The sequence below is a fragment of the Armigeres subalbatus genome, chromosome 2 (assembly GCF_024139115.2).
Source record: "Armigeres subalbatus isolate Guangzhou_Male chromosome 2, GZ_Asu_2, whole genome shotgun sequence".
NCBI lineage: Eukaryota > Metazoa > Arthropoda > Insecta > Diptera > Culicidae > Armigeres > Armigeres subalbatus.
This window is the reverse complement of record NC_085140.1, coordinates 237,157,860-237,411,840: the sequence shown is the minus strand read 5'-3', so window position 1 is coordinate 237,411,840 and position 253,981 is coordinate 237,157,860. Positions and strand designations below refer to the sequence as shown.

Sequence of the window (253,981 nt, the reverse complement as noted above, 5' to 3'; positions counted from 1 at the left end):
GGTTGGACAGCAGAAGGGTTGATAACGACGACTACGACAAGAGCGTGCTCGTACCTTATTCGTTCTTGTTGTTTTTTTTCTTTCTATTATAAACACAGTGTGCTTAGTTTGCATATGTGTAAAAAAATAAACTAATAAAAATGAAAAAGCATCCTATAGCCGTATGTAAACTAGAACTATGAACGTATGTAAACTTGGCTAGACTCTCGCACAATTTCAAGCTATATTTTTGGAACTGGGTACGAGGTTTTTCGATGTGATCGAAACTCGAATAACAGCAGGAAATCGACAGGAGGTGGCATCATAATCGCTGTAAGTTCTAGGCTGAAGGCATCAGTAATCGAAGACGATTCGTTCAACACCGTGGAGCAGGTTTGGGTATCTATTCAGCTCGGAGGCCGTAAACTATTTGTTTGTGCGGTGTACATTCCTCCAGACCAAACTCGAGACTTGGAACTCATCGACACACACTGCCGATCAGTCTTCTTTGCGTCGGAAATAGCGTCTCCCAACGATGAAATCATCGTTCTGGGCGACTTCAACCTTGCAGGAGTCGCGTGGGTTCCAACTCACAACGGTTTCCTACGCCCTGATCAGGAGCATTCCTCGTTTCATCCGGGAGCTCTCAGGTTGCTGGATAATTAAAGTACTGCAACGTTATCTCAAGTTAATTGCATCGTGAATGAGAATAATCGCTTGCTGGATCTGTGCTTCGTCGGCGGTCGTTACACCGCTCCATTTATTTCCACTGCACCTGTTCCTTTGGTCAAGGCTTCCCCTCACCATCCATCTCTTGTAATTGGAGTTGAGAATGATGACGTCCATGACTATGTTGGTACTTCAACGGCTGTGTCATATGTTTTTCGCAAGGCGAATTATTGCAGTATTGCCGAAGTGCTGTCTAACTTGGATTGGCAGAGTATCCTCGACCCGGCCGATGCAAATATCGCTGCACAGACTTTTACTCATGTCTTGGCATATGTCATTGACAGACATGTTCCAAAGAAGATTGCCCTTACCGACTCTAAGGTTCCGTGGATGACAAATGACCTTCGTTCGTTGAAAAGGACAAAAAAGGCCGTCCTGAAAAGGTTCACAAGGTTCCGCACTCTTCCCTTGAAGCACCATTATGCTAGGCTGAACAACGAATACAAACGGTTAAGCCGTTTCTATTTTAAACGTTACCAGCGGAGGATACAGCAACGGCTTAAAACCCATCCGAAATCCTTTTGGAACTACGTAAACGAGCAGCGTAAGGAAGTAGGTCTCCCATCGTCCATGGTCTACAATGGAGACATGGCTTCAACTCAACAAGAGATTTGTAACCTATTCTCGGCCAAGTTTGCTAGCGTGTTTGTCAATGAGCGCCTCTCCAATGACTCCATAACCAGCGCAGCGGGTAATGTACCCTTAACGAATCAAACGCTAAACGCTGTCGATGTAAGTACAGATGCCATAGCGAGAGCAGCCACGCGGCTAAAAACGTCGTACAAATCGGGACCTGACGGTGTTCCGTCGGTTTTCCTAAAAACGAACATTTCTTGCCTTCTGGATCCACTTCATCGAATCTTCCAGCTCTCCCTCTCTAATGGTGTATTTCCGTCCTGCTGGAAGACAGCTTAAATGTTTCCTGTGTACAAAAAGGGAAGCAAGCGCGATATAAATAATTATCGAGTTATCACGTCGCTATGCGCTGTATCGAAGTTGTTTGAGCTGGTCGTCATGGATTCTCTAAATGATCACTGTAAACATTATATCAGTACCGATCAACATGGCTTTATGGAAAAACGTTCTACATGTACGAATCTACTGTGTCTTACATCATATGTTACAGACAGTATGCTTGCTTGTAATCAAACAGATGTAATTTATACGGATCTAACTGCAGCATTTGATAAGTTGAACCACAGCATTGCGATCGCCAAGCTTGATAGATTGGGAATTGGAGGCAGCCTACTTGCATGGTTTGGTTCGTACCTTACTGAGCGCCAGCTGACAGTTGCTCTAGGCGATTGTCGCTCGGAAAGCTTCTTTGCGATGTCTGGCATACCGCAGGGTAGTCATCTGGGACCGTTGATATTCCTTCTCTACTTCAACGACGTGCATCTAGTTCTAAAAGGACCGCGATTATCATTTGCAGATGATCTTAAAATGTAGATCAGATGAAGACCAGATCGATGCTTTCACTCATTGGTGCGATCTAAATCGACTTGTAGTTAACCCGAAAAAGTGCTCGATCATAACTTTTTCTCGGAAGAAACAACCGATTACCTTCAACTACTGCCTGTTCGGAACGACTATTGAAAGAGTGCACTGTGTGAAAGATCTCGGTGTTCTATTGGACTCCAAACTGACATACTCGGATCACATTTCATATGTTGTTGATAAAGCATCTAGGTCTCTTGGATTTGTGATCAAAGTGACAAAGACTTTCACAGACATCTACTGTTTGAAAACACTGTATTGCTCTCTCGTGCGATCTACGTTAGAATACTGCTCTGCGGTCTGGAGTCCAAACTATAATAATGGTGTCGAACGCATCGAATCCGTTCAACGTCGATTTATACGGTACGCACTCCGCAACCTTCCCTGGAGAGATCCGCTACGACTTCCTCGCTACGAGAGCCGTTGTCAGCTGATCAGCTTAGAACCTCTGGTATCCGAAGGGATGTATGCAGAGCATTAACCGTCGCCGATACTTTGCAAGGAAGAATAGATTGTGACACTCTTCTGCGGCAAATAAACATCAACGCACAACCCCGACAACTGCGGAGTAACCTAATGCTAAAACTTCCTTTTCGTCGCACAAACTATGGGCTGCGTAGTGCTCTCCATGGTTTGCAGCGTGTCTTCAATAGAGTGGCGTTGGTGTTTGATTTCCACTTGACACGAGATGTCCTCCGCCGGTTCTTCACATCATTTTTTACCGACCAGAACAATTGACGCACATAGACTATAGTTAATGTATTTGTGATTGTATTGTATTTTAATCCTTGACAATGTTTTTAATGTAGTGATGTGATATTGTATTTATATATATATATATTTTTTAAACCATCATTGGGGCTGTATCAAGTCTGTTGATGTAATAAATAAATAAATAAATAAATAAACGAGGCAAATTTTCATATAAGTTGGTGTAACAAAAGCACTACTTGCGATGAACAGAACATTATCATGTGTATGTAGTTTGTTTTTTTTTAACCCAAAACGTAAACATAAAATTAGGATTTCCGTTAGTTCCGTTAGGATACGGCAGGCATAAAGAATGTTTTTTATAGAAGTCGATTTAAAAGCGAGCGGGGGGTAATATTTGGGACTAAAACCAAAAACTATGACAGCCTAAAACCGAGATTTGCTGTAGAGATAATGCAAAATAACGGTTTTAAACGTTAGCAACAAAATTGTCTTATTTTTTGTTGCTGACAAAATATTTCGGATCTTTGTCATTATCTCCGACAAAAACAAAGCCCGGGCCAAAATGGACAATAAAGTTTTTTTTTTTGTACCTACTACCTACTGATGTTTAGTGTATTTCTAATTACTTACTTACTTATGGATCCTGTACACCTCCGGTGGTTCAAAGGACCGACTTGAAAGATCTCCATCCTGAACGTTGTCCAGCTGTCGCTGGAGGTTAGATTTCGGTCGACTTCTTTTATTTCTTTATTGAGACATTCGCCACCACCTGGGTCTGCCTCTGCTGCGATGTCCCGCTGGGTTCCAGTGTGATGCTTGTTTACAGATTTCGTTTCCGCCTCTACGTAGAGTGTGGCCGACCCAGCCCTACTTCCGATCCAGAATTTCTGTTGCTGTCGTTCTCTGGTGACAACGATGATAGAGCACGATGTTTGAGATCCAGTTGTGAGGACACCAGGCCCGAATTATATACCGCAGGCATCTGTAGAGTGTTGACAAACACCTGCAGTCGTTGAGCGTTCTCCACTGATACGCACCATGTTTCGCTAGCGTATAGCAGCACAGGTTTCACGTTAGAGTTGAAAATTCGTATTTTGGTTCGTTCACTTATCTGCCTGTTTTTCCCGATATTTCTTAAACTCACAAAGGCAGCCCTTGCTTTCTCTTTATACCGCTCTTTATACCGCTGTCTGACGCCATTTGGCTACCAAGATATTGGAAGCTTTCAACATTCTCCACTGATTACATCCAACGATTTGATTTTGTTGACGTTGATGACTGAATCTGCCGAAGAGGAGCGATCAGCAAGGTCGTTGTTACTCTGCATATCAGGGCGTGCAACGTCATCAGCCAATTCGAAGTTGTTTAGGTGTAGTTCACGGCCAATCGCACCTACCAGAATCTCGTCAATTACGATGAGGAACAGTAACGGTTATAGAATACACCAGCTACGACCGGGATAGGGTCGGTCAAGACCACATTGTGCAGCATTCTACACGAGAAGGCCTCGTACTGTGCCTCGATGAGGCCGATGATTTTCTCAGGAACCCTCTTGCGTCTCAGGGCGCCCCACATATTCTCGTGATTGAGACGGTCGAATGCTTTTTCGTAGTCAATGAATACCAAGTAAAGGGACTCTTGAAATTCGTTGACCTGCTCCAGAATTGTACGGAGCGTGACAATTTGGGACCAAGTCGCAAGGTCGCAAGCACGCTAACGTTCTCAAAGACAACGTGCTTGCACCAAGTGGTGCCTCATCAAATATCAAGCGCTGCCAGTGTAGAGTTCTATTTCTATGAGCACTTTCACAGGTATTCCTTTACTTACCAATTTCTGTCGTCACCTCACTGCAGTGCTAACGGAAAAATGTATTCCATTATTAGAAATTGTAAACATATAGAATGGATTTTATTTCGTCCCTACGCAAAGTAAAGCTGTAGAGGCGCAAATCGTTTCTTGATATTACGGTTCATGTGAAAAACTCATGATCTTTTTACAGAGTAAGTATGGAAAACGTAGGGGTCAAATAAAATATTCTCCCGACTAAACATGACATGACTTGATAGTTGGTCCTACTTCCTTTAACAATATTTTCAAAATCTCAGAGCGCAAGTGCCTGTAAAAACTCATGTTCACGTGGAATTTCCTTAATTAATGTATGCGTGAGACAAGAACAAATGGTACTAGGGGGCCGTACACATATTACATATACCCTGATGGGGGAGGTGGATCTGTCGTTTTACCTATAAATTAAAAAATCATTTGTGTGTAAGAAATCTTATATGAAGGGAGGGATGTTGAAAAAACCAGAAAAAACGCTTACACGGAAGAAATAAACTACCCAATAGTGAGTTTAATTCACCCAACCTCGAACATCCGTACGGGAAGCCAAAATTGAGTAAGTAGGGTCGAAGTAGTTTGCCTTTACTCCCATGTTAAAAAAGTACCCAACGGAAAATTTATTCACCCAAATTTAAGTCTAATTCACTCAATTTCGACCTCAGGTAATAAAACTCAAAATTGACTTCCCGTATCGAACTGGCGTCGTTGGATTGTTTGGCTCTTTTGTTTTTGACAACAAAAGAAAGAGTGGATAAAAGAGAATAGAAAATATAACTCAAAAGTAAGTTTAAAAATACTCAATTTTGGGTACTTTTTTTCTTCCGTGTACGTAATAAGTATACGACCCCTAGACAATTTTCAGCTGATGTTGCACCATTGTATTGAGGCAAATGAGAAGTAGAAGGAGAAGAGAAAACATATTGTGCGTTGCTTTTTATCAAAATTGATTGGCAAGACCGAAATGACCACTGTCAGTAAAACCGAAATAACTGAGCGGGCGGAGGGTGGTGGAAATTTCTGCAGGATTGTATTCCTGACAAAAAAATGAAACTACAGTGTGAATTTCATTGATGGGTACCGATGGGTACCTTTTTGAATTTCACAAAGAATACAGTAAGAAGATAATACAATAATAATTTTATACATAATAAAGACCGAGTACTTTCTGCGCGATCAAAAATAATTTACGAACGTATATGCGTGGCTTTATTAGTTTTTGGACTAAACTTTGTGATGGTGCCAAATATAATAGGTTTGGGTGATGTATACGTCGTGGCCAACATAATGAAGCAGTAAGATAAATGTTACAAGATTTAACAGAATTGAAAATCGACAACATGCTCAACTTGTATTGAATGTAAAGGTAAGATCCACAAGAATAAAATGACTCAAAACTATGTTAACATCATCGTCAAGTATTCTACTAACACCCCATGACTCAAGTTATCAATTTGGATCATTTTGAAAAAATGGTTTTTGACCGTCTTTTGAAGATTGGTCCTTCTGTGCGCCGGAGAGTCGCATAGATCTTCTTTTGATTCCAGCCTAAGATAACTTTGCATACAACTTTGAGAACGGTAAACAGCAACATAATGCCTCGCCAGTTATCGCATACAGTCAGGTCGTCCTTTTTGGGCACCTTCACTAAGATACCTTGCATCCAGTCGACCGGGAAAGTTGCAGTGTCCCAAATATTACGAAATAAACGATGCAGTAGTTGAGCGGATGTCATGGGGCCAACTTTGAGCATCGCGGCTGATATGCGATCGACCCATGGGGATTTATTCGATTTCATGCTTTGGCCATATCCCGTCATGTGCAACGACCAACAAGGGAATTTGTTGACAGATAAAACCGAAGCTGCCAGGTAGAAGCAACACTTCGAGACTTTGTTGAATAGTAGAAGTGGAGGTGCATCGGTGAACAGAATAAATACGGACGTCCAACGATGTTGAACCGTCGCCCAACTCTCTCCTCCTGCTTTTCGTCATCCGCGCAATGCGCAGGCGTATTTCGCCGATAAGGAGGTTATGATCAGACGTGATATCGGCATCGGTACTACGTTTATTCCGTACATCCCGAAGGTTCCGTTTCTAATTTCGGCTGATGCACATGTGGTCGATTTGATTTTCTGTAAAGCCGTCACGGGAAACCCACGTGACCTTGTGAACCAGTCGATGAGAGACGAGCGATCCCCCGATCACCATGCCGTTATTACCACAGAATTCTGCGAAAAGTTCTCCGTTTTCGCTCATTTATGTCATTTATGAGACTATGGCGTACCATAATGCGCTCATGGTTCGAGTTGGCGCATAACATTGGATTATAGTAAGGTTTCGGACTCGTGTTCTAAATCTGGCAGAGCAGAACTTGTCCCAACGGCGTTCTGTGTTCTCAGTCGAAGGATCTCAAGCTTCATGTAGCGTGCCTCATTGACAAGTTGTCCCAATTTACCCTGCTGGGCTAGGGTTAAAACGTTCCATGTTCCTATTCGTGTCCGCGCTAATAGTCGTCGCCGTAAAATCAGTCCGTATTCTTTCATTATCGGATTCTCGAACAAATTGATGTTTCGTGAGGTTGTTGGCCCAAGGGTCCCTATACACCGGGATGGGGCTGCCATCTTAGGTATAGCTTCCGGGGAAAAGCATTACTCATACTCATACTCAGCCACTGGATGCCAGAACATACGCTGTTGGAGTCGTACCTCCTTGGTGAACAGACGCTCGATCATTAGGGTCAAATTTCTTTAAAGTCCCACCCAACACCAGGACTAGGCTAGTGCGCTTTGAGCGGCACACGGTCGCTTTGATAGGGCCTGCTTGCGGACACATGCAGCTTTTCATAGAAGTTCAAGAGAGCCCATCACATCCTAGGCAGACCCCATAGGACGCAACCTGATGTTAAAAGGACAACAGTGCCCAGTAGGGTGCCAATGAAAATGACATTTTCGAATATCAAAAAACGACATTGTTCACAATTTCATTACCCCAAAATATGACCCCATGCAAAACTTGAGCTCAATCGGACAAGATTTAGGGGTGCCTAAAATTCATCAATGTTTTGAAATTTTTACGCATGAAAATATTCCCAAGGTGAGACCAAAAGCAAAGTGGAAAATCGAATTTTTGTTGTTAATGCCAAATGACTTAAAAAGTATGAAACGTCTAGATCTGATGTTTAAAAAAAAAAAATCTGGGGAAAACAGATTTTTTTCTCTTAGAACATTTTTGGGACTTTCACTTTCAGATGATGATTTTTTTTTTCATCGAACTTTAACACAGGACGATACGCAAACGTTTTCGTAGCCAAAAATATCCCCCTATACAAAATTTGAGCTAAATCGGACATGATTTAGGGGTGCTCAAAATTAATCAAAACTTTTTTTTCTCGCAAGGGGGAAATATTTTTTTGGTTTTTTGATGTCAAAGGACTCAAAATGCATGAAACTTTGAGAATTAATTTAAATAAAAATCGACTGTTTTGGGACATCGAAAAAAATTCTTATGACGAAAACAATTTTTCATCGAATTTAAAAACCGAAATTTCCGTCAACTTTAAACTTGGTTTCTTGAGAATCGCGGTACTAATTGGCACTAAAAAGATTGCTCGTTGCTTCGATAAGGGTCAAGCTTTCCGGGCGCCCATCTTGACCGTTTCTTTTTCCAGCCTGTAACTTCGGAATGTAGTGTCGCATGAACATCGTAAAGTTTACCATAATTTGGACACTCAAAAAATTAGGCTAAAAATGGCACCTAAACGTATAGGATTATACGTATAGGAAGTTATACTCCTAGAATTTTTTTTTACTAAAGACACCGTGTGCTGTCGGTCGTGTTCCTACTCTCAAATACCCAACTTCCACACACAATCACGTTTTGTGCGATCTTCATTGAGCACATGACGATGACGATGATGGGGACGACGTTGAAAGTAGGGTTCTAGTGACTTCAGGAAAGCTACAAAAACTCTGAAATGTGTGGGAATGGGCGATTATTATGCTTATGAAGAGGATTTTTTCATCTCCACATTTTCCTGGCATATAGACCACCGCATCCGTTCTACCTGTCTCTCTTGAAACGGTAATAGTGCTTGAAATCTGTGCTTCTGCTCCCATTTTCCCATTTTTAAATCCGTATCCGAACCAGCGACTGGCGATGCACACTCCCAAGTGCTTCGGGTTATATTCTATCTTTCAGCCTTCACAGAGGCAAAGTTGCTTCTCTGTTTCAACAAGCCATTGTTAACCAGATAAAGAGCAGCAGGGAAAAAAAGCATGATGCTTATATTAGCTGGATTAAAAGAGATTTTTTCCTCCTTCCTGTTTCAGGATAAAGAGTGTTAGAGCGGGTTACTTCCGCAAGCATGCAAAAGACTAATTAGACAGAATGAACAAGACATTAATTAGTTGAAATCAACTTCAATTGTGATGCTGTTCATGGGTACTCTCGGAATAATTTGAATCCCATTAAAACATTTAATCAAAGTTTGGACAAATAGGTATTTGTTGACAGACCATTGTAAAATGGAGTATAATACAATCATCCTTTATCACACCAAACCATTAAATCATCAACAAACTAGCGCAATTCGGTACAATAATAAAAAGAAAACATCGACGAAGAGAAATCGATCTATACAGTTACGCCCCTATGAAACTAAGAGCGAGATATCATTATAAATATACAATAACTTTACCATACGTCTTCTTATAGGCGGCAATAAGAATTTTGGGTACGCATTTGGGTATTTTTCCCTACTTCAGCAATATTCAAAGGTGCAATTGTTGTCATCGGAAAAATGGAGGCACTATCCACAAGATGGAAATTACTTTGGAAGTCCGGAACCTTCAAAAAATCTTGCAGGAAATTGTAATGCCATGCAAAACAGGGCGATGTTTGCTGAACCATATCGATATTTTTAATATTTATTTGACAACTAGCAGACCCGACGAACTTTGTTTCGCCTAAAATTGATTTTTTGTCTGATAAGTTCTCGAGTTATGCAGAAATTGCTGGTTCATTTGTATGGGAGCCCCCCTTTCCAAAGAAGGGAGGGGCTTCGAATCATCTTAAGAACCTTCCCCGGCCCCAAAAACCCCTCCATACAAATTTTTACGCCGATCGGTTCAGTCGTTTCAGAGTCTATAAGGGTCAGGCAGACAGAAATTCATTTTTATGTATATAGATAATTTGACAATAACAATTTAATAAAAAAAAGCCAAACTGTTTCCCATATAGCCTCTGGCAATGAGCATAAGGAAACGTCGGAAATTTCTTACATTACATTGGAACAAATAACGAGTGAATATCTTCTTCTTCTTCTTCTTCTTGGCATTACATTCCCATACTGGCACAGAGCCGCCTCGCAGCTTAGTGTTCATTAAGCACTTCCACAGATATTAAGGCTCTATAAACCGTAATCAATCCGATGATGACGATGATTTTATTCAAAACCGCACTAATACCAATAAAGTTTTGAACTAAATTCAATATTTTGGGGCTATTTGCCGACTTACCTCAATCATTGCATATTCATTACATTTTCATATTATTTTTTCACTTATCCAAACCATCAATTACTGAGGAATTGCTGGAAAAACGCTGAAAACTGCTTTTTTCCTAGACCGACATTCGCATTTTTATCGAACGCATACTAACTCCGAACGTTCAGAGCAAACACATACACACGCACTTGATTTTTCACTTGATTTTTTCCCACTGTTTCCTTGATTTAATCACTCCTAAAACATATTCACTAACTGAGTTTCACCTTTTTATTCAATCTTTACTACCGATCAATTCACTTCACGTCCAAAAACTGTCGAAAACTGCTTTCCAAAAATCGAAGTGAGAGACAAATTTGACGACCGTATTGTAAATGCAATAAAATGCGGAAGACTCAAATTCACTAGCGCAATAAGTGAAATGGTGAGAACAAAATCTACGCGATGCAACTTCATTCAATCCGAACAATACAACGTATACGCCAGCCACATCCACGCCAACAAGCAAACAAAGGTGTGCATACACAAGAAAATAATCATCTCTTCACCGTTGCCAGATTTATTTATTGGAAAAAATCATTGCTGTTTGTCGGATTGAACAAATAAACCAGAAATAAATATTTAAACATGTTATGTAAGCTTCTATTACATTCCAAGTGGTGTATACAGATTTTTAAATCGATAAATACCCATATATTTGATACAGCATGAACATGTCCTATGATATAAAATAAACATTTCGTCAAGTCTGGCAACATTATGCATCAGCTGGCATATTTTTAACACCCCATTTCCACCCGCCCCAGATGTAAACAAAATTTATTTATCGCTGCTGCACTTTTCCGTACCAATTGCCTCACTATTACAAACAAGCGATACAGTCATTAATTTTCAAAACATTGTGATGGAGTCTTGAGCCTTAACTGCAAGGTTTCAGTTATATTTATCGAGGATTCAATAGCAACACTATATTTGAGTGAATATCGTTGTGGAGTTAATTTAACCCTCAAACTGCCGGGACGAATCTTGACAACTTAAAACAGCTCGTTCTCGGTCAATTTTTAACTAAATTGCAAGCGGTTTCAACTGTGATCAAGGGGAATAGCAGTTCCAGCATGTAGATGGGTAAAATGGCCAGGATGACCCTCCCTCTTTAAGAGGGGGGAGTTTTGAAGTGTGGCATAAGTCATTTTTTGAGCAAATGCTTAGCATTTTGAAACTTTTAACGTCATAACAGGTATTTTAGTATAAATAAATAATGGTCAATGTGAATGGTTGACAACAATGGCCAAATACACAAAAATTGACCTCCGGATGACCTCCTTATAGGTTCCGGAAACCCGGAATATCCGGTATAAAAGGCCAGCATAGAATCACCAAACATATCGGTCTTCCGACACCTCAAACTTCTCAGAATCTTATAGGTAACTTAGAAAACGCCATAGTTTCTTGGTAGGGTAAAACTGGCCATTTGATGGCCACGGAACAGGTTCCGGAAACGCGGAATTTCCGGTAAAAAAAGGGCCAACATAAAACTATAAAACAAATTAGGCCTTTGACACCTCAAATTTCTCAGAATCTCATGAGTAATTTAGAAAATGCCTTAGTTTCTTGGTAGGGTAAAACTGGCCATGCGATGGCCACGGAACAGGTTCCGGAAACGCGGAATTTCCGGTAAAAAAAAGGGCCAACATAAAACAACAAAACAAATTAGGTTTACGACACCTCAAACTTCTCAGAATCGCATAAGCAACTTAGAAAACGTCATAGTTTTTCAGTAGGGTAGAACTGGCCAGCAATGGCCACGGAACAGATTCCGAAAACCCGAAATTTCCGGTAAAAAATGGTCAACAAAAAAACTACAAAACAAATTAGGCTTCCGACACCTCAAACTTTTCAGAATCTCATAAGTAACTTAGAAAACGTCATAGTGTTACAGTAGGGTAGAACTGGCCATGCAGTGGCCACGGAACAGGTTCCGGAAAAGCGGAATTTTCAGAACAAAAGGCCGACATAAAACTACCCTCTCAAAATCTCATGAGTAATCTAGAAAACGCCTTAGTTTTTTGGTAGGGTAAAACTGGCCGTGCGATGGCCATGGAACAGGTTTCGGAAATCCAGAATTTCCGGTAAAAAATGGCAAACATAAAACTACAAAATAGATTAGGCTGACACCTGAATTAAGATTTCGTTATATTCGAAACTGGCTGACTTTTTTTTCAATTGACTTATCGCTTGACTGATTATTCCCTCAAATTGAAGTTCTTACTACTGACGCCAAATTATAAATGAACCTTCTTTCTTCTTCTTCTTCGTTTATCATGAGGCTAACACGATGATGATTTTATGCTCAGGGAAGTCGAGACAACTTCCAATCCGAAAATTGTCTAGACCGGCACCAGGAATCGAGCCCAGCCACCCTCAGCATGGTCTTGCTTTGTAGCCGTGCATCTTGCCGCACCGCTAAAGAGGGCCCCAATGAACCAAAAACGCTAAAAATGCTGGTGCTCGGATTAGATGAATGAATTGACAATTAGGTAACATATTTTTTCACAAGGTTTCTTTTTACCCTCAATCTGCCGGGACGAATCTTGACAATTTGAAATGGCTCGTTCTCGGTCAATTTTCTACTAAAATGCAAGCGGTTGCAATTGTGGTCAAGGGGAATAGTAGTTCCAGAAAGTAGATGGGTAAAATGCCTCTTTTAGAGGGGGAGTTTTGAATTGTCAGTTTTAGAGCAAATGTTTAGTATTCTGAAATCATCATCATAACGGATGTTTTAGTATAAGTTATTAATGGTCAATGTGAATGGTCAACAGCAATAGCCAAATAGTTATAAATTGACCTCCGGATGATCACCCAACAGGTTCCGGAAACCCGAAATATACGGTATAAAAGGCCAACATAGAATCACGGAATATATCGGTCTTCCAACACCCCAAACTTCTCTGAATCGCACAAGTAACTTAGAAAACGCCATAGTTTCTTGGTAGGGTAAAACTGGCCATTTGATGGCCGTGGAACAGGTTCCAGAAACCCGAAATTTCCGGTACAAAAAAAAACAATACAAAACAAATCAGGCTTCCGACACCTCAAATTTCTCAGATTCTTATGAGTAATCTAGAAAACGTCTTAGTTTCTTAATAGGGCCACGGTATAGGTTCCGGAAACCCGAAATTCCCGGTACAAAAGGCTAACGTTGAACTACAAAACAAATCAGTCTTCCGATACCTTAATCTTCTCAAAATCTCATGAGTAACTAAGAAAATGCCATAGTTTTTAGCATAGTTTTTTGTTAGGGTAGAACTGGCCATGGGATGACCATGGAAAATGTTTCGGAAACCCGGAATCATCGGTAAAAAAGGTCAACATAAAACTACAATACAAATAAGTCTTCTGACACCTCAAACTTCTCAGAACATCTTAAGTAATCCAGAAAATGTCTTAGTTCCTTGGTAGAGTAAAACTGGCCAAGTGATGACAACGGAATAGATTCCAGAAGCCCGTAACAAGCAGTACAAAAAGCCATCATAGAACCAGAAAATTAAGCGGTCTTCCGGCACTTTAAACTTCTCAGAATCTCATAAGTAATTTTAAAACGCCATAGTTTCATGATAGGTTTCGGGAGCCCAAAATATCCGGTACAAAAGGCCACGGGCTATCGAAATGGGCTTTCCAGGGACTCCGAATCTTGTTCTGGCTATAAAATTGCTAGTAAAAGAGCAATTTGGCGTTTTCTGGATAACTCGTTAAATTCTTAGAAGTTCAAGGTGTCAGAAGACTGATTTATACAGATGTTCTATGTAGGTCTTTTTCACTGGAAATCCTGGATTTCTGGAACCGGTTCCGTGGCCATTTGAAGGGTTCGATAGGCTTATTTTGTAGTTCTATGTAGGCTTCTTCCTGTAATGTTGAACAGATCACTGTTACTTAGTGCCTTACGAAGTAAGATCTACCAACCGAGCCCTAGCTAAATCCATTTTTCGAGCTAGGGCTATAAGTTGTTTTAGTTAAGGATTACGCTACCAATAACAGTATTTGAAGTATAACTAGCTTAACTTTTCGCTGCAGATGAAGGAAATTCTCATTTCAGGACAAATGTTTTAGATGGAAATGGTTTTGTACATATAGCTAAATCCCAGGTGTGGTGTTCTACTGGTGATATTGTAGAAGCAAGACGAAGAGGTGGCTAGGGCTCCGATACTTGGTAGAATAACAGTATTACTGTTCTGTATTTTCAAGAAAGGATTGAATTCTTATTGATAAGGGGTGCACATTCAGTTCTCATGCAATGAGATTGTTCTCTGTAAAGGGTCAAAATAGGCTATCATGATCCTCTTGAGAGAAAGAAAACAAGAACTATATCGAAACCGATACTGCATTGCTTATAAATAGTATTGGAGTAATTGGAGATACACCTATACATTAAGAATACGGGGAATGCTGCGATAGATCTAATAGCTGGTCAAAGTGGTACATCCGAGCATAAAAATGTTTGAAGAGTGATTTATTTTGTAGTTCTACGTTGGTCTTTAGTACCGGAGAAGTAAGGTGTAAGGTAAGATAAGGGTTTGGACCTGTTTTATTGTTCTATGTTGGCCTTTTGTACCGTGAATTCCGGACTCCCAGAACCTGTTTCGTGATCATCACATGCCCAGCTTTACCCTACCAAAAAACTATGGCGTTATCTGGATTTCTAATGAGATTCTGAGAAGATTGAGGTGTCGGAAGACCGATAAATTCCGTGATTCTATGCTGCCTTTTGAATAGGAATTTCCGAGTTTCCAGAACTTGTTCCGTGGCCATCGCATGGCCAGTTTTACCCTATCAAGAAACTAAGGCTTTTTCTAAATTACTCATGAGATTCTGAGAAGTTTGAGGCGTCGGAAACCTAATAGGTTTTGTACTTTTAGGTTGGCCATTTTTTACAGAAAATTCCAGGTTTCCGGAACCTGGCCACCACACGGCCAGTTTTATTCTAACAAAAAACTAAGGCGTTTTCTAGATCACTCATGAGATTCTGAGAAGTTTGAGGTGTCAGAAGCCTAATTTGTTTTGAAGTTTTATGTGGGCCATTTTTTACCGGAAATTCCGGGTTTCCGGAACCTGTTCCATGGCCATCGCACGGCCAGTTTTACCCTACCAAGAATCTAAGGCGTTTTCCAGATTACTCATGAGATTCTGAGAAGTTTGAAGTGTCTGAAGCCTAATTTGTTATGTAGTTTTATGTCGGCCTTGTGTACCGGAAATTCCGGGTTTCCGGAACCTGTTCCGTGGCCATCGCATGGCCAGTTCTACCCTACTGAAAAACTATGGCGTTTTGTTATTTACATATGAGAGGCTAAGAAGTTTGAGGTGTCGGAAGCCTAATTTGTTTTGTAGTTTCATGTGGGCCATTTTTTACCGGAAATTCCGGGTTTTCGGAACCTGTTCCATGGTCATTGCACCGCCAGTTTTACCCTACCAAGAAACTAAGGTGTTTTCTGGTTAACTCATGAGATTCTAAGAGGAATGAGGTGTCGTAAGCCAAGTTTGTTATGTAGTTTAATGTTTGCCTTTTGTACCAGAAATTTCGGGTTTCCGGAACCTGTTCCGTGGCCATCGCATGGCCAGTTTTACCCTACCAAGAAACTAAGGCATTTTCTAAATTACTCATGAGATTCTGAGAAATTTGAGGTATTGGAAGCCTAGTTTGTTCTGTGGTTTTATCTTGGCCTTTTGTACCGGAAATTCCGGGTATCCGGAACCTGTTCCGTGGCCAATCATGGCCAGTTCTACCCTACTGAAAAACTATGACGTTTTCTATATTACTTATGAGATTCTGAGAAGTTTGAGGTGTCAGAAGCCTAATTTGTTTTATAGTTTTATGTTGGCCCTTTTTTACCGGAAATTCCGGGTTTCCGGAACCTGTTCCGTGGCCATCGAATGGCCAGTTTTACCCTACCAAGAAACTATGGCGTTTTCTAAGTTACCTATAAGATTCTGAGAAGTTTGAGGTGTCGGAAGACCGATATGTTCGGTGATTCTATGCTGGCCTTTTATACCGGATATTCCGGGTTTCCGGAACCTATTAGGAGGTCATCCGGAGGTCAATTTTTGTCTATTTGGCGATTGTTGTCAACCATTCACATTGACCATTATTACTTATACTAAAATACCTGTTATGACGTTAAAAGTTTCAAAATGCTAAACATTTGCTCAAAAAATGACTTATGCCACACTTCAAAACTCCCCCCTCTTAAAGAGGGAGGGTCATCCTGGCCATTTTACCCATCTACATGCTGGAACTGCTATTCCCCTTGATCACAGTTGAAACCGCTTGCAATTTAGTTAAAAATTGACCGAAAACGAGCTGTTTTAGGTTGTCAAGATTCGTCCCGGCAGTTTGAGGGTTAAAGTAGAAAATAATTTCCTTCACAAATCTCATTAGAAATAATGGGGACTGAATATCCTAAATTCGGTATCAGCCAAAAAGATCTTTCGGTATTTCATTGCACTGAATCATTTATGCTTTACCAAATTGTATTATAATGGGATGTGTGAATCGCATATTAGGTAGGTACAAATAATAATGGAAGAAAAAAATATTTATTTTTAATTTATGAAGAAGAGTTTTTTAAGTGGATCAAGTGGTAGTATGTTCCCGGATAGTGCCTACAGTTCTGTTCAGTCAACTACAGCATCAAATCGGGGCAGTTCTTTGATCCAATGCTGGGACGGAACTTGCAAAGAGGAATAAATGTATGACAAAATATGACAGATCCATAGATAGACTCTAATTCATGGCTACTAAGATAAATCACCGGATATTGTTATATATTGGGCCGATACAAATATTTAAAAACAATTACCTATGTATCCCCTCTCTGATTTTTTTGCCCAAAAATAATATTTTGGGGGTGCTACAAAATAAAATTAAGATTATTTTGAAAATTTTCAATACATTCTTTAACAAATCCGAGGCGTTTTTTGATTTTTTTTTTTCATTTTAAAATTTATTTTTGATTCCCCCGTGAGCTTCCGGAGACCAGTAGGACATAATGTAATTTAATTGCAACGGTCTTATTTAGACAGTACATGTCAAATGCGATTCATCCTCGTTGATTCATAGCTAACGTAAAAAGCTGGACAAGTAAACTATCGTCATTTCACACGCTTTGAAGACAAAGAACATCGGATCACGTGGACCCTCTCATAAGACGATTCGATACTATTCATTTGAACTACGGACATGGTAACCTTTTAGATACGTATTTCAATCTCAACAGTAAGGGCGTCTTCGAACAGTCAAATACGAGAACACAGAGTCTATTCAGAATCAATTATTAGATTCCCGGATTTTTCCGGTTGAAGGGACTGACACTAAAATTATCAGATTTTATTAGAAAATAATCTATTGCATGATGGGAAATATCCATATCTGTCATATCTAAAACCGACAAGATAAAATTTAACAAATAATTCTTTCGATAGTTATTTGGTAATTTGGCTGGAATTCGCCATGGATTTCAAGTCGGTCCTTTACACCACCATGAGTGCTACGAATTGCTCCTGGTAGGTATCTACGAATTGCTCCTGGAACTCCTTCAGAATACTGAGATGATGTGATTCCCTTGTATAACATATGTCGAGGCTAAGACTTTTTGAAACTCTCGAATAAAAACATCTCAAAACGAAGACAACACATGCAAGATTCATAATATCACAAACCATCAACTTTGTTATGGCTTAGAAACTGTGCCATTCTATCGTTTCGGTATTTAAAAAACTCAAAGGTGCAGCCCAATCGGGTTGAACGCAAAGGTGACGTTGAACTACGTAGCTACGTAGCAAGCGTGTTTCAAGCCCAGGGTGAATCTGTTTTCGCTGTTTATCCTGCTCTCCTGAGATTGAGTGAGATTTTAGACTAACATTCAAAAAGGATGATAAAAATATTTTTTTCAAATAAACGAGGATGAATAACACTCTCAAGCGATCACATATCCAAATTATCAATTAATAAAAACTCGCTAGAGAGTAAGAATCGTTCGATAATTGTATCTTGATTCAAAGCATTATTGGTGAATGCTACTTTTGAACTTTTTTCCCTACATAACACCAAAACACAATGCCAAACATTCGATTGAGCTTCATTGTTTACATTAAATTGGTAGGGTAAAATGCCCAATAGTGGACCCTTTCTTCTTCTTCTTCTTATTGGCATTACATTCCCACACTGGGACAGAGCCGCCTCGCAGCTTAGTGTTCATTGAGCACTTCCACAGTTATTAACTGCGAGGTTTCTAAGCCAGGTTACCATTTTTGCATTCGTATATCATGAGGCTAGCACGATGAAACTTTATGCCCAGGGAAGTCGAGACAATTTCCAATCCGAAAATTGCCTAGACCGGCACCGGGAATCGAACCCAGCCACCCTCAGCATGGTCTTGCTTTGTAGCCGCGCGTCTTACCACACGGCTAAGGAGGGCCCCTAGTAGCGGAATTTTGCTCTTCCTGTCATAAGGAGTAGAAATATTCAACATATTAATTCTGCTTGATATCTAATAACAAGTTCTGCATCTCATCTTCCCGATACATACATAAAACACTCAAATACACGACGTTATTCGTTGAAATTAACATTTTAAAGTCTGACTGAATTCGCCCTATAGTAGACCCCCTGGGGGTCCATTATAGGAAATTGGTTCCCTATAGTCGACACTTCATTTGATTTTCATGTTTCGTTTCGGGACGTTCTGCTTCCCTATTATGGACCCCCCAAAATATTCCTATAGTGGACACTCTCGTGTTTATTTTTTATAGAATTGTAAAATATCATCTAATTTTACTTTCCATAGCATTTCCAATGCATGTAACCAAATCATAGGACTATAAGGTAGGTTCTTCCGATGGAATTTCATAGCAAAATGTTTACATTGTGCTGTAATAATGCATAAATGGCTGGAGGGTTCACTATGGATTGGGGGTCCACTATTGGGCACTTTACCCTATTAGATTAGTTTGGTTTACATTAAAATAATAATTTTGTGTTGCAAGATTTGAAAAGTTATCGCCGATAACAACTCGCCTACTTTTCACACCTGCGAAGTTATCAAATGATAATTCCAAAAATCTGGCTGATAGTGTACCGCTGCGCTGCCTTGGCCGCTGCTTGACAGATTGAGAGTTTATTGATAATAATTATCATTCCTTCACGTGAGGAGTCGGACTTTGCATTTACTCCAGCAGACACCAAGGAATCAGTGAAAATGAGCCGAAGAAAGATTACCAGAACGCATTCACTGCAGCAGCGAAAAAGATTCCGAGCCCCTCTACTGGCATCAATAGACGTAAGCGAGCAGCTGTCGTCAAACGCCCCCATGCTTTATAGAGAAAACGCGCGTGTAAGTTAGCTGAAACGAGTTAAAAGTCCTGTAAGTTGCATTAATTAGACGTCTATGCCGGCTTGAGGTTCCCAGTTAGCCTTGAGAACAAAGGCGCAGAATCCGGAGATGGCGAGATCGATTCTCGATCCGATCTAGGATGTTTCGGGTGAGAAACATTCTCACACCCTGGGTGTATTCATTGTATTTACCCCACAAGATAGGGTAAATCACTACTTGGGCCTATGGACCCGGTTCGCGGCTCACTGCACAGAAAACTAATGATTTATACTGTTTGGAAGTCGTAGGTTTATGGTTGATAATTTTTAAAAAAATCTCCCATTTATTTTTCACAATACTCAATATTTTCTATCACTTGTTTTACTCCTAATTGATCCAATTGTAGAAAATAAAAATGTAGAATTCAAAATTTCGCTCTCCGATGCCACACCACTGAGCCGGAGTGATTCTTTCCACTTTTACAAAACGGTATCATCAAATAAACACCTACCTGAAAATCGTCACAGTACTCGATACAACCATCGCTTGAAGCTGCTAATCACCACACCATAATTCTAAACACACGCGCTTCAATTCTTCCTAATTTTTCGTTTCACTAGAACTTATTTAAACATATTAGAATACATTTTAAAATGTATTCTCGAACCGAACAAAAATTCACCTCGGCCCAAAAACTTCTAGCCGCACCGTGCTGCCAAAAGGCCAGGATTATGAAAATGATCCTTCATCGTTAATAGGAAAATTGTCTAATACGTTGACGCTATCATGTTATTTATAATTCTCTCGATTTTAAAAAGTGAAAAAAATATTGTTTTTAAGTATTTGGAAGAAATTTGGATGAGTAAATATATCTTCTCAACCAAATAAAAATGATTATGAATAATACCATCTGGCATCTTGTTGTCGTGGAACGTGCATATTTTTTTTTATGTCGCAGTTTCTACCGTCCCGAGAGAGAATGAGAGTAAAATGTTGAGAGATTGAGTGAAATTTTGCTTAGGCCGGGAACTGGTTTTTTGTATGCCGGAATGGGAATCGCTATAACTGAAATGAGTGCTGCACTTCGTTAATTTAAATCAAATAAAAGCTTTTTTGAGCGATATTTAGCACGAATAGCTATTTTTTAAGCAGAAGTGTACCCCAATGCAGTATTATACAGCTCACAAAATTCAGGAAAAGTTGCTTCCTGTCATAAATATCAATTAAATAATGTAGTCGTACGCATGTTAGGCCGGGAATGGGGTAAGAAACCCTACATACTAATGCAATGGCGGGCAAGGAAAGCTTTTAATTAATAAATAAAGAAATACTAATAGAGTGTGGCAACACTGCCGATTATTCGTGACGTGATTGTATCGGCATAAAAAATCAACCGAAATTACTTTCGAAATCGAGTAATTAAATTCGCGTTTGGATTGTAAATCGGGAGATAAAGTGCTAACAATCGCGTAAATTGTGCAAGCAGGCGAAGGACTGCAAATTTTAGTATAAATTAATGGTTAAAACTCCCGGTGAAGTGCACTTATTAGGAAGGAAACAAGTGAGAGTGTGCAAAAAGACAAGTTCATCTTGCATGCAAGTTATGATCCGTGAAGGATAATTTATTTGTTCATCTATGAGCATTAATTAAACTAGTGGTTAAGTGTGTTTCATACCACATCATTGACACACCAAAGTGCTATTTCGAAGTGAAATATAATTTATTGCTAACTCGACTTATCCATCCAAACGTATGGAGCGATGACGGTAGGTACAGCAACAACTGTTTTTATTGTTCTGCTTTGGCGAGCGAGTGATAAAACACAGCGAGACAGTGAGACGAAGAACTCACAGCGCTGCTGGCGGCAAAACAATACCGCACAGAAGGCAAGAATAGGGGACGCTGATCATAAAAGCTCTATACCGGTATTAATAATATAACTTTAAATACATCAATAGATTATTTTACTATTCATCGATTTAAATCGTTTTCTTTTACATGTTTTGACACTTGCTTATTTGCTTGAACCATTTTTTTTAATTTGTCTTATTAGTTTATCGTTTCTATTTGCCTTATAGTTTATCGTCTTATTAATTGTGATTTTACTACAAATATTTTTTATCTATATATTTTTATTTATATACTATAATTTTATTACATCGCGGCTTGGTGTATTCATAGTTATATAATTATACAATTTTGTTTTGTTTTACAAATCGAATCATCAGTAGTGAAAGACCAGAGTATAGGGCTAACCGTGAATTAGTAAAACATTTAAAGATACTGGCGATGATGTAATGATTTATTAATCAGAACGTAAATATCCCAGGACTTTGAAGAGTAAACAATCACGGGGAAAACCCAATATCTTTGGCCATACTATGAATTATGCTGGAATTATATCCAAATAACAAAAAATGCAAAATAGTAAAATTAAGTTCATTCAAGTAAATCTACACCATGCAAAGGGAGCGACAGCTGTACTTTGTAAGAGATTTGCTGAGAGCAAACTGGATATTGCGTTAATCCAGGAGCCATGGACGAACAACGGTAGGATAATGGGTATTCCTACAAATACATCCAAAATAATTTACAAAACAGGACAGCAACCTCCCAGGGCTGCAATTTTGGTGAATGGAAAAGCAAAATTTATTCCAATAACAGAGTTAATTAATCGAGATATTGTTGCGGTTATGATGGAGGTACCGACAATTCGTGGGAAAACGGAAATATTTGTCGCCTCAGCATACTTCCCAGGAGATGCTGATGATGTGCCTCCACCAGAAGTAGCCGCTTTTATTTCATATTGCAGAAAGCAAAATAAAGCTTTCATTATCGGTTGTAACGCAAACGCTCATCACACAATATGGGCTAGTTCGGATATCAACAGACGGGGTGAGAACCTGTTCGACTATATTGCAAAAAATGATGTAGATATATGTAACAGGGGAAATAAACCTACCTTTTCAAATGCTATCAGGCAAGAAGTTCTAGATTTAACCTTGTGTAGTCATACACTTTCGAAGAAAATCACAAATTGGCATGTTTCAGATGAAATATCTCTATCTGATCACATGCACATATTATTCGAATATGAGGCTGGAAATCAACTCATAGAAACCAGAAGAGATCCCAGGAAAACTAACTGGGAATTTTATATCTCAAATTTGATAAGTGAGGCGGAAAACTTGAGCACCTCATCAAATTCTTATCGTGGACTAGAAGAAAGTTCTAAGCAATTTTCTGGCTTAATACTGAAGTCTTTTCAAGTCAGCTGTGCTGCTAAGGAACGTTCTTCAAACAGAGACGTACCCTGGTGGAACAGTAACTTGCAAAAGATGCGGAAAAGAACCCGGAAACTCTTTAACCGGGCTAAACGTACACAACAGTGGGAACAATACAAAGAGTCCCTCACTTCATATAATAGAGAAATTCGGAGATCTAAAAGGATAAACTGGAGGCACACCTGTGAAAACATTGAAAGTACTCCAGTAGCTGCTAGATTGCAGAAAATCCTTGCTAAAGATCACACAAATGGTCTTGGAACTATTAAAAAAGACAACGGGTCTTTTACCAAGACAAGTTATGAAACATTAGAAATAATGATGCAAACACACTTCCCGTGTTCTATCATTAATTCACTTGAAGACCAGAATGCATCTGATACGCAAACTAGTGTAAATGAAGCCAGGAGAGATATTCAACAAACGAATAAAGTCACTGGGATGAATTACACCAGGAGCAATACTAGCGCTCTGGCCAATGAAATATTTACTGAACAGAAAGTTGAATGGGCGATTGATTCTTTTGAACCCTTCAAAGCTCCAGGTAGGGATGGAATTTTTCCTGTACTACTGCAGAAGGGAAAAGTGATCTTAACACCCATATTAACCAAGATGTTCCGATCAAGCTTAATATTAGGCTATATACCGACTGCATGGAGAGAAGTGCGGGTTACATTTGTCCCAAAAGCCAATAAGAAGGATAAATCATGCCCAAAATCCTTCAGACCAGTCAGCTTATCGTCCATTATACTTAAAATAATGGAAAAACTGATAGATGAGTATATAAAATCATCTTATCTAACGAAAACTCTTCTAAGCAAAAATCAGTTTGCATATCAGGAGGGAAAATCTTCAGTAACAGCGCTTCACAAGCTAGTTACAAAGTTGGAAAGAACTTTTGAAGCAAAAGAAATTTCACTTGCAGCGTTCCTTGATATTGAAGGAGCATTCGATAACACATCTCACAGTTCAATGAAGAATGCTATGTTAAAACGAGGTTTTGATGTATGTATTGTTGATTGGATTGGCGAGATGTTATCAAAAAGAGAAATATCAGCCAACCTTGGAAGCTCATCAATTAGTGTGAGAGCAGTAAAAGGGTGTCCTCAAGGAGGCGTACTATCACCTCTATTGTGGTCTTTAATCGTTGATGATCTTCTCAAACAACTGGAGGCTCGAGGCTTTGAAATAATTGGCTTCGCGGATGATATAGTCATATTAGTAAGAGGAAAATATGACTGTGTTATTTCGGACCGAATGCAAATCGCTCTAAATTTCATCACACTATGGTGTGAAAAGAAGGATTAAATATAAATCCTTCAAAGGCCACATTAGTGGCGTTTACAAGGAGAAGAAATAATTCTCTTCCTACTTTAAAGTTGAAAGGAGAAGATTTGAAACTTTCAAACTCAGTCAAGCATCTTGGAGTTAGACTTGACAGTAAGCTGAATTGGAACTTACATCTTGAGGAAGTATTAAGCAAAGCTACAAATGCTTTATGGATAAGTAAGGTGACGTTCGGTAAAAAGTGGGGACTAAAGCCAAAAATGATTCAATGGATTTATACGGCGATTGTGAAACCCAGAATGTCATATGCCGCATTACTATGGTGGCCAAAAACAAAAGAAAGGGTGGTTCAGAAGAAGATGGAAAAACTTCAAAGATTAGCTACTCTTTCAATAACTGGTGCAATGAGGAGCACGCCGAATAAAGCGCTAGACGCTTTGCTCCACATGCTACCATTGGATCAATTTATTCAATTAGAAGCATAGAAGAGTGCTTTGAAGGTCAAGAGAGATTCAAACCTCTTCGAAGGTGACCTAAAAGGACATCTTAGTATTCTAAACAAAATAAGTATCAACTCACTTATCACAGTCGGGTAGTCGTAACAAAGTGAACCTGTATTGGGTTCCTGGTCATTTTGGCATTGAAGGCAATGAACAAGCTGATATGCTGGCCAGACGTGGTTCATCTCGACAATTCATAGGTCCCGAACCATTTTGTGGTGTATCTGCGTGTTCTCTTAGAATGGAACTCAAATCTTGGGAACATTCTAAAATAGAGGACATCTGGAAAAACACCTTGATTGCGAGGCAATCTAAACGTTTCATCGCACCAAACGCATTTATCACTCGCAAAATTTTAGATCTTTCAAAAAAGATCTTAACACATATACAGGTCTTATAACAGGCCATTGCCCGAGCCGATATCACTTGAATCTGTTAGGAAAACTTCAAGATGATGTATGTCGTTTCTGCGGCACACATGTAGAAGACTCGGAACATCTGTTATGCCATTGTCCGGCAATTTTTAGAAAGAGATTACAGTTCTTCAATAGGGGGCTTATAGAACCCTCAGAAGTTTGGAGAACAAGTCCCAATATGGTAGTACGATTCATCAGAACCATAATACCGCATTGGGATAACGCTGGTAGTCAAGGAAATGCAATTGCTCTAAATAGTAATGATGCGTCAACTTGACAAAGCTAGATCAAATGGGGCATATATCACAATAGATCTAACAAATGGTCGCAGTGATTAAGATACCCAACAGGGGAAAAAAAAAAGATTACTAAGCTGAAAAGCAGGCCAAGTTCCATAGTTGGAATGAAGTGCTATGGAAGAAGAAGCTTGCAATGCACTTATGATATTGACTGATTCACCGAAACCAATTCCTAAACTGTTAGCAAGTTTCAATACTAAATATTATCATACGTTTATATTGTAATACACTGGAGTCATTTTTTACGCGGATGATATGGGCCACGTGAATTAAAACAAAGTCAAACCCCGCGTAAATTCCAAAGTATGTCTGAACGAACCGCAGAAATCCCGAAATTCGAGTGAAAAAAAATCGCATAATAAGCGATTCGTGTAAAAAACAACTTCAGTGTGCATCGGGAATGGAGCGTTCACTCTTCCTTGATCAAATGGTCAAAGAAAATTGAAAATCCATCGAGAAATGGCTGAGATATTAACGATCAAAATCTATCATATTTTCGTGACGTTTTTCTATTTTTTGCAATTTTAAAGTGTACCCCAATATGGAAAAGACAGACGTAGTTCTACGTCAAAAATCGTTCTTCCGATAAAGGCTACCGTTGTATTCATCAATCATATTGTATCAATATATTGTACCGCTCATAAAAAAATCTACTCCTCCTTCTGGGGCTTTCATATTTTCATTTTTTTTTTTATTTTTTAGTGACAGATCTCACTTTATCCTTCTTCTGAGATTTCAAACGTCACAGGAAGGTGATCAGAGTCAAAGTCAGCAAGAGTTACCAATTGGTCACACAACTGACTTGAGTCTGTTAAAACTAAATCAATTATCGAAGCATTTCGACTGGAAGATGGGTATGAAAATCGTTCATCGTCGGTAAATTTTCCAAAACGAAATTTTATCTGCCAGCAGCGATGCTTGCATAGGTAGGTTTGTTTGAAAAATTTGAATTAGACGAACTGTTCGTAACCCGGTGAAAGGTAGGAGCAAAATTTGTTCGTTGATTGTGGTTGCTATGAATTGCTCGTCCGGCAAACGATTGCGGATTTTAAGCGTTTGTAATATTTTTACCCGGCAAACCTAGGTTCCTATTAACATTTCCCGTCATCAATTTTGCACGAAAATTCAAAACTTTTTTGCGTAAAGAGTATTGATTTCGTCTGCAAAACCCTGGAGCATATGCGTGAGCTCTGCCAAGATGAAGTATATGGTTGCGTGAAGAGACTTAAGGGGATATGTTTGAAGGCGTTTAATTTGTTTTACTTTTAATGCTTGTGAAGACTGACTATGATGCTTCCTACGAAGTATTTCTGCTGGGAATAAGGGTTACATCCGGCTTGTGTAACCAGTTTTAGTCGTAAGCTAGGCCTTGTACGGAAACCAGACGGAAACGAAATTAGCTTTTTATTATACACATACCTTAGTTCTTCCTGTGGGCAATTACGGACATGAAACCTGAAGAGGCAGACTCGGAAGCTTTTGGATTTTTGAGCGGAAGGTGTTGCGTACAATGCTCAGTAAAAGGCTAGAAAAATGTGTGTGAAGCTTACGCAAGAATTACAAACAAAATCATATATTTAAAGAAGAAAATATTATGAATCGTAGAGAATACGGTGCACTTCAGTGTGCAGGTCATCTAGCGCAAATGGCAGAAGATAGAATAGCAAATACAAATCTTCGGAGAACAAGATAGATGCCGAAGATAAGCTTATTTTCATATAGGGGAACGGTTCAGCACTTCATCCCATAGCTCATATTCCCATCCCATCGAAAACAAAGCAATGAAAAGGAATTTGGTTTGTTTCTTATTTTTGTGATTTTTTTTTCACCTGTGAGCACACGTGTTAGCAATAAGAAGCGACGAGATTGGCGCTGTATTTCTTTGTTTTGCGATGAGATGAATATATATTCAGTGAGATGGAAAACGGAACAGTTCCCCTATATCTTTATTAAAAAGACTTTCAGTCCAAGGGTGGCTCGTCTCGTGAAATAAGTTATTGGTAATAATGCAAAAAATCATAAAAAAATAACAATGAAAATACTTAACTATGAAAACGCTTGACTTTTAGAAAACAAATTTTTAGCTCCGTTTCAAGGTAGGTTTTCTATACAAATAACTTAAATATAATGATTTCTGCATTGCTGAGTTATCAATTGTCGGTGTTACGGTGTAGGGGGACTAGGAGCATTATGAACACCCGGGGAAAATTGGACATCCCCAATATTCTACTTAATTCAATCATTTTTTATTATCAATGCATCGAACTCTGAAATCCTTTCATAATTTTTCAATTAGTGATCATCCCATAGAATAATTCTGTTATTTACAGTACAGGCCGGACTCGATTATCCGGAGACTCGATTATCCGGAGAAAATGGCTCGATTATCCGGAGTAATATTTTTACTTATCTTACAAAAATAGAAATATGTATTATCAGTGTGTATCCGTAATGTATCCGATATATGCAAGACACCTTGTAATGATAGTGCCTTTCTCGCTTTCCTAAGGGACCAGGGCTGGTAGCGACCGAAGCCACTCAAAATAGTGACTTTAGTGACCAAAGCTGGCGAAAAAAGGGACCAAATAGTGACATTCAGTTGCAGAAAAAGTGACCAAATAGTGACTTCCAATTTCAGTTGCAAGTTCGATGAGACGAAATCCAGCGTTTTTGGGTCGAAGAAGAATCATTTTTCCGTAATTTGTGGCGGAAAACATTTTTCACTTACCACTATTTTCTCTTACAACAACTCTATCTCTATACAACAACTATATCTACTCAGTGATACTAAGTAAAATTGTATTTCCCTCTCTTTTAACCCCACAGAAATTTTACTCACTCATAACACCTGTTTTTCTTTCCCGAAAATTATTTCTCGGCGAAAATCTTTTCTCTTGAGAATGAGTGAAAATTACGATCATTGGATTAACTGAACACCTACTTTAGAAAGATGCAGAGAATTCTACGATTTGTCACTGGTGCCACGGAAGTTTTTGGAATTTTTGGTGCGACAGGAATAACAGTACGGATCGTTTTGGTAGAAAAAGAAACAAAAATTATGAAGATTCATGCACAACGAGCCTGGGATTGAACGCTCGACCTCCTGCTTGTGAACCATGCTCTCTGAACTTCTAATTATTTTTAACTAAAAAACGTGGATTTTCCGACTTACTGTGCGTATTCATGACCGATTTTTGCTATGGAATTCGACAGCGCATGCAATCTTCAGAGACTTGATCTCTTTTCTATGATATCTACTCAATAAATATTTGTTTAGAGCAAACCCTTCATTACATCTGTCCAATTACAAAAAAATGAGAACAAATTATATTTTCTTGAATTGTTGAGATAAGTTTGGACGACTAATGAGGGATCAAGTCTCCTCAAATTGAGGCAATAACTCTAAATCCAAAAATCCTGAAATTGTGGTGGAATGTTGGCATTTTTATCAATGAAGATCATTCAGAATATTTATGGATTTGTGCTGTGAAATGATAGCATATGGTCATTATTGGGAGAAGTTGTTCAAATTTTGCGTGGCCAATAAAAACATCTTTAGGAGGAACAAAACACAGTAAATACCCAAGTAACCAACAGTTCCTTTGAGAGTACGTTTTTCGCTTAAGCAGCTCTGTGAAGCTGGTTAAGTGAAAAGCGCACTCTTAAAGGAACTTTTGGTTACTTGGGTAAGGTTGTCAATCAAAAAAATAACTCGCCATAAAACGATCATCTGCCTAGAGGAGCTATTATAAACATACGGTATAACAATACTCAGGGTGTCTACTCATCTGTAAAAACTAAATTCCCTGATTTTTCCAGGTTTTTCCAGGTGTTTTACATTAATTTCCAGGTAAAAACAAACGTGCCATATATAGATTTTAGCAGCAAAATAATTAACTCAAAAAAGTAAATATTGCGAAAAATAGTTTTTTAAAGAATTTTTTGCCAGCGTTCCTTTGCAAGTTTACGCAGAAATTGCTTCAGCCATTCAATCAAAATTTCTTCAGGAATACCACAGGAAATTCCTCCAGGTATTTCTTTGAAAATTTCTCCATATATTCCATCGGAAAATCCTCCGGATTTTGAGAATTGCTTCAGAACTTCCTCCTGGATTTTATTTCTTTGTTAAAGTTCAAGATAACATCTAAAGGAATTGTTCAGGAAATTCCTTTAGAGATGCATTTGGCGATTCCTTTACATTTTTTTTATGAATTCCTTTAGGTGTTTGTTCAAAAATGTCTTGTGAAAATCCCTCGGAAATGGGATTAACTCCACGGAAATTTTACTCAATATCAGTCCAAAACAGGACTACTCAAAACTGTGAATAGTCTTGCAAGCAAATAGTTTTTAAAAACACTGGAAGTGAACGAAAATAATATATAAATATCTTTATAAAATACTTTGCAGATTTCTTCAGATATTCTTCTGATTTTTTTTTAGGAATTTCATTGGAAATTTGGTCAAGTTTTCTTTCGGAAATTTCTTAGAATTTTATTTCAGCTGTTTTTTTATAAAAAAAAAACTTAAGAAAACTTCTTAAGGAAATGTTCCGGAAATATGTTTGGGAATTTCTTCAGGAAATCCTTCAGAGCTTCTTATGAAAACTGCTTCAAGAAATGTGTTGATGCAAAAATATGAGATTGCTGGATCCTCAGGAACTCATTCAGAAGTACCTTTAGAAAAATTGATATTTTGCTTTTAAGAATTTTTTGGAAATCCTTCGAGAATACCTTTAGAAAATCCTTTGAAAATCCAATCGGGATTCCTTGGGCTATTCTTTCAAGAATTCCTTAAGCATCATCAGATGGTTACATAAAGCTTTATAAAAAAAATCTTGGTTTCAATAGTTTCAAAATAGTTGAAAATAGTGACTTTTTGCGAGAAAAAGTGACTTTAGTGACTTGAGGTCGAAAAAAAGAGACTTTTTAGTGACTAGCCCAAAAAAAGTGACCAAGTCACTAAAAAGTGACCCGCTACCAGGCCTGAGGGACTCTTCACAAATTACGTAACGCTTTAGGGGGAGGGAGGAAGTCAGACCAAGTGTTACGGATCGTACAAAAAATTAAACCTTCCATAAAAAACGCAACCCAGAGGGAGAGTGGGGTATCAAAATTATCAAATTCAGTGTTGCGTATTTTGTGAAAGAACCCTAAGGGAACGGAAATCAAGAACATTCATAAAAATGGCCAATTTATGAATTTCAATTCAAAGCACCGATATTTTCTTAAGCATTCGAATGTACATTCTGAGTACAGCATTGACATTGTGACTCATGCTAACATGCTAATGGTGCTCTGGAATATCCGGAATGGAATCGTTCACAAATTACGTAACGCTAAATTTGACGATTTTGAACCTCTATCCTCCCCCTCGTAACGTTTTTTGTATGGAAGGTTTAATTGGTTTTGTGAATCGTAACGCACGGTCTGACCGGCTGCCTCTCCTTCCAGCGTTTCGTAATTTGTGAACAGCCTCAATATTTATATGAAAGATGGTTCTTTCGCCAACGGTGGTCCATGTATAGATTCAAACACTGGAACTGGTGTACGCATAGTAACAACAAAAAATCTTTGTGTTTAGGGAACATCCTCAGAAGGGGAGGGGAGTTCCCTGAAGTGTGACAATCCATACAATTTCTTAGATACCTCATACAAAAAGTGTGACATGAGGGTGAGGGGATTGAAAATGGCAATTTTTGCATTACGTAATTAATGAATCTTCCCTTAATTATGAAATGAATATTTTCATTTTCTAAAGAATCACTCGGCGGCCAAGGTGATCCATACACAATGTCATGCTCAGAATGTCGGACAATTACCCGGTGAAAATGGTTCCTGATAGGGAGCCGTAGGGGACAAGAAGGTGAGGTGCGCAGAGAGCAAGGTGGTTCGATTCGAGGTCCTTCCGTGGACTACAAAGTTGGCGACGTGCAAATACTAACCGAGCTGAATGTAGACGAATTTTATGTACTGCAGAAGCCTTAGTTTGAATACATCAAATGAAATAAATTCCGTAGTTAGAATGTCAAATGATGCTACGCGATAAAATTCATTATTTTTTGTTTTATTTCACGGATGTTCCGGAATTTTCAGAAGGCCACAACAATATAAAAACAAATGCATCAGAAAAAATCTCGGTGCTCAACGATAATTTTTTTTTTTAACCTCCTGATTTCCCGGAGGATCACACGGTGGTTAGAGGTGTGCGCCGTCACCGCTGATAGTTTATGGCAATCCCGTTGAAACTCCAGAGTATGTCTCTTTAAAAGGCTATTTTTCTTGAAAATTACTTACATTTTTTCGTTCAAAAATCGAAAAAGCTTTTCCTGAAAACTAAGAACTTTTAATAAAAATTCTGAAGAATATCCTTCGAAATCTCGAAAACACTACTGTTGAAATTCTGAGTAAATTTCCTTAAAAATTAGGAAGATCTTTTTGTAGAATTTCAAAGAAAGAACGACACCATCACCATCTTTGACCAGAGCTCACACATACTGAATACTTAACACTTATCATTAGACAACGAACAGGACATTCACACAGCACCTAGTGAACAAGTGGAGCGGGAATGGCCGTTTGTTGATTGGCCGAATATATCATTAATCCGAAATTCGACTGGCCTTTGCTCCGACAGCTCATTTGATCGAAAATGACGTTTGGTTGAACGGGTCGACGTTTTTCGCCGTATAATCCGATCAGCCAAATAACATTTTCGGCCAAATTGTCCTTCCTGCTAAACTACCGTATCGGTCAAATGGAATTTTCTATGACAAGGCCTATTCGACCAAACGACCTGTTAGGACATACGGCTTTTTCGGCCAAATGACTAGCTTGGAAGTACAGCCAAAATTTTTTTTACATGATATCGGACATTATCGGATTAGACGTATCGGACAAATGGAATTCGGCTAGATAACTTTCGGCTTAACGTATTATTCGGCCATGTGGTATTCGGTCAAATGACCTTCAACTAAACGACCCTTCGTCTTTTGAAAATTTTCTCGTAGTAATTCCGAAGAATTAATCATAGACAACATAAGGAATTTTACGCATAAATCCGAAGAAATTCCGTGAAAAATCCAGTTGAAATTCCTTTGGAAACAGTTTTTGTGAAACTTAAAAAAACACAAGGAAATTCTGTTAAATTCGAAGCATGCATGCTCGGTGGCATATGCAAACTCCTAAACAATTTCCCGTGAAAATTTCAAATAAATTCCCGTGAAAGCTTAAGCAATTCCTGTTGAAAATTCGAAAAACTTGGAAGAATCTCCTGGGACAGCTCATTAGATTTTTCCGGAGAAATTAAAAGGATTCTCTCGTTAATGTCTTAAAATATTCTGAAAAAACAACTTTACGTTACGAACGTCATGAAAAAATCGCCAAGTCATCGTCGACAAAAATTATGACAAACGCTGCTGCCGACGATTTTCGGATCGGCACTGATCTCTAACGGTAGTCAGAATCCATGACGGGATATTTTATTAGATGTCATATAACCAAAATAAAGATTATTTGAGCAAAAACTAAATTTTCAGCAACAACAAAAAATGGCTCGATTATCCGGAGGGTTCGATTATCCGGAGTGAAATTTTTTTCAACACTCCGGATAATCGAGTCCGGCCTGTACTCTGGTGTTCACTTGTAATAAGTTTTCGTGGTTTTTAGAATATTTTAAACAGTTTTTAAAAAATACTCACCTGTTGGGGCACAAGTGGAGATAGACCTGACACCCAAAAAGTTTGAAACATAACCTCAACCTAGACGAACCAGGATACGGACGCTTTTATATTTTTATATTTTGTTAATAACTCAATTATTTCAAAAGCTACAACCCTGATTATTGATTCTGGTGCAAGATACAATCATCCTTTATCACACCAAACCATTAAATCATCGACAAACTAGCGCATTTCGGTACAATACTAAAAATAAAGCATTGACGAAGAGAAATCGATCTGTACAGTTACGCCCCTATGAAACTAAGCGCGAGATCTGTCTCGATATGGTGTGGTCATATTTTGCTCAGAATTCTCTCTCCCGATGTCTATATGTTGAAAATTTCTAGGCTACTAAGACATCTTTGGGCAATCACAAACACATCAGAAACAAGAAATGACATTTGTTTTATTGTCGTTTTTCACGAAAACGAGCTTTTTTTTAAATATAGTACCAATTTCAATTTTCCTTCCATTCCTCGATCTCTTCTTATCGCGATGGTCCCTTCAATATCGAGATGAGGAGAGGCGACTGCAGCATAACGAAAGGTGAACAAATCTAACAAAGTAAAAAAAAAAACATTAGAGATGCGCTATTATATCATATTAATGTTGAAGCAGTGGAAAGTTCGGATTGTTTAGAACTAATTGATAGTTCCGAGCGTATGTAAAAATAAAATAATTTCTTGTATTTCTGGTTATGTAAAATCAATAAATCTAATCTAACTGTTTACAAAAACAAAAAATAAAAATTAAATTAAATTAAAGTACCGCTTGAACATGTTTTTTTTGTTTCTTCATTTAATGATGCTGTACGCGCGATGCATTTTATTTAATACTACTTACTATGAGAAAAAAAGATCGAGATAAATCGGGCTGCTTGTATTTTGTTTTTTTTTTCCTATAACTTTTTTTTATGTTTTACAGTTTAACTTTTCAATATTACACCACTATTTATATTGCTTCGAAAATTCGCTGCATTTTACAAGTGAACGAAAACTATGTTTGATGCGTTGACATGGAAGAAATGATGCACAGAATGGCATAAACATTTATTATACAAAAACTGTATGAGTCGAGTTGCGCATTTCTGGGAAACAGTCCCATTTTTATTCATTTGGCTTAGGTGTACTGCTATTTAGATCAATCCACTCAACATGAACTGTTTGACAGGGTTGTGGTATAGAGAATGTATTGCTGAAACCCACGATAAAAAACGTTTCTTCGAAAACGTAAGCAATCGTGTGTTTTACACATTTTCCAATGATAAGCTTCTGTCGCTTGTAATCAATCGACCCAATTCTAAACTCCATAATCATTTCGATTATGGCTATTTTGTTTTGTTTTGATATTCCAAAAATCCTCGGCTCATTAGTATAGGATACTATAGGGTAAATCTGTATGTTGCAGAAGATATTTTTGGATGCTGACATCCAATTGCAAAGCATTGCGACAAGTTGAGTTTTATCGTTTTAGTTTCGTTCTAGTTTCACATTCTCTTTCACTAACAATTTTTAATTTTGATTATGTACAAAAAAGTAATGTATGCTGCAAGTGAAACGTAAATTTGGGACAAAACGTAAACTAAATCGATTTTAAGTCATAGTTTTTTTTCGGTTATTGTGATGCATTCAATAAACATAGAGCTCTACGAATGCGTTTATTCATGTCAAATTTTCAGTCGACTTAAATCGACGCTTACAAAACTTTAATCAATTTATCCAATGTATGTATAAACACAGAAATGATAAAATCGAATTTTTTTTCTGATAAAAAACGGTCTAAGCGAGCGATTTGCATTCAATCAACTATTCCATGATTTTTCAGTTTACCTTCAGTTTGTCTTCTCGGATCAATTTAAAGCAATTACAAATATATATAGTAAATTAAACTGAACCAATGCTACACGCTAAAGGGCTTAGCTGGTCTGTTATGACTCACCGTTACCGCTGTCATCGCCGTCGGCAAATGATTCGACCGAGTCTTGATCGTCGTCCTCGGTGTCCAGATCGTAATCGTCGTCATAGAAGTCAGTCATATCGAGCTGGAACGAAAAGGCAAACATTTGATCAGAAATGTCGATTTTTTTCATGAGGAAAATGTTGAATGTTAGGGATAATCGTCTAAGTGCCAGAGTAAATTCCTTCATAAATCGATATCACCAGTATACGCAGAAGTATTAGGCTCGATGTACACGTAGCGTATTTTCAACCTTCCGAGCGCGCGTAATTGATGCTGAGGAGCAACATAATCTACATCATAGCAACATTGCCGTAAAGCGATGTAAAAAAGTCACCTTGTTATGTTGAATAAATAAAATTCTCATTCTTTATTCTTACGTTCTTGAAACAAGGCGCGTTTCATTTCCGTCTTCCTGTATAACTCTATCAGATTATGGGCCCAAAGTAGCAAGAAAAACCACTAGGAGGATCTTTGAGTATTATACAAAGTGAGAATCCTTTTAGCGAAACATATGATGTAGTGTGATCAGGGATTAAATCCTAAAGAGAAAGAACACGTTTCTCACTTATCATCTCTGTATACATATACGAAATGTAGCATACCGCGAGAGACTTTTTTCGCAAGCTGTCATGATAGAGAACTGATTCGGGATGCTATACCCCATGATAAATTTCTTTTAGAAAGCTCCAAATGCGGGGAGCACTGGCTCTGATGATGCATTTCAACTTGTTCTACACAGCTGTGCAGTAACCAACACGAAAGGAGCGAAAAAAAGCGAGAATCACCATTTTATGTGAGGGCTGCCTATCCGATTCTGTTTTTCCGCACTTGTATACAAGTTTGATAAATTTATTATCATGGCTTGTTATGATTCGGAACAGTTTTTACCTCTCTTTTATCGTTGTTCGTTATCTATTGAGAGCGATTTCTGCAAACCCTGATTGTGATAAATGGGGAAACATTTTAAAACTTTTTTTTAGCTTAGCTTAGACTGACTGTACATAATATCAATGGTTGCTACTCCGTGATTGATCAGAGCTGGTGCAAATTGTACTTCGATCCAAGTGAATAGTAGTTGGGGTTTACCATCTATTCTTGAAGTGCACGTTTCAGCAGCTCACACATTTTATTCAATAATGGCGCCGGCCAAGTCCTTACAGTTAGTTGGAAAAGGAAGGGAATGTAATGTGTGGTAATTGTTGCTACAAAAGACCGAGAATACCTCTGCATCTCCACAACTACCAAGGGAAGGATGTTTTGTTAGTTGGGTAGGGTAATAAGAAACGTAGATCGGGATGCACCATGAGAAATGATGTGACCTATGCGACTTCTATTCTACTAATCAGTTCGGATATTTAAAATATTAGCCGTTCCTTACCTTGTTTAATTGTTCACCCTTTGCGAGGATAAACAATCAATAGCTCAAAGTGAGCGATTGTGCATTTGAGTTTTGAGTAGAGCCCGCAACATATTTTTTTCAACGCGATGAAAATAGAAAAAGAATGGGCATGAAATTGAAAATAAGGACAAAATTACGGCTGTTCAACCACATTGATAATTATCTGAAAGCCAATGTCAATCAGCATCCCTTATTAAATCTCAACTTGAGGGTAAATAAGAATGCACAGCCAGAAGTATTTTGAATTGAATCTACATTTATTTTGATGTTTATTTTACATGTCGTGTGTGAAGTATGAGTATGTTTTTATTTAGTTTATACATTTATACCATGTTTTATTTATTTATACCATTATTTATACCATTATTATTAATATATATTATACCATATATTTATACCATTATTATTTATACCCTTTATGTATTATATTAATGCATTTTTAATAAATTGTTCAAAACCACGACCAACAAATGTTGCCATACTATACAACTTAATTCCACTACTTGATTATAACTTTACATAAACGAATTATCAACAGTAAGGCCGTCATTAGTGTCTCGTACTTGACTTGAGTCGAGTTGTGGTGAGCGGTGAGTGGTGAGTTTTTATGTACACTTAGTAAATAATAATAAGAAATACAAGATCAACAATGAATTTTAAAACATAATACCAAAACGGGTTTGCCATTTTCCCCTTTACTGTTTAAGATATTTTTAATATTTCTGTCCAATGTAATGCAGATCCTAAAAGCAAAAACTCAACAAAGTGATGACAAACCATCAGTTCATAAACAAACCGATTACCACAAGTGACATATGATGCGTGAAAATACAATTTGTACAACTTATTATTTCCCGACTTTTTACGATCCTGCGAAAGATTGTACCGCAAGAATGGGATAACAAATCGGGATCCATATAACTTCTTTACGCGGCAATGTGAGTTGTGTGCGAAAGTGCCATTTTCCGCTCCAGCCCCGTTCCGAACCGACACAATCGGGCAATAATGTTTCTGTCGGTGGTAAACAGTTTCTTGATGCCGACTGCAGTTCCCATGGGAGTCATTTCTCTTCGCATGATGCAAGCCCAGTCACGGTAAACATTATTCTTCGTTAACATGACTCCCTTCCATCATCGGCGACGACGATCGCAGCGGAGACCCTCGCGGCGTGTGCCATATGCCTCATTTATGGTTGCATTATTTGTAACTTGTTTCCGACTGATTCTTTCTTCCATTCTCTCCAGACGCTATACGAATGGAGGCGGATTGATGAAAGGCAGAAACTTATGATGATTACTCACATGTGTAACGTAAATGACATCAACATCAAAGATATCGAAAATACTCGCAAGGTAGGTATTTCAAGTCTATGTTCGGACACATCAATGGAAACGGGAAAAAAAGACGAGTCAACATAATTTTATGAACCTAAACATGAACACTGAAAATAATATATCATGAACATATCTAAGATGCCTTATATTTATCTTCTCAATAGAGTCGCATTGTAAGGGAAAGAGGTTACATTTGATCCCTTGTTTTGTTTAGGATAGATTTAGTCTATAAAAAGAGAACTATGTAGAGTATATGTATGGCTCAACCCCTGGCCTAATATACTGCGGTTGAACACTGTAACGATTTGCCACAAAAAAAATTGAATTATTTTAAGCAACGGAAAAAATTTATTTTAGGAACTATTTACATAACAGCACCATTAAAATAAATATCTGTTATAAAAAAGCTCAATTATTTCGGATAAAAGCTTTATATTTATATCGAACTAATGAATACTTTGCGGATTAAACGTAGATGGCCTTCTAATACTGCAATGAAATAAACTGTGGTTTACTTGTCTAAAATATCGTTTAGTTGAATTAGTTTAAAATTAATAATGGACATATTTTTAAAGGTTCCTTAGGTATTCTAAAAGTTCCACTCAGCCATTTCTAAATTATATCGGCTAGAGTGCGGACTGTTAGTTTCAGTGATAGTGTTTTTCCATTTCCTAATTAAAGGTTGGTTTTCAATTTCAATTAATTTAATTTAAAAAAAAGGATAAAAGTTCAAGTGATTAATGAGTGAAACGTAAAACAATAATTGTATTTAATTTTTCCCTATTAAATTAGTTTCCGACTAGAGTATCACAAGAAGCGAAAACTCTACACTCTTGTGCAATTCTAAATTTGTACAAAAGGTAATTATGACAAGTGAATTCATTTATTGGAATTTATTTTAATTTCGTCTCTCGTTGGAACATAGCGTCCAACGGGCGCTTTTTTTATCCGAGCGACAAGCTCGTTGGCATTTTCCCGCCATCTTTTTTTGGAATTCGTTCACGTGAAGACGATTACGGTGACGACCGCGCTCATCCTGGCCCGCCAGTTCCTTGGCAGTCAAACGGACGGAGTGGACCCTTTCCAGCCTTCCTGCGTTCGGCGACGAATGATCTGGTAGCGCACTGGACCTGCCGATACCCTTCCCCGCATCTATATTTCGGCCATCAAGGATTGGAGCTATTTCCGCACGATCGGTGGCAGCGTGCAACGCCCACCCGAGGATCTTTTTTTCCTCGCCGCCATTGTTGGCAAAAACATCGTGCGATGTTGGTGCACCCCTCGTCCGATGAACTCCCGGACCGCCAGCACCGTTCTAAATCCTGCGCAGGTATGTGAGTCATGGCCATTTTACACGATACAACACACACACTCCACACACTTCCTTGGTAATTTGCATATTTGAAAAAAAAAAAACGAAAACGAATGAATACATAAAATGAATTCAACATAATTATGTTCTCTTTATTTCTTACGCGCTGAGCCCTGTGGTAATTTTGTCCGCCCGGGTGTCTGTCGTATTGCATTTACGTTGATCTTGAGCACGTTTCTATTCTCCGCTTTGTTACATACCCCCAGTGTATTGCATTGCTGATCTTATTTCTAGCCATTACGTTTAATCAAACTGCTCGGAGGACAACTGAATCAAGAAGTCGAATAGTTTCCTCCCAGTTAGATAGACTTTGAGTCTCCAACCGTGGAATTAACATGACTCATCGGCCTCATCGCTGCTGAAGCCACTCGACTGGTTTTCATTGGAGGATATCACAACCCTAGAGAACACCATCCTCAAAAATGTCCGGAATAAAAGAGAAATAAATAAAATCAAAAGTAGCGTCAAACCAAACCCAAATATATTTATTTGAAACGTTTGGTTTTCGCCCGCAATGGAATCGTACGTGGCAAAGCGAGGAGAATTTCAAGAATTAATTACAGACAGTCCTCGATGAAGTCAAAACCATTACTTGAATAAATTTTTGGGACTGTGGGGTAAAAGTACGCAGGAACGGGTGGGGCAAGAGTACGCATGTGAATCTTCAAGTTTTGATGTCAAACCCGTATCTCCGGCCGAAATAAGACTACTTCCAAAGCGTAAAGAACCACATATCACAAGTTCTCCTTTTAAAGATAAGTCATTTGGTGTGAAAATTTGGTGAAAAGACGAAAGCGAAATGATGAAATTGTATTTGGACTTGTTGTACACCTAAACATAATATGAAAACACAATTTCATCTAAATGATAATTTCATTAATTCAAAAGAAACATCCATAAATTACGCAACGCTTAGCTGGGAGGGGTTGCGAGATGTATGACGATGCATATAATTTCTAGAGGATTTATACAAAAAGTGTAAGATAGGGGGGAGGGGTGATGAAATAGCCAAATTTTACGTTACGTGATTGGTGGACTTTCCTTAAGGAAAATTCCTTTGTTTACGCTACGCAAAACTTGATACATTTTTACCTAGGTCCGTAGTTTTTTGTATATAAAAAAAACAATGGTTTTTCGTATGAAAGTGCACATTTCTAGGACCCCCTCCCCCTTTAAGAGTTACGTAATCTTTAAACATTCCCTAATAAATGTTCATGTTCTTATTTGTGTTAATATATACTTAAAGCAAATGATTGGATAAATGCGTACTCTTACCCCATCGGTGGGGTAAGAGTGCGTTTTTCACTTGTCTTACAATAATGGTTCTCCTAAAACGAATATCAATAATTTCAATATTTTTTTCCACTGGGTAGCATAAAGGAAGAATATATGAATCACCGACATTGATTTGATATGCAGAAGCTTGCGTCATAAGGGCCACATGATCGATTGAAAACTAAGTGCGTACTCGTGCCCCACTCTACTCTAATGAAAGGGCGGGGCTTATGGAATTACACTCAACCCTCTTTTTACGTCACTTATTGGGGGGACGTAAATCGAATGTGACGTAAAAAGAATTTTTGCTAAAATTTCTAGTATTTCACTTAATTTATTGATAGTGAGGATACTTTCAAATACATTCACTTGCGTCTTACATGATGTAAGCACCACCCACCAGACGATGTGAACCTAAAATATATAACTTTGCGCCTCTCTGTCATTTGTAGAAGATAAGGGAATAAAAGATAACGAGATAAAAACAAACGATGATAACGTGATTGGACAAAATTGTTAGACATCTATCGCGTAGATTATCAAACTAAGTTTTTTTGAGACATTTGCCTGGGAATTAATTTAAAGTGAATTATTATTGGAATCTGAAGAGAAGTAAGTAGCAATGCATTGGATACTGTTAGTTTAATTTAACTGAAAGTTGAAATTATATAGGTAGACAGTCGTTAGTACCGTGTCGAGTTAGAGATCGTGTTTATTGGTTAGAAATCCAGTGGGAATAAAGATTCGAACCATTCACAATTATACTTTATAGGTAAGAAAGTACTCAAATTCATTGCTCATTTCCCATTAAAAATACCATTAACAATTTAGAACAGAACCAATCATTAAGTGAGAAAACATCGGAGTATAAGAACTGAGCGCATACAAATCTAAAAGAGAAACTGTTCATGTAAGTGAATCTGTTATTAAAACTACTAAACAAGCTAACTAAGATCAATAAATTTACAGTTTTAAGCTGCCTGCAATATCTGCTTTAAAAAGGTTTCTGTTGTCGCTCCTGAAGTTCTAACAAACTTAAAAATGAACATACATCGATATAACCGAAACTCCACTGAAGTCTCCAGTTATAATTGTGCAGTATGTAGTGGTCCGGATCACGATGATGTGGCTATGGTAGGTTGCGATAATTGTTCACAATGGTTCCACTTTAAGTGCGTCGGCGTATCCGCCGACGTGAAGGAAGTTTCATGGAGCTGCATAAATTGCCAGGAGAAGATCGAGAACTTGTCGATGAACCAGCACAACGGGCACAATGCAGAAGACGGTGGCCAGCACGAGCCAGCTGCAAACCCGATAGAGCCGGAAGAGACGGAGAAAAAGATGTGTCTGCGGAGGTAGATGAGTTAGAAAGGGAACTGAATAAGCTAGAGGAAACGCGAATATTGGAGCTAAAGAAAATGGAGTTGGAAAAGGCCTTGTATCGTCGACGACTAGAAGTCCGGCGGGAGCTTGCTGAGCAACGGCAAAAGGCAGAGCGTGAGAAGAGACAAATGGAACTAGAAATTGAGAAGGAGCATTTACAGAAGGCAATTGCGGATGAAGAAGATTTCCAAAAACAACAACTAGCGATGCGTGATGAAATGCAGACGAAATTAGAGCAGCTGCGCATAAAACCGACAAAGGAGATCAATAATGCAATCCGCAGCGGCCCTCAGAAACCCTCAACAAGCAACGCGCACGGAGAGCCAGCAGCCAAAGCCAAAATCCAACACGATTACCGTGGAGCGTACCAAAAACATTCGACACCGAAGATGATTGAAACAACCGATATCAGGGTAAATCGTAAAAATAACTCATTATCTCTGCATGCAAATGAGACGAGCTCATCAGATTCTGAAGAAAATGGTAATCCTGTGCTACAATCTCTGAATATCCCATCTAAAGCCCAGCTTTCGGCCAGGCAGTTCCTCGCACGAAAGCTACCAGTATTCACTGGACGTCCGGAGGAGTGGCCAATGTTTATATCGAGCTACGAAACTGCAAATGAAGCATGTGGTTTTTCGAATGTAGAAAATTTAGCCAGACTGCAAGAAAGCTTAAAAGGACAGGCTTTGGAAGCAGTGCGAAGTCGGTTACTCTTACCGAAAGCCGTTCCACAAGTCATTGAGACGCTTCGTATGCTTTATGGTCGACCAGAACAAGTTTTAAACATGTTACTAGCTAAGGTCCGAAGAGCCGACCCACCCAGATCTGAAAGATTGAATTCGTTTATAGGATATGGCATGGTTGTGCAGCAATTAGTAGATCATCTAGAAGCTACAGACATGAGAGATCATCTATTCAACCCGATGTTAATACAAGAACTGGTAGAAAAATTGCCAGCAGCAACAAAAATGGAGTGGGTTCGTTATAAACGAAGAACACATGGCGTAACTTTGAGAACATTAGCCAATTTTCTGTCGGAGATTGCCAGAGATGCTAGTGAAGCGACAATGTTTTTTGAAGGTGCGGATAACCGAACGAAGAAAGGAAGAGTGAAAACAAGGGACGCAGAGGGATTCCTACATGCTCACAGCACGCCGACTGAAGAAGAACAGCAACACTTTTCTGCAAGCACACGGAGGCCCTGTCGCGTTTGCAATCGTGTGGACCATCGTATAAGAAATTGTGATCAATTTCGTCGACTAAATTTGGAAAATCGTTGGGCAGTTGTTTATCAGTGGAAGCTTTGCCAAAATTGCTTGAATGAGCATGGTGATAATAGTTGCAAACTAAATTTCCGATGTAACATTAACGATTGTGGAGCCGCTCATCATCCACTCTTACATCAAGAGGAGGCTATATCCGATTGTAACATACACAGGTTTCATCGTCAATCGGTCATGTTTCGCATGGTACCGGTCACCTTAAGTAATGGGAAATATGCGGTAAATACTATTGCTGTGTTGGATGAAAGCTCTTCATACACGCTGGTAGAGAAATCACTAGTAAATCAACTAAACCTCAAGGGCATGGTACAGCCTCTTCGTGTCACATGGACGGCAGGTGTATCAAGAGTTGAAAAAGATTCACGGACTGTAGATCTGATGATATCTGCACGAAACTCGACAGAACGCTTCCACATTCAGAACGCGCATACGGTAGGAGAACTTAAGTTACCAGCACAAACGCTAGGGTTTAAACACGTGGCTGAGACATATTTACATCTTCGAGATCTGCCAGTAGTAGATTACTACGAGGCTGTTCCTCAGATTCTGATTGGATTAAAAGATCTCCATTTGTACGCACCTCTCGAAACCAGACTTGGAAAGCCAGGGGAACCCATCGCAGTAAAGTCGAAATTGGGATGGACGGTGTATGGACCAATTCTCACCAATGCCACAAAAGACACCTTCATGGGACACCATTCATGCGAAGGAGTTACTAACCAAGATCTACACGACCTGATCAGAAATCACTATATTCTTGAAGAATCCGGTGTGTCTGTCGCACTCCTGCCAGAGTCAAATGACGATCGTAGAGCTAGAGAGATTTTAGAGAAAACAACAGTAAGGGTTGGCGATCGTTTTGAGACTGGACTATTATGGAAGACCGACGAGCGGTTGTTTCCAGACAGTTTCTCAATGGCATTCAAGCGAATGGAAAGTTTGGAAAGACGTTTGCAGAGAGATAAGGACCTTAATGACAAAGTGCGAAGATTGGTGGCCGATTATGTACTGAAGGGTTATGCACACAAAGCAACGCAGCAGGAACTGCACAATTTCAATCCCGAACAAGTGTGGTATTTACCTCTAAGCATAGTCGTTAATCCCAAGAAACCGGGAAAAGTTCGACTTGTATGGGATGCAGCAGCCACAGTTAAAGGAACGTCACTGAACTCTCGGTTATTGAAAGGACCTGACATGTTAACATCCCTTCCATCAGTCATTAGTCGATTCCGGGAAAGAAAAGTGGGATTCGGAGGAGACATTAGAGAAATGTATCACCAGCTGCTTATACGGAGTGAAGATAAGCAATACCAGCGTTTTTTGTATCGAAGCGATATACACTCTCATCCGGAGGTTTACGTTATGGACGTGGCGACTTTCGGGTCGACTTGTTCACCATGTTCCGCTCAGTTTGTTAAAAACAAAAACGCAAACGAGCTGGCTGAGCAGTATCCAGGGGCGGCGAGAGCAATTATCGACAATCATTATGTCGATGATTATTTTGACAGTACTGATACGGTACAAGAAGCTATTCGTCGTGCAAAAGAAGTCCGTTACGTGCATTCTCGTGCAGGATTTGAAATACGGAATTGGGTAGCCAGCTGTGATGAAATTCCTCAGGCACTGGGTGAGCGCAAGATCGATCACCAGGTGCACTTCACTCAAGACAAGAATAGTGGAAACGAACGTGTCCTAGGTATTGTTTGGAACGCGGACCGAGATGAATTTTCCTTTTCAACAAAGCTACGAGATGAATTGATACCATATCTATGCGGGAAGCAAATGCCAACCAAACGTATAGTACTGAGCTGCGTTATGAGTCTTTTTGACCCTCTGGGGCTTTTGGCGCCATTCACCGTATACGGAAAAATGCTGATACAGAATATTTGGCGAAGTGGAACAGAGTGGGATGAGGTGATTGACAGCGACTGCCAGAAACAGTGGAAAAAGTGGATCGATCGACTACCGGAGGTGGAAGAAATCAGGGTACCAAGATATCACTTCAGCAGAGGACAACAGATTGACTACAGCACTCTTCAACTACACGTTTTCGTCGACGCTAGCCAATATGCATACGGTTGTGCTGCCTATTTCAGAATTATGGTAGCTGGTTATCCGACATGTTCCTTGGTGATGGCAAAATCGAAAGTTGCCCCGCTGAAACTACTAACTATTCCGCGTCTAGAACTCCAAGCTGCAGTACTTGGTGCACGGCTAATGAGCACCATAAATGACACGCATTCGCTGGCTATAGCGGAGCGTTTCATATGGTCAGATTCCAGGACAGTACTCTCATGGATACATTCTGATCAGCGGAAATATAAACAATTCGTGGCTTTTCGCATAGGAGAGATTCACAGTCTATCTAAGCTGTGTGAATGGCGCTGGATACCTACAAAGTTAAACGTAGCTGACGAAGTAACTAAGTGGCAGGATGGACGTCAATTCACATCGAAATCGCGATGGTTCATGGGACCCACATTTTGTACGAAGCAGAAACAGAATGGCCAGAACAAATACAAATTTCACCAAATGTAGTAGACGAAATTCGAGCAGCTCATATGTTTCATGACGTTCTTCTCCAAGAATCATTGGTAGACCCAAATAGGATATCTCGATGGAAAGTTCTTGTGCGCACAATTGCTTGTGTATTTCGATTCATATCCAACTGCCAACGAAAATTGAAAGGGCAAAAAATCGAATCGATTCCAACATCGGATAGCGTTCAGAAGTCTGTGCTAAAAAAGTTGCCTCACGAAGTAGTTTATTTCACTCGAGAAGAACACCAGAGAGCAGAAACATATTTGTGGCGGACTGTACAATCGGAGTCGTTTGAAGAAGAAGTGAAGGTGTTGCAGAAAAATCAGCAGCTACCTTTTGAAAAATGGCACGGACTTGAGAAAGACAGTCAACTGTATGATAAATCTCCGTTTTTGGACGATGAAGGTGTGATTCGTATGGAGGGAAGAACAAAAAACGGAGAATTCATCCCCTTCGAACAAAGGTTTCCTATTATTTTACCGCGATCGCATCCTATAACAAAAAAAATGATGGAGTACTATCACCAAAAACTAGGTCATGCGAACACTGAAACTGTGGTAAATGAGCTTCGCCAACGCTTCAACATTCCCTATCTCCGAGCAGAATTGAAGCGTATTGTGCGAAACTGCGTACAGTGTAAACTGACAAAATGCAAACCAACATTGCCAAGGATGGCTCCTCTTCCTGTGCAGCGAATTACCCCTTATAAACGACCATTCAGCTACACTGGGGTAGACTATTTCGGTCCATTGACAGTCACGGTTGGCAGGCGGAGCGAAAAGCGTTGGATAGCGTTATTCACATGTCTCACTACACGAGCTGTGCATTTGGAAGTTGCTCATAGTTTGACCACTCAATCCTGCATGATGGCTATTAGACGGTTTGTATGTCGGCGAGGAACTCCTCTAGAATTTTTTTCAGACAACGGTACGAACTTTAAAGGAGCGAGTAAAGAAATTTTGCAGCACATCGATATGGAATGCGGCGAATTATTAACGGACGCAAAGACACGGTGGAATTTCATTCCGCCTTCGGCTCCACATATGGGCGGGGCCTGGGAACGGTTAGTCCGATCAGTTAAAGCAACATTAAACGAGATTGAAGACGGTGGAAAACTGACGGATGAAATACTTTCAACAACGATAACAGAGGCGGAAGATCTAGTAAATTCGCGCCCGCTCACATATCTTCCATTGGACTCGGGATCGGAAGCAGCATTGACGCCAAATCAGTTTCTTCGGGGATCAGTTGCGTTAGTTCAGGAACAACCACTCGAACAAACAAGCAAAGCAGAGGCGTTGCGGGATAGTTACAAACGATCTCAAAGACTGGCCGATCTATTATGGAAGCGGTGGATCGTGGAGTATTTACCAACGCTGAATAAAAGAATGAAATGGCATGCTGAAACAGAACCCGTGGCAGAAGGTGATGTGGTATACGTAACGGACGAGAATAGGCGCAAATCGTGGATTCGTGGAATAGTAACTAAAGTTTACAAAGGTGTAGATGGCAGAATCCGACAGGCTCTGGTAAGAACAACTAGGGGTGAGCTGAAACGTCCGGTAGCTAAACTGGCGGTGCTGGAGATTCAGGACGGTAAAGCTGGTAATTAGGCGGAGTCTAAACCACCGTTACGGGGCAGGGCTTTGTAAGCACCACCCACCAGACGATGTGAACCTAAAATAAATAACTTTGCGCCTCTCTGTCATTTGTAGAAGATAAGTGAATAAAAGATAAGGAGATAAAACAAACGATGATAACGTGATTGGACAAAATTGTTAGACATCTATCGCGTAGATTATCAAACTAAGTTTTTTTGAGACATTTGCCTGGGAATTAATTTAAAGTGAATTATTATTGGAATCTGAAGAGAAGTAAGTAGCAATGCATTGGATACTGTTAGTTTAATTTAACTGAAAGTTGAAATTATATAGGTAGACAGTCGTTAGTACCGTGTCGAGTTAGAGATCGTGTTTATTGGTTAGAAATCCAGTGGGAATAAAGATTCGAACCATTCACAATTATACTTTATAGGTAAGAAAGTACTCAAATTCATTGCTCATTTCCCATTAAAAATACCATTAACAATTTAGAACAGAACCAATCATTAAGTGAGAAAACATCGGAGTATAAGAACTGAGCGCATACAAATCTAAAAGAGAAACTGTTCATGTAAGTGAATCTGTTATTAAAACTACTAAACAAGCTAACTAAGATCAATAAATTTACAGTTTTAAGCTGCCTGCAATATCTGCTTTAAAAAGGTTTCTGTTGTCGCTCCTGAAGTTCTAACACATGAGGTATTGTGAGATCTCTCCGAATCCAGCAGATGTTACAAGATCTCCAAATTGTCCTGGAGTTTGAATCAGATGGTCTACCGAATCAACCAAAGCCTTCATGATATCCCAAGTCGCGGTATCAACTCAATTACGTCCTCCGAGGATTTGTCTTTCACTTGCGTCTCAAAACAAGACATATGAGGTGTTGTAAGATCTCCAAATTGCCCTGAAGTTTGAATTAAATGGTCCACCGAATCAACCAAGGCTTCCATGATGTCCCCAGTCTCCGTATCAACCCAATTTTGTCCTCCGATTATTTGTCTTTCCCATCCGTCTTCAATTCTTGCATGTATGAAGTTGTAAGATCTCCAAATCGTCATGGAGTTAGAATCAAATGGTCTACCGAATCAACCAAAGCCTTCATGATGTCCCAAGGCGTGGTATCAATTCAATTATGTCCTCCGAGGATTTGTCTTTTACTTGCGTCTCAAAACAAGACATATGAGGTGTTGTAAGATCTCCAAATTGCCTTGAAGTTTGAATCAAATGGTCCACCGAATCAACCAAGGCTTCCATGATGTCCCTAGTCTCCGTATCAACCCAATTTTGTCCTCCGATTATTTGTCTTTCACATCCGACTTCAATTCTTGGATGTATGAAGTTGTAAGATCTCCAAATCGTCCTGGAGTTTGAATCAAATGGTCTACCGAATCTACTGAGACTTGCATGATGTCCTCAGCCGCGGTATCATCCCAATCATGCCTTCCGAGTATTTGACTTTCACCTGCGTCTTAAGTCCAGGTATATGAGATGTTTTAAGACCTGTAAATTGTCCTGGAGTTTGAATCAAATGGTCTACAGAATCAAACAAGGCTTTCACGATATCCCCAGCCTCGGTGTCAACCCAATATTATCTTCTGAGTATTGGTCTTTTTCTAACGTCTCAAATACAGGCATATTCGATATTGTAAGATCTCCAAATTGTCCTGGAGTTTAAATCAAATGGTGAAATGTTTCAACCAAAACTTCCATGGCGCCCCCAGCCACGATATCATGCCAATCATGCCCTCCGAGTATTAGACTTTTACTTGCGTTCCAAGTCCAGATATATGGGATGTTTTAAGATCTCCAAATTGTTCTGGAGTTGGAATCGAATGGTCTACCACATCTACTGAGGCTTGCACGATGTCCTCAGCTGCGGTATCATCCCACTCATGCCCTCCGAGTATTTGTCTTTCACTTGCGTCTCAAGTCCATGTATATGAGATGATTTAAGATCTACAAATTGTCCTGGAGTTTGAATCAGATGGTCTACAGAATCAAACAATGCTTCCACGATGTCCCCAGCCTCGATGTCAACTCAATTGTGTCTTCTGAGTGTTGGTCTTTTACTAACGTCTCAAATACAGGCATATTCGATATTGTAAGATCTCCAAATTGTCCTGGAGTTTGAATCAAATGATCTATCGAATCAACCAAAGCCTTCACGATGTCCTAAGCCGTGGTATCAACTCAATTATGTTCTCTGAGTATTTGTCTTTCACTTGCATCTCAAAACAAGACATATGAGGTGTTGTAATATCTCCAAATTGTCCTGGAGTTTGGATCAAATGGTGTAATGAATCAACCAAGGCTTTCATGGTGCCCTCAGCCACGATATCAAACCAATTATGTCCTCCTATTATTTGTCTTTCACTTACGTCTCAAATACCTGCATATGATACGTTTTAAGATCTCCAAATTGTTCTGGAGTTTAAATCGAATGTTCTTCCGAATCAAACAAAGCTTTCACGATGTCTCCAGCCGCGGTGTCAACCCAATTTTGTCTTCTGAGTATTGGTCTTTTACTAACGTCTCAAATACAGGTATATGAGATGTTCTAAGATCTCCAAATTGTCCTGGAGCTTAAATCAAATGATCTATCGAATCAACCAAGGCTTCCATGATGTCCTAAGCCGTGGTATCAACGCAATTATGTTCTCTGAGTATTTGTCTTTCACTTGCATCTCAAAACAAGACATATGAGGTGTTGTAATATCTTCAAATTGTCCTGGAGTTTGAATCGAATGGTCTAATGAATTAACCAAGGCTACCATGGTTCCCCCAACCGCGGTGTCAACAATTTTGTCTTCTGAGTATTAGTCTTTCACTTGAGTCACAAATTTTAGCATGTAAGATGTTGTAAGATCTTCAAATTGTCCTGGAGTTCGAATCAAATGATCTACCAAATCAACCAAGGCTTTCATGATTTCTTCACTCGCGGTATCAACTCAATTATATTTCCCGAGTGTTTGTCTTTCACTCGTCTTAAATCAAGGCATATGAGGTGCTGTAAGATCTCAAAGTTTTGCTGGAATTTGGATAGTTTGCGAATTGCGTCTCAAATGTCGACATGTAACATGTTGTAAGATCTCCCAATTGTTCTAGAGATTGAATCAAATGGTCTACCGAATCAATCAAGGCTTCCATTATGTCCCCGGCCACGAAGTCTAGACTTCAGATATTTCTTCGATGACCTGGAGTGGAATAATTGTTAAATGCGTATCTAATATGGATCGAAATGGGATGAACGATTTAAAAATAATACTCCGATTTAAAAATAATAATAATAATTAGACCTAAAGACCAGTACTCCATGACTTTCTTAAATTACCTGGAATGGAACAATAGTTGGAGAGGTATCCAATTTCGTCCTATGGATCAAAACGGGTATGAGCAAATTTTTTTAAAGTGATAACAGCCTTTTGGTTACGCGTGTTGACCGTAAAGCTTATATTTCAGGGATGGATGATATTCATGGATGATCTGCAATGGAACAATAGTTGAAGCCGTATTCACTTTAGTACTGTGGATCAAAAAGGGCATGGCCTATATGAATTGCCGAATTTAGTCACAATCAAATTGCTAGAACCATCCCAACAAACATTTTAGTTTTATGCTGATTTCACCGAAGTCATGTAGAGCAAATAATGGTTTTCATGACCGTTATAGAACTTAAAATGTTCCTTGGGATGATTGTCTGGCTTGTGCTGCGCAGGTTGTTACTGGTGTTGCTGGGGACATCATGAAGGCCTTGGTTGATTCGGAAAACTGTTTGATTCAAGCTCCAGGACTTTGTAGCCGCGCGTCTTACCATACGGCTAAGGAGAGCCCCTCCTGGACAATTTGGAGACCTTACTACATCTCATATGTCTGGATTTGAGACGCAAGTGAAAGAAAAATAATCGGAGGACATAATTGGGTTGATACCACAGCTATGGACATCATGGAAGCCTTGGTTGATTCGGCAGACCATTTGATTCAAACTCCAGAACGATTTGGAGATCTTACTACATTTCATATGTCTGGATTTGAAACGCAAGTGGAAGAAAATTACTAGGAGGACATAACTGGGTTGATACCGCAGCTATGGACATCATGGAAGCCTTGGTGGATTCGGCAGACCATTTGATTCAAACTCCTGGACGATTTGGAGATCTTACTACATCTTATATGTCTGGATTTGAGACGCAAGTGAAAGACAAATACTCGGAGGACATAATTGGGTTGATACCGCGGCTGGGGACATCATGGAAGCATCGGTTGATTCGGCAGACCATTTGATTCAAACTCCTGGACGATTTGGAGATCTTACTACATCTTGTATGTCTGGATTTGAGACGCATATGAAAGAAAATTACTCGAAGGACATAATTGGGTTGATACTGCGGCTGAGGACATCATGGAAGCCTTGGTTGATTCGGCACACAATTTGATTCAAACTCCAGGACGATTTGGAGATATTACTACATCTCATATATCTGGATTTGAAACCCAAGTGAAAGACAAATACTCGGAGGACATAATTGGGTTGATACCGCGGCTGAGGACATCATGGAACCCTCGGTTGATTCGGAACACCATTTGATTCAAACTCCAGGACGATTTGGAGATCTTACTACATCTCATATGTCTGGATTTGAGACGCAAGTGAAAGTAAAATACTCGGAGGACATAATTGGGTCATTGCCGGAGCTATGGACATCATGGAAGCCTTGGTTGATTCTTCAGACCATTTGATTCAAACTCCAGGAGGATTTGGAGATCTTAAAGCAACTCATATGTCTGGATTTGAGACCCATGCGAAAGACAACTACTCAGAGGACATAATTGGGTTGATACCGCGGCTGGGGACATTATGAAAGCCTTGGTTGATTCGGCAGACCATTTGATTCAAACTCAAGGGCAATTTGGAGATCTTGGAACAACTCATATGCCAACATTTGAGACGCAAGTGAAAGACAAATACTCGGAGGACATATTTGGGATGAATCCGCGGCTGAGGAGTCTAGGGAATTCTTGGATGACCAGGAAAGGAACGGCTGCTTAAGGCATATTGAGTTTGGTTTAATAGATCATATAGAGCATGAACCATTTAATAAAAGAGATAACAGATCTTCGGTATCGCGGGTAGACCTCAAGACCTATAATCCAGGGAATTCTTGTATGACCTGGAACGGAATTTGGTTCAATATATCAAATTGGGCATAAACCATTTTTTATAATAGATAACAGCTCTTTCGCCACGCTTGTAGACCTTAGGTCTTCGGTTACGCGTGTAGACTCCAGGAAATTCTTGGATGACCTGGAACGGAACAATTGTTGAAGGCGAATGATGTGTATACAAAGCATCTACTTTGTTCTTTGGGTTTCTAAGAGTGCCTTCTTATAGGCTTACTTTTGGATGTCAATAATGTTTCAAATTCTTTTTACGTCACGTGCCGTAAAAAGGAGGCCGTAAAACGAAGTGACGTAAAAAAAACTGCCGTAAAAAGAGGGTTGAGTGTACTTCATTAGATATAAGAAAGCTGCTTTTCGGCGCGCGTGACCCATTTTGATCTGAATTCCGCAGACAACGGACCGTTCGAAGAATGACAAATTCTAAGAATCCTATGAAATTTACTCGCAAGATTCTGAATTTGGTTATGAGATATTGGTTATCTAAGATCCGTATTTCTGCGAAGAATAACAACAGAAATTTGACTCAAGACGAAGTTTCTTCATATTACCAAAGATTATCTCTCGGCATCTGTCTGTCCGAGCGACGTTCACCGATGAGTGGTTGCTGTAGATAGTTTCCTCTGAGGTGGCGTCTTCATTGATTTTATACAAAAGCCACCATTTTATACAAAAGAAGGTTGATCCGACTATCCGGAATAAACTTACTTCAAAGTGCAAAACTCAATCACAAATAGCGAATTTGATAGGTGACGCCAAACGCCGATGCCACCGAAACATTAGCATTAGCATTGTAACGGTGTGATTCGTAGATTGGACACTAGTGATACTCATGTTTTACTTTTGAGATCCTTATCTAGATAGAGAAGATCAAGAAGAGGAGTGGTCCTTGATTCCAGTCTTAAGCAAAAATAACAAAAGCATGAGGATTACTACTCCTGGCCACGCCCATCTTCACCGTAACTGGAAGGAAGTGTTGATGTGGTACTTACTTAACAAGAGCCCACCGACTTAGCGACACCCTCATAAATGCCACGGAGTTGGATAATGAGGAAGGTATTCGTTGGGTCAGGATTTGCCTGTAGCTGGCAATGCAACCGTGGTAGATCTTACCCCGTAACACGCCATGTAAAGAACCCAGCGTTACGGGTCCAAACGCCGATGCCACCGAAACAGTTCATTTTCGCCATTAAACCTTTCTTTTCAGAAAATGCTGGTCCTCCAAAGAACCAACTTTCTTTCCCCAATGCGCCTTTCCAACTAACTGACACCACAATTTGTAATATATTTTCAGCATTGCCACTGGCGGTGCGGGATCACAATAGTACTATTTTCATAGTCAACCCTTTCTTCATATGAAATGGTTCGTTTAGGTTGAATGATCTGCACTCTGCAGTAACACACCAAGGACCACCACCAATGCGATGGATTTCTGTTGAAAATGTTTCCAGCGCCTCCGTGATGCTGTGTCCGCTCGATAATAATAGTTAAAAATAGTTAAAAATAGTTAAAAATCGGTATTTTCATATGAATACAAAGAAGCGTTGACTCGTCCTTGATCGAATAGAAAAAAAATCCATCGAGAAAAACGGCTGAGATATTAAAGTTCAAAGTCTATCATATTTTCGTGACGGTCCCCGATTTTCGCAATCGTAAAGTGTACCCCAATATAGAAAAGACAGACGTAGTTCTACGTCAAAAGGTTGGTTTTGGTATATAAGATTTGTGGGGGACCGAGGCCACGGCCCTCCGGACCTCCCTTACATCCGGCCCTCATCTCATTGAGCGTAAGCAACGGAGCGTTTGACATCAAATTCGCATGGTACACTGTGAAAATGTGAAAAAAAACTTAATCGAAATGACCCAACCGTGCCTGCACTGGTCTATGGAATCTAGTGTCTATAGTTCCAACCAGCTCCCTGAAACGGCTGTCATCTGATTACAATTTGATTGGTGCTCGCCGACCAACTGTTGCTTTAAGCACTGAACACAGTGACGCACGGGACAGTATTTTTTTCAGAACATTTTAAACCTTCCGGGACTCGCATTGTTGTAAAAAGTACAACACATTGTGGGATATCTGTGAAGTCAGTTGACCAATTTGCACCAAACCACCATGTATTCCTCAAAAATTTAGTTCTTTATTAATTGAAACTTACTTGATACTTGATAGGCTACAGCTCTTCGATGAACCTACGCCGAATGGAATATCCTTCTCCACTGGACTCGATCCTGGGCCAATCGCTTCCAGTCGCCCTGAACATTGAGCGCCGTCAGGTCCTCTTCAACTGCACAAAGCCATCGTGTACGCGGCCTTCCACGGAGCTTGCAGCCTCTTCGGATTCTCTACTAAATATTATCTTCGATTGACGATCTTCCACCATACGAACAACGTGTCCAGCCCACCGTAGTCTGCCGTGTTATATAAGCTTAATAACATCCAGCCCTTTATACACCTGTTACAATTCGTGATTCATGCAACGCCGACAGATACCGTTCTCCTGTTTATCGCCGAATATTGCCCGCAGCACCTTACGCTCAAACACTCCGAAAGCTCTCCGATCAGCCTCCTTTAACGTCCATGTTTCAAGGCCGTATAAAGCCACCGGAAGAATCAGAGTAGTATACTGCTCAAAATTTGTCTTCGTTTGCAGACTACGGAACTTAAGCTGGTTCCGAAGTCCGTAAAAAGCCCTATTTGCAGCTGCAATACGCCTTTTCACCTCGCTGGTAACATCATTATCGCACGTCACTGATGTTCCAAGATACACAAATTCTTCTACCACTTAAAATTTTTCCCCACCACCACCACTAATGAACCCACGTTGATTGCCAGCGGCCATATGCTTCATTTTGCCTATTGATCGTGAGTCCAATCCTCGCTGTCTCCCTCTTAAAAGGCACAAAAGCCTCTTCTACGGCACGGCGATCAATCCCGATAATATCGATATCGTCCGCAAATCCCAGGAGCATATGCGATCTTGTGATAATGGTACCGCTTCTTTGCACACCAGCTCTCCTAATCGCTCCCTCGAGCGCTGTATTGAACAGTAGATTCGAAAGTGCATCACCTTGTTTTAATCCATCTATGGTAACGAATGGTGTCAATATTTCATCCGCTACCCTTACACTTGATTTCGATCCGTCCAACGTTATACGAATCAGCCGTATGAGTTTCGCCGGAAAATCATGTTCAAGCATAATTTGCCATAATTCATTCCATTTCACTGAATCGTACGCGCCTTGAAATTAATAAACAGATGATGTGTCTGCAAGTTGTACTCCCGGAATTTATCAATATTTATTTATTGTACATATTATTACATATATTTATTCATCATATTTATCATCTAGTGTAGGCGACTCCACAGCTTTTCCATCGTCGCTAATATTTATTCTGTTCACCGATGCACCGTCACTTCCACTATTCAACTAAGTCTCGAAATGTTGCTTCCACTTAGCAACCACTTGTAACCAACCGTTTACTGGTTACAATTTACCATGTTTTTTTGTGAACGACAGCTTGATTTTGTTTTAAAAAAATTGTAAATATGTTTTGTAAATAAATAATATTATGTTAGTAAATGTATAAATATAAAATTATGGTTCGTGCTCCGTTGTTAATACACGTTTGAGGGAATCTCAATTATATATTTATTAGCCATGTTGATGCCACAAATTATTCATATTTTATTTATATAAAATTGTTGTTCATTATTTATTTATTTATACCCTATTTACCACTTATTGAATCAGAATAAAATTAGGTAGTTTCAAATTGATAATAAATTTAATAGAACTTGCATGCAATAAAATTCAAATTTAAATTGGCATCAATACAATATTATGTACCCCTTGAATCATTGTCAAAAACAAAAAAAAACAACAATACCTGTGATCATCACACTGGGGCGGAAAGAAGATGGCGATAGGCAAAATGATGCGCGGGAAAATTTGGGATGTTCTTGGGAAAAGGATATAAAAGGACACAAGCCCCTTGGAGGGCTCTCTTGTAATTTGGATACCTGGCCCGGAGGAACGAAGACAGCGGCAGCGAACGTCACAAGTGTTTCTTGTAGTGACAACGCGCTTCGACAAGTTAAAATCTCTGAGAGATATTTAAGTGAGATCGGTTAGCGAAGCCACTATCAGTTAAATTCCCCTAATCGATCCATCGAGTGGGACAAGTGTGGACAAAAGTCAATTCAGTGGTCCCGGTTTGTTGAAAAAGTACGTCGCGAGTGCTACCTTGGTCGATGAACAGTTTACTAGAAGCGGTACTGAACAAGAAAAGCTGTGGTGAAACTGTAAAGCCACCAAACAATAGGGCCACTAGAAGTGTACCAAGTATAATTTCGACCTACCCGTTAATAGAATCCCACTCGATTGTCCGACTCCATTCGCGAATAAAAGTGCACACGGTACCGTTCCCCGGGCCCATAGTGAAACGCAAGGCCACCCGTTACATTGGCCGAGTTGCCGCGGAAAATGTGAAGAACCCCTGTTGGAAGCTAGTGATAGCCAAGCCGACACCCTCGCCGGCGAAATCCGTACCTGTGACACCCCTCCGACGAAGCCCGCCCCAGTTCACCATATGTCGACCAACGAACAGCGATATCGGCCGCAACGAGTAGAATAAATGTATGAAGAATAAATAAGCAAGTATTCAATGAATGAGTGTTCCATAACCATTTGTCCCCTTAGAATATGAATAAACTTAAATATGCATGGTCCTCGAAAATCAAGCTTTAATTTCTAGTTTTCTTAAATAAATTGTATCGAAACTGTAGATATTATCCCTGTTCATGAAAAATCAATGGTAAGTGTGGTAATGTTAATTGAGATTTTTACCTGCGAGATCCTCCAATTCATAGGATGAAGTGCCGTGTTTACTTTTCACCCGGCAGGGGAGATATTGACTACCATATTTGGCATTATAGTGATTCGCAGCGTTAGACAGTTTCATGTTTTTTCTATATATTAATTGCCCTGGTACGAAGGCTTTCGCGAATCTGCGATGTCGAAGATTGTAGGCTGTATTTGACAAGTTATGTGCCTTGGATAGATTTTTCGCGACGATGTCGTACAGTTTTGTGAACATTTGCTGCTTTCTAGAAGCTCGCTGTTCAATTGTAAGCTCTTCGTCGTGTCTGGCCAGGCGGTGATCCGTTCCAACTTCTGACAACTCATGGCCGTGTGTAATAAAGAACGGTGTGTATCCGTGGACGAGTGTACACTCGAGTTGAGAAACATCTCAATTTCTGGAAGTTTTGAGTCCCAGAGGCGTTGATCTTCTTTGACACACGTTCTAATCGCTGCATTGATAGTCCGATTTACTCTTTCGACCGGATTGGCCTGTGAGTGGTATCGGGAGTTCAACCAATGAGCTATTTTGTACCTATCAATCAGTTCCTTGAATTCTTTGGAAAGAAAAGAGCTTCCATTGTCCGTAATTATGATTTCCGGCACAGAATTGCGCAGAAACCATTGATCCTTTAAAATAGCACATAAAGATGCACTCCCGATACTTCTCACAGGCTGAATTAACACCCACTTCGAAAAGTAATCGGACACAACTAAGATGTGCTGGTTTCCCCTGCGGCTCCGAGGGAGGGGCCCGATATAGTCGACCGAAATTATCTGCCAGGGGCGTGTAGCGAGTCGCATCTTACCCATTTCGGGTGCCACTGGAACAGAGGCTGGTTTGACTTCTTTACAGATCGAGCATTTTTGGCAGTACCTGCGGATTTCGGTAGCCATCCGAGGCCAATAATACCTCTGCCGAATTCTAGCGAGTGTTTTCTCGTATCCAGGATGGAATACCATTTCATGGCACTCCTGCAAAATATTGGGGATTTCCGCTTCCTTTGGAATTATCTTCCACTCGAAGCAAGAATCATACGGATCATTGCGGGCTGACACAAACTTCAGAAGAATGTTGTCTTCCACCTTAAAATCAACAAATTCTTCTGGGCGAGTTCTTACCTTTTCTAGCATGGAATCGTACCATGGTGTAGTCGGTGCACTTTGCACGACCGCAACACTTCGTGACAGGGCATCAGGAACCACGTTCTCTTTCCCCTTCCTATGAACCACTGTCATGTTGTGTTGCTGCAAATGAAGTGCCCATCTACTGCATCGAGAACCAACCTTCCATTTGGTGGTAAGAATGTGCGTCAGGGCGGAAGAATCGGTTATTAGAGTAAAATGGTATCCTTCCACATACCCACGAAAAGCTTCGATCGCGAGGAGAGCAGCCAGAGCCTCCTTCTCCGCCGCGTGATAATTTTTCTGGGGTGTTGTTAGCTTGTGGGAAAAGTACGAAATGATTCGTTCTCCGCCCTCCTGCTGTTGAGTAAGGACCCCAGCAACCGCCACGTCGCTTGCATCCGTTTGAATCGCAAACTCTCTTGAAAAATCTGGACTGCCGAGTATGGGAGATGTGATAAGACATTCCTTGATGTCACAAAAAGCCCGCTCAGCGTCGTCATTCCAGCGAATAAGTTTCGATTTCGTCTGCAATAGGTCAGTTAGGGCTGCAGTTACCCCGCTGAAGTTTGGAATAAACCTGCGATAATAATTCGCCATTCCTAGGAATCTTCTGAGCTTCGTAACGGTATTGGGACGTTCATACTCTACGATCGGTCGAGTTTTCTCCGGATTCGTTCTTAGTCCGTTCGTGCTCAGAAGATACCCTAGGAAGGGAATTTCATTCACCCCAAACTTGGACTTTTCCAAATTAATGCTAAGGTTTGCCTCCCTAAGACGGCGTGCAATTTCAACAAGGAGCTGCACGTGATGCTCGAACGTTTCCGTGACGATGACGATATCGTCAAGATACACGAAAACGTTCGGTTCCAGTACACCATGACCCAGAACATTGTCCATTAACCTTGCCAAGGTAGCCGGACTGTTGACGAGGCCAAAGGGCATTCTGGTGTACTGAAACAACCCTTTGCCCTGCACACTAAAGGCCGTATATTTACGTGATCCGGGCTCCAAAGCAACCTGTAAAAACGCTTCGGATAAGTCGATGGTTGTGAGGTATCTCGCTTTGGGAAGCTGCCCCAAAATTCGGCCAGGGTGGGGCAAAGGGTATGCATCACGCACAGTTCTCTCATTAATTTTGCGCGCGTCTAGGCACAGTCTTACCTTAGAGGGTTTTATAACGGGTACGCAATTCAACGACCAATCTGAATTACTGCGTTCGATAATTCCGACATCTAGCAGTCTCTGCAGCTCAATCGCTACCAGTTGCTGTGTCTTCGGAGACATAACATATGGGAATTGTCTCACCGGTGGTTTATTCTTCCACTCATCACTAATATCGATGCGATGTTCAGTGAGCGGAGTTATGGTTAATTGTCCAGTCTTTGCTGGGATAAAAAGGAGCTTGATATCATCAATCCGACGGCTCTCTTCTTCCGATAGATTCGTTTCGGCGTATGGTGAATCAATAGAAGCCACATTTCCTTGGTTCTGTAACCTCTCGTCCTGCAGTATTCTGGGTTGGATTTGAAACTTCCTCCAGAAGTCCATGCCGCAAATGCAGTCGAGAGCCAAATTTCGAACTACCAGGGTTGGAACTATTTTAATTCGATCGCGGAAACGAAAAGGGAGTTGGACTTGACCTAAAATTTGAAGCTCATCGCCGCTCGCTGATTTTAGGGCTACATTAGTGGAAGGGCGGTGGAGTTTTTTTGGCTTCATTCGAGTGAACATTTTTCACTGATGATGGTGAAATTGCTTCCACTGTCTAGCAGAGCTTTTAACGGCATACCGTACACTTTGACTGCCACGTATGGACGTTGGTCGTTAAGAAACGGGTAGGTTATATGACATACTTCTGTGGGGTGGGTGTAACAGTCTTCGGTCGCTGACTCCCAGAAGACTGGCGGGTATCGTTTGAAATTCGAATAGTTTACGCTTCGGGATTCGGCGGACGGCGATTGTCTTTCCCTCGCTGAACACATTTCAGACAGCGAACTGTTTGACTCTGCTGTTTGATCTGTCAGCAAATTCCCTTCTTGGTCGTTGCACATGGCGGAAAACGGCGCTGTCTTTCTCCGCACGCCATTGGCAGTCTCATAAAACCTCCGCATATCATTCTGCTTCATTTTTTCCTGCGCCTTGCTAATCACTTGTTCTTCATACTCTTTTTTCTTCCTGCGGTGGGTTCGTTTTTCGGCTGCTCTTGCTTCCTTGTACCGATGTCTATTCGATCGGGTACCCGACACCAACATTCGACTTCTGACAACGTTCTTCTCGTCTGTCACTCTCTGACACTCCACATCGAACCAACCCGTCCTGGGTCGTCTCTTTGCAGTACCTACCACTTCTCGTGCTGTTGTGCTCACCGCTCCATGGATCGACTCCCATAGATCGTTGATGTTGTCGCTAATGTTGATTGCACTTATCCGTTCGTCGAGCTTCTGGCGGTACTCAGCCGATACTCCTTCCGCCGACAATCGCTGGATATTGTAACGCATCGTTCGCTGCGATCTTTCGTTCAATACAATTAACAACCGTGATTGAATTTCACTGACAACGAGGTAGTGATCAGAGTCAATGTTCGGACCTCTGAATGTCCGCACATCGATAACATCCGAGAAATGGCGCCCATCCACCAGAACATGGTCTATCTAGTTGCAAGTTTCACCATTTGGATGTCTCCAGGTGTGCTTTCGGATGTTTTTTTGTGCAAAGTAGGTGCTACTGATGGCCATTCCTCTGGCAGCCGCGAAATTTACTAGTAGTATGCCGTTGTCATTGGTTGCGGAGTGAAGGCTCTCCTACCGATTATAAGACGGAAACACCGACCTGAACATTAGCGTCTCCGATAACAATTTTCACGTCATGCTTTGGGCACTCTCCATAGGCTTTATCAAGATATTCATAAAACGTGTCCTTCGCGTCGTCGGATTTATCGTTTGTCGGTGCGTAAACTTTGATTAGGCAATTGAAGAATTTGCTTCGTATCCTCAACACACAGATTCGTTCGCTAATGGGTTTCCACCGCATCATTCGCTTCATCTGCTTGCCCATCACTACTAAACCAACTGCATGCTCTGCTTTTTCGCCGCCGCTGTGATAGATGTTATACCTCAATGCAGTGTTGGTCGTGGGGTTCACGGCTCGGAATTCACGATCTCCGGATCTAGGCCATCGGACTTCTTGAACAGCGGCCACGTTCACTCCAACCTTCTGTAGTTCACGAGCCAGCAGAAGGCTCACTCGTCCAGGTTCATTTAGGGTCCTGACATTCCAGGTTCGGAGTTTCCAATCATAGTCCTTATTTCTCACTCACGAATTATGAGGAAATCTTCTCCTATGAATTATAGGAAATTTCTTCTCCTTGTATTCTGGGATTCCCATATCCAGAAGTTGTGAGGAATGAATAATACGTGTCCCAGAATTTCTGGATGTGAAACTCCTGGAAAATTTCCTTCATCAGAGCAGGAATTCTCTCATATGATCTTTTTTGTTGGCAAATTGCTGTATCGCAGCTTGGTGTTTATCAAGCGCTTCTACAGTTTTTAACTGCGAGGTTCCTAAATAGATTCACTTTTTTCGCATAACATAACTAACACGATGATGCTCATAGGCATATGGGAGTACAACAAACTTACACCGTACCATGAAATGGATCTAGTCACCTTCCACATGGCCTTGCTAAAAGAGGCATAATTCAGGATTCAGCTTTTTCGCTAGCTATTACAAACCCCTCCTCCTCCTCCGACGAACTGTTAAAGAAATTCATAAGAATTCCCGGATAACAGTTTTCCAGAAATCATCGGTCGATGAGACGTAAGATGATTCAGCAGAATTTTAATTATTTATTATTTATCTTAGGTAGTTTGGAAGCTTTTCAAACCCCATATAAGTGAGCTTGGGGAGGTAACCGAAGAGTATATTCGTCTAGATCAAATAGATTAATTATAACGATCGTTGACAATTAATTCTTAGCCAAGTAAATCCAAATTATTTGAAGCTCTGAACGAGCTAGCTCTTCCTAAAGAAAACTTTCATATACCAAATTCCCCAATTGAAACCAAATTCCCAGCACCGGGCCACCAGCCGAACTCTCGCACCCGGCCCGGTGCTGGGAATTTGGTTTCATCAGTACCCGCTAAGCTGCGGAGGTCGACGGAGGTCCTTCGTAGCTTAGTAGGGAAAAGCACCTGTCTAGCGTACTGGGGTCGTGGGATTAAAGCACACCGAAAGGGCGGTTACCCTCCAATACCTTTTCCGAAGTAAATCTATCACATGTTGTGCATATGCATAATCGAGTTTCAGACATAGTAATTAATTTCCACTCCGGGTGGCCTAATACCCGGCATATAGTCAATTAACTTTGAATGTACTGAACTTGAGTGGCGATTTTTCTTCGCTTATGTGGTCGGGTCGGGATCTGACGACCAACTGGCACAACCTCACACAACCCAACTTCATTGAGCGCCGTTGCTGATGAAGCAAGTGTGGAGGAGCCGGCCAATACTAAATACTCATCCTACTTGGTTGGCATGAGTACAAAAATGCATATGAGAGAGTTAGTTCTGAAAATGTATTGCGAGAGTTCGCCTGGTGGCCCGGTGCTGGGAATTTGGTTTCATCAGTATCCGCTAAGCAGCGGAGGACGACGGAGGTCCTCCGTAGCTTAGTAGGGAAAAGCACCTGTCTAGCGTCTAGGGTCGTGGGATCAAAGCCCTCCGAAGGGGCGGTTACCCTCCAATACCTTTTCCGAACTAAATCTATCACATGTTGTGCATATGCATAATCGAGTTTCAGACATATATTGTCTTGCCCACCTTCCACAAATTTACTCGAAATGCCGCTTTCACTTGAAATTCTGTCTTAAGAATCGATTACGTTTTTTACTTACCTGGGGTTCTTGACTGCTAGGTTTCGTTTTGGATTTGATGCAATATTCTTCTAATGTGGTAGGTACGATGATACCTTCTTTTTCTGCCTCAGCCTTAGCGGCTTGGGCTTGTTTCCTAAAATAATAAATGTCAACATGTTAATAAAACTCTGTTTTTGGAGATCTCGGAAGATTTGACATACCTAATTATATTGGGGTACTCATTGTCTTTGCCCTGCGAGTCCCGCCATCTCCGGTACATGACCGAGGCATCTACATTAGCTGGAGAGAAGGTGTTTGGCTCGTTGAGCAGTGAGATCACGGAGAGCAGGATGGTTCTAACGTTTTGAGTGGGGTTCCACCTTTCACAAGGTAGTTCGCCGCTTTGCGGATCATCGACCGGCGGATGTAGGATGGAGATGCAGAGGTCACCATTCTGGGTCGAATGCAGAACATGAGATTCAATGTGGTGACAGAATAAAGATTATAATTACCTCATATACATTCGGATGCCATACTTTCGTCAAAAACGTATTGATGGAGGAGAATACGGATAATCGGGGAAATTTCATGTGAGCCTGCGAAAAGACAAGAAAAATAATGATTAATACTTATTCTGTTTAACAACAAATCCATGGAAAAGAACTAGCAAACATAAACTTGCTCAGATTTCTTAGTTTCATATGGGAAAATATCAGACACGCATTTTTTTATTCCGCAAAAGCACCATACATGTCTAATTTTGCATCAATGTGTCTTCTTCTTTTTTAGTGGCTCTACATTCCAACTGGAATTTGCCCTGCTTTTCAACCTAGTATTCTATTAGTATTTCCTCAATCATTATTTGAAAGCTTTCTTAGCCCGCCATTGCATAAGTATGAGACTTGTGTGGCAAGTACAATGGATACACTATTCCCCAGGGTGTCGAGAAAGTTTCCAACCCGAAAACATCCTAGACCGGATCGAGAATCGAACTCGCCATCTCCGGATTGGCAATCCTACGCTTTTGCTCGCATGATACGAATAGGTTCAAGGGAAAACATCATGAATCATCCGCAACAACATTATATTCATTCCGTGCCGATAGTTCGAACGAGCCAGACGTGTGTGCTGTGTCTCATCGCGGGTTTTGTTCGGTAGTGCGAGTCTATTGTGTGGTGCCTACCTACGGATCCAAGGCGATCACTGTCGGCGAGCGAAGTAGCTGCTTCTGGCGACGCCAGTGAAGCAGGCTATTGTTTCTGCTGCTACCTACAGCAGCAGCGCAGATAAGTGGAAGGCATTGTTTTATTATTCTCCCATCCCTCTGATACAGAGTGGGATTAATTATAATAAATTAAATTAGTTTTTTATATTTTTTTTTATAATTTGCTATTAGTTCTAAGTTAGCATAAGAATTAATTGTCCTTCCACCTTGCGAGGTGAGAATGGAGGCAGAGACTATGGGGGGCGATAGTCCTCCAAAAGATGTCCGCACACGATTGTACCATGCGGCTTCGCCTGGGCCTTGGGTTGTTTACTTTCGGCAGAAAGTAAAAAGTCTAGACTTTCTCGGCATTAAGCGAGATTTGACGCGTCGTTTTACGAAGCTTGATTTTAATCAGATCAACAGGAACAATAGGGTGGCTCAAAAAACACTTTTTAAAATTTTTTGATGGGCCGCCCTCTTATTCGGTTCCATTTGATGTCCTGATGCTCTGGACAAAATTTCAGCTAAATCGGTCAACGTTTGGGCGGTGCTAAACTTGTTGGAAGTTTATATGGGAAAATGTATGCAGAAACATCCAAAAACAGTGATTTGCAGTTGACCTTTTCGGCTGAAGGACTATTTCGGCGTACGATATTTTCGGTCAAATGACCAATTTGGCCAAACGACTTTCTCGGTCGTATGTCCAATTTCGACATTTTCGGCCAGATGGGTTTTGGTCTAATGGTTTATTCGACCAAATACCTTTTGGACAAATAGCCCTTCCCATCGTTTGGTAATTCGGCGAAAAGCCATTTGTTCGAATGCCGCTTGGCAGAATAACACGGTAAGCTTCATTGGGAATTAGCCATTTTATGAGATAGATTTGATCAGCTGATCGAAATTTTGAGTGAACGGCTCGGTCTTTGTTTTGGTAAATTTGCATGCAAACCATCATCAATTCGCCATCATCATCATCATTTCATTCCATTTTCGCAAATGTTCCTTGTAAAATGTAAATATTAGTGTTAGGTCTCCTGTCATTTGAGCTTTCTATAAAATGGCTTATTGAACTGAACGTTTGTACAAAACGGTTGTTGGGTCGAAAATGGTTTAACCAAAAATTTAATTTGGGTGAAAGCAATATACAGCTGAAAGGGACATTCAGCCGAGCTAGTAATTTGGCTAACAAAAATGTTTACCCTAGTAGGCTGAAACTGCTGTTAGTCCGAAATGATCGTTTGGCCGAAATGTGGTTCTGCCGAATAAATCATTTAGTCGAAAATGCCGTTGCCGAAATGGCTGTTTTGCAGAAAGAGACTTTTGGCACGAAAATGACCTTTTTGCAAAACACTCCGACACTTTTGACCAGATGTCCATTTCAGCCAACCACTTAAAGGTCCCGTTTCCGCAAACGCAAAAGCTATTAGAATCCAAGTACCAACATCCACCGTAGTTAGCTCTTTTTTTGCAAATTGAATATTCAATTTGCAAAAAAAAGCTGGGGTTGTTACTGATCTATCTAGAGAGTGGGAGGTTGAGGGTTCGAGTCTCTCCAAGACACGTGGATTCTTTTTCGTTAATTTAATATCAATTTGTTCATTTCGAAATATGTGCTGTACATATGCACAGCCAAGATATTTAAAAAAAAAATTCGAACGACCGAGTTGCCGAATAATATGAAATTAACTGTGGCTCTATCTGCCAAACGACCATTTCGGCCAATTGATCTATTCAGCCGACGGTTTTTTTTTTTCAGCCGAAGGAATTGTTCGGCCGAACGACATTTTCAACAGTATGTACCTTTCGACCAAATGACATTTTCGGTGAAAAATCTTTAAGGTAAATGGGCTTCGGCAAAACGGTTTGTTTGGTCAAAGGACATATTCGGCCAAACAACATTTGCCTTTCGGCCAAATGACTCTTCTCCGTTCAAAAATTCTATTTGTTGGAGCCTCTTCAGGCTCCTTGTAGGTAATTGACGGTAGCTTCAGGCCTCGAGAAGGTCATCCACTATAACTTCACGGACTGTACTGCACTGGGGTTTCTTCCTGGATGGAATGCCGGAAGGACTTCGGGTTGCCTTCAGTAAATGAAAACTGGAACACTTTACTGTCACTTATGCAATTCAAAACTAAAACATTAGATGCAAATGCACTGCTTTTATAGTAAAGTTAATGTTCTAGAAAGTTCATTAAGTTGAACCGCATTACGCGCTTGCTGTTGCTAGATGTTGCTGTCATGGTAACGACGTGCGTGCTGCGATGTGCTGCTCCCTGGGTGTCGACTTTTCGTTTCAATGAGACCAAACCAATCGTTTTTCGGGCCAAGGGAGAATCTTTTTTCATTGTTTATGCTGAGAATCATCTTTCACCTTTTAATATTGTCTCTAGAATTATCCTTGGAAGATGAACGAAAATCTTGCCCATTAGATGAAAATCCTTCTGACGAATTTCGCGCCAACCCTTCTATGGAACTGGCAGCACTAGAGATGGGCGCTCCGCTCAGGAGCTGTTCCAAAGATTCGCTTCCTTACATTGAGCTGATGAGCCATGGATCTTTTTTAAAGAAGCCCAGCTCAGCAGCTCACTTTAAATTGATGAAATCATTGTCAAATACGCGCCTAGAGAAACTCCCCCGAGCGTACGCACTCGAGTACGCGCGCTGTTGTATTTTGTACATCAGAAACGAAAATACCACGCTCGCGGTACACAACACAAGCGAGCTTGTATGAGCATTCCAGTCCAGTACCGCGCACGTGCTGATCGTTTATTATTTGCACCTCAAGCACCATCAAGCCAAGCGACAGAACCATCTAGCCAAGCAACAGAAATCATTTCTGCTGCAGAGAGGAATAAGAAACACACAAGCAAAAATAATCTAGCTTGCCACCTATTTCTTAACCCATACCCACATACTCGGCGCTACGAACGGACACACAAAAGATACCTAGTAGTGCGGTAGCGAACGAACCGTACTAAGCAAAAGATCCGAAGATCCGAACAACTCTCAGTTCCGCTCATGTCGTCGTCCAGCTCGAAATTGCTGTGACATGGAAGCGGGAGCTGCGCCACTAGCTCAGATCCGTGCGACACGGATCTCGATCCGGATCAGTCGCGACCGATTCTAGCGAGCGAACCGTGTGGTTCAAACGAACCGAACTGGGAGCTGTGTCTTGCACGGAGCGGATCTTTTTCTTGCGACGGGTTTTCCCGCCAGCATACTGCTACATGTGCACTCGGTTTGTTTGTAGCACCGTGCTTTGTATTTTTTTACTCTCTTGTTTTTATTTCTCTCGCATTTCGGGAACCAATATCGATTAATGGGCTCGCTTGTATGAAAATGTCAACTACGCATGGTTAGAAGGGTTAGGAGCGCGCGCAAACAAGGCATTGATTTACTGCACCCAGTATGAAGAGAAAATTTATGACACGTGATATGGTTCATATACATATCAGAGACTAGGGATTGAATTATTCAAATTAACGATTTGAGAAACGTTATCAACAAAATGTAACTTAGAATTATGAATAGAAAATAATGTTGAGTTAGTTTTTGTATAGAAATAAATGTGATGGTTCTAAATGAACTCCTAGACTTCTAAACTAGACGGTCAAAAAAGCGTAATAAATGTTATTAGTTTAAAATTGTCGGTTTTTCAATAGAAATTATTACATCACTGTAGCTAAACATTTTAAAAATTTCAAAGAAAGGTCAATAGATGAATGATGAATGAATGAATAAATTAATGAATGACATAAATTTTTCAAATTTTTGAACAATAATTAAAATAATAATATTAACAATTATATTTTATTATATGTAGCATTAAAGAACTGAAGAGCTGATCCAAGGAGCTGACTCTTTTCAATGAGCTGAACGGATCAGATCCGCTCACTGCAATGAGCTGTTTTGCCCATCTCTAGGCAGCACCATCTCAGAATCGAATGAAACTTGGTGGGCATAAATATATGGTATTTCTAAGCCACTCTGCATACTTAGTTTTTCAAAAATTGTCAAGAGTAGCATTTGATGAGGCCTAATTTTTTTTCATGGATTTTTTTATAAATCGATGTAACTCTAAAATGACAAGAAGTTTTTTGGAAAAATATCCAAAAAATAAAATACCGATTTCTACACTGAAAAAAATTAGTTTTATAAATTAAAATCGATATTACAAAAAAAACCTCATCTCAGAAATCGATGAAATTTTTTCTGCAGATAGGTATTTTAATTATCTAACTTTTCTGGGAATGATGTTCCTGTGACATATTTAAGGAAAAAAAGTTTTTCTAACAAAAACTTTTTTCATGTCCATATTGAGTGAAAATTTATCAGCGTGTTTTATGCCTACAGCGCCAATTATAGGTTCAGTAGCCTATCATCAACCAACGACACATTTTGGACGTATAAAAATTTGTTTGGTAAGCAATTTAGCATAATCTAACACAATTGTGGACCAACATTTGAAAAGGGTTTATGTTTCATTTGACTTTTTATATCGAAGTAACATAAAAACAATTACAAAAAAATAATTACTTTGAAAACGGGCGTGAAAACGGGTAATAGTGGAAAAGAAGATGTTGTTTTTCAGCAAAGGCTAACCACTGAACGGTGTAATTTAGAAACCGTTTTCAAGCCTGTAGAGTAGATGATTTTGAATCGTATTTTATTGAAAAAAATGATGAACGTAAAACTTATGACATTATTTGCAAACAGTAATACAGGCAACAATACATCCATTCGAAGTTTACTTTTAAAAATACGGTTAATTAGAAAACGTTAGCTTTATTAATCAGAAGTAATGACCCATGACACAAAAGCTGTTCACTTATTCATTTCAAAATTATTTGACTTTTTGAAACAGTCGATCGGTTTTACAAAAATTACTTTTGTGTCTGGGTGAGCAGCAACACACTATAAAACTAAAAGGAACTTTGCAAGTCTGTGTAATTTAAATTCAAAACATGGCTTAGAAGCAGAATGGCACTTTTTTACAACATCGCACGGAAAAGGCCCTTGCGAAGCTATTGAAGGCACTCTCAAACGAATGGCAAAACGAGCAACTCTTGCCAAAGATTATGGAAATACTATCAAGACTCCTCGGGAGTTCTACGCGAATGGGCGAATGGGCACGTTTTCAATCAAACAAAAATATCACTATATTACATTTCTGTTATATGAGCAATACCGCCATCGGGGGTGGCAATGGGTCTGCGGGTGAGAATGGCTCATCGAAGGGCGTAGAGCAAAATCGTTCAAAAAGGTCTCTTATATTTTTGTCTTCTTGTCCTCAGATACATCCATTCTACAAGCATTCTAAGTAGTTGAAACAGTGACCCATTCTCACCCCCATTTGACCCATTGTCACCCCCGACGACGGTACTCAACAAGAGTTTGATGAACTTTTCAAAAAAGCAAAAACTATAATTGGCACACAAAAGCTTCATTCTTTTATACCAATCGCTCATAATAAAATCCTGGCTAAAAATATTCCAACTCAGATGAAGACCCAAAAGTCTTTGAATTGTTCGACTAAGTTTACAAATTAATGAGTATTCAAGTAGAAATGAGAATTAAATGTAGTAACAAATAAAATTGAAGAAAAAATTAAAAAAATGCGGAAAATTTATTATTTTTTAAATGTGCGTTTACCGGAGATCCCCCTAATGAAATTACCTACCGAGCTTCATCGTTTGGAATCAAAATGTTTATCTGATAAAAAAAATCGACCTCTAATTTGTTTTTTTCCAAACCAATTTTAATCTTTACATTCATTAATTTATTTTTTCGGTGAACGAAATGCTCTTTTATGTTTCAGACTTCATAGTTCAGACAAATTTACAATAGTCGATCAAACATCACATTTTTGTAAATCTGGTCATTTGTGTGTAACATTGATATAAGCAGTCTAGGAAAATATACGCCCTTTCCAAATGTTGGTCCACATTAATGTTAGATTATGCTGAATTGCTTCCTAAACAAATTTTTATTCTTCCAAAATGTGTCGTTGGTTGATGATAGGCTGCTGAACCTATAATTGGCGCTGTAGGCATAAAACACGCTGATAAATTTTCACTCAATATGGACATGAAAAAAGTTTTTGTTAGAAAAACTTTTTTCCTTAAATATGTCACAGAAACATTATTCCCAGAAAAGTTAGATAATTAAAATACCTATCTGCAGAAAAAAATTCATTGATTTCTGAGATGAGGTTTTTTTGTAATATCGATTTTAATTTTTAAAACTATTTTTTTTCAGTGTAGAAATTGGTATTTTATTTTTTGGATATTTTTTCCAAAAAACTTCTGAGAATTTCACGACAGTCCGCCATACAACACTTTTTTGTAGGTATTGTCATTTCAGAGTTACATCGATTTATAAAAAAATCCATGAAAAAAATTAGGCCCTCATCAAATGTTACTCTTGACAATTTTTGAAAAACTAAGTATGCAGAGTGGCTTAGAAATACCATATCTTTATGCCCACCATGTTTCATTCGATTCTTAGATGGTGCTGCCAACCGCTGGTCGAGTTGGCGCGAAATTCGTCTTTTTCGTTTCATCACTTTTATCACTCACTCACTTTTCGCGAGAATTATCGCAGAACAATTACAAAATTGTATGGCCGTGCCGGGATTCGAGCCCAGAATAGTAACAATAATGGGATGCGCTTACTTTAGCCCCAGCACCACGATATCTGTATGAAAGCAATAAGTTATTTGTTCCTACAGGGCGTCTACTCATCTGTAGATTAATTCCCTGATTCAGGTTTTTTCCAGGTGTTTTACATTAATTTCCAGGCAAAAACAAACGTGCCATATATAGATTTTAGCAGCAAAATAATCAATTCAAAAAAGTAAATAAGGTACACTGGGGGAAGTGGAAAAAGGGGGTAAGTGTAAAAATCGACTTGAAGAATTGGAATTGTACATACTTTACAGTTTTTACCACACCATAACATTGTGCAAGAATATACTTTGATGCCCACACCAATACTATGTTAAAATTTGTATAATACATACACTAACATGGTTAACGTTTGAACTGTAATTTTAGGTTTCGCCAGAAGTTGATTTTTCCATTCATAAAATCATATTTTATTTGCACCAATTGTCCCTTTTTCAAGTAAATTTATATCACAGGTATTGTAATATACAATTAAACTAATCCCATTCAATTTGTAGTGGTTATTACCACGGAAGCAAATAATTCAAAGATTTTACACTTACCCTTGATATCAAACACTGCGGGGGAAGTGGAAAATATTTTGATCACGCAATTTTTTCTTTCCCTCCAGGGTTAATTTGGATAGCTGTGAATCTTAATATGTTCCTTCTTTGTTATCATTGTGATTTCAGTGGTGCTTGGAATAATGTACATAAGAAAACGCCTGATCAATCCACCTATCTGTATTAATGCCTTTCACATGTTTTACATATGAAAAACATGTATGAGAAAGAAAAAATAGCACCGGTAGGTGAATATATTCCATAATTCACATTCATTTATATTTATAGCAAGTTTCGCAGGTGAATGCAATTTTATGTGCGTTAAGGTCAAGCGGCCAAAAATAGGAGATAATTTTGTACGTGTTTTGCGCACACACATACATACAAACACGCACACACAGACATCACCTCAATTCATTAAACTAAGTTGAATAGTTTATAAACCTGTAAGCCCCATTTTTTCTATAAAAAGTTCATCTTTGGGGCGAACCTATAGATTTTACGTACACTTAATGTTCGAGAAGGCAAAACCAGCCCTCCACTAGCTATTACGAGAATTCCTTGGGTACCTATTTCGTTAAGCCAATGAAATTATTCAACAAAAGATACTCAAAGCAATTACAGTTTTGATTTTAGTTATATGTAACTACTCATCACAATTGAAGGTCAAGGTAACATGGGCAGGGTGTCTACTCATCTTCAAAAACAAAATTCCCTGATTTTTCCAGGTTTTTTCCAGGTGTTTTGCATTAATTTCCAGGTAAAAACAAACTTGCCATATTTAGATTTTAGCAGCAAAATAATCGATTCAAACAAAATATATTTTAGTTACTAGATTGTCGCTGCCGTCGCTGTCTGGAACATCTTTTGCTGGCGAGGATAGGGGAGCTAAATGTCAAAGAAGGAAAATCCATACGATTTGACAGCTTGCTACCCAACATGTTCCGGACAGCAGAACAAAGGGAACCGAAGCGACAATCTTTATCTAGTAACTAAAATATCTTTTATTCAAACAAGCAAATATTTGGTTGCCTTACAAAAACAATATTGTAAATTACTTAAGAAATTCTTCCAGGAATTCCTTCGCACGTTCACCCAGAAATTACTTCAGCCATTCAATCAAAAATTCCTTCAGGAATCACATAGGGAATTCCTCCAGGATTCCTTTGAAAATTTCGCCATCGGAAAATCCTTCGGAAATGATTACAGACATTTCTTTAAAGAGGGAAATTTAAGAATTTCCTATAGAACTTCCTCCAGGACTTCATTTGAAAATTTCTTTGCAAAAACTTTAGAAAACATCTCAAGGAATGGTTCCGGAAATTGATTTAAATATGCATTTGGCGATTCCTTTACGATTTTTTTAAATACCTTCTTTGGAAATTTGGTTAAAATTTTTTTCGGAAATTTCTTTGAATTTTATTTCAGCAATTTTTTTTTTGAAGAACCTTAAGAAACCCTCTTATGAAATTATTCCGGAAATGTGTTTGGGAATTTCCTTCAGAACTTCTTGCAAAAACTCCTTCAGGAAATGTGTTGATGCAAAAATATGAGATTGCTGGGTCCATGACGTTAGGCATAAGGACGTTAGGCGTAATACTACCTTTTTTATGTCGTGGACTGTTTTTTGGGCATTTTAAGCTTAACATTCTTTATGCCTAACGTACTCCGTATACCTGACACGGGGTATACCCGAGATTACTATTGTTTCTCTTATTCGCGTGACCAACATCTAGTTTGTTCTAGTTTGTGGCTAACATCTAGTTTGTTTAGACCTAGCAGCCAAGGTACCGGTACTATAAGTGTCAAGCGGTCAATTTATAGCCTATTCAGGTAACGCTATTTATGATCATAAATATCAAGATAAACAACAACATGCCAACCCCAAACATTCAATTTTTTTTCTCCACTTTAATACAATATTTATTACGATAAATGATCTAATCGTAATCTGAGTAGGTTATTAAGCTTATTGAAGCATATTTTGACAGAATAATTTTAATGGTTACAGCGCCACTAGCGTTCTATTACGTATGGTTTTACCGTAAAAACCTTCGGAAAATGCTTCAGGTATTCTTTTAAAATTCCTTGGGATTTTTTGGGAACTAATGCAGAAGTATCTTGAGGAAAACTTTAGAAAACACCTGGAGGAGTTTTTCCGGATATTTTGCTTATAAGATTTTTTTTGGAAATTCGTCCTCCTTTGAAAAATCCATTCGGTATTCCTTCGGCTATTGTTTCAAGAATTCCTTTAGCAAAAATTTTTCACAAATCACAATTCCTCCAAGAATTGCATTGAAAAATCCTAACTAATTTAGTATTTTTCAATATATCCACACTTAAAAAAATAGCCGAATTCGAAAATTTTACCGAAATCTCAACAGCAGAACTGTTCGGGAAATAATTTTACTGATTTTCGGTGATTTTGACAGTTGAACAATGGAAAAAAATACAAAAAATCTGTAAAATAATTACCGAACAGTTCTGCTGTTGAGATTTCGGTAAAATTTACTGAATACTGTGAAATGAGTTAAGTGTGTGCCTAAAGAATTTCCGAGGGAATACTCAGAAGAATTTACAAAGCAATCTCTAATTGATTTCCCGAATAAATTCCTAGATTTTACCAAGAATAGCTTCGGAAATTCTCAAGAAATTCTTTTGAAGATACAAAACGTTTTTTGCGGAACAACGATCCATTAATGTTCACTTTTTTTCATCTTTTGAGAATTTTACTCATGATCACCGGGTATTTAAATTTCCCTGATTATGTCAGGAATTCCCTGATAATTCCAGGTTTTTTCCAGGTGGGGAGAAATTCCCTGATAATTCCAGGTTTTCCAGGTTTTTCCAGGTAGTAGACACCCTGCATGGGTTTTCCACTTACCCCATCCTACTGGGTTAAATGGAAAAACAACTCCTAATTTTTAAATCTTTTTCCATCAATTTCAAGCAACAAAAATGGTGTGAATTACCACACAGTTGGTGCAACATTGAGTGTTTTTGATAGCCCATTTTGATTGAATGCATTTGGATGATTTAAATTGGTTTAACACTAATTCGAACATGCACTATCAATTTTTCCTTTTCCACTTCCCCCAGTGTACCTTACTGCGAAAAATATTATTTTAAAGAATATTTTGGTGGCTTTACAAAAACAATGTTGTAAATTACTTAAGAAATTCCTCCAGGAATTCCATCGCAAGTTCACCCAGAAATTGCTTCAGCCATTCAATCAAAATTCCTTCAGGAATCACATAGGAAATTCCTCCAGGTATTCCTTTGAAAATCTCTCCATAGATTCCATCGGGAAATCTCCCGGATTTTAAGAATTGTTTCAGAAGTTACTCCAGGATTTAATTTGAAAATTTCTTTGCTAAAACTTTCTTTACTCGAAAATGTCTTGTGAAAATCCTTCGGAAATACCTTTATAAAATACTTTGCAGATTTCTTCAGATATTCTACTGAATTATTTTTTATGAATTTCTTTGGAAACTTTTTTTTAAAGAAACTTAAGAAAACTTCTTAGGGAAATGTTGCGGAATTATGTTTGGGAATTTCTTCAGGAAATCCTTCAGAACTTCTTACAAAAACTCCTCCAGGAAATGTGTTGATGCAAAAATATGAGATTGCTGGGTCCATGACGTTAGGCAAATACCTTCTTTATGTCGCGGACTGTTTTTGGGGCATTTTATGCTTAACATCCTTTATCCCTAACGTACTCATGCCTATCGTCCTTATACCTGTTCGCTTGAGCAACATCTAGTTTGTTCTAGTTTTGACCAACATCTAGTTTGCTTGGACCTAGCAGCCAAGGTACCGGTACTATAAGTGTAAAACGGCCAAGTTATAGCCTATTTAGATTACGCCATTTAAATATCATGATAAACAACAACTTGATGCCATCCCCAAACATTAGGGTAAGACGGTATAATATGCCCCCCCTAAGGCAAGTCCTTGATTACTTTTTTAGTTTTCAACGCAATTTATGCAAACTTTGTTTTATTTGGTAGTCCAGGAAGTCGCAAATGCATTGCCCATGAGTAGTCATATAAAACTATTACAGATAACACGTAATAAAGCTTTTTTGAAAAGTCGTGAAAAAATGAATTTCAAAAAATGCCTGGGCAATACGCCCAACCTTAACCAAAGACGTTCCATAGCCCTTCATTAGTATTTTATCAATCCTATAATAAAAAGGTTACAAATCCTCATGCGCTTGACATTAAAAAACCAACATAGGTCCATTTAAGCAAGTGTGAATTACATTTCAATATTTTCCATACAATTTGGAAGCAACTGCTGCAGGCTCGCTGCGCTTGTGTGCAGTTGGTAAGGGCATATCGTCCTGCCTACACTGGGGCGTTTTGGCCAGTGAAACATGTTTTCGAAAATCGTTACATTTTTGAAGATGGAAGTAATTTTATATCATATTAACCACTGAGAAAAGTTATTTTGTTGCCCAACTGAGTGTTCCAGTGCAAGTTTTGCAGACAGTATGCTAGAGTCGCTCAAAAATGTTGAGCAAACAAACATGAAAAGTTACATCAAAACTGTAACTTTTTGTATTTTGCTATTATTTTCATTGTGTAATACAAAAATACTTCCATATTCACATAGTATGATGGGTTTACAAATACTTATAGGTACCAAATGATTTTGACCCTTAAGTAGTTGTAGTTTTCTAGAAATCAAAGGGGGGCGTTTTGGCCAGGTGGGGCGCATTATACCGTCTTACCCTAAATTTAATTTCTCCGCTTCAACACTATATTCATTACGATAAATAATCTAATCGTAATCTGAATAGGCTATTAAGCTTATTGAAGCATATTTTGGCAGAATAATTTCAATGGTTTCAGCGCCACTAGCATTCTATTACTGCTTTACTGGAAAAACCTTCGTATAATGCTTCAGATATTTTGCTTCAGATAATCCATTCGGGAATCCTTCGGCTATTCTTTCAAGAATTCCTTTAGCAAAAATCCTTCACAAATCACTCTACAATTTTTTTAAAATTAATTAAAGGAATTCTTTTTCGATTTTTATCTTGGAAATTCCCCCAGAAACAATTTAGAAAATTGCTAATAATTCTAATGGACACTCTTTTAGTGATTTCTTTGAATAATTCCTTGGAAAACTGATCCCGAAATTCCTTCGGAAGTTCCTCCTGGAATTGCTGTGAAAAATCCCAACTAATTTAGTATTTTTTATATATTCCTAAAGAATTTCCGAGGGAATACTCAAAAGAATTTACAAAGCAATCCCTAATTAATTTCCCGAATAAATTCCTAGATTTCAACAACGATTCATTAACGTTCACTACATCTTCTTCTTCTTTCTATTTATAAAAATGAGCTTACATTTCCTTTAAGGCAATATAACTCACGAACGGATTGAACGATTTGTTTGGATTTCTCACTAATCAATTCGTCTTGCTGTCCGCTGTGTTTATATTATATACAAACAGTTGATGCATTTGACGGGGAAAGTTAGTGAATTGTCAAAAAAACACCGTTTTCATGAGTTCCGAAGTTCGAATTGAAATCAATCAATAAGTAATCAAATAAGTAAGCAATCAGACAGTATTGACAGTGTATTGAATTTTCCCTGATTATGTCAGGATTTCCCTGATAACTCCAGGTTTTTCCAGGTAGTAGACACCCTGTACTACCATTTGCATTGATGATACCACGAGAAGACTCGTATATGAAAGCAAGAGAGCAAATCAACGTTTGTCGGTTATCCAAGTGAGAGAAAAATTGTTATCATTCTCCAGGCTGTTTTTCTTTCCCGAAAAGCGATTTCTCCCCGAAAATTTTCGTGACGGAGCATTCTGTGCTCCTGATGTTAGTAAAATTTTACATAAAGTTGTGACTAAACGTTCTATGCTAAGACAATGTAACAATGAAACGGGACTTTAAGTTAGTAAGTAATCCTGAACATACACAACATACAACATAAACCATTATTGTCCACAGAGTCCTTGATAAAGGTACAATATATGTAACCGAAACGTCGGATAAAATTGTTAAACCCGTTTTTGAGCATAAGAAGACTGAAAGCCATCCTCAAATAAATCAAAATATGTATCAGTTTGCAATACGTTTTGCCTTTCTATAATAGGTACCGTCAAATGGGGGGGGTAGATGATCATTGAGGTGAAGATGATCATTTGATGTGTCAGTCAAAAGTGCCAATTTTTTTTATGAAACGGTAGTCAACAATATTCTCCGTTTAAGTAATGTTACCGCTAGGTAGAAATCCTAGTTTTTCGATTATAATCATGAAAATGTATTTTGTGGAAGAGAAAGTCAGTCATAAATGACGCTATTTTCGTTTCAAATATTGTCTTAGTAGACTTCTTTACGTAGTAAATTCAACATTCATACAAACATATAACCTAGTGCAGAGGTTCCCAAACTGTGGGTCGCGACCCCCAGGGGGATCGTGGGCTGTTCAGTGGTGGGTTGCGAAAGACAAATCTTAATTCATAATTTTGTCCCACAACTCTATTCCATATTTTGAATTAGGGTCTAAGTAATGATTGGTTGATTAAAGAACAACAAACCTGACGAGGTCAACGGCCTTTTTTTGTTATACGATATTTGGGCAAGTAGTAAGAAGTCCTATACAATCCAAATCTAAGCTCCGAATCCAATCCAAAACCAACCCTAATCCAATTCGAATCCAATTTAAATCAAATCGAAATCTATTTAAAATCCAATCCAAATCTAATTCAAATCCAATTCTAATCAAATCGAAATCCAATCTGAATAAATTTCAAATCCCATCCAAATCCAACCCAAATTCAATTCAAATCCCATCTTAATCCAATCCACATATAATTAAAAAAAATGAAATTTTTTTGACAAATACAATGATGGGATGAAAAGCAATTTATTATGATTTGTCCAATCCTACGCGAACTCATTTTTATCTAATTTCACAAAATCAATGCATTTAATTACCTGGTGGGTCGCAAGCAATATGGGATTCTGATACGTGGGTCGCATATCTAAAAGTTTGGGAACCTCTGACCTAGTGTATTTTAACTACTACTGCATAATGATTTTAGTAGAGCTGTCTTGATCAACTTCACCCCAAACCAGATTACTCAAAAAATGGGTGATAATTTAATTTATTTTAATAAATGCGAAAGCATTTCAGAAAACTAAAGTTGTTGATTATTGCAACGTATAGCAGTACATGTTTTGAAAATATTTGTTCCGATTTAAAATGTAAACACACATTGTTATTGCATGTTTTGTCTTAAAAATGATCATCTTCCCCCCGGTTGACGGTACTAAGTATTTTTTTATATTTCAGCACTTGTGAGCGGACTATTTCTGTTATCTTGTATCGTCACTCATTATGATACGTGCACATAAAAAATGGGAAGCACACTTAATTGGTGACAGCGTCTAAATTTGAATGAATCCGCGGAAATGGAATTCGCGCCGTTTGTGGACTGGGACATACATATGTGACAACAGCCTGAAAATTCATATAAAAAATTATAGGAATTATGCAAGTCCAGTTTGCAGTATATATATCGTATTCAGGAAGTCATAAAACATGTGCAAAACCATAAAGTTCATGGATCAATTGTTCGAAGGAAACAAGTGTAAATTATAAATTCCTGTCTTAAGACTAGCGAGAAATTCAGTATATCATTGCAAATAAATATCGACAAAATTGATGTACCTACTATTGACTTATAAAACTTCTATCGACATGATATACCACCGCTGAACACGCAACAGAAAAAGCAGCGATTCACGACCGGAGAGGAAGCATGAATGGCTACAGCAACGTCGACAAGGTTATCTGTCCTGTACAATTTTCGCTTCCAAATGCTGAATAGACAAGTTTGCCAACAGAACGTGAGAGTGAGAGAGTGTGTAATAGACAAACATGTTCCAACATACAGCAACAGCAGTCTGAATGTGCCCAACCAAGTGTGAATGCAAGCCGACCTAGGCACGGAGAGCTATATCTCATTGAATTGTCAATACATATTAACTAACAGCAGTCAGAAATTGATGGTGCGATTGGCTCGCTACGCTGACCAATTATACAAATCGGAAGTTGAAACAACTGAATGAACCAATCACTAATGTAATATCTATTTGTCTGGGATTATTTTTAGGACTAATATGTAGTAGTTACGAGATAGCGGTTGATTACCCTCTCTGTTGCATTGCCAAGCGCCACTAATCGACTTTTCTGCATCATCTCGTGATGCACGATGTTTGACGGCACTCGAAGTTCAAGGAACAAGGAAGAAAATTTTCACCGAACGACACATAATAGTTTGATTGGTATTTTAAAACTATGTCACATAATGAAAACCTATCTATGTTTGGCCAAAAACCAAATTGAACCGATTGAAAAAAAAAAATAGTCATTGGCTAAATTAGTGGAGAATAGAAATAGTACCTTGAAATATCCGCCTTGGTATAGGGTGTCTGGTGGACCGAAGATTGCAACCTCCCACTCGAACAAATTGTCCTCATTCAGCAATTTGACTCGGAAACCCTCGACCGGTTCTTCCTGGAGGCTTTTGTACTCCAACGATAGAGCCCGAACTGCGGAACTGGACGGCTGCGAAGACATGTTTCTCTGGATCGGGCGTTCCTGCTCCTCCTCGCTGCCTCGCCTTGGTTCGCGATTCTTCACTCAGTCACGCTGTTGCCGCCGAGCTGAGCTTGAACAGCAGCGATGAGTCGGTATACGGTATCTGCGAAATAAAAAGTAGAAACAAAAATTGCACATCATCAGCAGGAACAAAAGAATCTTTCGAGCTGTTATTCGCTAACTAGGATGAGAACGATTTTGGCCCGATTTGCATCAAATAAAAACAAAGAAAGGAAAGCCTTGTCACAAATATTTTTGCTCGGCATTGAAAATGGAAAAACAGCAAAAGAGGATTGTGCGAACGATGTGATTTTGTCTGAGATTCAACCTGTTTTACATTCTAATTTCCAACGCACTTTTGTTACGTTTGGAATTGAGACGTAAAACTGTATATAGTTAGATTGTAGTTATTTTGAAGTTCACATTAATATGTGGTCCAAAGCTACAGCAATTCAAGTATTCCGTTGGCCGGATATGCACCTAATCAACACAAAGCCAACGCTGATAAGATACATAAATTGGCACGCGCGTATGTTTGATCAGGTATACTCTTGACTACTGGGCAATTTCGAAATACAAATATGTAGTTCAACTAAATAACTTAAAATAATACTATTGTATCCTTATGGTCTCATTTTCTTTTTGAAAACCTTTTCAGTCAGATATTATAGGAGTTAATTAATAACTATAATTGGCTATTGAGTTGTAATATATTTATCTTAATAATACTCTTTAATACCTTTTGTTACTTAATATACCATTCATCTGAACCAGAGTTGTTAATCGTTAATATTTATTATTAACGCCGATAAAGCTGATTGTGTTTAACGTTATCAGTTGCAACGATAACGATGAAGCAACTCAATAGTGCTGTCCAATGAGCAGCTCGAAGTAGCTCGATGTTGTTCCCATCCTGCTTGTTCTTTTTTGTCAACAAATGGGCATGAGCAGGACATGGAGAAATTTCCGAGCTACTTCAAGCTCTCTTTGGACAGCACTAATAATAATTATCGGATTTCGATTATTTAACGTAAGCGAATAAAGCTGGTGTATAATGTTGATAGAAATCGAGAATTGTACAAACAAGCAGCAGCTGGTTTCTTACCCACAGCCACTGCCAGCATACGGATGCTAACGTAGCATGTAGTTAACCGCCTTAAGTCAGCATGGTGAAAGACATCTAACGCGGGTGTTCTCAAATGTAGGAATTTTTCACGAAAAAAATATTTGGTACCAGTCATGTAGGAAGGAGTTTGCTACTACGCCTATTTGGGAGGCGTTGGTTAGTTTTCGATGAAGGTGCTAAATTTCAGCTTAATAACCTTCTATGACCCAAATTTTTGTTTTCGCTGAAAATCTCTTTTTTTCTGTTTTTAGACGATTCCTCCCAAGGGCAACTGCGAGTTGTGGTGCCTACCTAGGATGTGGTGAGGTTTGACAGTGGGTTGTTAGTTGAACTTCTATAAAAAGCAGGCTCCACCAAAGCGACTGTGTGCCGCTCAAAGCGCACAAGCCCAAGTCCTGGTGTTAGGTGGGACGCTAAACAGACCTGACACGACGATTCTTCGACGAGACAAGAGGTTTGCACAGGCCCAATAAGTCACAAATTACGAACGTAATAATACGACTCGATATAATCGGCAAAGACCCAGGCGGCGAAAAAAGGATCACGATTGGAAGCTTGGAACATGGAACTGAACAAACTGCTAGGTTTCGCACGTTGCAACAGGATAATTTAAGATGAATTACATCCCCGCTACTTCGACGTCACGGCGCTGCAGGAAATTTGCTGGACAGGACAGAAAGTGTGGTAAGCGTGCATCGAGCGGCTATCTTCTACAAAAGCTGTGACACCACCAACGAGTTGGGAGTTGGCTTCATAGTGCTGGGCAAGATGCGTAACCGCGTGATTAGGTGGCGGCCAATCAACGCAAGAATGTAGAAGCTGAGGATAAAAGGCCGTTTCATCAACTATATCATCCTCACCGTCCACTGCCCACACGAAGGGAGACCCAACGTCCAGAAAGAAGCGTTCTACGCACAGCTGGAGCAAACACACGATGGATGCCCACTGCGGGACGTCAATATCGTCATCGGCGACATGAACGCTCAGGTAGGAAGGGAGGAAATGTATAGACCGGTCATCGGACCGAATAGTCTGCATACCGTATCGAACGACAACGGCCAACGATACATAAACTTTGCAGCATCCCGCAGAATGGTAGTCCGAAACACTTTCTTCCTCCGCAAGAACTTCAACAAGGCCACATGGAAATCACCTAATCAAGAAGTCAAGCGATTAAAGATCGTAGGAAAAGTACACTGTGGACAGTTTTGAACGTGAAAATGTTTTGAAAACAGATACAGGATTGTAAGTATACCGAGCTCCATTTTATTCAAAGGAGATTGGAAGGCCAAAGACACGAAGCAACTCATCAATAGGATCAGAAGCATCAGCCGGAGATGGCCGCCGTCCAACGGTCATGTGATACCTGTAAGATTAAACAACGCCGCATGGCGGACCAAGGACCATATGCTTTTATTAATTAACACCCAAAAGGCCAAGCTCTTTGAGAAAGCGATTTTTGATTTTGAAAAAATCATAACTTTTTTATTTTTCGTTCAATCTTGATGAAATTTTGACACAAGGTCCAATTTTTATTCTAGTTTTGGCTGCACATTGAGTTTTTCGGAATTTCTAAATGGTTCCGGAATTATTCCAGATTCCCTTGGGGTACCAGCAAACTGGTGTTTGGGGTATTTCGCCAGTTACTCAATTTTTCTCCATGGAAACCATATCAAACAGTATAAAACAATATTGCCACACTAATAACGAGTCTCATAGCGATTTTTCCGAAAGTTAGTCTTCCATACGGACATCCCCAGGAAGCTTCCAAATGTCCCCAGGGAACCTGTAAAGGGGACAATTTCGATTTTGCTCCGAAACATGTCGTGCGACGGCTCTTTCTTCACAATTTTTCATGAATATACTCGCTGTTGCTATAAAAGTGGTCTATGGTCAGTTTGGTCACTCTTGTGACGCCCGGAATGCCCCCAGGGAACCTGTAAAGGGGACAATTGCGATTTTGCTCCTAAACATGTCGTGCGACGGCTCTTTCTTCACGATTTTTCATGAATATACTCGCTATTGTTATAAAAGTGGTCATTGATCAGTTTGGCCACTCTTGTGACCCTCGGGATGCCCCCAGGGAACCTGTAAAGGGGACAATTTCGATTATGTTCCGAAACATGTCGTGCGACGTCTCTTTCTTCACAATTTTTTATGAATATACTCGCTATTGTTATAAAAGTGGTCTATGGTCAGTTTGGCTACTATTCTGACACCCGGAATGCCCTCAGGGAACCTGTAAAGAGGGCAATTTCGATTTTGCTCCGAAACATGTCGTGCGACGGCTATTTCTTCATAATTTTTCATGAATATACTCGCTGTTGTTATAAAAGTGGTCTATGGTCAGTTTGGCCACTGTTGTGACGCCCGGAATGCCCCCAGGGAACCTGTAAAGGGGACAATTGCGATTTTGCTCCTAAACATGTCGTGCGACGGCTCTTTCTTCACGATTTTTCATGAATATACTCGCTATTGTTATAAAAGTGGTCTATTGTCAGTTTGGCCACTATTCTGACGCCCGGAATGCCCCCAGCGAACCTGTAAAGGGGGCAATTTCGATTTTGCTCCGAAACATGTCGTGCGACGGCTATTTCTTCATAATTTTTCATGAATATACTCGCTGTTGTTATAAAAGTGGTCTATGGTCAGTTTGGCCACTCTTGTGACGCCCGGAATGTCACCAGGGAACCTGTAAAGGAGACAATTTCGATTTTGCTCCGAAACATGTCGTGCGACGGCTCTTTCTTCACGATTTTCCATGAATAGGCTCACTGTTCTTATGAAAGTGGTATATGGTCAGTTTGGCCACTCTTGTGACCCTCGGGATGCCCTCAAGGAACCTGTAAAGGGGACAATTTCGATTTTGCTCCGAAACATGTCGTTCGATGGCTCTTTTTTCACGATTTTTCCATGAATATACTCGCTGCTCGTATAAAAGTGGTATATGGTCAGTTTGGACACTCTTGTGACACCCGGAATGCCCTCAGGGAACCTGTAAAGGGGACAATTTCGATTTTTCTCCGAAACATGTCGGGCGACGGCTCTTTCTTCACAATTTTTCATAAATATACTCGCTATTGTTATAAAAGTGGTCATTGGTCAGTTTGGCCACTTTTGTGACGCCCAGAATGCCCCCAGCGAACCTGTAAAGGGGACAATTTCAATTTTGCTCTCAACCATGTCGTGCGACGGCTCTTTCTTCACAATTTTTCATAAATATACTCGCTGTTGTTCGATGAGCTCTCCATTTTCACAACAGTTCAATCTCAATATCACTAGACAACTGGATTTGAAAATTTTATCGATACAAAGAAAAGTAAGATTTAAAATTCAGATAAAAACAAGCTCTTTTTTAGATCTATATACTGTCGCAACCGGCTTCTATTTGCAAAAAACTGTAAATGATGTATCACCGAATATCTTGTGTTTCATCGATGCCCACATAACATAATACAATGGGATTATAGAATTCCAAGAATTTTGACGATGCTAGTCATTGATTTTGATGCGGCACCAGTCAAAAGAGGAGCAAATAGAAACAGGCTTCGCTATTATTCACGCTTGACATCGAGAACATATATTAAAGCAAGTAGAACTACGGTATTCGTTAGAATGTTTAGAGTAAAATCAAAGCCAAATGCTGATTGTTTCATAGTTACAAGCGATGGTAGTTTTGAATAAGTAATGAAGCATTATGTCATTTCTTCCTTATATTCCGTATATTGTCTCTTACGATATCCTACTAGCCCTTCGCTACTTGCAGTAGCTTCGGAGTAATCTAAATGTACAAACATAGAAATAGTTTACTAGTTTTAACTAGTGATGCTGTCTTGAAGTCGGAGGAAAAGTAAACTTTTAACCAGGACTTACTGGAGAATCTGAGGAGCAGAATTATGATGTTTCAGTTATTCAAGAAAAAACAGAATAGTGTGAAAGTCAAGGAAAAAAAAAAAGGAAAATAATGATGTCATTCATACATACATATTTTTTTCCCTTAACACGGTAATCACTTTGACGTAGTGTGTTACGGTTTACGATATATCGTATTTAGTCCTCACTACCAACAGCAGTCTCAGAAATAAAATATAATTATCCCGCATTTGTGCGCCCTCATGCAGCATAAAAAGATAAATCTTAAGAGCGGGAAATGTTTGACAACTATGTAACTGCAAAATATTTTTGGCTCTTGGGAATCTTTTCAAAATACCCCTTCACTTGAGAGCGAAAAAAAAAGAATCAATCAGCAGCACCCCGGTCTATAGTACATTTTTTGCAGTAGCGGACTTGACACGAGAAATTGTTTTTTCGCCATAGCACCTTTCGGCTCAGTTGATCATATGCTGACCGATTCTGTAATTTCGATCTTATGTTTTTATGCTCGAGGCTTAGTGAACAATAACTTGTAAAACATTACGGTGAAGTTCTGAGAAAAACCCTATTGTGATCCTGATCAGCATCGGCTCGAGATTCTAAGAAGCATCCACTCAGGATTATGCGCAGAATTCGTTCGAGATTCTAAACTAAATCCGTCAGGAATTCTAAACAGACTCTATTTCAGATTCTGGAACGAATTTGTTCGGGATTCAAAAATTCAAACAGAATCCAGTTCTAAAGAGAATCCGCTCGTAATTCTGAACATAATTTCGGTATTTGGAGACGAATTCTTTCGTAATTTTTTCAGAATTATGAACAGAGTCCGTTTAGGATTCAGTAAAGAATCTGTTTGAGATTCGGAACATAACTTGTTTGGAATTCTGATCCCAATCCGTTTGATATTCTGAATAGAATCCGTTGAAGGTTCTAACAGAATCTGTATGCAATTCTGGAAAACATCGAATGGTTTTCTGAACAGAATTTATTTAGGATTCTGAAAAGAATACGTTAGCGATTCTGAACAAAGTGGCCAAACTGACCAATGACCACTTTTATAACAATCGCGAGTCTGTTTATGAGAAATCGTGAAGAAAGAGCCTTCGCCCGACATGTTTCGGAGCAAAATCAAAATTGTTCCCTGTACAGGTTCCCTGGGGGTATTCCAGGTGTCACAAGAGTGTCCAAACTGACTATGTACCACTTTTATAACAACAGCCAGAATATTCATGAAAAATTGTGAAGAAAGATCCGTCGCACGACATGTTTCGGAGCAAAATCGAAATTGTCCCCTTTACGGGTCCCCTGAGGGCGTCCCGAGTTTCACAAGAGTGGCCAAACTGACCATATACCACTTTTATAACAACAGCGAGAATATTCATGAAAAATTGTGAAGAAAGAACCATCGCACGACATGTTTCGGAGCAAAATCGAAATTGTCCCCTTCACGGGTCCCTTGAGGGCATCTCGAGTTTCACAAGAGTGGCCAAACTGACCATAGACCACTATTATAAGAACAGTGAGCCTATTCTAGAAAATCGTGAAGAAAGAACCGTCACATGACATATTTTGGAGCAAAATCGAAATTGTCCCCTTTACAGTTTCCTTGGAGACATTTCGGGTGTCACAAGAATGACCAAACTAACCAATGACCACTTTCATAAGAACAGCGAGCCTATTCATGTAAAATCGTAAAGAAAGAGCCGTCGCGTGACATGCTTCGGAGCAAAATCGAAATTGTCCCCTTTACATGTTCCTTGCCGATATTCCGGGTGTCACAAGAGTGGCCAAACTAACCATAGACCACTTTTATAACAACAGCGAGTATATTCATGAAAAATTGTGAAGAACGAGACGTCGCACGACATGTTTCGGAGCAAAATCGAAATTGTCCCCTTTACAGGTTCCTTGGGGATATTCCGGGTGTCACAAGAGTGGCCAAACTGACCATAGACCACTTTTATAACAACAGCGAGTATATTCATGAAAAATTATGAAGAAATAGCCGTCGTACTACATGTTTCGGAGCAAAATCGAAATTGTCCCCTTTACAGGTTTCCTGTGGGCATTCCGGGCGTCACAAGAGTGGCCAAACTGACCATAGACCACTTTTATAACAATAGCGAGTATATTCATAAAAAATTGTAAAGAAAGAGACGTCGCACGACATGTTTCGGAGCAAAATCGAAATTGTCCCCTTTACAGGTTCCCTGGGGGCATCCCGAGTGTCACAAGAGTGTCCAAACTGACCATGTACCACTTTTATAAGAACAGTGAGCCTATTCATGGAAAATCGTGAAGAAAGAGCCGTCGCACGACATGTTTCGGAGCAAAATCCAAATTGTCTCCTTTACAGGTTCCCTGGTGACATTCCGGGCGTCACAAGAGTGGCCAAACTGACCATAGACCACTTTTATAACAATAGCGAGTATATTCATGAAAGATCGTGAAGAAAGAGCCGTCGCACGACATGTTTCGGAACATAATCGAAATTGTCCCCTTTACAGGTTCCCTGGGGGCATCCCGAGTGTCACAAGAGTGGCCAAACTGATCAATGACCACTTTTATAACAACAGCGAGTATATTCATAAAAGATCGTGAAGAAAGAGCCGTCGCACGACATGTTTCGGAACATAATCGAAATTGTCCCCTTTACAGGTTCCCTGGGGGCATCCCGAGTGTCACAAGAGTGGCCAAACTGATCAATGACCACTTTTATAACAACAGCGAGTATATTCATAAAAGATCGTGAAGAAAGAGCCGTCGCACGACATGTTTCGAACAAAATCGCAATTGTCCCCTTTACAGGTTCCCTGGGGGCATCCCGAGTGTCACAAGAGTGGCCAAACTGATCAATGACCACTTTTATAACAACAGCGAGTATATTCATAAAAGATCGTGAAGAAAGAGCCGTCGCACGACATGTTTCGGAGCAAAATCGCAATTGTCCCCTTTACAGGTTCCCTGGGGGCATTCCGGGCGTCACAAGAGTGGCCAAACTGACCATAGACCACTTTTATAGCAACAGCGAGTATATTCATGAAAAATTGTGAAGAAAGAGCCGTCGCACGACATGTTTCGGAGCAAAATCGAAATTGTCCCCTTTACAGGTTCCCTGGGGACATTTGGAAGCTTCCTGGGGATGTCCGTATGGAAGACTAACTGTCGGAAAAATCGCTATGAGACTCGTTATTAGTGTGGCAATATTGTTTTATACTGTTTGATATGGTTTCCATGGAGAAAAATTGAGTAACTGGCGAAATACCCCAAACACCAGTTTGCTGGTACCCCAAGGAAATCTGGAATAATTCCGGAACCATCCAGAAATTCCGAAAAACTCAATGTGCAGCCAAAACTAGAATAAAAATTGGACCTTGTGTCAAAATTTCATCAAGATTGAACGAAAAATAAAAAAGTTATGATTTTTTCAAAATCAAAAATCGCTTTCTCAAAGAGCTTGGCCTTTTGGGTGTTAATCTAAGTTTAAAGACTAAGGCCAACTCTTTATATAACGTATATCAGATTGAACTGTATTTCTTTGCAGTGTTGGTAGAATTGTAACGAAGAAGTATGTCCTTACAACCGTTCAGCAGCTTAAGCGCCACTCCCAGTACTAGGGAGGCTGCTGACGTACGTTTGAGTCCGGCTGAGACCCTTATCCTTAGGCGAGTTAAGTGGTTCAAACACTCTCGTTCACTTCAACTACCCAAACCCGAAGCAAATAAATTGGGAACCCTTCGGACCAAATGGAAAATATCATTCATCAAACCGATCAAATATTTAAAAAAAAAACTTACACCATCTAAACAAAGCATCTAGAAGTAACAAACTCAAAACCATGTATATTAATTGTGCATCTCATCATTTTAGGGGTTTACAATTGACGGATGGGCGATTTTCTAAACGTGGCTCTGGTTGAGGAGCTCCCACGACGCGTCGAAATGGTGTGGTAATTTCGTTGGCGTACGCATGAAATTCAATTTGGTTGGAGCCGATTTTGCCGTCACACGGTCGAGCAGTGAGTCGCTAAGTCCCAGAAAAGACGCGCGTAGCGATTTCGAGCTCACGAGTACTCGCGTAGTTCAAATGGTTCGCCAATGAACGCGTGAATCGCACCGAAAGTGCCTTTCCAACAATTCCTCAGTAATTGCTAGTTTTGATGAGTGAAAAATTAATATGGAAAAGCCATGAAGGGGCCGTCCAGAAACCACGTGGTCATATAGGGGGGGAGGGGGGGGTTTGGAAAATGACCACGATAGGCCACATGGGGGGAGGGGGGGTGTTGCTTTCGAACCACGTGGTTTTTTTTTAACACGAAATTTTTTGGTAAATAACAATAGCGGTGTAAAAAATACAAATCATCGAAATTTAATGATTTAATCATTAAACACAAAGCGCATCTTAGGGCCGATGCCCACGTAGCGTCTTTTCAACTCAGTGTTAAAAAGAATTTAGCATTAAGCATCGAGAAAACCCGGTAACGTAGCGTCGGTCGCAACGCCGATGCATATCTGAGTTATTTGGCCAACTTAGCTTTAGATCCTATTTCCATAAAAAAAAAACTAAAAAGCAGGTTGCGTTTCAGTCTCAATTTTCACCAAAAAAATTGGGGAAGAAAAATGAAAAATATTTTTTTTAAATTCCGCCGCAGATGGTTTTTGGCATCACGCCGCCGACACTTTTGCATCAGCGGACTACAGCTACAATTTTGAAAACTGTTCATGTTTTTACAATAATTCAAGAAAAATCTTCAAAAGAATGTCTTGTGGATATTCAGGAAAAATCCAGTAAAAAAATTTCCTGTAAAAACTTTGACCTTACTTCATACAATCCTGATAAAGTGCTAGCATTCAGAATGTTTTTGAACAATTCTCTCTGGAAAATTCTGCTTGTAAATTTTGCTACAAATTGGTCATGAAAAAAACAAAATATCGCCAGTGTAAATGCCGAAAAAATTCCATGTGAATTTTGTCTGAAAATTCAAAACAGTCTCGTGGGAAATACATATAATTTTCGGTGGAAAAAATGTTCATATTTTCATATTTTTTACATTCTAATGAATTTCTTCGACAAGTTCTTCCGAATCTTCACCAGAAATTCTATTTAATTTCCAAAATAAGTTTTTCGAACATTTTAGGGAGTGCACTTCAAAATGTTTAGTCTCCAGTTAGCCTTACGAGCAAAGGCATAGGATTGCCAATCCGGAGATGACGAGTTCGATTCTCGTTCCTGTCTAGGATGTTTTCGGGTGTCAAACATTGTCGACACCCTAGGTATAATGTATCCTTCGTACTTGCTACACAAGATATATAATCGTACAATTGCTGGCATTTAAAACTTTCAATTTATAACTGAGGAAATGCTAATAGAATAAACTAAGTTGAAAAGCAGACCAACTTCCAGTTGGAATATGGAGCCATAGAAGAAGAAGAAGACTTCTAAATTTTTCAAGAAAAAATCTTCTGAATTTTCATGAGAAATTAAATAGCCAATGCCACATGAAACACTTTGATATTACCGTTGATTTTTTGTTTTCGGATTTTTGTTTTCAAATTTGGAATTTTGAAATGAAATTTTTTACGCTCTTTGTGAATTCTATCACATTTTTTAAATTTTCCAAATATTTTTTTATTCGAAGCATTATTTAGAATTCCCACGGAAGAGTCTATGGATTATCTTCAAAAAATAATTTGGATTTTCAAAGAATAAATCTTTAGAATTCTCAAGGTTGGTGTTTTTTTTAATTCGCACCATAAATTCTTCCAAAATTTCATGGGAAATTCATTCTTCTTCGGAAAGTCATTTTGATTTCTTTATAGGTTCAGCTAAACATTGCTTTAAATCTTTACCATGCAAAGAAGCACAAGAAATGGTTTAAAAATTTTAAGGAATTTTCACATCAGAAAATCTTTAAAATTTTGATTTAATTTTCTAAGGAATTCCTATTGGAATTGCTTCTAAAGTACAACCTTCACAAGTACTACAAAAGTGCAATTTTTTTTCGTTATTTCCACTTGTAAAAACATCGAAATATCCTCGGGAAATTCATTATTGGTGTTTTAGATGAACCTTTTTTTCGATTTTCTACTGGAAAATCTTAGGAATTTCCATCGGAAATATATTGGTATACTCCAAATAATTTCTTTTCGAAATTAAAAAAACTGCTGAAAATTTTTAAGATTTTTTTTTGAAAAACGAAAAAAATTTCCATTGGAAATTTAGAAGAATTTCCTTTGAACATTCATTAAATTTGCCCAGGATTTTGAAAAAAATCTTTAGAGATTCTGTAAAAAAAGTAAGCTGGATTTTTTTTTCTAATTTATACCGGAAGCTCTTCGGAATTTGATGTTTATTTGAATTTTCATCGTAAATATGCATTTAGGATCCTTCTACGGATTCTTCTAGTTCTTCAAAATTTCTACCGAACCTTTTTTAGGAACTTTTCCACAGAATTTCGAAAAAAAAAATCGTTGAAATACTGAAGATTTTTCCGTGGAGACTCCGAAGAATTTCTTCTAACTATTCTGAAGGGTTTCCCTTGCAACTCCAGAATAATTATTCTTGAAAATTAGGAAGATCTTGGAATTTAAAATTTAGGCAATTATTTAGGATTAAGAACCCTAGTTCTTATGATATTGAATAATTAGGCTAATTGATCGAAAAATTTAATTATGCACCTAATTAGAACATTTAGGTGCATTTTTAAATTTTTCGATCAATAATGCACAAAATTCTAGTAGTGCGTATGAAAAAGGTTATGACATAGAGAAGTTTGCATTTAAAAAATCAACATGAAATTCTAAATAAAATGCTTTTTAAATTCATAAAAGGGTCTTAGAACTAAGAAGAGTCCGGCGATATGAAAAAAAAAGTGGCAGTGTTCCAGAAAAAAACACTCCAATTCCTAAAACAATCTAGGGTAATAAATATTGTTATAATAATAACGATTGAAATTGAATTCCAAAACAAATCTCAACCCTTTCAGGACGAATGGGTCATATATGCCCAGCGTTTTAGATTGTCTATTAAATCACAAAAGAGAGCTAGACCATCATTTTCTTCAGTAAAATTGTTCATCTAGATATTGGTTTTACAGAAAAAAATATGGGAGCTCAAATTTGACTGACTCTGAAAACTCAGTTATCCGAAACTTTGGGAAGATTTCGATTCTAAGAGCATGCAAATGAAGTTGAAATGTTTGAATCATTCTGAACACTCAGATAAGATGGGTCATCCTGAACGTTAAGCCAGTGATTGCTCTCAAGTTCAGCCCACGACTTCTCGGGTGATCAATCATGACATTTGTAATGTCCTCATCATCGGTATGTACCCAATCCGATGAAATAAGCATATGATCCTAATTTCCATTAACATGAGATCTAAGAGACAAGGTACCCAAAATTATCTTGAGTCAACATCAAGCTACACAATGACTATGACTTTTTTAGTAGGGCCTTAGAAGCACTGGGTTCACGGACTTGAATGATTAAGTAGTTCAAACATTACGACTTCCAGGACGTTTTTTAAAACCTAAAAGTTTTGTATAACCTAAGTCGAGTCAAGTACGAAACACTGAAGACGACCTTACTGTTGAGGTCGAAATACGTATCTGTCAAGGTACAATCAAGTGGTGGAATTAAATGGGAAGGTACAAACTCGTCTTATGACAAGTAAAGACATTCCATTAAAAAGCTCAACATAATTTTTTTAACTAAAAAGTCTGTAGTAGCTTGTACAAATAACAATTGTCATATCAACCCAATGGACCTAATGGGATATTATATCATACATCATTCATAATTTGGTTAATTGGATAAATCGAATGATCCGAACTCCAAAATGATAATTGATCTATAATACATTCATTCTTCTATGAGTCGCTTATGAAAAGACCATTGACTGAAGCATATTCGAGATATGGAATAGAAGTTCCTTGGAAAATTATTCGAATGACATCAGAGTGACCGAGAAAATATGTTTAGTATGGCATCATTGGATTCCACGAGTCAATATCAAAATAAAATTTCAATGAAGAATTAGAAATTTTGATAGATGAGCCAGCTCTATATTATTTATTAGAGAAAAAATTGAAATTTTCCATAATAGAATTGGAAATTGCCAATAAAGAAATCAGGGTATGAGTATTAAATAAATATAGAATTACTGCAAATAATGCAAAATTTCCATGAACAGTTGAAAATTTTCCACAAAACAATAATAAATTAGCACTTGTAAAAGCAAAAATTGCAATTATGTATTTAAAAAAATCACCAATAAAGAAATTAAAAAATATAGGGATATTTTGGAAAATTTCTAAACCATTACAAATTTTTCTCGAAATTTTTATAACATATTCGCGAGTCCGCATTTTTTGGTATCCTCCTGATGCATCGAAGGTATGCGAGTTCTAGATAACCTAATACCTGATACACATTACAACATGATAACATCATAAAAATCTTCGAAATAATGAAAATTTATAATTTCCATGCTGGGTTTTAGTTTGATTTTGAATCAGTTGAAATTGTCCATCTTCAAAATTGATTGGATTAACCATATGTTTTAGTTACATAGGTTTTTTTTTTAATTTTTGTGCTTGAAATAAAAAACCACGTGGTCAAAGGGGGGGGGAGGGGTGGGTCTGCCAAATGACCACGATAGACCACATGGGGGGAGGGGGGGTTGAAAATCTTCAAAAATATGACCACGTGGTTTCTGGATGGCCCCGAATATATTATTATGAAGGGTAAGTCCGTAATTAGCCCCAAAATATTGAATTTAGTTCAAAACTTTATTAGTATTAGTGCGGATTCGAATAAAATCACCGTCATTATCGGATTGATTACGGTTTATAGAGCCTTAAGGATGCCATCCAACAGCTAAAGACCAATAAAGCAGTTCGTAAGGATGGTATCGGAGCTGAGCTCATCAAGATGGGCCCGGAAAAGCTAGCCACTTGCCTGCACAAACTGAACAGCTACCGGAGGAGTGGAAGGAAGGGGTTATATGCCCCATCTACAAGAAAGGCGACAAGCTGGAGTGTGAGAACTTTCGAGCGATCACCATCCTTAATGACGCCTACAAAGTGATGTCCCAGATCACCTTCCGACGTATGTCACCATTAGTGAAGATGCTGGGTCATTAGGCTGAAGAAAGAACAGAAGAAGAAAAAAGAAAAAAGGAGGAATAAGGAAGAAGCAAGAGGGAAGAAGGAAGTAGGAAGAAGGAAGAAAGAAGAAGGAAGAAGGGAGAAGGAAGAAAGAAGAAGGTAGAAGAAAGAAGAAAGAAAACAGAAGAATGCAGGAAAACGGGAGTTAGAAGGAAGAGCATGAGCATGAGCATGATTGACTGCCCACGGTTGCTACTCCGTTATTGCCAGGTCAGCTGTAATTACACAGAGAACCAACAGATGATGTTTGGGGCTAACATAATCTTCAATGTGTAAGAACTGGTGACCCAAATTCAAGCAATACCAGCGCCGGCCGTGTTCGAATGCAGGTCAATTAGGGAACAGGTAGGAAACTGTTGACGTGATACTCGCTTTGATGGAAGCCGGGAGGTCATCTGCACTTCCACGAGAAATCACTGGGATGTTGGATATATAGGGAAGGGAGTGTGGCAGGGTTCGTTTTGGTAAACGGTATGCCGGGTGTAGCGTGTAGTTTGATCGAGAGTCAAACAAAAACACAATCGGACGCGCACCAATTGATTCACTTACGACCGCACAATGCAGAACAACATATTTTGAAGATCGCGCGATCGTTCTGCGTGCTAAAAGAAAAAACTAAAGTTTTACTCGCTAATTAACTCATCCGCACAACACAGAACATAATATTTCGATGATCGCGCGATCGTTCTGCATACTAGAGGAAACACGATCGGACGCGCACTACACAGAAAAAGTAAAGTACAAAAAAAAACACTGGATACAAAGTTTCATAATTTAACTCTCACTTCTCCTATAAATAATATTGAGGAAAGGAAACACGATCGAACGCGCACTCTTGCATGTACTATTCAAATAAAACTTCAAACTGTTGCATTCTCTCGTATGTAATTTTGTTATATGAATCCAATATTTTTCATTCTGAATGGACACTTTTTTGACACATATAACCAACACTTACATGAATTTCAACTATATTAGACTCATTACTCATTCAACTTTTATTTAGTTCACTTCAAATTCATCCACAAATTTGCTTTAAAGTTCAAAGTTTTTGTTGGAAAAAAATGTCTGTGCATTTTGTATTCTTATTAATTTCAATTGCATTTTTGTATGTGTTATAACGATTAATGTAATAAATCTTATATGAGATAGTCTCATAACAACGCGAAAGAAGAAAATAACGAAACAAAGAGGTATTTATTTTATTTTTACAATTAATTTACCTGCAGATTTACCAATAAATAAACATCAAAAATTATTTGGACAGAAAATTTATTATGGGCTTTATTGTATATATTCACCTAAACCTCTCCATCGAATATTGGCAACTGAACATGTGTAACGTGTTGAAAGAAGGGTATAGCGCGAGATAATGTTCTGCTTCTTATTGGCATTACATCCCCCACCGGGACACTGCCACCTCGCAATCCAGTACTCATTCAGCACTTCCACAGTTATCAACTGCGAGGTCTCTAAGCCAGACTACCACTTTTACATTCGTATATCATGAGAAAATTCCCAACCCAAAAATTTCATTGACCCACAGCGTGGTCTTGCTTTGCTGCCGCGCATCTCATCGTACGGCTAAGAAGGACTTGATTATGTAACTCATATCAACTATTGTATAAGCTTATCTTACACTTTACTTACACACTCAACCTTTGGATGGGTTGATGTGATGAAAAGCAAACGGATTAGTTTTTCGTGCTTGCGATTTCTGCCAAGCATACATGCTTGGAGAATCTTGCGCCATACTCGCCGCCAGTGGTGGAAATACTCGCTTCACGAGTAAGAAAAGAGTGTAATTGGGCCTACAAAAAATGCCACACTCGCGCGAACCTACTGCCTACATTTTCTGGTGCTTGCTTTGTTCGCGAGTACGGGCAGATCAAAGTAAAAAAGCACGGCAGTATTTTGTTCGGGAGTAAAAATCACGGTCGCGAGTATTTGTGGTTATTTCGAATACAATGGATAAATTTCACTTGTGATAAACACAATAACTATGAACAAATGTGTTCTTGCTCGAACATCCGTGATAAACATGTTCCGAAGTTGTTTTATGACATTTTGCAAATTAACCCGAATGACTCGCGAAGCGTCACGAACATTTTTCGGGGTTCGTTTTTTCTGTTTTCTCTGCGAGTAGTAGGTAGGCAAGAAAAAGGAAAAACAAATGTTCGCGAGTATTTTGCATTGCCTACTTCTCGTTTTGTGAGCAAGGTTCACAGATTTCCACTGCTCGCCGCTACTCCATAACATCAAAACAACAACTTAGACGAGATTCCCGAGGTTCTTGATGGAAAAAACATTTCGTTAAGCCCCGAAACAAGATAATTACGAATGTATGATGGTAAAATGATGAAATTATGTTGTACATTTCATAAATTCATCCGATTCTGAGGGTGAATATAAAGTTTTTCTATCTATCGTGCGAAAAATAAGAAACAAGCCCACCCGCTTCTCGTCTTTTCTTCCCGGGTAAAATAATGAAAAGCAAAGAAATGATTTTCAGAAAATGTAGCTATGTAAGTTTGTTTTTGTAAGTTGAACACATAAGTTATGTATGAGAAAAATAAATTCATTCCCGTCATTAGTATGTATATTTTCCGTAGCTCAGAGATTAAGCGCGCTTCTATAATGCAAAAATCTTTGGGCTGGGCTCAAATCTCGATCTGTTCGAGGAAAATTTCGGTATTTACTGGGTATATGGATATACATGGCAACCGTACGAAACACGAATGCACAAATGGCCACGTGAATAAGGGATCTCACAACACAAATGACTACTAAACTACAAAACGTCAATATCCCAGTGGTGGAATGCAATGAAAACATGGATAATTGAAATGTGGATTAAATATCTACAGCGAAAAGTGTCAAATTTCGTTTCGTGCCATACTATTACTCAAAATAATGCATTCTTACCATATATGAAAAATTAGAAAGGTCTCACAAAATTACTCGTCTTCCTTCCAACGTAGCTCCTACATTCCATTTTCTAAATCCGATATCCATTGGCCATTTCACAAAGTACCACCTCCGATAGTAAAAACTGAAGTCATATTCATCATGGCCAAAACACCACATACATAATAAGGAGATTCACAATAGCAATTTGATTGTTCTAACGCAATAGTATTATGAAATATGCATCCACATAATCACCACATAAACCACAAAAGAAAAATCTCGTCACAAAAATGAAAACACCACTTCTCACGATCATGGCCTCCTCCGAACTCTCGAAAACGGGAGTTAGAAAGAAGAATGAAGAAAGAAGAAAGAAGAAGAAAGAAGGTAGAAGGAAGAAGGAAAAAGGAAGAAGGAAGACGGAAGAAAGAAGAAAGAAGAAGGAAGAAGAAAGAAGGAAGACGGAAGAAAAAAGAAAAAAGAAAGAAGGAAGAAGAAACAAGGAAGAGAAAAGAAGAAAAAGGAAGGAAAAAAGAAGAATGAAAAAAGAAAGAAGAAGGAAGAAATAAAAAGGAAGGAAGAAGAAAGAAGAAGGGTGAAGGAAGAAGAAAGAAGGAAAAAAAAAGAAGGAAGAAGGAAGAAAGAAGAAGGAAGAAGGAAGAGAAAAGAAGAAAGAAGGAAGAAGGAAAAAAGAAGAAGGAAGAAGGAAAAAAGAAGAAGGGAGAAGGAAAAAGAAAGAAAAGAGAAGGAAAAAGGAAGAAGGGAGAAGGAATAGTGAAAAAATAAGAAGGAAGAAGGAAGAAGGGTGAAGAAAGAACTTCTCATTTTTCACTTTTTGCTTCTTTTTGCTAATTCGGCCTAATGACCGTTCGGCCTAATGCAGTGGCGTCGCGTAACCTCACTTTTTACCTGTGCACTGACCCAAAAAGTGAAAATTTTGATATTTTGACAGCCCAAATGGAAAAGAAAATTATCAGAGTCGTTTATACCAGTGATCCCCAAAGTGCGGCCCGCGGGCCGCCTGCGGCCCTCGAAGCCTTTTCCTGCGGCCCGCGAAGGGTTTCAGAATATACACTACAGGTGGCTCATTAAAAAACATCACATCCAGGAAAAGCTATCATCGTGTAGAGTTTTTTGTTGTACTCGGGGCATATGTCAAGTTCACATCATTATGATGTTTAAGAAACCGGGGGTCTGATGTTTTGGTTGTGTTTTCGTAGTATATATGCAGTCTCGTTTCTTCTGCTTGTCGTTTATGAAACTGTCAGTCTGGAACGCACCTATCTCTTTCTTTCTCATGATTCTCCTTATGGCTGTCAGTGCGGAATTTTCAATGTTGGCTACGGAATGAGCTGTGGTGGAGGTATACAAGAGTCAGTCCCGTGTAAGAAACACATACACAAGAATCGTTTTATCATCATAATTAAATAAATTTTTCACTTCATGCATGCTATGTCGGCAACATACTTTGATGGTATTTTTGGCTCTTTAACTGAGCTAAATATAGAACGTCAGGCAAAAATAATGTTGTCATACACTTCACCCTAATATGAATTCTTTCGCTCTTCAAAATAAGTTAAGTTGTGGCAAAATTCGATTGGAAATTACTTGATTTATAAGTTCAGAAAATGCGTTATGTTAACGTACTTCACACTAAGAAAAATGTTCAACGAAATCAAGATTTTGTCATGCTGCGATTAGTTGGGATGATGAAGAAAAGGTTTCCGGAAAATTAAATTACTCGGAAATAATGGAAACACGGTAAACAGTCCTGAATTCAGATTTACTCAATTTTATATTCAGCACTGCTGGTAAGTGATTTTAGTTCGACTGGGATAATTGTTCTTATTTTTTTAATTTGTTGGTTTGATATATTCAAACGCGTTTATATCTGCAGAGTCCGACTTTTGAGCCCGTTATTGAGTCTTTTTCATAATGAGCATTTCTCTTGAAAAAGACCAAATAAACGAGTCGACACGTCGGGCAATGCAGATATAATCCCGTTTGAAAATTTTAGATCGAAAAAGTCAGAAAATAAGAAAGTTCAACTGGCTTCAAAAACGTGCTTAAAGCATGCTGTTGCTGTTTGCTTCAAAATTCAATTCTAAATAATAAACAAATACCGTAACGGAGAACGGGGTTACGTTTTAATTTGACAAAATGGCTCCCCTATGCGTTTCATACGTGTTTTGCAATTCTATTTCAAGCATAATTTTTCATAACGACGTATGTAACAAAAGTAAACAAAACGGGGTTTTTAATACAACGTGACAATCACACGCGGCTTTATATAATACGCATCGATTTTACTGATTTCAGATCTTAAAAATTTTTAATTCAATCTTTTTGCGAATCGACGTATGTAAAAATTTCTATTTTTGAAGTCTCACTGTTACATACGTCGCTTTAACATATGGGAACTAAGAGCGACCTATGAAACAAAAAAAATCAAAACAAAACAAAACTGCAGTTGCGTCAATCGTGCACTATGGAAAACCGACCAATGTACACCGACGTACGTGTAGCATACCAATGTATGTATAATTTTATCGTTTTTCACAATGAATTTGAATGAACTGAGCTTTACTGCGAAGCACGCTTATTACGTGTCTTGTAATGATGCATGCCAGCGGAAAAAAGTATTGAAAAAAGATTTAGTTTTAAAACAGTTTTAGAAAAAGTTTTGCCAACTTTCTGCAGAGGATTTCTCGAATCCTCATATTTGTTACATACGTCGTTATGAAAAATTATGCTTGATTTGCTTATTTGTTTTGCTACTCCCCATTATGTTGTAGTGCGTTTTGCTCCTGTTGAGAAAGTGTTTGTTCGGTAAGAGCGAAATGTGACAGCTGAGCATGTGCTCCGGCACTTTTTCATTCGACAAGTGTCCAATTACCGAGGCACGAATTAAAAATTGTCGAATTAAATGGTGTCGAATGAGCGTTCTACGGTAATTGCAAATATACTGCGGCCCGCTTCAACAGCTCAAAATGACTGTGTGGCCCTTGATAGTAAGCAGGCTGAGGACCACTGGTTTATACTAATCAAAATCTAGTTATTCTAGGCATTTCCGCACACCAATTCCTTAAATTTTAACTCAGTGCACAGGTAGATTGAGGTTAGGGAAACGCCACTGGCCTAATGACCTTCGGCCAAATGGCCTGACACCATTAGTGAATGAGTTCGTGGGAAGTTATCAAGCCGGCTTCGTTGACGGCCGCTCGACAACGGACCAGATCTTTACTGTACGGCAAATCCTTCAAAAATGGCGTGAACGCACCATCTGTTTGTTGATTTCAAGGCGGCATACGACAGTATAGACCGCGTAGAGCTATGGAAAATTGTGGACGAGAACAGCTTCCCTGGGAAGCTTACCAAACTGATCAAAGCAACGACGGATGGTGTACAAAACTGTGTGAAGATTTCGGGCGAACACTCCGTTCGAATCGCGCCGGGGACTAAGATGAACTTTCCGGTTCATGGCTCATGGTGATGGAAGCCGGTTTTTTTTCGGCTTCGGTTCTCCCGGTTTTCCCGGTTCAGTGGCCACGATGGGCTATCAGTTTGAGTCGTTGTAACAATCATCGGATGTACTTCTTCTTCTTCGTTGGCATTACATCCTTCACTGGGACAAAGCCACCTCGCAGCTTAGTGTTCATTAAGCACTTCCACAGTTATTAACTGCGACGTTTCTAAGCCAGGTTACCATTTTTGCATTCGTATATCATGAGGCTAACACGATGATATGTTTATGCCCTGGGAAGTCGACACAATTTCCAATCCGAAAATTGTCTAGACCGGCACCGGGAATCGAACCCAGCCACCCTTAGCATGGTCTTGTTTTGTAGCCGCGCATCTTACCGCACGGCTAAGGAGGGCCCCCACCCGATAATGCATAACATAATTATAACAAGAGTAGTTATTTATTTCTTGTTATATTCTTGTTATACTCAACGTATCCCCGGGCCGTGGCCAATCTACGTTGTATGACATTAGGCAATACGTTTACACTGCTGGCTTAAATTTTCAACGTGACGATTAATATATAGAACTCATGAAATCAATGTGAACTCGACTCGTGGAAAACTTATTCCAGGTTATCCGAGGCTTGTGATAGACCCTTTATCACAACGGACCTTTCCATCTACTGACTGGTAGGCTCGAGCGTCCCGTCCACTGCTTCAGACCCATAAGAGGTCCGAAACAGTTCAGTTTCAGGGTAGTAAACTTGTGAGAGATTAGAAGATAGAGGAGGAGAGTGTGGAGCGGCTTGTTGACCGCTTCCGGCTCTAGCGACTGCTATGGAACCTATTTATTAGAGAATTGTTTGTACATATAGAAACGGTTGTGTTTATGTGCATGATAGATGTTCAGACAGTTCGGGATCGCTACGATAGAGTTTGTTATAGCTTAGAAACTTTTCAGATGATTTATACTTATGGTAGGGAAATGATTGAAATCCGTTTTCTGATGATTGTCGAAGAAGCTATGTAGATTGACATGATAGAGGTACGTGCAGTTTGGGATTAGTATGATCACGTTGATTTAAGTTTGGAAACATAAAATAGGAAAGGAGGGAGCAGGAGAGGGGTGGGGAAACAAATACCTAACCATTTGACGCAGAAAGATTAAAATTACACTTTTGGTCAAACTTGAGTTAAAATGTGTTCCAAGCGTGCCAACAAGGGTAGTTATTTATTTCAGAAAAATATTATTTTATTGGTGTATAAGGGGGCCAGGGGCCAAGTCACCGATGTGAATTTGGAATTCATATCGTCCATGATACACCAAGGACTCAAGGATAGTGCTTCACAACATCTTTACCCATGGGGGTTTTAAGTTTTACGGGATATATTCATAGTATATCGCTGTCTAAAGAGTTGGGGATAGTTTTATGATGAATATTTAAGCTGTGGAGAAATGTCAGTTATTATATATGATTATATGTTTTACCTTTAGTTGTAATAAAAATCAGTAGCGTTTGAATCATGTTCCCATTAAGCAACAGAAACTCGAAAATTACGTTAAAAAATAATTAGTTAATTATCAATCGCAAGTGTCAGTCTAAATATAATTATCTTGAAGATGAAGTAGGAAACTTTAGTGAAAACGTATCTTAACTATAATGTTGCATTAGATTTTGAAGATTATTTAGTGAAAGCCTCTAAAACTGCATTAAAAGGCCAAAGCGGGCCGAAGTTTAGAACCTTTCACCAAGCAATCATCAAAAATTCTCTACTCACAGTTTTAACCACTACATATTCTGAACTTGATTTCGAGAAAACGCCGAATACCATCATTGTGGGCTACGATAGTCCTCGACAGCATCGGAATTGCCTCCAAACAAGATTCGACAGTTCATGAGCTTCAATTTGATGATGGTCTTAGGAAGTCTTATGATTGATCTCCACGTCTATGTTTCTATTGTCAATATTTTCGTGTCCCCAGTCAATTTTTAGTCATATCGTCTTACAATGTTTAATTCTCCTATCATTTTGTCTGTCTTAGTTATTACATGTTTTCTACGTTATTCAGTTTAAATATATACTATTTGTAGATTATGTTGCGTTTACGTATAGCTGTCAGTAAATTGTCTCCATTTGTTTATCAATAAAGGTCAGCTTTGCTTAGACGAAAAACCTAGTTAAAGCGTTAAGCGAAGATGAAGAAAAAGTTCATAAGTTGTCTAATTGTCCTAAGGCCTTAAAAGCAAGCGTAACTATAATTGTGTGCGTCGTGGTCAGAGCTATAGACAAAACATGATTTAAGTAAAATTGGTAAAACTTGAGATAAAAAAATAACATACCCCCAATTTTTTTGACATAATGAAGAATATGAATTTCTCTTTCAAATGCCGTATAAATATATTTTTTTGGTCTGCCCTAACCGGAGATATAGACTTATGAAAAAATGTAATTTTGACAAACGATTATAACTTTTGATCGGAAAAATATATTGAGCATATTTACCCATCAAAAGTTGCATTTTTTGAGCTCTAAAAGTCACCTGAAGACGACTTTTTCGAGAAATCTAAAACAAAAAAAGTAGATCAAAAATACTGTTTTTTGAGGTACACCCTAATCCCATTAGGTAAAATTGCTGTAAATCAGCCAACTTAAGAGCTACAGAAAAGGTTTTTTTAGCAAAATTGATTGGAATTAGCTGCGTTACATTTTGTAGGGGATAACATGTCAATATTCCGAGAAATAAAATTGAATTATAATTAAAATGATTTAAAAATGGCCATGACCTAACTACACGAATCCATATCATTTAAATGCATTTTTTTGCTTAACTGACATATATTAAACCTAAAATTTACATTATTCCGCAATCTTAGGGGTCGTACACATATTACGTAAGCATTTTTACTGGAATTTTCAACCCCCTTCCCTCCACGCAATATTTTTTTCATACAAATGAATTTTTATTTATTTGTTGCGTAAGAAAACGACAAACCCCCCCCCCCCCTCCATAAGTGCTTACGTAATATGTGTACGGCCCCTTATCGATATCATTGAAAACAGTCTGAAAGTTGGCAATTAATGGTTCGTCCATATACTATACATGAGGTGACCAATAAATGTCTATGTCCTTTTTCATCCGTCTCAAGTTCATGTTAAGCGATTGAAATCTATTAGTATCTCAATTACAATCAAACTTTGTACAATCTCATTTAATTCCACCACTTAATTGTACCTTGACAGATACATATTTCGACCTCATCACCAACAGTCAATTCTCTATTACCGTCGATAAACTTGATCACACAAAATAAAAATAAGTACATATCTAGCAAGAATTAAGCACAGCTACGACTCATCATAATCAGGGAACGCTTCAGAAAAGTATTGCAGAAAAGAAGAGATCTACCACCATTATCACTGAGGGATGAGGTCTGCCTGACTGCACTACCATTCAAGGCTCCAAGACTCGACGTCCGTTGGATCACATCCGTAAGATCAGTGCGTCAATGCCAGATTATGACGCGGCATTAAACAAAAATATTCAACATGTGATACCATCACGACAGGATATGTCTTTCGTTGCCATATTAGTGCTAATGGCGTAAGCCCACCCACCGCGGCAAGGTAACATATCCAAGGGGAGGGTTATTTATTTCAGAAAAATATTGAAACAAAATGTATCATGAATCTGTCTGGTTAGTTGTTGAAATAACAAAAATTATATTAGAAATCCCTCTAGCCGTAACACAATCAAATTAGAGGTAGATACCTTCATATCAACATTATAATAAACTTTGATGTAATTATCCTGTAGAAAAAATCTAGTTTCAAGATAATTGCCTACATCACGTATAAAAATCTGGTACGGTCCAACGAAGCATTTCCACCCATAATGTAGGCAATTAACTTTGTATTTTTTGAAAAATAGAGAAAATAGATGAAGGGGCTATAGCCCCCTTAGCCATCTTGGCTAGTTACGCCAATGTTTAAAAGAGTCGTCTCCTTAGATCAGCTCTTCTGTTCTTTAAAGCTACATATATTAAAAAGGTGTTTAAAATATTTTAAACATTCATGTCATTCATTAGGGTCTATCTATTTTCCTCACTTTGATATTTTTTAAATGTTCGGCACTAGTTAAGTGATAAATTCTTTTGAAAAACAGACAATTTTAAAGTAATCACATTCATTACGCTTTTTCTGTAGCAAGATTAAATTAATGAAGTCTTGGAGTTCATTAAGAATCATCACATTTATTTCTATGCAAAAACTAACTCGTCTTAGTTCCACGTCAAGTGATGACATTATACTAAAAAATTCAACATTATTTTCTATTCATAATTCTAAGATACATTTTGTTGGAGAAGTATCTACCAAAAGATTTGAGCACTAGAATGAATTATTAACATGTCCATATAAAATGATTTGTTCAAGCAAAGGTGTTCAAGATGCGGGAACGACACGGGACAACTAAGCCCCACACGGTAGTGCAATAATGCACCGAATCCGGGACATCCTAAACTGTTCTATTCAACGCAGAGTTTTTCGACTCTCTTGCATTATATGCCGCTGAAAATAAGCTCCTAATCATTTGATGGCAAAAAATAAAAATAAAATAAAAAACAATCAAACAAAATTAAAATATTCAAGCTAAATTTTACTATTTTGGTCGAGCATGGGTCAGCCGTCTGACACCCGCGTTGAAAAATGTGTTCCATGCGTGCCCCCCACATAAAATAATAACGTGTGCTAATCACTAATGATACTAAAAGATTTAAATGGAATTAGGTATTGTTATGGGGCCCTCCTTAGCCGTTTGGTAAGACGCGCGGCTACAAAGCAAGACCATGAGGGTAGCAGGGTTCGATTCCCGGTGCCGATCTAGACAATGTTCGGATTGGAAATTGTCTCGACTTCCCTGGGCATAAAGTATCATCGTGTTAGCATCATGAAATAGGAATGCAAAAATGGTAACCTGGCTAAGAAGCCTCGCAGTTAATAACTGTGGAAATGCTTAATGAACACTAAGCTGCGAGGCGGCTGTGTCCCAGTGTGGGGATGTAATGCCAATAAGAAGAAGAAGAAGAAGAAGAAGGCATTAATCCCGCTTATCATTTTAGTACCGCCAGGGGGAACTTGGCCGGTACCCACTGCATTTTTCTTTCACTTTCCACCAACAATTACCATCCTTTGTGATATTTCAACGGAATCTTATTGGGAACTCTGAAAAGACAGACAATCAATGCAGTTAGATTGCCAGGTAATATGTGCACATTTAGCATGGTGATGGTGATGCATCACAATCAGTCTTGCAAAATGTCGTGACCATCACCAGATGATCAGATATGAAAACAAAAACCACCACGCTTTTAAACGATGTTCTTTACTGACAATCACTGCAAGCGCATCGTGACATGTAGAAGCTGACACGTGAGCAGGGATGCCAGAGAATATTTTCAAATGTCTTCACAGTCGTTTAAATATGTCTTCAAATGTCTTCAATATAAAAATTATGATTATTAGCGAGAAATTTCATAATCCAATAGGTTTGTAAATTCTATCATGTGCTTGTTTTATAGATGTGGAATAATGTTTATTTTTTTAAACATTCAAATTGATAGAATTCAAGAGAATATTCTATAAAATTTTCACAAGTTAGTGTATAATGAGTTTCCCCTGGATTTTATACTGAGTCTGGTTAAAATTTCATCCGATTTTTTAACTGAATTTCCATGTGGAATTCTTCCAAATTTATTTTTGAAGAATACCCTGTAAGGTTTCAGAGTTTACCGTGAAATACTTGAAAAACATCCAGATGAAATTTCCCGAAGAATTCCTGTTGGAACACCCAGAGGATTTACTGAAGAAACTTCCGGAGGAATTGCTGGAGGATTTTCAGAAGGAATTCTTGGAGAAACTTAAGAGGGAATTCCTATAGGAACTTCGGGATGAATTCCGGATGGATTTTCTTCTTCTGAACGATATTCCTGAGGAATTACTGAAGGAATTTCCGGTGGAATTCCTGAAGAAATTTCTAGAGAAACTTCCGGAGGAATTCTTGGAAGTAGTTCTGGATGAATTCTTGGAGGAGCTTCTTGAGATATAGCTGCAGAAACTTCCGAAAGAAACCCTGGAGGAAATACCAGAGAAATTCCGTAGTATACTTCTGGAGGCATTCATGGAGAATCTTCCAGACGAATTCCTGGAGAAACTTCCAAAGGAATTTCTGGGGAAACTTCCGGAGGGATCACTGGAGCAGCTTAAGCGGGAATTTTTGAAAATTCTGGGGGAACTTTCGGAAGAATTTCTGGAAGAACTTCCGGAGGAATTCCTGAAAGAACTGCTGGATTAATTCGTGGAGTAACTACCGGAGTAGTTAAGGGGAATCTTCCGAAGGAATTCTTGGATGTTCTTTCGCTGGAATTCTCGGACGACCTTACGGAGGAGCTCCTAGAAGAAATTCCAAAGGTATTCCTGGAGGATTTTTCGGAGAAATTCCTGAAACTTCCGGACAAATTCGTTTAGAAAATTTGGGAGGAATTTCAGAAACAACACTAGAACGATTTTTTAGAGAAATTCATAAAGGAATTCTCAGATAAAATACTGGAAGAATGTCCAAGAATATTTCTTGAAGAATTATCAAAGTAATTCAAGGAAGGACTAAGCGAAGGTGTGTAATAAATTTCCTCCTGATTTCTTTTAAGAACATTTTCCTGTAGTAATTTACCATGGAAGATCTGAGAAATATCTATTTAACACCAAAACAATTTCAATTTCTTGTCGACATTCGTAAGAATTTTCTATGAGAATTAATTGAGGCAAATTTCTTGTGGAAATCAAAAGGGATTTACTCAGCTCAGTAAAATTAAGAAGAATTTCCCGTTTAATATTTGGAGTATTTCCTTTATTTCTTATTAACGGAAATTATTATAAATTTCCACGATAATTTTAACTGAATTTTCAATTTCAATTCTCTTAAATTTAGAAAAGAAATTCCTCATCGGAAATTCTCCTTATAAAATTCACGGAAAATTCTTTTAAATTTTCACTGAGAACCCAACTAACAATTTTGGTGCTAAAAGCTTCAACTTCTAGCCTTTGGCTGAATAATATTTGAATAATAGCAGCCAATGCTGAATAAAAGAAAAGCCTTCGCAAATAATCCCTTAAACTTCAACTCGACTATTACCCAAATATCTATCAGCTAGTCAGTTTGTGCCGAATATATTTCATCTTTTATCGTTTATGCAGCTTTCATATAGTCATAAAACAGCTCTGTCTAAATTAGCAACAAAGCTTATCGGTTAAGAGCTCATGTATGTAATTGAGTTGCTTGTTAGCAACTTCCCATATTACGGTGACTAGCATTCACAATAAAAACGTTTTCGCTGTTCTTATAGCACTAACAATATAGCGTTATGGCGCTATAAATGAACTAACGAAGCATTTAGGCAACTTCTGTATCTTTGAAGATTACACAACGTTAAAGTAAACCTTATACTGCTTCTTTTAATAGCTTATCAGTATGGAACATCAAAACCGCAATGTTTACATTTGATTTTTGTTGCCGGAGCTGTGTATGAGCTATTGATTTCTGTAAAGCAGCTACAAAGGTATTCACCTGCTCTTATAGCAACTGACAAAGCGCTGTCATTAATGCTAGCAGATAGTGTAAGAAAACAAGCCATTTGAAAGCGACATTGCTGTTGGCGGCTACTGTTAAACGATTAGCAGCAGAGTAGCATCTATACAGATCGAGAAAATGTTACCTAAAAACAATTTCAGTGATTGATGATGCATAAAAGTTAGCCCACAGAACATGCTGACAGATGTTTGAATAATGGTTGAAATAATGCTGAAAGCATAATTTTTAAGCTTATGTGCTGAAAGCTATACAGCGTTTATACGTTTATACAGCATGAATCTGAAAATTGCGTTAGTAAAACAACTTATAGGGTATGCGAAGAAGCACATCCATAATTTTCTTTGTTATTTACATATGTCAAAGTGACGGTGATGACAGAGCAGCGGCCATTGAATCAGGAGATCGGGAGTTTGAATCTAGGTAGCAACAAAATTGGTATTTGAGTTTTTACAAAAAAAAACATTAAATAAAAAAATTCACTCTCCTCTCAAATAATATTTAATCAAAATGATTATAAGTAAGTAATGAAATTGTATTTTCTATTCGCTGGCTCATTGATTGTCTTCAAGTGTCTTCAAATAAGTAGATAAGTCTTCAAATATTTTGAAAAGTCTTCAAAATGTCTTCACGAAATAAATGTCTTCACAGAGATTCAAATGTCTTCAAATTGAAGACATGTTTTCAAATCTGGCATCTCTGCACGTGAGTACCTTTGGTAAGCGTGACACCCAGATTGACAACCACAAGCTGAGAGCCATAAAGAGCATCAGGTCGGTCAGCTGTCAAAAGTGCAGGTGAGCACCGTTATTGATTGATTTTGTGTCGTTTGATTGGACTGACGTCGTTTTTAATTCTCGGGAACTTTTTCAAATCGGCGTATGTAAAATTTTGATCAAGCTGAGAAAATGAGCTTGGAAGTTTTCAGAATTTATTTTTATTCCTATTTAGAAACTAAACAATTTTATTGCAATTGAATACACCTCAATGATACATTATGAAAAGGTTCATCGTCACTGACCTTGAAATCTGCACTGCGTGTGAACATTTCAGTTATTTTGATAAAAATATATGTTACAACGTTCTGCAGCAGATAAATCACATACGTCGTTTTGATACGTCAGTATGACCGAGGTCATGCTACTTTCGTCGAAATGTTACGCTGCTCCGTACGCTGCATTGTTGATACGTCGAAATGTTGCGTCAAGTTGAAACGTTTCACGCACATGCGACAAAAAAATGCAACACTTACAACACGACGTAACAACATTTGCTGCAGAAAAACAACGTAAAATGTTTTTCTTAACGAAAATCAGAATATTTAAGCGACATGCTTAATTTTGAAATCAGTGATGAAAAAGTACAAGCAGATGCACGTTTTAAACTATTTAGTTGTTCGAAAAACTTTTAAAGTACATTTTCTGCTAAGCGGTGTATGTGCAATATTTTCAACAATGATGTTACACCGTTTTGCAAAATATTGATTTACATTTTTAAAAACACATTTTCATGTAGCTTTGAAGATATACACATTTTTAGATGAATTTGATGCCATATGCTGTTGAAAACGGGTTTGTTTACAATTTGCGACATACGTCGTTTTGAAAAAGTACCCGAGAATTGATAAATTGGATAAATCAATAGTTAAATTAAGGGTTCATTCACAAATTACATAACGCTAAAATGGACCTGGGGGCTGAAAGCCCCCACCCACCCTCTCGTAACGTATTTTGTATGGGAGGGTTCTGAAATTTGTATGGGCCGTATTTGTGAATGGCTCTAACTAAGTTTTTACCAATTTGATCCAGACTATCTTTTGAAAAAGGCCAAATTTTTTTTATTGATTTTTTCAAATGGATACAATCAACAAACGACGCATCCTACAAAAAATGTTATATGGGTGACTATCGCAAAATCAGTCAAAGTTTCTAATAAAGATATCGGAAAAAATTCAAATTGCGCCCTCCACTGAAAACAATCAGTTTCAACAGTTTCAAAATTAAAACACGATTTGCGAAAAAACGCTTTTTTTGATTTGTATGAAATTGTGTCTCAAGATAGGTGATTATGTTCCCTACCAACCGTCCATACATCGCAAGCTGGGCACTTTGAAGGAAAAAAAGTTTTTCTAACAAACACTTTTTCTTGTCGAAATTATTTTCAGTGTATTTTTATCCGTTGCGATTAGTTACGACCTAAATATTGTACTCTGCTTGACTGTACAGGAATATTTAAATATATGTATGTATATGTTAAATCCACTGGCGCTCCTTGACGCTGAGGAAAAAAATCAATTCCGACAAGAAAAATTTTTGTTAGAAAATTTTTTCCCTTAAAAGTATCAAGCTTGCGATGTATGGACGGTTGGTAGGAACATAATCACCTATCTTGAGACACAATTTCATTCAAATCAAAAATGCGTTTTTCGCAAATCGAGTTTTAATTTTTGAAACTGTTGAAACTGATTTTTTTTCAGTGTAGGGCTCAATTTGAATTGTTTCCAATATCTTTATTAGAAACTTTGACTGATTTTGCGATAGTCACCCATACAACATTTTTTTGTAGGATGCGTCGTTTTTTAATTGTATCCATTTGAAAAAATCAATAAAAAAATTTGGCCTTTTTCAAAAGATAGTCTGGATCAAATTTGGAAAAACTATGTATGTACTTTTCTTTTAATAGCACCTCTTAAAATATTGCACAAAAAGTCAATATAAACAATAAGAACACTTAAATGTTCCCAAAAATTCTATTTTGGTTTCATGCATTTTATCACACCAAAAATCCATTAATTCCGCTAAGTGGATTATTCCATTGCTGTCGAGCGTTGATTTCGAACCAAACACCGCATAGGTCAAGTGATCATCACGATAGTCAAGATGACATGGATATGACAACCACAACATCAGGAAAGTTTTCCTATCATTCATGCTGGTGATCACAGGCAGAAGAAGTGAAGACATGGTGAGTGACCAAGCGCTAGTTGCTAAAATGTCACTTTCATGGTGATCGTTACACCAAGCATGTGAGATCCACATTGAGCATCACAATTGAGTACTTGACACATGACCTGGATTTTGTTATTGTCACGCTTTGCGTGACTTGTACGGTGACACTTTGCAGCACTGATCACAATCGTGTATATACAGGAGTATATGAACTATAAGATGCAATTGACCGGAAGATTAGATAAGCATTTCCTCCCTAAATGAGAAATTCGACATTAATACTTGATAGACTACAGCTCTTCGATGAACCTACGCCGAATGGAGTATTCTTCTCCACTGAACTCGATCCTGGGCCAATCGCTTCCAGTCGCCCTGAACATTGAGCGCCCTCAGGTCCTCTTCAACTGCAAAAAGCCATCGTGTACGCGGCCTTCCACGAAGCCTGCGGCCTCTTCCGGGTTCTCTACTAAATATTATCTTCGCTTGATGTTCTTCCGGCATACGAACAACGTGACCAGCCCTCCGTAGTCTGCCGTGTTGTATAAGCTTAATAATATCCAGCCCTTTATACACCTGGTACAATTCGTGATTCATGCGACGCCGCCAGATACCGTTCTCTTGTTTACCGCCGAGTATTGTCCGCAGCACCTTACGCTCAAACACTCCGAAAGCTCTCCGATCAGCCTCCTTTAACGTCCATGTTTCATGGCCGTATAAAGCCACCGGAAGAATCAGAGTAGTATACAGCGCGAGTTTTGTTTTCGTTTGCAGACTACGGGACTTGGTACGGAAGCTGGTTACGAAGTCCGTAAATAGCCCTATTTGCAGCTGCAATACGCCTTTTCACCTCGCGGGTAACATCATTATCGCACGTCACTAATGTTCCAAGATACACAAATTCTTCTACCACTTCAAATTTTTCACCATCCAGCACCATTTCGCTACCACCACCCCTAATGAACCCACGTTGATTGCCAGCGACCATGTACTTCGTTTCGCTGGTATTGATCGTAAGTCCAATCCTCGATGTCTCCCTCTTAAAAGGCACAAAAGCCTCTTCCACGGCACGGCGATCAATTCCGATAATATCGATATCGTCCGCAAAACCCAGGAGCATATGCGATCTTGTGATAATGGTACCACTTCTTTGCACGCTAGCTCTCCTAATCGCTCCCTCGAGCGCTATATTGAACAGTAGATTCGAGAGTGCATCACCCTGCTTTAATCCTTCTAAGGTAACAAATGACGTCGATATTTCATCCGCAACCCTTACACTTGATTTCGATCCGTCCAACGTTATACGAATCAGCCGTATCAGTTTCGCCGGAAAACCATGTTCAAGCATAATTTACCATAATTCATTCTGTTTCACTGAATTGACGCCGCCTTGAAATCAATAAACAGATGATGTGTCTGCAAGTTGTACTCCCGGAATTTATCAAGGATTTGTCTCAGGGTAAACATTTGATCCGTTGTTGATCGGCTCTCACGAAAACCTGCTTGGTATTCGCCGACGAAGGACTCTTCAAGCGGTCTCAATCTGTTGAACAGAATAATTATTCTTGAGTCATACGAGACGCAAAATAAGCACAAATGACTTCCGGCTCCGAATCTCCAGGAAATCCAGGAGGAGATCGGCCGGCTAAAAAACAACAAAACCGCAGGAGTTGACCAAATACCAGGAGAGCTGTTTATATACGGTGGTGAGGCATTGGCTAGAGCGCTGCACTTTGGGGTTGGAAGGATGAAGTTCTGCCGCAGGAGTGGATGGAAGGTGTCGTGTAGCAACTACCTCGCAATCACATTGCTGAACGACGCCAACAAGGTACCCTCCCATATTTTGTTGACCCCGACTAACACCATTCGCAAGAGAGTTCGTGAGGCAGTACCAGGCGGGATTTATTGGTGAACGCTCTACCCCATACCAGGTGTTCGTCGTACGTCAGGTATTGCAGAAATGCCGCGAATACAACGTGTCATCTATTTATCGACTACAAAGCCGCATATGATACAACCGATCGGGATCTGCTATGGCAGCTAATGCACGAAAACAGATTTCCGGATAAACTGATACGGTTGATCAAGGCGACGATGGATCGGGTGGCGTGCGTAGTTCGAGTTCCAGGGGTGCTCTCAAGTCCCTTTGAAACGCGCAGAGGATTACGACAAAGTGATGGTCTTTCGTGTCTGCTATTCAACATCGCTTTGGAGGGAGTAATACGAAGGGCAGGGATCAGGGTTTGAATCCAAAGGAGAATGAGCAAATCTCTCACTTATCATGTCTGTATACACTCTCGATAGGTAGCATACCGTGAGAGACGTTTTTCGGTAGCTGTTACGATAATGAACTGATTCGGGGGGCTACAACCCATTATAATTTTTCTTCAATAAGCTCCAATTGCGGGGGCACCGGTTCTGATGATGCATTTCAATTTGTTTTACACAGCTGGTCGAAAAAATATGGTCCCCAGCATGACATGAGCGAGAACAAAGCGTTTTATCAAACCCCATCGGTGGGGGCCGCCTATTCGAATCAGTTTTTTTTCCAATTTGTATTATACAAGTGCGATAGTGTCGTTTTCATGGCTTGTTACCATCTATGGTGGGGTGCAGATGGCGGACGGTTCGTGGAGGATGCGAACAAACCACGAGTTGCAACATCCGGTGGGCCGGACACGTAGCCAGAATGTCGGACAAAAATCCGGTAAAAAAAAGGTTCTCAACAATGATCCCACGGGAACAAGAAGGCGAGGTGCAGAGCAGGCAAGGTGGATCGATCAAGTAGAGGACGATTTGCGGACTCTTCGCAGACTGCGTGGCTGTCGACGTACAGCCATGGACCGTCCTGAATGAAGACGATAGTTATGTACTGCAGAAACCACCCCGACCTTAGGCTAAATAAATAAATAATAAACGAAAGACCCATCACCTTGCCATAGTATTCTGCGCCATCACCATCACCTTGCCATAGTGTTCAGCAATGGGATCGCGCGATAGCGCAATCCAGTGTATCACTCTTTTCAATACACGACACCTTGCATCCATTCCAGCAGTAAAACCTCATCCTCTCAAACCTTTGCATTGAAAAAAAAAACAGTATTCTGTTCCGGATGTAAAAGTATGAACCAGAAAGTCTTCCCTACACAAATAAAACAGTTGGAATTATTTAATCACAAATTAATTCGCCAATGAATCGACCAATAACAAGATTTTCAATTCGTTCAAATCGTCTTGGGCTTCCAGGTGTTTATGAATAGAATATCTGAACAATTTCATAAAAAAAGAAATTGGTGAACATTTCGAACTTTCATACAACGTTGAAGGTAATCTACAAGATTGAACTTGTATACTGGATACACAGAGAGCTTTCAATGTTTGCGGATGTAATCGTAATTTAATGTATATAAAGATTGACAGGCATAGTAAAACTATATGACCAAACGAGTCGGGTGAATTTTAAACCACCTTCTTCGATAGGAAGTCAAATTCGCAGGTGAGTTGAGTACTAATATTCCGTTGCCCAATAAATGAGTATGATATTATCTCTAAAACCACCCGCATAAATTCCATTGTTTATCTTTTTTTTATTTGCCGTAAGCAAAACAGTTATATCAAAAATACAAAAATGTAATATAAATTGCCTTACACAAAAACCTCTTTCAAATTACAAACCTCAAGAAGCAAGATAATAAAAAGTTACTGGTTACCAGCCCTGGTATCACAAAATTTGTTTAAAAATGACCTAATAGTTTGTCTTTGTTGCAGCTTATGTAATTCCGCATAGAAAAATCAAGCCAAACTCTCAATTGCGTATCTAAATAAAAGTATATTGCCTAAAATAAACATTTCGCAAATATTCTACGATTGGAGCACCGAAACGAATAAAAACCAGATAAAAACAATGGCGGACATCTTACCTGCTGCTGCTGCCTTGAATAACACAATAATTACTGGGTTTGTCAGGGGGAAATCCTTTCCGATATTGCTTCTATGCAGTTCGAAAGTAACCACCGACGCTTCAACTAACCAATTTGGCCTTCACCGAGCAAAATTCACAAATTTCCGCTGGTCACTGTTTCACAACACATCCGCTCAGCGAACGAGAAAAAAGAACTTGGCACTACTCTGTGGAGCACTACTCTGGCCTTCCCACTTCCAGCACGCAATCGACTCCCAACGAGAGAAATTAAATCGAACAAAAATCCACTTGCAATTTGGAAACTTAACCACGGAAATTTTAGACAACTACGTCTTTCCCGAAATAAACTAATCGCACAATGGGTATGTTCAGCTATATCCCAGAAATGGATTCACAAAAGACAGCACTTCCTCACCAGAAAGGACGACGATTGAATGTTGCGATAAAACTCGATACTTTATTTTGACAACAAAGAGATTTTCTTCCACACACGAACACTCACTGACAGCTGACACGGGCAACGATTTGCTCAAGAGCATTCGATGCAAGAGGTTACCGAAACACAACAGGAGTCACATAAGCGTTACAAGCGTTATGTGTTATGTGTTATAATGCTATTATAATATCAAGACAAAATTTTCAAAACGACTTATCTGCTTTTGTAAACAAAGATTCAAACGACGTTTTGACGAATCTGATAGCTCACCCACGCAAACCAACACCATAAACAGGTAGCGAAAACCTTCACCTACCCATTGGTGGTGTTGGTTTGCGTGGGAGAGCTATCAGATTCGTCAAATCGTCGTTTGAATCTTTGTTTACAAAAGCAGATAAGTCGTTTTGAAAATTTTGTCTTGATATAATATATCAATACCAAAATTTCAAAACGACTTATCTGCTTTTGTAAACAAAGATTCAAACGTCGATTTGACAAAACTGATAGCACTCATACGCACACCTCGACGCACACCAACACCATTAGCACGTAGGTGAAGACTTCTGCTAACTATTGGTGGTGTTGGTTTGCGTGGGAGTGCAATGCGATTCGTCGAATCGACGTTTGAATCTTTGTTCACAAAAGCAGATAAGTTGCTTTGAAAATTTGGTATTGATATATACCCAGTCTCTACACGAAAGAAATAAACTGTCCAATAGTGAGTTCAATTCACCTTATACTTACCTTAATTGCCTTACCTTAAAAGCCTTAATTGAGTATACCCCAATTGGGGTCGAAGTACCCGGATAAAAATGTACTATTGGTTCAATTAATTGAATTACCATACGGTACGGTATACAATAGGATACATTGTTTCTTGATGGTTGCACAGATTGTATTAACACTAAGGATACAATACATCAACATATTTCTCTAATATAACAATATTTGCAATTGTTTTTGAAACGTTTTCGTACATAAGGTTCATTCATTGATAACTTTTGACACGTTTCTTTACATTGCATAAAAACTATTTAACAATATTTGCCTCATAGCGCCAAATATGCATTTTTTCCCTTTAAATTGCATTCCCGCATAACTACGAACCATTAATGAACTGCATATCATAGTATTTTGAACCATCTTCCCGCATAATTATAGACTGTACATGGATATTTTCCCGTGCGGTCGTCAACAGTATCCTTTACTGTTGACAACTGTAAATGAACAATATCATATGAAGTTTTAACAGTTTGTGGTACGGTTATTTGACAAATAACAATATGCTGAATGGGTTGTTAAGTTATGTCACCATAAAAAATCGTCTGTTTTCGCGTGCAAAATTTTCGCTCAACAGTATGATAAAATGTTGACATATAATGCAGGAAATAAAGAACATTTAAGAGACAGCATGTTATATGTTGACATTTAGTGATGATGTCGAGCAGTTATGGTTGAATCGATCGAAAAGTATTCGATAACCGCAACGTAAACTGTGAAGCTATATCTTACATTGTAATAATGATTCTGACCATATAACATGTTGTTTTTTATTATGCGGGTTGTGTTGTGTCATAACCGTTTCACATAAATTTCCATAACTGTAAGCCGACAGTCTCATGAATAGTTTTGACCATGTGGAAAATGGTTATTGGTCATTTAACCTTATGGCGAAAGGGTTGTTAAGTTAGGTCACCATAAAAAAATGGCCGTTTTCTCGAACAAAATTTTCTGGGGATTCTACATCATATGGTCGATATACATTCGATATCTGCAATACAGAACATTATAATTTAAGGTTGAGTTGTAATTGGAAGGTACTAAATAAGTATGGAATCACTCCAATCTGTAATGTTGAGATATGATTGCATTTTACTGAATTCAAATACGATTTTTTTTTCGGAAGAAAACAACAAAAATTAAAATTGTTTTTTTTTTTGGTTTATTTAATGAACATAAAACATGCATCCATAATTCCACTTATCCTATCAATTAAGTTTTAACACGGAATACCAAACCAATGCTAATGCATGTCATAATGTAGCTTCTTCTACAATTCGTCCACCTGAGCCGTTTATCGCCCCAAAAGTGCTGCTGCATCGTCTCCTTGTGAATGGCCTAAGAGAACGGAATGTTATATTTACAATTTTAATCACAATTATCAATAGCTTACCACTTTTTTAAACATTTTGCCCAATTAGTGTGCAGTTCAGTAGAGTTTATTGGCTGGCCGGGAAACTCTCGAACCTAGAATGAACAGTTTTCATAAGGCGCAAGAAAAAAAATCATTCGGAACTTCGGGAAAAACACTCACCAGCTCACCACAGTATTTGCCAAAAACGCCCAAAGCTGAGGAGCACCATAAACTTGCGAAGCAGACAATTTTATTATTACAATCTATATTAAGTTGTAGCTGAAAGACCTTCCAGAAAAAACTCAACCAATGAAGTAAATAAACATGGCCTCTTCGAAGTTAAATTAAATTGATCCGGAATAACATACACATATTCGGCATAACAATAACACTTAAAATCCATTTAGAATTAAAAAATAAGACTTATCAACGTGTTTGTGACATCTGCGGTTTATGTTGAACTTTGATTGAAACATATAATGTAATGTCACTACATGTGATTGAATCCATTTAAGTGTTTTTAAAGTCTGTACTCATTATGAAGTAAATGTGAAGTATAAGTCATTATTAAATGACATCATGACAAAGAGTCACATCAAGAGATGGTGTAGATTCACAATGACTTATAATTCGTTGATGGAAAATAATTAATGTGCAACTGTTCAATAACTTTATCACGAACGGTGAATATATTTCATAAATCATTTTTGAAGTTGTGACAATATTGTATGCTGTTTTTGATTATGCGGGTTGTTGAACAGTAAAGCTGTCACAACGAATTATTGGCAGTGGCTGATTTTCTACCCGCCGCTGTCACATCCAGGCGCTATAGTATATGAACAGAATAGCCAGCATGAGTTAACCGCCAGAAATTTGTATGGTGAAAGACATCTAACGCGGGTTTTCTCAAAATTAGAAACTTTTCATGAAAAACTATTTGGTATACCGGTTATGAAGGATGGTGTCCGCTACTACGCCTACCAAATATTTCTTTCGATTAAGGTGCTTAATTTTTAGAAATCGAACCTTAGATGCCTTTCGTCATACTGATTTCAGAAAGTTAGCTCCTAGTGTGCCGCTGTAAGCACGCTCAAAGCAGGCAATGAATCGCCTGCGTTTACCCATAAATGGGTACTTTTTTGTGCTATATCTCTCTCTCTGCAGAAAAATTAACCCATTTTTTGAAGTTCGGCGGCATAACTCATTAATAAGTTATGCCGCCGAACTTCTGAAAATCGGTTAATTTTTCTGCAGGGAGAAATATATAGCACATAAAAGTATCCATTAATTGGTAAATTGAATATCTCCGTGTAGAGCACGGAAAAATATCTTTATCTCTTTCGTTCTTCATAAATTTTGACGTTTACTGGCCTTGTTGTTTTCTTTTTTTTGCAGCGACAAAGAGACATACAGTAATACACAATAATATTCTAGATCCAGTTGAAAACCGAACGGAGCTCTAGCGACAATAGCATTTTCTCCCATTTCCGGATGTCGCAACTGCATCGCGAGTGGTGCGCATGATAGCGCACGACTATGGCATAGATGCGCACTAATCGCGATGCAGTTGCGACATCCGGAAATGTGAGAAAATGCGATTGTCGCGAGAGCTCAGTTCGGTTTTTGTATTGTGCTTCCAGTTGAAAATCGAAGTGAGCTCTCGCGACGAATGAGTTTTTCCTTATTTCCTGATGTCGCAACTGCATCGCGACTAGTGCGCATCTATACTACCGCCATGCGCCATGATGCGCACTAGTCGCGATGTAGTTGCGAGAAAAGGAAAAGGGAGAAAACTCGATTGTCGCGAGAGCTCACTTCGGTTTCAACTGGAAGTACAATATTTGGTGGTATTTGGTGTGTATTATTTTGACAGATCAAAGTGACATTTGGAAAACTCAAATATCTATTAATTGCACCAAAGTATTTAACGCACTTTTGAAATGTGTGACAGCACTCCAAAATGAGAGGAATATCACTATCCATCATAGTGATGGTAAAGTTGGACATTCAATAGATTGAACAGTTAAATTGAGCGTGTTGATTAAAAAGAAGAAAAAATAAAGCAGAAAAAATTATGGAAAAGAAAGAAAGTAGAGCGAAGAAGAAAGAAGAACCAACGTAGAACAAAGAAAAGAGAAGAAAAAGAAGTAAGAAGCAAGAAAGAAGGAGGAAGAATGAAGAAGGAAAAAGAAAAAACTCTAATTTTTCACGATTTGCTTCTTACTTCTCATTCGGCCTAATGATCGTTGGGCCTAATGACCATTCGGCCTAATGGCCTGACATCGATCATCGGCAGTATAGATAAATGATATATGGTTGCAACCACACTCAGTATATCATATATTACATAGCAGAATCAGGGGCAGCAGGGACTATGTCCAAGGGCTTGACGATCCTCCCCAGGCCATCTGCGAGTTGTGGCGCCTGCCTAGGGTGTGGTGGGGTTTGACAGTGGGCCCTGTTAAACCTCTATAAAAAGCTGCATGAATCCGCAAGTAGGCTCCGCCAAAGCGACCGTGTGCCGCTCAAAGCGCTGGTGTTAGGTGGGACGCTAAACAGCCCTGACACGACGGCCCTCCGACGAGACAGGAGGTTTGCGCAGGCCCAATAAGCCGCTTTTAAAAACAACTATTACGAACGACATAGAAGATAATACGACTCGATACAATCGGCAACGACCTAGGCGACGAATAAAGGATCACGATTGGAAGCTTGGAACATGGAACTGCATGTCGCTAGGCTTCGCAGGTTGCATTACATCCCCGCAACTTCGATGTCGTAGCGCTGCAGGAAATCTGCTGGACAGGACAGAAAGTGTGGAAAAGCGGGCATCGAGCGGCTACGTTCTACCAAAGCTGTGGCACCACCAACGAGCTGAGAACCGGCTTCATAGTGCTGGGAAAGATGCGCCAACGCGTGATTGGGTGTCAGCCAATCAACGCAAGGATGTGCAAGCTGAGGATAAAAGGCCGTTTCTTCAACTATAGCATCATCAACGTGCACTGCCCACACGAAGGGAGATCCGACGACGAGAAAGAAGCGTTCTATGTGCAGCTGGAGCAGACATACGATGGATGCCCACTGCGGGACGTCAAAATCGTCATCGGTGACATGAACGCTCAGGTAGGAAGGGATAAAATGTATAGACCGGTCATCGGACCGGATAGTCTGCATACCGTATCGAACGACAACGGCCAACGATGCATAAACTTTGCAGCCTCCCGCGGAATGGTAGTCCGAAGCACTTTCTTCCCCCGCAAGAATATCCACAAGGCCACATGGAAATCACCTAATCACCTAACCAATTCGACCACGTTCTAATCGACGGTAAATTCTTCTCCGACATCACGAACGTACGCACTTACCGCAGTGCGAATATTGAATCCGACCACTACTCGTTGCAGTATGTCTGCGCTCAAAACTCTCGACGGTGATCAACACGCGTCGCAGTCGTCCGCCGCGGCTAAACATTGGGCGGCTACAAGACGGTAGACTAGCCCAAGACTACGCGCAGCAGCTGGAAGTGGCACTCCCAACGGAAGAGTAGTTAGGCGCAGCATCTCTTGAAGATGGCTGGAGAGATATTCGATCCGCCATTGGAAGCACCGCAACCGCTGCACTAGGCACGGTGGCTCCGGATCAGAGAAACGACTGGTATGACGGCGAATGTGAGCAGTTAGTTGAGGAGAAATATACAGCATGGGCAAGATTGCTGCAACACCGCACGAGGGCGAACGAGGCACGATACAAACGGGCGCGGAACAGACAAAACTAGATTTTCCGGAGGAAAAAGCGCCAGCAGGAAGATCGAGACCGTGAAGAGACGGAGGAACTATATCGCGCTAATAACGCACGAAAGTTCTATGAGAAGTTAAACCGTTCACGTAAGGGCCACGTGCCACAGCCCGATATGTGTAAGGACATAAACGGGAATCTTCTTACAAACGAGCGTGAGGTGATCCAAAGGTGGCGGCAGCACTACGAAGAACACCTGAATGGCGATATGGCAGACAACGGTGGCAGTATGGTAATGAACCTAGGAGCACGCGCGCAGGACATGCGACTTCCGGCTCCGAATATCCAGGAAATCCAGGAGGAGATCGGCCGGCTGAAAAACAACAAAGCCCCTGAAGTTGACCAACTACCAGGAGAGCTGTTTAAACACGGTGGTGAGGCACTGGCTAGAGCGCTGCACTGGGTGATTACCAAGGTTTGGGAGGATGAGGTTCTGCCGCAGGAGTGGATGGAAGGTGTCGTGTGTCCCATCTACAAAAAGGGTGATAAGCTGGATTGTATCAACTACCGCGCAATCACATTGCTGAACGCCGCCTACAAGGTACTCTCCCAAATTTTATGCCGCCGACTAACACCAATTCCAAGTGAGTTCATGGGGCAGTACCAGGCGGGATTTATGGGTGAACGCGCTACCACAGACCAGGTGTTCGCCATACGTCAGGTATTGCAAAAATGCCGCGAATACAACGTGCCCACACATCATTTGTTTATAGACTTCAAAGCTGCATATGATACAATCGATCGGGACCAGCTATGGCAGCTAATGCACGAAAACGGATTTCCGGATAAACTGATACGGTTGATCAAGCCGACGATGGATCGGGTGATGTGCGTAGTTCGAGTTTCAGGGGCATTCTCGAGTCCCTTTGAAACGCGTAGAGGGTTACGGCAAGGTGATGGTCTCTCGTGTCTGCTATTCAACATCGCTTTGGAGGGAGTAATACGAAGGGCAGGGATTGACACGAGTGGTACGATTTTCACGAAGTCCGTCCAGTTATTTGGTGTCGCCGACGTCATTGATATCATGGCAGGTAACTTTGAGAGGATGGAGGAAGCCTACATCAGACTGAAAAGCGAAGCTTAACGGATTGGACTAGTCATCAACACGTCGAAGACGAAGTACATGATAGGAAGAGGCTCAAGGGAGGTCAATGTAAGCCACCCACCACGAGTTTCTATCGGTGGTGATGAAATCGAGGTGGTTGAAGAATTCGTGTACTTGGGCTCACTGGTAACCGCCGATAACGATACCAGCAAAGATATTCGTAGGCGCATAGTGGCTGGAAATCGTACGTACTTTGGACTCCGTAAGACGCTCCGATCGAATAGAGTTCGCCGCCGTACCAAACTGACTATCTACAAAACGCTTATAAGACCGATAGTTCTCTACGGACACGAGACCTGGACGATGCTCGTGGAGGACCAACGCGCACTGGGAGTTTTTGAAAGGAAAGTGTTGCGTATCATCTATGGTGGGGTGCAGATGGCGGACGGTACGTGGAGGAGGCGAATGAACCACGAGTTGCATCAGCTGTTGGGAGAACCATCCATCGTTCACACCGCGAAAACCGGAAGACTGCGGTGGCAGGAACTAATAACCGGGACGTGAGTGTCCCGAAGAACCGATTAAAAATTCATGCAACCCAGAAGAGCTGACGAGACCAGCACCGCCAGAGGCGCTAGTGTGTATTACTCACATTTATGGTAAATTTACTTTAAAGTGTTTTGGTTAGTGTAGACTTTTTCGCTGTCAGTTTTGACAGATATCTAACCTCAACTTTTGTGTACGTTTTATATACGCCCAACAAACATTCACTAGTTTATCTAACATCAGTGTGATGATTCAGTTCAGCACTGTGTTGAATTATGTCTGTACTATTTCTTATCGCAACTTCTGATCAGGCATTGTTCACACAATTTTGGAGAAGTTATACAGCTATAACATCTCGTTTTGAAAAACAACTTTATTACCTGATTCGTAAAACCTTTAATAAGCATTTTACTTAGCCTTAATTCAGCTACATGTATATTCTTCGAAAATAATAACGCATTGAGAGTAACATCATCAAGATCTCCAATACGTTCATTGCAATTGCTATTTTCATATAATCATTTTAAAATTTTCCTAAATCGGGTCTCGAACTGCTGACATTTGATCATCCTCCGGTAACGTTGCCATCCGCGCCATCCTTGATTTGTAAGTTATGGCTTACTCAATGCAAAACATAAATAATCGTATGGCTGAATATGAATCATAATTGGACTCTTAATCAACAAGTCAATCTGTCAAACAACAGTTTGTTAATAACTGTACAAGATTTTTATTTCAACCATTGTTCAGCCAGTAATAACCATTCAACACTGGGGGAAAATATAAGAAAATAATGTCAAAACGATAAAATAAAATTCGTCTCCAATGATGGGGTTTATGAAAATTTAATGATTTTATGTTCGACCTTGCTCGGAATTTCTGAATAACCGGTTGCGATATGATTGTGCCATCAATACCACACATGCAGCGAGAAAATAACTACACATATCGACATTTATTTACATACAGAAAAACAACTAGTACACAGGAAATCTATATCAGACATGCAATATGGTAGATTTTTTATGATTTTTTATTGTGTTCATTTCCGCACAACTTTATACAACAACTGCATGAATTTTCTTCATTGCTCCAACAATTTTGTTCGTTATAATCTTCAACATCTTTATACCTAGCTCAGGAATTAATTATGTATCACGAAACAATTATGTATTTCCCCACACACTAAGTTTTTCTTTCTCGAGCTCGGCAAAATCGGGCACCGCTGTACCTCAGTAAATTTCAAAACTGAAATGCGGCAGAAAAATTGGTTTATTACTGATTTTCGGCAAAATATTTACCGTATCTCAGCAACTGAAACGTCACTTTTACTGAGATCTCGGCAAAAATCATGTTTGCTGAAAATCGGCGGTGCCCTTCTTCTTCTTCTTCTTCTTCTTATTGACATTACATCCCCTCACTGGGACAGAGCCGCCTCGCAGCTTAGTGTTCATTAAGCACTTCCACAGTTATTAACTGCGAGGTTTCTAAGCCAAGTTACCATTTCTGCATTCGTATATCATGAGGCTAACACGATGATACTTTTATGCCCAGGGAAGTCGAGATAATTTCCAATCTGAAAATTGCCTAGACCGGCACCGGGAATCGAACCCAGCCACCCTCAGCATGGTCTTGCTTTGTAGCCGCGCGTCTTACCGCACGGCTAAGGAGGGCCCCCACCTCGGGAAAATAAACAAAAAATGCTGAGATCTCGGCGAAAAAAATTAAGTGTGCATGAATATAAAAAGCCTGAGTGTTCTTGACAATTAATCCAACAATGTCTTGAAAATGAATTATTATTTTCCTATCCAAATATCATCAATTCAAGCCATCGCGATTTTCTTTCAAACGGAAAAAGCATAAACTATATTATAATGTTTTCTTCCACTGTGCGATAGATCCGGTAAAGGTGAAATCCAATGGTTAAGAAGGGCAACGGTTAAGAAGGATGTCTAATGCTTGCTTATTAATCTACTATTCAAACTCATTTCGACCACCCTTTCAGAGAATTACATCATAGACCAGCACATGATGACGTAGGTTGACAGTTCACAGAGCTTTTTCTCCGGGACTTAGCCTCCGGCGCAGCTTCCGATAAAATTGTTTCGTCATTTTATTCGGATGTAAATGTCCTTTGCGATTGATTTCATGCTGAATGCAAAGAATAACATCTAAATATTCGGATCACAGCATTTTTAAACTGAAAATATGAATTTTAATTTTCCCTTCATCGATTTTTCTTCTAACACCTTGTAAACAAGCTCTGTGAACTGTCAAAATAAGTGAGGTTAAGTTAGAGTTTGCATTGGTCTATAGTCGAACAGAGAATTTTGAAAATCATTAGTTCAACACATTGATAAACTTCTCCAATGTGCTGAAATGTGATAAAACTAAAACGTTAGTTCGACCTCAAATAAAGGTGGTAAACAAATAAATAGGCCAAGTCGAATATTAGTTGCATCAAATGCTGAGATGAAATCTGTCTAACGAATTATTCAGCATCCATTTTATTCAGCTATGAAGATTACAAATAAACAATAATTCAACTTAGATGCTTATTTGTAGCTTGTCGTTGTTTGTTGGGCGGCCTTTCAGGCATATCAAAGCATTTTTTCTAAAATTCTTCCGTACACTCTCGGGTCTCGGAGAACGATTCCGTGAAATCGGTGAAGGTTTCGGACGAAAATATCAGGATGTGCTTTTGGTGGGTTCACCTATACGATGTTGGTAACTCAAATTATGTGATAATAATGAATTGTAACCCTTGATTCCTGTGATTCTTTTCAGAAGATTCAAAACAACAACCTTGGTAGGACATAACTCGTTGCTGGTAGCTGTGAGATTTCGGTTTCCGGCGTGGTGCATAAGTTGACCCGTCAAAAAGAACTATGCAAAGCGTACTCAACTGAAGGCTGCGTACGGTAAATCCGGTAAATATCGTTGCCGGACATAGAGCATGCATGTCGGTAGAAATGAAGATGTTTTTTATTACTGATCCTAGTTGACTAGCCAGTAAAATATATGTGTGCTTCAGCCGTGAAATAAGTTTGGGATATGAAATGGAAAGCTACGTCGGAGTTAGCGAACCTGATATTTCAACGATCTTGCTGGTGAACATGTGACACCTCTGTCTTTGAAGAATGGGGAGAGAGCGCTACATGTAGGATTAATAAGAGTTTGTTACTGTCGAAAATTACTCTAAAACAACCCGGATTAACTTCCATAAAGTTCACTGTTAGAGCCACTGATACCTGGACACACCTCGAAGGTCATCAAAGCCTATGTCACTTCAAGACTTGAATCGATTCCGATAACTACACGAGTGCCTAGAAAATGAGTGTGAATACGACCAAATGGCTGGTCGCAACCGGGATACCCTTTCCACTCCGACTACCGTCATAGAAACAACTGATTTCACAGGTGTACAACACAGGAGCTGCTATTAGTGATCGCTTTTCCTACACGCTATGCTGCTGCGAGGATTTGAAACTTGACATTTCCTATTCACCTTGTGCGTTTCGGCAACGGCAGCGGTCGTGGTGATGGTAACCGGGAGGACCAGGTGGAGGGAGGCGATTAGAAGGATTATTCGACTGCGGACGTTCGGTCGCCTATCAGGGTACAGTTATAGATCAAGATGGCCATTATTTCCCACTTTATTCAATTAGTTTACATTAGTTTCAGATTGAGGATAGGCAAGAACGAGCAGATCGCCATCCGGGGCAGAATGGGAGATCCTAATTTTTCTACTATTATGCTTTTTTTCCTCCGTTATAACCTCGCGAACTATTAACCCTTTATAAGGCAGTGGCAGTGGCAGTCCCATGTAGTGGCTTTATTTGGGGCCCTCCTTAGCCGTGCGGTAAGACGCGCGGCTACAAAGCAAGACCATGCTGAGGGTGGCTGGGTTCGATTCCCGGTGCCGGTCTAGGCAATTTTCGGATTGGAAATTATCTCGACTTCCCTGGGCATAAAAGTATCATCGTGTTAGCCTCATGATATACGAATGCAAAAATGGTAACCTGGCTTAGAAACCTCGCAGTTAATAACTGTGGAAGTGCTTAATGAACACTAAGCTGCGAGGCGGCTCTGTCCCAGTGTGGGGATGTAATGCCAATAAGAAGAAGAAGAAGAAGAAGGCTTTATTTGCTTCCTAGTAACACCCCAGATGAATTTGAGCCATAAAAAAAAATTGAAATGGCAATTTGAGAACATTTTTTTTTCGAACATATCGTAAGTTTCGAGTGGAAAAAGGATTTTCAGTTATAATTCGTTAAAAAAACGACAAAGATATATTTTTTCCCGTTATTATTAATTATTTTGAATCTCCTGTGTTAGATTATTGCACGGTTAGCGTGAAAAAAGCTTTGCCTTTCTGTATATTTGGTTTTTGGATTTTTGACGAAATCGACGGTCCCCCTTGGGAACGAAAGCGCAAAAAAAAAGTTTTCATTTATAATGCGTTTTCCGACTAGGACTCTTCGCCAAAAAATGTAACGTGCCTTGATTTGACTTGTTTTACGTAAAATCTAATTTTTAAAAATCTTTTATTTATTTTTGTTGTTGCCTGTTTTCCCGCTTGCCGGGCAGTGGCAACTATATTGCCACCAATGTTGTCCCGCTTGACGGGCAATGGCAACTATATTGCCACCCATTTTTCAATGTTTCTGAATTGTTTAATGTATAACAAGCATACATTTGAGTTTAATACCATGTCAACATTGTGTCCTATTGCTGTTTTCGTTAATTTATTGTTTAGATTCGTCTGCCTTATAAAGGGTTAAACTGTAGCCGATATAAAGGCATTGTCCCGGACAAAAGCAAAAACAAAAATTTAATAAATTTACAACGCTTCAGATATAGCCTATAAATGTATCAATAATTTGAAACACTATCAAATATAATCATAATTATTAACTTGAACGCAAACCTTTTTATTTTATTAGGTACGCAGCTCCTGGGTTCAATGATGAGTACTGACCATCTACACCACTACTCGAAAAGCCAGCACTATCACAGTCCACTCCACTATTTGGACCTCCCTGATCGAATGTACCGGGGCCCCATGGACAGCCTGATTAAGATAGCTTTGCAATGGTTTGCTAGAATTTAGGCCAGTCAGATGTGGATTGCCACCGTCTTTGTTAGGTTGCATGTTGTTAGGTCCATTCAGGATCTGTGTGAAAAGTAATATATAATTTATTCATCCATCTAGTGCTGTGTTATTATATTATCTAATATTAAAGGCGTCAATTTTGGAAATTTGAAATAAAATCTAATTTTAACCAGAAACAATGTTGGAAATACTATAGTCTTCTTCATCTTCAATTACTCTACTGTCCAAGGGGTCGTACACTAATTACGTAAGCACTTTGGGGAGGGGGAGGGAGGTCTGCCATTTTATTACGCTCCATATAAATGGAAAATGATTTGTAGGAGAAAAATCTTACATGATGGGAGGGGTGGGTTGAATAATCCAGAGAAATTGCTTACGTAATTAGTGTACGACCCCCAACTTAAACACCCCAAGTAACCCAAAAGTTCCTTTAAGAGTACGTTATTCGCTTAATCAGCTTTACTGAGCTGCTTAAGCTAAAAACGTACTCTTAAAGGAACTTTTGGTTACTTGATACGTTGTTAAATTTTACATTAAGTAAATGCACAAACTTACCCCACTGGTTAATCGAATGAGCTAGACTTTGAGGTTGGTCACAATAACGCACTGCATCTATAATATCCACCAGACGGACAGCATACTCTTCAGGACAAGCATTCCCTCATGAAAGCGAAGAATGCGTTGGGCGTTTTCTACTTCTTTCAAGTGAAACATTCGATCGATAGCTGAAGTGTGCATAATCGGCACCAAACTTTTTCGCATGTCCCGTGTGAAGCAATTATTGCATTTTCGATTGCAGTTTATGAATTCCAAGGAAAAACTTTTACGATCTCAGGATCAATGTCTAGAGATGTGTGGAAGTATACATTTAGTCATATTCAGCAAAAGCAAATTCAAAATTAAACTTACCTTGTTTCAGAAAATGTCGTCAGAAGAATTTAGCTTTTGTCATCTGTCTTAGGAACACCAGCAGCAGATCAAACATTCTACACTTGTCCCAGGGCTGCTTCCACAGAGCATTCTAGCATCACACTTAGAATTTCTCGAGATCTTAGGATTCAGAGTACCTACGAGCGCTTCATGTTATTTATTTTATATAGATGCAAACCAGCAGTTCTAGTGGGTGGGCAGTGAGCTAGTGTGGGTGGAATCGGGTAAGCTGACACTCTGTAGTAATCGGTGACGGAATCATTTCATGGGACAGGCAAGCAATAGTTCGGCAGCTTCTCACTTCTACAAATATAACGATGTCAGGCCATTAGGCCGAATGAGAAGAATGAATCAACAAGTGAGAAATTAGTAGTTCTTCCTTCACCTGTTCTTTTTTCTTCTTCCTTTTTCTTTTCTTCTCTCTTCTATTTTCTTCACTCTTCCGTCTTCCTTCTCTCTTCTTCCTTCTCTTCTTCCTTCTTTTTTCATCTTCTTTGTTCCTTCTACCGCCTGCCTTCATTATTTCTTCTTCTTTCTTATTTCTTCTTCCTTCTTCTTCTTTTCCCCTTCGTCCTTCTTTTTTCTTTCTTCGTTCTTCTCTCTTTCTTCCTCCTTCATTCTTCTTTTTTTCTTCTTATTCCTTCTTCCTGCTCCCTTTTTCCTTCTTTATACTTCTTTCTTCCTCATTTCACCTTCCTTCATCCTTCTTCCTTCATCTTTCTTTCTTCTTTTTCCCTTTTTACTTTTTGTCCTGAAAGGCTATCCAGTTTTCCGCGAGCGGTAATGGCCGCGGGTTATAGTCTCTGATTTGACGTTTGTGGAGGTCAACTGCGGCCACCGCTCCGAGCATTCTGACCAATCTATATACTTTTACATCTTCTTCTTCTTCTATATACATAAAAATGAATTTCTGTCTGTCTGTGCCTTATAGACTCGGAAACTACTGAACCGATCAACGTGAAAATTTGTATGTGGAGGTTTTTGGGGCCGGGGAAGGTTCTTAAGATGGTTCGAGACCCCTCCCCGCTTTGGAAAGGGGGGCTCCCATACAAATGAAACACCAATTTCTTCATAACTCGAGATCTAATCAGAAAATAAATCAATTTTAGGCGAAACGAAGTTTGTCGGGTCTGCTAGTGTAGCATATAAGAAGGTGCTGATGAAGTGAATTCAAGCCTTCTTTTATATCACAACGTCAAGTCAGAGACTACTCACAGGCAAGCTGGCGGCCATTACTGCTCGCGGAAAACTGGGTAGGATTACTCCAAAAAAGAACATTTGGTAGAAGGTCCGGAGACCCATCATAGTGTTATATACCGATCGACTCAGCACGACTAACTGAGGTGATGTCTGTAGGTTTTTTTCTTCCTAAGCAATGGAGGGGGAATCTGCTCAACAGACATCCTGGGTTGTCCAGGAAGTGCGGGTTAGGGACCACCTCCAACCTCAAACGAGGGAGGCAGGACTACATTCCCGACCCGCTAAACCGTTTCCATTGCCGCCAAGCCCATAGTCCCTTCGGTACAACCAGAAAGTAATGCTTCAAAGGGGGGCCAGTGCACAACGCACCCTCGAGGTTAGCTGCGTGTCCTTGCAGCACCAAACATCGTGACTCACTTTTTTAGAAAAACACCATGGTATCGTGCCAGCGCATTGCCGGCTTTCCAGGTGGCCTTACCACGCCCTATGTCCTCGGAAGGTGGGAAGGGTCGACTTCGCGCCTGCTTCCCTCTGCACGACTGGTATCAAGAATGATGATGCCCAAATTGACCTCTCTGCGACAGGGTCTATTCGCCAACACACAGAGGGACTTGCCGACGCGGATTTCAAGACAATAAAATATTTTTATTTTGTTTTGCTGTTCTCTTGTCAAGATGGTATTGTTTCGACAGGTTCTGGCACCTCTAACATGACCTCAAATGGTTGCGGACGTTGATGACAACGCCATAGTAGTCCTTTAAACTGGAGGGATTTTGTTTGATGCTGCTTCTGTTCTTCCGTCAATGTAGGATATGAGGATATTCCTGCAGCAAGATCTGCAAGTCCGTCAAAACTCCGAGATTCTTCTGTTTTTCTGCTCGAGGTGGTGGTGGAGATGTTGATGAATTTTGAAGCCTTGAAATGAGTTGTTATAATTCTGTAGAAAAATAAATAGAAAAATACTAACCTTTCTCACGAATAGGTATTAATGAAAACATCTCACTATGCCATTGCAATCTGGAATCCGTAAAAGCAGCTCGTCTCGATGACCAATGCGAATTTGGCTGAAAAATTGACCAGGTAGTATCGGCAGTATGTTCTGCGGTTGTAGTTTCTTGACGCAAAGCCGCCGTCGAGGCAGCCGTAATGCATAGATCTTTGTTGAATCCTCCTAGTTATTCGTTCCCTTCCGATGCCATAAGCTGATGCAGACGTTGGACGAGCAGTGCCAGTTAGCAGAGCGTTCATGCGATTCAGGTCACCGGTGGATACGAGAAAATCATGAGGCGATGTAAATTCAATATAGGAACGAATCGGTCTCCGCGTTTGAAAATCCAGCTTTGAAATCCAGTTTTTCTGCTTTACACAATTCCTTGGAAGCTTCTCCACGCAGTGGACTTGGATCGCCGACAAGCGACGAAAGTAATACATATTTATTTTTGGTCGAACATTGCGTTTACTAATATCGCAACTTAAGTGGAAGGTGAAGGAAAACATAGGTGAAAGTGAAAAAAACAAAAACACAATGCTGTCATGTTTTGCACGGAAAGCAAATGATGGAGAAAAACTGACAACTGACTTGGTGTCTTTTCATTTGTATACCTAGAACTCTACACACCGATGGAGACTTCAAGCGCAACACCGAAAAATTCCGAGTGACTGATCCCGGTTATTAGTTCCTGGCGGTGGGCCGGGCACGTAGCCAGAATGTCGGACAGTAATCCGGAGAAAATGGTTCTCGACAACGACCCGACGGGAACAAGAAGGCGAGGTGCACAGCGGGCAAGGTGGATCGATCAGGTGGAGGACGATTTGTGGACCCTCCGCAGACTGCGTGGTTGGCGAAGTGCAGCCATGGACCGAGCTGAATGGAGAAGACTTTTATGTGCAGCACAGGCCACTCCGGCCTTAGTCTGATAATAAATAAATAAGCAGAATCATTTCCACCAGCAACATAATTAGGTGTATGAGAGACCGGGGAGTATACTGGCCCAGGAAACAAAAAGTTGTCTAATTCCACGGGGCACCCCCCAGAATTGTGCCTTTGAGTAAGAAAATCAATCACTGAAAATTTCAGCTCAATGGCTTGTTGCATAAGCTGGCGCATTGGATTTGAAGTTTGTAAGGGGATTTCAACTGATACGATTTGATCCATAAATCCAAAAATACACTATTCAGCTCCTAATAAATCAGACGAAAACTATATAAAAGTTCATTTAATCATCATACAATGTTCTGTGAAATTGTTCTGTAGCATACCAACTCCCGTTTTTGTAATTCTGAGTTCAATCGAGCAATCAGAACCAATTTTCAGATCGAATGAGTGACGGAGGTGTAGTTTCCAATACATTTTGGCTGAAATCCCTATACAAACTTCAAATCAAATGCGCCAGCTTATGCAACAAGCGGTTGAGCTGAAATTTTCAGAGATTTATTTTCTCACCCAAAGACACAATCCTGGGGTGAATTCGACAACATGTTTTTCTCCCCATACTAAGCTGGGCCAGTCTACTGGGGAGACTTGATCCCCTTTTCTGAATTCCGATGTACCACAGTCAAAAATAAATAAACATACGCGATTTCCACACAGACTCTCTAAGAAATATAGTATTTAACTTTACTGATGTATGACAGTCCTTAAATTATTGTTGTTCTTAATACACAATTGATTTTTTGGAGTGCTGTCAAAAATCGACTTTTAAAATATTCTGGGGAAATAGATCCCTCTCCAAGAACTTGCTTCAATAAAATTAGAAAGGAGCCCTCAGATTTTTTAAATATTTTTCCTTAAAAATATGCGGAATTTTCAAATTGCTGTGCGTATACATGAACGATTTTTGTTATTGAATTCGACAGCACATGCAATTTTAAAAATGGGGGAGGCTTGATTCCCTTTCTATGATATCTACGCAATAAATAATTTTTCATGCCAACCCTTAATCAAATCTGTCAAATTTACAAAAAATTAGGAGTCTGAGAAGAGGTTTATATAAAAGATATTTTAGTTACTAGATAAAGATTGTCGCTGTCGTCGCTGTCCGGAACATCTTTTGCTGGCGAGGATAGGGGAGCTAGATGTCATAGAAGGAAAATCCATACGATTTGACAGGTATGTACCACACATGTTTCTGACAGCAGAACAAAGGGAACCGAAGCGACAATCTTTATCTAGTAACTAAAATATCTTTTGTTTATATTTTTTAGAATTTTTCCACTGAAATTTTGTATGAGTGACTAATGGGGGATCAAGTGTCCCCATATTGAGGCAATAACTTCAAATCCAAATATCCAAAAACTTTGAAGGAATGTTGACATTTTCATCAGTACAGATCATTAAGCATATTTATGGCTTTGTGCTGTGAAAAAACGAAAGCATTATTTGGTCATATTAATGAAAAGTTGTTCAAATTTTGATGGCCAATAAAAAAATCTTTAGGAAAGTCAAAACATAAAAACCGTCTAGCAGAATAAGTAAGGTTGGCAATCCAAAAAATAACTCACCACATAAAGGTCATTTGTCTACAGGATCTATACTAAGAAATACGCTAGAACAAAACTACTTTAGTTTTCTATAAAACGGGGGGTGATCAAGTCTCCCGGGGATCAAGTCGCCTTACCTTCCCCTAGTGTCCACCTAATCAAAACGCGTGAATTTATGTTTATACATTTTTTTTCAAGTGACAAATTTTTAATGAGACTATGACTGAGCTTCAACATCGCATCGCAGGAGTTAACTTTCTGAAATCAGTATGGCGAAAATGTAATTGGTAGGCGTAGTAGAGGACACCTAGAGATGTCGTAAAATCCCGACTAATCGATTAGTCAATCTAAGTAATCGATTAATTTGCAATATCTCTATCCTTCATAACTATAGTATCAAAACTCAACTCAAAAAAGTTCCTATGTTCAAGAATATCGGCAGCGGCGGGTTGGAAACCAGCTACTGCTAATAATTCATTACCAACAGTTTCTGCACAGCCAAACAGACGTAACTCTTCAAACAAACTGTTGGAAAAATTATCGTCATTCGCTTATCAGAAAACACTACTGCCATCTGTTATCGGAATCGCGAGAAACACAGTCGGCCATGATTATTTCTCATTTGACTTTTGCTCCTAAGAGTGAAATCAGGAGTGATTCAGTTTCATTCCAAATTTTCGACCACTATTCTAGTTTGAATCTGGAGCCAAATTGAACAAACTCGCTGGTTTCCCCAGCAGTGTTCTATTCATGTTTTTCAAATTTTCAATTAAATGAAATCATCATCTTGGCGCCAAGAAAAGCGCCGTAATTGCAAAGTGGATTGATCCGTAGATAAAATAACGCATTCATACACCAAAACCATTGGAAAATATTTGAATCTCGTGATTCAATCGTGGTTCAAATCTGCAGAAAATAGAACGGAGCGTTATACCAGTTTTATTTTTTTGACATTTGACTGGTATAAAAAATGAATCTAGAACAGCTGCTGGGAAAACTGAATGTTTCAGATTTATATTCAAACTGACAGCCCCGAACGATTTGAATCACTGCTGATTTTACCCTAACGCATACATCTATATCAATCATCATCATCATCGTCATCAACACAGAAAACATTCAGCAGCATATACACTAATCAAATGTCAAAGCGATTGAACACTATATCGTCTATAACGGTAGAGTGATCATAGCGCTAGTGGCAAAACTCCAACGAGGCCTGGATGCCCTGACAGAGTACCTCACCAGCTGGAAGATCTGTATCAACGCGGCGAAGACCCAGGTCATCATTTTCCCCCACTCTAAACCCCATAAACATGTTTCGCCTAGGGACTGTAAAATCATCCTCAATGGCACGACTGTGGAATGGGCCAATGAGGCCGACTACCTTGGCTTGACCCTCTACAGCAAGCTTATCTTCAGGCAACAGGTTGACAAAGTGTAACGTCTTGTTGAAACTACTGTATCCTTTGATCAACCGTCGGTCGTCATTGTCCCTGAAAAATAAGCTTGCTGTCTACAAGCAAATCATCTTCCCTGTGATCGAATAAAACCCACCACCTCAAACTTCAACGAGTCCAAAACAAATTCCTGAGGATGATCCTCAACACCCCTCCCAGGACAAGAACATCCGAGGTCCACCGTCTGGCTGGGATAAAAATCTCACATGAACGCTTTGATGAGTGTAAAGAAAAGTTTAGGGTCCGTTGCTTGCATTTGGATCAGGCTCCAATTAGGGCGCCAGTTCCAATCTATCATTTTTTTAATGTAAATATTAGTGTACATAGTAGTAAGGTTATTAAATTTAAAAAACACACTAGCGCCTCCTAAAGGCCGTCATGAAATATTATATTTTAAAACTCAATATAACAATATATAAAAAAAAAACTAATCGACCGATCACTGTATATGTAAAAAATAATTGTAGAACAAAAAATGATTAAATAAAGAAGAATTTTACTACTACTGCTGCATTTCATTACGAAACAGGAACCTACGGAACCTAAAGTAAGATCTCGGTCCGACTTTATCTAAGGAGATTTTAGTGGCGTACGGACGTGTTTCCAAACAGACGTAAGGCTTAATAAAGCGAACCTTCAATGAATTTTAGGAATTTGTAATTGAAATCGATTTGGATATGTAGGGTAAAATGACCAATAGTGGACCCCCAACCAATAGTGGACCCTCCAGCCATTTTTGCATTATTACTGCACAATGTCAACATTTTGCTATGAAATTATATCGGAAAAACCTACCTTACAGTCCTATGATTTGATTACATGCGTTGGAAATGCTATGGAAAGTCAAACTAGATGATTTTTTGCAATTCTATAAAAATTAAACACGAGACTGTCCATTATAGGAATATTTTGGGGGGTCCATAATAGGGAAGAAGAACGTCCCGAAACGGGACATGAAAATCAAATGAAGTGTCGACTATATGGAAGCAATTTCCTATTATGGACCCCCAGGGGGTCTACTATAGGGCGAATTCAGTTAGACTTTAAAATGTAAATTTCAACGGATAACGTCGTGTATTTGGGTGTTTTATGTATGTATCGTGAAGAGGGGATGCAGAGCTTGTTGTTAGATATCAAGCAGAGTTAATATTTTGAAAATATCTAAGCCGTATGACAGGAAGAGCAAAATTCCGCTACTAGGGGGTCCACTATTGGGCATTTTACCCTATCTCGAATAAAAACACAACGGAAGTTTCATTCGTATATTTATTTTATTTCAAAAGCGAAGCCATAAAATTGGTATAACATATATTAGTTTAACAAATAAAAAAGTATCCATCAAGCACAGAATATTTTGTCATATTTATTCACTTTATCAATATAAAGTAAGCATCAACAAGCAGCTATTAATGCGATAGGCATTTTGTCAGGATTGTCGAAATAATAACGGAATCATCTTCTATCGTGCATGTAGTATGTATGCTGCTTAGTTACTTTCGAAATCTTATGGTTATCGTTAATGGCATGGGCGGGGCATCGGCCGTCGTTCTGTTGAACATACTGCATCTTGTACGAACTTGTTCCGTGGAATTTGTTATCATCTCCGAACGAAATGCTGGATGCATTGGACTTCGTGGAGCTCTTCGTCGTGTTCAACGCAGCATGGTAGTCACGCAAAACTTTAGTTTGTTGCATGTTGCTGGAATGCTGTCCGATGGTGCTGCTGCTAGTGGTGACATTGGTCGACGTGTTCAACGTAGGCGGAGGACAGGGTTGCAGCTTTGCGCGAGAGTTGATCGTTCCAGATTCTATGGTTTTCAAATAGTTCTGCATTCGAGAGTCTGCAGACTCTTTTTCGCGACGGTGCAATGAACTGTAGCTGGTTCGATTCGTTGTAGAATACATGGCACTGTCGTTCAGGTTAGAGATGCTCTTCCGCTGGATTGACCCTGAAACGCTCATACTACTAGCGTTCGATGGGTGAACATTTGATTGCTGTTGTCGACATAATATAGAATTACCGGCATTTTCCGATGAAAACGTACTCTTTCGATTGTAGAGCTTCTCGTCACCATGAGTGGCGGAGTCATGAGACATAATCTGGGAGATTTGCTTCGAGTCTGTTCGCTTCGTTTCACTACTTTCTGTCTTCGATGATTTCGTCACAGATGTTGATCCGGAATGTGTTATATTATCTACAGACTTGCTATGTGCCCCATTGACTGTTGAGGCTATATTGCTGCCCTTACCCTCATTAGCCGTTACATGAACCAATTTTCCCCCTATAATCTTGGACGTTGTTGAATGCTTGGAAATGCTTGAATTTTCCTCTCCGAGATGAATACTGGAACTACCACGTTGTTGGTTTCGACCCGTCTTATGCGAATTATCTGTGCTATCAGAAGAATCCTTAACATATACCAGTTTACCACCTACGAGCTTCGTACTTTGGCTGCTACTGGAATGCTGACTTATATTACTATTAGAGGAAGATTTGATGACCTGCTTGGAAACAGCACTACGTTTATCTGATTGAACATCGTGTGCATTGGAGACCTTCTCAGTTATGGTTCTAGTGACCCATTTTCCTCCCACCAGTTTCTTTACTTGCACCTGAGTGGTACCATCATCAACTACTGTTCTTCCACCTTTGTCAACACCATTCCTGTACTGGTCCTGCTGAGCACTCGATCCATGTATTATATTGTTCTTCGAACGTTCTTTTCCGGTGATGGTTTTCGTGGAGTCGTAGCCTTGCAATGACACTTTTCCATCGAATCCAGACGATCGTTTCTCATTGAACGATTTATCAACCTTAACCACTCCATCCTCAACAACCTTCTCGAGTCCTGACTGACGGGCGACTGTTTTGTCCGTGACGACATTCCCATCGATAATTACACGCTGACTTGCTGAAGAAGCGCTCGATCCTGAATAATGCTCGTGCGATGTAGCACGTCCTGCAGGTGTACCGTGTGAATCGTCCGATGAGAAGACAATATTCTGACTGGTAGACGACGTTTTATGGTCTGATGTCTTGCCAGATATATATTGTTGTGACGATATCTTCTGCTGTACATCCGATTGCGGCACAACATGTTTCGATGTATGAAGTTGATGATGTCCGTGGTGTTCATGGAGTTCGCCAGAATGAATAACCTTCTGGGATGTGGTCGACGATGAATAAGCAGTTGATGTAGACGTTTTTCCACTGGTAAGATGTTGCGAGGATACATTATTATGGTGATTGTCAGTTCCTTGCCTAGTGCTTTTGATCGTTTCAGACGTAATATTTACATCATGAGGGCCATGTCCAAGAGGAACTCCAAACGTTGTGCCCGATGTATGAATAATATGCTGACCTGTAGACGATTTTGATGTTTTGTGCGTTGCATGTTGTTCCTGAATGTTCGTACCCTGAATTATATTTTTCATTGATTGAGTATGCGCTGACGAAGTTCCTCTCATCGAAGTCTTTTCAACTGTTCCAGAATGAATGCGTCCTTGAGTATCTTTAGATATAGTCTGTCCGTCAACATTCTGAATTGTTCTCGAATCGATGATGTTCTGAGCCAGATGCTGCTGATTCACATCATCTTGGTGGATGTGCGAAGTTGAAGAAGTGATTTGTTTCTGGTGCCGTTCGGATGCAAGCGACAGACTAGTATTGTCTTTTGTTTCAGATGTAGTTATTGTTTTACCTGTAGGTTTCGGCTTGTCGCCTTTGAGAATCGTTGTCACAGTTTGAGTGGTTACCATTACAGCACCATCCAAAATACCATTCTCATGAACCTCTTTAATCTCCGCTTCTTTACGCTGTTTCTGTTCTTTGTATTGCTTCAATGAATGGAACTCGCCTTCTATATGAAGATTGTCTTGAGGTTTCACTTGTTTTGGCCTCTCAGCTGGTTGATAGCCCGGTTTTTCCATAGGCCTTTCAAACTCACCTTCTGGTTTAAGGTTGTCTCCATGGCGTATCGGTTTTTGTCTTTCTCCCGGTTGATATTTCGGCTTATCAGGTACTTGGAAGGTACCTTCCGGTTTCAGATTATCTTCAGGTCGAACCTGTTTAGGGCGGTCGGCGGGCTTGAATTGTAATTTTTCAGGACGTTCAAACTCTCCTTCGGTGCGAAGGTTATCTCCATGGCGAATAGGTTTCTGTCTCTCTCCTGGTTGATACTTTGGCTTTTCCGGTGTTTCAAATGACCCCTCTGGTCTCAAGTTGTCTTCTGGGCGCACTTGTATCGGACGTTCTGCAGGTCGGAATGCAGATTTTTCAGGACGCTCGAAATTGCCTTCAGGCTTCAGGTTATCACCATGGCGAATGGGCTTTGTCTCTCACCTGGCTGATACACCGGTTTCTCGGGAGATTCGAATGTACCTTCGGGCTTCAGATTGTCTTCTGGGCGAATTTGTTTTGGACGCTCAGCTGGCTGGTATGGTGCCTTCTCAGGACGTTCGAATGCTCCTTCTGGTTTTAGATTATCGCCGTGACGAATTGGTTTTTGACGCTCTCCAGGCTGGAATTTCGGCTTCTCAGGAGATTCAAATGAACCTTCCGGTTTCAGATTATCTTTAGGAATTACTTGCTTAGGCCGTTCTGCAGGGCGGAACTGAGTCTTTTGAGGAGTGGTAAATTCTCCTTCCGGTTTGAGGTTATCTTCAGGCTTTATAGGTTTTGGTCGCTCACCAGCTATATAAACTGTTTTTTCCGTGCGATCAAATGTTCCTTCTAGATGTAAGTTATCTTCATGGCGAACAATTTGCGATCGCTCTACCTTACCCAGATGTACAGGCTGGGGACGTTCAAATTCACCCTCAGGTCGCAAGTTATCTAATGGACGTACTTGCTTCGGCCTTTCAGCAGGCTGGAAACCGGGTTTTGCAGGGCGTTCAAAAGACCCTTCAGGTTTCAAATTATCTTCCGGTTTAACCTGTTTTGGTCTCTCAGCTGGTCGATATTCAGTTTTCTCAGGAGTGGTAAAATCACCTTCTGGTCTGAGATTATCGTCCGGTTTAATCGGTTTCGGACGTTCACCAGCAATGTAAACAGACTTTTCAGTTCTCTCGAATACCCCTTCCATATGCAAATTATCTTCATGTTTGACTATTTGAGATCTTTCAACCTTGCCGATTGTTACATGTTGTGGTCTCTCGAATTCGCCTTCCGGTTTGAGATTATCTTCTGGGCGAACCTGTTTAGGCCGCTCAGCGGGTCGGAATGGAGCCTTCTCAGGTCTCTCAAAATCTCCTTCGGGTCTGAGATTGTCATCATGACGAATGGGTTTCTGTCTCTCTCCTGGTTGATATTTTGGTTTGTCATGTGACTCGAAATCTCCTTCTGGTCTCAGATTATCTTCTGGTCGAATCTGTTTTGGTCGCTCAGCTGGTCTAAATGGAGCTTTTTCAGGACGTTCAAAGCCTCCTTCCGGTTTGAGATTGTCCTCTGGACGAACTTGTTTTGGACGCTCTGCTGGACGGAACGGAGCCTTTTCAGGCCGTTCGAAATCACCCTCTGTTCTGAGATTGTCGTCGTGACGAATGGGCTTCTGCCTTTCACCTGGTTGATATTTTGGTTTTTCAGGCGACTCGAATGCTCCTTCAGGTTTGAGATTGTCCTCTGGTCGAATCTGCTTCGGACGCTCAGCTGGTCTAAATGGAACCTTCTCAGGGCGCTCGAAATCTCCTTCCGTTCTAAGATTGTCATCGTGGCGGATAGGTTTTTGTCTCTCACCAGGTTGATATTTTGGTTTTTCTGGTGACTCAAATGCTCCTTCGGGTTTTAGATTATCTTCCGGACGAACTTGTTTTGGACGCTCTGCTGGACGGAACGGAGCCTTTTCAGGCCGTTCGAAATCTCCCTCTGTTCTGAGATTATCCTCGTGACGAATAGGCTTCTGCCTTTCACCTGGTTGGTATTTTGGTTTTTCAGGTGACTCGAATGCTCCTTCAGGTTTGAGATTGTCCTCTGGTCGAATCTGTTTCGGGCGCTCAGCTGGTCTAAATGGAACCTTCTCAGGACGTTCGAAATCTCCTTCCGTTCTTAGGTTATCATCATGACGGATAGGTTTCTGTCTCTCACCTGGTTGGTATTTGGGCTTCTCGGGTGTTTCGAAAGCTCCTTCTGGTTTAAGATTGTCCTCTGGACGAACCTGTTTTGGTCGCTCAGCTGGTCGGAATGGTGACTTCTCGGGTCTTTCAAAATCTCCTTCTGGTTTGAGATTGTCATCATGACGTATCGGCTTCTGCCTTTCACCTGGTTCGTATTTTGGCCTTTCGGGAGACTCAAAAGCGCCTTCTGGTCTAAGATTGTCCTCTGGTCTAATCTGTTTCGGGCGTTCAGCTGGCTTAAATGGAACCTTCACTGGACGCTCAAAATCTCCTTCCGTTCTAAGATTGTCATCGGGGCGTATGGGTTTTTGTCTTTCCCCTGGTTGATATTTTGGCTTCTCGGGTGATTCAAATGCTCCTTCTGGTCTGAGGTTGTCTTCTGGACGAACTTGTTTTGGACGCTCAGCTGGTCGGAATGGTGACTTCTCCGGTCTTTCGAAGTCTCCTTCCGGTTTGAGATTGTCGTCGTGACGGATAGGTTTCTGTCTCTCGCCTGGTTGGTATTTCGGTTTCTCAGGCGTTTCGAAAGTTCCTTCAGGTTTAAGATTGTCCTCTGGACGAATCTGTTTTGGCCGCTCAGCAGGTCGGAATGGAGCCTTTTCAGGACGCTCAAAGCCGCCTTCAGGCCTCAAGTTGTCGTCGTGTTTAATTGGTTTAGAACGTTCACCAGCCACATAAATAGTTTTTTCGGTTCTTTCAAAGGTTCCTTCAAGGAATAAGTTATCTTCGTGACGGATTACTTGAGATCGTTCTGCTTGATGATAAACTGATGGCTTAGGACGTTCAAAATCTCCCTCAGGTCTGAGATTGTCCTCGGGACGCACCTGTTTTGGACGCTCTGCAGGTCGGAATGGAGCTTTCTCAGGGCGTTCAAAGTCTCCTTCTGGCTTGAGGTTATCATCATGACGTATAGGTTTCTGTCTCTCTCCTGGTTGATATTTCGGCTTTTCGGGAGATTCAAATGTACCTTCTGGTCGAAGATTGTCCTCCGGTCTGACCTGTTTCGGACGTTCAGCTGGTCGGAATGGAGCCTTCTCGGGGCGTTCAAATTCGCCTTCTGGTTTGAGATTGTCATCGTGACGTATAGGCTTCTGTCTCTCTCCTGGTTGATATTTCGGCTTCTCGGGAGATTCAAATGCTCCTTCTGGTCTCAAATTATCCTCTGGTCTGACCTGCTTTGGACGTTCAGCTGGACGGAATGGAGTCTTCTCTGGACGTTCGAAGTCGCCTTCCGGTCTTAGGTTGTCGTCGTGTTTAATAGGTTTTGAACGCTCACCAGCCACATAAACGGTTTTTTCAGTTCGCTCAAATGATCCTTCAAGGAATAGATTATCTTCGCGCCGGATAACTTGTGATCGCTCTGCTTGATGGTAAACTGATGGTTGAGGGCGTTCAAAATCTCCCTCAGGTCTAAGATTGTCCTCTGGTCTGACCTGTTTCGGACGTTCAGCTGGTCGGAATGGAGCCTTCTCAGGACGTTCAAAGTCGCCTTCCGGTTTGAGATTATCACCGTGACGTATAGGCTTTTGTCTCTCCCCTGGTTGGTATTTCGGCTTCTCGGGAGATTCGAATGCTCCTTCTGGTCTAAGATTGTCCTCTGGTCTGACCTGTTTCGGACGCTCAGCTGGTCGGAATGGAGCCTTCTCAGGACGTTCAAAGTCGCCTTCCGGTTTGAGATTATCATCGTGACGTATAGGCTTTTGTCTCTCCCCTGGTTGGTATTTCGGCTTCTCGGGAGATTCGAATGCTCCTTCTGGTCTAAGATTGTCCTCTGGTCTGACCTGTTTCGGACGTTCAGCTGGTCGGAATGGAGCCTTCTCAGGACGTTCAAAGTCGCCTTCCGGTCTGAGATTATCATCGTGACGGATAGGTTTCTGTCTCTCCCCTGGTTGGTATTTCGGCTTCTCGGGAGATTCGAACGTTCCTTCTGGTCTAAGATTGTCCTCTGGTCTGACCTGTTTCGGACGTTCAGCTGGTCGGAATGGAGCCTTCTCAGGACGTTCAAAGTCGCCTTCCGGTTTGAGATTATCATCGTGACGTATAGGCTTTTGTCTCTCCCCTGGTTGGTATTTCGGCTTCTCGGGAGATTCGAATGCTCCTTCTGGTCTAAGATTGTCTTCTGGTCTGATCTGTTTTGGACGTTCAGCTGGTCGGAATGGAGCCTTCTCTGGACGTTCGAAGTCGCCTTCCGGTCTCAAGTTGTCGTCATGTCTAATAGGTTTTGAACGTTCACCAGACACATAAATAGTTTTTTCGGTTCTCTCGAACGACCCTTCAAGGAAAAGATTATCTTCACGTCGAATAACTTGCGATCGCTCTGATTGATGGTAAACTGATGGTTGAGGGCGTTCAAAATCCCCCTCAGGTCTCAGATTGTCCTCTGGTCGAATCTGTTTCGGACGCTCAGCTGGTCTAAATGGACTCTTCTCAGGACGTTCGAAATCTCCTTCCGGTCTGAGGTTATCATCATGACGGATGGGCTTCTGTCTCTCACCGGGTTGGTATTTTGGCTTTTCGGGCGATTCAAATGCGCCTTCTGGTCTCAGATTGTCCTCTGGTCGAATCTGTTTCGGACGCTCAGCTGGTCTAAATGGACTCTTCTCAGGACGTTCGAAATCTCCTTCCGGTCTAAGATTGTCATCATGTCTAATTGGCTTTTGTCTCTCACCTGGTTGATATTTTGGCTTTTCGGGCGATTCAAATGCGCCTTCTGGTCTCAGATTGTCCTCAGGTCGGATCTGCTTCGGACGCTCAGCTGGTCTAAATGGACTCTTCTCAGGACGTTCGAAATCTCCTTCCGGTCTGAGGTTATCATCATGACGGATGGGCTTTTGTCTCTCACCGGGTTGGTATTTTGGCTTTTCGGGCGATTCAAATGCGCCTTCTGGTCTCAGATTGTCCTCAGGTCGGATCTGCTTCGGACGCTCAGCTGGTCTAAATGGACTCTTCTCAGGACGTTCGAAATCTCCTTCCGGTCTGAGGTTATCATCATGACGGATGGGCTTCTGTCTCTCACCGGGTTGATATTTTGGCTTTTCGGGAGATTCAAATGCGCCTTCTGGTCTCAGATTGTCCTCAGGTCGGATCTGCTTCGGACGCTCAGCTGGTCTATATGGACTCTTCTCAGGACGTTCGAAATCTCCTTCCGGTCTGAGGTTATCATCATGACGGATGGGCTTCTGCCTCTCACCGGGCTGGTATTTTGGCTTTTCGGGCGATTCAAATGCGCCTTCTGGTCTCAGATTGTCCTCTGGTCGGATCTGCTTCGGACGCTCAGCTGGTCTAAATGGACTCTTTTCAGGACGCTCGAAATCTCCTTCCGGTTTGAGATTGTCATCATGTCTAATTGGCTTTTGTCTCTCACCGGGTTGATATTTTGGCTTGTCAGGAGACTCGAAGGCGCCTTCTGGTCTCAGATTGTCCTCTGGTCGGATCTGCTTCGGACGCTCAGCTGGTCTAAATGGACTCTTCTCAGGACGTTCGAAATCTCCTTCCGGTCTGAGGTTATCATCATGACGGATGGGCTTCTGCCTCTCACCGGGTTGGTATTTTGGCTTGTCAGGAGTCTCGAAGGCACCTTCCGGTCTCAGATTATCTTCTGGGCGTATCTGCTTCGGACGCTCAGCTGGTCTAAATGGACTCTTCTCAGGACGTTCGAAATCACCCTCCGGTCTGAGATTATCATCATGTCGGATTGGCTTTTGTCTCTCACCGGGTTGGTATTTTGGCTTGTCAGGAGACTCAAAGGCACCTTCTGGTCTAAGATTGTCTTCTGGTCGGATCTGCTTCGGACGCTCAGCTGGTCTAAATGGACTTTTCTCAGGACGCTCGAAATCTCCTTCAGGTCGGAGATTGTCATCATGTCTAATTGGTTTTTGCCTCTCGCCCGGTTGATATTTTGGCTTTTCCGGTGACTCAAAAGCGCCTTCTGGTCTCAGATTGTCTTCTGGACGTATCTGCTTCGGACGCTCAGCTGGTCTAAATGGACTCTTCTCAGGACGTTCGAAATCTCCTTCCGGTCTGAGGTTATCATCATGACGGATGGGCTTCTGCCTCTCACCGGGCTGGTATTTTGGCTTGTCAGGAGACTCAAATGCGCCTTCTGGTCTCAGATTGTCCTCTGGTCGAATCTGCTTCGGACGCTCAGCTGGTCTAAATGGACTCTTTTCAGGACGCTCGAAATCTCCTTCCGGTCTGAGATTGTCATCATGTCGAATTGGCTTTTGTCTCTCACCAGGTTGATATTTTGGCTTGTCGGGAGACTCAAAGGCGCCTTCTGGTCTCAGATTGTCCTCTGGTCGGATCTGCTTCGGACGCTCAGCTGGTCTAAATGGACTCTTCTCAGGACGCTCGAAATCTCCTTCCGGTCTGAGATTGTCATCATGTCGAATTGGCTTTTGTCTCTCACCAGGTTGATATTTTGGCTTGTCGGGAGACTCGAAGGCGCCTTCTGGTCTCAGATTATCTTCTGGGCGTATCTGCTTCGGACGCTCAGCTGGTCTAAATGGACTCTTCTCAGGACGTTCGAAATCACCCTCCGGTCTGAGATTATCATCATGTCGGATTGGCTTTTGTCTCTCACCGGGTTGGTATTTTGGCTTGTCAGGAGACTCAAAGGCACCTTCTGGTCTAAGATTGTCTTCTGGTCGGATCTGCTTCGGACGCTCAGCTGGTCTAAATGGACTTTTCTCAGGACGCTCGAAATCTCCTTCAGGTCGGAGATTGTCATCATGTCGAATTGGTTTTTGTCTCTCGCCTGGCTGATATTTGGGCTTGTCGGGAGACTCGAATGCTCCTTCTGGTCTCAGATTGTCCTCTGGTCGAATCTGTTTCGGGCGTTCGGCTGGCCTAAATGGACTCTTTTCAGGGCGCTCAAAATCTCCTTCCGGTCGAAGGTTGTCATCATGGCGGATTGGCTTTTGTCTTTCACCAGGCTGATATTTTGGCTTTTCAGGAGTTTCAAATATTCCTTCGGTTCGTAAATTATCCTCTGGACGAATTTGTTTAGGTCTTTCTGCCGGTTGGAAAGACGTTTTCTCTGGTCGCACAAAATCACCTTCCGGTTTCAAGTTATCTTCATGACGGATGGGCTGTTGTCTTTCAATTACAACGCTGGATTGTTTCAGTCTTGCAATGTCAACATTTTCAAAATCTTCTTTGGTCCACGTGAGTCTCCGGTTGGAGACGTTCTGTTCAGTGCTGCTTCGCTCAATGGATGAAGACTCCACGCGACTTAGATAATCCTCGGCGTCTTCTTTTGTCCAAGTCCGACGTCGAACAAACGTGCTCTCTTCATTAACTTGAGAGGATTCTGGAAAAAATGGTACTTGAAACACAAATTTAAATTACATGAATATTAGAGAACTACCTTGCTGATAGAAGTTTTCTGTAGTACTAACAGTAGCAAGCTTTGATGACGACGTTTTCTGAGTTGTTCCACTACCGCAGTTGAAGCAATTGTGACGACTGGAAATGCAAAAAATAAGCAAACATTAGTTGAATAAGCGACTCTTATTGTACACACCAAACTATAAAATTATCAAAGTGTGTGACTAGATAGATTTAATTTTCCTTGCTGAATGCTGCAAAATGCATCAACGAGGAAGTCCAATTGTAAATCTTATTGTAGGTAATTACTTATTATTTAGCATACAGCTTTAGAACTCTGCCTACTATCTGATATTATAACGTCAGCATTCATAATTACAATGATTGGATGCTTATTTTCAACGCTGCATACATTGATGCTTTTAGTCTAGTTAAAGTGCGCTGACTCCACCCCTCTGTCTATCGATCAGCTGTATTTAATCCTCTAAAAACTCTCATGTGTTTCAAGTTAGAAATTTAATAACCAAAAAATAATATTCTGAGGGGGCAACAAAATAAAATTCGATTTTCAAAATATTCTCTAACAAATCCGAGGAGTTTTTTTATATTTTTTTTCATTTTATGTATCACCAAATTGTGCAATTGGACAGACGTTGCGGACCAAAAACAAAATGGTGCCGACAACCGACCACCTTCCCCTATCATAATACTCCTGGAGCAGTTTTCTCGGAAATAGCCATATCTTTGCCTATTCCTGACAAATTCTCTAACTTCAGCCAGAATTGGATGATAAATTAGTTCAAGTTTCTGGCATGAAACATGATGAAAACACAAATACATGACAAGCAGATGAATACATGTATTTCAACATACTCTCGCAACACATTTCCAATGTCCGCAGTTTAATCTAGGATTGAGATGAGGGATAAAAAAATGAAGGAATTTCTGGGCTTGATGGTTTCGGTTTCATTAAAATCAGAGTTTTTCTTAACAAAATTATTAAATTAAATCAAATTCAAATCCAATACAAATCCAATTCAAATACAATTCAAATTGAATCCAAATCCTATTAAAATCCAATCCGAATACAATCCAAATCCAATCTAAACCAATCCTAATCCAAATCCATTCCAACCCCATTTAATCCAATCCAAATTTAATCAAAATACAGTCCAAGTCCAAAGTTAAGTACAAATCTAAGTACAGTCCAAATGAAATCCAAATTCAATACAAATCAAATTCAAATCCAATCCAAATCGACTCCAATCTCAATGCAATTCAAATCCAATCCAAATCCAATACAAATTCAATTCAAATCAAATCCAAATCAAATCCAAAGCCAATCCAAATCTAATCAAAATCCAATCCAAATAAAATTTAAATCCCATCCTAATCCAAATCCTATCAAAACCAAAACAAATTCAATCTAAATCCAGTCCAAGTAAAATCAATCCAAATCTACTCCAAATGCAATTCAAATTTAATCCAAAGCCAATTCAAACTCAATCCAAATCCAAATCCAATCCATATCCAATCCAAATCCTATCCAAACCAAACCAAACCAAATTAAATCCAAATGTAATCCAAATTCGATACAAATCCAAACGAAGTCCAACCAATCCAAATAAAATCCAAATTCAATACAAATCAAATTCTAATCCAATTCAAATCTACTCCAATCTCAATGCAATCCAAACAAAAATCAATCTGAATCCAATCCAAATCCAATTCAAATCCAATATAAATTCAAATCCATATCCGATCCAAATCCCATCAAAACCAAACCAAATTCAATCTAATCCAAATCCAAATCCAATCCAAATTCAATCTAAATCCAGTCCAAGTCCAACCAATCTAAATCCAATCAAAAAGAAATCCAAATCCAATACAAATACAATACAAATCCAATCCAAATCCAATCCAAATCCAATCCAAATCCAATCCAAATCCAATCCAAATTCAATCCAAATCCAATCAACATCCAATCCAAATCATATTCAAACCAAACCAAATTCAATCCAATCCAATCCAAATTCAATACAAATCCAATCCAAATTCAAATCCACATCCAATCCAAATCCCATCAAAACCAAACCAAATTCAATCCAATCCAAATCCAAATCCAATCCAAATTCAATCTAAATCCAATCTAAATCAAATCTAAATCAATCTAAATCTAAGTCCAAGTCCAACCAATCTAAATCCAATCCAAATCCAATACAAATACAATACAAATCCAATCCAAATCCAATCCAAATCCAATCCAAATCCAATCCAAATCCAATCCAAATTCAATCCAAATCCAATCAACATCCAATCTAAATCATTCTTCTTCTTCTTCTTCTTCTTCTTCTTATTGGCATTACATCCCCACACTGGGACAGAGCCGCCTCGCAGCTTGTTCATTAAGCACTTCCACAGTTATTAACTGCGAGGTTTCTAAGCCAGGTTACCATTTTTGCATTAGTATATCATGATGCTAGCACGATGATACTTTTATGCCCAGGGAAGTCGAGACAATTTCCAATCCGAAAATTGCGTAGACCGGCACCAGGAATCGAACCTAGCCACCCTCAGCATGGTTTTGCTTTGTAGCTGCGCGTCTTATCGCACGGCTAAGGAGGGCCCCTGATCCAAATCATATTCAAACTAAACCAAATTCAATCCAATCCAATCCAAATTCAATACAAATCAAACTCAAATCCAATCGAAATCGACTTCAATGTCAATGCAGTTCAAATCCATTAAAAAATCAATCCGAATCCAATCCAAATCCAATCCAAATCTGATCCAAATCCAATCCAAATCTGATCCAAATCCAATTTAAATCTAATCCAAATCTAATGCAAATGCAAATCCAATTCAAATCCAATCCCAGACCAAATTCATATACAATCCAATTCAAATTCAATCTAAATCCAGTCGAAGTCCAACCAATCCAAATTCAATACAAATCAAATTCAAATCGACTCCAATCTCAATGCAATCAAAAATCAATCCAAATCCAATTCAAATACAATCCAAATCCAATTCAAATTCAATCCAAATCCAATCCAATCCAATCTAAATTCGATGCAAATCCAATCCAAACCTAATCCAAATCCAATCCAAATCCAATCAAAAACTAATCGAAATCTAATCCAAATCCAATTCAAAACCCCATCCACATCCAATCCAAATCCTATCCAAACCAAACCAAATTCAATCCTTTCCTTTTTGTTCACTTCCTTTTCCGTCAGGTGCGTGATGAGAAAGGATGCGAAGGCGATGGCACAAATCTCCCAAATTGGGGTGAACGTGCCCTGGAGCCGGCGTGCTAATACCTGTCTAGTGTCTAGCGTACTGGTTTTGTGGGATCAAACCTCACCGAAGAAAGTGGTTACCCTCCAATACATTTTTCGAAATAAATCTTTTACATGCAGTGAAATTTCACAAATCAAGTTTCAGACATAGTATTGAAATTGTGTTTCTGGACCTTAGGGGCCCCATACACGCTCCGACATGTTGTACAACTTTGACTCCGCCCCCAGGAAATTTGGTTCGGTCGGAGTAAAGTCGCACCGTCTGTGGGCATGTTGTACGACTTTTGGACAGCACAACTTGCCCACAGCCGGCCCAACTTTACTCCGGCTGAACCAAATTTCCTGGGGCGGGTGGAGTCAAAGTTGTGTAACATGTCGTTGTACAACATTAGTTATAGCAAAGATTTTAATTTTAAAGTAAATCGAAAGACTGCGGTGGGCCGGGCACGTAGTCAGAATATCGGACAGTAATCCGGTGAAAATGGTTCTCGACAACGATCCTACGGGAACAGGGAGGTAAAGACTTTTATGTACTGCAGAGGCCACTCCGGCCTTAGTCTGGTAATAAAAAAACGAACAGTGGGTAATGTCTATGACATAACCGCTAAGTTGACGTAGGACTTGACTTGACCATGCCTTTAAGATACATAATATATCCAAATTTATCACATCAACTATTTTGGATAAATAATCGGCGTTGCATACCATTCCTTGACAAACCATTCTACCATTCTCATCAAACCGATACAGAAATCAAATCTACCTCGAACAAGAATCATAAAAAAAAATTCAGGAAGTATCTGTCCGGTCACGAAATATTAGCCTCGACAGTGGCAACCTTCCCATTGAAGGACTGCCTGAAATAAACCACAAGTTGGCTCAGCAGGGGATGTAGACTGTATCTCAGCCCTTCCACTGAAGGGCCCTCTAATCCGTGCGATAGCGACTGGAGGAGAACATTATTTTTAACGCTTAGAGCGTTGAAAAAGGCTGTTTGCTTCGGCTAAGTGCAAAAAGTAAGAAAACGATCTTTTCAAATAACCGCGAATTTCTAGTGATGGTATAAAAAAGACTGAATGCTCTGCGAGCGAATGCACTTTTCTTTTATACCTTATTTTGAATCTTCTCTGCTTCCCAATTGGTGGGCCAATCAGCTAGTGTCTTGTATCCCGCTTCTTTGTCAGCCAAAGCGTCATCATCATCAACGCGTTCGAGAAGGGCTTCTTCTTGTTTACGCTTGTTGATCGCTACGGGCGTCTATTTCCTAACGGGACTTTTCGCTAGATACAGACCAATGAGCCGGGCAAGCGAGCTTAGAATTGCAGTTCAGGTGGGAAGTACGTGTTCTTTTCTGAGACAACATTGTTAGTAGTAGATGGAAGGAAACACCCGGACATGGGATTTCAAGTGATAAGATTTTGAATTGGTAACATGGGACGATCATTCAGTCACGTTCGCTTTGTGTGCGGTCAGTAGCAAACAATGTTTATCTAGATATTTCTTGATCAATGCCAAAAAATCCAACATTTGATGAAAAATCGATTGATAGTTTATTAATGTTTTAGCTGTAATCGGTGTTTTCTTTATCCAAATAAGATTATGTGAGAGATTTGGACATCTTATGAATCTTTAAAGGCATGGTCAAGCGAAGTCCTTCGTCCACTTCACGGTTAAATCAGAAAAATTATCTACTGTTAGTTTTGACGCTATTTATGAAAATCACGCATAAAATTTTATCTCTAGAATATTGGATTTGGCACCCAAGTACAATTTCTATCCCGAAGGGTATTGAAAGCATTGATATTGATCTCTATTATTGGCTCTCTGAAGAACCGTTTGTTTTTTGGACATACATGCTGCATCATGTGGCTTTTCTTCAGCCTGTCTCGGCTCAGCACCGATGCCGGCCGGTCTCGGCTCGACTCTGCTGCTGCTGCCGGTATCTGCTCAGCATTGCTGCTTTGTCGGGTCTGTAGGGTGGACTGCTGATGTGGATGTGCTGGCTAGGTTTCGGATGATGATGGTCGCTTCGATGATGGTGACGAGCCGAAAAAGCGGTCGGTGCAGACTTCATTCCCTATTAAAAGTGCTGTTCAATCAATGATGCAGTTGCTTCGCTTGTCCCGGTCAGAATGAAAGGAAAAAATCGCGTTGCGCTATTTTATGGCTTCTCGGCAGACCCAGCGGCTGCTCATTCGCTGGTGTCTGCACCAATGAGAACGTGGTAATGGAATGATGCAAGAATTATGCGGTACCCATATTTATAGGTTCCCTTGAGCTCAATGTTTTTCATTGAAAACAGTTTCATGCCTATTGAAACAAGTTTTTCGGGTCTTATTAAGCATGGACATAAAAGGCATACTTGAAATCCGTCGATTGAGGGGCTTACCGCAGAAATTCGTCCACTGAGACGAACGCTATTAACGTTTAAAATTTTTCAACACAGCGTAACGCGGTCGATTTGAATATTTTAAAATGACATCCGGTATAGTAAAGAGAGACGTAAGTCCTACGTCAAAAAGAAGCGTTGAAATGGAAGATACAACGCGCCGATATGAAGGCAACGATGTGCCACGCGTTGCTGTGTTAAAATAGTTCGACCGCCATCCGTTGTAGTGCTTTAGTCATGATCGCCTGTTTTTAGCAAAAGTGGACTATATTGTTAATAAAGAATATTTGATTACAGCCTATTCAGATTACGCAATTTATCATATTACTAAATATTGTGTTAAAGTGGAAACAAATATCCTGAGCCAGCTATAGAGCTGGCATTTCCTCACACACTGTGCACAATGAGGAGATTTTAATACACACCACAGAGAGTGACGCTGATACTCATCGTGTAACAAAGCCAACACGGTGAGTGAGGACGAAGACGAAGAGTGAGAGAATCATTCCGGTGAGAGTTGGGCCAACGCAAAGTTGTGCCACTTAGTGCAATATTCTTGGAAACGATATCGTTTTCTATGAAGCTTGCTGAATTTTTTTGGAACACAAACATATTTCGCTTTGAAAAATTAGTTAACTACGTCTCAGTTAGAAAGGGCGAGGCTTTGATAAAGTTTAGAGCTCCATGCTAAAATGAATAACATTGGTGAATAAGGACTGAATAAAATAGAATAAGCAGAAAGCCAAAAGATGATGTTTGAAAAGAATGGCACGGGAGAGCAAACGGTGGAATTTTTAAAACGTTTCTCCAAGATTCTAGAAGCAATTTAGATAAAAGCGGTTGTATAAAAAACACATAATTTCGATTTTGATTTTTATTTTTTCAAATATCTTTCGGCTTCTTCTTCTTCATGCAACCTTATTCGCCTACAGGCGGAAGGGTAATTTAAACTGATTATTTTTAGCTTGGCATAAATCATAAATCTTTTCTAAAACTATTTTACACAGAATTGTGCAAAATAGACAGCGTTTTGCAATTAACATGTATGAAGACTTTCATACGGCCGTGAACATTATTCTGAAGCTTGTAGACAACGAAATAACTTCATTCAAGGTGCCGTTCAAATAATAATTGTATTTAGTATTTGTAAATTGTATTTAGAAATCGTCTCGTCAGTAAATTATTTTAAAGCAGGTGGAGCGGAATAATGTTGGTAGTACAAGGCTTCTAAATAGTTTTGTTAACAAACATCCCAAAAGCCAGCAAATTCAAAAATATCTCATTACTCGTAAATAGTATCAACAGCTACGTTTTACTTTCTTTGGCAATGTTTATTTTCATTCTGTTTGATTCACCGTTTTGTCAAAACTCATTGAGGAACACGGTGTGTTTATTTCATCATTTATCCTCAACTCTTTGTGTCTGACAAATGCATTCGCTGCAGAGTAGAAACACAAAGAGGACTCACTGCGTTGTGGAAAAGAAAGAATGAGCGATAAGCGAAACACACTCTCTGCGGTCTTTTTGAGGAGTGCAAAAGATACGCACACCCCCCTGAAATGAGATGTAGTTCTTGAAGCCGTCTACCGATTGGGTGGCGCTAGTGTTGCCTTTCCTATTTTAAGCTCCGTTCATACCGCCGCGAGAGCATTGGCGATTGGCGTTTGATGTTGCATGAAGAAAAAGAAGCAGAAAGATGATAATCAAAAATACTCGCACGGGAAAACATACGAAGAAATTTTTGAAACACTTTAAAATTTGTTTTCTACTGCACAATAAACACAATATTTCAATTTTTATTCTGTGATATCATACTTTAAGACAAAATTTTCAAAACGACTTATCTGCTTTTGTAAACAAAGATTCAAACGACGATTTAACGAATCTGATAGCTCACCCACGCAAACCAACACCACCAATAGGTAGGTGAAGGTTTCCGCTACCTGTTTATGGTGTTGGTTTGCGTGGGTGAGCTATCAGATTCGTCAAATCGTCGTTTGAAGCTTTGTTTACTAAAGCATATAAGTAATAGAGGTAATAAACTATAGAGGACGATTGTCGCTGCGGTTCCCTTTGTTATCGTCCTAAAACATGTTGGGTACATATCTGTCAAAACGTACTGATTTTTCCTTCGTTGTCATTTAGTGCCCTATCCTCGTCAGCAAAAGATGTTTCGCCAGTGACGACAGCGACAATCTTCCTCTATAGTTTATTGCCTCTATTATATAAGTCGATTTAAAAATTTTGTCTTGACTTAATACACAGTATAAGAAAAGTCCAACCCCGTACTGTTTACCGTTTTTAATTAAATTGCCTCTTGAATTTCAGTGAAGAGTTTCAAAAAATATCCTCGTATGTTTTACCGTGCGAAAATTTTTAAATATCATCTTTCTGCTTCTTCTTCTTCATGCAACATCAAAGCGCCAATTAATAACGTCGAAAATCACGCAGCAATGCAATACATCTCGTTGAATATAATTTAACAATGCAACACATGCCGCTTACGCATCCGACTGTTCTGACTTCGTGTGTTTATTGCTTAACCGGCAATGTTTACATCCAGCACCATGTTGCAGCACCATGTTTTCGGCTTCAGGCGAGTTGTTCGTGGATGACAGCCGTTTCATGGGGGTGGATACGCACATTTCGACTACTCTGAGGAGTATGCCAGCCCTGATTCCAATATCTAAGTGTTGGGTGAAACGTTTGATTAGCTCTTGGGCTTCCACTCAGCACAAACGGTTTTGGAGTAGTTTGGATTCATGTCGACAAACAAAATTGTATATCCAAGAACCATCTCCGGTAATAGCAAACTATTTAGCTAATCTGTCTGAACAGAACTGCAGTGTCTTAGTTAAGGCCTTGACAGGTCACTGCCGATTCATACCGTGCAAATTCATATTTCGGACGCTTAAGGGCTGTGTGAGATTGACACGGGCTAATCACACAAACTATTAACTAATTCCTTTTGAACACAACCAAATCCAAAACGTGAGGGTCACAACATATGAATGTCTGTTTAATATTCAGTCCTCTCAGCCTAGAACATTTACTATCACTGGAAACTTGAGACTTCTGTTGAAATCTAACTTCGGACACTTGCACGGACTGATTCATTTTTCGGACATTTTAAACTCGAACTTCGGACAGCAAATTAAAATAAAACCGGGAGATAAAGTTTTAATTTTTCTCCATAATCTGTCATGTACGACATTTAAATAAACAATCGTTTTAAAATAACTATGGTTGAAGTGTATTAATATTGAATTTAAACATGCTGTATTTTGAATGAGCTCAATAACACATTTCATGAGAAATATTTCAAAAATACTCCCGTATAAATTCTGGTGTCCGAAGTTTGAATGCGTCCGAAATATAAGTTTACACGGTATTTGGTTACAGCCTATTCAGATTACGCCATTTATGATAATAAATAAAAGTTATACCCAGCCACCCTTTAGCCTACAGTGCAAGCGCTAAAAGTGCTAGAAAATCGTACCTTGGAAACAATCGTAGGCTTAGCTGTGAAGATAACACGTGCAACATTTTGAATATATTCAATGTTGCCATGGTACTTTCGAAACCCCGATTATTGACCAATTTTAAAGCGTTCCTAGAACTTGGTGATAAAAACTAAAATACATTACAGGGCAATTAATATGTGTCTTAATATAACTAAGAAAGATAGCATTTATAAAACCAGACATACTACGAATTCCCTCGGAGGATAAACTAGCTCCAGTTTACGCAGTATAATATTTATATTAGGTCCCAAATTGTAGCAAACAACCTTCATTACATCATTATGTTTCCACTGCACGTATTAAACCACAAGAGCCTAATTCCACCGGTTCAGTTGCAGCCGGCTCGACCACATAGGATACGGCCGAGTGCAAAAAAAAACGAAGAATGAGTAAACAAAACAGAAAACCTAAATGATGACGACATGGCCTGTAAATGATCTGCGATGATGACGACGATGATGTCATGCAGTCGATCGCACTGAAAATGTAAATTAACAACACAAGTAGACTCCGTATCTATAAACCGCCAACGCCACAGTTTGTCTGATCAACACCCAGTTTGCAACGGTCCACCAATGATCATACCGAACATGACCAAAATGGAACATCACCAACGTCATGCAAATCACAGCTCACCAACGCTTACAGCGCCTCCAGCGGTCTAGTTCTTCAGAGTCTAATCCCGTCGATGTACAGAGGCGATCTCAATTGACCATTTATGGGAGTTTTATACTGTGCGCTGTAGTTGACTGGCAAAACAGGTTTCGCTTTGGTGCCCGAGGCTTCGGCACTCGTTGGCGTCGTCGAGTCAGAGCGTGGATGTTATTCATTGAGGTACGTTTCTCGGTGAATTCATATGCGTGGTCGTTCGTCAGTCATAAATACTCACCCACAGGTACAGATCTCACAAATGCATTGCTCCTTGACAACTTTCTCGGATTGTCGATTCAGCTTATTAAGATCACTTCTATCTTTGATGATGACTTTATCCTGAAATTAATGCAATGGAATTCAGACATAGCTCACGTCTTCTCATTGGCCTAGCGTGAAGTACTTACAACTGTGTCAATAGACTGCAGGTTCTTTACTCGCTCCGACTCATTCAATTCGGTGCGACCCCTGCTTTCTTCAAGGTAACTTATTTTTTCCAGCACATCTGTGTGCTTTTTCTGATCTACTGTCGTCCATTGCTTAGTTTTCGCATCATAAACCTGCACATTAGAATGTTATTGTTAGAAACTATGAATGGAACTAAAAATCAACAGTATAGCACATACCTTGGTTAATTGGATCGTTGTTGTAATGTTCGCCAGTTCGGGGCGTTCCACCTCAAGTTCGTGAACGATTTCCTCGGGAATAGAAACAGTGATGTCCTTTTCGAGGATGGTTTTCTGGTCAACCAGCTCCCAACGTTTCGTTTTCGGATTAAACAGTTTCGCTTCGAAAGATGTTCTCGTGACATTTGTTACGTCATCCTGAATATCCTGGATAATCACATCCTTGGGGACAATTTTCTGGTCGATCAGATTAAGGCGTCTCACCTTCTCGTCGTAGGTCTTGCGCTTCAGGATGGAGGAGTTAGATTCGCGCTGCTCGTAGAAATCGGTGACCTTCTTGCGGGAGCTACTTTTCTCGTCCATTTTCTCAAAATGGGAAGAACTTTCGTACGTTTTAGTGCTTTCAGCATGCTGATTCAGGTGTGAGGAAGTGTCTTGAGATGATTCTGTGGCTAATTGCGTGCTTTGAATCGTATTTCCCAAAGAGTCATGCGCTGAAGACAAACTGCTGATTGTATGCGCGGAGACGTCTCTAGTTAACATGTTATTGTCTACTTGCTGACTTGAGTCTTGGATTTTATAATTTTCTAGAGACGTGGAATCTATTACAGAACTCTTTAAGTTTGTGTTTTGATGCGCACTGGTAGATTTATTGGAACTCGATGAGATCTTCTGGTCTGATGCGGATGTAGACATGTACGTAGATGAGCTGGACGTGGCATGTTTAGAATCATGAGTGCTAGAGCTGCTTTGAATCACGTTTTCACCGGAGGGTCCAATATATGTACCACCACTAGTTTGGAATGTTGACGACGAAAATCCTTGGGCAGACTTTGACGATGACTTCGTGTTGGTGATTTTATTACCGGCAGAATCATAGATGATCTCTGTTGTTGGAGCATTTTTCTCCGCCATAGAGTAGCTCTGACTGTCGGCATAGTGCTTTCCGCCTGAACCATCAACGTGATAAGTGCTAGATTGTTGTAAAATGGAATGATCTCCTCCCAAGTCCCTTAACTGACTCCCGATTGTCAGTTTTGTGTCTTTTGCATTGGAATCTGACTTTAACATTTTTATATCGGCACTGTCCGAATGGAATGTTGAAGAATCCAGGATCGTATTCGACGTGGATGACGATTGTGTTTTCGATGATGTCATGTTGCTTGATTTCATTAACGAACTACTCGTTTGCTGCGCGCTAGAAGAACTTTGATCACTTATCATTTTTTCACTACTGCTCATCGAAGACTGATGCGTTTTTATGGCACTGTTATTAACTGTGGAACTGGAGCTGCCACTTTGCACCATTTTGCTACTGGACATGCTTTTTGATACACTCGATACGTTCCCACTGATATGGCTTTTCGTCGAACCTTGAATGTCTGATATTGTGGCTTTCGCTACTTCGTCGAAATTGGTCAAAGCTTCGCGTAGTTCTTTGTCACTTTTGGAACTATCACTGACTTTTTGAACGGTTGAAATACGTTTTGTTGAGTCAACCGTGTCACTGGCTATATACTTTATTTCTTGAATTATATTATCGATTTGTTTCGACCCAATCTGACTTTTCGATTCACTGAACTTGTGACCCTGTTGCGATTCTTTTACACTTGTGCCCCCGCCCATGCTGGTCTTTGATTCACCCATTTTTTGCGACATATCGTGTGCACCACTAACTGCCACATGTTCAATCACATTTTTACTAGTTGAACTGGACGACGCTTTTTGCGTTTTACTGCTACTGCTAGTGCTGCTGCTAGTATATGTCGTGGAAGAACCTTGCTGATGTACATCCGTACCAGTTGTACTGAGCTCCGTTCCACCAGCTACAGAGTGAACCATTTTTTCAGAGTCAATCAAACTCTGACTCTTCAACTTATCCCGTTCATCACGCTTTTTAATTCCCATCTTGTAAACACTTTTACCCCAATCGTTTTAATCGATTTGTAATCACTTATGTAAATTTTTCTCAGATGTATTCAATTAATTTAAACACTTATAGCTCAGCACTTTGCATCACATGCCATGCATCCGCATCAAGTAGGCACTTGCTAATCTATTCAGAAAATTCTCCGCCTCCGCTGTTATTTGCTTTTTTCACCCGCAACTTCTCTCAGATTGCTATGATGAGGTAATTCGTTTCAGTTGCTCCACAAAAACGCCACAAAAGTATCACTTTTTCCTCAATCTTCTTAGTAGAAGGTAATTTATAGGTACACTACACTAGCTGCGCGAACCGTCACGGCAAGTCCGGAGAGAGATCACTTGTTCACTGTTCCACGAGTACGACTCAACTAAGCGGAGTTTTCGAAATTCATTCAATTAAATATCAACCCGCGAACTCGGTGACTGTCGCGCGAAGGTCTTTTCAATCTACGGACGGACCCAGCCCGAGAACAGATCCGCGCGAGAGACTGCTTGATCGAATGAGTGGGAACGTTCGACACCTACGTACTTTGCGTGTGGTGACAGCGATTAAGCTCTTTCGTTTTAAGGCATGGAGTGACTGCTTTACAAGTTTTGATCAGCGCCAGCGCACTAGCGTCGACCAATTCTGCCGGTGACTCAAATCGAACTGAAAACTGTCCACTTAGGTCCGAAGCGGCACCGGCGCCGCGTAAAACGTCGCGAAAATGAACCCTCCGTATTCTCTCCATGCTCAGTCGCGTGATTCTCGATCAAATAGTCAACAGGTTCATCAACCGATCTCGCGAAATACTCAACCAACCGCGCGCTCGCACATCGCATCTCGCTAACAAAAGTCATTCCACCCACAGACTCCGAGACTCCCAATCGATTCATGCCGGGAAGAGATAAAACACGAAACTTTTCACCTCTAAAAGGAAAAATAGCTTCACCGCTCGGTGTCGTTTATACTCTCTTTGGAAGTCGGCTGCGCGGCGGTAATTTATTGCACATTACTCAGCTTGTCGCGGCGATGTCGCCGTTGAGCCGACATGTAGGTAGTACAGGCTATGCATTATTCGTGGATCTATAAATAGAGACTTGCGTAAACGAACCTTTTATCCAGTAGTCTGTATTGATACGAAAGTATCGGTCCGGGAAGAAATGGCTTTCTAAATGCACAATACGGTAAATAATGTGTTTGCACAGTGAAAAACATATCTGACCTGACATATCTGGAAGTGTTTGTATAAGACTATAAAATCACACTCAAAAAATAAAATCACAAACGGAAATCTGGAAATTTGCTTCAATGCATCAAAATTATTGTAAAATAATCTGATGGAATCAATGGAATCTATCTCCATAAAGTGCTATTTTCTTGCTCATGTGTTTTTGCATTTCTCGTATACTCGTATACGGAAAGAAAGGCTATAGGACCGGTCCAAAACCGAACTTTTGATAGAAGACTTGGAGACCCATAGTGTTATATACCAATCGACCCAGCTCGACGAATTGAGGTAATGTCTGTATGTGCGTATATGGAGACAATGGGACAGGATTCCCCGTCGAATGCAACTTATTGCAAACAAATCGGATCAAGATAAATGCCTAAAAGATGAGTGAGTTTTATTTTGCGCACATACATACACACACGCACACACATACACACAGACAGACATCATCTCAATTCGTCGAGCTGAGTCGATTGGTATATAACACTATGGGTTTCCGGACCTTCTGTCACAAAATCGTCTTGGAAGTGAATGTATAGCCGTTACACTAGCCGTTACAGCCGAAAGGCAAAAGAAAATTCAAAACCGATTTGTTTTTTACTGATTGCTGCAATTCATTCAAATACCCGCAAATAGATATAAATTGATGAAAAAAGTGGAATCTGTCCCCCTTAAGGGCAATATTGACATCTCTTATGTGTTTCTTTTTGCCTTTCTCGTATACAAAGTATAAAGTAAACTGGGGTAATATGCACCCTCGGGGCAAAACGACCTTTTGGCATTTTTAGCGGTATTCCAGAGATATTTTCTAGAATGTTTACTACTGGACTGGTAGTTCGAGATCCGAACTACACGCGCTGTAGTAAATCCTCTCGAAAAATTGCCGATAATGTATTCAAAAATGCCAAAGGGTCGTTCTGCCCCGAGAGTGCATATTACCCCAGTTTCCCCTGCGTAAAAGCTATCTGTTTGCTCCAAAAACAAACTTTTTATTGAAAGCTCGGAGACCCATAGTGTTATATACCAATCAACTCAGTTCGACGCATTGAGGTGATGTCTGTGTGTCTTTCCCTTAACTGATTTCTTTGCAACAGATTGCTTTCAAAGCAGTATCCTTCCCTATCATTTCCTATTGAAAATCGGCCGGATCGAACCATGGACTAGGAAGTTATGGCCAAAATACTTTTTCTCATAAAAAAGCGCGGAAAAAAGTCTAGCTAACTTTTTTTTGCACTTACCCTCAAGCGATTTCTTCGCAATATGCATTCGACGCAGAATCGGGCCCCATTATTTCCTATTGAAAATTGGCCTGATCAGACTATGGGCTTGGAAGTTATGGCCAAAATATGTTTATATGTTTCACATAAAAAAGTGCATAAAAAAGTCTAGTTCACTTTTTTCACTTTTTCAGGCGATTTCTCCACTACAGGTTGCATTAGACGCACAATCGTGCCCCATTATTTTCTATTGAAAATTGGCCGGATCGCACTATGGGCTTGAAAGTTCTGGCCAAAATACTCCTTCTTAAAAAAAAAAAAGCGCGTAAAAAAGTCTAGCTCACTTTTTTACACTTACCCTCAATCGATTTCTTCTCAACAGATTGCATTCAAAGCAGAATCCTGCCCTATTGTTTCCTATTGAAAATTGGATCGAACCATGGACTAGAAAGTTATGGCCAAAATACTTTTTCTCATAAAAAAGCGCGTAAAAAAGTCTTGCTCACTTTTTTTGCACTTACCCTTAACCGATTTCTTTGCAACACATTGCATTCGACGCAGGTTGCATTCAAAGCAGAATCGTGCCCCATTGTTACCTATTGAAAATTGGCCTGATCAGACTATGGGCTTGGAAGTTATGGCCAAAATACTTTTTCTCATAAAACAGCGCGTAAAAAAGTGTAGTTCACTTTTTTGCACTTACTCCCTACTTACTCGCAACACATTGCATTCGACGCATAATCCTGCCCCATTATTTCCTATTGGAAACCTTTTCTCATAAAAAAGCGCGTAAAAAGTGTAGCTCACCTTTTTGCAGCTCCCCTCAACCGATTTCTTCGCAACAGATTGCATTCGACGAATTCGGTCTATTGAAAATTTGCCTTATCGGACTATGGGCTCAGAATTTATAACCATAATACTATATTTTGACGCACGAGAAAGGCACCATCACCGCTAGGTGGATTAATCTGGGTTTTTTACCCTTCCTTCGGAAGTGTCTATAATTTCGCTTTGTATGCGTTACGCAAGTGTGTTACGTATTAATCATCTTTTGAATTATGAAATAAAATATATGGTATTTGGAACAAATTCACTTTAATATTTAAAATATAATTATATCAAATGATATGATATGGAAATAGGCATATTCTGATTTGTTTCAAAGAAACAATTTATTTTAATTAAGGAACATAGAAGCAGGTATCACACAATCTTCTCAGAAAAGCAAAAACGTAAAAAATTGAAAGGATTTCAAAAATGTCTTCCGTCGAAGTTAGATATCAAATGTGAGCATGTTTTGAGACATCAATAGACCACTTATATGCATGTATGTGTGCGTATGTGTACAAATTCTGAAATTTACTAGCATATAAATCTCACTAATTTTTAAGGTATTAAACAAGATTAATTCTACAAAATTAAGCATCCATAAGGCGAAATATATGCTATTATTGAACGCTATTGAGTTTCATTCAGATCAATAACTGATTTAGTTAGTTCTATATTAATTTATATCGAGTAGTATATGCTGGTAGCATATATATGTATATGGAGTGTGAAAATGTTATTTCCTTATAACTCAGGAAGGGTCAAAATCTCACTGTAGGTGAATTAATCTGGGTTTTCGTGATTCAAGTTGCCACCCAAATGCAAGCATAGTTTTATGATGATTTTACTATCACATGTGTCGTAATTTACACAAAAAGTTAAATCATAAGAAATTGGTGCACCATGCGTCTCCATATGCTGGTATGCTTATAGTAATGCACATTTTTAATATACTTTCCTACCAACCAAACCCCTCCGCCCACCCTGGCAAAACACTCTTCCCAAAGAAATCAAGAAGTCTATTTCTCGATCTTTGAACCAGAATGAAGCATATTTCCCGATTTAAACCAAAGCATCTCTTGAAGAGCTATTGGTTTTCGGAGACGAGCCGGCCTCGGGCTGAAAGTCTCCTTAATAAAGACACAAAAAAAAAGCTATTGGTTTTTGTTTATCTCTGAAGGCATAAATCTAAAACTAGCTGGCGTTGAAGAATGGTCCTTTCTCGTTTAGGACATGGAATTGAAACTTGGTGAGAGAATTCCATTATATATATTTACCAAATTATATTAAAACTATATGTTTATATACATAAAAAAAACCATCACGGCACTCGATTGAAGCGATTTGGATAGGTAGAGTGGAATCGCCAACTTCCTATTGTTAACATCTCGTGGATAGAGGGCTGGCTCTTCTTCCCATCTATTGGGTCAATCTGGCAAACGAGGGCTAAATTATAATATGTACAAACTTTCTTCTGAAAGGAGATTCTCTATTCATCCCGTGGATTCGCATAAGTGTCTCTGCTTATGGAACCAACCCACCCATTTTTGGCCCTTCATACAGGAGTCTGATGAAATACAAACAGTAGTATAATCGTGATCAAATCGTTTGCCTGATATGGCCAGTGCTATCGGCAGGTGCCTTGCTACAATAGATGGTAGTATCATCATCATCATCATCATTAAACAAGATTAGTATTACAAAATTAGGCATCCATAAGGCGAAATATATGTTATTATTGAACGCTATTGAGTTTCGTTAAGATCAATGACTGATTTCGTTAGTTCTGGATTAATTAATATCGTGGTCTCTGGAAATTACGAGTATATGTATATGCTACCAGCGTTACGATAGTTACTAACCATGTTACAATAGTTATTTAATCCAACGAGCGCCTGATAGATAGGCAGTATGTCGTACAGTGCGTATTGGTTCATTTCGTTGTCACTCAACCTATGAAATCCTCCTTTTTGTAGGCAATTAATTTGTCACGTTATACGTTCAAACGCCGTGGGAAGTTGAGTACTTTTATCTCGTTTTAAATACTAGAGTCTGACAATATTTCCTTACGACTAAGGAAGGGTCAAAACTCCACTGTAGGTGGATTAATCTTGGTTTTTATATAATGCGCGAGAAAGGCACCACCAGGGTGGATTAATCTGTTTATTTTTCAAGACAAAAGACAAAAGATGAGACCCGTAACGCTTGGTTATCTACATGGTAATATGGCCAACTATACACAGAATATAAATACTCGTTATTCAAGGGATACAGATACTTTAAAGCAGTGCATAACGTAACGGGGGCCTTCCTAAGCCGTGCGGCAAGATGCGTGGCTACAAAGCAAGACCATACTGATGATACTGCCAGTGACGTCCCTACGACTGGGCAGTGGACGTCCGCACGCCCCTAACTAGCTCACCTCCTATTATGGGATTCTCAGGGTCGGCGACTGCTTGCTTCGGGTGAACACACTTACCTTACCCAACGAAACTGAGGTAGACAATACAAAAGATAGGCTGACCCACTGAAAGGGAAATCAAGGCGGTCATAAAAAGATTAAACGGTACAATACAAGAAATTAGGCTTAAACATATTTATTTATAAAAGTAATCCATAGTAAGGAAAAAAAAGAATCGTTGCGGCCGTGCACGTGCATATTGAGAGAGAAGGAGAGGAACAAATTGGTTACTTGCCCAACGGTCTGCTTCACACATCTGATCCACAATCGCACCTTGAGGCACTTCGTCGTGGGCAGTCGGACTTCGGGTAGTCCCTCTGGACCATGGATGACGATCGGTTGTTCCGAGTTCCTTGGTTGTTCGTAACAGGGTGTTCTGCTGTCGAGTTGCGGAGGGATGTTGGTTTTCGGAGCTTGTTGAACCTTGGTCGACGTCTCAGCGCCCACAGACGGGGTGGTGACTCATAGGATGTTGAGCGGCGGCAAGCGGGCCATGCCCTCGGGCCTCACCGTCGCCCTCACCGCCAAAACGTTTGTCACCGTATCCTCGTGGCGTGTGATTCAGCGATAGCGTTACTCACTGACCACCGGTGCTGAGCTCGCTGACCGTCCCAATGACGGCTTTTAGAGGATGGTGGCTGATGACATCCGCTCCACAACGGTTCCTGGCCGGCGTTTGGAAATTCCGTCTTCTTCGCCAACTGGCAATCTCCACCGAAGGGACACTACCACGCTTTTCTTCCCGGCTTTGTCGAGTTCCGCCTTCTTCGCCAACTGGCCAATCCCGCCGAATGGAAACTCTCACGCGGTAGTGCCCGGCTTTCTCGAGGACCGTCCCTTTCAACAACCGGCTTTCTCTTCACCGGAACACTCTCCCGGTTCGCCGAGGATTCTGGCAATCACACTCCTTCGCTGTACGTTTGCCTCGAAGCGAGTCTTCTTTTAGGCTTCCAAACTTGCGAACCACTTCTCTTTTCTTCTCTAATATCATCCGGATCGAACACCGTAACCGTCGAGGATCAGACACTTTCTGCCCTCTTTTCGTTTTCCTCCAGTCAGCTCTCCCGTTTTCTTCCTTCCTCACTCTCTCCTTCTTCTCTTCTCTCTCTTTCTTCTCTCTCTCTTCTCTCCTCCTTCTCTTTCTTATTACCAGAACTGTCATTAAAGGCAAGGATGCCACTCTTGTAGATATATATATTCTCAATCCAGTTGAAAACCGGAATTGGGGGATAGCGAAGTTGGATTTTTCTCACAATCCGTTCGTCAAACCTAACTTCGGAAGTGGTGCGCTGTTTTCATATCGCGAAGCGCTATTCAGCGCACCACTTCCGAAGTTAGGTTTAACGTACGGATTGTGAGAAGAATCCAACTTCGCTAGCACCAAATTTCGGGTTTCAACTGGATTGAGTATATATATATATATATATATATATATATATATATATATATATATATATATATATATATATATATAGGTTACAATTTGTTTTTTAAGATGTGAGACGTACTCATTCCTATCGTGGACGTAGCAAGGGATATTATACGGAAAATTTTAAATTTAATTACATCGTTACAAAGCTCCTATCCATCAAAGCTAACTATCTATTGCCACTTGACTTCCATAACCTGGGTTTAATTAAATTGGTTCCGATTGGTCGGTAACACTGAATGTGGCTGGGTTCGATTCCCGTTCCCGGTCTAGGGAGTTTTCTGGGGTTGGAATGCCTCGAGTATGCCTCATAGCCTCATAGCCTCATGATATACAAATGCAAAAATGGTTACTTGGCTCCGAAACCTTGCAGTTGATAACTGTGGAAGTGCCGAATGAACACTAAGCTTCGAGGCGGCAATGTCCCTTACATCAATGCTAAAAAGAAGAAGAAAAAGAAGTTACGGTGTAAATCACATTATCAGGTGCGCTTACAGTGCAGCACATAATATGACGTCCCATAACCCCTAATCCTATGGTGTCAAATGACCCGTGCCAAGAGGATGCGTGGTCGAGGGGTGAAAGAAATTGCAGGCCTGAACTCTCCCCACAGTAAGCGATCGTTACCGCGCTACTGCGGAGCTCTGGCCTGGCGGACCTAACTTCTCGTGCAACTAGTGGGACTCAATTGCAGGAACTTAAACTATAAAATGAGGGTAGCGGAGCGGCACCTGACGATTGAAACAACCTCCTTGGAGGTCCTCACGTCCGTGGAGTGGACATCCTAACGCCTCTAACTAACTTACCTCGTTTGAAGTTCTCAGGGTCGCTTGAACCTGCTTAGAGGACACAAGAGACAAAGGTGCGTACAACCATTGTGAACGAAAACAATCCCGTGGAATTCAGGGTTAGTCATTCAAATAAAGCAACAGAATTGTTACATTTTACTTCTTATCATTTATTTTTTCCTCATTCTTTGATTTAATGGTTTTGGTTAGTAACCGTCGCGGCCGTTTTACAAATTTGAGCATTGGACAGGGATTGAAAAGAGAATAAAAAGTATCTCACCTTTCATCTTTGTATACACCCGAGCAAAGCTTGAGAGCAAATCGATAAATTGTTTTGATGTTGTGAAATCGCCGAGTATGATTACTTAATTTGATATCTTTTTGGTCGTTTTAACGGTTAAAATAACAAAATGTATAGCAGAAAAATCTTACTGTGACATCAAATCGAAAACTATTCCTGCTATCGATGAGAGCAAATCGAAAACTTATTTTGATATTGGTTTCGATACCAAAATAAGTACTCAGTTTGATGTCTGATCATACAGTTTAGAAATCAACAGCAAAATGAGATCAAAATATGTAATCAATAATGATGATTCATATTTGAAAACAAATTATGATTTCAATTTGCTGTCACAATCAAAATATGTTTTCTACATGCTCTCATTATGTTTTCAGATTTTGCTCGGGCATATACGATATATAGCATACCGCGAGAAACTTTTTTCTCAAGCTGTCATGATAAATAACTGATTCGGGAGAGTATACCTCATGATAAATTTCTTTTTGTTTTACACATCTGTGCGATTTTTTTTTCGGTTTCGGTCGACGAAGAGCTGAGACTCCGTGTCATTTGGCGCCCCAGGCAGGATCGATTTCGACAGAAGTAGAGCTGGATCTCCGGGTAGCTTGACGCCTGGTAGCCGATGATGTGGAACTTGCCGTGGGGCCCACACAGAGACTAGTTACCACCGTAGATTATCCGTTCGATGCGAAACTTCGCTGACGGCACGGTGAAAAGTTTTCTTAACTCAGGCGATTGCACGAGGGGGCAGTCTGTAGATGAACCTTTCGAAATGGTGGTTTTCGATTTGGTGCGGGGACCGAGATGGATGAGGTCGGTTCCGTGATGGGCCCGAAGGACCACGTGGCTACGAATGTCGGAGCTGCCCACTTCCTAGTGTTTCTACGTGGTTCTCAAACTGGGTGGGGATGGAAATACTTCCTCAAAAAAGTCGGTCCGGCAAAATTCATACGCTGGGCTCCGAACCGTCACTAGGGATCACACAGAACTAGGGGGAAAAATTTTAACGCGGATGGAGGCACTGCCGCTTTCAAAGTCGCTTTCGCTCAGTCGGTGGAGTCACCCTGTCTCGCTGGGTCGCGCTTCGAGGAGGGAATCGGCTACGAAATGTGATACTTTCGATCGGAAACCAGTATTCTGGTTTTCTCTAGATTAATAACACGATAAACTTTTTATTTTGGTCACGTTAGCCAAAGTTGACCGTACTCTCGAACGTGGAAGATGACTTCTACGCGTGGGCAGTGACTGGGGATCCTGGTTACCTAACGCTAGAAGTCATATCCTGCTAGAGTCTCTAGCGGAACTGAACGTAGTTCTCCTGAACGAAGAACAAGTGTCAACGTTCAGAGGATCGAGCGGTGAGTCATGCATCGATATGACCTGAATGGAGGGTTCACGAGGGGTATGTGATCATCAGAAGATACGTTTTATAGTTAGCTATACCACTAACAAAACTACAATACGGGTCAGTAAAGCTGATTTAGGATAGCGGAACTACTGGAAGAATCAATCATCATCATCATCATTTTATGCCTAACATCCATTACGCCTCAAGTTCATTATGCCTAATGTACATATGCTTAACGTCATGATACCCAACGAACATATGCCTTACGAGGTATACCTAGTGATGGCTAGGACTAATAGCACACCTCCTCGGCTCAGGAGGCAAGTTCCCCTCAATTTGAGAGATTTGTACCATTCCCGAGCAGCACAAGTCAAACAAAACTGGTTGCACCAACTTGATTGTGACTGAATTCGGTCACATATGAGTTACAGTAACCCATGTGGAACATGTGTGCTGCTGGGGTTGCCTTCACTGGCCTTTCTCATCATTTACCTGACGGAAAAAGGAAGTGAAAAAGGGAAAGGAAGAGGAAGTGAGAAAGTGGAAAGGAGAATGGAACAGGTTTCTGGGTAAGGAGGATACATTCAATAATATATACATACGATACATTTTGTAAAACGCAATTAAAGGCGAAGCATAAAATATACTAGATCACAATGTGAATGCTATATCATTTATAGGAAGGCCAATTATGTAGGCTCACACGCAGGGACTAAAGAGAGGTGTTACAAAAACACTGATGACGTAACAATAGACGAACGCCAAAGATAAAACTCAGAATGCACTGTGAAAAACGCATAATGCGAATCCATATAGGTGACAATTTGTTGAAAAACTAATTAAGACAAAAACATATTCATAGCCCCACTATTATTTAACCTCATGTTAAGATTGAATAAGAGTAGCCGAAATCGAACGTCGAAGACCAAACACAAAGTACATTGTGAAAAACGCATAATGCGAATCCATGTAGGTGACAATTTGTTGAAAAACTAAGTAAAAAACCCTGATTAATCCACACAGCGGTGTTGGTGCCTTTCTCGTGCAAAAAAAAATCTAAAAAAAATGAGTGAGTGCTTTTTAGCGTGTTTTGCGCAAAGAAAATAGTATTTTGGCCATAACGTCCGATCCCATAGTCCAATCTGGCCAATTTCCAATAGCAAACAATGGGACAGGATTCTCAGTCGAATGGAACTTCTTGTGAGTAATTCGGCCAATGCCAAGTTCTAAAAAGTGTGTCTACAAAATTTTGTACACATACACACATACATACATACACACAAACAGACATCATCTCAGTTCGTCGAGCTGAGTCGATTAGTATATAACACTATGGGTCTCCGAGCCTTCTATCAAAAGTTTGGTTTTGGAGTGATCGTATAACCTTTACGTATACTTAGTACACGAGAAAGGCAAAAACATTATCATAAACAAGAAAAGCCGTAGCCAAACGTCAAAGACGAAACACAGAGTACACTCTGGAAAACGCAGAATGCGAATCCACATAGGTGACAATTTGATCACAAACTAAGTAAAACACATATTCATAACACCACTCTTATTTAACCTCACGTTGAGATTGAACAAGAGTAGCCGAAGCCAAACGTCAAAGAAGAGACACAGAGTACACTGTGAAAAACGCATAATACGAATCCATATAGGTGACAACCACAGAGTACATTGTAAAAAAATACGCATAATGCGAATCCATATAGGTGACAGTTTTGTTGAAAAACTATATAAAACACATATTCATAACCCCACTTTTATTTAACCTCAAGTTGAGATTGAATAAGAGTAGCCGATTATCTCGGAGAAGCAAAAAGTCAACTACGCCATAGCTCTGGTTAGCGCAGCGAGGGCTAAATACTGTGAAGGGGGCCCTGGTGCTTCACAAGCTCCGTTTGCGGTTATGTTCTTATTAGACCCCCCCTAACCATTCATTCGTAGGCACGATAAGCATAAACCCGCATCACACCGAAAATTAGGGGTCATCTGTATGGTGGACCATCACTGGAAAAGGCAATCCGTAATGTTATTCTTAGACAGATAATCAGCTGCCGACACCACACGGCTATCTAGGCTGTTCGTGGAGAGAAGTTGACATTGACTTTACGTCAACTCTCAATGTGGCCCAACAGCCGAACAGAAAATCTGAATTAATTTTAAAATTCACAGAAATAAAGAAAAAAAAATAACAAGAAAGCAGAAAGTGAAATTTCTTGTGCTTCAAAAGATTTATCCAATTTTGTAACAACTGCATGTAATGCGGTTGCTGATTATTTACCTTCCAGATAAGCGAATTGGTATTTGCTTAACGGTATTTGGGTTAATATATGATACGATGACTTGATATGTTCATTTATTATTTTTCCCATTGGTGACGTTTCTTCCTCTGCAAGTTCGGACACACCCATGTATATTGACTGTTGCAATCACCCAATAAATTAATTTGATCAATTACAAATCAATGGCGGTTCAATTATACTTGATGTTCGTCCGGTCCTTGAAACTTATAAAGTGGCCCTTAAATCAGTCACCTACATCGAGGAACGGAAGCCCAGAGCGCAAGTGGCTTCTGTACGTTATCACTGAGACGAGACTTCCCCATCTTATCGGTGTTTACTAATACGCTCGGTATCATTTTTGCACTGATAACTGCATACCGTGCAGCTTAAAGCGGTAAATCCTCTCCTCGCGCTAAAATAGAAGTTCATAAAAATGTTTGTACAAATGTCGCTGACATGTGCGTCAAGTGCCAAATGGATGAAAGAGACCACCTTGAGCAGCCTAAAGATATCAATCTGAATTTATTACATATTTACAAACTGACCAACGTGGCCACATAGCGATAATTGCGATAAGTTGCGTATCTATTTATGTTCAAACATCACTCAAGAATTGTTACACTACGCAACGGTGGCACTCTGTCTGCGTGTTACGAAAATAGATGACAACAAACGATAAATTTAACTCTTGCGTATTGATAAGATCGATAGATCATTAGACCAATGAGTTGAACTTGTTAACCGCTGTAGTGACTCATGAATGAATCAAAGCTAGACATCTTTATATTATGCTAGTGAAATATCTTGTTTTACCGAGATATTTTTGTCAATAATCCGGCTCTCTAAAGCATAACGTTAGGATTTTTTTAGTTTGTGATAATATATAACATTTCTTTTATATATAACATTTCTTTTTGCCTTTCGCGTATACTAAGTATACGTAAAGGCTATAGGATCACTGCCAATAAGAAGAAGAAGAAGGAGAACAAGATATTATTTTCTTACGTGTTAAATTGAATTTCCCACAATTTAGTAGTTGCTTAACAAATTTTCTTTCAAGCATCAAAGACGATTTGTTCACTTGCTAAATTTCCTATGTTGCCAACGCACTCATATACTTTTAGAGCCTAATGAGCAACGGTTTTCCACAAAAGTTACTGTTTTTAAAGTAATTTTCATACAAACTTCAAATCGTTTGTGACTAGTCAAATTACAACCAAATTCGCTAAACGAATTAGGGAGGATTAATGAAACAACTAGCAGCGTTTAAGCATAGGGGAGCGAAAAAGTCAAAATTTGAATTACTTGAATGAGCATGACTGCCCACGGGACTAATATCACCTTCAATGTGTAAAAACTGGTGACCTTAATTTAAGTAATACCGGCGCCGGCCATGTCCGAACGCAGGTAGGAATATGTTGACGTGATACTCGCATTAATAGAGGCCGACGAGTCATATGCACTTCCACTAGTAATCACTGGGATGTTGGATATATGGGGTAGCTAGGTTTGTTTTGGTAAACATTTTGCCACGTGTATTGTGTAGATTTCTTCACAAAGCAGAACAAAATAACGCGAGACTGTTCCGCACCGATCGCGCACCAATTACAGTCGAATCTCTACATCTCGATATCTCGATTCTATATCTCGATATCTTACCCCATGTCGTAGTTTTCTTGGTCCCTACGAACTACATACATTTTTGCTTTCTACATCTCGATAACCTCCCTATCTCGGTATATCTCTATTTCGAAGTGTTCGGATCATGTTTTGTTCAGGATTCAGTCTCATTATGTCGATATATTCAAATTTCTACGCTACTAGACAACCTTGGAGCAATAACAAACACATAAAAAACAAAAAAACGCCATTTGGTTAGTTAAGCTTAGTACGCAGTTCTCAAGGAAAATGTTCAAGGAAAATATGATCTAATTACCAAAGTAAATTTGGCAATTGAAAGCAATCGAAAAAGTAGGCGAAATATATGTTGTGCTCAGTCGCATCAATTTGGAAAAATGTCATCAATCACTAGGTAATAATTGTTATAATAAATACCTAAAACTTTTTTTTAAATCCACTGTTATTGCCTTATTTCCAGATAAAGTCGCCGGCAGTATTGCATTTATTTTTCTGGCGGTTTGGACAAGTGATTAACTGGATTGGATATGCTTTGTTCACCGCGTCACTTCAAAAGTAAACGCCGGTCGTAATGCCACCAGGAGCCACAGTTCAGATACAGCAACATCCGGGCAATATCTTCCTTTTTGCAGGCCAGGTGGAGAGGATTAGTACTTCGGGCAAAGAAATTTTCAGAAATTTTTCAGTATCCGGGTGTAACGTCTTGGGTGCATGCAAAATGCTTCAAATCTTTATTATCAAATAAATGGTTCCTCATGATTTTTATTGGTCTTTATTATACCTTCATGCAGTCCCAGCAAATATAATTATACAAGCCTGTCCATTAACACAAATTAAATTCAGAGTAGACTTTAAATAGGCATATAGTAGACCTATTGTAATTAATATCAGCAACAGTGTCATAAATCATTTTCGGTCGGTGGCGACGTCGTGCCATTCAATATTGGCGGTGGCGACGCGGCATTGTGGATCGGCCTAAACTCATATCCACATACTTTTCTGTCTAGGTATGATGTACTACTTTCAAAATAAACGTTATGTTAAACATTGTTTCTAACGATTTTCAGTAAAGGTACCAATTTTGAGGGTATTAATGAAACCACCAAAGAATAAAATTTCAAAAATTGATGAAACAGCAACGTGCGCAAGTTTACACTTAGTTTAAAAAAAGTCTTCCGAATATTTCAGGAAATTCCACGGACTTGACTCCAGGAATTCAAAGAGAAAATTTCGAAAAAAAAACTAAACCTTCAGAAAATCTTGAACTGATTTCTCTAGAAATTTACCAAAATATACTGCCAGGAGTCTAGGAATTATTTTGGGAATTTTATATGAAATTCTCCCAAAAACTTCCTCAAAAATTCCTACAGAAAAATCTTTAGAAAATTCTATAGCAAATCCTTTAAAAAAAATCCAAAGGAATTCTTTCAGATCCTTCTTTTAAGAATTTCCTCAGAATCTTATCCATGAAAAACAATAATCTCGAAATAATCCCAGAAAATTCCAGCAAATTTTTCGAAAGTTCACAGCGTGGTATTCTACGGCAATTCTCACAAAAGTATCCTTGAAATATTTCCCTAGAAGTTCATCTTAAAATTTCTTAAGGAGTTCCTTCGAAAGTTGCCCTAATGGTTCCTGAAAAGATTCTACTAAGAATTAAATTTAAGAAAATAAACTTCAAAAAAATACCCCAGATGGTCCCTCTGACAGTTTCTCTGAAGGCTCTCCAGTAGAACTGTACGCCGATTAAAATGTTACTATCACGCCGGTGGTGATCATAAACTGCGACGTGGTAGTGGTGGTGGTGGTGCGGCGTGAGTCAACGTGAACTATTTTAAGCGTAAAAAAATCATCGAAATTTCTCCAGAAGCGCCGTAGTCCACGACAAAGTTATATCAAAAGTTATAACAACGGCAGATATTGATAGCAACTGTTAATATAATTTAGTAATTGCTGTTCGTTTGAAAAAAAAATTTAACAAATTTATAACAGAATGTGTTTCATTTCTTGGGTTTGTTATAATTTTCTGTTGTTTTATACTTAAGAAACATATTTTTCAAAAAAGCATATAACTAAATAACACGGCAAATCTGTTACTTTACTCTAGTCTGGTCTCCAAACATGTGATGATGATGATGATACTACCATACTATTGTTTGTATTTCATCAAACTTCTGTATGTAGGGCCAAAAATGGGTGGAGTGGTTCCATAAGCAAAGACACTTAGCGAATCCACGGGATGAATAGAGAATCTCCTTCCAGAAGAAAGTTCGTACATACAATAATATAATCTAGCACTCGTTTCCCAGATTGACCCAATAGATGGGGTGAAGACCCCACCCTGGTCTGGTCTTCAACAATGTATCCAGAAAATCTTCTGGACTCTGGAATCAGAAATTCCTTCAGAAATTCTATCAGGAATTCCTCCGGAAGTTCCTCCAGAATTGCTTCCAGCCGTTCTATCAGAAATTGCTCCGGATGTTCCTCCAGTAATTCCTCCGGAAGTTTCTCCAGTAATTCCTCCAGAAGATCCTCCAGGAATTCCCGTGGATGTTCCTCCAGCAATTCCCTTGAAAGTTCTCCAGCAATTCCCTTGGAAGTTCCTCCAGGAATTCCTCCGGATGTTCCTCCAGGAATTCCTCCAGAAGTTCCTCCAGAAATTCTTCCGGAAGTTCCTCCAGGAATTCCTCCGGAAGTTCCTCCAGGAATTCCTCCGGAAGTTCCTCCAGGAATTCCTCCGGAAGTTCCTCCAGGAATTCCTCCGGAAGTTCCTCCAGGAATTCCTCCGGAAGTTCCTCCAGGAATTCCTCCGGAAGTTCCTCCAGGAATTCCTCCGGAAGTTCCTCCAGGAATTCCTCCGGAAGTTCCTCCAGGAATTCCTCCGGAAGTTCCTCCAGGAGTTCCTCCGGAAGTTCCTCCAGGAGTTCCTCCGGAAGTTCCTCCAGTTGTTCCTCCAGAAGTTCCTCCAGAAGTTCCTCCAGGAGTTCCTCCGGAAGTTCCTCCAGGAGTTCCTCCGGAAGTTCCTCCAGGAGTTCCTCCGGAAGTTCCTCCGGAAGTTCCTCCAGGAATTCCTCCGGAAGTTCCTCCGGAAGTTCCTCCAGGAATTCCTCCGGAAGTTCCTCCAGGAATTCCTCCGGAAGTTCCTCCAGGAATTCCTCCGGAAGTTCCTCCAGGAATTCCTCCGGAAGTTCCTCCAGGAATTCCTCCGGAAGTTCCTCCAGGAATTCCTCCCGAAGTTCCTCCAGGAATTCCTCGGAATTTCCTCGGAAGTTCCTCCAGGAATTTCCTCGGAAGTTCCTCCAGGAATTTCCTCGGAAGTTCCTCCAGGAATTTCCTCGGAAGTTCCTCCAGGAATTTCCTCGGAAGTTTTTCCCGGAATTTCCTCAGAAGTTCCTTCAGGAATTTCCTCGGAAGTTCTTCCAGAAATTTCCTCGAAAGTTCTTCCAGTAATTTCCTCGGAAGTTACTCCAGGAATTTCTTCGGAATTCCCTCGGAAAATCCTCCAGGAATTCCCTCGGAAATTCCTCCAGGAATTTCCTCGGAACTTCCTCCAGGAATTCCCTCGGAACTTCCTCCAGGAATTCCCTCGGAACTTCCTCCAATAATTCCTCCGGCAGTTGCTCCAGGAATTCCCCTGGAAGTCCCTCCAAGAATTGCTCCGGAAGTTCCTCCAAGAATTCCTTCGGAAGTTCCTCCCGGATTTCTTCCAAAAGCTCCCTCGGGAGTACCTTCAGAAATTCTCTCGGGAGTTCCTTCGGAAATTTCCCCGGGAGTTCCTTCGGAAGTTCCTGTGGGACTTCCTCCGGAAGTTCCTCTGCGAGTGCCTCCGAGAGTTTCTCCGGGAATTCCTCCGGGAGCTCCCCTGGAAATCCCTCCGGGAGTTTCTTCGGGAGTTCCCTCGGAAGTTTTCCCAGGAGTTCTTTCGCGAGTTTGTTCGGGTATTCCTTTGGAAGTTCCTCTGGGTCTTCCTTTCGGAAGTTCCCTCGGGAACTCTTGGGGGAGTTCCCCGGGGAGATCCGTCGGAAGTTCCCCCGTGAGTTCTTTCGGAAGTTCCCTCAGAAGTTCGCTTGGGAGTTCTTTTGGAAGTTTATGCGGGTCTTCTTTCGAAAGTTCGCCCGGGACTCCCTCCGTAAGGTACACCAGGACCCTCTCTGGAAGTTCCCCTGGAACTCCATCCGGAAGTTCCTTCAGGAATTCCTCCGGAAGTTCCCCGGAATTTCCTTCAGAAATTTCCTCAGGAGTTCTTTTGGGAATTTTTCCTGGGAGTTCCTTAGTTCTGAAAGAAATCCCGGAGGAACACCTGAGGTTACTTCTGAAGGTAATGCCGGAAGAACTCCTCAGGGTACTTCTGAAGGATATCCCGGAGGAACTCCCAGGAGAATCTCTGAAGGAACTCCCAGGGGAACTCCCGAAGGAACTCCTGGAGAAACTTTTGCTGGAATTCGCGGAAGAACTTTCGGAGGAAGTCCAAGAAGAACTTCCACAGGAACTCCCAGAAAAACTTCCTGAGGAACTCTCAGGAAAAATTCCCAAAAGAAATCCTGAGGAAATTTCTGAAGGAAATTCCGGGGAACTTCCGGAGGAATTCCTGAACGAACTTCCGGATGGAGTCCCAGGGAAACTTCCAGAGAGGGTCCTGGTGTACCTTACGGTCCTGGTGTACCGAAGAAATTCCTGGAGGAACTTCCGAGGAAATTCCTGGAAGAACTTTCGAGGAAATTTCCGGAGGAACTTCCGAGGAAATTCCTGAAGGAACTTCTGAGGAAATTCCTGGAAAAACTTCCGAGGAAATTCCTGGAGGAACTTCCGAGGAAATTCCTGGAGGAACTTCCAGGGGAATTCCTGGAGCAACTGCCGGAGAAATTATTGGAGGAAGTTCCGAGGGAATTCCTGGAGGAAGTTCCGAGGAAATTCCGAGGAAATTCCTGGAGGAATTTCCGAGGGAATTCCTGGAGGATTTTCCGAGGGAATTCCGAAGAAATTCCTGGAGGAATTTCCGAGGGAATTCCTGGAGGATTTTCCGAGGGAATTCCGAAGAAATTCCTGGAGGAACTTCTGAGGAAATTCCTGGAAAAACTTCCGAGGAAATTCCTGGAGGAACTTCCGAGGAAATTCCTGGAGGAACTTCCGAGGATCTTCCTGGAGGAACTTCCGAGGAAATTCCAGGAGGAACTTCCGAGGAAATTCCTGGAGGAACTTCCGGAGGAATTCCTGGAGGAACTTCCGAGGAAAGTCCTGAAGGAGCTTCCGAGGAAATTCCTGGAGGAACTTCCGAGGAAATTCGTGGAGGAACTTCCGAGGAAATTCGTGGAGGAACTTCCGAGGAAATTCCTGGAGGAACTTCCGAGGAAATTCGTGGAGGAACTTCCGAGGAAATTCGTGGAGGAACTTCCGAGAAAATTCGTGGAGGAACTTCCGAGGAAATTCCTGGAGAAACTTCCGAGGAAATTCCTGGAGGAACTTCCGAGGAAATTCCTGGAGGAACTTCCAAGGTAAGTCCTGGAGGAACTTCCGAGGGAAATCCTGGAGGAACTTCCGTGGAGTTTTTTCGGGTGTTCCTTTGTAAGTTCATTTGGGTCTTCCTTCGGAAGTTCCCTCGGGAACTCCTGGAGTTCCCCGGGGAGTTCCTCCGAGTGTTTCTTTCGGAAATTCCCTCAGGAGTTCGTTTGGTAGTTCCTTTGGAAGTTTCTCCGGGTCTTTTTTCGAAAGTTCCCCTGGGACTTCCTCCGGATGTTCCTCCGTGACATCCTCTGTAAGGTACCCCAGGACCTTTTCTGGAAGTTCCTCCAGGACTCCATCCTTCAGGAATTCCTCCGGAAGCTCCTCCCGGATTTCCTCCGGAAATTCCCCCAGGATATCCTCCTGAAGTTCCCCAGGAAGTTCCTTCAGAAATTCCCTTAGGAATTCTTTCGAAAATTCCCCCGGGAGTTTCTTAGGAAGTTCTTCTGGGACTTCCTCCGGAATTTCCTTTGAAAGTTCTTCCGCGAGTTCCTCCGGAAGTTTCTCCAGGAGTTCCTCCGGGATTTCCTTCAAAAGTTCCCCTGGGAGTTCCTTCAGAGATTCCCCTGGGAATTCCTTCGGGAGTTCCTCCGGGATTACCTCCATAAGTTCCCTCAGGAGTTCTTCTGGGATTTCCTTCAGAAGTTCCCTGAGGAGTTCCTCCGGGATTTCCTTCAGAAGTCCTCACAGTAGTTCCTTCTGAAGTTCCTCTAAGTCTTCTTTCGGAAGTTTCCCGCGAGTTCCCTCGGAAGTTCCCTCGGGTCTTTCTCTGGGACAATCTCTGGAATGTCCCCCATGACCCTCTCAGGAAGTTCCCCGGGACTCTCTTTGGAAGTTCCTCCAGGATTTTCTCCGGAATTTCCCCCAGAAGTTCCTTGGGAAATTCTCCCGGGAGTTCCTTCGGAAGTTCCTCTGGAACTTCCTCCGGGAGTTCCTTAATTTTTACGTTTACTCCCCCAAAATTCCTCAGGAAGCACCACTGGAAAGGAAGGAAGCGAAATTAAAATGCATTAAATTCGTCTTGGAATAGCTCAGTGATTTCATTGAGAATGCCACTAAGAATTCTTTAAAATGTTTCTTCAGAAATTTCATGGGATATTCACATAAACTCCTTCGAAAAACCCTCCAGAGGAATTATTTTTAAAAAATATCCAGAAAAAAATCGTTAAGGAATTCTTCCTAACATTGCATTTTTTTGAAAATACCTCCAGGGATTTCTTCAAAAACACTCCCAATCTCTCCAGGCATCATTTAAAATTTTTCCTGGAACTCCTCTGGAAGCTCTTCTAGGAATATGTTGGGAAATTCTTCTTTACAAAACATCTTTCGTATATTTATTATCCATGAATCTCTACGAAAACATTTTCTGAAAAAAATCAAGAATTCACTCAGGAAAATTTCCAGCAACTAAGAAAGTATACCAGGAGCAATAGAAAGAAAATTCCAGCAGTACATTATGGCGCATTATAGCTGCTATTGACTTTGACATCATTTTGAACTGCAAAACTATTGCATGCAACTATCGAATTGCAGTTAAAAAGCTTTGTAGTATTTCTTAAGGAAATTTCAGTTTTTCTTGGAAAGGTTTCCAGAGCTCCTGGAGAAATTCGCAGGACTCCCAATAGTATTCTAAGGTTTTGTAAAAATATTTCCGGAATTCACGAAAGGAATAGCATTTCTAGAGAAATCTCCACCATTTCAGGAGAAGTTTTTTTTAGCTGTTCTAGAGATTATCTAGCACTTCTTGTGGATTTCTTCGCATTCTGTCATTCTGAATGAAATGGATGGAAAATATTCAAAATGGTGGTTCAGATGCCTCATCCTGCCTCAATTACTCTCTCAGTGGTCTTTGGGAAATTTTGGCTTTTGAGAAGAACGATGGCTTCTGGTGAGAGCATGTTCAAGTTTTTATATTACATCTCAAAGTTTTCAGAGAACAACTAGCAGGCACTGTAAACTAATAAGGTTTGGTCCCGGATGTTTTGATATTTAAATAAAAGATTAGAGGGTGTAAACGCAACGTCGGGCTGTTACAACCGTGCAAAGTTGCGCGAAGCATGATAACAATCTAATTCCATTTTGCATCCATTTATCCGGTTCTTTAAAAGTATATTAGTGACTTGCGGAAACGCTTTATCGCTGTAATGCCTTTATTTTAATAAAAAATCGTCTTCGATCCACACTGTTGGTAAATCAATAGCAAAACATACAAATTAGCGCACAAAGTTCCGTTTCTTTCATCGTTGCGTTTTTAACTTCCCCACACAACGTAGGGGGTCAATCTCTGGCCAAAACAAGGAGCGATATTCAAAATTTGCGGTAGAAAGTAGAGGCATCTAGACGAATGACCGGTTTGGTCACAAGATCAGTCATCCATTTCACCCTACGAAAAAGTCGAAGCCGCCCATCTTCTCCGAACCGGATAGTTTATTTTCGTTATTTTCCAACCAGTGTGTCATCTCTCGGAACCGACGAATCCTCTCTGCGGACAAAGAAACTCAGATCGCTTCACTGTTGATTTGACCGTTCCGCTGGCTTCTGGGAATTCAACCTGAAATTAAGCAAAGTCAGGTCATATTGTCAGTACTCACGCAATTCCCATTCGACTGGAACCTAAGTAGAACTATCCGGACAAACAGTTGACTAGTTTCGAACTGCAAAAAAAAACATTGCCGTGTGGAAAAAAAACTTTCAAAAACGTCAATTTTACTTGCGGAATAATGCATCTGTGCATTATTCCGCTAGGAAAGACGTCAGTCTGTGTTTTCTTCACTGCAATACGCCTGCTATAACCTAATTATTCGTTTTCCTTGTAAGCTCCGTACTGCCCAAGGAATATCAGTACAGGAATCATTACTTGACCTCTACTTGCCCTATCTATTTGCACAGTACTTTAGAAGTCCATACCACCCTGTACCGTTTTCCCTGGTTTTTCCTAGCAACGAGCTTTTTTCCATCTAGTACCCATTTCAATTTTCGATGGTCCCTTCAATATCGAGATGTGGAAAGGCAACTGTAATTAACTTTTTGACCGCACACAGCAGAACAAAATAACGCGAGTCTCGAGACTGTTCTGCACATCCACTATTTCGAGTTCCACTATTAGCGAGTTCGTACTGCGTATTTGTTAAAGTTAGTTAGTTTTATTCCACTTTAAAATGGGATAATCGATCGCTCACCAATTAATAAATTTTTCGACCGCACACAGCAGAACAAGTTCAAAAAGGTCTAGAGACTGTTCTGCACATCCAAATCATGTTCGATCGCGTTCCAATTCTTTTATTACCTATGTTACTGGTTTCGAAAAATATTGGCGTGACTCGGCGGAGACGCTTTATACATTGTAAGTAATTCCTCCTAAGGCGTATTGCCCGCCAAAATGTGGAAAATTCCGGCTTTTCCAACCTTCCTATCTGTTATTTTGACACTTTTCCGAGGGAATACCCAAATGACGTCTGCCCCGGGTGGGGAGGTGGTTGATCCTTTTGGGGCCTCTTCCCTAAATCCCTGTATTGCTGACGGAGGCGTTAGCGATATCACGACGTCGATTGGGAGGACTTTTACTAGCTTTGTCGTCAACGTTCTGCAGTACCGACCGTTGAAGATCAAACCAGAAGTTTTAATATTTGAAACCCTCGCGTTACGGAGACTTCAAGATAATAAAATTCTTGCAAATTATATGCTTTGGTACAAACTAGCAACCCTATAACCAGAGACCGGCGGAGTGAAAAACTGTCGAAATGGCAACGTATGAAAAGGTGTGATATCGTGGAAATAATACTGGCATCACTTGAACTTTTTGCTTGACTCTTATGGGTGAAAAAAGTAAACAAGTTGATTTGGAACCTCTTTTGACGGTTTGATTGGAAACAAGATGGCGTCTTTGCCGATCTCTTATTCTAGTATTTCTAGTACAAACCAATTCTAATTCCAAAGCTTAAACTTTTGTTATTGCACCTGCAGTACAAGTAAAACACAGTAACTTATTAATGGAAGAGCACAAGGTAGAATGAAGAAACTGAAACTTCCTCACGCCGGGGGAAAACCCTTTGGGATGAAATGAGGACTCGACCGGTCACCGATTAGTAGTCTATATTTACAAACAGATTTTTCTTTTATAATACAAATTTGTCCCTTCAGCATATTGGTCACCGTTTGATTCCCAGTGCTGATAAGCCTATCTTTATTTATTTTATTCATACTTCTTTCGTCTTATTGGCATTACATTCCCACACTGGGACAGAGCCACCTCGCAGCTCAGTGTTCATTAGGCACTTCCACAGTTATTAACTGCGAGGTTTCTAAGCCAGGTTACTATTTTTGCATTCGTATATCATGAGACTAGCACGATGATACTTTTATGCCCAGGGAAGTCGAGACAATTTCCAATCCGAAAATTGCCTAGACCGGCACCGGGAATCGAACCCAGACACCCTCAGCATGGTCTTGCTTTGTAGCCGCGCGTCTTACCGCACGGCTAAGGAGGGCCCCTTTATTCATACACTAGGAACCAAAGGGTGAACCTATCGATTGTTCCTATTGAACAGACCTCTACCGACGGGGCGACGATCCCCGCCGGTGGGCCGCGCGGCGGCACTGGATTTTCGAATTAAAATTAAAACAGCACACCGGTTCCGTGGTACAACTTAGACTCTTTTATTAACTTACATTTAACTTATAGCTTACCTACGTTATGTTGACAATTTTCTCTCTCTCCTTTTACTTAATGACTCTCTCACGCATAACGGTTTATTTAGAACCTTGCCAAGTGCTGTATTTTGCTTAAAAAGCAAAAGTAAGCAGACCTAAAAAACAAAACCCTGTTGCTGGGCGCAAAACTCTTTTCCTAGCGCGGGTCGGTGCCAAGGTAAACTGACTCCGCATAAAAGATTGTGACGAATCTTCCCGAAGGAACTTAAGTAGTTGGGGTCGTCACATTACCCCCTACCCAATGAGTTGAAAGTGTACTTGAAAAGATCACTTTCAATTGAAGGTAGCGGGTTGAGTTCTAATTTTTATTTAACTTGGTAGATCTTGCAGTTTTTTGTACACTTTTCCCTTTTGGATATCTTTAAGTATCCAGATCAATACAAAAATTCTATAAATGTACTCACCTTTTGTCTAATTTTCTGGAGGGTGTTTTTCCTCTCCCATAATATCCTTTTTAAGGAGGCATAATTCTTCTCCTGTAATATCTATTTTTTATATCTTTCTAAAAGAGGCATGACTCATCTCCTGTAATATAATCTTATTTCTTTAATTTATATATCTTTCTATAGGAGGAATGATTTTCCTCATTGATTATTTTCCCTTTCTAAAATTTAGCAAACTAATGTGCCAATATGAATGTGCTCATACGTTGAATATAAAACCCACTTTGAGAAAAATGTACCATGTTGTTGTTTTCAAAAATGACACATGAAAAATAATGCAACTCTACCATATTATATGACTTTTGAACTTTTTCCCAAAAATTAAAAAAGACGTAAGTCCTACGTCAAAATGTGATGACTCCCTTTTCGGTCAAAGGCAAGCAGAGTCATCCCGTCATCCCCTTCCCAATCAGCTCGTGGTGGAATATGAGGGTCCATTTCCCTTTCTGATGATGGAATGTGAGAGTCCATTTCTCTTTCTCCCAATTTACAAGACAGCTAAAGTAATGGTTTTGATTAAAAAACCAAGCTAGCCGTCACAGAAAAAAATATCCACCAAACTAGCGCTATAGGAGGATAGATTCCAATGTTTCCATCAATTCATATCTATTTGTGGTCATTTGAATGCATTGCATTATAGTAGTAATTGCGGCTTTAGCCGAAACGAAGCCGAAGCGCAATAGCCTGACGGAATACCTGCCGATTCCCTGTTCCTCCTTTGAAAGAAGAAAAAAAGTAGAAAAAGATTCCTTTTTTGAAAACGTTATAGTGAAAACCAAGGCTCAAAATAGTCCGTTATTAAAAACAAAAACGCTTGAGTGAGACTGAAATTACAAAATACAATTCGTCAATCCATTTTTTTAAGAGAGAGAAAATTGTTCACAGTTTTTTTTGTTTTGAATAATTTCATAATTTTAATTCTTCAATAAGGGTCTGTTCACAAATTACGTAACGCAAAAATCCAAGTTTTTAACCCCCTCCCTCCCCCTCGTAACAAAAAGTAACATTTTTGGTACCCCCTCCCTCCCCCATGTAACGCGTAACTGTGAAAATTTTAAAGGCAGATTTTTTTTCTTCGCTGAAGCATTTGGGTTTTGGTATTTTTTAAACACTGTTAGGGACGGCACATGATCAAAAAACAAAGGATTTTAAGAATGCAGCTAGTAGAAACGAAAATAGAATTTGCGATCATAACCATTTACATAGTTCAGCGGAACTGTGGTGTCGAGAAATACAATATTCGCTTGGTATTTTTACGCATATCAGTCCCGCTATGTCAGCATGCTTGATTTCGATAATGACTTATGTTCGATAACGATAAAAAGCAATTACTTCAATCAGTGATTTAAAAAAATGACATTCAAATAAATTTTTATTCGCGTTATGCGTAACATTTGGTAGTACCCACCCCCTCCCCCAGCTTTTAGTGTAACAAAGTATAACGCAAGTTGGACCTCCCCCCTCCCCCCAAAAGCGTTACGTAATTTGTGAACAGACCCTAATATGCTCAACAAAAAAAATAAACAGCAGTAATATAATAATATAATAACACTTTACACACAATTTTTGTTGTTGAATTTGAAAAGATGTTTCACTAGTAGATAATAATAATAAACGATCAAAAATACGCGCAAACGAAACAAAATCCGCAGTTAAATTATTAATACAAAAACTTATTATAAGACGTCCAGTTGTAAACCAAATGCATATTTTTCTCCGAAACTTATAAGAAAATACTCGCGTTCAACTAATGAAAGTATCGCACTACACTTAGAAGATAAAAGAAGACAAAAGGCATACTTATCATTTAAATCACTTTCTCGGAAATCCTATCGAAGTCGAAGCTACTAGAAACCACCTGCAACAGAGGATTCACCAGGCTTACGTTGCGTGCTGGAACCAATCTTCTCCGTCGGCAGCTGGACGTTTCCTCGTGGCCGCTGACCCTCAACCAAAGAGAGCACAGTTGAACCATCTTTTGTCGCAAAAGCACTCGTTTCTTCCGTGCGTACTACGCAAGCGAATCCGTAACTCGACCAGAGTCTACATCACAATTCACATTTGTTGGGTGTGATATCCGGAACGTAGGACAATTCCCGGCTTCTTCACCTTTGCATATTAAAATCCACTTAGCTGTAGTTCATTGTAAATCAGGATCTGATGAAAACTCAATTTTTTGTCGTAGAAACGAATGCCCGTGGTCGTTTCGCAAGCGCCACTTTTCGCTTATCGCCATTTCAAAACAATTACACTCAGCTGTTTTCGTCGCAATTAATTAATGATCCAATTTTACACTCAAACTTTGCACAGCATAATAGCTCTTCGCGCTTTGTTGTTCACTTCAAACCTTTCGCGCACAAATTAATGTTCTCTTTGTGAAATGTTCTCCTTGGGGTTTTCATCGGAAACTCGATCATGCAGGAAACCAAATTCAATAGACGGAAGTACTTCTTTGTCACTAATGTTCTCCAAATAGTCCGCTTCAAAATCGATAGCTGTTTTTCCAAACTCTCGAAACTCACTTAAATCCATATAAGCCATTATTTTTGCACCGCAGATTTTTTCCGGCGTACTGGCGCTTCACACGAAGCGCTTTCCGCTATCACCACAATGAACAGACCTCTACCGACGGGGCGACGATCCCCGCCGGTGGGCCGCGCGGCGGCACTGGATTTTCGAATTAAAATTAAAACACCACACCGGTTCCGTGGTACAACTTAGACTCTTTTATTAACTTACATTTAACTTATAGCTTACCTACGTTATGTTGACAATTTTCTCTCTCTCCTTTTACTTAATGACTCTCTCACGCATAACGGTTTATTTAGAACCTTGCCAAGTGCTGTATTTTGCTTAAAAAGCAAAAGTAAGCAGACCTAAAAAACAAAACCCTGTTGCTGGGCGCAAAACTCTTTTCCTAGCGCGGGTCGGTGCCAAGGTAAACTGACTCCGCATAAAAGATTGTGACGAATCTTCCCGAAGGAACTTAAGTAGTTGGGGTCGTCACACTATCATAACCGGGCATTTAATTGTTCGTTCATTCAACGGACGCGATGTGAACACCAAGCTTAAATGGGTTCAACATCGCACTCCAGTTAACTGCTGATTCTAGCACAACTGACATACTAGCCGATGCCTTGAACCTGCCTTAAGGTTCCCCCAAACACACGCGACGCGACAGTCGCGACGCGATTCTATCGCTTGGCGACTGCGATTCTGTCGTCGCTAGTATGGAAGGATAAATGGAACATTGCCTGCAGTGACCCAGCGTCGCGGCGATGAAAACGCTTAGGTCTGGGGGAGCCTTTATATTCACGGGTAAGAATTTTGTCCGCGGTCTGTTGATATCTGATGCACACTCACCTGTATGGTAATAAAGGTGCCATCCTAATTTCACTACATTGAAAAAAAATCGTAAAAAATATTTAAAAAAAAATCCCAAAGACACTATGTAGGTACTTATATCTAAAACTATTGCGCACAAATATTTTGACTTGCTAGATTCGGATCTGGGACCATAAGTATATTTATTTGTTACGACTTTTACTTGGGTCAATGAATTCTATTGTGCATTGTGATGCAGGAATAGGCTTTTCAGATGATTCCTCTGGGAGGGCGTATCCTTCTTTTGCATACAATGTCCTCCTCTCCTCCTTTAAGCCAAAATTATCCTTCTTTTGGTAAAATGGTCGAAAATAATTCATGTTCAGAGTGTATGCAACAGGGTGGTTCAAAAAATCGATTTTGCTCCACAACGCTCATCTGATTCTGTATCATGTTCCTGACCTCATTTGGCGCTCGCTGCCGGTTGTTACTCCAATTGCACATGTGGAACATGAGGAGTGCACCCACAACCACCAACTTCTATGACACAAAGCAAGTTATTCACTCCTGGATCCTACGGTGTTCACCCGGAAACTAGAGTTGTTCTATCAGGTCAGTAAGACCTTAATATCATATTCACACCTTTTTGGTGAGGTCGTTCATACGCACCATAGGGTCTGTCTCAATTGGATAATTAAACTGAAATTAAACTTAAAAGTGACATTTCAATAATTATCAAATAACCCTGCTCCCAGAGCAAGATTACTTTTGACAGATATCGAATCATTTTCCATCGATGTCCTATTGGAATTGGTGGGTAGCACCAGCCATTCTTATAACAGGGTGATTTTTTAATTTTCGAACTGTCACTTTTAAGTTTAATTCTCCAAATGAGACAGATCCTTAGAATACTGTTCGCATATGTATAGTTGGGATAAAGATTACCCAAAACGTTCTTACAAATGATCCGATTGTTCTGTAGTTTTTTATAATATAAAAAATTAGAACGATCGGCTGATCCGTACGAATGATGCGACTTTGATGTATCGTTGTGCATGGGTATGGTTGTGGGTCAACCATATATTAAAGTTGAAACAACTTAACCTATTGACATATTGGCTGATACGAACAGTAATGCAAATGGAACGATTAAAAAATAGAACAACTGATATATTTTGCCTTGTTAGGTCCCGAGCCAACCTTGTATTCTATAATTCAAAAGTCAGTCGTTTGAACAAAGCATAACGATTGTTATCAAGCAACCAACAATAAATCTCGCGTCAATACGCGATAGCTCCCTACAACTTATGTGAGAAAAGTTCCGCCGACAAATGAAGCCCAACACGCGAGGTTATCATCAGCCAGCTCCAGATGGGAAATGTTCCAACCAAATCGCATCAACTGATGAACTTGCAAACGAACCATTTGCTTTTCTATCGACTAAGCTCGACGAACTGTATGTACATGTTTGTATATGTGTTAGTATGAGTACATTTTAAGTTTAAACATTTTTTCATACGATTGGGCTCAACCATAAAAAATAACAGCGACGGGAGGTGTGTTCTTCAGCATTAGCATTGCTTAAATAGCACAAATCCGAATGTGGTACATGCCTAGACTATTGTATGAGAGTAGCATCACTTCCATCCGTTACCACAGATATTTATTTGGGACTAATCAGTAATCACTATGCGAATGCTGGGGTAGACAAGGCCACTGAAAATTTTTAAATTGTTAGTATGAAAGGTATAACTATAGGAATCGTTTTAGTAGTACGTGAAACACAGAACGCACCAAGATTGAGATTATTTATTACCAGACTAAGGCCGGAGTGGCCTGTGCGGCACATAAAAGTCTCCTCCATTCAGCTCGGCCCATGGCTGCACTTCGCCAACCACGCAGTCTGCGGAGGGTCCGCAAATCGTCCTCCACCTGATCGATCCACCTTGCCCGCTGTGCACCGCGCCTTCTTGTTCCCGTCGGATCGTTGCCGAGAACCATTTGCACCGGATTACTGTCCGACATTCTGGCTACGTGCCCGGCACACCGCAGTCTTCCGATTTTCGCGGTGTGAACGATGGATGGTTCTCCCAACAGCTGATGCAACTCGTGGTTCACCCCACAATAGATGGTACGCAACACTTTCCTTTCGAAAACTCCCAGTGTGCGTTGGTCCTCCACGAGCATCGTCCAGGTCTCGTGCCGTAGAGAACTACCGGTCTAATAAGCGTTTTGTAGATAGTCAGTTTGGTACGGCGGCGAATTCTATTCGATCGGAGCATCTTGCGGAGTCCAAAGTACGTACGATTTCCAGCCACTATGCGTCTCAGTGAGCCCAAGTCACAAGTGAGCCCAAGTACACGAATTCTTCAACCACCTCGATTTTGTCACCACCGATAGAAACTCGTGGTGGGTGGCTTACATAGACCTTTCTTGAGCCTCTTCCTACCATGTACTTCATCTTCGACGTATTGATGACTAGTCCAATCCGTTTAGCTTCGCTTCTCAGTCCGATGTGGGCTTCCTCCATCCTCTCAAAGTTACGTGCCATGATATCAATGTCGTCGGCGAAACCAAACAACTGGACGGACTTCGAGAAAATCGTGTCGTGACTCACTCGTGTCAATCCCTGCCCTTCGTATTACTCCCTCCAAAGCGATGTTGAATAGCAGACACGAAAGACCATTACCTTGCCGTAACCCTCTACGCGTTTCGAAGGGACTCGAGAATGCCCCTGAAACTCGAACTACGCACATCACCCGATCCATCGTCGCCTTGATCAACCGTATCAGTTTATTCGTGCATTAGCTGCCAGCCCGATCGATTGTATCATATGCGGCTTTGAAGTCGATAAATAGATGATGTGTGGGCACGTTGTATTCGCGGCATTTCTGCAATACCTGACGTATGGCGAACACCTGATTTGTGGTAGAGCCCATAAATCCCGCCTGGTACTTCCCCACGAACTCTCTTGCAATTGGTGTTAGTCAGCGGCATAAAATATGGGAGAGTGCCTTGTAGGCGGCGTTCAGCAATGTAATTGCGCGGTAGTTGATACAATCCAGCTTATCGCCTTTTTTGTAGATGGGGCACACGACACCTTCCATCCACTCCTGCGGCAGAACCTCATCCTCCCAAACCTTGGTAATCACCCAGTGCAGCGCTCTAGCCAGTGCCTCACCACCGTGTTTAAACAGCTCTCCTGGTAGTTGTTGTTTTTCAGCCGACCGATCTCCTCCTGGATTTCCTGGAGATTCGGAGCCGGAAGTCGCATGTCCTGCGCTCTTCGTAGTGCTGCCGCCACCTTTGGATCACCTCACGCTCGTTTGTAAGAAGGTTCCCGTTTATGTCCTTACACATATCGGGCTGTGGCACGTGGCCCTTACGTGAACGGTTCAACTTCTCATAGAACTTTGCGTTATAAGCGCGGTACAGTTCCTCTGTCTCTTCACGGTCTCGATCTTCCTGCTGGCGATTGAGATACTAAGTAGGAAAGGGACGTGTCTGTGATTGAGAACCCACAACCTTCTGCATATAAAGCAGAATCGGAAGCCACTAGACCACCGACCTCGTCTGATCTGAGATAAATTTTCTTCAACGTTCAAAACTCAAGCCTGGCGACGGCAAACAGTTTAACCGTAACGATGCCGTAGGTATCGAGATCACAAGCGCGGGCTTGCATTGAATTCAGTCATAAAACGAGGATCAGTTCAACATTTTAACTCATATATGCTTTGTACTGAACCATTGTTTCACTAAAAACCCTGATATCAAAAAACAATATCATGTCATTGTCAATATCATGTGCATGTAATTTGAAGTTTCCGACACTCAGTCTGTTTCTTCTTCTTTGCTCCGCAAAATTAGAAGTTTTCTCTGTTCCCGCAATAACTTTTTACGTAAACTACTTCTAAGGGAAAAGTTGATACAGGGTGTAAAATTAAAACTTCAAAACTGGGGACCGTCACGAAATTATGTAAGATTTGGAACGGTAATAGCGCTATAATAGGTAATAGGTTCATATAATATTTATAAAAGAATCTAGCGTTTTCGCATATGCCCAGTTCTTATACAGGTTTTGGTAGGATCTTATACAGAATTGTTTGAAAATCTACCAATCACCGGTTGAGCGAGCGAGTGTTCTCTGATTTTAATTCTGAAATAACTAATAAGAATTATTTCTCGCTTAACTTTTCAAAACGACCTAAGTAACATTTTTATCATGAATTAATTTGAATAGTGCAATCAACAGAACAACATGAAAGCTTTTGATTGCAGTACTCAAATTAATTCATGGAAAAAATGTTACTTAGGTCCTTTTGAAAAGCTAAGCGAGATTTATTGTCGGATTCAAGCATCAACGCCTTAACATTTATTAAAACGTATTACAAGCAGCCCGGTGGCATCCCGATCTCACACAGTAGGTTTGTTTTACAGCCAATATTGCGCGACCGTATCCCACCGACAGTTTTGTATCCTAAAGAGAATCATATGTGATGTTAGTAAACAAAACACATACTATCATGAATTTTACACTGAGATGTTGCAAATATGCAAAAACAAAAAAAAACATGGCTGCAAAAACATGGCGTCGTGCCACCCACCGGATTGCAAGCGAGTAGACAAGGGGCGAGTCGTTAGTAAATTGACCTGATACATATTTTACCATTCTTAAAAATGTAATAAATATATGAAATTGAAATTTGCAAGTATTTTTTATTTTTATCCCGGGATCCCGGGATATCCCGGGACAACGAAAAATTTAATCCCGGATCCCGGGATTTTTTATAGTCCGGGAAACAAGACCCTCTAGTCGGAGTAAAGTCGGACCGTCTGTGGGCACAATTGTTGGACAGACGGTTCGTCGAATGAAATCAAAACCGATTGATTTTGCTCAGACTTCTGGTGAGCGGAGTCAAATGTTGTACAACCAAGTTGCATTGTGTGTAGTGTAGGGCAGTTCAAATATCAAAAATGTTCGCAAATTCCAACTCCCATATGTCTATTAGCATCATTTTGATAATATAGGAGTCCTGGCAAAATTTCAGGCAATTCGGTGGCCATTTAAGGGTGGCGCGAAGTCAATTTATGTTTATATGGAAATTTGTATGGGAAAAACTTAAAATTTATTCAAATATCCCTACAACTGTCAAATCGTGATGAATTCAAATAAACATCCCCAACCTCCCTTTTTGGAATCTATATAAATGAGACCTCCGGATAACTCATCAGTTATGAGTGGATTGAACGGTTCTATTTACAGTGTGAATATGAGATAAATGGCTAAAATGGTGTAATTAGCCTTAACGTAGCAGTGGAAATTTATATCAAAATTAATGAGTTACCCACTGGTTGAGCTCAAATAGATTCCAAAAATGGAGGTTGGGGATGTTTATTTGAATTCATAACGATTTAAGAGTTGTAGGAGGATTTGAATAAATTTTAAGTTTTTCCCATACAAATTTCCATATAAACATAAATTGACTTCGCGCCACCCCTAAATGGCCACCGAATTGCCTGAAATTTTGCCAGGACTCCTATATTATCAAAATGATGCTAATAGACATATGGGAGTTGGAATTTTCGAACATTTTTGAAATGTGAACTGCCCTAGTGTAGTGTTGTTGTGAAACACTGTCGCTTTCAACTCTTCTGGTTTCCATTTCCAATATCCAGGAGCAAAAAAAAATCAAAATAATAAAATAAATTGACTTATTCATTTTATTATTTTATTATAAGACAAATAAGACTGATTGAAATATAAAGATGCTTTTTTGTGTATTTCGATGTGTCTACGTATGTGCATGTGTTTGAGTGTAGTTTTAGAGGAATTTGGGCCACTGGGTGGTCCCCTGGAAAATCCGAAATATCCGTTAAAAGGTCAATTCGAAAATTTCATCGTAGAGCTGCGGATTTTTTTTTTTTGAATCATTTATTGTCAAATCTTGAGTACGGAATTGGTGTTTTGACTCGTCGACCATTTTGTCCCCTCAATGAACCGGAAAATCCGTGAAAATAGTCTATTGGTATATTGGTAAATAGAATATTCTTATCGTATGGAATTGATGACCATTGTGGCCACCAAATGGGCTGCAGAAGATCAGGAACATGCGCAAAAATGGCCAATTCTTCAATTTCATCGTAGCGCGCCGAGGTTTTTTAGAACCATTTGTTGTCGAACCCTGTTTTGGAATTGATGTTGTAACCCACACATGGATTATTGTAGCCACCGGGTGGACCTATGGAAGATCCGGAGCATTCACAAAAATGGTCGATTCGTAAATTTCATATTATTGGCACCCCAAGAGAAGTTAATCGTACCGGTATAATGAAGACACATCTGTCTTCAGCTGTGGTTTTTATTGTCTATTCCAAAATTTTTTGAAGCAATTGTAAATAGAAAAATCTTTTCTCAAATTAAAAACAGAATCACATCTACTCAACACGGTTTTTTCAAAGGTCGTTCGACTACCACGAATCTCCTTGAATTTGTTCAATACTCGTTTGAAGCAATGGATAAAGGTAATCATATAGAGGCTCTATACACAGATTTCAGTAAAGCATTCGATCGCGTTGACATACCTTTGCTTCTTATTAAATTAAAAAAGATGGGATTTCATCCAGAACTCTGTAAATGGGTTGAATCATATTTGACTGATCGCGATTTAGTAGTGTAATTTATTGGAAAAAAAATCTTTTCCTGTTCGTGTCACCTCTGGAGTTCCACAGGGCTCGCACCTAGGTCCTCTACTATTCATTATATTCATTAACGAATTATCCTACATTATAAAAAAAATAAAATTTCGATGTATGCTGAAGATATTAAACTATATACAGATTTAACAGTACACCCGATTCTGTTTTTACACGGATTTTTTTTACACGGCCGTGTAAAAAAAATCCCATACAAAATTTTTGTAAAGTTGCTCCATTTTGCATGATTCGTCGAGAAATCATAAAACTTTTTTACACGGATTTTCAAATTTTGAACTGAAAACTTTTTTTACACGAAACGCATCCCCCGTGTAAAAAAAGAATCGGGTGTACTCACGTTTTTGACGCAGTAAAGCTGGAATAACAAGAACAAACATAAGCGCAGTCCAAACGGGTTGTATGCAAATATTGAGTCAGTCCAGAAACAATTTTTATGCGAAAATGTGCGCTTTGAACTGCCCATGCAAAATTTCCATACCAATCATAATTTTAGTTTTTCACTTTTTACTTAACTTTTCCCGTGATTTTCGCGTAACGTAACTGCAGAATGAATGAAGAAAATCCATCCAGCCGTTTTCGCGTTATGCGGATACGAACACAGACCAACTCATTTTTAGTTACACAAGTTACTCAAGATTTAGTTACACAAAAAATCGATTCCAATGAAAATAAATTTTTACATCCCATCGCGGCAGTTACGTCAACGACAAATATTTTTAACAGATTATCATCGAACAAATTACGCAAAGTATTGTCCCTTGAACCAAATGATGGCTATTTATAATGAACATTGCGATGCAATTGACTTTAGTAATGTCCAAATCAAAATTAAAACCGTATTTTTGTAATCGTCGACAGTAGAAACATCTAATTGTACAATTACTTATATAACACAATATTGTAATCTATAATTAAAACATGAATGTAGTTTAGTATTATATGCTCTCAATGTAACAATATGGTCTACAAGCTTGATTGACGACAAATAAATAAATAAATATAAATAAATGATGATATGGAAATGCTAATATCATCTTCCAAATTTGGACGCACATGTTCATGATAGCATTAGAGGCGAAAGTATAGAATTGATAGTTCCGTTAGGATACGGCAGGCATGAAGAGAAGTCGATTTGAAAGCGAGCGGAGGGCAATATTTGTGATGGCATATATCGCACGACCTTCCTTCTGCCAAGCTCCCGTATGAAGGGGGAGGGAAGAATATCAGTGTGGAAGCTGATATATCTCCACTGGCAAAAGGAAGGTGGTTTGACTTGCTCATATGCCATCGCGTGCGGAAGGATTTGCTATCGACGAGTATTGTCTCCAAATTTCTAATATGACATCAGCATTTAGTCGAATAGGATTTTTATTGCACAGTTCTGTTTTCTCATTGCGTTTTCTCATAAATAAATAAATGTATAGGTAGGTAAATAAACTAGTCGAATAAGATTAGATTAGGTACCTAGCGTAGTGTAAATAGTGTAAGCTACAATTGTTTTCTTCAAGTCGAGTCAATTTTCCTTCAAAATTTAAGGAATCTACACCATTCAGTCAAAAGACATATGGTCAAATGAAATTTGATCTATAGGACGTTTAGTCGATGAAACGTCGATAGTTGGTTAACGTTTAATAACTGCCAAAGAAACTGGGTAAATCTTACGGAAAACTGCTTTTGAGCCTCAAGCTTCATATTTTGAAGTTAAACAAAATCAATGTTTTCAGTTTTAACTAAATACGAATAAAACCACTTCCACGAACATGACAACTCTTTGCTAACGCAACCAGTTCTCGTGGGACTTGGAATATGTATGAAATCATCGCACAGTTCGCTGTCTCGCAGTCTCTCTTCAGAAAAGGAGTGGGCTTGTTTTTCAATACAAATATGGTAGCGTACTTTTTTAAATTCGATACCACTCTCTACTGTGAATGTGCTTCCACACGAATGGAAATAAAAATATAGTTGAAATCGAAAGATGCTTTATAAAGTTGGCTTACAGTTTAGTGCGTAGACTAAATAAGCTGCGCTATTCATTAACTTGCATGATTCAAGCTGAGCCAGTAACGAGCGTAGGCGATCGAATGATGCCACGTACCTACCACTGAGCCGGGCCGCGATACATATCTAATAACTGGCGCCTCTTTCCCTACAAGCCGAGAGATTTGTTCAATCGTTGCACGTGACGATGATTGCTGTTCAGAACACTTGAAGTAGGTACGTGCTTCCAAGTTGATTGAAAAAATAAATTGCAGTAATAAGAATTAATAGCAACTAAAGTCAACTGGTTGTGCGGCAGACTGTGCAGCTTACAATGACGCATTTGTAATTCGAATGAATACGATTGGAAACAGAAGCTTCTATTGTTAATCTTGTCAACTGTAGTACTGTGGGAATCAATATGAAACAAAAGAATATGCTTCAAGTACCATAGATTTCATTGCAAAATTCATTGATAAAATATAACGTAAAACGCATCGTTACGCATACAACGTGAAAATATAGATACAACCGAAGAGTCAAAAATTAATTATAAATAATATCGAATAATTTATAAGTTATGATATATAACTATATTGTGTGGTAGCAAACATGAGCCAACGCCCAACTGAAAATCACTTCTCATTGTAAAACCTCTTTTAAGCTAGAAGTCATTGTGATGCCGTTAGGTAACACAAATGCATGCAATTACATAGCTGTCCAACTAGCGACTGTAATTAAATAGCACAAATAAAATCACACAAATTTTATTGGATTAAATAAAAGCAGAATCTGTATTAAAACGATCGTGTATGTATTCTATTAGGTACACTTCATTGTTAAAAATAATAAGAAAAATGCACATCCGATTCTTTGTCCAACAAGAATGCTCTGTGTAGAAAATGTTTTCAGTTCAAAATTTGAACATCTGTGTAAAACAAGTTTTATGATTTATCGTCGAATCTTGAAAAATGGAGCAACTTTGCAAACGTTTTGTTTGAGATTTTTTACAAATGTTTAAAAACAGAATCGTGTGTATATGTTTGTGTGTGTTCTTTTGTACAGGCAAATCATTCAGAGAGTGGTGCTGACAAAAGGCCGACCCACTACACCCACCCTTGTAACATATGATTACTTGGGTTACCCTCGCTTCTAATGACCTGATCCCACGGCCCGGTACTTACTGGACGTCAGTACTTCGGAGGGGACCGGAAGTTATGCACTTCACGTGTTCTAGCAAGCACTGCAAGTTCGCTACATTCTTCTCATCGAAGTTTTTTTTTCGTTTTGCGCGTCTCTTGATTTCCCTTTCTCATGCCATTCAGCCCCCGGTGGCGTATCTATCCTACTCCGAATGGAAGTCCCCCGACAACCGACAAGCCGTGTCCGCTGAAGTTTATTCCGCATCCCACACTTCCTCACTTCAATGGGAAACCGGTTAGATGCCAAAGTCGGATCAGAAATTCCGGGTGGAGCATAACGACCGGTTCAATGGCGCTTCGACTACCCAAAACCGATTATTTAACGCGGTAACCCGGTGGCGGAATCTCCCACGAACTGAACTTTTCTAAACATTGAGCCATTCAGATTCAGCTTCCAGCATATTTTTATGTCATTCTTAAACACTTTTTCGTTGAGCCATTTAGCTTCCATGTAAATCGCGAACTACCAGATGATCCCCGGCGGCAAATCCTACTCCTACTCTGGAGTTCCCCGGCATTGAAATTTCCCTAGGAATTCAAATCAGTCATATTAATTTGAATATCAAATGTTATATTCGTTTGTTGGGTGGAAAGGAAAAAGGTAGAAGGAAGAAGAACGATGGAAGAAATAATAAGGGATAAGGAATAAGGAAGAATGAAGTAGGAAGAAAGAATGAGGGATAAGTAATAGGGAAGAAAAAAGAAGAAAGTTGGAAGAATTAAAAAGTAAGGAAAGAAGGAAAACGGAAGTAGGAAGAAGGGAGAAGAAGCAGGGAGATGAAGGAAGAAGCTGGAAGAAGGAAGAAGAAATAGGAAGAATGAAGAAATAAGAAGGAAGCAGGAAGAAGGAAAGAAAAAGAAATAAGAAAGAAGGAACAAGGAAGAAGTATGAAAGATGAAGGAAGAAAGAAGAAAGAAGAAAAAATAGGAAGAAAGAAGAAGAAAAAGGAAAAAGGAAGAAAAAAGAAAGAATAAGGAAGTAGGAACAATGAAGAAGGAAGAAGAAAAACGGAAGAAGGAAGGAAGATGAAGGACGAATGAAGAAAGATGAAGGAAGAAAGAAAAGAAAGAAGAAAGAAAGGAGAAAGAAGAAAGAAGAAAGAAGGAAAAATGAAGAAGAAAAAAATAGAGAGGAAAAAAGTAAGAAGAAGGAAGAAAGTAGAGCGAAGAAGAAATAAGAAACAGTGAAGAACAAAATAGGGGAAAGAAATAGGGAAGAAGAAAGAAGGAAGAAGCAAGAATGAAGAAGGAAGAAGAAAGAAGAAATAAGGAAGAAGGAAGAAGAAAAACCTCTCATTTTGCAAGATTTGTTTCTTACTTCTCATTCGGCCTAATGGCCTGACATCTTGCTGTGTGTACGTGTACCCCGCCATAATAGAGACTATCGCGATTTCTTAGAATCTAAAAAAAAGTCTGGCGGTGGAGTTCTAATCGCTATCTTTAGCGATTTTGATTCAGAAATAATAACTACCAAAAAACATAAGAACTTTGAGCATGTTTGGGTGAAGTCGCAGGAGAAACCCATGTTTTCTCCTCTGTGTATTTTCCACCGGAACATGCACAAACAACATCTTAAGAAAGCTTTTTAAAAACTGCAGAAGAAATTTTATCGGAACTTTCACCTGAAGTCAAAGTACATGTTTACGGAGACTTTAATTAACTTTATTCCGGATTCAGAGAACGAACAAATTCTACTTCCAGTCGCTGGGGAAAATGAAACACGTATGTTTATATTTGACAGAACTGCTAGCCTAGGACTTAAGGTCACTCCTGACGGAATCCAAGTCTAAAAGTGCTCCCGTTTCCGGGGGCACACCACTCGATTCAGAGGCGGCGCACAACTGCCATGTTTGTTGATTTAGCTTTGCTGCGTCGCAGCATGCGTGAAATAATAAACATGACAGTTGTGCATTGCTTCCGTATCAAGTGATGTGCCCCCGAAAACGCGAGCACTTTTAAACTCGGATTCCGTCAGGAGTGACCTTAACCAAATCAATCACATTAAAAATCAACAGAACTGTTACCTTGATCTCCTACTAGCCAATATTCAAGAAGATTTTTGTGTGACTAAATCATTGAATCCCTTATGGAAAAACGAAACATTCCACACGGCAATCGAATACTCTGTGTTCGTTCATGAATATAAAAAACCCAGAGACTGTGACTTTGAAGAAGTCCTTGAATACAATAAAGCAAACTATGACAACATAAGACATAACCTTAGTAGATTTAACTGGAAGCAAATTTTAGAGAATGACGGTAATATTGAATCTTCCGTTGATGTCTTTTATAACATTATTTTTGATATTATTATTGACGAGGTTGCAAAAAGAAGAAAACGACGGAGCGGAAATTCAAAATATCCAATTTGGTACAATAGGCAAATAAAAAAATTTAAGAATCGCAAACAAAAATTACATAAAACTTACAAGCAAGACAAGACGAATGAAAATTTGGAAAAATATTTAGACATCTGCGATCAATTAAAATTAGTAATTAATGTAGCATTTGAAGAACACAACACGAAAACAGAAAACAAAATAAAGTCATGTCCAAAGAACTTCTTCAATTACGTAAAATCAAAATTAAAATCAGACAATTTTCCGTCAACCATGTATTTAGACGAACGCGTCGGTAATGGCTCGGAAGATATCTGTAATCTTTTTGGAGATTTCTCCCAAGAAATATACACCACCTTTTCGGAACAAGATCGCGACCTAGATTTTTTTTGGGCCTGTCCCAGAATTCGCTAGGGATATCGGGGTTAATCAGATCATGGTGAACGATATTCTAAACGCTTTAAAAAACTAAGATGCATCTAAAGGCCCTGGTCCTGACGATATTCCACCGATATTTATGGAGAGTCTGGCTAAAGAGCTGACTGCACCTTTGTTTTGGCTCTTCAGATTGTCATTGGAATCCGGAAATTTTCCCAGGATATGGAAAAGCTCCTATCTTGTGCCTATCTTCAAATCAGGCAAAAAATCTGACATTCGTAATTACCGTGGAATAGCCATTATCTCTTGCATTCCCGAACTTTTTGAATCCGTTATCAATGAAAAATTATTTTCACAACTTAAAAACAGAATTACGAATAAGCAGCATGGTTTTTTCAAAGGTCGCTCTACCGCTACAAATTTAATAGAGTCCATTGATTATTCTCTTAATGCAATGGATAATGGTAACTACGTGGAAGCTCTATACACTGACTTTAGCAAGGCGTTTGGTCGCATTGACATTCCAATGTTACTCACCAAATTGCAAAAAAATGGAATTGAGCCAGGACTTCTTAGATGGCTTGAATCTTATCTCACAGACCGGCAACAAATAATAAAATTTAACGGAAAGAAATCCAATCCCATTCAAGTCACTTCAGGAGTTCCACAAGGCTCTCATCTTGGCCCTCTTCTATTTATATTATATGTAAATGACATTACCTTCATTCTCAAAAATATAAAGATCTGTTCTTTGGCCACTTTTACATTGGGAACGCTTGAAATCCCGAGGTACTATGTTCCGATCTTGAGATACAGGATTTTAAAAATGAAAAGTCCTTTTTTTCACTGTGAACATTGAATATTTTTCCCAATTTCCGAACATACACACAAATTCGCATTGACACATACACACACAGCTCAATTGGTTGCTTCCCCACTTTCCGCATCGCGTTTGAAATTTATATGAAGATTAGCATGGATTTTTTTTGCATTCTTGCTCCTAGCGGCTTTATTTTATCGTTCATTCAATCATCTGACTCAATACGTTACCATATAGTCTGAAAGATGCCGAAAAAGTTTGCTAAAGAATAAGCATTGCTGGAAATTTCACAACGCTTTGAAGTTTGATTGTTGAAATGTTTCTGCCAGCACTATACTACAATTTGTTCCTCAGTCCTAAAAAAATATTTTTTTGAAATAACGCTCAGTTGAATGATTGGTATGTACACGTAGTTTGGCAGTGCTGGCAGAATAAACAATTTTGGTCGTCGTTCCAGTAAGGATCACTCACAAAAAACTCCACATTATATTCATGAGTTCACACATGGATTTTTGCAATGGGGTTAGCGAAATGGATTCCATATTTTCGGCACATATATTCCATGGGCCCACATGCATTGCATGAGTGTTCACACATACTATCCATCTGGGTCATAGCATCCATGTGTGAATTTGTATGCAATTAGGTATGTGCCGACGCATGATATGCATATTTCAAAATACATGGATTTTTGCCATAAAGTATGTGTCGATTTTCCTGAGTGATCCTTCTTCTGCAAAGTTTTTCGGCATCCTTAAGGTCAACCTTTAACGCAATATGTCACATGGTTTAAGAAAATCTGAATTCTCTAGGAGTTAAAAATGCAAAAAATACAACAACAAAATTGGATAGCAAATATTATCCATTTATTTTCAAAATACAGAAAATAAAATCATTGTCTCAAAGAAGACCATTTTTATGATGTTTGTTTTTGGTCTACTATTTTCATATTTTGACAATATACATACACAGTTGACAATTTTAGATTCCTTGGTGAGTGACTGAGAGCTCATGGCTGTCGTCAAATCACATTTGGGTGCTGTGAAGTGTGGGTTGATTTCCCGTGGTCACTGAAAACAGCATTGTGGTAAAAAATACCATATTGATAGTTTAATTTAAATGCACAACACCAATTGATTTGTGCAGACTACATACCGCATTTATTTCAAACGAAGTGTGTAGTGTTTTTTACCATGGATGCATAATACCCAAACGAATGTCAAAATTACTATGAAACATGGTTATCTAAACCGAATTATATAGTTAAAAAATTAACCATTTGTTACATTCAAAATAACAATAATTGTGTAGTAAATTCAACTGCATCATGTAGCATTTTTCTTGACGGAAATTTTTGGGGTACAGTATTCGGCAATAAATAATGCTAAAGCATGATTATTTAATGTACAAAATATTTTATTTACTTTTTGAAGTGTTTCAGTAATACATTGCAAAAACCAGGATGTATCTAGTATTGCCATTCGCTATGCAATAGTCAAGCCCGGAGTGACCGACGACCGTGCTTAGCGCTGGTGGTGTAAAAGTGTGTCACAATCTTCCCCTTTTCCTTCGTTGTTGCGTCCTCTAGAAATCATACTGACTGAAGAGGGTGAAGGTTGGGGTAAGGGTGTTCCCGGGAGATAATTTGTCGGATGCCATGATGGACGAATGGCCGATCACCTATGGGGCTATTTCCTGACGACAGAAAAATATCTTTGTGTGAATTCAATAAACACCATCAACAAATATTCTTACCGTAAAACAGAATGAATGAATCGCCTGCTTTGAGCGTGCTTACAGCGGCACACTAGGAGTTAACTTTTGGAAATCAGTATGGCGAAAGGCATCTAATGGTTAATATCTCGAAAATAAGCACCCTAATCGAAAAAATATTTGGTAGGCGTAAGAGCGGACACCTTCCTACATAACTGGTACCAAATAGTTTTTCGTGAAAAGTTCCTACTGGTGAGAAAACCCGCGTTAGATGTTTTTCGCCATACAAATTTCTGGTGGTTAACTCATGCTGGCTATTTTGCGCATATACTATAGCGCCTGGATGTGACAGCGGTGGGTAGGAAATCAGCCACTGCCAATAATTCATTGACGATTCCGGTTGGGATTATAATCGACCATTTTCAGAAGCTTCGGTTTAACATAACAGCCTGAAGAAAGAAATAGTGTTCAGCGATAAATGTTATTCAATAATTTATCATACATACCATCAATTAGCTCTGTATCCTGTATGTACAACTCGATTGTCATTTTGCGCTTTTTTTTGTATAATTTGTTCGCTCAACACTCATCGTCACCGCCGTCGTTCCTGCTGTTTGTTGGGATGGAAGAAGGACCGCACAAAGAAGAGCAGCGTGTGATTCGTTTTATTCCCTCCTCGCGCCAATAGCTCTGTCGCGTTATATACGTAAGATTTGGCGCGCAGGAAATCTAATTAGACTGTAAATTTGAATGTTGTGCACACGTCCCTAATAAATGTATTTCATTCCGTACTCTGTGTCGCCTATAAAAGGCGACACTTGCTTCAATGTAATGTACAGTGTTCATAGTAACCTCCGAGCAGGCACGCTGCCTCTCGGAGGCAATAAATCAATAGTCAAGTTGAAGCAGTAGTTTTCTTACTCGTCGCCCGGAGAATCACCACATTAAATCACAACGTAGGGTCGTCCCACCCTGGACGAAACATTGGTGCCGTGACCAGGATGGTGCCTGGAATCAACTTCCCGATGGCAAGAGAGGGAGCTGCTGCAACAGTTGGACGATCAAGCTTTTTCTTCTGCACCGTTTTGGATAACGTCCCAGCGAACCCGTGCTACCAAGTCGGATCCCGAGCATCCCGAGCGATCAGCCTGCCGTTCCAGCCGGACCGCCAGATCCAAAACGTTGAAGAGGAAGAAGCAAGCAAGCACACTGGACAGCCCCATCTTCGACGCTCTTGTTGGATAACGTCCCAGTGAACCAGTGCTACCAAGTTGGATCCCGAGCATCCCAAGCGATCAGCCCGCCGTTCCAGCCGGACCGCCAATTCCAACGAAGCCGAAGAAGAGGAAATCGACAAGCCGCTGTGCCGAGCCACAGGGCTGTATTCGTCTCCAGGGATTGTCATCCTACTGGGCCGCAGCGCCACTCAGGAACACAGCGTCATCATGCGAACCGGAGCGCATCATCCGGTTCGATTTTTATTCGGAAGGCCGTAGCGCCGCATCAGCTTAGCCGGAGCGCATCATTCGGCCAGGCAAAATGAAGTCGACCGCAGCGTCATCTCTCAGTCCGGAGCGCACCATCCGGCTGATCATCATTTCAGCAGACCAGATTGTAATTCAACAGAAGCACATCAGAATCAATCATTATTTTCATCGCATCACACAGCGCAAGGCAAACGCTATTCAATTGGACCCAACGATCACATCATCTAGAGCAGTAACAGCAATCATTAAACGAGCAGCACGACGACGATCACAAAACGGAATTCAAAACGTGCGTTTTGGGGCGGCGGTATGTTCGCTCAACACTCATCGTCACCGCCGTCGTTCCTGCTGTTTGTTGGGATGGAAGAAGGACCGCACAAAGAAGAGCAGCGTGTGATTCGTTTTATTCCCTCCTCGCGCCAATAGCTCTGTCGCGTTATATACGTAAGATTTGGCGCGCAGGAAATCTAATTAGACTGTAAATTTGAATGTTGTGCACACGTCCCTAATAAATGTATTTCATTCCGTACTCTGTGTCGCCTATAAAAGGCGACACTTGCTTCAATGTAATGTACAGTGTTCATAAAGTAACCTCCGAGCAGGCACGCTGCCTCTCGGGGGCAATAAATCAATAGTCAAGTTGAAGCAGTAGTTTTCTTACTCGTCGCCCGGAGAATCACCACATTAAATCACAATGAAGGGTCGTCCCACCCTGGACGAAACATAATTATATTACAAAAATTACTCCAAAACTTTAATTTCCCATAATTCTAGAGAGAACAAAATGACGCGTTTTGATGAAAAATAAAGAATCGATCTACGGGAGCTGATGTTGTTATTTTTACTATAAATGTGGTAAAATATACCCCGGCAACTATTTATTTTGACAGTACGCAGATATTGTTATTTTTACTACACGACCATGGTAAAAATTACTTCACACTTAGTTTCAGTGTAGTAAAAGAAAAACTTATCGTGGATAGTTCTTCTCTGGTCGACTAGCTTTTCTTCTGCCTTGTGTATAGCTAAAAAATTCGTTTGAAAATTGCATCCAACGTTTTTTGCCATTTTCAACCCTCTTACCTCCCACTTGTCACAAATAGTCACAAACAGGGCCGGATTTAGCCGGAAGGGGGCCCCGGGGCCGACGGTATGTGGGGGCCCCAATATGTACAAAAAAGATTGGTTTTGGTACATAAGATTTGTGGAGGCCCGGGGCCACGGCCCCCCCGGCCCCCCCCCCATAAATCCGGCCCTGCAAATCACTTACCCTCTTCTTCTGTAAGTACAAGTAGCATTTACTTAATGATTTGCCTTTTTCATACCCTTTTTCCCACAATAACATAGTGAAAGTCTACTTTCTTATGAGCTACTTTATTTTTCCCTTTCTCGTACACTAAGCGTACTATATGTACGTACTATACGTAATATTTGGTATATGTACGTACTATACGTAATATTTGTATATATGTACTATATGTACGTAGCTATATGTTCGCTTCGACTTTTTATAGAAGGCCCGGGGATCCATAGTGTTGTATACCAATCGACTCAGCTTGACAAATTGAGGTGATGTCTGTGTGTGTGTGTGCGCGCAGAAAAGTTTCATCCACTTTTTAGGCACTTGCCCTTAACCGATTTGCTCACAACATGTTGCATTTTACGTTGCTCACAACATGTTATTCAAATTTGACTGGTTCGGACTATGGGCTCGAAACATATGGTCAAAATACTATTTTCAAAATGCACGAGAAGTGCACCATTCCGCAAAGAAAATAATCAGGGTTTTTTAGATGATCATATCGTTTCTTCTGTCATAATTGCCTTTCGTATGTCTTTTTTTGCTGTTTTTAAAAAAATGTTTGTTTCTATGATTAAAACACGAGTCTTTCGGTGCACTTAATCTAACGTTATTTTGTAAGAAGAAAAAAGTAAAACAAAGATTTCGGCTCCGTAACGCTTAACAGCATATGAGCCGAAAGCTTTTGAAATTAATTAATGATCTATAAAATTAAAAAAAAATCTTTCCATAGCAGGTGAAATACTATAGTACCTATGTGAGTAATAGTTTAATAATACGCTTTACAACAATACAGAAAAGTTATTTTTTCCAAAGTGACAACGTTGTCAATTACATTATTTTCTATTCAATGTTACATGTTTTACAATTTCTTTTAAGAAAACAATATCTTGGAATTCTTGGCAATTTTATAAAAACACTCTAGCAAAAAGGGTAAAGGTTGGGTACGCGTAACAAAATCTTATGGGATTGATAAGCTCCATATGAATCATATTACATTCAAAACTCTATAACTCGAGAACGGCTCATAGTACCTTGGGGTTTCAAGTGTTTCTTATGCAAAATTCTCTGGAGAACACGATGCTGGTGTTATTTTCCAAATAAAAATATACTCATTGGCAGAAAAATACAATTTTATACTTAAAACGCAAAAACAATGCAGATGGCAACACTTCTACTAAAAATCGATATTTTTCTCAAAAAGTTTGAAGAATTCTCTTCAAAATGCATAAAAAGAAGTTATTTGTAGCTTTAAAACTGTCCGAGATATGAGTCGTTCAAAAATATGGTTTTTACAAATCGTCAAAAACGGGGGGTGCTCGCATTTGCCGAGGGGTTGTTCAATCATCAAATAAATTTGGATTTTCACATATAATCGGTAGATAAACAAATCCACAAAATTTGATAAAAAATGGTGTAAGTCGATTACAAGTGGTTCGGTCACTTGGTATGGAATGACCCATATACAAACATTGAAAGAGCGTCGAGAATGTGCAACGGTTTCATTTGTTAACGATATAGTTTCTCAACGTGTTGATTCAACTGAAATTTTATCGAAATTTAATTTTTACATACCTTCTCGGCTACTTCGACATAGAACATTATTTTTAATCAACCACTGCCGAACAAATTACGCCAAATTTGGGCCTCTCAACCGAATGATGGCTGTTTACAATCAACACTGCGAAACTATTGACTTAACAATGTCTCAGCATAACATTAGACAATATTTTCAAAAAACAAACATTACAAATTCAGCAATATAAATTCAAAACCAAAATTATACATCACTTTACTAAAAAAAACCTATTATTTAATCATATACTATAGCATTACAAAAACAAACATGTATATGTATATAAGAGTGGGGTGCAGTTGTATGGAAAAACGCAAACTTCCTCCGATCAAGTGAGATCAAGGTTTTTCTGAATCGTTTTAAGTTCCCAATCAACTGTGCAAAAAATGGGCTCGATTGGTTGCGACCTCACATGCCGCATCGAGTTTTAAATTTACATGGAGATTAGTATGGGAAAACTTACTTTTTCACATTTTTGATATTAGCGGCTTCAATTTATCATCAATCACGTGACTCAATACGTTAGCATATAGTCTGAAAGATGCCGAAAGACTTTGCCGAAAAAGGTACGTAGCTGGAAGGTCTACAAAAAATGTACACACTTAAAATAAATCGCCGAATTCGGTAAAATTTTACCGAAATCTCAACAGCAGAACTGTTCGGTAAATAATCTAACTGATTTTCGGTGATTTTGACAGTTGAGCAATGGGAAAAATTACAAAAAATCTGTAAAATAAACTACCGAACAGTTCTGCTGTTGAGATTTCGGTAAAATTTACCGAATACGGTGAAATGAGTTAAGTGTGTATATTGTAAATGTACTAGTCTACGTTGGTTGACGAAAAAAAACACATTTATTTGGCTGAATTCATGTGTTCAAAAATGGATGTTCTTTAAAGCTTAAAATAAAGATAGTAGTACTAAAAGCTGAAGTAAACCTCACCAAAGAATAATATCAAACGACATTATCAAGTACATACAACTTGAAACTTAGAGATAATACGCGTCTCCTAAAGTGACCCATGCGAAAGGCGGTAGAACCTATGATCGTTGTCTAAGTTGCACAAAGGCATTTGAGAAATCTTGTGCTCGTTGAAATCGTGCATTTGTATGGAATTAACAGATTATCTCTGTTTCGATAATTGGCGGTATTGTTATTGAAGTCGCTTTAGAGAGTATATATTGATAGCCTCATAACATCTTCACAGTTAATCACAAAAATGTCTATAAAGTTGCGCTTCACCAATGTCCTATTTGTGGAATGTAATGCCATTAAATGATCCCGGTCCGAGGTCGCTGGATTCGAATGCACCAATTATTATTTATTGACTTTTGACGAGTTTTCTTTAGATTTTCCGAAAGTCATTCAAACAAATACCCTGCAGGTTTTTTTCTCGGAATACATAAAAACACAAGGTTTAATTAATAATAGAGGCCTTGATAAGAGAAACGCGGATTGACATGTGCCGCCAATCGATCCGTCAAAAAACAGCAGCCAATCGAGCAAGAGACCTGTCAAGCAGCCAAAACATCGGTTCAAATACTGAAAACGGCTAAATTCGATTTAACACCATTTATGAATGAACCAATTTAAAATGCATTTTAATTTGTTTTGCAAATTAATGATAGATTATGAAATGCAATCGTTTTATTTGTTGGATTCGATTGTCATGTGATGTGAACACATTAAATAGCGACATGTAAAATTTTACCAGGATAAATCATTTCTTCCTTTTCATGTGTTGTTCTTTGATGAAGAAGATTAGCTGCAGTGTTGGCAGAGCTACATTTTCTATCCGCGTTTCTCTTATCAAGGCCTCTAATTAATAATAAATATTTATCTTCCATATCGCAATCGCTAAAGCACATTATTCACAGGTTAAAAGCACGCGATCCCAAGCGCGATTCTAAAAGATTCAAAGTACCATGTCGCAACACCGCACTCGATGGTTGTTTACTCATTCGGCTCGTCATGGGCCGGCCGGATGGAACACAGCACCGGTTTGGCCACCTCCGCAAACGTATACCTGTGTGAGAATCGAGACGCAAACGTTTGCCAAACTCAGCTCCGTCCGACACGGGCACCTACATCTCGCCCAGCTCAATGATTTTCACCACGGCCTCGATGTTGTTCGTTTTTAAGGCATCTTTGAACTTGCTGATGACTGAAGCGGCGAACGTTCCAACTGGAAGTGACAATAGTTACCATATTGTTAGAACGTAATAATCGATAGGTAAAGGAACATATATATATGCAGTTATTAGATGCTGCAAGGTTATATTGTGAGTTATATTTTTGTTGTGTACGTATAGAATGATGAAAAATAACAACAACCGGGAAATATTTTTTGTTCTTCCGGCCCAAGGCTGAGGGTTGCGCGTAGGTGGATTAAACATAAGTGAGTTGATTCGGAATAATTAAAAACATTTTGCTAATACTATACGCATTTGAGATACGAATAACTTAGTCTATTGGAGATTTTTTTTAAACTCGAGGTCTGAAGACATAGATTGCTATAGTTTTAGTAGAGCGTGTGCAGTGTACCAAAAAATCTTTAAAAAAATCATTAAATAGCATAAGATATTACCGTTGGGAAAATCCTATGTAAATAAATTTAAAAAATGTATGTAGTTATGATTTTTTGTAATTCTCTGGATGTGGATAACAAGTATGAAATTGAAGCTAAACAAAATAAAGAAGTGAACAAGTTAACGACATATTTGAGTAGAAAGTAAGCAATGATCACCCGATCATAAGTGTACAAATGTATAACTGAAAACATAATCCTTATCATATTAATTGTTTCACCTTTGTTTTGTTGTTGCTAAATAAATAAATAAATCAGAGAAAAAAATATGGCAGTACCATATCACAGCAACATTTCGACACGGTTGTTTCATAAGGGCCAATGTCGCAAACGTAAACAATGCCTTTTCCTGCAAATTCCTCGACAACTAGGACCGCTCCCAGCTAACAATCACTTGGAACTGGTGGTGCTCCGCGCCTTCTATCGAACGGAAGTGGAAAATACCGCCAGAAGTCTTTAATCTCTTTGAAATCAGCAGAAGAAGTCAATGTTTACGTTTGCGACTTTCGCCCTTTTGAAACAACAATGTCGATTTTAGCTTATTCGCTGGCATACAGCGACCATGACATTCCGAGTAAATAAACCATGATTGGACTTAACGCGACTTAACGGTCCAGTCAGAGATGTCCAAGAAAAAGGCAACAACGACAACCATTACTTCGCAACTGAGTATCGTGAATAATTCATGATCAACCGCACCCCAGAAACGGTCGTTGGTCGTCACTATAAGCACCATACCAATAAAGTCCATTTCAACTCTAAACCTCCAGCCACAAAATATGACGACAACGATGTGCTAAAAATTCAATGCGGCGACTTGAACCGCTTCGTAGGACTGAGTTCGTGCGGCTCAACGTCAAGTGCGACGGCGGAAAAAAGCGCAATTGATCGTTAGTCGGTACCACTCTCTATACTAACCTCTCAGCTTGGATGCGCTGTACAGTATGCTGTGGATGCGTTTCAGTGCCAACTGGACTTCATTCGTGTTGACCAATCGGATCTTGTAGTTTTTTACGAGGTCTTCGTTCGTGTTCATCATCTCGTTGTGGTATTTGATAACGTCATCCCTAAAGATGCGAAGAGTATGAATAAATACAATATGAATATTTCTTGTTGCGCATAGCTCAGATGTTGTGCGCTTTCATTGACCGTGAACAAAAATAAAATGCTAACTAAGAGCTAAACCGATCACATGAGTAAACCAATGACTTATCTGACGCGGAGATAACTACCCAATAAACATTGGAAGCTAATGGAGCGTTTATTCAACTAAAAATAGCTTTCTTCAGCTAGAAAACTAGCTTATTCAGCTAAAATTGTTTGTTGGGTATGATTCAGTAAATCTGCTTGACGGTGAATATACGAGAGAAAAGCTAAAAATCATGTGCTAAATATGAATATGTAAATCTTTTTTGTAAGCATTACATTGCCTTATGAAACCTGCCACAGTTTTAAGTCCAATACAAATATTAAACACAAATTATGCCTCCCTTTTTTGCCTAAAAATAATAATTTAAGGAGGAAATAAAAAAACCTGAAATTTTAAGGATTTTCAATACATTCTTTAACAAATCCGAGGATTTTTTTTATTTTTTATTTTAATATTTTTTTTTATCATACCGAAACCAACCTCTCCCCTTGATTTTTCAGAGACCAGTAGGACATAATTTCTATTAAGTATTTGTAACAGCCTTGCTGCGGATCTTATCAACCGTCACATTCAGCATAGTGTTACCGTATGTATCGCAAATTACTAATTTAACAAAAATATCTTCACATCAAAACTAAAGCAAATGGAGAAGGCGCAGATTCGATGCACATGGGTAGGTATAATGGGAGGGGCCTCTAGACACTACACATCAAATTAAATATTTTACTGTCGTCAGCGAACAAGTAGGTAGGTAATTTTTTCAGCAATAAAAAACAATCAACGTTGTCGAGTTATGAAAAGACCAAATTTTGTTTTGCGTTTTCTTGTTAAGAGTTTTGTTTTCGGCTCGGCTTGACATACACAATTATTTTTTTGAATCTGTTTCACCCTCCCAGGGTGGGTATTATCAAAATTATTGTGTGCATCATCATATAAGCATAAGAACCTATGGAGACGCATGGTGCACTTATTGTACCTACTTATTGTAACTTTTTGTGCAAATTCCATCACATTTGTTAATGAAATAATTGTACAAGTATGCTAGCAAGGGCTGCAAGGACTAGGTTCAAGGGCTGTGGAACAAAAGGTCGAAGAACAAAAGATCAAAGGAAGAAAAGGTTCAATCGAAATTGTTTTTTGCTCCCGTGTTTTTTTTTTTTATAAATTCAAGAATTTTTTTTTGCTAGATTGTAGGCCGGACGAAAGGATGTTTGTATGGTGCTGCTTGTTAATCGCCGAGCTGTCGATCGAGTACCAGAGGTGGAATGTAACCATTGCGGTGTGAATACAACCAATGGATGCTGAAGTTAAGATAGAAGTTTTCGCCAGTTGGATTTGAAGGTTTTTCCTCCCGTTGAATTGTTTGCCAAGATCGAAAGCTCCCAACGAGATGAATCCTGAGGATGAAAGTTGCAACACCCTCCTTTGACGTCCTACGTCTATGGAGTGGACGTCCAGACGTCCCTAGCTAGCTCACCGTATTTTCTCAAAGTCGACTCGAGCAAAGCGTGGATGAGTTTGAGGATGCGACGACGACATGTCGAGGCCCGAAAACTTGTCGGATGGCGGCCGGCCACGTATTGAGGACGGTAGTATTTTGGGTTAGGAGTTTTATGCCGAATAGCGACTGCTCACGACTGAATGCAGTACAACTCTGCTGGTGAAGGTTTTGGTTGGGCACGGAGATCGTTCCTGGAGTTGGGGCCGCATCGAAATCAGGCCGAGCACGGTGATAGGCTGCAGATATGGTTGGGGTTGGACACGGAGACTTCCATTGATAATTGGGTCATGTCGAAGGCAGCCCGAGCACTCGACCGAATATAGCAAGCAGTACAATGATTGTATGACATTTGCCAGAATGATTTTTGCCAGAAAGCCATTTGCCAGAATGATTTTTGCCAGAAAGCCATTTGCCAGAATGGACCAAATGCCAGAAAGCCAATCCCCAGAATAGACCATTTGCCAAAATGCAATTTCCCAGAATGTACCATTCCCCAGAAAAGTAAAACCGGCCATTCCTATTATTATTGGTGGTTAAAAAATAGTAAAAGTAGTTTTGCATAACGGGGATTTGGCATGATTTTGTAATGAAAGGTTCTTCGGTATACTTAATTTTCATAAAAGGGAAACTGTTTACGAATTGATGTCATATTTCTTTGCCCCATTCCAGGCGCAGACTTCATTTCGCAGATTGAATAATGAAAACTCATGCTCGTAACAGAAGGATATCATTTCTTTCTTTATATCAAGCAAACGCTTTCTGCGAAAGGATAGTATAACTTTAAGTTATGCTAGACAGCTATTTGCTTATATTGAAGAAATTATATCTAAATGTCTATTTCTAAAGAAGAGATCATATCCTACCTACGTTTAAGGAAGGGACCACATCCACCATTGCTTTAATCCGGACAAGCGCCTTCTTTAAAAGAAGGAATCATATTTTCCATTATACTCATCCTGGCAAACGCCTACTTTTAAAGAAGGGATCACATTAACCATTGCTTCATTTGTGGCAAACGCCTATTTTAAAAAAAGGAATGACATTGCATTAATCCAGACAAGCGCCTACTTTTGAAGAAGGAATAACATCCACCCTTGCCTTAATACGGGCAAGCACCTTCTTTTAAGAAGGGATCATATCCACCATTGTTTCAATCCTGGAAAACAATTAATTTCAAATAAGGGATCACATCCACCATTGCTTTAATCCGGGCAAGCCCCTACTTTTATACAAGGAATGACATCTTCCATTTCATTAATCCCGGTAAACGCCTACTTTAAAAGAATTGCTTTAATCCGGGAAAGCGCTCGCTCTTTAAGGAGGGTTCACATTTACCATTGCCCTTATCCGGGCAAGCGCCTTCTTTTAAAAAGGGATCATATCCACCATTACCTTAATCCGGGCAAGCGCCTACTTTTAAAGAAGGAATCACATCTTCCATTGCCTTAATCCGGGCAAGCGCCTTCTTTTAAAGGGCAAACGTTTATTTTTAAAGGAAGGATCAAATCTACCATTTCCTTAATCCGGGCAAGTGCCTATTTTTTATGAAGGGATCACATCCACCATTGCAATCCGGACAAACACCTATTTGAAAAAAAGGATCACATCCGCCATTGCCTTCATACAAGCGGTCATACCCGGCTTATGTATACTTTCATCGAAAGAATTAAATCTTTTCGATTCTATTTTCGACCGGTGCGGTCTTATATTCGTCACTAGAAAACAACTTAAAAACAACAATAAATGATTTTGACGTTAGGTTCAGACAAAAGTTCATGGCGTTATAAATTATTGCGCATACTGGACAAACGCGTACATGGCAAATAGGAGATAACCAATTCTGGGGAATAGGTCATTCTGGCGAATGACTTTCTGGGGAATGGTCCATCCTGGCAATTTTTTTCTCGTAAAAAGCCTTCTAGCAAATGACTTTCTGGTGAATGTCATACAACCGGTGTCAGGCCATTAGGCCGAAGGTCATTAGGCCGAATGGTCATTAGGCCGAACGGTCATTAGGCCGAATGGCCATTAGGCCGAATTAGCAAAAAGAAGCAAAATTGAAAAATGAGAAATGCTTTCTTCACCTTACCCCTTCTTCCTTCTCCCTTCTTGCTTCTTTCTTCTTCCATCTGTCTTCTTTTTCCCTTTTTCTTTTTCGCTCTTCCTTTTTGCTCCTTCCTATTTCCTTCTTCTATGCTATTTATTTCTTCTCCCTTCTTTCTTCTTCTTTCTGTATTCCTCTTCCTTCTTTCTTCCTTCATTTTTCTTCTTTCTTGGTTCTTCCTTCTTCCTTCTTTTTTTTCTTCTTTTCCCCACTCTTCTTCTTTCTACTTTTTTCTTCTTGTTTCCTTATTCTTTCTCCTTTCTTCTTTCTTCCTTCTTCTTCCTTTCTTCTCTCCTTCTTATTTATTCTTCTTTCTTTTTCTTTCTTTTTTTTTCTTTTTTTCTTTTTGCTTCTGTTTTTCTTCTTCCTTCTTCCTTTTCTCTTCTTTCTTCTCAATTATTCCTTCTTTCTTCTTCATTTTCCCTTCTTCGCTTTTTTCTCCCTTCTAACTGCTTCCTTCTCCTTATTCTCATTCCTTCTTCCTTCAATCTTCTTTCTTCCTTCTTTTAACTTTCTTGCTTCCACTTCCTTCATTCATCTTTCTTCCTTCTTTCTTCTTCCTTCTTCCTTCTTCCTTCTTCCTTCATTCATCTTTCTTCCTTCGTCCTTCTTCCTTCTTCCTTTACCTTTTTCTTTTTTCCTTCTTCTTTCTTTCTTTTACTTTCTTCTTTCTTCTTTCTTCTTTCTTCTTCCTTCTTCCTCCTTCCTTTTTCCTTCTTCCTTCTTCCTCCTTCCTTCTTCCTTCCTCCTTCTTCCTTCTTACTTTTTTCCTTTTTCCTTCTTTCTTCTTTCTTCTTCCTTCTTCCTTCTTCCATCTTCCTTCATCCTTTTTCCTTCCCTTCGTCCTTCTTCTTTTTTTCTTCCTTCTTCTTTCCTCTTTCTTCTTCCTTCCTTCTTCCTTCCTCTTTCTTCCTTTTTCCTTCTTCCTTCCTCTTTCTTCCTTCTTCCTTCTTCGTTCTTCCTTCTTTCTTCTTCCTTTGTCCTCTTCCTTCTTCCTTCTTCCTTCTTCCTTCTTCCTTCCTCCTTCTTCCTTCTTCCTTCTTCCTTCTTCCTTCTTCCTTCTTCCTTTTTCATTATTCCTTCTTTCTTCTTCCTTCTTCCTTCTTCCTTCTCCTTCTTCCTTCTTCCTTCTTCCATTTTTCTTCTTTCCACTTTTTTCACCTCTCTTCTTCCTTCTTCTTTCTTCTTCCTTCTTCTTTCTTCTTCTTCCTTCTTTCTTCTTCCTGCTTTTTTCTTCTGTCTTCCGTTTTCTTTCTTCCTTCTTCTTTCTTCTTCCTTCTTTCTCCCGTCTTTCTTCTTTCTTATTCTTTCTTCCTTCTTCCTTCTTCCTCACTTCACACAACTCATTTCCCACTCCCCAGTTCTCATTCGGCCTAACGACCGTTCGGCCTAATGACCATTCGGCCTAATGGCCTTCGGCCTTATGACCTTCGGCCTAACAGCCCCTAATGACCCAGCATCATACAACCAATACAATGCGATGTTTTCGGGATTTGGGCACGGAAAATCAAAATCACGGCCCCATTAAAAATGCACGGGGACCGAAATCCGGCGGAAAATTTTCCCGAGGTGTAAGGTAGCCTTTACCGAAGCCACGAGAGGCGGTGAAAAACACTCGACGGGGGCTGGGGTTTCTCGATGCTCAAGTCCCGGGTTAAAGGCTACCTTACACCTCGGGAAAATTTTCCGCCGGATTTTAAACCCCGTGCATTTTAAATGGGGTTGATTTTCCGTACCCAAATCTCGAAAACATCGCATATGTAAAAATGCATTAGGAAAAAATCCGTGGACCAAATTCCCGAGGTGTGAGGCTACATTCAGTGCCGACGACGACCCAAGCCGAAAAGGAAAGCCGCTTATCGAAAAGGGACATGAACACGTGGGTGGTGGCGAGTCCTTGAGCTGCTGGCCGGTGGCGCTATACCCACCCCGCGGAGCTACGGACTCCGAAGGGCCACATTTCGACGGCCGAGTTACTCGCAAGGAAACTAGGAAAGCCAGCTCGCTGCACGATCCCTTACCGAGGGTTACCATAGGAAATCGCTACGACGGTGGTCGGCCCATCCTGGGATCGACGAGACAACCTCCCCATCATCCTTAACCACGACCGGCATCTACTACACCCACCCCCTCTCCGACAGCACGAAAGGTATGTTTCGGTGAAAGCTCTCACTCCCATGCATGTGAAGGGCCCCACCGTATGCAGCACGGCCACAAAGTACCCCTTTTACTCCCAGCCTACCAACCCCTTGCCAATTCCTTCCCTAAATAAAAAAAAAACAAATAACCCCCTCATATTCCTCAAATTGCTTACTCATACCCTCACACTACTAGTCTGATCTAGAATTTTCCAGGGAATTGAGTGGAGTTATTTTTCTCCACCGCACGACTAAAGAAGCTAAAATATTGCTCATTTTACCTCACGTTCTATTATTTTCTTACCAAATTACCAAAAAGCTCAAGATTTTTCGGAAAGCATAACAAATAAGGGGCATTAGGGTAAAACGAGGTCTTGCAGCTTCGTGCAGTGAACTTAACCGCCTTTGCACGATTCCCCAGAAAATTTTAGGATTTGTTTAAAAATTCAAACGCAATCCGCCCATACTGAACCGAGACATTGAATTTATTCGCGTTATGGACAACTTTTCCCATTGCGCAGTGTTTAAAATTTTGTTTCGATGATGGAACAATAAAAGTGTCCGATTTCCGACTGCTCTCTCACTGTTTGTAACGAACTCAGCGAAAATCGTTAGCCATTATTATAATTACTGTAGCAAGTACCGTAAAACCTTCTACTAGTTGTGGACCAGATGGTATCCCTGCGTTAGTCTTGAAAAAATGTTTCAGTAGTTTATCCGTTCCTCTAGCTAGTCTCTTCAACGCATAACTTCATCTCGGAATTTTTCCTGAGCATTGGAAGAAGTCTTTCATTTTCCCTGTCTTCAAGTGAAGTTAGCATGATGACATGGACATTGTCGGCCGAACATTTGCAAAGGTGGCAGAACTGTACACCCGCCTGAAACGTGAAGCAACAAAAGGTGGACTGGTGGTGAATGCGTCAAAGACAAAGTACATGCTTGTGGGCGGAACCGAGCGCGACAGGGCCCGCCTGGGAAGCAGTGTTACGATAGACGGGGATACCTTCGAGGTGGTCGAGGAATTCGTCTACCTCGGATCCCTGTTAACGGCTGACAACAACGTTAGTCGTGAAATACGAAGGCGCATCATCTGTGAAAGTCGGGCCTACTACGGGCTCCAGAAGAAACTGCGATCGAAAAAGATTCGCCACCGCACCAAATGTGTCATGTACAAGACGCTTATAAGACCGGCTGTCCTTTACGGACATGAAACATGGACAATGGAGGACTTGCAAGCACTCGGAGTATTCGAGAGATGGGTGCTTAGGACCATCTTTAGCGGTGTGCAAGAAGACGGTGTGTGGCGGCGAAGAATGAACCATGAGCTCGCCCAACTCTACCCAGTATCCAGAAGGTAGCTAAAGCCGGAAGGGTACGATGGGCAGGACATGTTGCAAGAATGCCGGACAGCAACCCTGCAAAGATGGTGTTCGCTTCCGATCCGGCAGGTACGAGACGGCGTGGAGCGCAGCGAGCGAGATGGGCAGACCAGGTGCAAAACGACTTGGCGAGCGTGGGGCGTATCCGAGGATGGAGAGATGCGGCCTCGAACCGTGTATTGTGGCGTCAAATTGTTGATTCAGTGTTATCTGTTTAGATGTAAACTAAATAAATGAAATGAAAGTGAAGTCAGCAATTATCGTGGTATAGCCGCTCTATGCGCCACTTCAAAATTGTTTGAACAAGTAGTCTACAAGTTTTTACTCCACAACTGTCAAGAATTCATCTCTGAGGCTCTGTCTCAATTGGATAATTAAACTGAAATTAAACTTAAAAGTGACATTTCAATAATTATCAAATAACCCTGCTCGCAGAGCAAGATTACTTTTGACAGATATCGAATCATTTTCCATCGATGTCCTATTGGAATTGCTGGGTAGCACCAGCCATTCTTATAACGGGGTGATTTTTTAATTTTCGAACTGTCACTTTTAAGTTTAATTCTCCAAATGAGACAGACCCTGAGCATCAACATGGGTTTATGCCAAGGCGTTCAACCGATACGAATTTGACTCTCTACACATCGTTCATCGCCCAATCTTTGCAGAAGAGATATCAAGTGGACTCAATTTACACTGATTTTTCAGCTGCCTTCGATAAAATCAATCATAGGATTACGATTGCCAAGTTTGATCGCCTAGGTTTTGCCGGATCCTTTCTGTTCTGGCTTGAATCCTATCTAACTGGTCGTGAAATGACCATCAGCAATATTTCGATGTTACCTCAGGTGTACCACAAGGGAGCCACTTAGGTCCTTTTATATTTCTAGTATATCTAAATGATGTGAATTTTATACTCGAATCTTTCAAGCTTTCGTTTGCCGTTCGTTCGTTCAAGCTTTTTTAAATTGTACTGGATAGTTAATCATGATCAGAATGCTCTATTTTTGCAACGTCAGCTGGACACTTTCTTCAAATGGTGGGGGGCAAATCGCATGGTCCTCAACGCCGATAAGTGTTCTGTAATTGACTTTTGTTATAAAATCGGACCAACAGTTATTAGACGAGAATCTGTTGTTAAAGATCTGGGTGTGTTATTAGACTCTCAATTGATATTCAAGGATCACATCGCCTATATTACCTCGAAAGCGTTCAAAACACTCGGATTTATTTTTCGCATAACAAAGCACATCAAAATATCCAATGTCTAAAATCCGAGATAAGGTTCACTATACTCCTCTCTACATCCAACAGTATTACACATTAGGCCAAGTATCTTTATTGATGTATTTTTTTGTATAATATTTAGTAATTATGAAGTTAAGTTTAAGCAAAATTATGTATCATTTGGAAATATTGTTATCTGTTGATATAAAAGAAGAGGAAGTTTTGCGCCCGTTTGAGAAAGATTTTATGAATAATTCTACTCAAACGGGCTTTTCCCGGTTCCAAATCTATATACATAAAAATGAATTTCTGTCTGTCTGAACCTTATAGACTCCAAAACTACTGAACCGATCATCGTAAAAATTTGTATGCAGAGGTTTTTGGGGCCGGGGAAGGTTCTTAAGATGGTTAGAGACCCCTCCCTCTTTTGGAAAGGGGGGCTCCCATACAAATGAAACAGAAATTTCTGCAAAACTCGAGAACTAAGCAGAGAATAAATCCATTTTTTGGCGAAACGTAGTTCGTCGGGTCTGCTAGTAAAGAATAAAGAATAAAGAATATATGCTGGTAGCATATATATGTATATGGAGTGTAAAAATGTTATTTCCTTATAACTCAGGAAGGGTCAAAATCTCACTGTAGGTGAATTAATCTGGGTTTTCGAGATGCAAGTTGCCATCCAAATGCTAGCATAGTTTTATGATGATTTTACTATCACATGTGTCGTAATTTGCACAAAAAGTTTAATCACAAGAAATTGATGTACCATGCGTCTCCATATGCTGGTATGCTTATAGTAATGCACATTTTTAATATAGGGGAAGAGGCCCCAAAACGCCCCCCAATGCAAAACGCCTTTTGTGGTTTCCCTCATATTTACCGCCATTAATATGTCCGTAACAAAACTAGATCTAAAATTATGTAGGATAGGCGAAGAAAGTTTCAAAATAGTGCGTGGGAAGATCGGAAAAACCGAAAATTTCCACATTTTGAAGAAACCCCGCATAATCATGAACCATAAGTGGATTATTTCTCAGAACGTTTATGAATATAAACAACATTACCGCTACTGATCTGATTGTTGTTCATATCAAAGATACACTAACCTCACCATAAATCATAATCACTGTATGATATGTTGTGATTGGCAAATCGACCATACGGGTAATGGGCGGTTAAGTATAATTACAATATAAAAAGGGACATTTTTCAGTACATTATTTTTCTAACATGGCATGTGGTATGGTCCAGTTATAATCCGTGTTTTGGATGAGAACAATATGGGATGTAGTATATAAACAGTAGAATGATATTAGAGAAAAATTGGCACACCGTATCCCTTATCTTTCACTTGAAGCAAAGCAGATGAAAAAATCTCCCAAGAAAATTAAAAACAAGTGCTTGTTACATTTTGATTATTTATTTGTATGATTTATGTTTCGTTTTCCTTAAATAAAATTTATGGGCAAAAAAGTCAGTTTGTCTTTGTTTGGGCGTCCGGGAAGCTGCATCCAAATGAATATTATTCTGACCTGAAAATACGCAGGAAGAAAACCGCGAGATTATAAATATGCACACACAACACGTTTTTCCTAGACAAAAAATCTCGGAAAAGACTGTCTATCCCGCAAAACGGATGGCACACTTTGTGCGGAATTTACCGTCTTTTTCACCTTTTTGGGATTTTCCCCGTGAACATGCAGAGTATATCCTATCAAATTGATGAAATACTTACCAATATCACGCCTCAATGAAATTGTTTTGCAGCTAAGTGGACTTTGCTTCTACATTTTTCCGACAAGAAAACTGTTGAAAACTGTGGGAATTTTTGATGATTCAAAAATATTTGAATGAATTACGCATTTCATTACTTACCCTTGATTTTCAGTACAAGAAATAATTGAAAAAAGCACAAAAGTTAAACATTCTGGTTTCACCGAACCAGTTGTTTATTTTTACAAACAAAACCAATGGCAGCTACACGGGAAAATAATTCTGCGGTCTGTTGAAAATCATTGCAGAACTTTTACGTTTATCATGTTTTTATCATTGAAAGATATAATTCTCAATTGCGATTCCACACGACAAGGAAACTAGACTAAATTAAGATGATACATAATTATTTCATAGACACATTTCATATGGTTGATATATCATTTATGATTCATTTATAGTATATTATCGTTTTCTCCCGAAATAACGGAAGATAACGTATATAAAATAAACAACAAACTATGACATTAATGCATACAGTATTGTCGAAGAAACATGCTGTATAGTATTGGTTATATGAATAAATATAGTTACATTGTAAATCTATTATTACACAATTAGTAACAGTATTCCATTACGCAGGAGAATAGTAACAAGAATACTGCAGATGGTTTTTATTTATGCGGGACATCTAACATTTTGGCGAGGCAAAACGCCCTAGTGGCAATAACCTACAAAGTACTTGCGTCTCCACGGACTATCCATACTAGAATGCTGATTCGCCGACGCGTGGTACTTTGTCCCCTTGGAGCCGCCAGCTGAAAGGCGTTTTGCCTCATGAGTTTTCCGGCAACAAAATATCACCACTTTTTTGAAATGTGAATATTATCAATATGATTGAGATTTTTGACAATTTTTGAATGGCATCAACTAGCTATATTGTTGAACTGATGCATAATGTAAAAATACCCATGAATAGCGTTACAAATAAGACAATAGAGCAGTGTTTGCTTAGCTATATTGCCCCCCCTTCCCCTACTTTCCTACCAACCAACCCCCTTCGCCCACCCTGGCAAAACACTCATGGAGATATAAACATAACAAAATAGAGATAACATAATATTTTACGTTCTAGGAGACAAAACATGCAAATGACATCATCGCTAAGGAAAAACAACGAACCCCCCAATTTTGTAACCAAACATTCCCGGAATTTTCCCAAACAGTCGTCGCCCATCGAAGTCGTGAACTACAAATACGGCACATGAGCATTCCGAACCCTATTTCACTGTCGACCAGCATTATTTGTCTGTTTTTGATTATTGGTAGAATGGTTTCTCAACAGCAGGAATGATGCCCTATTTACTTTTGATCGTACATATATGAAGCATACAGTATATACAGCGATTTTGCAGTTTGTTATATGTTGTATGGATTACTGTGCAGTGATTCATAATTCGACTCTTTCGTTCTCCTGTCCTTAAATGATAAAATTACTATTTTTAGTCCTACCCAAATTTATGCTAATTTCTCTTCAATTTTAAACCAAACATCAAGTCCTCCCAGTAAGATTTGTGTAATCCAGAATTGATTCTCATGTCCGAAATCCAAAAAAAATTACCTCTGCATGTACCAGCCTTCAAAGTATTTGTCATATACTTTTCTAAGCACATGTGCGTAGTATTTACTGGTATCGTTAAAAAGAGTATTTTTCTTACAACTGCATCTATTGTCAGAGTCATGATTATAATTGGCAACTCACAGGGGCATTATGCTTTTCTAGGAACCAAAACAATGATGAACAAAAGCAAAAATGGAATAAAACAGGAAATGGCAGCAATAAATAAAAAGTGAAGTTCATAAGCTTGGAGGACACTGCCATAAAACACAATCTTACCCATTGTAGTAGCGGGCATCCTCCGCCCTAATGAGATGGCTTTTAATCTGATTCACATTATCTATGATCTCCGAGTTGATCTGCTTTTCTGTCTCTTGGAGGCCCTGTAGCTTGTTGAACAGTTCCTTGATTTCTTCGTACAGCACCGGAAAGCAAGCGACAGACTGCAGAAGGCAAAGAAATTGCAAATACAAGTAACTGCAGATCCACATACAAATGGTACATTGCGCGTCGTGACTTGATCGGAGGAGGAAAAATGAGAAGGCGCCCACCACTTCTACTTACGTTCATATTCTCGATATTGAGAAACTGCACCAAAGACTGCATGAGGTCACCGGCCAGTCCAATGTCTTCGGTGTAAAAACGGGTTTTGCCGTCATTGTTAAAGTGTAGGCACACGTTTTTGCCGGTACGCAGGCTGATTAGGTTCAGCTTCAGCTCCGTTGCGTCTGAGTCCGATGATGTCATGTACTCGATGTCCGAGGGAAGCAGGAAGTTCTGCAAATCAGTACAACAAACAAAAACAAACGGTCGTCAAACGAACAGGACGGAGAGCTTGGTTTACGATGATCGGTCAAACTGGCTTTTGCAAAGAAGAGGCTCACCTGATTGATCCATATGCAAATTCGCTTCAACCGTTCCGTGATTCGAAATTCAACATAACTGTCGCCGGGAGTAGATTTCACCGCGAGGCCGTTGATGTAAGCTGCGGTTTCGCCGTAAACGGATGACAAGTTAGAGAGTACAAGTACGTGACATTCATACAAAAAAGATGTTAGAAACGGTCATGTCTTGATTTAAATGTGTAATAAATAATAGCATGACAAATGAAATGATATATGTGCAAATCTTCACACGGATAACTCACAATTGAATCCGATTTTGGTTATCGTTAGCACTTGCACGTGATCGTAAATTGGAGAGTAATAATCTACATCATATACAAGCGAATAATTTCTACATAACAATACAAATATTCCCCAAACAAATCGAATTGACTTGTAACTTGTTTTCAATCCTATGAAGGGAATTATAAAAAAAAGAGATATAATGCTGTTAGGGTAACGGTACCAATAGTGGAGGTATATAGTAATGGCTGTCTGTTAGAAAATAAGTGACTGGAAGATTTGTCCGCAGAAGATGGTCGAAGGCCAGTAAATCGACCGAAACCGGACAGTCTGGCAAAGTTTTGTTTTGTCATTTTTCGCCGAAAACAAATCGATGAGAATTCCCACCAGAAATTCCCACCAGAAAATCGCTTGAACCACTGTTCCTTTAGTGGCGGTAAAACATAATTTTGGTTCCCATAGTGGTGCTATCCATTGATTTCTTATGAGAATCGCCACTATTGGTACAGTTGCACCACTATAGGTGCAAGGGAGTCAATTTTATTAAGGAAAATCATTGTTTTCAATAATTTTTAGAGCAAAATCTTAGGATAAGTTGTATTTGACCGAATATTTAAAGCACGACGCATCAACTGAAACCATCGTAAAATGTATATTTAATTATAAAAAATCTTATTAAAACCCCACTACCTCCACTACTGGTGCTACCTACACTAAGAGTACGGACACCCTAATAAAAAAAAATCACACTCATCGTATACAACGCAGGCGAGACTGCATGACCATGCGAGTCCCAGAAGGTTAATGTCATTGATAATAATTCTCGCGTCTGGCGTTGGTCATCCAACATACGTCTGCTCAAGCAACACGTTGAACGTAACTTTTGGTCATTCTCTTCATCTGGTTGGACATTTTCTCCTTGAAGTTGAAATATTTCTCCCACTTAGTAGGGTTATAACAGGAATTTTCGTTTGCATTCTAATTCCTGTCATAGGCTCGAATACCAAAATAAGAGACATTGCTCAATATTAAGATCTAGGTTAATTACTTCTCCTTTCTTCTGATAGACAGCATCACTAAACACTACCTGCCTCAGAGCATTTCAAAGGCGCCGTTCAATTATTACTTATCCGTGAAAATATTATGGGTTTTGTGTCTGACTTTACGCCCAAACTGTGACAGAGCTGACTCACTGGCTCAATATTTTATTTCACCGAGGAACGTTTCTAAAATAATTAGATAACGATATCGTACAAAATCGCACATACTGCGCTACTCGTGAACAGATGCGCCCAAAATTTTCTTTTTTAACACACATTAGTGGATTCATGTCTAAACTCCACTGTATCTGTGTATAATGCAAACGAATGTAGAGGTGTTTAAGATCAGATCAAAGAGGATTGTGAAGTATAAAAAAACAACTTTAAAATGTGTTAATTATGCGCTAAATCGCCGAGAACCGAAAATCTGAAACCATGCGAGGCATGCTAAATGACTAAATGCTCTGATTAAATCCACCACTATCTCTCAGTATTAGTACTGCATCTCATATTCTACTGTGTAGTCGGTAAGCTACCCACAGCCATTCAATAAAAGCATCACTATCCCTTATATAGAAAAAGAAATTAGATAAAGATGAGACTGTCATTCTTCAACGAGCAATACCGAGCTCCCCAAAAAAAAACGCTTTACTTACCAATACTTTTTGGTGACCCGGTCAAACTATGCGGGATGGTGTACATGGCAAACTTCGGTAACTGCCGGGTTAGCTCAAACACGTGGAACTGCACGCTGGTGGGATACCCCACGAATGCTTTTATGTGAATGTCCTGTGCATTGTCTTTCAGCGTTTTCAGCGGAATCAAAATCCTGGATACATCCTTCGTCAGATGAGCTATCAGAGTTTCCTCCTTGAACAGCTGATCGGCGAAGATTAGCACCGCCCGTATAGTTGTTGCATTGTTCGTCGATACGGTTATGTCGATGTTCATATCGTTGCTGTCATAACTGGTTGATATGCCGATTTGTAGTCGCGTGTTTGACGGAATCACGCCCACGTTGTCGGGTACGCTCTGAACCAGTTGGGAGTCATTATTTCCTAGAATTTCTTTGTTGAATTTGATGTTGTTTTCGTAATGTTTGAGCTCTAGAAGGAGCTTCTGCTTTTGCGATAGTAAACTGTTCATCTCTTCATCTGCGACATTGTGGAGGTTCAGTAGGTTCACGCTTGGAGTAGTGTATCCTCGAACTGTAATAATGATATCATTTGTGTACCTCATTGTTAGTTTATTCATATCAAATGGGATTATTGTTGGTTTATTCATATCAAATCGGATAAAAAAAAACCAGTTGGTTACATTCAATTACTATATTTAAAAGGGTTTTTGAACCGAAACTTGTTCTAAATTACAAATCAATCATTGCAATTGGTTTGCGTCCAAAGTGGAACGATATGACATCGTAGAACATTGACTATGGTGAGTCACCAATGATGACAGATAACAGACATCACAGACATACAGGCTAGATCAAATATTACTCAGAAAGCTGTGTAAATCAAAGTATATGTTAGGATGCTGACTGTAGCATTGTAGCAGTACGTCGTTCGGTGGCGCTAGGTGTAATTTATGGCGTCTTACGAACCTGATGTGACATTTCATCAAACTAATATTGCGCTCCAAAATTAAACCCCAAGCTTGCCGCCTCTTTCTGCACGTGGTGTCTATTGTTGATTATCTTTCATGTACTATGGAACCAACAAGGTAAAAAAACAAATTCGACTAAATATATTTTCGTTCCTTCAGGCATCCTTATATAATTGTCCTACACAGTTGACAAAAAAATCTGCTTTTTTATTTTTCACATTTTTTAACAATCTAATAAAATTCATTCAGTAAGGGGTCGTTCAAGAATGATGTCACAGGTTTTAGGGGGGGAGGGGGTCTAAGATTTTGTGACAGTAAATGTACTAGGTATACAAGAAAGCGTGACAGTGGTGGGGAGGGCGTCTAGAAATCCCAAAAAGTAGTGGACGTCATATTTGAATCATCCCTAAGTGCAACTAATAGAAGGATGTTTGAGTTTGCCAAATGTCACTTCGAAAGTCGAAAGTCAAAAGGTCGAAGGGACAATTGGTCGAAAAGTACAAAAGGTCGAAAAGTACAAAAGGTTGAAAGGGACAAACGGTCGAAAGGACAAAACGTCGAACGGGACAAAAGGTCAAAATGAAAAAAGGTCGAACGTGACAAAATGACGAAAGGGACAAAATGTAGAAAGAGACAAAAGGTCGAAAGGGACAAAAGGTCGAAAAAGACAAAAAGTCGAAAAGAAAAGAAACTGAAACGAAGAGAATAAATCTCGCATAATACAAATTTAATTTATTTCTCAAATTTATATCCTTTCTATCTTTAACAGAACTATCTAGATATTCATAGTATTGTTTCATGATGAACTATATAAAAATGTAAAAAACACTTTAATAAAGAAATGTTTCATAGTAATTACTCCTTCTTTGAAAATTGCTCATTCTTCAACTTTAATTGATGAGATAAGTGCTTTTCTTCGGATTGAAGTTTAAATGAATTTCACAAATTCCTTTAGAATACACACAAATTGTTATCAACTTGGTCTTGATCGACCTTTTGTCCCTTTAGACCTTTTGTCCTTTTCAACCATTTTCCCTTTCGACCTTTTGTTCGTTTCGACATTTTCCTAAGTAGCACCTTCAACATCTTCTAAAAAGCACTTTGTTTCCATTCAGATACACTAAAGCACCAAAACGTTGCATTAAGATATCAAAAATGTTCGAATTGCGATAAATGTTTCAATGACATTGCAATACAACACGTGTGTGGAATTTGGAAACAAACAACCCAAGAATACCGCACTGCATGTGGCGTACACGAAACAGAAACGTTAAGTAATTGTACATTATGAACCATGTGACACCAATTCGTTATACTGATTGGGTTGTCGAACTTTTTGTCATTTTGACCTTTAATCTGTCGACCTATTGTCTTTCGACCTTTTGTCATAGAATCAAATTATCATGAGCAGATAACGATTATTTAAAAAGTAGTTAACTTCAATACACGTTTATAGTGGACACTGACACAAGTAAGCGTTGGTAATGTAATGTAATCTTCGTTTCACCAATCGGGTTTTCCATTCAATTGTTAAAGAATTGTGAAAAGCTGTAACCTTAACTTTTTCAACAACTATTTTTTGAGAAATTAAGATTTTCAAATTGGTGGGCAAAAACGACTAAAATAAGAACTACCCATAAAAAATTAGGAAATTTACAATAGAAAAATAAATATAAAATTTCCCTTAAATAATGCAAAATTTCCATAAACAATTAAGAATTTCCCACAAAACAAAAATAATTTGGCACTTATAAAAGCGAAAATAGCAATATACAAAAAGAATTTTCTATAAATAAATCAAAATGTTTCATTGAAAAAAAAATTCCATAGATAAATCAATATTAGCAACAAATAATTAAATTTTTCCACAAAATAAATACTTTTTTTTTTAAATCAAAGAAATTCCACCTAAAAAATAAAGAGCAAATAAAAAATATGAAAATTTCCATAAAAAAAATATAAAAAAGCAATAAAACTGAGCATTTTTACCATAGATGACCCCTTCTTCAAAGGCGTTTATTGTTCATGGAAAATTTAAACAGTTTTATTGCTTTTTGTATTTTGTTATGGAAATTTTCATAATGCTCATGACACAATTGGACAATGGAAAGAGGTTTCCGATCGAACCACCATCGGCAGTGCTTCGTTTGTCTCTTTTTGTCTGCAACAAGATTATAGATAGATGTATAGATATATGTGGTAGTGCAACCCTGAGCGGCTGCACAAACACTTACTAGAAATACGTGGTTGTTGGTTGAAAATTTAACTTCCTCCTTAACCTATCACATTAACTACCGTCGAAAAAAAGGTAGTGTTCCAAACTAATTTACTGTCGGAAAACCTAGTTAGTTTCCTATACATTACTCAAATGAGACAACCAAATGTAGCATGTCTAAATGGTTCAAAATTTATGAATATTCTCGAGCACAGATTATAGCGTCTTCTTCCCTGTAGTGTCAAATTCCCGGCACCAATTAAAATGCACGGGGACCTTTAAGGTAGCCTCAGATCTCCGAGAAAATTACCGCCGAATTTTGTTCCCGTGCATTTTAAATTGGGCCGTGATTTTGATGTTTTGTGCCTTAATCCCGAAAACATCGCATATGTAAAAATGCATGGGGAAAAATCCGTGGACCAAATTCCCGAAGTGTAAGCTACCCGGTGTAAAAAAAAGTGATTAGAGTAGAGTGGGGCAAGAGTACGCACTTAGTTTTCAATCGATCATGTGGCCCTTATGAAGCAAGCTTCTGCATATCAAATCAGTGTCGATGATTCATATACTCTTCCTTTATGTTGCCCAGTGGAAAACATATTGAAATTATTGAGATTCGTTTTAGTAGAACCCTTATTGCAAGACAAGTGAAAAACGCACTCTTACCCCACCGGTGGGGTAAAAGTGCGCATCGGGTGGGGTAAGAGTACGCATTTATCCAATCATGTGCTTTAAGTATATGTTAACACAAATAAGAGTTAATAACATTTAATTGTTGTTTAATGAGCATATATTAAGGAATGTTTAAAGATTACGTAACTCTTAAAGGGGGAGGGGGTCCTAAAAATGTGCACTTTCATTCGAAAAAACATTGTTTTTTTATATATACAAAAAACTACAGAGGTAAAAATATATATCAGGTTTCGTGTGGCGTATACAAAGGCATTTTCCTTAAAGAAAGTCCACCAATCACGTAACGTAAAATTTGGCTATTTCATCACCCCTCCCCCTATCTTACACTATTTGTATGAATCCTCTAAAAATTATATAGATCGTCCCACATCTCACAACCCCTCCCAGCTAAACGTTGCGTAATTTATGAATGTTTCTTTTGATTAAATGAAATTATCATTTAGATGAAGTTGTGTTTTCGTACTATGTTTAGGTGTACAACAAGTCCTAATACAATTTCATTATTTCGCTTCAGTGCTTTGTTCGCTAAGTCCTTTCTAACACCGAATTACTTCAACTTATCCTAAAAACTTGTGATAATTTCGAATTCTGTCCCTTTTTTCTTAGTTGTGGATCTTTACGCTTTGGAAGAAGTCTTATTTCGGCCGGAGATACGGGTTTGACATCATAACTTGAAGATTCATATGCGTACTCTTGCCTCACCCGTTCCTGCGTACTTTTACCCCACAGTCCCAAAAATTATTCAAGTAATGGTTTTGACTTCTTGGAAAACCAACTGGATTGGTGATCTGTACCATAAAGTACTCTATACAATAGTTTATCCAAATGGTATAATGTTCACCTGATTGAACGTATATATGGTAGTGAAATACTAGTTGCGGAAATCCAATTATTTTTAGCAAAATGACCAAAAAGTTATCTAACTCCATATCTCCCTTGTTGTTTATTCAAATCGTTTACAATTACACATGATAATAGTTGGCCAGAATACCTGTCAAACTGATGCAGTGCTGCTAGTTTATCTTTTTTAATTACTTCAAAAAATCGAAAACGTACTCTTACCCACGCGCACTCTTGCCCCACTCTACTCTATTATCGTTTTCGTAGTTTCATGTACCTCTGATTTTTTTTCACAGAAAGTTAGGCAAGGCCATTTGAAATAAGGCACGGGGTGTTTTGAAATATTTCATCGGCGATTTATTGAAAAAAGTGATGTTTATTGTTTTCTTCCCCAATATTCGGTACAAAAAGTCAATTGATAACCCAGCAATGGATGAATCATAGTAGTTTACACTCAAAATTAGAAATATGCATTTTTGTAACATTTATTCATAGAAAGCCAATTTTGAAACGGATCAAAAACGTTGAAAAATCATTAATTTTTGTATTTTACGCGTTTTAGAAGCATTTTTTGCGTATTTTTTATTTATGCATGAATCACAATCTTGTTCCAGCAATTATTAACTATTTCCAGTCTTCATCTTCTTCCAACATTCGTACTAGATAGCCAGTCCATTGTCAGTCTGCCATATTTTGAAAGATTCATAATATTTTCTTCTTGGTACACTCATAGTTTCTGTGGTACACATCACATTTTGCTTGAAAACCACAAAAGCTTCTTATAATTTCATTTCTTCATTTCCGAAATGGCTACCGAATGAGCTAAAACGAATTTCATTTCTGTATGTATGTTACGAAGTTGCTGCAACACCCACGACTGTCTCATATTTGTTTCGGTCCATATCTGCGGGGGTTATACAAGATTTTATGGACAGTAAACTGGTTTCTTACGTCTCAAAAGACCATTTTTGCAGCAGCAATACGTCCTTCAACTTTAAAGGAAACATCCCAAGTAATATTTATGGCTTTATAATGTTTTTGAAGGTAGCGATTTACTATTCATGTGTGCTATGAAACCTTAATAAGTACCGTCAACTGGGGGGAAGATGATCATTTTTAAGACAAAACATGCAATAACAATGTGTGTTTAAATTTTAAATCGAAACAAATATTTTCAAAACATGTACTGCTATACGTTGCAATAATCAACAACTTTAGTTTTCTGAAATGCGTTCGCATTTATTAAAATAAATTAAATTATCACACATTTTTTGAATAATCTGGTTTGGGGTGAAGTTGATCAAGACAGCTCTACTAAAACCATTATGACCTAGTAGTCAAAATACACTAGGTTATTTGTATGAATGTTGAATTTACTACGTAAAGAAGTCTAAGAAGTCAATATTTGAAACGAAAATAGCGCTATTTATGACTATCTCTCTCTTTCTTCCAAAAAATACATTTTCATGATTATAATCGAAAACCTCGGATTTCTACCTAGCGGTAACATTACTTGAATGGAGAATATTGTTGACCACCGTTTCATAAAAAAAAATTGGCACTTTTGACTGACACATCAAATGATCATCTTCACCTCAATGATCATCTTCCCCCCAGTTGACGGTACAACGATATTACTAGGGATCATTGTCCCACTTCACAAGCATTCCAAGGTAAACAATTTCCTCAGCACATCCAATCACAATATCTCTTACATATCCTCCTATTCTTTTTCTATCCATAACAATTCATTCACATTCACTACACATTTCTCTGTGATCGTTTCCAGCTCTGCTAAGACGATGTACATGGTAGCGTGTAAAAACAGAGATAAGTTTTATTTTGATTGTGCTGTGGTAGTGCTCGATGGGTTGTTTTTGAAGGTGTTGAAAAAATGTTTATCTTGCAAATGCTTGGAGCGGCCGATTAAGACATTTTCTGTGAAGCATTTCTACTATGGATAAGGTTACCTTCGGCTTACGTACTCAGTTCCAGGACTAAATTTAGCTTTCGAATTTTACGACTGGAAGGTGTTACGTACAATACTCAGTGAGAGGTCAGAAAAAAGCGTGTGGCACATACGCATGAGTTACGCGCTTTATCATATGTTTAAAAAAGAAAATGTTGTAAATCTTATAAAATACGGCGCACTTCAGTGAGCAAGTCATTTATTGTGCCTTGCAACAAAATGGCAACTTTTGTAATCATTTTCCAAAGCTCTCATAGATATAAAAAATTTCTCCGCAGTACAAATAGTACGTGCTATCCAAGCATTCACCGCCGGAGTGCACCACGTGGCGGAATTTTTTTTTAATATCGAAGTAGCTTTTTTTCTGGAAATATGTTTTTCTTAGGCGACTATCCGGCGCGTATTTTTATTTGCGACCAAAAATAAGCGGAAGAGTAGGTTTTTTTATGAGCGGAACAGTATTTATTAATTTATAAAATCTGAAAAAAATTGTAACTCACGAAAAAAAAAAAATAACATAAGAAAAACACTTGAGAAACGTTTGAATTACATGAAAAAAATTGTTTTTTTTTTCGTTTTAGATCCGTTTAAATCTTGGTTTTCTACACAGGAAAACTACAAATGTGTATATTTCTAATTTTAAGGGTTAATTACTATAATTCGTCCATTACTGAGTTATCAATCGACTTTTTATACCGAATATTGGAGAAGAAAACAATAAAAATCACTTTTATCAGAAAATCGCAGATGAAATATTTTGAAACACCCCGTGCCTTATTTCAAATGACCTTGCCTACAATTAATTGCATATTATTCGGCAACTCGGCCGTACGAAAACCATTTTTTTTGTTAAATATCTTGGCACAGCACATGTTTCGAAATGGACAAATTGATATGAAATTTGCGAAAAAGAATCCACGTGTCTTGGAGGGACTCGAACCCTCAACCTCCTACTCTCTAGATAGGCGTGATAACCCCTACACAACAAGACCACTTAAAGGTCACGTTTGCGGAAAAGCTATCAGAATCCGAGTACCAACCTCCACCGCGGTTGGCTTGCCCAACTTTCTGCGAAAAAAAATCAGAAGTACATGAAACTTCGATAATAATGTGACGCTACCTTAAGGCAGCCTTAAAACCCCGTTCGTATGTCTTCCTCTCGTTGCTGTCTACCAAAAATGTTCGTCCTGTTATATATGTGAACCATCGCCAAGGATGTCAACTGTATGAACATCAGCAATGTAATTGATTAAGCACCCTAAATTCCCCACCTTTCCTTCTGCATTGTATTCCCTAACTTCGACTAAACCGCGAGTTTTTCGGTTCCCTTAACTAACATTAGTGTGTGAGAATAATGAAAAACTGTATTGAAAAACATGATTTCGGCTCCGTAACGCTTCACGGTGGTGAGCCTTCCAAATAAACTTTGCGATGGCAGCGCCTCCACGAGATTGTCACATGTTTTCATTTTGAAACCATTGTTAACTTCTCGTTTGTCTGTTATCTCTGTTATGGTTCAAGCTCCAAAGGGCTTCAAAAATAAGTTGGTTTTATTACGATTTATGCGTAATAAGTTTCATTCGACGGGGAATTCGCGGCGCTGAACTTAATTTAAAATAAGAAAATTATAATAATAAAGAAAACCTTGCAGAGACTGTATAATAATTTGGCAACAATATTGGTTGATTTTAATACAATTGTTGTATTGAAATCTTACAGATTTGTATTATTTTAATACAATATTTGTATAAAAAGCTTACAGAATTGTATATGCCAAGATTTTATACAATAATGAATCGCCTGCTTTGAGCGTGCTTACAGCGGCACACTAGGAGTAAACTTTCTGAAATCAGTATGGCGAAAGGCATCTAAGGTTCGATTTCTCAAAATTAAGCACATTCATCACAAAAATATTTGGTAGGCGTGATAGCGGACATCTTCCTACATAATCGGTACCAAATAGTTTTTCATGAAAACTTTCTTATTTTGAGAAAACCCGCGTTAGATGACTTTCGCCATACAAATTTCTGGCGGATAACTCTTGCTGGCTATTTTGCGCATATACTATAGCGCCTGGATGTGACAGCGGCGGGTAGAAAATCAACCACTGCCAATAATTCATTGTCAGATTTATTTTTTGGGTGTATTGTTTTTTTTCACGAAAAAAAAACAAGGAATTGAAAGAAAAATTACTGTGGTGAATATAAATGAATACAATTAATGTGAATCAATGGAAAATATAAAACCCGTTTACCTAAAGTGCTATTTTGGACTTTTCTTAAGTGATTGTCACTTTATCTTCCATAATCTTCCTTAATGGACGAGCAAGGCATAATCGACGCTAGGTGAATTAATCTGAGTTTTTTTAGTGCCTCATGGCCATTAAAATAAATAAGTTAATCTTTTTCTTTAAATTTCAAGGGTGCCCACAACCGATCCACAAAACGGAAATGTCCAAAAATGTCAAATTTACAAAATTGTCAAAATGGTTCTTCAAATCGCCAAAATCAACCTAATTTCTTCGCTAGTAGTAAGATTGTTAGTCTGACTTTCCATTGGTGAATAAGTGTCGACATAATATCAACTAGGGCCAAAGTTTTGGACCACAATCAAAAGGGTGCCCACAATCGAACCACTTCCCCTACATATTCTGTCGTCTCGGCAGAAACTTAACACCCACGTCAGGCAGGGAAGTCCTTATATTTGGCCTCAGAAGTTACCTATGACAGAAATCCGCAAAAATGGATGTTGAATTATGAATACATAATTACTCGTTACTGACGATTATGTGTTTATAAAACACTAGTTCATTTGTGGACGCAATAGCGCCCGTGGCAAGTGTTTTTTTTTTCAATTTTTAAGAGTGATAGATTCTTTTCTGCATTCAAAAAAATCAAAATTTTCAACGTCTGTTGTCTGTGATTTTTTTTTTCATCAAATGCTGTGTCTGGTTGTCTAAGGTTGTCACTGGTTTTGTTTTCTGCATCTGATAGTAAAAAAGAATTAAAGTGTCAAATATTTTATTTTTTGTGAGAATTTCCCCGCGTGGTGCGTCTGGTTGGCTAGTCACCGGACAGACAAACAGGGCTATTATATATAGTATATATATATATATTAGGGTGGCTCAAATTAGTATGGGAAAAACTTTTTTAAATTTTTTTGATGGGCCGCCCTCTTATTCGGTTCTATTTGATGCCCTGATGCTCTGGACAAAATTTCAGCCAAATCGGTCAACGTTTGGGCGGTGCCAAACTCGTTGGAAGTTTATATGGAAAAATGTATGCAGAAACATCCAAAAACAGTAATTTGCTGCTGGACTACATAACTTACGATGAAGAACTATGATACTCATCCAGATCTTGGAGAATTTAATACAGAATGTTATGCAGAAAACCGCGAGAAGATTCGAGTTTGCCCGGCTGAGTTATTAGCATTTCTCTGCAGTGGGGTTTGAGCAAATTTCGTTTCTTTTACCTTTGAAAAGAAATAAATTCACCCCTACAACACTCCAGTAAAATGCTAATATCTTTGTGTAATAAACTCTAATCTTCTCGCGGTTTTCAGCATAATATTCTGTACTTTATTTTACAAGAACTGAATGAGTATTATGGTTCTTGATCGTAAATTGTGCCGTCCAACTGCAAATCACTGTTTTTGGATGTTTCTGCATACATTTTTCCATATAAACTTCCAACGAGTTTAGCACTACCCAAACGTTAACCGATTTGGCTGAAATTTTGTCCAGAGCATCAGGGCGTCGAATAGAACCGAATAAGAGGGCGGCCCATCAAAAAATTTGAAAAAGTGTTTTTTGAGCCACCCTAATATATATAGTATATAATAGCAAAAATTAGTCTTACTTATGTCATGGGGATGTTCCACCAGGCTGAATCGTGATCATTCTGTTCCAAAATTCACACTGTTTTTTCAGGTGTTCCACCAACGCAGACGAAAAAGAACCCTTTTCTATCTCAACGCATGAGGGCGTCCCAAAGCGCAAAACTTTGATCATTATGATTCACAATTACCTACGGTATTCTTTTGCGGGCATCCCATCAACGCAGAGGAAAAACTCAGACAATGCTTTTATCTCAATGCATGCGGGCATCCAACCGCACAAAATTATAATCATTCTGGTCCACAATTAAAGGATTTGGGGGGTCCCACCAACGCATAGGAATTTTGATCATTCCGAGTCACAAATGAGCTATTCTTCTTGCGGACGTCTCACCAACGTAGAGGAAGAAGCTCAGGCACTTCTGTTATATGTATAGTCTTTAGTCGTCATATATAATATTCCACAAACACTTGGAAACTTTCTCGGCACCCTGGACATAGTGTATCCAATGTACTTGCCACACAAGATACATACTCATGCATTGGTGGGCATAGAAAAGCTTTCAATTAATAACTGTGGAAATGCTAATGAAATAGTAAGTTGAAAAACAGGCCAAGTTCCAGTTAGAAATACCAACGTATTGGGATGCTTGCGCTTAAGACACGTTGCAATCGCAGGACAAAAATTATCCAAGCTAGAATGGTGGACTTCAGAAATAGTGATTTCTTTAATAAGATCCGTGCTCTCCCAGACTTTATCAAGCCGTTCTGAAATGTGACCAAAATTCTAAAATCCAAGTTTCTTTGATCTCAATGACAATAAAAATGGCTTTACGGATCGCTTGATAACTCCTGCAGAGAAGGTTTGCCGAAAGAGATCGTCACTTTGTCAGTTCGCACATTCTTCGACAATCGCAGCGGTCGATCCACCATGCATCAACTGACCCAAGTTGCCAACATCCTCAAACGGAACAAGTCTGTCTCTAAAACATCCGCCATGGCATTACTCGATATCGATGCAAATAAATTTGCAATATTTATTAATATGGCCTGATGTAAAAACTACAACGCTACAATAATCCTAGCTACCTGCTGAAAAACTTCGACAATTACATATCTGTCGGTCGGGACATTCCGGGACTCACTTAGCGCAACGATTTCCATCAGTGCGCACAACATTATCCCTGGCATCCCCCAGAAAACGACATTCTGTCTCTGTTCGCAGATGACACCTCTCACATCTACAAAGGTAGAGTGATCAAAGCTCTCAGAGTACCCCATCAGCTGAGAGATCTGTATCAACAAGGCTTCCCTCACTTAAATCCCCCAGGCTGAGGATTGTAAAAATCCTCTAAATGGCACGACAGTGGAATAGGGCAATGAGGCCTCTCCCTAGACAGCAAGCTTAGTTTACGGCAACAGGTTGACAAAGCAGTGGCAAAATGTAACGTGTTGAAATTACTTTACCAACTCATCAACACGCAAATCATCCTCCCCGTGATTAAATACGGCATTCCGATCTGGAAGAGCTTTTTTATGAATCTTTATTAAGGAGATTTTCTGCCCAAGGCTGGCTCGTTTCCGCAATGGAAGAGCTGTAAATAGCTAGATAGCAACTGCTCTAATAGTACCTTCCTCAAAATCTGTTATGCACATTGTTCGACCGCTTGTAATATATTAAATGATGATTATTTTCAATCATTGTATAAGTTAGTGTAGCTAGCGACTTAGCTCCTTACCCAAGTAACCAAAAGTTCCTTTAAGAATACGTTAGTACGCGAAAAACGTACTCTTAAAGCAACTTTTGGTTACTTGGCATTGACCGTACTACCCATTTCATGTCTCTAATTAGTTGTTGGTAAACCCAATATTTTTTTACGCGGTTGGTATTCTTCAATTTCCCGATTAACCTGATTTTTTACAACTTTTTAAATACCGTAATCCGGGGGAACAATGATATTTTTAAATTATTTTGTAAATATTTTCCCCGTAAGCGAAACATAGCTTTTTTCATATTTTTAAAACGAGTACTGCTACGTGTAGAGCGTATAGAGCTGTTTTTCTTGATTATTTGATCATTTCAAACTTGTTCTAAAAATGTTTTGACGTAGGACTACGTCTGTGTTTTCTATATTGGGGTACACTTTACGATTTTTTGTCGAGTTTTTGGATTTTTCAATTTGGGGTAACTTTGATCAATCATTTGTCAATAGAGAAAGCGTATGCAAACGCCTTAATGTAGGCAATTATAGTTGGAATCTGTTACGCTAAGGCGAAGTGCATCGATTGTTTCGAGAAAGACATCATCACCGCTAGCTGAATTATCTGGTTTTTCAGCAATATATATCAAAATTTCGAAACAAACCCATAGGTACGACCTTATTTTTTTTCTTATTATACTTGTTTTGAGTGCTTTTTTGGCAGCTTGCTGTGAGTTCAAAAATTAATGTTGATTTTATTGTTCAAATTTTGGGGAAAATTAAATGCAAATTCATCCGAAGACTATATCATTCAGCTGCAAATTTAGTCAATATTAAGATACCTAACTCACAATAAGTAATTGTGATAACAGGAAATAATATTTTATTCATTTCTTGTAAATGGTGAAACTGATCAATGTTTCCCCGCTGATCAATGTTCCCCCGGATTACGGTACCACCTGAATTTTCTTTGATTATTTGTTATTTTTTCATGGAGTTAACTCATAGTTTCGTTAACGCTAAAGTTCTTATTCGACTAAAACCCAACCTTGTAAAAAAGAACTTGGTGTACACGAGTTAAACTCAGACTAAATGAATAAAACCTTCCCTGATTGTAAGTGCAACCCCAATTACTTTGTTTGCACTCATTGAATTTCATATAGGAAATCTACATGGGTCGTTTTAATTGTTTGTCAATCAACAGTCGGATATTCGATTTGACATGAAACCCCAACCGCCACAAAATAAAAGCGTCTCTTACTCTCGCCATCAGCCGTAATGACCACCAGATCCAGGACCCCAATCCCGCGGTAATCGTTACACGTGATCCCACACACAAAATCGTTCAGCTTCATTTTGAACAGCACGTCCCCGTTCTGGGCATCGCGAACGTCGATCTTGCCGCTCTTCCAGCCGACGATGATTTGCTTGCTCTCGCAGCCTAATATGTCGTACATAGCCATTGCCGTGACCCTGGTCTTCGACTTTATTCGCCACATTCGAACGCTCTCGTCAAACACGCCGATGGTTCCATTTTTGACGCTGTACAAAAACTGGCAGGGGCTGATTGCCATCAGGTTTTGAATCTCGTTGCCCTCGGTGAACTCGTGCAGGAGAGCTTCCCTTTTGTACATTTTGATGCAGCCATCGTCGGTGCCCACGATCAGCTATACAACAGGAATGAAGTGCTGGATTTAATTGTAAGACCATAACATAGTGGTTTTATTATTTACCTCATTTTGCCCATCCTTGTCAATGTCCATTAGCAATAATGCATTCACAGCTCCAGCGGTAATCAACCACAGGATTTCAGTGCCCTCGCTGTTGAATCCTTTGATAATCGCTGCAAAATAGTTACAATTTAATTGTAATTTTTATTATCTTTTAACGGTATGCACGAAAAATTTATTAAACGATTTTTTTGAAAATTTTTCTGATTGTTTCCCCACGTTTCCCCTTTAATGTACCGCACAAAATGTTCTTTAAGGTCTTCAAAACTAATACATCATGGCCAGAGCCGTAGGTGGTTCAACGCCCTTAGCTGAAACAGGTGCCTTTTTTCACTGAACGAAATATTGTTGATACGGAAGAAATTTAGTACGCTTTTACTGCAACGCATCGCTTGGTTTGATAGACAAAACTTCAGAAGAAACTCTGAATTCTAATTTGGCGCAACCAACGTGCGACAACATCAACGATTTATTTGAGTCGATCTATGGAGCGGTAAGCACAACAGCGCGAGAAGTGGTAGGCACTGCACAGAGGCGATCCAGGACGGGTTGATTCGATGTGGAGTGTCAGAGAGTGACAGACGAGAAGAACGTTGCCAGAAGCCGGATGTTGGTGTCGGGTACCCGATTAAATAAAGGTACAAGGAAGCAAGCGGAGCCGAAAAACGAACCCACCGCAGAAAGAAAAAAGAGTATGAAGAACTAGTGATTAGTGAGGCGCAGGAAAAAATGGAGCAGAATGACATGCGGAGGTTTTATGAGACTGCCAATTGCGTGCTTAGAAAGACAGTACCATCTCTCATCGTGTGCAACGACCAAGAAAGAAGGAAATTTGCTGACAGATAAAACCGAAGTGGATGCCAGGTGGAAGCAACACTTCGAGACTTTGTTGAATAGTGGAAGTGACGGTGCATCGGTGAACAGAATAAATATTAGCGGGAGTACAACTTGGAGACACATCATCTGTTTATTGATTTCAAGGCGGCGAACGATTTAGTGACACGGAATGAATTATGGCAAATTATGCTAGAACATGGTTTTCATAGCGCTCGATGGAGCGATTAGGAGAGCGGGTGTGCAAAGAAGCGCTACCATTACCACAAGATCGCATATGCTCCTGGGCAGAGAGCTTTCGGAATGTTTGAGCGTCAGGTGCCGCGGACAATACTCGGCGGTAAACAGGATAACGGTATCTGGCAGCGTCACATGAATCACGAGTTGTACCAGGTGTATAAAGGGCTGGATATTGGTAAGCTTTTATAACACGGCAGACTACGGTGGGCTGGACACGTTGTTCGTATGCCGGAAGAACGTCAAGCGAATATAATGTTTTTCCTTTTTCCTTAATTTTCCTTATTTACATAACCTTCTCAAAGTGCTTCCATATGCGCGCAATAAATAACACGCATATGCAAGACCCAAACAGTTTACCAAACAATGCTAGCGCGTCGTTCTTTCATTATTGTTTTAAACCATCAGCCTTCTTCCTATTTTGTATTATGTTCAAACTTACTTCTTAAGTTCCAAATGAAAATAAAGTCATTCCTATTCTCAACTCTACATCGAGTGGTCGCGTCGATAATCTTCATATCCGAAGTCCGAGATGCCTCAAGAAGGATACTCCATTCGGCTTAGGTTCATCGAAAAGCTGTAGCCCATCAAGTATCAAGTAAGTAACTTATACTTCTAGCTCAAAAGACCTACATACAAAAACCGCAACGTTGTGTGACGTCACAAAAAACAAAAACTATAAAACCATATTTCTATGTTATCCACAATTGTCAATCAAAGGAAGAAGGGAAGATAACAAAGGGGTTGAGAGAGTCATTGGAAAAAGGGAGAGGATTTACGGGATGTAACGTTAGTTAACGATCTTTTGTAACATTATTATCATATCCTTGAAAACATTTCTTCGGAAATGACATTTCGCCCGAAAATAAAAATTCCTCGGATGTACCATTCCTCAAAAAATCCGCAAATATGATATTTCCCCGAAAATGTCATTTTCTCGAACGTGACATTTCCCCGAATATAACGTTCTTCTTCTTCTTCTTCTTCTTCTTCTTATTGGTATTACATCCCCACACTGGGACAGAGCCGCCTCGCAGCTTAGTGTCCATTAAGCACTTCCACAGTTATTAACTGCGAGGTTTCTAAGCCTGGTTACCATTTTTGCATTTGTATTATCATGAGGCTAGCACGATGATACTTTTATGCCCAGGGAAGTCGAGACAATTTCCAATCTGAAAATTGCCCAGACCGGCACCGGGAATCGAACCCAGCCACTCTCAGCATGGTCTTGCTTTGTAGCCGCGCGTCTTACCGCACGGCTAAGGAGGGCCTCGAATATAACGTTCGTTTCCCCAAAAATGACAATTTCTTTAAAAATAATTGTAACATTTCCCCGAATATGAAAATTCCCCGAATATGACATTTCCCTAAAAAATACAATTTGTCGAAAATGACACTTCTCCGAATATGACAGTTTCGGTAAACATTTTTTCTCGGTAATATCATTTCCTAGAATATAACAAGAACTTATTTGTCGGAATTAATGTTTTTTAAAGTGATATCTACCTTCTTTTAATCATTGGATGTTCTTCAATCAATCTTTTGATCTTCCCATCAATTGAGGAAGAATCAACAACAAAACACGGGGGTTATCGATTAGCAACTGGCTTTAGCGAAATCAAATTGGCAATTCCAAAAGCTGCGGAAAATCAAACTGGCAATCTCGGACAAGGCCGGGTACATACAGCTAGTATACCATAGAGTACACGTAACGATTTAGCTTGAAGGCATTTTAAGGTGCCAAGAAAAGTTCATTCCTACCGATAACTCCGATCTAAAATTGTATTTCACCCCTTCTCTCGCGATTAAGATAAAGGATTTTCTACAGTGTGGCTTTTGAGCGACTGTAAACCACGTTTATGTGAATGGCCTTATGTTGAGTTGCTGCTAAAATGAATTCATGAATGTGAGTTAGTTATTGCATCGGTTTCCGACCCTGTAGATCCAATGACTGGCTCTAAACACGAATTTTTGAAACCCTCGCATGACCTCCCTGCATCCCGCAAGGTACGCATAGATAACCATGGGATCAATAAAGCGACTAGACCAGCGAGATTCGACAGCAGCCGCAAGGGAGGCCCAACAGAAATGATCCTTTCAAATAAAAACAAGTTGATGGTGAAGCCGTGTCTGGCGGTAAAGAGGACCCTTTCGCTAGACAAAGTGGCCTTAACCTTCCAGGACTCGCTTTGTCCTGGATTGCTCACGCAGTCCCGCTTCTGTTGTGAACGGGAAGCGTGCTTTTTTCGAAGGTGTTGTACTTTTTACAACGGCGCGAGTCCCCGAAGGTTAATGAAAAAGTTTTCTGAATTCAATTTTGAATAGCTTTTCTTAAAGAGAATGTCGTGACAACTTCATTGTTCCAAACTTCCAAGCCCAAGCCATACAGATGGAAATACAATAATTTTTGTACACATTTACTACACATGAACCTTCGTTCCTGGGAACCTAGCTTTGTTAAGGAATTGGACAGATTTCGATTTACTCCGAATCATGATGCCATGTTGGATAATTGGTAGCATACTCAATCCTTTACAGCGGCACAATCACTAACGCTTCTGTGGTATCATCTACTGTTATTGCACAAGGAACGTAAAGGTTCCAAAACAACATAATTTCAAATAAAAAATCAATAATTTGTAACCGAACGGTTACAAGTGACTGGTAGGGACACGGAAGGTATTTTCGTCTGTTCGTCATAGCCTCGAAAACCAATAAAAGAGACGCTTTTTTGTAAAACTCATACGTACCAAATCGTAAACTCAGGAGAAACGTTCTGCTATAGTAAAGTTCTAGCAAATGTACGTTGCTTTCGTTGGTTTTAGCCCCTACGACGATGGACGGAAATACCTGCCGTGTCCCTAGTCTATGTTACGTCAGAGTGTCTGAATAAACGAATCGATAAATACGATGATTTACTTGTATTGTCTGATTTTCTCAAAATTGCACGCGGCGTACCCTTCGGGAAAGGCATTTATGCATACTCACCATTTCCTCCTACGATCAGCGTGTTTCCTGCATACCCACCGAGCGATCCGATCAGGAGTGATCGAACACCTTCAGGAAAATCACGCTGGAACAGATTGTAATTTTCGTCAACGTGATAGGCTGTGGAAAAAATAATACGGTATTTGGTCCATAGAAAAATAAGTTGAGAAGCAATGAAAAAACTCCAGGAAAGGCAAAAGCAATTGAACTGAGCATTTTTTCAAATAAATAACACGTACAACAAACTGAACATAAAAATCACGAATTAATTGCTTCTGGTTTTTCATGGAGATTTCCCAATTCAATTGAACGAAGCATACCAAGAAGATGAGAAGAGCTTCCAATCACCAAAATATCCCGATCGTCGTCCCTTTTCAGCTTTCCGGCGATGATGGCCCGGATAGGGAAGTTCATGTTCAGCATGGCGATGTCATTCTTGATTTCCGATATGGAAAGCTTCGAGTTTTGTAAGCCGTACCGTTTGTGTGGTGTGTGGATCAGTATCTATGAGGGAAAGAACGATCATTCGTTTTGCGCACCATGTGACGACAGTGGTTCTCAATATAGGGATACCTCCGATAATGCTATAGGATGCCTGAGATGATGCTGTACAAGACTTTTTAACAATGAAACCACCGATATCAAACTACATCTGTTTCATAATGATAATAATATATCCCTGTAATATTTTCCGCGGCGACTAAAATCAAATCCGCGCCATTTCCGCGTGACACGAAACCCATTCATCGCCAAACACGCGCGACATAGAACTAAATTCTAAGCAAATACACGTCAATATCAATTCACGAATTTTAAAAACGTTCAGCTTTTAGTTGAAAGTTATTGGCCAATAGTACTAGTACTAGTTAACAAAAGTCTAAAATTTAAGTATGTTATCTCATTCAAGTATGATAGCTCTACCAAATTTTAGATAAATGTCATTTTCTAATCTGTTCAACATCAATATGTTGAAAGTCAGCTTGATGGTGTAACTATACCCTAGGCTGATAGTTGGATGCTTCTTCTTCTTCTTATTGGCATTACGTATCCCACTAGGACATTGTCGCCTCGTAGCTTAGTGTTGATTTAGCACTTCTACAGTAATTAACTGCGATGGAAACCTCGTCAAGCCAAGGTACAGTTTTTGCATTCGTATATCATGAGGCTAACATGATGATACTTTTATGCCCAGGAAAATCGAGACAATTTCCAATCCAAAAATTGCCTAGACCGGCACCGAGAATCGAACCGAGCCACCCTCAGCATGGTCTTGCTTTATAGCCGCGCGTCTTACCGCTATGCTATGCTCTGATAGTAGGATTAAATGGGCGGAATAAGATGTTTGTTGTTTGATGTTGTTGCAATCTATAATGCTTCTTTAGAGATCAATATCATAACACTAGGTACCAATTAAATTTAACATTGTATTGTTTAATACAATTTATTGACTTCTATATCGTTGTTCAGTGATTGAAAATCTCAATGTTGTCTTTATTTGGGGTTCAGTTTTCAAAGGAATTGATCGGTTTCGCTAATTCAAAATGTTCAATGTTCTTCTTCGTCTCGCGCAAATAAGTTGATTTTAATGGGTCAAACCAGTCGAACTGTTCATGTACCACTTTTTTGGGTACGGAATGGAAATTATGATATACCGTGCAAATGCAAAATTCGGACGCTTAAGTTCTTTCTGATTTATAAACAGTTTGTTGAAACTCATTTTAAGTCACAACGTTAAAATCACCATTGCAATTGTGAAGTACCTATAGCATTCATTTTTGCACTCCGTGTTTAATATGTGGGAGTTATTGCGTAGAATGTTTGCAGTTTATGAAAATTTCCGGCTTCTGTTTGATTCAAATATCTGTAAGTGTTCGGATTTGTTAATCGGGCGTATTACTGAGATTTTTCTTTTTAAATATGCGTAAAAATGTATGATAGGTAGTTTTTGTATGAGGAGCGAATGTTTATCCCCCAGTAGGCCTACTTGGCTTACAAGTAGATAGCCACTAGGAGCAACTACATTAACTGCCTCCAACTACCCACAAAGCTTCTTCAGCCCACTACCAGGAGCCGCAGGATATGGAGTTGGGAGGGGCCATGCTTCGATGACCGGAGATGAGGGTCATGAACTTTGGGCATGAAAATCAACCAACAGCTCGTTCACTTACCCGGCAATCGTGAACGAGGTAAAAAGTCTACAGAGACAAGAAGTAGAATGATTAGTTTTCGGAAACCAATATTGAAAGCCATAAGACCAGGATATCAGGACCCTGTTGTTCTACCGTTGATTCCATCGTTGTTTTCTTGTGAATTTCAATGCCGTGCTTGTGCCCAGTTTCCCGTGAAGCCCTGCGCCGTCCTTGAGCCCCCTCGCCGGCTACATTCCGGCACTGTTATTGGGCGAAGACCGATCCGTCAACACATCGGTAGCCTAGGAGGCGCAACTGGATTATCAGCTATCCGCCGACGAGCCCTCGGCTCAACCCAAGGTGCATAACGTAGCCAGACATGGCTGAAGCTTGCGGTTAAAGACGCATCAGACGAGGAAGGACGCAGTGAAGAGGAGAGAGGTGATTGGGGAAGAAAAAGGGGCCCAATCAGTTGAGGTTAGCTAGTTCGTAAGAAAGTGGAAGGAAAGTGAAGTGAGGAAGGAGTGAAGCCTAATAAAAGTGTACAAATTGACAAAGCTGGTTAGGTTTTCCTCAATTTCGTCGTAGTTTTCTTACGTTCCAGAAGAAATCATTTGTATGAAAAAAATCTTACATGGGGGAGGGGGGTGGTGTTTTCGAAGATCCCAGTAAAATTGCCTACGTAATTAGTGTACGACCCCAAACCTTGAATCCTTCCGATCCAGGTTGATGGAACATTTCGACGGAAGCGTCCGAAGATCGAGTATATCCAAAATTCGATTATCCACCAGACTGGCCCAGGAAACAAAAGGTTGTCGAATGCGCACGTTTTTCATGACGATTAATGAATTCCAAAGTGCACAACCCAACTCCTTATAATTCTGCCGAAATCTGCATGAAAGTTCATTCAATAAACGTATAATGTTCTGTGGAATTGATCTTTGACAAATCAATTGTCTTTGTAGCAATTCTGAGCTCAATTAGGCAAACTGAACCAATTTCCTGAACGAAATAGTGACGGAGGTGTATTTTCCTATTCATTTTAGCTGATACCACCATACAAACTTCAAATCAAATGCACCAGTTTGTTACCAACGGCTTGGAACAATAGTAAAACCTGCACTGGGCATTCAGGGTACTAAGTTAAGGCTAGCAAGAGAATCCAAGTTTATTTGATTTTTGAATTCCAGCTTTGAAAAGTAATAAAAGCTATTAAAGTTCCTTGATTTCCCTTTCTCTAAAATTTAATATATGTACTTCTACTTATTCAATATAAACACAGTTGATATACAACAGCAACAAAAAAACATACATATGTATAATTCTAATAACTGAATGAGATAAATTATTCTGCTATAAAAAACCGTTAACTTAAAATAAAGATTGAAAGTAAGATGAGATCTTAAAAGTTGATAGTATGTGCAACGAGAAGAACGAAGGACCAAGCGATAAGAGAGGGAAGGGGAGAAAAGGAGAAATGAGAGAAGAGGAGGCAGTTTTGGACTCTGGTGCGGCTAAGAAGCAACTAGGGAGAAAAAAGGGAAGACGCGAAGATGTAACGATAGACGCCAAATTTTGGCTACATTCCCGGAGTGGACGCTAAAACGAAAAATCTAATCGCATGTGCCGAGGAGTGGTTGACGAAAACTGTCGTCAACCGTGAAAAAGTGTCAAGAATCGGCTACTCCCAGCCTACGCTGAGGGCCACGAGTCACCCCGGTGTATTCTAGTACCGCCCCCGGACCCCAAGGGCACCGGTTTAAAAGTTATTGGACTTCCTGTCTCCGTCGCAGCGAATTGGCCACGTTTGGCGGGGGGGGGGGGGAAGTACCCAGTACCCCTGGAAGCGTCTCGAATAACTGACGTTGTCAGCTAGCTAGTTTCGGCGAGTCGCGTGCTGGTGGTCGTTGTGCCTGCCGTAATTGCCACGCCACACGCCCCGGAAAGTGGTTACCAAAGCCTAGGAAATGAGGGTCTAGTAAGGTCCGGCGGGCTTGCCCCCGCTTACTAGAACCCAAAATCCGATGAGTCACCACACCGGAGCACTATGGGGAAATAGGGGGCCGAAAATAAAAATATCGACTTTCTCCAATTCGTAATGTTTTGGAGCATTAAATCTCAGCATATCAGCACTCTAAGCCATATGGTTATAAAGATATAGACATCAGAACCTGAGATGAGATAAGACATCTCACTGTCCCTTTTTGAAACCATTTGCCTGTCAGAAAAGACCACTTTTTATTGGGCGATTTGACAGACACCGGCGAGCGAAGCGTTGCTTTATTTTGCGGGTGGGTACTTTGTTATTGATTTCGTGGTGTTGCTAGTAGTCGGGGATTTTTCAACTTCAGATTTGAAAGTAATAAATCAACATGAACAAACTTTTTCATTGCCAATTTGAACGCGAAATGGAATTAAAAAATTGTTTTCATCATCTATGCACGAAGCAATTGAGGAATACACATCAACTGCTCAGCATTAGGTAATTATTGATATAAACTATTTCGTCTTGTTACTTTTTAGTTGGTGAAAAAAAGATGGTCACACTGGAACTGCCCGTCCCGTGAATCGTGCATAAATTATGAGAAGGCATTCAGCTCCGAGTTGTCTTATCTCAGATCAGAACCAGGCACTTTTTAGTCCTTGAAAAATCAATGCATTATTCAACTGCCAATATCTTTGGCTACAGTAGCTTTTTTCCAACTCTTGGACTCTTGAGGAAAAAAATGGACTCTTGAGGATTACGTAAATCTTCTGGAATTCATTTGAAATTATTTCATAAAACGAGCAATGGGTAATGCTTTCAACATAACCGCGAGTAGAAGTAGGACTTGTATAAACGTAACGTATTTACATTTAACTTCTAACTTTGGAGTTTGATTATAGTATTGATATTGGAAATGACAACTTCCATGCTGTGTACAAGTATTAGCAATTTGTTTATTCAAAACTTCTGGAAATAAAACTAATAATTAAATACATAATTAGAATTGCTTTGTTTCTAACTATTAAGCCCTTATTTACTCAAGCAAATTTAGGGCATTTTTAGATTTCTTATTGATGATAGTATTTAAAGTTTAAAAATTTTGATTTTTAAAATTTTTAGACTTGGGCAAAATGTGCTGTTTTATTGGAACTGTCTCGTTTTCCAAACAAAGAAATGCAGCACCAATTTCGTTGCTTCTATTTGCTAACATGTGTGCTTACTGATGAAAAAATCACAACAATAAGAAACAAGTCAAGGAGCAGTAACCCTATTAAAATAGAGGAGGTATGTACTGCTAAAACATCAACGAAAAATTATTTTATGTTTTGATTCCGAACTCCGAGTCTACGTCAAGTTTAATAATATAATTTCTCAGAAAATGAAAAACAAAGAATGAGATAGTTTATTTAAATATCCTCTGGAAATTACTTTTTGTGAACTTTTTTAAAACATTTACATGTAATACAGCGAAATTTTCTAATCTAAAATGAATATTAACACTATTGCTGATTGTGTATCTTTAATTGCTAATAACTTCTGCAAATAAATGAAAGTAATTATTTTAATCAAATTTTTATTTTCATCAATGTAGTTGATTTTTTTTGCTGGGGAATCAGAACTGTTATAGTATAACCATGTTTTAATGTACGTGTCGTTTAGTACCAAGCACAACTTAACATATGGTCAGTCATATGACATGACTCGTACCCATCCCGGGATCATGTGGATTATGGAACCAATCACCTGGATGAGCAGACCAAATCTCTCTAATTTTATTCTTCTTCATCCACCACCGCTGCCCTCGCTGCCTCAGCCATCATCGGCCTCTAGTCGTTAACTCCGAGTAATGCGATGGGCGATTGCATCCATAGCAACCGACACCAGAATGACAAAAAATGCGCCCACTTCTTTCATGCATATTCGCAGACCTACCGGCAGTTCTACCGCTGGTGACTGCGTGATTTTTCGTTTCGTTCGTTCGTTCGCTTTTTACCTACACAACGTAAAAAGCGAACGAACGAACGAAACGAAAAATCCGCGAGCAAAAAGCACGTCAGTACGCGCTGCTGTCACAAATTGTAATGACTCGCACACGGCAGGCACTGCTTCTTTTATACACAAAGAAAATCTTCCGGTAGACCCGAAGGCCCGTGACATACCGAATTCTGATGTCCGTGTGAGGAATGCACGGGATTGGTTACATATGAAATTTTTACTGGCTTTGACAAGAATTGAAATTTTCAATAGCTTATCGTTAATAATCTTAAGTTTCAATGAAATAGACAAAATGGTGGAGAGTGTCCGAGTCGATTGATTTATAAATCTTAAAAATCCATCGAAAGATAAAGGCACTAGTAACGTTCAAAATCTTCCCTTCCAGCGTAAAGGCTGCCTTACACCTCGGGAAAATTTTCCGCCGGATTTTTACCCCCGTGCATTTTACATGGGGCCGGGATTTTGATTTTCCGTGCCCAAATCCCGAAAACATCGCATATGTAAAAATGCATGGGGAAAAATTCCGCGGATCAAATTCCCGAGGTGTGAGGCTACCTTAACGCTCTCGATTTCCAAAAATCTAAATGACACCCAGTATAGTAAAGAAAGACGTAAGTCCCACTGGCCGGCATAATAAAGTGCCCACTTGCCGTTTTTCATACAAAATGGTCAACTTTGGAGCTCTAGATCTTGGGTTCCCGTGAACCGATTTGGCTGAAAATTTTACCAGAGCTCAGATATAACTTGAATTTTAACATATCTATGTTTCGAGCATATTGACTCACAGGGTTAAAAATTATTGCGGTAATACCAACGTGAATTTTTTGGCAAAAAATTGTTTTTCAAATGCCTCGAAAACTACATCTCTAAGTGTACAGGTATATATAGCAAACTTTTTGTATTGGCAAAATACGCGTTTTTGCTGAATATGTCATCAGTCTACAACCTATAGAATTCAAGATATTTAAAAAATAAATTTTTGCCAAAAAATTCACTTTGGTAATACCGCAATAATTTTTTAACCTGTGAATCAATATGGTCGAAACTTAGATATGTTAAAATTCAAGTTATATCTGAGCTCTGGTAAAATTTTCAGCCAAATCGGTTCACGGGAACCCGAGATCTAGAGCTCCAAAGTTGACCATTTTGTATGAAAAACGGCAAGTGGGCACTTTATTATGCCGGCCAGTGTACGTCAAAATGTAGAATTTCGATATTAATTCAAAATAATATGTACATGCAAGAAACGAAAATTGATGTACCTCGTACCTCGCGGAGGTGAGCTCGTGGAACGTCGGAACGAAGACGAAGTCGCCAAGAGTGGGCCAGACGATCTCCTGGCATCCAACACGGAAAGTTGTTTCCAGCAAAGGTAACCGCCTATCAGCTAACCACCTCTCTCTATATCTCTCCCGATTACCGCGCTATGTTTTCCTAATGTTGTAAATCTATATACATAAAAATGAATTTCTGTCTGTCTGAACCTTATTGACTCCGAAACTACTGAGCCGATCGGCGTAAAAATTTTAATGCAGGGGTTTTTGGGGCCGGGGAAGGTTCTTAAGATTGTTAGAGACCCCTCCCACCTGTGGAAAGGGAGGCTCCCATACAAATGAAACAGAAATTTCTTCACAACTTGAGATCTAAGCAGAGAATAAATCAATTTTAGACGAAACGAAGTTCGTCGGGTCTGCTAGTTTAGAATAAATAGATGTTTAAGCTTATTCTGCTGTGGTTGTCCATTTAATTCTCTGGAAGAGTGTCCTGAATGTCTTTTGTTGGGCCGCTTGCGTTTCATGTTGCTTGGTTAGCTGTGTGTTCGCCCATAGCAAGTGCATGCCGACCCTGAGGTTAGATTCGCCGAGCTATCCAAAATAATTATATACAAGCTTATGCAATAAGCGATTGAGCTGATATTTTCAGAGATCGATTTTCTTTCCCAAAGGCACATTTTGAGGCGGTTGTGCTACTTAGAATTCGACTTTTTCGAAAACTTTTTTCTCCTCATACAAAGGTGGGCCACTCTATTATCCACGGAATACCAGAAATTAAAATTTACATATCTCCAGATACCCCTTGCCAAGATTTAGCGAATAGAAGCCGTTGGTGCAAAAAACTCAAAATTGACCAAAATGGTTTACGTACCACTTTTTCAGACAACGGATCTGTTTTCTGTGGTATACACGCCCGTTTCAATCTACTCAGAGACTAAGTAAAAGTATCGCATCGGATTAGAAAATCGTATCGAATGCGGGATTAAAATATTTTATTTCAATGTTGAATTGGAATGATTTCAACTATGGTAATTAACCCTTTATAAGGCAGTGGCAACTATATTGCCACCAACAAATAATATGTTTTTCTATTTATTAAGAAGAGCTCTACTTATTATTTCACATGTAGTGACTTTATTTGCTTCCTAGTAACACCCCAGATGAATTTGAGCCCTAAAAAAATTGAAATGTCAATTTGAGAACAGTTTTTTTACGAACAGATCGTAAGTTTCGAGTGGAAGAAGGATTTTCCGTTATAATTCGTTAAAAAAACGACAAAGATATATTTTTTCCCGTTGGTATCAATTATTTTGAATCTCCTGTGTTAGATTACTACGTGATTAGCGTGAAAAAAGCTTTGCCATTCTGTATATTTGGTTTTTGGATTTTTGACGAAATTGTGTTTTTTCCCCAAGGGTCCCCCCTTGGGAGAAAAAAGGCAAAAATTTTTTTTTTCGCCTATAATGCCTTTTCTGACTAGGACTCTTCACCAAAAAATGTAACGTACCTTGATTGGACTGGTTCTACGTAAAACCAAATTTTTAAAAATCTATTTATATTTTTGTTGTTGCCTGTTTTCCCGCTTGCCGGGCAGTGGCAACTATATTGCCACCAATGTTGTCCCGCTTCGCGGGCAGTGGCAACTATATTGCCACCAATGTTTTACCGCTTGGCGGGCAGTGGCAACTATATTGCCACCAATTTTTCAATGTTTCTGAACTGTTTAATGTATAACAAACATACATTTGAGTTTAATACCATGTCAACATTGTGTCCTATTGTTGTTTTTGTTAATTTATTGTTTAGATTCGTCTGCCTTATAAAGGGTTAAGCATGGATATTGGATATGGATTGTAAAATTAGAATTGTCTATTTAAGAAAAAAAAAACAATGTTGATAATTATGAAAATTACAAGTAAATGGATTTTTTTTCTTTGTTTTAGTTAGAGAAAAAGGGGAATGTGTGGCCCTCCAAGATACACATTTATGGAAGAAAATAGGTGGTACCCACTCATACCAGTAAATAGCAAAAAATTTAAGCTCTTACTGAAGTGAGTGCAGTTGGAGTTCAACGATACTACATATATAGGTATATAGTAGCGTTATTCTTATTTACATTCGAAAGCACTTTGGAACGAAAACTGATGCACAAAATCGAAGGATAAGGGATCATTCTTTTAGGTAGGTTTGCTAAAGCTTCCAGGCAAAGCAAGCTGATTCGACATGAACATAAATTTGGTTCAGTCGAATTGTTGTGGTTAGGTAGTTGATGCAAAAGTATAAGATTGCTAGTGTCGCCCCTATTCGCGTGACCAATATCTAGTTTGCATCGGCCTAGCAACCAAAGTACTGGTACTATACATGTCAAACCGATGTTGTTGGCCAAACGAAACATTCCCTACAACATGATGCATCATAAACATGCAAACACAGCTTATTAAAGTCTAATTTGGGGAAACATTATATATTACTACAGCGCCACTAGCGTTATAATACTTATTTACTGCCTTTAGACAAATATTTGCCATCATGGCAAACAGCGTGTACCTAAAGGTAATGAATCGCCTGCTTTGAGCGTAATTACAGCGGCACACTAGGAGTTAACTTTCTGAAATCAGTATGGCGAAAGGCATCTAAGGTTCGATTTCTCAAAATTAAGCACTTTAATCGAAAAAATATTTGGTAGGCGTAGTAGCGGACACCATCCCTCATAACCGATACCAAATAGTTTTTCATGAAAAGTTCCTAATTTTGAGAAAATCAGCGTTAGATGTCTTTCGCCATACAAATTTCTGGCGGTTAACTCTTGCTGGCTATTTTGTGCATATACTATAGCGCCTGGATGTGGCTGCGGCGAGTAGAAAATCAGCCACTGCCAATAATTCATTGAAACGCATCGATAGTTGAACGATTGATCACCTCTGTCGGTTCAAATCAATGTGGTCATACCAATGTTCTACATCACCACGGTGCATATAAAGTACTACCTTGTAGACATATCCAGACCGCAGCCATCACCAGGAATGCTGCCTCTTACCTTATCGGCATTTGTCACCACGGTCAGACACGAATGTATGCCATCGTACTTGCCGCAAGTCACCAACTTTTCGAACACCTTATAGTTGAGCGAAAACGAAAAAACCGGCTTTATGGAAATGTCCATTTTGGTCAGAAGGAGCAATTTTTTCCTATTTAATCACAACAGACTGCATCGCAATGTACGTACCGCCGCGGATAGAATCGAACTTATGGAATTGATGCAAATGTGTTTGCATATTCATTCGAATGTTTTCATTGCATTCCGCGCCATGGAAACTGATTTTGGCCATGCGTACTGGCGGCGCACTTTTGGATTCAGACTAGAATCGTTTCACTACGGCACAATGGCATGCGATAGGATTAGAACACCGAAGAGCGGGAATGCGTGTGGCTTTCTCGTTATTTTTTTAATTCTTTATTTTTGTGAATTTTAAATAGTAGTTTGTGCAACTAGTTGCAAAAAGATGATTTTTTCAGCACGAGTTGTACGTTTATCCAACGAGGCTTGCCGAGTTGGATAAATACTACGAGTGCTGAAAAAATCGAGTTTTGCAACGAGTTGCACACGCTATTTTTTGCAATGACGAAAATGGGCTTTGATATGATAAATCTATACCAAAATTGTACAATCGAATTTACTCCACATGATCACTCGTGCCAATAAATTATGTTGCGGCAGAGAACAATAAGATTCCATCTTATCGTGCCAAATTGCATAGCTTGAAAAGCTATGAAGCGATGAATGCAATTGCCTTTGGAAAATTGTGATGTTATGTCCAACAAACCATTTCATTTATTACGAGACGCTTAGAGTACACTATTTAAACACTCACCCAAACTAATTCAGCTAAATGTAGTCAAGTAACTACTGTCCCAATGTAGGTTTTTCATTATAGCTCGCAAATGAGTGCTA

General features: G+C 39.6%; 2 protein-coding genes, 4 long non-coding RNA genes and 1 pseudogene across 13 annotated transcripts; 3 read left to right on the top strand and 4 right to left on the bottom strand.

Annotated features, from left to right (window-relative positions):
• Positions 1–33,791: 33,791 nt before the first annotated feature.
• LOC134211953 (ubiquitin-conjugating enzyme E2 R2-like) lies at positions 33,792–115,922 on the bottom strand (annotated as a pseudogene).
• LOC134216062 (uncharacterized) lies at positions 40,908–41,360 on the top strand. Its single transcript, XR_009980461.1, has 3 exons — positions 40,908–41,081; positions 41,142–41,241; positions 41,301–41,360. It is a non-coding gene; the product is annotated as an uncharacterized LOC134216062 (long non-coding RNA).
• Positions 47,444–47,832, top strand: LOC134216061 (uncharacterized). Its single transcript, XR_009980460.1, has 3 exons — positions 47,444–47,553; positions 47,614–47,713; positions 47,773–47,832. It is a non-coding gene; the product is annotated as an uncharacterized LOC134216061 (long non-coding RNA).
• A 10,036-nt stretch (positions 115,923–125,958) lies between the features above and the next one.
• Positions 125,959–128,451, top strand: LOC134211952 (uncharacterized). 8 transcript variants are annotated; one of them, XR_009979169.1, is made up of 3 exons: positions 125,959–126,078; positions 126,162–126,993; positions 128,321–128,451. It is a non-coding gene; the product is annotated as an uncharacterized LOC134211952 (long non-coding RNA). The 8 variants fall into 8 exon arrangements; XR_009979162.1 differs by lacking the exon at positions 128,321–128,451 and adding an exon at positions 127,053–127,520; XR_009979168.1 differs by lacking the exon at positions 128,321–128,451 and adding an exon at positions 127,043–127,520.
• Positions 127,666–132,154, bottom strand: LOC134211951 (uncharacterized). Its single transcript, XR_009979161.1, has 5 exons — positions 131,588–132,154; positions 131,038–131,535; positions 129,400–129,723; positions 129,046–129,334; positions 127,666–128,550 (listed from the first exon to the last, which is right to left on the bottom strand). It is a non-coding gene; the product is annotated as an uncharacterized LOC134211951 (long non-coding RNA).
• Positions 132,155–136,812: 4,658 nt separating this feature from the next.
• Positions 136,813–160,026, bottom strand: LOC134211942 (titin-like). The gene is given in 6 exon segments (XM_062689353.1): positions 136,813–139,888; positions 139,891–146,982; positions 147,040–147,137; positions 157,104–157,204; positions 157,273–157,425; positions 157,492–160,026. Coding segments are annotated over 6 exon segments (12,228 nt in total). The 5' UTR covers positions 159,400–160,026; the 3' UTR covers positions 136,813–137,012.
• Positions 160,027–207,870: 47,844 nt separating this feature from the next.
• Positions 207,871–253,256, bottom strand: LOC134211943 (Bardet-Biedl syndrome 2 protein homolog). Its single transcript, XM_062689354.1, has 11 exons — positions 253,067–253,256; positions 242,965–243,148; positions 242,645–242,764; positions 238,589–238,698; positions 238,117–238,522; positions 224,656–225,207; positions 222,717–222,817; positions 222,397–222,609; positions 222,112–222,275; positions 209,921–210,069; positions 207,871–208,600 (listed from the first exon to the last, which is right to left on the bottom strand). The coding sequence occupies exons 1-11, from the start codon at positions 253,190–253,192 to the stop codon at positions 208,500–208,502; spliced, it is 2,226 nt and encodes a 741-aa protein (XP_062545338.1). The 5' UTR covers positions 253,193–253,256; the 3' UTR covers positions 207,871–208,499.
• Between the last annotated feature and the right edge of the window lie 725 nt (positions 253,257–253,981).

Coding starts and splice junctions, on each gene's coding strand:
- LOC134211943 (XM_062689354.1), bottom strand. CDS start 253,192: ATGGACATTTCCATAAAGCCGGTTTTTTCGTTTTCGCTCAACTATAAG. Junction 243,149..253,066: donor TGGTGACAAATGCCGATAAG/GTAAGAGGCAGC, acceptor TTTCCCTCATAG/ATACTGATCCACACACCACA. Junction 242,765..242,964: donor AAGCTCTTCTCATCTTCTTG/GTATGCTTCGTT, acceptor TTTTTTCCACAG/CCTATCACGTTGACGAAAAT.